Source organism: Pan paniscus, chromosome 14 (assembly GCF_029289425.2).
Source record: "Pan paniscus chromosome 14, NHGRI_mPanPan1-v2.0_pri, whole genome shotgun sequence".
NCBI lineage: Eukaryota > Metazoa > Chordata > Mammalia > Primates > Hominidae > Pan > Pan paniscus.
In genome coordinates this window covers 75,859,334-76,147,691 of record NC_073263.2, presented here as the reverse complement: position 1 = coordinate 76,147,691, position 288,358 = coordinate 75,859,334, and the positions used below count along the sequence as shown (strand labels likewise).

Here is a 288,358-nt window from a genome sequence, read left to right as displayed (position 1 = left end):
TTAATTTTTGTAGAGACAGGGTCTTACTAGGTTACCTAGGCAGGTCTCAAACTCCTGGTCTCAAGTGATCCTTATGCCTTGGCCTCCCAAAGCACCAGGATTATAGGCATAAGCCACTGCACCTGGCTGCCCTTTTTATAAAGTTGTAATAGGCTGATAGACGCTGTTATATAAAGGTAATTCAGAGGGCTCCTGACCTCAAAAAGTGAATGATCAAGACATTGAGCTTCAATTTTAGATTAAGTAATGAGCAGCCTTTGTCCTCCGTCACTTTACTACCAGGGCATCATTGCTTACACTCTGCCCAACATGTGACTCTTTTGTGCACAGCTCCATTTTGAGCCCACCTCAACATTTACCTAGAAGATGCAATGTGGCTATTTTCCTAAATACTAAAATAATTTTGGTATGTATCTAATCTGTTCTCTAACTGGCCAAAGGGGTGAGGGGGACAAGAATCTAGTTCTTTCTGTTTCCTTCTTCTAAACTTCCTTTCACTAATGAAATGGTTTTTAAGTGTATTTTTACTGCTTAAAATAAGGAGGAAAATGAATGATTAGTGTTTCAAAAGTACCCTTTATATTTCTGGGTTAAAAAACAAAAACAAAAGAAAACAAACAAAAAAAGAGATTTCTAAGTTCTGAATACATAAAATGCTGACATGCTGATGCAAGGACAGAGCAACTCACAGTTTCTGGGTGGGAGATTTAACCCCTGAGTCACACATGCCCTGCTCAGCACGTGCTGGGCGAAGCACACAGTTACTACCCTTGCTCTTCTTTCTCCCCTTGGCTTAGTCCACCAGTGTCTGACATGGTTGTAGTAAGAACTTACAGTCCCATCTAACCACACCTCATGCAGTAGAATCATCCATGGAAATAATTACATGCTTAGTAGTTACAGTACTAGGCTGACCAATGCTCTTAAACACAGAGCACACACACACAGTGTGGATTAAGAAAAGAAGAGAGGGCACATCAAGGAAAAGGAAGAGTAAGAAGTAAGGTCTCAGTAAGTAGATCTATTAAAGTGGAAATTAACAATTAGCCATTAAAGCCATATTGCAGGTTAAAACAGCACAGGTGGCCTAACTCAGAAATCTGTTATTTTATTTTCTGGTGTTTCTCTGGAACATGCGTATATCTGAATGATTAGAATACAATGGCATTAACATTACCATATTCTCATAGTAGCTGGAATGTTGAAGAAGATGCCCTGACGGGCCCTGATACATGTATTTGCCCTGACATTGGTATTTAGTGACTTTCTGTCTCCTGGAAAGGGCCAATTGCACTGCAGTTTTGTCCCAAGTTCTCTCTCTTGACTTTACAGAGGTAGGCTGCATATATTTGTCTCCTTCATTCTCTTCTATTTATTAATAGCAGAATGACTTTGGGCAAGGTGCAGTTCCCTCATCTGCAAAATGTAGATAATAGTAGTCCTTACTTTATAAGTTGCTTTGAGGATGAAATGACTCAATACAAGTGACATGCTAGAACAGCTCCTACCAAATAGTAACTCTTCTGCAGTCATCATCCTCATGCTCATGTTGCCTGCTCACTGGCAACACCTTCCCACCCTCCTACCTCCATGGTCTACACCTTATCATGTCTACCTCCTCCTCTCCTTTCCTTTAATCCTCACAGTACCTGTCCTCAGCGACTAAAGAAATTTGAGATTTTTTTTTTAAATACTCATGTATTCTTCTCTTTGTTATTTACATTCTTTCTTTGGGTAATTCTAGTCTCTCATGCTTTTAAATATCAAACATGTGAAAATTTCCTCATTTATGTTTCTAAATACGTCTTTTACTCCAATATCAGACTCCATATATCCAACTGCTATTATTTCCAAGTTGTAACACAAAATTCTCGGCAAAATCTGCATAAGCTGAACTAACAGTTGATGTTCTTCTACACCCTCTCAGCCTCCCAAAGCAGCTCTTCCTGCTCAGAGCCCTCGTAATGACACTATAATCCTGATCTTCCACAGCCCATGTGACCCTCCAGAAAGCACTGAAGTCTCCTTCCTACCTCAGATAGTTAAGATACTTCAATTTATCCACATTTGAGACCTACGAATTTTCTCAGAATGAATGATTTCAAATGAAAATTTTGCAAATTATATAATGGACATATTTAGTAGTTGTCAAAAATCAATCCTCTGTTGTAATTTATTCCAATAAGGACAAAATAAGTCATAACTGGAACATTTGTGGGTACTTTCCCTACTTAGACTTTCTATCTTAGTGTTATAACGATTTGGGCCTCTGCCATCTATTTTGTAGCTTGTAAATATCAGTCACTGAACTCAGTGTTGGGATTACAAAGAAATCCAGACATACACTTTCCTTAACCACATGATAGCTTCTTGAACAAAGAAGACATACAAGCAAATTTAATGCACTACTGCATGGCAAATTCTAGAACAACCAATTATTTAGAAGCATAAAAAGGGCAAACTCAGGGAATCTTAGCCCAACATCTCAGCAGTATACAAATATTTTCAATTTGGGCAAATTAAAAAGATTTGAGCTGATAATTCAGAGGAATCATAACTTTCTTGTCTTTTCTCTCAGTCCTAAGTTTGTTCACCAGGGAAATTTCTCGTGGTTCATTCTGGCATCTAGTGCATATCCTCCTGAAGTTAAAAATCTTCTTTTCTGCTAAATAGGAGTAGTTATACAGTAGTTAAAAATCTCTCCCTCTAAGCTTGATTTTTTTTTTTAGTACACAATTTTCTTCTGTTGTTATCCTCTGTCTAATTAACTAATCAGGATTGGCCTCCTTCACCACATACTTTTAAGAATGGCTCTGGGTCAGATATAGTTTAAATCACCCCATGACAAAAACAGCCTTCGTGTTTTTCAGATTGAAATCACTCATACATTTGAATATTTAATTTTTTTCTTCATCCAAATGGCACATTTTTATAAACATATCTAAGCAACTATGTTTGTTCTGCAAACCAACACTACTACATAGAACCCAAGGTAATTTAGTGGGTGGGTAGTTCTTCATAAGAACCAGGTGGTTCATTTTGCATGAACATTATTCTAGCTGTCTTACTGCTTTCATAATGTTCTTTCCGTTGATATGTTTCTTTTGCATAATGGAAAACAGAGTTAGACATATCATCCCATCCCACCTTATAGACATATTATAGTGCCTACCCCTTATGTTTTGATCCTTTACTGTGGAGTTAAACCATACTGTAAATTCCTTTGCTGTACAGCACAGGTCTGGCTCCAGTGTTCATAGGGCCACTGTCACCAGAAGTCTTCTGTCCTATTACTTTAAAAATTCCACTCCAAGATCTCCCCTGGCACTGAAGCTTGACGTTATCATTTTATTCCATTTTGTAAGTCGGGGATATTCATTGAAACTTCCAAACAATCTTCTAATCCCAAAAACATTTGTAAGTTCTTACTATGTCAAGGCACTAAACCATATGCCATAATTGCCATCACAAAAGCACTGAGTGCTAAACTTCCATAAAATAACAGGTGTGTTTCAGCATTACTCCTGCCCCACCTTCACCATCATAGCACTATGATCACAGGGGAATTCTACCTTTAGCAAGAAAGGAGAAATGGTCTCTTCTTTTCTACACCTTTGAATCAAATCAAATTTATGAATTCAGTAATGCCCAGCAGATAGAGAAGATGGTACCACAGTTTACATGGGATCTGAGGTATGCAGCAACAGTGGCATTTACTACCAACTGTGCCAGCTGTCCCAGAAGGAGCAGTGTGACTTGGGCAGTTACCCCATGCCAAGAACTATACCAACAGCACCTCTCTTACGTTTAACTAGTGAGAGGGAGTTTTCAGAAAGCGCTTACACCTCCAATCACAGGAAAAGGCCTATCTGTACCGTTGGAAGTAGAATTATACTTAAAGACAATTTCAAAGCTCACATTTTCCCTAATCAATTGCATAATGCTCACCCTCAAATCGCAAGTTTTGCTCCAATATGTTGCTGCTTCTAAATATTTATAGTCATCAGGAACTGAGTTTCAATATAATTCTCCGCAAGACCTTTTGTAATGGAGTGTTAATATTTTTCAAAAGAATAATTCTGGGACATTTCCCAGATCAGCATCTGGCTTTTTCATAGTTCCCTGAGGAGAAGACATACAAGGGGAAACAGTGGAATAATTACATTTATTAGCAGTTTATTTTATGCATGATATTTTTTGCACATCTGCACATAACCCACACTTTCTCAGGTACCAACTGGTTCTGCTTTCTTTTATTTGTCTCTCAGTACCTGACATGAATGACAATACCTAGCAGTGCACTACTCAAACATACACATACATACACTTCAGTGAGGATTCAATAAGATTCAGTTCTATAATGCATATCTGTAGTTTGTTGGGTGGAACACATTTTTCCAATACATAAACTCTCCTTTTGTAATGGAATTATCTTTAGGAACTGTCACTAGTCACACTAATTACAAATGGAGGAACAATTAAATAGACAGAACATGGGGACGAGTTAAACATCCCAGACATGGAAATAGAAATACCATGGGGAACAGTAGTTCTGTAGCTCCACCAAGGCACCAAAAAGAAACAAGTGCAACCATGAAATTGATTGTAAAATGTGGGAAATATGCTGTTTTTCTAGAAAGAGGATCTATAAAATATCTATAAAATGCATTGGGTTCTCAGAAATGTTCCCTGTCCTTTTATATTATCCTTTATTATAGGTCATTATTGAATTTCAAAAGAAATAATGGGAGTATAGATGATATTTTGGTTGTCTAAATGTGGGTAACAGTAAGTTGCATTCTTTATTTCAACATATAATTTATTAAGTTGCTAGATAACCCTAATGTGAATAAAATTAAGTCTTCCCCAGGGCCAAATGTACCCTCATAATGGTGACATCTGTGGATATAGACAAATATAATTCCAGACACAATAACGTAAATGACCTAAGTGGGGCATAGATAAACTCTTCTGGAATTCGCAGAGGACAATGCTCGGTTGAAATCAGAACAGGAAAAAAATTCATGAAGAGGATGGCATGTAAGCAGAAATTTGAATCATTGGGATTTCAGTTGGTGGAAATAATGGGAAAATGCAATCCAATTAGGTAAGTTTTAATATCACAGAAGTAAAAAGAAGAAAGTAAATGAGTTTGCCTCACTGGAATGCGGGATAATGTTAGAATAAAACACAGGCAAGGCAGTTTGGGATAAACCTTGTGTTTAAAAAAAAAAAAGAGAAAACTTTCATTTCTGAGCAACTAGCTACATAAAATATAAAGAAGTCATAGAAGGGTGAGTGAAAAGCAAAAAGATGTATTTAAGTCATAAAATATGTCTGCTAAAGTACAAGGATAATAAGTCCTATTATTGGGAAATATCATTGTTTTACTACATGTATTAATAGATTTGCAGATATAAGTGTCAAAGTGTGAACTGAGAAAGAAATAATTATTCTGTATAAGGGAGGAGGTAAAAATGCATTTCCATTTTTAAAAAATTCAAGAAAAAAATTCAGAGGAGTCAGTGAGATTAAGTGTGTTTGGAAAGAGGGTCAAAGGCGGGAAAAAAATCAAGAAAAGTCAAAAAGAGACTTAAGGATTTAAAAAAGACAGCTACATCTAACAAGATATTTTTAAGTTATTTTCTCAAGGCCTTGTGACATTGGTGCCTTTTACTGTCTCTCCTATATATAGGACATTCTATGGTGGATGCACAGGAGTGCTGAGTTCTGTATCCACAGGGGCAGAAGTCTTAAGAGGAGTTCTGAAAGCTGGAGTCTGTGACGATTTCACATGACCCTGCAGAGGAGAACCTTAACCTGCAGGGAAAGAAGTCTGGAGTTCATTGAGCAGATAATGAGATGCCTTTGAAGTTTGGTTTGTTTTTGCTTGTTTGTTTTAATCCAATATGTGCTTTAGAAATATAGCTCTGGCAGAAATGTAGAAAATATCTTGGAAGGGGAGGTTGGGATGGAGAGAGACAGATTATGAGACTATTGAAATAATCTGGTCCAGAAGAATTGATAACACATAAAGTCAAAAGAAATTGATATACCACCGATGTGAGTAATTTGAAAAATGGGATATCAAAGATGTCTCCTGACAATGAAAATGCAAGCTACTTTCAGTAGTCTTATTGTTAGTAGGGATATTATATTAATACCTATTTCAAAACTATTTTATGAATAAGTACATTAATTAAATTAAAAACGACTATTTTTCATTACAAGAGATAATACATTCAATCAACAAAATTAAGTAAAACAATGCTATCTTAAATTTGATTGTAAATATCACTAGAAACTCATTTTTTTCTTGTACACACATGTATATTTAGCTCTGTTTTCTTAAAAATGCCTAGAAGTATTGAAAACCAATAACAATGAGCACTCCAGATCCTTGATCGTCTCTCAATACCACTTGCACGTCAGTAGGAAACAAGATCCAATGTGAAGATGGTTTCCACTGGCCCAAGATGGAATCCTCCAGCAGCAAGCAGCTACACTCAGAATGTGGAGGATTCAGCAAGGTGGATGACACATTTTCTCCAACAAATCAATGGCATACACAAAATAAGATCAGGATGCTATTTGTGGGATTAAAAAAAAACTTTAGGAAATATAATGACTAAATACAATATATGGTCCTCACTTAGATCTAACTAGAACAACCTGACTGTTCAGATTTATCTTTGATACAATCAGGAAAACATTGGATGGTATTAAAATTGGCCCATATTTCTCTAAGGTGTACTGTATCATAATGGGAAGAAGAAGAAGGAGAAAGAAAAATGTCCTTCTAAGTTTAACATGTATTCTCAAGTTTTGTTTGTTTGTTTCTGATGAAATGATAGGATGTCTAGAGTTTGCCTTAAAGTACTCCAGGGAATAAAGTGAAGCAAAATGTGTGTGGAGGTGAGTTGGGGGTGGGGTAGAGGAGTGGAAGGGAATCAGCTTAGGAACATGTTAAAAATTATTTGAAGCTGAGTGGTATGTACATGCAATTTATTAAACTGTTTTCTCTAACTTCATATATGTCTGGAAATTTGCACAAAAACATATTCAAAGAAAAGATAACCCTGAATTTTAAGCTACCAGGTAGACTATTTTAATAACCATGTAGCTGATCTCTCCACCTCATATATCTCCCTATGCAATTTGTCCCCTAAACTGTTACCATTTTCTTTGTTTTTTTGATCATGTGACTTCTCAGTTTTCATAGACTTCAGAGGGCCCACACTGCTTGTCAGATTAAGCAGAAAAACATATAGGACTTGCCTTTGAAGTCTTTCTTGCTTTTTTTTTCTTTTCTTTCTTTTTTTTTTTGAAGTATGATTCACAAAACATAAAAGTAATTATTTTAAAATGAATAACTCAATGGCATTTAGTATATTCACAGTGGTATACAAACAGCACCTCTACTCTAGTTCCAAAACATTTTCATCATTCCAAAAGAAAACCCATTAAATAGTTACTTTAAAGTCCTTTTTAATGTGGCCCAAAGTAGAGAGCTGGATATGTCTTGGAATATGGCCCATACCTTTCTCATTTCATTTTTGCTCACGTTGGTTCTTCTTCAGTAATGCCTTCCTTCATTACTGTCCTTAAATAGAAAACCCATTTAAAACCCAAACCAACTCCACCTCATTCATGAAGTCTCTGAAATGTCATTGGTTTGATCTATTTCACTCAATTCTAATGCTGACAAATCTAACGATGAAAGACTATGTTTTTATGGAATACAATGAACATACAATTTTATTTCATAATTATTTTTAATGATAATAGAGTCAAAGAACCTTAGAAGAAAGACTATTCAAATCCCAACCAGTTCTTTGGGCCATTGCATCAAAGGAGAGAAAAACTGATTTTGGAATCAGAGAAAAACAGAGCTCACACATCTGCACTAGGTAAATGCTCTGGAAAGAGGTTAACTCCACATTAAATCAGTGTGGGAGAGAATGCTACCATGATTGCCAATATTGTCAAAGTTTCTAGTAATAGAACGTGTTCCAAAACAATTTTTAAAACAAATTGAAACAAAACATGCAGTGAGGCTGAAAATAATAATGAGAAAAATCTATGAGTGTAAATGTTCAGCATTTGAACGCTCTCCACGAGGTCATTACTGGCAAATGGATTTATGTTGGTTGGGCCTGGCATGTGAATTATGCAGGAGAGCCAGAGATTTCCATCCCCACCTGGTTTTACTCCATGGCTTCATCAGTTTCATGGTCCCCAGTCCTGCCAGGAGCAAAGCCTGGCACAGGTGAGAATGAATCACAGAAATCAGAGGAATACTGGAGCTGTAAAAAGCCTATGTGCTTTAGAGGTAACCAAGCTCTATTTCATCATCGTATAGATGAAGAAATGAGTCTCTTAGGAAAGGAGATTGACTTTTGAAATTTACTTAACTGGTAGAGCAAAGTAAGTCTTAGAATCCAAATATTCTGGTGCCGATTCCAAGGCTTTTTTTCTGCTGCAGAACCTAAATTATGTATTTATATTCATTAAGTTTTAATTAACTTACTTATTTCATTTTTGTGTGTAAAGGATTTTCTTTAAAAGTTCAGTTTGCGATTATCTCTCCTTGAAGGTCAAGGAAATCCGACTCAAGGTGAGCATCAAATGTATGTCTATGTTTTTTAAGAAAGTAAAAGATTTACTTAAATGAATTTGCTGTAATTCCTAAGTCCTGTTATTTCCATATACTATATTGCTAAGGGAGTAATGAGGAAAACAATAAGGAATAAGATACAAGCCCCACATATGAAAAGAGGGGACAGGGGTAATGTTATAAGAAAACCCACAGCCAAAGTCTAGGCTACAACAGACATACATCCTGTCCTCAGGAATAGGTTTCAGATCTGACTCCAGTTTCTGGCTTTCCTGTAGATACGCACTCAAATACAGGCCCAGGTGGGCTGAAGGCCACAGAGAATGTCTAAGGTCTGTCCACCGCCATGACCTTTCAGTTATGTGTTATATTAATTTAGTAGGGCTGCTCTTATAAAGTTCCACAAACCTGGTGGCTTAAACAACAGAAACTTATTGTCTCACATTTCTGAGGCTAGAAGTCCAAGATCAAGGTGTCAGCAAGGCTGGTTCCTTCTGAGGGCCATGAGCAACCTCTATACTATGCCTGTCTCCTAGCTTTTGGTGGTTTTCTGGCAATCTTTGGCATTTCTTGACTTGTAGACTCATCACCCTTGCATTAATCAGCTCAAGCTGCCAGAACAAAATACTACAGACTGGGTGGCTTAAACCCCAGAAATAAATTTCTCACAGATCTGGAGACTGAAAAGTCTCAAGATCAAGGTACGGGTTGATTCCAGTTCTGGTGTGGGCTGTATTCTTCGTTTGTAGATGGCTGCTATCTCATTGTGTCCTCACATGGTAGTGAAATGGTTGTGGGGCAGGGAATGAGAGAGAGAGAGGGAGAAAGAGAGAGAGCCCTTTTTATAGTGTCTCTTCTTTTCAGGACACAGATCCTTAAAAGAACTAAGGAGGCATGAATACTGAGACATCACCTAAACTGTCAGATGTCCTGGTCCCAGGATCTCCTGGTCCCAGGAGAGGGTCCCAGGAGAAATTCAATTGGGTCAAAATTCAAATGTTAAAATTCTACCTTGCGGTAGAATTGCAGATGTAATTAATTGGGGATTAGAAATGCGGTTGTTTGCAGATGTAATTAGTTAGGGATTAGGGCCCCACCCTTATGAACTCTTATAACCTTCATTACTTCCATGTAGGACCTATCTCCAAATACAGTCACCTCAAAGGTTAGGGCTTCAGCGTAAAAATTGTAGGGGTATACAATGCAACACCTAGCAACTCTGATCTCTGCCTTTGCGTTCACATGGCATTCTTCCAGTGTGCATGTCTATCTCTGTGTCTAAATAGCCTCCTTTTTGTAAGGACTCCAGTCCTATTGAATTGTTGGTCCATTTTAATCTTAACTAATTACATCTGCAAACAACCCCATTTCCAAATAAGGTCACATTCTGAAATACTGCAAGGTAGAATTTTAACATTTGAATTTTGACCCATAGCGTGTATATACCCTCTCCTGGTACCAGGACATTCATCACTTTAGGTGGGGTCTCAGTATTCACTCCTCCATAACAGACCCTGAAACAAAACTTTGCGTGCATGAAGATATTTGGGAAACACAGGAACTTGAGCGGGGAGTGGGGAAAAGGGCATGATTAAGTCTGCCTCCACAATAGTCACATGGAGAATCCCATTAGTCCCACGGGGAAAATACAGGGAACATTATCCCTCCAGGGAGGAAAAGGAGCAGGGATATTTAAACACCAATTTATTTGTCTGTTGGTGGCCAGTGCCTGTTGTGTCCTCTCTCCCCCTCTTTTTCTTTCTTCATTGTTTGCTTTAGCCTTCTCCAATTCTCCCTGGGGAGAATCCATATTCATGAGCAAAGACACAAATCACCTTCATGCAGCTCTACTCCTGCTCCCTCTGAGTACTAATCTGGATTCCTACCAGTCTTCAGTTGTCATATTCAGGACAATACTTAGAAACATTCATGTTAAACCAGATTCTCTTCTAGGTCTCACATCTGGCATCATAAAATCACCCGTAGGTGAGCCCTACTCTGGATACTAAGCTATGTGTTCCCAACTTAGAATCTTACTCTGGGAACTTGCATGGAATCTCTCATTCTTTATCTGCCACTAAAACAGAAAAACAAGCATAACAGATATGAAAAGTATAGATAATTTCCTTATTTACAGTATTTAGCAATCTTAATTTATGTTTATGTCTCATCAGTGAACCCCTGCTAATAAAGATTCAATTTTTGCTTAAATTATTTTGGTCCTAGACTGTGGCTTTCCAGGCCATGTCTAATGTCCTTTTGTTCCTAGAACATTTGGTCCATGAACATGACTGTAATAAAAGCAAAACAATCAATCCCAAACCCTCTATCAAGCTTTAAATAGACACAACAAAAAGCACAAAGACAAAAGTGAGAATTACTAGCCCCTCAAAAAATGTCATTCCCCAATTATTTCAACTTGTCATGGCAATAATAACAGGTCAGATTTACAAATGCCTGAAGCAGGAAGTGACAGGAGCAAGTGGAGAACTACATCAACTGCTGCAAGTTTGAGTAAAATGAAAACAGAATTAGCCATTGGGTTTAGCAAAATGCGAGACATTAGAGATCATTATAGGAGGTCTTTCAGTGAAGTGGTAGAAAGAAAAACTTGATCAAAATAAATTGGGCAGAAAAGGGGAAGTGAGAAAGTAGAAATAATAAATATGAACAGTTCTTTTAAGGAGTGGAACTGTCAGGGGAGCACAGAAAATAAACAGTATTTGGAGAGGGGTATGAAGTCAAGGTCGAAAGTATGTACTATACAAACACGCACACACACATACACTTTTAAGACAGACAATATCAAGGCATGTTTTTAAGCCAATAGAAATGATCTAGTAGACAACTGGTGATAGTACAGGGCAGAGGAGGGGGTAACTGGGCATATATTATTAGGTTGGTGCCAAAGTAATTGTAGTTTTGCCATTACTTTCAATGGCAAAAACTGCAATTACCCTTGCACCCAATAATAGTTGAATAAAAAAAATTAGTGGACAGGGATCCTTTGACAGAAGAGGAACCCCAAAGCAAGAAAAGGCAGATGGTGTCTACAAATGTAGGTGGGTATATGGGGTTGGTGGGAACAAGAGATTGTTTTCATCTGATTGCATCTATTTTATTAATAAATGCAACTCATCCAGGGAGTGGGGGCAAAGGTGGGGAGTTAGAGAAAAGGAAGGGATTGGAGTTTTGAGATGAAAGGTTGTATTTGTTTCCTACCACCATAGCAAATTCCACAAACTGAGAGGCTAAAAGCAACTAAAATTTATTCTGTGACAATTCTGGAATCCAGAAGTCCAAAATCAAGGTGTTGGAATGGCCACACCCCCCTCTGAAGACTCTGTGGAAGAATCGTCTCTTGTCTGTCCCAGTCTTTGATAGCTCCTGGCATCCCTTGGTTTGTGGCAATGTAACTCTAATTTGTTTTCGTTTTCACATAGCAGTCTTCCCTAGGCCTCTGTGTTTCCAATTTTCCTTTCCTATCTCTTATAAGGTCACCTGTCATTGTGTATAGTGCACACCCTAAATCCAGGATCATTTCATTCTGAGATCTTTAATTATACCTGCAAGAAGACCCTATTTTCCCAAAAGGTCAAATTCGCAGGTACTGGGAGTTAGCAGTTGGACGTATTTTGGAGGATACCATTCAACCCACTATAGAGGTGGTATATCATAATCATCTAGAAGAATCAGGAAAGTTATATAACTAGGAAAGTGTAGAGAGACATCTTGCAATGTCAAGGGTCCATATGAACTTTTGATAATAATTTGAAATAAGACCATTCTACATACTTGTGTGATTTTCCTTGGCAATATTCTGCTGCTTGAATGCCAACATGAACTAAGTGGGTAGTTAATTTAACCAAAGTCGAAATTTTATGAGGCATGCGTAATAAATAGAATGACCAGGATATTATGAACCCTGAATAGAAGTGGCTATGTAGTGTCGAACTATAGTGTAGTACATAAAAGGTGAGGACAAGAGAAGAGAGATGAATTGTCAAAGTGTCAATGGATTAGAGGTCATTATAAGGTTACAAAATAATTGAAATGGGGCTGAGGGTGTTTGAATGAGAATGAGTAGAAAGTAATGGCTGGGGGATAGGATGCTTAAAATCGAGATTTCGGAGATTAGGGTTTCTCAATTCTAGCTGCCCGTTAGAATAATCAGAGATTCTGAATTAATTTTCTGGGGTAGGGCCCTGGACTTGGTATTATCCCAAGAATTACTCATGTACAATATATATGACCATGGCCCTATGAAAATGTATGAAGGTACTGTGGAGGAAATAAAAATCAGTGGAGGTAAAATAAGAGATCAGAATATTACAAAGATCTCCCCAGGAGTAGGAGGAAATGTGAAAACCTCAGGGGATAGGGAATGATTCTTGGGAGGAAGACATGATGTAGGGACCTCAGGACAGTGGATAACTCTCTAGGATAGTTTTTCATGGCAAGCATGAGTACCACAAAGCCTGAAAGAGATGATCAGGCCTAAGAAAATCATCCTTCGTATCATTATTTGCTATTTTAAAATGGTACATGTATTTAATACAATGATCATTTTCCAGGGAATAACTTGACAAAACAGCAGCTGGCTTATACCTTAGAATTATGCCAGGAATTACCAAACAATTCAAGAGACTCTGACCTGCCACCCCATCTCCCAAGTTGCTTCTGTCAACCTGAAATAATCAAAAGGATTAGAATCCAGTTTTAAAGTTTATTTGAGTGAAAACCTGGGAATTGCCATCCAGGAGACACAGACTTCAGATAAATGAGGTCAGTGCCCCAAAGACAAAAGTTAAGTTCTTGCTTATATAGGCAGAAAACAAAGAAGTTTAGTAAGATTATAACATTTTATATACAAGGCTGGTTTATGAGTTACAACAATTTAATTAGGTTGTTTTCTTTTCCATAGGGTTGGCTTTCATGTTCTTTCCACTGTAAAAGTGTATTTAACATTTCATCTTAAGACAATGTGATAGCCATGAGTTCTATGTGTGAGAAAGGTAAGAGGGAAGCTAATCTATAATGGAGATCAAGGGTGAAGAGGGAAGGAGGCTTCCCTGGTGCCCTTTAGTCATTTACAGCATTTTACAAAACAATGTAGGTAAGGAAGAAGGCTAATCTATAATCAGAGGAAGACAGATTACAGTTGCTTAGGTTGCAGCTGCCTGCCATGTAACTCAGGCCTTGTAATCACATTCCTTTAAGGCTCAAAATAATTTATAATTCCAACAGCTTAGATTTTGAATTACTTATTTTCACACTTAAAACCTAAGACCACTGCCAACACCTCTCTCTGTCCTCCAGGAAGAGAGGACAGGGCTTATGCTGGATTGTTCATTATTATTGCCACTGCCTCTCTCTGTGGCTGCCATTATCTAATGATCCCAAGAACCAACTCTTGGGCCTCTCCATTTATGTTGTCTTCTCTTCCTTAAACACTCCTTTACCTCTAAGAGATAGCCTGTGATGGCTTCAAAGATAGCCCCCAAATTCTCTCTTAATCCCTTTCTTCTTGAAGTGGACCAGACTTAGTGATTTACTTCAATTAATTATCTAAAGATGGATATAATGGAATAATACTTTCAAGATAGAATTATAAAAAGATTTCAAGTGGGGCTCACACCGCCAATCTTATTTTGCCTGTCAGCTCTGTTTGTTTTTAGGTATTCTTTTACAGAATACAAGAGTTTTTTGGCAATATTTATACGATATTAGAGCAGATATGCGTATATTTTTTAATCCTAATTAGCAAAGTGTCTATCTTCAACAGGCTAAGTCACCAACTCTTCTCTGTCTCAGTACTGCTTACTTTAATTATCTGTTTGTTATATATTAGTTTGTTTCCCCTAACGAGATCTCTTTACAGGTATGAATGTCTATCATAAGCTACTCAACGTCAAACACCACACTATACATTTTTCTTTTACGATTTGTTGTCCATATAGTCAAGATATCGGTTGAGAATGCATCTTCAGGGGAGGACAAGGTATAGAAGCTATACCTTGAAATATCGTTGCTTTGAATATTTTATGTAGCATAAAATTGCATTTTATTAATTTTAAATACCTTTAGACAATAACCAGGCCAATTGTCTGTACAGAAGAAATACCCCCAAATACAATATTTCTTTCCTTCTAAAGATGGCTAATTTTTCATATCTCATCACAAGCATGCCCAAGTAGATGAAACAGAAGCATATGCATATATAATAATGTATTTCAGTTCCTCATTCTTGGTTGAATGACGTGAGTATTTAGTTCAGTTTTGGCCAGGTGGTCTTGAGAGCCCCCATTTATTATGAAGTTTTTCATTTGTAAGGACAGAAGCCATTGCCTAGTTTTTCTTAAGTAAAACTGTCTCTGTTGAAAAGATGTCACATTTTATCATTCACTGAACGTTAATTGATCTGGAGCATTAATAAAACAATGTCTTATATTTACATGGTTCTTTATATTTACAAACAACTTTTCATATTCTTTCTTCTTTGACCTCCCAACAGATGTGGATCTAAATATACAGCAGGCTCTTCTATTTCTATTTTTCAAATGAGGGAAACAGAGTTGCAGTGAAGTTAAATGACTTGTCCAAATCCCACATCGAGTAAGTTATGGCATCAGAAATTGAACAAGGACTTCTGAGGCCATGATGTGACTGATTGATGTCCTCATGCATTAAATCACCAGAAGGAAAGACTATCATTTACACATGAGCAAATTCAGGTCTGGTAGTTTTTGTTACATATGCTTAAACCTTCTTGGGAACAGTCCTCATGCTCTATATTATGTGAAAAGCACAGAAAGCCTCTCCTGCAGTATAACAATCTGTCTTTCATCACACTCATTTGTGTTTCACATGACTGAGTTTGCTGTTTAGGGAATCATCGGAGTACAATTCCAAATGGAGAAAAATCAGATAAAACCCAGTGTTCCTGGCTTCAGTCTGTGTGATTATGAACACAATACTGTACTTACAGTAGGATGCCAGAGTGAATAGACGCTGTTGCCTTTGAAAGGATGAGCATTCGTTCGACCTAATAACTACCTGACGATGGGTACAATTATCTTTCTCCGAGTGGCACATTATTGTTTGACACATTAATTGTTGTGTCATTTCTTTCTGAAAGGCATGTTGGGTGTCTAATACAAACCAGAGGCTTCATGAATTAGCCATGTCCGAGTGGTGCAGCACTAATTTACTTTTCCAAAATAAAATCAACCCAATCTCGTCACCTGTTTTCAATTACCACAGGCGGACCTGAGCTGCCCTGTGACCTCAATGCTTTCTTCCTGTGCCTTGGCATATCTGATGAACGTCAGCAAGGGCCCCCTTACTCACTACAGCTATGAAACGCCCCTCCTCTGAGGCAAACCGCAGAGAGAGACATAGCTTTGCAGAATGGAACATCCTTTATGACATAATTTCTGCCCAGGAAGCATTGCACAAGAATATTAGCTTGGTCTCCTTTCTGTTGTATCCATTCCACCTTGGTTTCTTTCCACTCTTTTCTAGGAAGGGGTCTTTGTATGGAGGACTGTTTCCAAAGCACAAAGACTCTATGGTCTTAGCAAGGCCCAAACATTTAAGTCTGGATGATCTTCTTCCTTTGCTGCAGCTGCTCTTTGACATCCTGCACAGGGTGATGGGCTGGCGGCCCTGGGTGTGCCTCTGGGCCTGTCATCTGTCGTGTTGTTAGACTGCTGATGAGCTGTCGCTGCTTGTCTTTAAAGTCTGCACTTCTCTCTTTTCCAATTTTGGCTGCCACTAGACAATGAAAATCAAGCAGCCACACAGCCCTTTATCCCCTTCCAGATCCAACTGGTTGAATCAGTCTTGGAGCAGAAAACAGAACCTTCCCATTGTCTTCCCAAACACATGGGGTGTGCCTGTCCCATGGCAAATTACTGTTAAAAAAAATCAGAATTAGAATGTGTTTGACATTGCACACTTTGCTGCTAGTGAATGCCATGCCACCCTGAAGACTCATCTCCCCTTTTGGTTTTCATTGGGTCCTTTTCTGTTGCTTTCTTTTCAGCTTGCACCTGTCCCTGACATATACTGCTGCTGACTACCAAGTGAGTTGTTCAGTGAGCTAGAGGTATGATAAATTAAATATGATATGTATCACTGAATCCGTCTTTGGCTGCTTCATTGTACATTGTAATTTGGGAAGGGACTATTAAAATAAAATACTAAGGAATAAGCAGAAACAGCCCACTGTTAACATGTCCAATGGCAAGAGAAAATTACAGGTTTCATTGTATATGCGGCACCATCTGCCTCTTTGCCGAGGCTGAGCCTTCGGCTTTCCCAGGGGAAATAGCTGTGGATAAGTTATTCAATTAGAACAGCATTATTGGCCAGCTACCTTGGAGAATTGGGTTGATGATGTTGCGATTATCCTCCCGTACATTCCTTCGTGTCTCCGGCAGGCTGCAGTGCACGGCAACTTCCTTAAGTGTTTACTGAGCCCTACAGTAGAGGTGAACAATTGGAATGAAGAATATCAAGGATTCCTGAAAGAAAATCAATTTTGAATGAACTTTTCTTGATTAGCCACAGCTCCAATATTCTGAGTCATACTGTATTTTTGTGGACTTTGATTGAATTAAGTGACAGAAATGGCAATCGGGAGGAAAGTGAATTTCATGATATGCATTTAACCTATGGCACTGCACAAAATAATTATTCATGTACAATTGTAAGGTAAAAAAAAATACCCAGGTCTCCTCAACTGTGATATTAATCTTAGGCATGGGGAAATCTCATAGGAGCATAATGCTTTTTTAATGAAGACTTTAGCTGTTCTTCAAAAATATTTGTATCATAAAAAGGAGTAATTATTTATGAGTCACTCTCTCAGGAAGTCAGATCCCTTCAAGGGTCATGCCATCAACCAAAAACTTCCTAAATGGGAGCTTTTGGGAATGTTCATTGTTATCTCTAAGATCCTATGGTTTGTAACTAGAAGACCCAACAATATTCCTCTTGCCTCACACAAATATTTATAATATTTTTATATTTTTAAAAATTATTGGTGCTTAAAGAAAGTTAGACATAAGGAAAAATATTAAAATATAAAACAATTTATTTTCACGTTTCTCACAATTATGTATATACACATCCAAGTATGCTCTGGTATGCCAAATATTTTCAGGGTGCATATCCACACCCCAGGGGCAGTTCAGGTGATGTTCTATGACTGTTAATTGGGCAGGAAAGCAAATGTGCTCCTCATCACTGGTTCAAATTCTGATGGCTTTGGAAGATATCTGGCTGTATTTCTGTTTTTATAAATTGGAAGAATTATGTTTATATTCTTTGTCTTTGTGTGTGTGTGTGTGTGTGTGTGTGTGTGTGTGTGATGCTGATATTTTAAGATACTCATTTTTAAGAGCCTCTTATATATTAGGACATAAACCCTCTATTGCAAAAATGTTTTCCTCCAGCATGTCATTAATTTTCATTTAGTTGTTGATATTTCTGATATTCAAAAGTGTTATTTGCAAGTAGTCGGATCTACTTTTTCACTTGTGTTGTTTTCACGACATTATGTGTAAAGTCTTCACTTGAGATAAGTTAAATATTTACTTACATTTTCTGGGTTTAAAAGTTGAAATGTATTTTCTTTTAACTAATCCATTAGATATGTATGCACATATGTTTGTCTGTGTGAATGTATGTATTTAGCATAGAATGGTCTAAGATAAATGTATCTATGAGATCAGGCTCTATTATCAAAAACACTAACATCTCAGTATCTGAACACACATTTTTTTCCTTGCTCGTGTAAAGTTCATGTGTGTCCTGAAAGCTTTTGGATAGATGCCCTCCACAACAACAACAACAACAACAACAACAAAAACAAATTAAGAATTTGGACCGCACTTTTACCTGTTAAAAGCCTTTAAGCTCTGTTTTTCAGAGTACTTCAATCTTATGGCACCCCTATCTCAACTCAAAGCTCTGGGTTCACTGTGGAAGAGGAGGAGAATGTGGGAAATGGGTCCATCATCTCTCATGTACTTTGGGCTGGGAAATCATGCATTGCCTCCTGATAGACACAGCCGGGCTACGGGACCAGTCATCTAGCTACGGCCTACTGACTAGAGGAGTGAAAAAGGAGAACTGGAAATATTGCTAAGGACTGGTAGTATCTGCCACAATTTACCCTTTTGTTTCTCCAAATATTCAGTGCAGTCTCCCTCTGGTATAGATATGTATGACAATTATACTCACCTCCCCTCTGAGAGAGAAAACCCCGTGGTCTTCCTCAGTCATGGCATTGAGCTCAAAGTCCAGAATTCAGAATCTCTGAGTGATAGAATTGTCCTTCCGTATCCATGGGGGCTTGGTTCCAGGACCCCCATAGATATCAAATCCACAGATGCTCAAATCGCTGATATAAAATGGTGCAGTATTTGCACATAACTTATACATATCCTTCCATATACTTTAAATCCTCTTTATATTACTTTCAACACCTAATACAATGTAAATACTATGTAAATAGTTAATACTATATTGTTTTATTTACATTAGTTTTTATTGTTATATTGTTTTTATTGGGTTTTTAAAAAATATTTTCCATCCACAGTTGGTTGAATCCTTGGATACAAAGGGCCTACTGCATACTGTACTCTCTATGTCAAGTCTATAGGTAGCTCCCATGGCTTTGGAAACCTAGCAACTAAAATGACAAGTTATCTGGCACTTACACATCTCGTAATTGAAAAAGGAAACAGGAGTCCCTGTTGCTGAAAAATTCTGAATTCCTTCCAGGCAGATGTTTTTTGAGCCCCCTACCTTCACGAGGCCCGGACTCTGCTCTCCTGGAGGATTCAACTTGGTTCTTGTTCTCTGTGTCTTCTGTCTCCACCCTCAGGGAGATATTTGTCCTTTCCTTTCTCCCTTCTTGGGCTCATATAAAATAGATCCTGGAGAATATGAAGTTTTCTTAGCCTACTTCCTACCCAGGGCCCGAGAGGTGTTTTAGCAAGCCGCCCAGGGCAGCTTTGAATGCAGCCTAACACAAATTTGTAAACTTTCTTAAAACATTATGAGGGTTTTTTTTTTTTTTGGTTTTTGTTTGTTTTTTGGTTTTTGGTTTTGCTTATCAGCTATCACTAGTGTTAGTTAGTTAGACAATTCTTCTTCCAGTGTGGCCCAGGGAAGCCAAAAGATTGGACACCTTGTTTTAGAGTCTCAAACACTTTTAGTGCAGGCTCACAGTTTCTTAAGCAATACAACTCTCTTAAAACTTTGTTGGTTTTTCTAAGCTATTGGATTCCAATTAATTCCATGTGCCAATAATTACAGCTACGATTCTTTACCTAGCACACTTCTTACTTCATCCGTATTTCTTTACACTCTTGTGCCTGTACCTCTCCCTGCTTGAAGACCTGGTAGTTTTCTTGAGTCTATCTGGATTTGATGAGAGAATGGAACCCTCAAGCTCTTTTACCTGAGCTATTTTTCCAATTGAAAAGATTACTGGGCCTCAGGCCCTTAGTTTGATCTTTACCGTAAGGCATTTTTATCTCATTAATTCCTTTTTATAAGTAAAAGTTCAGTTTAAATCTATTATTTATTTTTGTTGCTGTTGTTTGTTTGTTTGTTTTTGAACCAGCTCAATTTTAAAGTCTTTTAACGTTTTCTCTTTTACCATTTAGGATTGAAAGCAATTACTGGTTTAACTCATTCAAGACCCCAAATATCTGAACTATTTCCTTTCATTCTTGCTGGCAAACAGATAATACTTTTCAGAACTGTTTTTCTTATAATTCCTTATCAAATACAGCCCATAGCGACCAGCACAGATAAATACCTGCTTTGCGAGCTCTCACACTAGAGACACACATTCATTGGGTACACATTCTGCCTCGCACATTATCAGAGGGGACAGTCTTACCAAATGAGTTCCCGCTGCAAAACTTGGTGTTCCGTCTTTCTAGACACAGGTGTCTGCAACAGAGGAAAGAGCATGGACAATCATTCACTGGCTCCTAATTAATTTATCAGAGCCCATTGATCAGAAAGATAAATGTAGCTCTGCAAAACATAGTATGTCCACAGAAAGGAGGAATATTGGAAATATTGGTAATATCTAGAAATCTCTATGCAAAGAAAACTCTAATTTGTGTTTTCTTCCAAAAGACAAATTTTCCTAATTTGTTAAATATCCCCCTTTACCCATTGGTCCTTTTAAAAATAAAACATTTCATAATCTGTCACAGGAGTAGAAAAATAACCATAAAATAAATACTTCAGACATAGTTAGGGTTACAAGGAATAAATAAACAAGTATTTGTGGATACCTACTGTCCAGTGCAAGAAATTAAATTCCCCACCCAGTAGCCTATCCAATTACATTTACTTTCCTACCCACTTATCTTTTTAGTTAGCTTTTTTTTTTTTTTTTAGACAGGTTCTCACTCTGTCCCCCAGGCTGGAGTACAATGAAAAGGAAAGATCATAGCTCACCGCAGCCTCCAACTCCTGAGCTCACATGATCCTCCTGCCTTAGCCACCCAAAGCACTGGGATTACAGGCGTGGGCCACTGTGCCTGGTCTTATTATTATTTTTAATTACGCATAAATTGAACATATTTATGGGGTAAGGTGTGAGATTTTGGTACCTGTTTACAAGGTGTAATGATTACATCAGGGTGATTATCACATCCATCATTTCAAACATTTATCGTTTCTTTGTGTTGGGAACATTTATAATCCACTCGTCTAGCTATTTGAAAATATACAATAAGTTGTTAACTGTAGTCAGCCTATTGTGTGATAGAACACTTAACCTATTCTTCCTGTCTAGCTGTACTTTTGTATTGGTTAACCAACCTCTTACTACATAGTTCCCACATCCTTCCCTTCCTCTAGTAACCACTACTACACTCTACTGGTATGAGATCACATTTTTTAGCTTCCACATGTGAATGAGAATACATGGTATTTGTCTTTATGTGCCTAAGTTATTTTGCTTAACAATGTCCTCCAAGCTCATCCACATTCTGAGTTCTCAAGTATTAGTGTTAGTCCATGTCATGTGTGTCTATTGATTTTTATTGTCAATTAATTCTAACATTAATATCATACTCTTATTTATTCAGGTTATATAGTATGCATTTCTTAGTTCATTTTCTGTTGTTTATAACAGAATACCTGCAACTTTGAAATTCATAAAGAAAAGAAGTTTCTTTCTTCCAGTTATAGAGGCTGAGGAGTAAAGCAGGAGGGGCTGCATTTGGTGAGGGCCTTCTTGCTGGGGGAGACGCTGCAGATTCCCAAGGCAGAAGAAGTTATCCATGGTGAGGGGGCTGAGTGTGCTAGCTCAGGTCTTACTTCCTTTCATTAAGCCACCAGTCCCCTTACCACAATAACTTATTAATCCGTTAGCCCACTGGTTTATTAATCTACCTAGGAATAGATTAATTCATTCATGAGAACAAAGCCCTCATAACCCAATCCCCTCTTAAAGTCCCTACCTCTCAACACTGCCACATTCATGATTAAGTTTTGGAGGGGACAAACTTTCAAACCATGACAATATTCTAATATCTGATAGGACAAGCACCCTTCCTCTCCCTTTATGAAATTATTATTTTTTAAATTTTACTTATTTGTTTATTCTTCCTCCAGGAAATGTAAGATTTCAGTCAAGTTAAAGAAGTTCTACTGGAACTTTTATTTGGTTGTCTTTAAAAGTATGCATTAAATTAAAATAATAAAAATATTTCAGATATTCCGTCTTTATATCTACTAGTCTGGCATGTTTACATTTTAAAATTATCATAATTCTCTAGAAAATATTATATTTCCTTCATGTAATTATCATGTACTTTTTGTTGTAGAAAGGCCTAAGAATTTTATTTCTGTTGTGATTTGATCTTTTATTTTTTCATCAGTTTATAGATCAAAATTTATAAGACATAGGAAAACAAAGCATTTTTTTCACTTGTTCAGTGCATGTATTAAATGCTTAATAACTTTAAGTGATTTTTTCCATCATTTTTCTGGGTTTAATAATTATATAATCTATTAACAACAATTTGTCTATTTCCTATCACTACATAACTAATTTCTACTTCATATTTCATTGTATTTTTCAGAATTTTAAGAATGTAAAAATAATAAGTCTATTAATAAGGATCATTGCTTTATTAATTATTTTAATGAAATACTTCTAAAACTTTCAATTATAATAAAAATTTAAGATTGCAATGTTTATCATATTGAGTTATCTTGCCATATCTAGTTTTACCAAAAAAACAGTCAGCAAGAGATGTTAAATTTTATTAAAGGCCTATGGCCTTTAATTCATATTCACATATGTTTTGGTTTGCTTTGGTTGAATTTTACCCATGAGCAGTGGTGTATCAAGGGCAGGCAGTGGGAGCTGTCTGGCTTGGGTACAGGCCATTGTTTAGAATTTAGAGCAACAAACATGTTTTATCTAGGAGGAGTGTTTTATCTCTGACATTATATAGAATTGAAAGTACATGATTATAATAAAAAGCAGAAGGACTTTTATTAATTTTATTGTGGTTTTAAAATGCTCTACAACAGTGTATCCTTTTGTAATTATAGCCAGGGCTGATGGCTCCCACTATCCTGTCTCTGGTAAGACATTGCCTATCACCCCTTGTAACATAATAGATTTTCCAAAATAAGCCATCCTTACACTCCTATGAATAGATTAATTCACTTATGAGAACAGAGCCCTCATAAGCCAAACACCTCTTAAAGTCCCTACCTCTCAATACTGCCACATTGGTGATTAAATTTTAGAGGGGACAAATATTTAAACCATGGCAATATTCTAGTATCTGATAAGGGTAAGCGCCTTTCCACTCCCTATTTGGAGAATTCTTTTGTATACACACTGTGTAGAATTTAGTTTGTAGGTTTTCTGCAGAAAACTTACATTATATTTATATTATATTTATATTATAGTTATAATATAACTATATACAAACTATAAATATACTGATATATTAAACATAACTATATATAAACTATAAATATATATTAAATAAATATAAATACATGTTTATATTATATTTATTTATATTATAGTCATAACTATTAACTATTACTTCATTATATATATTTTATTTACATATATTTTAGATATATACTATATAATATCTTCTATTATATATTATATATAAAATGAAGTAATACTTTTGAATAGAAAACCTATAAATATATAATGAAGTAATCATTTTTAATAGAAAACCTACATCTATATATATATATATATATATATTTTTAATTTTTGTGACAGGGTCTCATTCTGTTGCCAAGGCTGGAGTGTCTTTGCCCAGTCATAGCTCACTGCAGCCTTGGACACTTGGGCTCAAGTTATCCTCCTATCTCAGCCTCCAATGTAGCAGAGACTGTAGGCACATGCTGCTGTGACTGGTTAGTTCTTTTCTTCAAAATCGTTTTTTGTAGAGATGTGAGGGTGTCCCACTATGTGGCCCAGGCTAGTCTCGAACTTCTGGCTTCAAGTCATCCTCCTGCCTTGGCCTCCCAAAACTCTGGGATTACAGGCATGAGCCACTGTGCCTGACATTAATTCTATATTTATATTAAGAATTGGTGTATAATTTTGTGGGGTGGGGGGTGATCAGACATATCATACTTTCGTGTCAGAATTGTATTTACTACATAAAATAAATTAGCTAATTATCCTTTATTGATTTTTAATATTTATTTAATTTTAAAGTGTACATTTACTTATTCTACATCCATTAACTTGAGAACAGAATACATGGAAGAAAACTATTCCTTGAGAGTTTGAAATAACTATCCATTAAAGTGTTTGAGTATTTACTTAGTAAATTTTAAATTGTCTTTCAAGTTTTTTTAATTAGAATTTTTACTTTTCAATAAAGAAAATAAACATTTCACTGATATTTTAAAATAGTGACAAAGCTTTTTTACAAATTTTGTCTTGTTATTTTACCCTATTATTCCTTACTTTGTGTATCTGGGTGAGTTCTAGTACTCCTGAATTATAGTTTTCAGAATTCTGTCTGCAGTTCTTTCATGCTACTGGAATTTAATTTATTATTTTTTCTACTACTCTGTATTTTGATTTATTGACTCATACTATTATCTTTACTAATTTCTATTTTTTTAAACTTCCCTAATTTTTGGCTCAATTAATATGTCTTTCTCCTGATACTTGTTTAAGGAGCATTAAGGAATAAAATGGACAGTTAATGGATAGTGGTATTATTTTCTTTATATTCTATAAAATCTAACATTATTTTAGATTTTTCTTTGATACAGTATTATTTAGGAGCGCTTAAATTTCTATATATTTTTTCTTTTGTCAATTTCTTATTAATAATTTTACTATAATTATTGAATACGATCTGTTTAATTTGTGTTTTGGGGCAAATGAATTTTTGTGGCCTAGTTAATGGTCTTGAAACTTTGTTGAAATATTGTTTTATTAAAAATTATAATATTTATCAAAAGGTCGCCAGATTAAACAAAAACTCAATTTGCAAGTGAAAATGATCATTTGGCATCCTGGCATGGTTCAGACAAAATGTACTTCTTTCCAAGAACGTTCAATAGTAATTGAATTAGTGTCACATCACTTTTTATATTTGTACCCAATATAGAAGGACCTGGGTTCAAATACCAGCTCTGCTACAAGTGCTGTCGTTTGAATGTGTCCTCCAAAAAGCATGTGTTGGAAACTTAATCCCCGATGTATCAGTGTTGGGAGGTGGAGCTTAACAGAAGGTGTTTAGGTCATGAGGGCTCTACCTTCGTGAATGGATTAATGCCAATTTTAAAAGAGCCTGGGTCTGCAAATTCAATCTCTTAGTGCTTTCTGACCCTCTCTTTGCTCTTCCACCATGGGATGACACAGCAAGACACCCCTCACCAGATGCAACCCCTCAATTTTAGACTTCCCAGCCTCCAGACCGTGAGCCAAATAAATTTCTGTTCATTACAAACCAGGTACAGGTATTCTGTTATAGCAAAATAAACAAATTAAGAAAACAAGTCACTAAATTCTGACCTCTTAGTTTTCTTGTCAGCAAATGACAAGAATAATACCAACTTTGAGGTGTCTTGTGTGAGAATTAAATGAATTAATGGATGTCAAGTGCAGTGTCTGCCAATAATCGACACTATAAACCATTGGTTCTTCCTAATTTCATTACTTCTGGGAAGAGGTTCTTTTAATTATTTTTGAGACTCTGCTGATTCCTTGCTCACTCTGTCTTGAGTACACTTTTTCATTCTGTTCTCTTGGCTCTCAGTATAGTTAGTCATCTCTACAGTCTGTCTTGAGCATTAGCAGTGAGGGGATTTTATATCTTCCCAGCTTTTGACAGAAAGAATAACTGCTGTTCTTATAGCAGTTATAAGCTGAAATTATATCTCCCAATTCCCTAAAACATGGATTCTTTGACTTTTCCTGAGCAAAAGTATGGGGAGAACAACCAGAGAATTTTACTGTTTGGCCATTTCACAAATTCTGTCAAGAGCATAACAGGTCTCCTCAGTGTATATATATCTAATCTATTATGCTTGTAGCTTACTATAGAGATTATTTGTTTGTTCTAGCAATTTTTCACGTTAAAAATGTACACAAAACATTGAATTATTGCTAAAGCTTCTGATTAACTTACATTTTGAGCTATGATATAGAAATATGACTTGCTGGTCAATAAATAACTAACAACATGTTTCAAAAACAACTAAATGATTGTGGAATATTTTAATTGGTTGTTTGGAAAATGTATATTTTAGCCCAAATCTGAGTACATATTAATTACTTAGCATTAATTCTTGATTTTTTAATTTCAGTTTGAAGAAGAAACAGAAAAGCTTCTCTATGAGTTTTAGAAAAAGTACAGTCATCATTTTCTTTATTTTTTCATAACCCCACATAATATCATTTTGCCAAAATACTTATGTTTCATTTGCCTTCGAAAACCCCTAAATTTTTCTGTATTCAGAAAGCATTCACCTGGCCATTAACATAAGATCATTGCCATTTGTTTGCAGAGATATTCCTGTTAATAATATTACTATGTAAACATGTCAGTTAGCAGAAAAGGTCAATATATGACAATAGTTCTTTTGGCAAAGAACATAGCCCGAATCTGAAGAGCAAATAATATGAGAGCGTTTAAGTAATCTTTGTGAGATTACAAAATATGGATGAAGTTTGTAAGTTAGTGAATAAACAGATCATCAGAGATAGCATACTTAAAATTAATTAACTATTGAATAGCCCTCATAAAATACTCCTAACAACACAGTCTGAATCTTCAGATGTCATATGTCACATAGTAATTATTATCATTTGTATTAATTGTGTGTTTCATGGAATAATGTAAGACTTCATACTAATGACTTTATATATGTTAGATAATATGCTTGTCATATTAGATAATATACTTGTCATAGTTGTATAATATAACAACTATGAGTTGTTATATTATCTTTATTGTTAATCACAGGGCTTGTTAATGTTGCAACTAGTTTTCAAATATAGTTGATCTTCCTCTCATATATGGATGGATCTCAAAATTTCCTACACACTTTCCCTAATGCTGCAACATTGAAACTTCTTTTTAACAAAAACTGACTTAATACCAAGAATGGGATTGCCTCTAGGAGGAGTCACAGTATGGGACTTCAGGCCAGTAACCTGGTAACAGGCAGAAAGGACACAGATATTACAGGCTGGAAAGCTGGTGGACTAGAGTCATTACATGGACAAATATTTGTAAACATGTTTCTAGTGAGTTATTGTAAACAGATTACATACTAATCAAGGATGTAGCATTAAGGAAAATGGGTAGGACATTTAAAAATGTTAATATAATTGGCTCACATGAGAGAGATGTATGTGGGTTTCATCCATCAAGTTTGTGCTCTGATTAAGGAAGTTCTTTCTGCTTGAGACAAGAAATTTATGTTGACTGGAATTCTGAAAATTTGACAAGACATGGGGCTGAAAAATTTACTTGGGGAATTCAGAGAATACAGTGATATCATGGTTTTTAATCTCTGCAACTCCCTACCCCTTATAAAAAGACAGAATTTTAAAAAATAATTTTAATAAAAGAACCTCACACTCACCAACTACATCAAAACTAGGTAATATAACATCACTATGACTCCCCCAAATAAAAGTGCATGGTGACAAATCAGCTAAAAGACCTGTCTTGTATATGCATATATGCAGGAAGAAGTGAAGAGAAGCAACAGAACCTCTGATAGACCCTGACAGGAAACTCAAAATTGCCAACAGCTACTCTGCAAAGTGTGACAAGCTAATTTAAGAATAGCAGCGGAAACTTGTAGGAGGTTTTGAAGGATCCAATTTGTGATTGAGTACAGTGTTTACCAGACTTTCTGAAATTTGGAGTATTCTGCTCTATGAACTCTCAAAATAATCAGCCAAATCTCCTTCCAGGAAAATTCCCCAATCAGATGATTCTTTTGGGAGTAGAATCCAAATTGATCAAAACAGGGATCATAGGGGCAAATAAATTGAAATGGTCAGAATAAACATATGGGAAAGAAACATAGTCAGGAAATCTCAAAAAGTAAGAGGCCATGCTTTTGAACACTTCATGAAATTCACTACAGAGTATTATAAAACTTTTTTTTTTTTAAAGGAGCAATGTATTTATTTGGAGTAAAGTTGATTCAGGCCCTTCATTTATTCATTCAACAAATACATCTTGAGTGTCTCTTAGGGGTAAGACATTGTGCATGATACAAACAAATCTGGATCAGACACAGTATCAACCCTCAGGGAATGTATAACCTAGAATCACAGAAAAACTATACTACATAATAGTAGCTCAAATATTCATTCAACGGTAAGACCAATATTATACTTCAAAGATATTGCCAAAGAAACACTTACTAAGTTTGTTGGAATGTTATTTTAATTATTGTATAAGAGAGTTCTAAAAGTATTAAAAAACGTAAATATCTTCCCTTGTCAAAAATTAAGTATATATCAAAAATTTAATAATATCAAAGTTATTTCAATATTATTACTCAGCAAAGACCACTGTATATACTAATCTTTGTACGTTAGGATATAAAACTAATCATAAAACTGATCATAAAACTATTATGAGAAGACTAATCATAATCACAAAACTAATCATAAAACTGATCATATTGGCAGTTCCAAAAAAACCTAGCCTTAGGTTCTCAAGGTTTATTTATAAATCTCACATCTAATAAAGTCAGGACAACTGCAAAAGATAAATGATTTAAGTAAAAAATATTACTTTAAAAATTCATTTTTATTTCTATTGACCTGTTGTTTGCAAATTATTAGAAACATTCACTATAATGTTTAGGAAATTCAATTTTTTAAAATTTATTTTTATTATTATTATTATTATACTTTAAGTTTTAGGGTACATGTGCACAAAGTGCAGGTTAGTTACTTATGTATACATGTGCCATGCTGGTGCGCTGCACCCATTAACTCGTCATCTAGCATTAGGTATATCTCCCAATGCTATCCCTCCCCCCTCCCCCTAACCCACAACATTCCCCAGAGTGTGACGTTCCCCTTCCTGTGTCCATGTGTTCTCATTGTTCAATTCCCACCTATGAGTGAGAATATGCGGTGTTTGGTTTTTTGTTCTTGCCATAGTTTACTGAGAATGATGGTTTCCGGTTTCATCCATGTCCCTACAAAGGACATGAACTCATCATTTTTTATGGCTGCATAGTATTCCATGGTGTATATGTGCCACATTTTCTTAATCCAGTCTATCATTGTTGGACATTTGGGTTGGTTCCAAGTCTTTGCTATTGTGAATAGTGCCACAATAAACATACATGTGCATGTGTCTTTATAGCAGCATGATTTATAATCCTTTGTGTATATACAAAGTAATGGGATGGCTGGGTCAAATGGTATTTCTAGTTCTAGATCCCTGAGGAATCGGCACACTGACTTCCACAGTGGTTGAACTAGTTTACAGTCCCACCAACAGTGTAAAAGTGTTCCTATTTCTCCACATCCTCTCCAGCACCTGTTGTTTCCTGACTATTTAATGATTGCCATTCTAACTGGTGTGAGATGGTATCTCATTGTGGTTTTGATTTGCATTTCTCTGATGGCCAGTGATGGTGAGCATTTTTTCATGTGTTTTTTGGCTGCATAAATGTCTTCTTTTGAGAAGTGTCTGTTCATGTCCTTCGCCCACTTTTTGATAAGGTTGTTTGTTTTTTTTCTTGTAAATTTGTTTGAGTTCATTGTAGATTCTGGATATTAGCCCTTTGTCAGATGAGTAGGTTGCGAAAATTTTCTCCCATTTTGTAGGTTGCCTGTTCACTCTCATGGTAGTTTCTTTTGCTGTGCAGAAGCTCTTTAGTTTAATTAGATCTCATTTGTCAATTTTGTCTTTTGTTGCCATTGCTTTTGGTGTTTTAGACATGAAGTCCTTGCCCATGCCTATGTCCTGAATGGTAATGCCTAAGTTTTCTTCTAGGATTTTTATGGTTTTAGGTCTAACGTTTAAGTCTTTAATCCATCTTGAATTGATTTTTGTATAAGGTGTAAGGAAGGGATCCAGTTTCAGCTTTCTACATATGGCTAGCCAGTTTTCCCAGCACCATTTATTAAATAGGGAATCCTTTCCCCATTGCTTGTTTTTCTCAGATTTGTCAAAGATCAGATAGTTGCAGATATGCGGCGTTATTTCTGAGGGCTCTGTTCTGTTCCATTGATCTATATCTCTGTTTTGGTACAAGTACCATGCTGTTTTGGTTACTGTAGCCTTGTAGTATAGCTTGAAGTCAGGTAGCGTGATACCTCCAGCTTTGTTCTTTTGGCTCAGGATTGATTTGGCGATGCGGGCTCTTTTTTGGTGCCATATGAACTTTAAAGTAGTTTTTTCCAATTCTGTGAAGAAAGTCATTGGTAGCTTGATGGGGATGGCATTGAATCTGTAAATTACCTTGGGCAGTATGGCCATTTTCACGATATTGATTCTTCCTACCCATGAGCATGGAATGTTCTTCCATTTGTTTGTATCCTCTTTTATTTCCTTGAGCAGTGGTTTGTAGTTCTTCTTGAAGAGGCCCTTCACATCCCTTGTAAGTTGGATTCCTAGGTATTTTATTCTCTTTGAAGCAATTGTGAATGGGAGTTCACTCATGATTTGGCTCTCTGTTTGTCTGTTGTTGGTGTGTAAGAATGCTTGTGATTTTTGTACATTGATTTTGTATGCTGAGACTTTGCTGAAGTTGCCTATCAGCTTAAGGAGATTTTGGGCTGAGACAATGGGGTTTTCTAGATATACAATCATGTCGTCTGCAAACAGGGACAATTTGACTTCCTCTTTTCCTAATTGAATACCCTTTATTTCCTTCTCCTGCCTAATTGCCCTGGCCAGAACTTCCAACACTATGTTGAATAGGAGCGGTGAGAGAGGGCATCCCTGTCTTGTGCCAGTTTTCAAAGGGAATGCTTCCAGTTTTTGCCCATTCAGTATGATATTGGCTGTGGGTTTGTCATAGATAGCTCTTATTATTTTGAAATACGTCCCATCAATACCTAATTTATTGAGAGTTTTTAGCATGAAGGGTTGTTGAATTTTGTCAAAGGCCTTTTCTGCATCTATTGAGATAATCATGTGGTTTTTGTCTTTGGCTCTGTTTATATGCTGGATTACATTTATTGATTTGCGTATATTGAACCAGCCTTGCATCCCAGGGATGAAGCCCACTTGATCATGGTGGATAAGCTTTTTGATGTGCTGCTGGATTCGGTTTGCCAGTATTTTATTGAGGATTTTTGCATCAATGTTCATCAAGGATATTGGTCTAAAATTCTCTTTTTTGGTTGTGTCTCTGCCTGGCTTTGGTATCAGGATGATGCTGGCCTCCTAAAATGAGTTAGGGAGGATTCCGTCTTTTTCTATTGATTGGAATAGTTTCAGAAGGAATGGTACCAGTTCCTCCTTGTACCTCTGGTAGAATTTGGCTATGAATCCATCTGGTCCTGGACTCCTTTTGGTTGGTAAGCTATTGATTATTGCCACAATTTCAGATCCTGTTATTGGTCTATTCAGAGATTCAACTTCTTCCTGGTTTAGTCTTGGAAGAGTGTATGTGTCGAGGAATTCATCCATTTCTTCTAGATTTTCTAGTTTATTTGCGTAGAGGTGTTTGTAGTATTCTCTGATGGTAGTTTGTATTTCTGTGGGATCGGTGGTGATATCCCCTTTATCATTTTTTATTGCATCTATTTGATTCTTCTCTCTTTTTTTCTTTATTAGTCTTGCTAGCGGTCTATTACTTTTGTTGATCCTTTCAAAAAACCAGCTCCTGGATTCATTAATTTTTTGAAGGGTTTTTTGTGTCTCTATTTCCTTCAGTTCTGCTCCGATTTTAGTTATTTCTTGCCTTCTGTTAGCTTTTCAATGTGCTTGCTCTTGCTTTTCTAGTTCTTTTAATTGTGATGTTAGGGTGTCAATTTTGGATCTTTCCTGCTTTCTCTTGTGGGCATGTAATGCTATAAATTTCCCTCTACACACTGCTTTGAATGTGTCCCAGAGATTCTGGTATGTTGTGTCTTTGTTCTCGTTGGTTTCAAAGAACATCTTTATTTCTGCCTTCATTTTGTTATGTACCCAGCAGTCATTCAGGAGCAGGTTGCTCAGTTTCCATGTAGTTGAGCAGTTTTGAGTGAGATTCTTAATCCTGAGTTCTAGTTTGATTGCACTGTGGTCAGAGAGATAGTTTGTTATAATTTCTGTTCTTTTACATTTGCTGAGGAGAGCTTTACTTCCAAGTATGTGGTCAATTTTGGAATAGGTGTGGTGTGGTGCTGAAAAAAATGTATATTTTGTTGATTTGGGGTGGAGAGTTCTGTAGATGTCTATTAGGTCTGCTTGGTGCGGAGCTCAGTTCAATACCTGGGTATCCTTGTTGACTTTCTGTCTCGTTGATCTGTCTAATGTTGACAGTGGGGTGTTAAAGTCTCCCATTATTAATGTGTGGGAGTCTAAGTCTCTTTGTAGGTCACTCAGGACTTGCTTTATGAATCTGGGTGCTCCTGTATTGGGTGCATATATATTTAGGATAGTTAGCTCTTCTTGTTGCATTGATCCCTTTACCATTATGTAATGGCCTTCTTTGTCTCTTTTGATCTTTGTTGGTTTAAAGTCTGTTTTATCAGAGACTAGGATTGCAACCCCTGCCTTTTTTTGTTTTCCATTTGCTTGGTAGATCTTCCTCCATCCCTTTATTTTGAGCCTATGTGTGTCTCTGCACGTGAGATGGGTTTCCTGAATACAGCACACTGATGGGTCTTGACTCTTTATCCAATTTGCCAGTCTATGTCTTTTAATTGGAGCATTTAGTCCATTTACATTTAAAGTTAATATTGTTATGTGTGAATTTGATCCTGTCATTATGATGTTAGCTGGTTATTTTTCTCGTTAGTTGATGCAGTTTCTACCTAGTCTCGATGGTCTTTACATTTTGGCATGATTTTGCAGCGGCTGGTACCAGTTGTTCCTTTCCATGTTTAGCGCTTCCTTCAGGAGCTCTTTTAGGGCAGGCCTGGTGGTGACAAAATCTCTCAGCATTTGCTTGTCTGTAAAGTATTTTATTTCTCCTTCACTTATGAAGCTTAGTTTGGCTGGATATGAAATTCTGGGTTGAAAATTCTTTTCTTTAAGAATGTTGAATATTGGCCCCCACTGTCTTCTGGCTTGTAGAGTTTCTGCTGAGAGATCCGCTATTAGTCTGATGGGCTTCCCTTCGTGGGTAACTCGACCTTTCTCTCTGGCTGCCCTTAACATTTTTTCCTTCATTTCAACTTTGGTGAATCTGACAATTATGTGTCTTGGAGTTGCTCTTCTCGAGGAGTATCTTTGTGGCGTTCTCTGTATTTCCTGAATCTGAACGTTGGCCTGCCTTGCTAGATTGGGGAAGTTCTCCTGGAAAATATCCTGCAGAGTGTTTTCCAACTTGGTTCCATTCTCCCCGTCACTTTCAGGTACACCAATCAGACGTAGATTTGGTCTTTTCACATAGTCCCATATTTCTTGGAGGCTTTGCTCGTTTCTTTTTATTCTTTTTTCTTGAAACTTCCCTTCTTGCTTCATTTTATTCATTTCATCTTCCATTGCTGACACCCTTTCTTCCAGTTGATTGCATCGGCTCCTGAGGCTTCTGCATTCTTCACGTAGTTCTCGAGCCTTGGTTTTCAGCTCCATCAGCTCCTTTAAGCACTTCTCTGTATTGGTTATTCTAGTTATACATTCTTCTAAATTTTTTTCAAAGTTTTCAACTTCTTTGCCTTTGGTTTGAATGTCCTCCTGTAGCTCGGAGTAATTTGATCATCTGAAGCCTTCTTCTCTCAGCTCGACAAAGTCATTCTCCATCCAGCTTTGTTCCGTTGCTGGTGAGGAACTGCGTTCCTTTGGAGGAGGAGAGGCACTCTGCTTTTTGGAGTTTCCAGTGTTTCTGCTCTTTTTTTTCCCCATCTTTGTGGTTTTATCTACTTTTGGTCTTTGATGATGGTGATGTACAGATGGGTTTTTGGTGTGGATGACCTTTCTGTTTGTTAGTTTTCCTTCTAACAGACAGGACCCTCAGCTGCATGTCTGTTGGAGTACCCGGCCGGCCGTGTGAGGTGTCAGTCTGCCCCTGCTAGGGGGTGCCTCCCAGTTAGGCTGCTCGGGGGTCAGGGGTGAGGGACCCCCTTGAGGAGGCAGTCTGCCTGTTCTTAGATCTCCAGCTGCGTGCTGGGAGAACCACTGCTCTCTTCAAAGCTGTCAGACAGGGACATTTATGTCTGCAGAGGTTACTGCTGTCTTTTTGTTTGTCTGTGCCCTGCCCCCCTAGAGGTGGCGCCTACAGAGGCAGGCAGGCCTCCTTGAGCTGTGGTGGGCTCCACCCAGTTCCAGCTTCCTGGCTGCTTTGTTTACCTAAGCAAGCCTGGGCAATGGCGGGCGCCCCTCCCCCAGCCTCGCTGCTGCCTTGCAGTTTGATGTCAGACTGCTGTGCTAGCAATCAGCTAGACTCCGTGGGCGTAGGACCCTCGGAGCCAGGTGTGGGACACAATCTCCTGGTGCGCCGTTTTTTAAGCCCTTCGGAAAAGTGCAGTATTCGGGTGGGAGTGACCCTTTCTTTCAGGTGCCGTCTGTCACCCCTTTCTTTGCCTAGGAAAGGGAACTCCCTGACCCCCTGCACTTCCCGAGTGAGGCAATGCCTCGCCCTGCTTCGGCTCGCGCAGGGTGTGCGCGTCCACTGACCTGTGCCCACTGTCTGGCACTCCCTAGTGAGATGAACCCGGTACCTCAGATGGAAATGCAGAAATCACCTGTCTTCTGCGTCGCTCACGCTGGGAGCTGTAGACCAGAGCTGTTCCTATTCAGCCATCTTGGCTCCTCCCTCCTATAAAACTTTTTTTTTTAAGCAATGCTGACATGTCTCTTACCTCTAAAAGTATTAGAAAAGCAATTTCCTGGAAATTTAGTGAAAGAATTATAATCAAATCCCATATAAAGTTACTATAAAAAATAAGACAATGAAAAGATAAATTATATTCCTACAGACTATAGGAGTTTCCTTACCAATATATTCAATCAGTTAGGTCTTGCAGATTTATTCAAACTCTGATTACTGTTAATAAAACACACTTGCATTTTGAGGTCATGGATAAAAGATAAAATGTCACAAAGAACAAAATAACTTTGAATTAGAAAAAGTCAGAAATGGGAAGGGTGTGGTGGCTCACGCCTGTAATCCTAGCACATTCGGAGGCCAAGGCGGGCAGATCACAAGGTCAGGAGATCAAGACCATCTTGGCTAACAAGGTGAAACTCTGTCTCTACTAAATATACAAAAAAAAAAAAAAAAATTAGCCGGGCATGGTGGCGTGGTGGCAGGCGCCTGTAGTCCCTGCTACTCGGGAGGCTGAGGCAGGAGAATGGCGTGAACCCGGAAGGTGGATCTTGCAGTGAGCCGAGATTGCGCCACTGCACTCCAGCCTGGACGACACAGCGAGACTCTGTCTCAAAAAAAAAAAAAAAAAGTCAGAAATGAGATCATAGAACTCAGCAAAATATTAGAAAACAAATATTAAGAAATGAAGTCTAAACTAGAAGGAACATAGAACAAAGAAACACAATGGATACGATAGAGAAATAGAAAGAAAAAAGAAGAAATATTTAAAAATAAAAAAGAAAGAGAAAGATTAAAGGAGTCCAGAAAAAAAAATGTTAAAATATGTGCACAATAGGAGTCCCCAAGGAGGAAAATCAAAACAATGAAATGAAAACAAGATTAAAAGTGAAAATTCAAAATCTTCCTTGAAATAAAATACAGTTGAAACTATATGCTAAAAATGACACTACTTAGCTAGGAAAAATCAACTCAAAAATGACAAATTCTAGGCATATTCTAAGAAAATTACTGATCCTACAGAATAAAATAAAATAAAATAAAGGAAGAAAAATAAAAAAGGGAGATTTCCAAAACATATCAAGCCACTTATGAAGGAAACAAAAACAGATTTTGAGCATATTTCTCAATAGTAATACTTTATGCCAAATCACCATAGTATAAAATACATTTAGCTACATTGGAAAAGAAATTAAAATTGGGGGTATATTTTACATCCAGCCAAACTAACTGTTAGATATAGAGGCCACAGAAATATGGTTGTAAATATCATTCATGTTCCCATAAACCTCTACGGAGAAAGCTACTAGGAAATTATCTTCCAACAACCAAAACTGCAAGAGAACCATCAACTTAAGGACTTTTGATAAGCATTAAAAATGTTTACATGTAAAACTTAGATTAATAATGGTCTCAAAGGAGATAGTATAATATATAGTAGCTGTATGTCTGACAATGTAGGTATAAGACAATTATCAAAAATGATGGGAGAAAGCAAATAAAAAGTATAAAAAGATTACTAGACATAAGTGGGTATTACTTTAAATCATATGTCTTAAGACAAGGAAAGGAAAAGATAAAATTTATAGCTAATGTCAATATTGCTTATCATAGGAAGCCAATATGCAATAACCAAAGAAGCAAAAGGGCATTGAAAAGAGAAATAGGGCTCTAATATAATAACACTGATATAAAATTACTCATTAGAATAAAAATATAGACTTTCTTAAATACTAAAATATCTATTTAAAAGAGAGAATGAGAAAAAAGACCATTTATTGACAAACTATTCACATAAAAATTTGTATAAATATTAAAGTAACATTAAAAAATGATTAAATCGATGAACTATATAAGCACACATGTACACAATCTGAAATTTTCCTTTTATTTATAAGATATATATACATATCTTATATATATTTATTATATATATTTTTATATATAGTTTAAGTAAAAGCAAATTTGTAGATTAGCTGACAAAAAATATCACACAACTTAAAGAAAGTGATTCAGAATAATGTTTTTATTTTTATTTTAAGGATTGATGAAAACTTACTGGACAAATGAGGATAAAAGACAGCAGGGTTACAATCTTGATATCTGAGAAAATAGAATTTAGAACAAAACAAATGCACTGAAAGAAACAAAGGTTACTATTGGATGTCAAAGACTACAATTCAAATAATTTTTTTAATACCTATACATCCAGTGCCACAACAAGCTTTAATAAAGCAGAAATTATAGAAGATGCAAGGAAAAATAGAAATACAGCAAAAAAGAAGTGTGAGGGGTGGTACTAAATCCTACAGTATAGTAAAACATACTACTAAGTCTGTAGTTTTAAAAGTATGGTATTAGCGAAGATAGCCAGAGGAACAGAAGAGAAAATTTAGAATTAGGCCCATTTATATATGGATTTAGTATACAATAAAGGCAACATCTCAAATTACTAGAAAAATATATATTTTTAAAAACGTGGTGGAAAAATATATACTTGGGTGAATTTCAAGTGAACAAGAGATTCTATTAAAGAAATGAAGGCGTACAAATAATAGAAGGAAACTTGGTTGAATTTTTCTCTATGCCTAGTCTGAACAAATATTCCATAGTTAGACCAAATCCAGAAATAATAAGGAAAAGTACATTTGCTTACATAAAATTTGTAAAACTATATATGACAAAGGAAAAATAAGGAAACAACAATAATGTATTTAGGAAAATATTTGCAACTTATATCACATACAAAGTCTCAGTATCATACTACATAACAAGCTTCTAAACATATAAAGAAAAGCACCAACCGTCCTACAGAAAAATGAGTTAGGGAAATGAACAAACAGTTCATACTGAAAGAAATACAACTGGCTCTAAATCATATAAAAATATTCTCAAGCTTGCTCAAAAAAGAAAAAAAATGTCAATTAAAACTACACTGATACCATTTTTCATATATTATACTGGCAAATATCCACAGCTTTGACAACACATTCTCTTGGAAAGGCTGTAAAGAAACTGGCACTCTCATATATTGCTGATGGGAATGCAAAAAGATACATAACACATGGAGGAAAATTTGGCAATTGCTATGAAAATTGCATGAGCACTTTGACCCAGAAATTTTCCTTCTGGGAATTTATCTCAAAAATACACTGGTAATTTTCAAAAAGAGATCTGTACGAAAAATATGCACCATATAGACATATAGTTATCATGAGACTATTTGTAAAAGCTAAAAACTTGAAACACATTAAATGTCCATCAACAGAGAATGATTGACTAAACTCATGTACAATCACACAGTGGAGAATCATGTAGCTGTGAAAAAGAATTAGGAATATTTATATACTTTTATGAAGTAATATCTACAATATATTGTTAAGTGAAAAAGAAGGTAGTACATAAGCACTTATCTAACAAAGGAAGATATATGTGTGTTTAGATAAGGAAGATATGTATATTTCTTTGTTAGGTAAGGAAGATATATATGTATCTTCCTTAGGAAGGAAGATGTGTGTGTGTGTGTGTATATATATATATGAAGGAAAGAAGATATATATACACATATACATAGTGTGTGTATATTTATATATACACACACACTTTCACATACCACTGTATGTGTGTGTGCATGCTTATAGTTATATTTAATAAAAGCAAAGAATTAAAAAATAAACAATAAAATTCAGAAAACACTTGTTATATTTATGGTGAAGTGATGACACAGGATGAAGATAGAAGAGCTAGATTTCTTGGAATATGTTTCGTTTATAATCTTTGCTAGACTACTCATATGTATACTCAATTTAAATCTATTTAGAGTTGTTGCTTTAATGCCTTGGGAGCAGAGACTCTTTACATCCTTCGAACTACAACATTCTGGTTGATCAATTCTCTTTAGGTGGTAACTTGAATAGTATGGCTGTTCCTTTATAGAACAGAATCTGAAGCCCATAAAACAGTCTGACAACTATTGAATTAGAAAAGAGAATTATCTCTCATATACTAAATCTACACAAGATTACATATTTTCATTATTACTTACATGTTGATTACAACAAAACACACATATAACTCAAATTTTTAAAAAGGAAAAATTGAAGAATTTTAAGATGAAGAATAAAATAATATATGTTTATATCAAATGTCAACATAGTTGTTGCTGGACATAAAATTGGCTCTAATCTTTCTAGAAGTCAAAATAAAACAAGTTTCATATCTCTTATTTTCAGACAGAACACAAATAATTCAGCAAGGGATACAAAGTAATTTCTGGTCCAATATTCAGAAAAAAATTATCAGAAAATTATGTAGAAAAGAGGTGACTTTATCAGTTAGAATTCCTTCACTTGCAAGTCATGGAAAATCTATTCAAACCAGCTTAAACAATAAGGCTAACCTTGAAAAAAGAGGAAGACCACTTCCAGAAGCTTAGAAAACCTCTTTTCATGTCTTCACCCAACTTGGAATACTTAGATCAATAAGTCTCTAGAAAAGGAGGTGGAGTCAGCTACCCCAATATTTGTGTACTCCATGGAGTAGAGATGAATACGGTAACAAAATTGACTTCTGTTAAAAAAATAAAAAATAAATTGGCCGGGCATGGTGGCTCAGGCCTGTAATCCCAGCACTTTGGAAGGCCGAGGCAGGGGGATCACCTGAAGACAAGAGTTCGAGACTACCTTGGCCAACAAGGTGAAACTCCCATCTCTACTAAAAATACAAAATTAGCCAGGCAGGGTCACGCACTTCTGTAATCCTAGCTACTCAGGAGGCTGAGGCATGAGAATCACTTGAACCCGGGAGGCAGTGGTTGCAGTGAGCCGAGATTACACCACTGCACTCCAGCCTGGGTAACAAGAGAGAAACTCTGTCTCAAAAAAAAAAAAAAAATTAATTAATTTTAAAAAAGAGGACAGAGGGATGGCAAACTCCAATGACCATTACTATGAGTTAATGGGAAGTGTCTTTATCATCAACTTTACTACAGTTACCAAGTGGATTTTATGCAACCATTTCTCACTCATCTTTGTTAGAAATCAGGCCTCTTAAGAAAGACATCTCAGCCAAGTTTACAAATATGTAGCCTTTATCCAAGTGAGATTGAACTGAGAATGCCTACATGAATATTGAAAGCACTTCCCTTTGACTAAAGTTTTCTAACCCAAATTAAATGGCAGACGAGTAAACTGTAGGAATTCTATAAGATAGATTCAGGAAGTTAGGAAGCAAAATACGGGAAAGGCAGAGGGAGCCACTGCACTGAAATATCCATCAAAAAAGAAAACGAAAAAGAGGACAGGCTTTTACGCACTGTTGTAAACAATCCTGCCTGAGTAGCACTTACTAACTGCATTGATAAACACTTGCTCTAGGTACTAGATAGCAAATTGTTTTAGGTTACCTTTACGATAACGAATGTGGTTGCTAGTTTTCTGTTAGGGTAGAGCCATTAGTATAAAAAACAGTCAAAAACAGGTAGGGCTGTCAATCAATTATTAAGTTTTCTCACCAAGGAGAAGACCATCTAACCTCATTATAGAAATAGGCTATTGTGGTTCTTACAAGGAAAACCAGTTTTTAAGAATGTCTTAAATAGGCAAAATGCTTATCAAAGACCATACACTTCTACAGTAGGGAACAAGACAGTATGTCTTTTCCTGGATCATTTTCAGAGCATGTGTTACCACATGAGCGCCACAGACATAAGGTAATCTCAATAACATCTTTGTGGAGAATTGAAGCTAAACATCATAACCACCAAAGTAAAGGCCAGGATAGCTTATTGGCTCAACGTATCTACCATCTAGGTAGCCAAATAAGTTTTCTAAATATGTGGAGTTATTAAAAGTGACCCATGCAACATTAGAAAATGTTTGCCACATAATATGCTTTTAGTTTTCTTATCCTGAGCACTACTTTCCTGACAGCAGTTGGATACTAGAATCATTTGTCTCTTAAGGCCATGCTTGTTTCATGCTGTTAAAGCTGTCATCACTTAGTAGAGAGGCCTATACATAAAGTTTATCTAAAAAAGGAATCTGATCTTTAAGGTATAATTTTAAAAAGAAGGGGGAGCAACTGAATCAACACTTCAAATTATTTTAGAATGACTGAGATTCTGTGTTAACCTCATGTATCTTGGCCCATAGCCATTTTCCTGTCCACAGAATCAATGAGAAGTGAAAAGTTAATGAAAGCTACCAAAAGACACATTGTTGAACTGTTCAAGATTGTATTCAGCTGCATATTATAGAAATCTGACAAACAATGGCTTAGACAAGTAAGGATTTTTTTTTTTTTAAATACTCACATAACAAGGAATACAATTGAAAGCAATTTAGGGCTGATGCACAAGGAGCCAGGCTACTTCTGCATTGAAGATAGAAAGGCTGTTAGACTTCTAGGTATCACATCTATGTTTAATGAAGAAGGAGGAAGATGGAGTGGTAAACATTTATACCAGTTTATTGTGTGTGTGTCATGTACAACCATACTTATAAACTAAGTTACCAGAAGCCCCATTTTTCTTGAAGACCTCCATTAATATGGCATTGGCCAGATCTAGAAAACATGACTTCCTTTAGCTTTAATTACTTTAAATGTAATACAATGCCTCCCTCCAAAAGTTAGAGTTCTGTTAATAAGAAGTAAGGGGAAAGTGAATATTGATTAGGCAATTAGGAGTATTTGCCTCTATTATCCTTAAATTCTCTGTAATATTAAAATGGGCATAACTGTAAATTCTGGAAAAGCTGAACCTAAAACCCACTTGCTCTTCACATTATATGTTGGACTAAAAAGTTATTTATTTATTCACTCAAGAAGCATTATTATATGCAAATTCTGACCCGATACTATATTCGATGTTAAGGACAAAAAGCGACCCCAACCCACCCCTAAGGAGCACACAGTCTGGTAAGTGAGAGCCACTTTGAAAAAAGAAAAAGGTGAAAGGGGCTATATGTACAGTGGCCAGAAGCAACAACAGAAAAAATGATGAATTATACCTGGGGAGATTAAAAAGGGGGAGTGTCAGGAATGACGTCATGCCTGAGTTAGTTATTGAGCAATATCTTGAAAAGAAGTGTGCCTCTGCTAGATAGATTGCCTGGGGTTATACAGAGTAAATTTACACTAGTTCTGGAAAAATCACATAGGAATCAAAAAACCCTAGTGTATTCATAGTTCTACAGGACTCAACCAATTTTCTTTCATTGCACAAAGTTATGAGAGAATATAAAAAATGAAACTCTTAAGTGGAAAGGAAAACACTTGTGTAATATAGTCAATCATCAAAAGAAACTTTTTCCAAAACAAAAGAATATTCATTCCTGAACTTCTTGCTTACTGTGAAAGCCCCAATAAATCTTAGATTGAGGTCTGAGCATTTAAATTAAAATGGCAACCTTATACCCCCAACCACAGCAATGCAATAGTACTGCATTAGCATGTAATAGGAGATTTCCATGCTGCTAGCCTAAGGGGTAGAGTCTGCAATTCCATAGTTCATCTCTTCTAGCTATATTGCTAAATCCATCACTTCTTCTGTCTTAAAGGGCAAGAGTGTCTCTATGGAGTATCTCACAGCATCTTTATTACTTAACATTGCCATTTTCTTGGTCCCAGATTGTTTCAGTGTCTGATCCTGATTGACAGTTCCCAGCAAAATTTTTATGGGAACTTCTGTGCAATATGGATGTCATTGCTGGTAGGTGAATCCTTGAAATAGCTAACTAAGTGTATCCCTTTTGTTCTTTCTGCACAACCAGATATTTCTTATTTTGGCTGCCATTATAACTTCCGCTTACTATGTCAAAATGCCTTCATGATCTCTGTTAGTAGAAAATGTAGTCTGTTGGTCAATGAATCTAGTTGACCTTTTTATATTTTTTAATATTAGGGCCTTCCCAAAAAGCGGAACTCATCTTTGAAGTTTCCAATAAAGAGACATTAATAAAGGGACTACATACAGAAGGGGTGAACAAGATTAAAGGAAGAATAAGAGACGATGAGGCTTCTAGAGAGTAGCAAAGGTGGGAAGACATTGCTATCCGTAAGACTGAAAGGACAAGGGAAAGAAGAGATGATCAGTGAGAAATGCAACTTGGAGGCCCTCCTAGGGCAGAAACTGTTAAGTGTGGAAGGACACAGCTATTGACAAAGTCATGGCACAAAGAATGGAAGGAGGAAGGGGAAGAAGTGCCTTCACTTTCTTCTCTTTCCTCCTCCTTCTTCTATTGGTTCTTTCCATTGGTCAACTCCAAGGAAAAAACAGCCAGGCAACCTCAAGGCATAGAGCTGAGAATGGGGGAGAATGGCTCTGTTGGAAAGCCAGCAAATTCAGAATAACCAAGCAATCACTCTATATATTTTACATTGAAAGCATTGGGTTTTTGATACTCCAGAAATCTCTAAATACCAGATAATAAATTATATCTTTGCTTCTGGCTAGGATGAGATGTCCTGGAGGTTGGGCACTGCAATGCTGAAGGAATCCACTAACATATGCCATGTTTTTTAAAGACTCATTTTTTGGGGGGGCCGAGGTTTCAGTTATGGCTCCATGATTTATTATCATGGTCAAGTTACTTTACTTCTGTAAACAGTTTTCTGAGTTAACAAATGGACACATTCATCAAAAAGATAAATGAAATAATTTATATTAAGCAATCATCACCATAACTAGCACATTGTAAGCAACTGGTGTTAGTTATTATCATTAGAAATTATAAACTTGGAACCATGTAGTGTTGACATAATACTAATGCCTACATCTTAAATTGTGAGACATAAATGAATAAATAAATGTAAAGCACTTAGGAAAAATGTGGCCAAAACTAATATTGTTGTTATTACTTAAAATTATGCTTTAAGAATGTATTTATTGAAATTTTTAAAAGGATCACAATATAAGTTATGTTTCAAAAAGTAGGAGATAAAAGAGCATGTACAATGTGGTCTCATTTTTGTAAAAATTTTATGTACCGTAGTGCCCAGCAAAGAACTTCAAATTATTTTAGCAAAATAACTGCATTTAAAAGTTGCTAGTTCTTGATAAAAGAAATAGCACACCACCACGATGGAACATGATTCTGTTTTGAAAATGAAACCAGGATGACCATTTAATTTTACTCATTATGGAAGATGACCCTCATCATTGATTAGTCCACAGATCTTGAGAAGTTTCCCTTAGGGTATTTTCTGTTATAGACAGTAGTTACTGACTTTAGGAGGAGTGATGTCTGATGCCCATTTAATTATCCTCATTGGCATCATAATTCTTTTATGATATCAAACCTGTCTTAAATCTTGGACTCTAAACAGAGGCTGTCAATATTTTAAAGAAAGGTGGTAGACTGGAGGAAAGTGGCATAGAATTAAGAACAATGCTGAGAACCATGTGATGTAGAGAACTGTACGGAGCTCCATAATGAGGAAAGGGAAAGCCTCCTAAACTTGAAGAAATTCAGTTTTTGCCTGCTTAAAACATTTATGTTCTACTCCTGAATATGTACATTAAGTTGAGAAAAATTGAGAATTCAAGGTAAATTATCACCAAGCAGATTTGATATATAAAGATTTTAGAAAGAGAGAGATTGACAGACAATAACGAAAGCACATCTAGATTAAACATCAGCATTCTGAAATGCTGACGACATTGATTTAATTTTCCAGAACAAAATGAAGTTGAAGAAAAAAGAAATCATGACAGATGATGCAAATGAATGTTTTACGATGGAGCTATATTTGTTAATTGTATTTTAAATGCCCGACCTTTTAATTTTTTAATCTTCTCTGTAACCACACTGCTTCAGACGTAATCATGGCATATCAGGACCCCCTAAAATGCTTCAGTGGTTTCCATTTGTACTTTGAATAAAACCTAAACTTTAAGCTCTGACTTTACAACCCTACCCAGCCTTGCTCCTGCTCATTGACGTAGTTTTCATTCACTAACTTCACTCCAACTACCTTGAATATGAGAAGTTTCTTCTTACCTTGCGCAGTTTACACTTGTTCTTCCTTCTTATTCTGGTCTCAGTTCAAATGTCAACTTCTCAGAATGCCTTTTTCTGGGCATCATTTCTAAAGTCCTTTAATAGTTTACTTTCTCTGAGGCTTATGTCATTGTATGAAATTACATCTTTTATTTCTTTTTCTGCTCTTGTTTATCTTGCTGGCCCGAGGACTGTCACTGGAGGTATGATATCTGTGCAGCTGAGAAACCCCACTGGGATGTGAAGTTGATTAAAATTGGTGCAGGCTGACCAGCTGCCCAGAGACAGTCACTACCCACCGCCGAGCTGACCCTCCTCACCCCCAAAAATCCAGGTTTGGTGGAACACAACCTAAGGGCACTGCCTCTTCTATATGCTGCTTATTTTTAAGAGGTGAAAATTTATCTGGCTGAAAATTTTATCTGGCTGAAAATTCAAGAACAGATTTGTCCATAGCGGGTCTGTGGTGCTTGGGGCTCTCTGTGCTGGAGCTCATACCCTCTCCCTCCTCAAACAGACAAGGAAAAATGCACTGAAGTATAATAAATATACTTAAAATATAAGGAAATGCTATACATAAGATATAAAGCAGGAACAATAAGTTATTTTTAGAAGAAGCCAAGTGATAATATTAAGTATAAAAAATAAAGTAGGAAAATTACAAAACTCAGTGGGAGCCAGGCACGGTGGCTCACGCCTATAATCCCAGCACTTCGGGAGCCCGATGCAGGAAGATCACTTGAGGTCAGGAGTATGAGACAAGCCTGACCAACATGGAGAAACCTTGTCTCTACTAAAAATACAAAAATTAGCCAGGTGAAGTGGTATGCGCCTATAATTCCAGCTACTCAGGAGGCTGAGACAGGAAAGTAGCTTGAACCTGGTTGGTGGAGGATGCAATGAGCCAAAATTGCACTACTGCACTCCAGCCTGGGAGACAAAGCAAGATTCCCTCTGGAAAAAAACAAAAAACAAACAAAAAAAACACCTCAATGGGAAGAACAAAAACATAAAAACTAGGATGAATCCACAGGTAGAATAAATTACTGAGAGATAGAAAATAAAAAAGAGACATGGAAGATAAAAAAACAGGAAAAACAGAATTACCAAATCTGGAAAATAGTAGTCCCAGGGGAGAGTAAAAGAATAGAGTGAATAAAATATTTCAAGAAACTCCCAGATTCAAGAAAGATGAAAGGCCTCACTTGGATTGAAGGTGCTCACAGAGTGCTCAAAGGAAAACCCCTCCCTCAGATACAATGTAAGGATATCGAAGAATGTCAAAGAAAACTTAAGAAGCTAGACAAAGGATAGATTATCTTAAAAGAACAAAAATCATACTGACATTACACACTTTAACACGAATAGTAGATTAAAAAGACAATAGAATATGATTTTAGAGTAAAATAATGTTGAAACTAGACTTTGATATGCAACCAAATTGTCATGTAAATAGAGGATATAATATAAATCTATACTGGAAAATGTCTTCAAAAGATTTGCTACACAATGACCTAATTTGAAAGTACCCTTAGAGGAAATAATAAAATAAAAAAAATGTAATACATGCTGGATTTTGTTATAAGAGATATAGGAAATAAGGATAATAAAATACCATCAAATTACATGTCAACATTACTGTTGTCAAAGAAAACTGAGAAGAAAAAAAGAAAAAGATAATAGAAAGTCTTAAAACTCGAATTAAAATTCTAGAATACATCAAAATGGGTGGAGAGAAACCAGATGGATATAAGAATATGCTAAAATGCATGTTTTATGAAGCAGGATAAGTAAGCATTTATATGTTTAAAGAGTTTTCATAAATCAATAAACATGAAGATGAGGTTTAAATTAAGAGCAACCACCATAAAAACAAAAGTTGAATAACTTTTAGACCAATTGAAGAAAACTTGACTAGCCCCATGCAAAACAGGAAAAAAGAAAGAAAAAAATTGTACAAAAGTAGAAAATATGGAAAAAAGTTGCAAAAATGTCTCAAGACATTTTTCAGTAAAAGATTAATACTCATCAATTTAAAGATGAAACTACGGTTTTTTTAAAAAAGATTCTGTAAAACATTATAGTATGTTTTCTGCAAGAGACACGCTTAAAATGAAACAAAAGGCAAAGAAAGGTTGAAAATGCAAACTTGGAAGTACATATGAACCAAAGAGATCTTAATTGTTGAAAAAGAAGAGTACAAAAGTCAAAAAGAGAATTATAAATTCTCTTTTTATAGAAAAGGAAAAACAGAGCAGAAGGATATAATCCTTAAGAGCATACATGTTCATAACAATATAATTTTCAACTGAAGAAATTACAGATAGAATTATAGGGAAAAATTGATAAATCTTATTAATTATAAATTTAGATTTTAATATGCCCTGCTTCAAAATCCATAGATCAAGCACACAAAAAATAAGCAGCAATATCAAATACCTGAAAAAATCAATTAATAAGCCAGTCTATTGAATAACACAAAACTGTGCAAGCAATAAAGAGAATAAACTAATGCACACACATAGAAAAATAAAAAGTCCAAATATGAAGCCACAGAAATAGCTTCAATTTATTCTAAGAGATTAGTATCATGATATAAAAATGAATAACAAAAGGACATTATAAAAACCACATAATTAAAACTAGGTAACACCTTAATTATCATTGGGTTGAAAAGAAAATTATAAGGAATATTAAAAATGCTTAGAACTGAATATCAATGTAAACTCTAAAAGACAAAAAACTGTGCTAAAGGAGTAATTGAAAGAAACTTCAACTCCAAATAAATGTATCAGTAAACAGAAAAAAAATAGAAATTCTACAGAAAAGCAAATTCAAAAATCCAAGAAGAAAGAAAATAATAAAAACAAGAGCAAAATTAATAACATAGAGAATAAACAGCAAAATAAAATTAACAAAATTGGTAATTGGTCCTTAAAAAGTTTAATATCATAAACTTCTGGGGAAAGTGATGAAAAAAATGAAAGAACGTACAAATAAAAGCAGAGAATGAAAATTGTGAAATAACTACTAACAGAGGTAGACAATTTGTGAGAGAATAACATAAACAATTATACTTTAAAATACAGATCAAGTGAATAAAATACTATGAAAACTAAAAAGTCAAAATTAAAGCAAGAAGTAGCAAAATTGAATAAAATAGTAAGCATTAAATCAAATAATAGTCAAAGATATTCTACCCATCAAAAGCCCCAAATCCTTATTGTATTAAAAGTAATTTCTGTCAACATTTTAAGAAATATTCAACTCTTTTTAAGAGTACAAAATCTTCCCTTAAAAAAATAAAATAAAATAAACAATTAGAGTTGCCTTGCTAATCTTGTCTAGTGAAATCTCAGTTCCAAAATCAGATAAGGATCATCAAAAAAAAACTTATAGCCCTAGTTTACTTTTAAACATAAATGCAAATTTGTTAAATAAAACAGCAATTTTACAAGAAAAATTCAAAATACACTATGATCAAGATTAATTATTCCAAAAATGCAAAGATAGTTCAATAGCAGGAATTTTATTAATTTAACTTGCCATAATAACAATCAAAGGAAAAGAATATATATTTTTACAATGGATACAGAAAATGGATATGAGAAAGTTTAACACCAATTTATAATTTTTTTAAACCACAGAAAGTTTGAAATAAATGGAACCTCCCTATCTGAGTAAAGGTTATATAACTAAAACCTATTACAAATGTTATTTTGAATAAATTATGTTTAATAAACATTAGGCTTGAGAAATACAAGAATATTTCTATCAGCAGTGCTGTTTAACACAGAACTGGTATGCTCTCACCAGCATCAAAAGAGAATAAATTATATGCAAAGAATGGCATAAATTGGTAAGAATGTCATTTTTAGATAACATATATACATAATCAACAAGCTTAGAAGAAGAGCTTAGCAAAGCAACTGAAAACAAGACCAACTAATAAAAATAATAGCCTTTCTCTATACCAGAAACAATAAACTAGAAAATACATGTTAAAATGCCTCATTTACAATAGTGATAGAAACCATAAAACATCAAATAATTAACTCAACAAATATGCACAAAATCTTTGACACATTCAATTAGTGATAAATTATATATGTAGACAGTATGATCCAACAATGCCATCACTAAGGAATTCATCCTAACTACATCCTTAATAATAACAAGCTCTTATCACATGTTTATTGTAGCATATCTTATATTGACTAGAAGTTGCAGTCAATTAAAGCACCCTTCAATGTGGATTTGATGCCACCAGTAAAATTCAAAGCACCATCAAAAACAACTAGTAAATATACACATGGCAATATGGAAAGATCTTAAAAGCACAATGCTGGGTGAGAAAATAAGAAACAGAGTGAGATCTTTACTACAATATCACTGTGTAAATTTAAATTTCATGCACACAAAACAACAATACATGTTTTACAAGAACATAAAAACAGAAAGCTAAGTAACCAACATACTAGAATGGTTATCTATTGATGTGCCTAGGTGTGGGGAAGGTGTGAATATGAGGAATGGGGTCAAAGGAAATAAATAAAATGTAAATAAAATATAGTCATACACCACATAATGATGCTTTAGTCAATCACAAACTTCTTATGCAAAGATGATCCAATAAGATTGTAATACGATATTTTTACTGTACCTTTTCTGTGTTTGGATGCACAAATATCACAAATATGTCACAATTGCCTGGTATTCAGCACAATAATATGCTGTACAAGTTTGTAGCCTAAGAGCAATAGGCTGTAGCACATAGCCTAGGTGTGTAGTTGGCTATCCCATCTAGGTTTGTGTAAATCCACTCTATGATGGTCACACAACAAAATCGCCTAATGATATATGTTTCTGAATGTATTTTAGTCATTAAGCAATGCATGACTGCAATAATAAGAGAGGAACATGGCATGGACAAATAAAGTAGAGTGCCATAAAGTCAGAACTATAACTGATCCCACTTTTGGTACTTAATGTCCAGAAAAATAAGCAAAATAAAGATAATTTCATTCAATCAACAGTGGCATTCAGAGCCCCAGTAATTTCATTCAATCAACAGCCCCAGTAATTTCATTCAATCAACAGTGGCATTCAGAGCCCCAGTAACAACAGCAGGAAAGGGGAGGTGAAATGGTTAAGTCTGGGCTGCACTATGAACTGATCTACTAGATAAATGAGTTGAGGAAGCAGTACCATTGGTTCTGTGCTGTGTCCATCTTTCTTGCAACAGAGCAAACAAGACAGCAACACATTGATTTACAGTAAAACGGCCTATCTTTGCAACCAGAAGGGTTGGAAACTTTATTTTTTTTTCTGGTGAGATCAAATCACTCTTTTAAGATAGTCGCTGAACATCTAAAGAGAGGCTTTGAAAAATAAGTTGATAAAAGAGGTGGGTTCTTTATGTGTCTCTGCAAAGAGCAACATAATTTTCAGCTTTATAATAGCCATTTTTTTCTATCTTACCTGGCTCAATGGCAACTCAGGTGAATAAAGACTTTATTGGGAACATTCCTGAAATGGAGAGAGCTAACAATAGCCTGTGACTAGTCTGAGTTTCCGTAAGGCGTAATGAATGAAATGTAATGTCATTATTATGCCCTAGAAAAAGCTAGGGGATGGGGCCTGTCCATGGACAGATAAAAGTAGGGACTTTAGTCTGAATCCCAGAGGTGACTGGCATTTAGAGAAATGAAGAATTTAATTTCCAGCAAACGAATCTTGTTTCCTCCCAAAATGCCAATTTAGGATTCACATAATGCAATAACCACGTTGCCACTTGACCACCAAAAGGAAATAACCTCTGTCTGGGACTTCTTCAACTGCTTTTGGTTAGTTTGTTTTGGCTGCCTATCTGATTTTTGTTTTATTCCTAAAAATCTGTCTGGGGAAAAAGTTATTTGCTTTTAACTTTTATAACAAGAACCCAATTTTTAAGCTCAGTTGGAAAAAGAAAGCACAGTAGATTTTAGTGAGGTTTCTAAAGTTATTTCTTTGGAAATCTGAAATGACATTATTAATCTTACTGATAAAGGCATTATATTCATTCCATTAGAAAATAATGAATATTTTTCTATTTATCTAAGAACCTCCTGGGAATCGAAAGCAAACTTAAGGAATACAAAATATGCCAGCAATCTAGTCTCCAGGGCACAGATTCAATATACTAGGGATAATAAAATGCAACTATTTGACTTTTTAAATCTCCAACATTTTTATAGTTTAATTCAGCTCATAGTCATTGTGAGCCTAATTTCTGGGTCTCTGTGTGATGCAAAATAAAAATATGCCTTGACTCCTACCCTCTAGGAACTTAAATATCAAAACTTAAAGAAGATGTATATACACTGCTAATTGTAATGTATAATGTGAAAAATAACAATAGAAATCTAGACAGAGTAACATGAGCGGAATCGAAGAGGAAGGAATTTGTTTCTGACAAGGAATCTGGAAGTACTCCCTGGAATCTGAAAATGACATCTTAGCAGGGCACTAAAGGACATATAGGGTTTTGGTAGGCTGATATGGAAGTGCAAAGCCATTTTGGGCAGAAATACCAGTCATGTCCAAGGTAAGGGATATAGATTGCACAGTTGTGGAATAGTGAAGGCTCTTCTATTGAAAGTATGGAGCACATGGATATCTCAGGCCATGATAGTATGAAGCTGGGTTGTGGAAAGCTTGGCTTTGATGTAAGGAAGCATGGGTTTGCTCTGTGGAATATGCTCAGGCTTCTTAACCTACTTGAGCAAGGCAGTGACAGATATGACTATTACTTGGGTAAGAGCATGAAGTCTGGATTTTGAGGACGAGAATACATCTACGGTAACCAGTTAGAAACGTCACAGAAGTTCAAGAGAAGAGTAGGAGAAATGGAAAAGAAGAGTCACCTTCAAGAGCCATCAAAGATACATCATTTTAACAGGAATATGTTATGAGCTGGATTAATATGCCTTCTTCTCTTAAGTTTGCTTCTACATGATTTTTTTCTCCAACTCAACCAGAAGCAGACATTTGACTTCAGAGTAATTAGGTTTTTGTAATAATAGGAGATAATTTTTTTTAGAGAGAGGGTCTCGCTGTCGCCCAGGCTGGAGTGCAGTGGCATGATCATGGTGCACTGCAGCCTCGACCTCCTGGACTCAAGTAATCTTCTCACCTCAGCCTCCTAAGTAGCTGGGACTACAGGCACGTGCCACTATGCCCAGCTAATTTTTTAAAAAAATTTTTTGTAGGTTCAGGGCCTCACTATGTTGCCCAGCCTGGTCTCAAACTTTGGCCTCAAGTGATCCTCCCATGTTGGCCTCCCAAAACTCTGGGATTACAGGCACGAGCCACTGCACCTGACCTAAAATATTAATTTGACAATTTTTTTCATTAAAAAATATTTTTGGCCAGGCATGGTGGCTCATACCTGTAATCCCAGCACTTTGGGAGGCCAAGGTGGGTGGATCACCTGATGTCAGGATTCAAGACCAGCCTGGCTAACATGGTGAAACCCTGTTTCTACTAAAAATACAAACAATATTAGCTGGGCATGGTGGCATGTGCCTATAATCCCAGCTACTCGGGAGGCTGAGGCAGGAGAATCGCTTGAACCCAGGAGGCGGAGGTTGCAGTGAGCCAAGATCACACTATTGCACTCCAGTTTGGACATCAAGAGCAAAACTCCATTTCAAAAAAAAAAAAGAAAAAAAAATTTAAGAGACAAGGTCTCACACTGTTGCCCAGCCTGGGAGTGCAGTGGCTATTCACAGGTGCAATCATAGCACACTGCGGCCTTACAATCCTGGCCTCAAGCCATCCTCCTCTCTCAGCCTCTTGAGTAGCTGAGACTACAGGTAAGAGCCAGCATGCCCTACTCAAATTTTAAAATTGGTCATGTGACACCAGGACTATTTTCTATGAAAGACAAAGGGAATGAAACCTGGGAAAGCTGATCACTTCTGCAAGAGACTGTTGTGAACTTGAAGGAACTGCTTAATCAGGAAAAGAATAAATATGTTGAATCAGCAAATTTAAGTACTACCAGCACCTTGCTCTTACCCAGCACCATCCCCAGAATCAGTAAGCTGTGAGTTCCAGAGTGTTCTTACAACTATATAGCAAATAAAGTGCCATGTTCATTATGCATTCTCAATACCCTCCACATCAACAGCATTTGCTAACTGCTATCATTTGGATCTGTGTTCCCACCCAAATCTCATGTTCAATTGTAATCCTCAGTGTTGGAGCTAGGGCCTGGTGGGAAGTGATTGGATTGTGGGAGTGGATCCTGCATGAATGGTTTAGCACAGTCCCCTTGGTGCTGTTCTTGTGATGCTGAGTGAGTTCTCAGGAGATCTGGTTGTTGAAAAGTGTGTAGCACCTCACTCCTCCCTGTCTTGCTCTTGCTCTGGCCGTGTAAGAGGAGCCAGCTTCTACTTTGCCTTCCACCATGATTGTAAGCTTCCTGAGGCCTCCCTGGAAGCTGAGCAGATGGCCAGCATCATGCTTCCTATACAGCCTACAGAACCGTGAGCCAATTAAACCTCTTTTCTTTATTAATTACTGAGTCTCAGGTGTTTCTTCATAGCAGTGTGAGAACGGACTAATACGCTAACTGATCAGATGAGGTGGGAGGAAAGGTTATGAGCCAGAAGGATAAAAGTTGCTGCAGCAGCCAGACTTTTGAACCAGAGTAAGAGGAAGTATAATGATACCAGTAATAAAATTAGGGAACTAATTAGAGAAATGGAAATGATAGTCTGTTTAGGGTTTGTTGACTCTAAAACACTAACCTAACATCCATGTGGCCCAGCAGGCAGCTGCAACTGGGAGTCTGGGTGGCGGTCTCTACCGGGCAGCCATCCCACCCATCAGACTGATAACTGAAGCTGGAAGTGAATAAAATGTACTTTCCCTGAAAAAAGCACACGGGGAAGAGACAAGAAGGATGAGAAAATCTCCATAGAAACAAAACTTTAGGATGTAGGTGTTGGGAGGAGAGAGAGGGTGAGAAGCTGAGAAGGGCTGAGAAGCATCAGTCAGGGAGGGGGCAATGAACTTCTGCAGGAGTGCAAAAGGGAGGTATGGAAAATGTCAAAGGAAAAAGCGGTGTTGAGTAAGCCGAGGTGGTCAACTGGCCCCAATGTTGCAGAAAAGATGAAGAAGAGAAGGACTAGAAAAGGTCACAGCACATGGCTGCTATTAAGTCACTTGTGATATTATTTGATATTCTTTAAACCCAACACTGCCAGATGCTGTCTGAGTTGTCCTTCTTTTACTGATAATATTATACCAGTACCTTAAAAAACTCTTTATCTAAATCAGCTTTGCCCTGTGGTTCTGTCTGAGGGATAAAATATAATGCATGTTGAGTCATTCAGCTGCTTATGAACATGTTAGGAAATTAAATTAACACTTTCAAGTAAGTGCTGCTCTACTGACCAACATTATGGTCCTGAGGCCTGTTCTAGTTAACAAAGCTTTGCAAGTGCTTAATTAATGGACAGCAAATAGTATTTGCAATGGGACATTTCCTGTGCTGGAAGTTCCTCCCTGGCAATAAGTTTTCCACAAAGGTATCAATTAGTGACCTGCAACCACTAAATGGATTTCTCTCTCCATTTCACCAAATGACCTCTAAATTTACAATTACTGTAATCAGTCACTATGCAGTTTACATAGTGCTTAAAGCTGTCTTCATATAATGTTTGGAAATTACTTGCATGCTAGCATTATGAATTTGAATTCAGAATCTCCAGTTAAAATTTCAAAAAGTATTCCTTTACCTGTTTTAAAAAAACAAACAAACAGGTCAATGGTAGAAGACAACCCAACAAAATAAATGCTTGCAAAATAAACCTGTGCCTGTAGCATCAGATAAAAAGGCACTGGTTACTTTAGTTCTTACACGAACCTGAAGAAGTTAAACATAAACATGGTTATGCTATTAGTTAAAATAATAAGTAGGCTGTAGAATTAATTACCATCCTGTCTCCAGTGATTATTAAATTGAAATGACTACGCACATGTCAATTTACAGTAAGAGTCTTAAAATGAGATTCCTAGAAATTTCACAGGATAACAAAACAGCATATAGAAATCTTGGTTTCTTTTGATAAAGAAGACTAAGAAATCGTTACTGAATGCTTTGTTCTTTTCAAAGAAACCAATGCTGAGAGAAGGAATGGCTGACGGGAAATGACAAATTCAGTGGAGCATCCCGACAGTTAGGTTATTAGGCAGCAAATCGTCATGCTGATCATGTGTGTAATTGTAGCTTTAATTAAAAAATGATGATGGTGATGAAAAAAGAAGGAGGAGGAGGAGGAAGTGGACGGGGAGAGGAAGAAGAGGGCGGGATGGGGGGATCATTTATTGAGCTGTTATTTTATGCTAGTATCCTTGATGTCATCTAATCTTTATTAATCTTCATTATAGCCTTCTGAAATAAACACTGTAATTATTGATTCTAATAAGTACTATACTTATCATTATTTTAAAGATTAGGAAAATGAAGCCTAAAAGATTAAGCAAATTTTCCAAAATTATGGTAATTTTTGGGGTTTTCTTATTATAGTTCCTACATTTCTCATCCTAACAATGTAGTCTATCTTCATATTCGGAAAAAGCTATATGAGGAAGTGGATTTAGATAAAACAACAGAGCAATGGGAAGCGTATCTCTTTTTTCCCCCACCCCAAATGTAATCCATACCTTCATTCTTTTTCACTTACTTTACATCGTTTCGCCATCATTTATAGATCTCTGCCAGGTCCTGGAATCAAGTCATGTTAAATATCTCACTTTTATTTTTTTAATTTAATTTAATTTTGTTTTGTTTTAGGATAGGGTCTCACTCTGTTGCCCAGGCTGGAGTGCAGTGGTGCCATCACAGTTCACTGCATCCTCAACCTCCTGGGCTCAAGTGATCCTCCCACCTCAGCCTCCAGAGTGGCTGGGACTGCAGGCACATGCCACCACACCTGACTCATTTTTGTATTTTTTTTTTTGGTAGAGATAGAATTTCACCATGTCACCCACATCAGATCTTACTTTTAAAGAAACGTAAGGAGAAGGATGCTTTCCTGAATACAGTCATGTGCCACATAATAATGTTTTGGTCAACAACACATATACAATGGTGGTCCCAGGAGATTACAATACCATATTTTTACTGTACATTTCTATGCTTAAATATGTTTAGATACCCAAATACTTACCACTGTGTTACAGTTGCCCACAATATTCAGTATAGTAACATGCTGTACAGGTCTGTAGACTAGGAGTAATAGGCTACACCATACAGCCTAGGATGTTTGCACAAAGACAAAATCACCAAACGATGCATTTCTCGAAATGTAGTCATGTCATTAAGCAACACATGACTGTAAGATGACAGTCACGAATTTGGAGTGAATTTTAGCTCTGCTGTTGATGGCTTCAGAAAATTGCACTTAGCTCTTATCCTTTTTAACTAAGTGAGGTGAGGGCAAAGGAGAAATATGCTCTGAAGTATTTTTAAAAATAGAAATCTCAACATCAGTACTACTTCTTTCAAGAATTGTAAACTGAATGTGAGGATATTACAGCACTGCTGTTTCTAAATATTTTCATTTGCTTTTTCTCCGTGAAGGCTAATTTCATAATTATGAGAATACCAATTCTATATACTTTATGTGGTTGCTGTAAGAATCAAATGAGATAATGATTCTGCAGGTATTTTTTAAGCTATAGCACATAATTAAAAGGTAAGTTATTTTAATTATCATAACTTGGTTGAAATCATCCATTACAGTGTTAATTCTCAGTTTTAGGGATAGAGGTGAGGTACCAGGAAACTATTGCTCTTGTAAGAAATAAAGGTAGAAATTACAAGCTGCTCTACAGCCCACTGAACCATGACCTTGAAGTTTGTGCATCACTCTTGGAAGCTGCATGCTCCCTTTCCCTTTTTTCTCATATCTCTTTTTCTTCCCCTGCTTCCTTCTGTGTCAGTAACTGATTAATTGTTAAGGCTCCAGTGACTTTAATTAGGCTCAACCTCTAGCATATTCTCCAGCTCCAAAATCTAAAGTAGTTAGGCTATGTGTTTATTTTTTTACATTTAATTTTTTTCCATAAAGAATTTAGGTTCCCTAAGAGGTTATCTGTACATGCATTTTTCATGACTCAAATTATATGCATCAGAGAGAGCTCAGAAAATCACCACTACACAGGGACCAACTTCTGCACCGAACTAATTCAGTTACTATAGCCTTGGATGAAGAATCACTATGGATTTGAAAAAAAGAATGTGCTACCACTGATTGAGGCTCTTTTATATGTCAAACACTGTAATAAGTTATTTACATAATTGTCTCAGATAAAAGTCCAATAATTCTGCAAAGGAAATATTATTATCCCCATTATATAGATGAAGAACTGAGGCTTAGTGAAACTCAGGTGATTTGCACCAAATCATGCACCTGGTAATAAACAGGGGCAAGATTTAAATTTAATTCTGGAGGACACCAAAACCATGACATCACAGTAGGAGAGTTTGTTAATTTGTTAGCTTGTTGTGGGATTATTCACTAAACTTAAACCCTGATGTGCTTATGAGCATAAAGCAATATTATAATCCTCTTAATTCTGAACAGAGGGCCATTTGGTCTAATTCTCTGTGTAGTCTACGAATGTGTGTAGTAGTTTCCAGTTTTCCCCCTTTCCTCGCTCAGGCTTCATTTTAGCTGTAGCACTCCCCCTAGCATAATCTGTTCAACTCCGTATTTCCTCACAATTCACTTTGTGTGAGGATTCCTCCCATATTATCCCTCCACTGTTCCTGCCTCTCGGTCCTAAATCTACTGGGAATCATGTGCAGAGCTTTCATTAGAGGCTCACTCACCCTAATGGACTCTTTCTACCTATGACAATATTCCCCATTCCTCTCCATAAAATCTCCTATTTTTCTGTTAATTAGGCTTGCCCTGGTCTACACAGACTTTGACATTTCTCCTTCTTTGTAAATTGTTCATTCTTGAATCTTGTCACTCCTTCTGTCTTAGTTCATTTGGGCTACTCTAACAAAATATCAGACCTGGTTAGCTTATAAATAACAGACATTGGTTTCTCACTATTCTGGAGGCTGGGTTGTCCAAGATCAAGGTGCCAGCAGATTCAGTGTCTGGTGAGAGCCTATTCCTCATAGGCGGCACCTTCTTGCTGCATCCTGATGTGGTGAAAGAGGCCTCTTTCCTAAGGACTCTGCCCTGACCTAATTACCTCCCAAAGGGCCCCACCCCCTAATACCATCACTTTGGGGTTAAAGTTTTTACTATATGAATTTTGGGGTGAAGAAACACAAACATTCAAACCATAGCACCCACTCTGCATTCAGTCACACAATTTTCTATAATTCTTTTCAAGTACAATCATTAGTTGATAATTCATTGATTTCATAATATTTTTATGTCATATTTACCTCTCTCATTTCTCTTTCTAATTGTGAACTTTTCAAACAGCAAGAGCTACTGTTTCTTCAACTTCCCATAATTTCTAAAAGATGTATTTTCCCTTACTGAATGTCTCAATCAATATTGATAATGCCAGTGGAACAAATCACAGAGTAAGATTATAAGTTTTATTTCGAATGCATATAGCATTCAGATTAACAAGACGTTAGATACATCAAGATTTTTCCAAATCTCGTAAAAACAAGAGGGAAAACATAAATGTAATCATAGGATCTATTTTTCTTTAAACATTTAGCATGTTTACTATGTGAACATAATATCTAACTTGTGGAACAGAAGATTTGTCACTTTATAAATTACAAAAGAAGATAAATTTCTCAGCATCTGAATTTCCCTTTTTATTGTCACGATTTTGATGTCATAAAAGATGCTCAGAAAATTTGAGATGATTTTCCAGATGTTATAATAAATACTACATGGAGTTAATATTTTTTCCTTTTGTTCAGGGGAGCTGAGTCTGTTTTCTCATTTTGTAATTTTTTCACTTAGCTGCAAGGCAAAGTCAAATTGCCAAAAGCTGAGACATATTTTGCCAGTTCTGAAAGAAAATCACTTGAAATTGTTGAAAGGATATGAAATGCTAACATTATGAACTACATCTAAACTTAAACTGATGATTTGTTCATTTGTCAAGAACAAAACTGGCTACCAAAAAATTCATAAAAAGTGCATAGCCTGGACACACCTTCTCAGAATGCCAATTTTCCTCCCTACAGGTCATTTAAAAAGAACCCACTGATTCATCCACTCAAATCTAGTCATTTCACCAAAACTACATATTTTGGTCTACACTTTCCTCTCTCTATCTTCTCTTTCCTCGAGCAATGTAAACCACAATGGGTAGCTATGGCATCATTAAATGTCTGTTCAACTACACAGAACTCAAAGAAGTGTGCTCAGAAACAGCCCCCTCACTCCAGCCTTTTTTTCACAGATGATTATTCTGGCTCACCTTCCGCTGGACACAATGACTTCTGCTGGTGAAGGGTAGTTGGAATAAAGGTGAATTAAACTGAGATATAGTAAGCAATAAAGAATCTGTCTTAGAAAAGACTGGATGTATTTCTCTGTTCTCATGCTGCTAATAAAGACATTCCAAAGACTGGGTAATTTATAAAGAAAAAGAGGTTTAATAGACTCACAATTCCACATGGCTGGGGAGGCCTTACAATCATGGCAGAAGGTGAAAGGCACAGCTTACATGGCAGCAGGCGAGAAAAGAAGTACCAGCAGGGAAAATGCCAGACACTTATAAAACCATCAGACCTTGTGAGAACTCACTTGCTATCACAAGAACAGTATGGGAGAAACCGCCCCCATGATTCAGTTATCTCCACTTGGCCCTTGGCACATGGAAATTATTACAATTCAAGATGAGATTTGAGTGGTGACACAGAGCCAATCCATATCACTGGATATCTGCTTACCAAATGTATTCCTTTTCTTGATAGCCCATGTAGAATGCATTTCCCACCCTTCCTTAATTTTACCGTAAGATTGAGAGTTAACCACAGGAAGGTGGTCAGAAATCGTGTTTACCACTTTCAGGTATCTCCAATGCAATTCTCCCATGGCTTTGCCCCATTGGATGGCTGCAATGGAGATGAGCTTCCAGGGCACATGTCAAATATGATAGATCCATATGAAGAAAGGAGCCTAGACTCCTGATTTATCACTTCAAGGAAAGCCATCCAATAGCTATCCAACATTGGACTGTTGCAAGTGGAAAGAAAAAAAAAGCTTTTGCATTACGTTAAGCTGCCAAAATAAAGGGGTTATCTATCAGAGGCTCATGTTAGCTTAATTAATACAGAAATTTGTACCCTGAACACACCTTGCAATTTTTCTTCCATTGCAAAAATTTTAATTAAGGGACATTGGCTTGGTGCTAGGATGTTGACAGAAACTAATATCCAAGCTTGGAAAATGGAGACCCACGTTATGCAGGGACAAAGCACTTAGTAAAGATATTTCTGCTTCTGGAATGGCCAAACTGACCAACTGCTTAATCAGATAACAACGAAAAAGCAAAAAACAATTACCTGAATGCACTGGAGAGTAACAAAAGCAGGTAGATTCTGGAAAGGAATCAACTCTCAAAAGAAAAGAATGGTCCCAGGAACATTTTTGTGGTTGTTAGCCCAAGAAGAGGCCTCAGTGGGTAATGTGCACTGTGACTAAAATTCTGACAGAAAACTCAGTCTTTCCAGCAGAAAGAGCAGTGGGTAACAGGAAACCACGTTGCTGCAAAGTGAGGACGAATCCTGGAAAGAAGAGGTCCTAGAGATGGAACCTCAAATCTGTATATTAGCTCTGCTCAAATCTCTGGCTAATCCCTGAACCATACATACATAGGGAAGACTCTGAGCCCCATAACTAATGATTACAGAACTGAAATGTTATTTTAACTACTTCCCAAGAGATGGAGTTTTCAGTTTGAGTCCAATTAAACTGCTATTAAGACTACAACACATAGACCAAGAAAATAAAAATAAAAATAAAAATCAAGATTTGGAAAAGCAATATGATAGTATGCAGAGTCTCCATACAAAACATTCAAAATATTTGGGATACAATTCAAAAGTACCCAAAATATAAAGAAACAAGCAAATGATAACTCATTCTTAATAGAGACTATGAGTTGACTCAGCTGCAGACAAGAAATTTAAAGCAGCTACATTAGCGAAGCTCAAAGATGGGAAGAATAATATGCTTGGAATGAGTGAAAGTATAGAAAAGCTCAGTGAAGAAAGAGATACTATAGAAAGGATTTATGGAAATTCTGAAACAAAAAAGGATATCTGAAATTTTACAAATTCACTGGATGGTCTTAAAGGAAATGGGAGATTACAGAGTAGTCAGCATTGAAAATAGATGAATAAAAAATATCCGATCTAAAAAACAGGAAGAATAAGATTGAAGGAAAATAAAATAGTCTCAGAAACCTATAGAATAACATCAAAAGGTAGAACATATATGTCATTACAGTCTCAGCAGGAGATGAATAATAGGGCAGAATAAAATATTTGAATAAATAATGGACAGAATTGTCCTAAGTTTTGTAAAAGACATAAATTTACAGATTGAAGAAGCTTGGTGAAGCCCAAGAAAGGTAAATGCATGTATAATGACATTTAGGCTTCTCCTAATCAAATTGCTGACCAAAGATACAGAGAAAACCTTGAAAACAGTCAGCAATAGATGACGCAATTACCTACAGGGGAAGAGTAATTCAAACGACCTGACTTGCTATTACCATCAATGGAAGCCAGAAGACAGGGAAACAACATCTTTAACATACTGAAGAAGTGCTGGGAGTGAGGGCTGTGGGGAGGAGAGGTGGCAGTGGAGAGGATAGGAGCAGGGAGAACACAGGGGAGAAGCTGTCAACTTAGAATTCAGTTAATCTTTCAATAATGAAGGCAAAATAAGGACATTTTCATATAAAAGTAAACTAAGAAAAAACATCTAGCAAAACCATCACTTATGATGAAATGGAAGGCAAACTACATCCATACTGAGCCCAAGACATAGGATAAGTGGTAGGAATGAATGAGATTAATCTATACCTACTCTTGCTTTAATCTTTTAGCAAAGTATCGCAAGAAAAGTACAAGCTCAGGAGCAAGTTGACCCATTTGCAAGCAAAAATGAAAGAGAACAGGAGAGCCCAGAAATTTAAGACCTTGAAAAATTAGAGCAGCAGGCTGGAATTTATGCGAGTGAGAAATACAATTCTATTTTGTTAAGCCACTGAGGATTTTCTGTAACAGCAGTAAGGCTTATCATAATTAATATAACTAATAATTTTTTTTATTTGAGGAGTGTGTGTCTGTGTTCATGTGTAAATTAGGGCAAAAGGTTTACAAATTCTAGGTTGCTTATGCTGTGTAATTCTGTGACACTATGTTTATTTAGTGCTTGTGTGAATCGGGACGACTTTATAAAACATTGTAATCATTTTCTTTTCAGAGCCATCATTTCAAATCACTACTGTGTATAGAAAGATGCAGTTCAACATACATTGTTGATACAATATAATAAATGAAAAAGGAAATCAATCACGCCTAAAATAAGAGCAAATAATCACCTTAAAATGGACTTTTCATTTCATCATAACCAACAGAGTAAAGACAGCTTTCTTACAGGCTTGCCTGAAGAAACTTTGACAAAAAATGGAAGTCCAACTTTCTAAAAGAGTCATAAACTGTAATGTTGAAAGCAGAGAAATGAACTTGTTTGCTGAAGTGATAATTCCCTTTTTCAAGGTTCTATAAAATTATTTCTTGTTCAAATACAGTAAATAATCATTTTTATTCCTCCATATTATCTCACTTTCTACATAATCCAAAGCCCTGGACCTTTTGTTAAAAAGAAAAAAAAAGTTATTTTAGAGTTTATAAAGACCTTGCTCCAAGTAGAGACTTACTTAGTCCTCACTGTTGTATGAAGTTCATAAGCCAGAAAATTGTGCGAACCCATTTTATAAAAGAAGAGACATATGATCTTATCATTTAATAGGACTCTAATTTCTAATTAATCAAATATTACCAGTTGAATAATAGGTCTGAATTCATGATAGACATGAAATAGTTTTATTTTTCTGTAAAGACCGCCCTGCTTCCCCCACCAGGCAGCAAAAATAGCTTTCATATCAGGTCTAGTATTAAGAACTAATTTGGGCCAGGCGGGATGGCTCAAGCCTGTAATCCCAGCACTTCGAGAGGCCAAGGCGGGCAGATCACCTGAGGTCAGGAGTTCGAGACCAGCCTGGCCAACATAGCGAAACTCCATCTTTACGAAAAGTACAAAAATTAGCCAGGCGTGGTGGAGGGCGCCAGTAATCCCAGCTCCTTAGGAGGCTGGGGCAGGAAAATCGCTTGAACCCCGGAGGCAGAGGTTGCAGTGAGCCGAGATTGCACCACTGCACTCCAGCCTGGGAGACAAAAGCGAGACTCCATCACTAAAAAAGAACTAATTTGGTGAAAAATCCCAGTCTCATCTCCTTTTATCTCCACAGCTCAAACTTTGCCCATGCTAAAAGGAACCTTCCTTGGAGAGAGGAGTAGAGATGTCTCTTATGGTCCTACCTCCTCTATGTTGGCAGTGAGGAAAATTACGGGGAAAAGGCAAGAAGTTTTTGCTCTTAAATGGAAAAACAATCTTTTGCGTTGTTCTTATTTCTTTGGATTACATCAAATGTTCATTTATAGCTGGTCTATGACAGATATCAGAAGACTCTCAAATATTTTGTTAAAACCTTGTGAGTTTTCCAACAAGGGAGATGTGACTGGGCCATGAAGTGCTTGGCTCATCACTTTTGGACAATGGTAGCCCTGGATATGGTGAGCTTGATTGAATAGGGGACAGAGTAGCAAGACACACGGTATGGAGAGTGGAGGTATGAGGGGAAGCCCTTGCCCCCATCCAAATTGGAAGCAGATGGAGCAAATACGGATTTTCCTAGTGGATCCCAGCCACTGCTGAGTGGTGAAACAAAATTTCTATTTGAGTGAAAAATCCCAAATTTGTAATACTATGTAAGATATTTTTATTCCTTTTAAACTATTTTTTAATTTTTTTCAAAAAGTTATTTCAAAGTGCTAAACTAGAAAATGCAATATTTTAAAGTATTTCCTGTGATGACCAATAAATTCAGAAATGGGAATTCATAAAAGCTTCATATATACACATTTTAATATTTATATTACGATCAGATATTGGAAAAAGTTATATCTGATACACTAACAGAAAAAAACAATTTGTGAACATGTTTTGTTTTATATGACAATTATATCCTGATTGCAAACAATGACATATGTAATATAAATGTGCTAATACAGTTAATAATGAATTGCATATTTTACATTCAGAAAACCTTTTATTTTCCGGCAATAAGTTAACAGTATCTACTATTTATATAATATTTTATAGATCATATGAGTAATTCTTTTTTTAAAAAAATTACTCCATTAACTTATGTTACAATTTTGTAAGGAAAGGATTATCACCTCCATTTTCAACTGAGATCATTAAGACTGTAAGCAACTTGCACAAGGTCACATATTCTAATAAGTAGCTCAACCTAGGATTTAAATGTATACTTTTTGACATGAAATTCTCTTCCTTCACCACTTTTCTATCTTATTTTCAGATGAGTGGAACAGACTAGCTTGTTCTGAAATGCGTTTCAGTTCTTGGCACATTTGTTCAAGAAATATTTATTGAAAATATTTTGCTAAACTAGGCACTAGGCAAACAAAGAAATTAGTGAGAAGTTTACAGTTGTGTTATACCAATTTGAACAAATCTGAGAAGCCAATCTATGTCCTTGCCTCATTTCCCTATCGAGGGAGAGCCTCCATCAACATCCTCATCCAATGGAAGGAGCGTGAAACTGATAGACTGTCAGAACTGTAGATGAATCTTGGCATTGTTATTTACTATTTGCATGACTAGATTTTTACTTTGCAACATATGTCATTTGTAAAATGGTGTTACAGACACCCACCTTATTTAAAGTCTAGAAGTAATATATACAAATCACAACAGTGTTAAGAACATATACTTTATTTAAAGGTTAGGAGTAATATATACAAATCACCTATTATAGTGCCTAACATATCACTTGATAGATCCTCAAACATTAGTAGACTTTGTTATTGTTGTTATTATTACATTAAGAGTGTAATGGTAAGTTGTTACATAACAAAACATCTCCAAACTTCATTTCTTAAACTTTTTAAAATTGACACATTATAATTGTACCTGTTTATGGGAGTACAATTTGATGTTTCAATACATGTATGTACTGTATAAAAATCAAAACAGGGTAGTTAGTATATCCATCACCTCATGCCAAAATTTTTTTTTAAATGATTATGTGGATTGGCCTGGCAATTGCTCAGGGCCAGCTCAGCTGGAGCTAGTTTGTTCAAAATAGCCTCACTCATGTGTTTGGCAGTTGGCACCTTATTGGTCTAGGGGGTCCTCAACTTGGATGGCTTCTTTCTGCTGCATATAATGTCTCATGCTGTGGCAGGATAGTATAAGCTTCTTCACATGAATGTCTTAAGGTTCAAAATGGGAGCAAAAGAGCAAGCCTCAATACAGAAACACTTTCCAAGACTCTGCTCACTTCTCGTTTGCTAATATGTCATTAGCCAGAGCAAATCACGAGGCAGATCACAAGGGTCATTAGTCAGTGTGGGAAGATGCTAAACAAAGACATGGATAGAGGGTATAAAATAACTGGTAGATATTTTTACAATCTACCAAAATTTCTTTCTTTCTTTTTTTTTTTTTTTTCTGAGATGGAGTTTCACTCTTGTCACCCCAGGCTGGAGTGCAATGGCGCAATGAGCTTACTGCAACCTCTGCCTCCCAGGTTCAAGTGATTGTCCTGCCTCAGCCTCCCAAGTAGCTGGGATTACAGGCATCTGCCACCATGCCCAGCTAATTTTTGTATTTTTAGTAGAGGCGGGGTTTCACCATATTGGTCAGGGTGGTCTCAAACTCCTGACCTCAGGTGATCCACCGCCTAGGCCTCCCAAAGTGCTGGGATTACAGACGTGAGCCACCACGCCAGGCCAACAATCTACCAAAATTTCTAAATATCAACTTTCCTTAGAACTCATGGCACAAATTGTAAGGCAAACTCATAATTTAACACCTGGTTTATTTAATCCATTTCATTTGGCATGGATACGTCTCATTTTCTCAATTCTAATTCAGCTTTCTATCGAATAATGTTATTCTGAGTTCATAATATTTGTGTATGTCCTTCTATATACCTACGACTCATTTCTTTCAAAAATAGACAAAATGTATGAATGATTTTTCTACTTGGATACAGAAATAGGTAAATATATAATATCTGTCTTCAAAGCTATGTCACATTGATAAGACTTAAAGCATTTCCCTAACATCTGCTGCTTGTGACTGTGCTATGGGTCTTGTTGCTATTTGAAGAATGGTACTCTTGTGCTGTAGACAGCAATTTTGCTCAAACTAGGTCACCTGTCCTTGACTACCACACACTAGCACATTCTGTAGGCTACAGTTGTTCCTCCGCTCTCTGCTGTGATGTTACATTGCTTTGCGTTATGATTCAGTGAATTCTTCAAATGCATCCTGGGGCACTCATGCTCAACCAATGTCCTGTGGTTTCATCTAAGCTACTTTTCAGTGTACTTTATTCCTTTATCACTCATAATCTTAACAGGTCTGCGCCCAGCAAGGGTGAATTTCCAATATTTGAGAACCTGCTTGCTGAAAGCTTTGCCAACCAAATGTTATGAGGAGCAATTTATGAGAAGCAAGAATAGAATTTACCCAAACAACTAAATGAGGCATTTATAAATGTTCTGGTCACATAAATAAAAGTGGACATATTCACATCACACAGGTGAAAAACTATAAAGCATTAAGTTCTGGACCAAAATCAACTGTTCTGTCTCCTCAAGGATGCAGTGACATGTACACTTCAGGGAAAATTTAAACAATAAGATTACCAGCTTTTTGGGTGTGATGTTGTTCCCTGAAGCTCAACTAACAAACATGATCTTAAGTAAAAAAACTGCTTCTTTCTGGAAGACTGCTGCATTATTTATAGTCTCTAAAACAGTGATGACTTTCCCTTTTGTGTTGATTTATTTTAAATTTGAAGCACTTTACTCTGAGCATGACCCAACCTTCCTCTGTTACATGCGTTGATTTGACTCCAGTTTTGCTGTTGCAACTATTGCCCGGTCCAGGCATACCTGGGCTGCTTCGAAGCACAAGAGGTCAATCAAGAGGGACTGGCCGTAATGACAATAAAAGGGAAAATTGCCTCAGGTTTGTATACCCATCAGGAAAGTTATCAAAACAAGCCAAATGTTCTTGCTTTAGTCACAGGAGCTGAACTCCCTCCACCTTAGCACTTGCGGTCTTAAACTGCTGCACCTGCACCTGGCCTGCCATGGACAGAAGAGATTTGACTTTACCTTCACTGTGACTTTACCTTCACCATCCATGCCATTTCTATGGGAAGGCAGATGTGCTACACATTCTTCCCAAGAGTATTTTAATTTACTTGGGTGACTCCCAAGCAAGCTAGCTTTGCTCTGTTTTTTTGTTTGTTTTTTGTTTGTTTATTTGTTTAAATAGCCCCCTTCAGTCTTAATTCTTCCTGTATACCATACCACCAAATCTTTCAAACTCCTCAGAATCATTGATTCTAAGAGATCCACTGGATCTCCAGGCTAATGGGATTCTTATGCCTGAGGATAGCTCTTCCTTACTTGTCAATATTATCGTGTAGATTTGCTTCTCCTGCCTGGAATCCTGTTGTACCTCTAAGGGCCAAACTGATGCCTTACTCACTTTTCTCAGTCATTAATCTATAAGATGGTTTTATAGATTAAAATGCCTTTGCTTCTTCAGTAATTACATTACTTTGGATGAGATTTAAAATGCACTCCTTATGTTGTAGCAATATAAGACACCCTTGGGGCCCTATGTCCATGTTCCCCTGAACTCCATCTCTAGATTCTGCTCTGCCCTCTCTCCTACGTACATCATTCTCTTTTTCCCACACAGTCTTTGCCTCTTCCCCCATCATGTCTTGTTTTTCTTTTCTTCCTGCTTTCCGTCTTGTTTCCTACCCTCATCTCCATCTACTCATTACGATTTCCTCTCTGTAGAGATTTTTGTAGAGTATTTCCTCTTTCTGTGTGTCAGTCTATGTGTGTCTGTGTGCAGGCATGTGGATGCAAGTGTGAGAATGTGTCAGGAATGAGCACAGTGGGAAGAGATGGAAACAGATACAGTCATTGAGGCAGAAGTCTACCTCAAAGTTTCATAAGTGAGAGGATTTGAGTATCCTTGCCTAAAAAAATCAAAGGAACCTACGTTCACAGCTAAGAATGAAGAGAAATTCCTTTCAGCTATAACTCAGAATCTTCAAATATTTAGTGCAATGTGTATTTGTCCCTCCAAGACTCTTAAATACAGAACATTTCCGATTATGTAAAAAGCATAATTTACTTAAGTAATGATTACTTACTGACTTCTGTAAGGTAAATTTTATATGATGTTGCTCGCATTTTCCATTTTGTCTTTATTTGGGCTGCAGCCGTACCCACCTGATCTGTCATGTGCATTTTCAATGAGGCTCCCTGAGGTTCTTACAGTGATGAATAAAGGAATCTGCACATTTGTACTACACAGTCTTTGCTGATTTAATGAGAGCCATGCCAGTGGTACTAAATCAAGCCTATCATTTCCGAAAGGCTTTGATTTTCAGACATTAATACCAATTACCATGTTGTTGTTGACAAGACAATGAAATAGCCAGGATAATATTGGTCAAAATTATATTTACTGAAAGGAGAGGACTAATGTGGACCCCGGTATAGTATTAGCTTTTTTTTTTTTAAAGGATAAGATTTTTCTGGAGGGAAAAAAAAACAACTGAAGGAAAAAAACCTTTTCGCTTCCAATGAAAATGGAACATATCTGTACTTTGATTTTTCATTTCATTCAAACCAGACTTGGTAGAACTCAGCAGGGTGGTGCCAGGGACATTCTCCAATTTCCTGGTCTTGTTCTACAGCAGCATATTAAGCTTTTGGAAACATCAATCAGGAGACAGAAAATTGATTTTTCAGCTTTTGAGGTAAGAACAAAAGGTATAGTATTGCCTTTTTTACTTCCTATGTTTTTTCCTCCCCACCTACTACCTGCTGTTCTGTTCCTTCCATCATTCCCCTATAGATTCCACAATCCCCACGTGCCATCTGCTTACTGCTCCTCTCTTTTCTTATTCTGGGATTCAATACTGCATTCCTTATATGATTGTCTGGCCATTCATTCATTTATTCAGTCAATCAGTGGTTAATCAAACATATGAACATGTATGCGGTGTTCTTATTATATTAATATTCGTTTAATTTGTATAATTTTATGAAATAAGCTCAACTGTTTTACAATGTTGTGGGCATATAGCAGACATCACTATAAAACCATTTCCTGTCATGGGAAGCTTGCCAAAGATGGCAACAATGAAAGCTGGAACTTAAGAGAAATTCAGTGTAGTGTGAGAAATAAAAAAGTGAAGCTATTACTTGCTGGGATCAGTTGTTTTTCTTCTTCCTCTGAAAGCTGGTCTGCAAAGTTTGCTTCAAGAAAATTCAGTAGGTCCACAGCTTCCAGATCCATTTCATCTTCCAGTGGGCTTCCTTTGTCAGGAGCTCAGCCAAGCTGGGAGAGAGTGAGCTAGCTGAGCTGTCAGGTGTCTGAGTAGCCAATTAAGGCAACAAGTCAAAAAAGTGAAAAAGCCAAAGCTTTGATCACTTACTGTGATGGTATAAGCAATAGTCTAAAACCACAGGAAGTACCGACTCTCCCTGTTCCGTTTTCACCCATGAGACAATGCACAAATTGCGGGTCAGGTGGATCTGCATAGACGTGGGGGTCATCTCACTGTTAAGGGAGCCCCTAACAAAAGGCTTAGGCAGTTTTATAGATTCTGCAGTTGGGAGAGAGGGCAAGGGCTGAGGGTTATGAGTGGAAAAGTACTCAGTCCTGAGTCAGAGTTGGGGAAACTGTCTTCACTGTCTTCAAGGTTTTCGCTTCTGCCTCCTGTAAGGGGTCCTTGGTAGAGGCAACTGAAGACCTCTACTGTAGGCCTCAAATAAAGAGACCTAGGAATGAAAGCACCTGGGCTAGGACTGTAAATATGTGAAACAGCATGACCTGCCAGAGGGACGCGAGTCCTTACTGCAACTCCTCTCAGAAAGTAATGCACTGGCTTTGCGCCATAGTTTGAGGAGGCAGCTTCCTCCTGAATGGCCTGCCAGATACAGCTTTGGAATTGCCTATGGCCAGGTATGAAAAATCACACATATGTTTTTAACCATGAGCTGAAATCTTCATTCTTTATTTTTCATTTTTGGCCTAGAAAGTAGAGAAAAAGCAACAGAAGTAAAATTTGTGTGTAGATTTGAAGAAGTCCCAGAACACGAAGAGAGAAATTAAAAATGAATTGTCAATGGGTCTGAGAGATGGAGGTATAGCATCCCTGCCCCAATACCGTAGTCTCAATAAAGATATTTTTTGTAATTAGAAAATAGATTTATTTCACTCTAGCTGAAGCATTCAAGGGGAAAACAGAACAGACAGAGATGTGAAGAATTGCAGTCTCTTACGTGAAAAAGTTCTTTCTACTGCATTCCACTCCCATGAGTTCCTAATCTCTTTAATTATCTCCATCGCTAAGTTGTCTGTTTGATTTCATCTTCTCAAAGATGGAGGACACAGATGGACAGAAATGTGTGACATCCTGAGAGAACATCAATTATGGAGTTAGTCCTGCGATCCTTGGACAAGTAACTGAATGTGAGTCTCAGTTTCCTCACCTGTACAATAATGACAGGAATACTGAACCGATAAACCTACAGGACAGTTCTCCAGCAGCTTTAGAATGACCCAGTTCTCTCCCTGTTCTTCCTTATATTTCTCAAGAGTAACAGTAGAGATTTCTGGGAATGCAATAACCTGAGATAGGGAAGAACTGCCTGAAACAGCCCAGGCCTTATTTCTGTCCCTGTCTCTCCTAGGGAATGTATCATCTTGAGTTAGGGAGAAACTGCCCTGGATGGCCCAAGCTTTGCTCCTGTCTCCTGTGGAAGTGGGATATCCATCAAAGCTTTCCCCAGTGAGTCACATTGCTCCTGAGTAGAACGCAAGGTGAGCTGGCCTATGGGGTCCCTCAGCTGTGGTGTAACTGGAGCAAGTACAGCCAAGACTTCATCTTCCCCAGACAGCTTCCTTGAGCCTTGGGGGCCTAGCTCACAATGGATCCTAGGCTTCTTTTGTCCCTGCTGCCTATCTGTAAATAATAAATTCACTTCTGATAACTTGTGTGTGAGTGTGTTCTGTCTCACAAAACTCAGATAAGTTGGTAACCAGTATGCAGTGAACCTGCTGCAAAATACCTACCTCGGAGTGGAGAGTAGAGGAGATGATGAATGTGCCTCTCACATTGTACCTGATTATTTAATGATAGCTTTTGACCTTTTTAAAAATAATTCTTTAGTTCCTGAAGTACCAAGCACATTGTTATGTGAAAACTTTTTAGCCATATGTTATGAGTGTAAGTGGCAAGAAAGAGATAGGAGAAGAGAGGATAAACTTATGTTTGATCCAAACTTAAAAATTATTTTTCAGAATTCAGGTTTTAAGAGCTCTATGGTGATCTTGAGGCTACAGTTAGAGACGGGGTTAGCTGGGAATGTCTGCCAATATCACCAGTCATCTGGCTTTAGAAACTCTAAACACAGGGTATAGCAATACCCCATATTTAAATCAAAATAAAAATGCAGTAACCTGCAAAATAAATGTATGACATCTGATGGTATTTTTTCTTTATACTGACTACTTTTATGCTTTTTAAAGGGCAATGTTAAATACCAAATTCTTTTGAAAAAAATAATTCTTTTTGCTTTGCTGATGTGTAGGAATGTGCTTAGTCTTTCTCATCAGGGATTCAACCAAAAAAGGGTCCAAATCCTTTCCCCTGACTTTTCTTTCCCATGCTCCACTCTAGATGCTATGCTTAAATGTCCATTATTCAAAATACTTTAGTGCAATTCTGGTTTCAGGCAAGCTTGAGTAAAACTCTATCCTGCTTCTCTCGCTGAATGCAAATATAAACATGACAGAATTCTTGGAGCTGCTATCTGAGGACTCTGAAAAGTAGATGGTAGCAGGCAAATTGGAAAAGGAGTTCAGAATTCAAAGTACCTTCAAATCAGCAATGAGTTTTCATTCCCCATTCCCTGCCTGTTATCACCTTGGTTGAAATCAAAGCCAGCCAGGTGTGGACAGAAAAAGCTTTAGGCGGTATCCTCATGTTCTGATCTGAGGAGCAAGAAAGGAGTGAGCGAGCGTGAAGAAAATCCCTTGTTTTCTTTTCATTTATTCTCTTGTGTCTCAGTACCCAGAAAATCAAGTTGCAGCAGGGCAGCCACAGGGGCTAGGTATGTGTGGAAAACTCTGAGAGAGGAGAATCCTTTCCCACCAGAGCACCTGTGGTTCCCAGATCAGGGGGAGAATGTCTGCTGGTTTTTTCTCTCTCTGTCCTCTCACCACCTGACCCCAGATCTGCAGATATAGTTGCAGGAAGTAAATGATAGGGTGGAGAAACTAAAGCTTCATACTTTTGGCCATAAGAGGTAAAATGGGGATCCCAGGGAACCATAAAGTGTCAAGGAGATCCCGGTGAGGAGGGATCTCAAAAGAGGTATCCCATAAAGTGGTGTATACGTTTCTGGACTCATCTCTGCATAGATTAGACCCTACATAAAATGGCAAAGGCTTTAAGAGTAGAAATATGGGCTAGAATGCATCCAAGGACCCAGAAATGGAGGCACACATGTCAAATAGCAGTGCAAAGGCTGGAAACTGACCTCATATTGAAACCACAGAACACAGAAAGCAACCCCTAGAATAAGAAAACAGAGTTATAGCAAGTAATCCAACAAAAGAGATAGAGATATAAAAGAGTACTGATTAGTAATAAAAAGGCAGAAAAATGGGAAAAAGTAAACAAAGAATATATGGGGCAATTAGAAAACAAATAGCAAACTGGTTGGGAGGCAGAGGTGGGAGGATTGCTTGAGCCTAGGAATTCAAGACCAGCCTGGGCAACATAGGGAGACCTCATCTCTACAAAAAATAAAAATAAAAGTAGCCTAGCATGGTGATATGTGCCTGTAGTCCCAGCTACGTGGAAGGTTGAGGTGTGAGAATCACTTGAGTCTGGGACATAGGCTGCAACGAGCCATGATCATGCCACTACACTCCAGCTTGGTCACAGAGCAAGACTCTGTCCCAAATAAATAAATAAAGCAAACTGACAAATCTGAATCTTACATTAGTAATCGCATTAACTGTAGATGAACTAAACTCCCAATAAAAATAATAGATCATTAGCTTAAAAATCATGACAGAATTTACTGCCCATAAGAAACTCATCTGAAATATAAGGATACAAATAGGTTAAAAGTAAAAGGATGAAAAAGGATATACCATGCTAACACTAATCAAAAGAAAGCTAGAGTAGCTACATTAATGTCAAACAAAGTAGATGTGCAAACAAGGAAAATTTCTAGTGATAAAGAGAAATATTGCATAATGACAAAAGAGTTCATTCAACTGGAAGACAAAAATAAATAAATCCTAAACATGTCTGCATCTAAAACAGAGCCTTAAAACACATGGGAAAAAAACTATTTGAAAAGAAAGCAGAATAGACTGATTCACAATTATAATTCGACATTTCTCTCTCCATAATAGACAAAGCAAATAAAGAGAAAATCAGCAAGAACATACAAAAATGGAACAACACCATCAACCAACTGTATCTAATTGACATTTATAGAACACTTTATCCAACACTAAATATACATATTATTTTCCAGTGCCCATGATACATTCACCAAGATAGACCATAGCAAAGTCATGAAACAAACCTGAACAATTTTTAAATAATTTATATCATATAAATATAGTCTGAACATAATGAGATTAAACTAAAAATTATTAATAGAAATATAGCTGATAAATCTCCAAACACTTGGGAATTAAGCAGCACATTTATCAATAATCCATGGGTCAAAAAGGAAGTCTCAAGAAAAATAAGAAAATATTTTAAAATTAACAAAATTGAAAACACAACATGTCACAACATGCGAGACACAACTAAATGAGCACTTCAAGGGAAACTTATAGGACTGTATGCTTATAATAAAAAGGAGAAATATCACAAATCAGTAATTGAAGTTTTGCCTTGAGAAACCAGAAAAGAAAGCAAAAAATATTTGATGTGAGCAGATGAAAGAAAATCTTGAATTGAAAGAAAAGAATTAAATTCAGAAATATATATAAACAATACATAATGAGAAGGGGAGTTATTCCAGGAATATAAGGCTGATTGAATGTCTGAAATCAATTAATATAATACAACAAACTAACAGACAAAAACAAAAAAAAATATGTCAATTGATGCAGGAAAATCATTTGACAAAATCTAACCCCCATTCTTGATTAAAAACTTTCAGTAAACTAAGAGTACAAGGGAATCTTGATCTGATAAAGAGCATTCAGAAAAACCCACAGCTAACATCACACATTTGGTGAAAGGCTGAATGTTTTTCCCCTAAAATCAGAAATAACAAAGAAAGCATGTGCGTTCTCAATACTACTGTGATATGCAAAATAAAGGTCCCCCCAAGATGTTCATGGCCCCAATCCCCCCAAATTATGCTTATGTTAGGTTATATGACAAAGGAAAATTAAGGTTGCAGATGGAATTAATATTGCTAATCAGCTAATTATGGGATAGGAAGATTATCCTGTGTTATCCCAGCAGGCTCAATATAATCATGAGGCTCCTTTTAAGTGGGAGAGGGAAGCAAATAAGTCAGTTAGAGAAAAATCTGAAGATGCTACACTGTTAGCTTCAAAGATGAAAGGGGTCTATGAACCAAGGATTGTGTGGGCAGAAAAGTGACTCACTCCTACAGCCTCCAGAAAGGAAGGCAGCCCTGCCAATATCTTGATTTTAGCTACATTAGACCGGTTTCCGTTGTCTGACCTCCAAAACTGTAAGATACTAAATAATGTTGTTTTAAGCCACTAAGATTGTGACAATTTGTTACGGCAGCAGTAGGAAACCAATGTAACTGCTATCAACATAGTAGTTAAAGATCAAGCAAGTGCAATAAGGTAAGAAAAAAAAAGACATATAGACTTTAATGGAAAACATTAAAATGTCCCTATTTTTAGATGAGATAATTGTCTATGGAGAAAATCCTAAGAAAACCTTAAGGGGGGTCTATTAAGAAATTTCCAGAACCAATAAGTGAGTTTAATAAGTTTTGAAAATATAAAGTCAACATAACATGTTATTTAGGGATGGATCAAAAATAAAAAAAATTAAAGTCAACACAAATCAAGTTTGAAAAATATGTAACATTTACAATACTCTAAGGTGTTTTTGGAAATATTGAAGTATAAATCTAACAAAACATGGCAAGATTTATATGCAGATGACTTCAAAACACTGATAAAATAAATCAAAGAAGACTGAAGTAAATGAAGAGACACATCCTCTTTATGGAATGGAAGACTCCATAAACAGGAGGACTCAATGGGAGATTCAATATAGTTAAGATGTCAATTCTTTCCAAATTGATCTACAGATTTAATGCAATTTTGCATTAATTTTGGAAAGTCAAAATATCAGCAAGAGTTTAGTTTTTTACGTAGAGAAACTTATTTTAAATCTTACACGGAAAGGCAAAGGGAAAGCCAAACAGTTTTGAAATAATATATTTGGAGTACTCACACCATCTGATTTTAAGACTTTCTATAAAGCTTCAGTCATCAAGGCAGTGTGGAACTGGCTAAAGTATAAGCACATAAATCATTCAAGCAGAACAAATTATCTAGAAATAGACCCACACTTTTTGTCAAAGGTCCACAGCCAATTCAATGGAGAAAAAATACTCTTTTCAAAAGCGATGGAAGAAATGTATATTCATGTCTTAGTCAGTTCCGTCTGCTGACAACATTCTACAGACCAGGTGTTTTCAACAGAAGACATTTGTTTCTCTCAATTCTGGAGGCTGGGAAGTCCAACATCAAAGTGTGCTAGAAGATTTGATTCCTAGAGAGAGCCCTCTTCTTGGCTTGCAGAAGGCTGCCTTCTTGCTATGTCTTCACATGGTGAGAAGAGGGAGCAAACTCTGGTCTCTCTTCCTCTTTTTTTAAGAACACTCAGCCAGGCATGGTGGTTCACACGTGTAATCCCAGCACTTTGGGAGGCCAAGGCAGGCAGATCACCTGAGGTCAGGAATTCAAGACAAGCCTGGCCAACATGGTGAAACCTAATCTGTACTAAAAAAACTACAAAAATTAGCCAGAGGTGCATGCCTGTAATCCCAGCTACTAGGAAGGCTGAGACATGAGAATCACTTGAATCCAGGAGGTGGACGTTGCAGTGAGCTGAAATCGCTCCACCACACTCCAGCCTAGGTGACAGAGGGAGATCCCATCTCAAACAAAACACTACTCGCATCATGGCGGGGCCCCATGCTCATTATCTCACCTAAACCTAATCACCTCTCAAAGGCCCCACCTTCAAATACCATCACATTGAGGGATCAAATATTCAGTCTATAACAATCCATATCCCCCTCAAAAAAAGAACCTTGATACCTAAACTAAACACTCATAAAAGGATTAACATAAAATATGTCACAGATTTAAATGTAAAACTTAAAAACATAAATCTAATATAAAACACACGAGAAAAAATTTTATGACCTGGGAATAGGCTTGTATCTAGAATATATTTTTTATACTCTCAAAGGTCAATATTAAGAAATCAACAACTCAAGTGGTAAAAAAAAAAAGAGTAAAAGACTTGAAAAAGTACTTTATCAAAGAAGGTATTATGATGGCAGTAAGTAGATGAAAAGATGCTGAACATCCTTAGCCATTAGAAAAATACAAATTAAAACTATTTTGAATACCACTACAGATCTATTAGAATGACCAAATTTTTTTCTGTCTTGCATTGAATTTTTTTTCTTTTTGTGAGATATATTATACATACAAAAGAGTGTAAAAAGCATTTGTATACCGTTCAAGGAAAAATAAGAAAATACGCTACCCTGTCCACCCCCGCACCCAGGTTAAAATTAGGATGTTCCAGAACCTTAGAAGCCCCTCTTCTTTCCCTATCCAATTATATTTTCTTTTTTTTAAATTATACTTTAAGTTCTAGGGTACATGTGCACAACGTGCCGGTTTGTTACATATGTATACACGTGCCATGTTGGTGTGCTGCACCATTAACTCATCATTTATATTAGGTATATCTCCTAATGCTATCCCTCCCCCTTCGCCCAACCCCATAGCAGGCCCTGGTGTGTGATGTTCCCCTTCCTGTGTCCAAGTGTTTTCATTGTTCAATTCCCACCTATGAGTGAGAATATGTGGTGTTTGGTTTTTTGTCCTTGCCATAGTTTGCTGAGAATGATGGTTTCCAGCTTCATCCGTGTCCCTACAAAGGACATGAACTCATCCTTTTTATGGCTGCATAGTATTCCATGGTGTATATGTGCCACATTTTCTTAATCCAGTCTATCATTGATGAACATTTGGGTTGGTTCCAAGTCTTTGCTATTGTGAATAGTGCCACAATAAACATAGATGTGCATGTGTCTTTATAGCAGCATGATTTATAATCCTTTGTGTATATACTCTGTAATGGGATGGCTGGGTCAAATGGTATTTCTAGTTCTAGATCCCTGAGGAATCACCACACTGTCTTCCACAATGGTTGAACTAGTTTACAGTCCCACCAACAGTGTAAAAGTGTTCCTATTTCTCCACATCCTCTCCAGCACCTGTTGTTTCCTGACTTTTTAATCATCACCATTCTAACTGGTGTGAGATGGTATGTCATTGTGGTTTTCATTTGTATTTCTCTGATGGCCAGTGATGATGAGCATTTTTTCATGTGTCTGTTGGCTGCATAAATGTCTTCCTTTGAGAAATGCCTGTTCATGTCTTTCGCCCACTTTTTGATGGGGTTATTTGTTTTTTTCTTATAAATTTGTTTGAGTTCTTTGTAGATTCTGGATATCAGCCCTTTGTCAGATGAGTAGATTGCAAAAATTTTCTCCCATTCTGTAGGTTGCCTGTTCACTCTGATAGTAGTTTCTTTTGCTGTGCAGAAGCTCTTTAGTTTAATTAGATCCCATTTGTCAATTTTGTCTTTTGTTGCCATTGCTTTTGGTGTTTTAGACATGAAGTCCTTGCCCATGCCTATGTCCTGAATGGTATTGCCTAGGTTTTCTTCCAGGGTTTTTATGGTTTTAGGTCTAACATTTAAGTCTTTAATCCATCTTGAATTGATTTTTGTATAAGGTGTAAGGAAGGGATCCAGTTTCAGCTTTCTACATATGGCTAGCCAGTTTTCCCAGCACCATTTATTAAATAGGGAATCCTTTCCCCATTTCTTGTTTTTGTGAGTTTTGTCAAAGATCAGGTGGTTGTAGATCTGTGGTATTATTTCGGAGGCCTCTGTTCTGTTCCATTGGTCTATATCTCTGTTCTGGTACCAGTACCATGCTGTTTTGTTTACTATAGCCTTGTAGTATAGTTTGAAGTCAGGTAGCATGATTCCTCCAGCTTTGTTCTTTTGGCTTACGATTGTCTTGGCAATGTGGGCCCTTTTTTCATTCCATATGGACTTCAAAGTAGTTTTTTCCAAGTCTGTGAAGAAAGTCACTGGTAGCTCCATGGGGGTGGCATTGAATCTATAAATTACCTTGGGCAGTATGGCCATTTTCACGATATTGATTCTTCCTATCGATGAGCATGGAATGTTCTTCCATTTGTTTGTGTCCTCTTTTATTTCATTGAGCAGTGGTTTGTAGTTCTCCTTGAAGAGGTTCTTCACATCCCTTGTAAGTTGGATTCCTAGGTATTTTATTCTCTTTGAAGCAGTTGTGAATGGGAGTTCACTCATGATTTGGCTCTCTGTTTGTCTGTTATTGGTGTATAAGAATGTTTTTGATTTTTGCACATTGATTTTGTATCCTGAGACTTTGCTGAAGTTGCTTATCAGCTTAAGGAGATTTTGGGCTGAGACGATGGGGTTTTCTAAATATACAGTCATGTCATCTACAAACAGGGACAATTTGACTTCCTCTTTTCCTAATTGAATACCCTTTATTTCTTTCTCCTGCCTGATTGCCTTGGCCAGAACTTCCAATACTATGTTGAATAGGAGTGATGAGAGAGGGCATCCCTGTCTTGTGCCAGTTTTCAAAGGGAATGCTTCCAGTTTTTGCCCATTCAGTATGATATTGGCTGTGGGTTTCTCATAAATAGCTCCTATTATTTTTAGATATGTCCCATCAATACCTAATTTATTGAGAGTTTTTAGCATGAAGGGCTTCTGAATTTTGTCAAAGGCCTTTTCTGCATCTATTGAGATAATCATGTGGTTTTTGTCATTGGTTCTCTTTATATGCTGCATTACATTTATTGATTTGCATATATTGAACCAGCCTTGCATCCCAGGGATGAAGTCCACTTGATCATGGTGGATAAGCTTTTTGATGTGCTGCTGGATTTGGTTTGCCAGTATTTTATTGAGGATTTTTGCATCGATCTTCATCAGGGATATTAGTCTAAAATTCTCTTTTTTTGTTGTGTCTCTGCCAGGCTTTGGTATCAGGATGATGCTGGCCTCATAAAATGAGTTAGGGAGGATTCCCTCTTTTTCTATTGATTGGAATAGTTTCAGAAGGAATGGTACCAGCTCCTCCTTGTACCTCTGGTAGAATTTTGCTGTGAATCCGTCTGGTCCTGGATTTTTTTTGGTTGGTAGGCTATTAATTATTGCCTCAATTTCAGAACCTGTTATTGGTCTATTCAGGGATTCAACTTCTTCCTGGTTTAGTCTTGAGAGGGTATATGTGTCCAGGAATTTATCCATTTCTTCTAGATTTTCTAATTTATTTGCATAGAGGTGTTTATAGTATTCTCTGATGGTAGTTTGTAATTCTGTGGGATCAGTGGTGATATCCCCTTTATCATTTTTATTGCATCTATTTTATTCTTCTCTCTTTTCTTCTTTGTTAGTCTTGCTAGCAGTCTATCAATTTTGTTGATCTTTTCAAAAAACCAGGATTTAAAGCAGTGTGTAGAGGGAAATTTATAGCACTAAATGCCCACAAGAGAAAGCAGGAAAGATCTAAAATTGACACCCTAACATCACAATTAAAAGAACTAGAGAAGCAAGAGCAAACACATTCAAAAGCTAGCAGAAGGCAAGAAATAACTGAGATCAGAGTAGAATGACCAAATTTTTAAAAATCTCACAAAAACATGTGCTGGGGAGGATGAAGTGCTTTTGGAACTTTGCACATTGCTGGTTATGAACTGAATGTTTGTATTACCCAATCCAAATTCATATGACGAAGCCCTAATGCCAATATGGCTGTATTTGGAGATGGTTGGGGCCTCCAAGGAAGAAATTAAGGTTGAATGAATTCATAAGGGTGTTGCCTGATCCAACGGGACTATTATCTCTTAAGAAGAGACACCAGGCAGCTCTCTCTTTCTTTCTCCACTTGTGAGGATATACCTAGAAGGTAGCTGTCTGCAAGCCAGGAAGAGAGCCCTTGTCAGAAACCAAATTGGGCAGAACCTTGAACTTGGACTCCCAGACTTCAGAACTGTGAAAAAATAAACTTCTGCTATTTAAGACACCAGTCTGTGGTATACTGTGTTATGGGAGCCTGAGCTGACTAATACATGGTCATGATATAAAATGGTGCAGCCACTTCGGGAAACAGTTTTGGCTGTATCTTACAAAGTAAAATGTACTCTTACCATGTGACCCAATGATTCTACTCTTAGGTGTTTACATCCTACAGAAATGAAAAGTTATGCCATATAAAATACCCGTGTATGAATGATTATAACAGCTCCATTCATACTGGTTCAAAGTTGGAAATAACCCAAATATCCTTCAAACAATGAATGGGTGAACAAACTGGTACATCTGTACAATGGAATACTACTCAGCAATAAAAAGGAACATGCCATGTATACAACCAACATCACGGATGAATCAAAACATTAAGTTCTCTAAAAGAAGCCAGTTTCCATATGTTACATGCTATTAATATATGATTCCACTTTTATGTAAAAAGCATATAAATGCTGAAAAGGTCAAAAGCATAGTAACAGGAAACAGATCAGTACTTGCCAGGGATTAGGGGAGGCTAAAACTACAAAGAGGCCATATGGGAGTGACGGAACTGTTCTGTGTTCTGATTGTGGGGGTAGGTATGGTAATCCATACATGTGATAAAACTCTACACCCCCAGATGCATCAATAAATAAGGCAATTTAACTCTATGTTAACTATTGAAATAAATATAATTCCATTGCTAACAATTTGTGGTACATATTACTGGTATTTAGTAATATCTTAATCTCTTCCCCTTTGGACATGAAGATAAGACTTCTGTTAGATCATTCTATGTGGCTAATGGGCTGGGAGTGGAAGTGACATGTGTTATCTACAAGAAAAAACATAAAAGAGGTGGGAGAGAGCTCCAGATGTTTGCTACTTACACTGAGAAAGGTTGCATGTTCCAGATGATGCCATTTGAACATCATGGAGCCTCCATCAGCCAGGGTACCTGAGTGACTGTAGATCAGAGACATCTCCCCTCCACCCTGCCAATCCATTATACATTTAAAATGAGAGTAGAAAGAACATTTGTTAGATGTAAAGCCAATGAATTGCCCTGCTTAATATAGAAATTATTCATGCAAGTTGACTGCTTCTGTTACAAACACCTAAAACATGTCACATTGGCTTGGCAGTCCTGTGTCAGCAGGAAAAAGACAAAAGACATCAGAGGCTCCAGTGACAAAACATTAAATTAAAATGATGCCTAATGTATATAACTCATAAAACAGACAACATACCCAATATGCTTGTGGCTCTAGAACAGTGATTCTCAAACGGGCAATTTTTGCTACAAAGGGGACATTGGTAATGTCTGGAGACATTTTTGATTGACACAATTGGGAGGGTGCTAGTGGATAGAGGTTTGAGATGCTGCTAAATTTCCTACAATGCCCGGGATAACCCCTGACAATAAAGAATGCTCCTGCCCAGATGTCAATGTGGTTGAGAGACTCTGGTCTTAAAGAAGACATTGGAAAAAGACATTGCTACTGTCTATATTTGTCAAGATATTGCAAAATATAAAGAGAAAAAACTCAACTAAGGAGATTCACAGCCGAATTCTACTAGAGGTACAAAGAGGAACTGGTACCATTCCTTCCAAAACTATTCCAAACAATAGAAAAAGAGGGACTCCTCCCTAACTCATTTTATGAGGCCAGTATCATCCTAATAACAAAACATGGCAGAGACACAACAAAAAAAGAAAATTTCAGGCCAATATGCCTGATGAACATGGATGCAAAAATCCTTGATAAAATACTGTCAAATCCAGCAGCACATCAAAAAGCTTATCCACAATGATCAAGTTGGCTTCATTCCTGGGATGCAAGGCTGGTTCAAGATACACAAATCAATAAACATAATCCATCACAGAAACAGAACGAGTAACAAAAACTACATGATTATTTCAATAGACGCAGAAAAGGCCTTTGGTAAAATTCAACACCCCTTCATGCTAAAAACTCTCAATAAACTAGGTATTGATGGAACATATCTCAAAATAATGAGAGCTATTTATGACAAACTCACAGCCAATATCATACTGAATGGGCAAAACCTGGAAGCATTCCCTTTGAAAACCAGCACAGGACAAGGATGCCCTCTCTCACCACTCCTGTTCAACATAGTGTTGGAAGTTCTGGCCAGGGCAGTCAGGTAAAAGAAAGAAATAAAGAGTATTCAAATAGGAAGAGAGGCAAATTGTCTCTGTTTGCAGATGACATGATTGTATATTTAGAAAACCCTATCATCTTAGCCCCAAATCTCCTTAAGCTGATAAGCAACTTCAGCAAAGTCTCAGGATACAAAATCAATATGCAAAAATCACAAGCATTCTTTACACCAAAAATAGACAAACAGAGAGCAAAATCATGAGTGAACTTCCATTCACAATTGCTTCAAAGAGAATAAAATACCTGGGAATACAACTTACAAGATGTGAAGAACCTCTTCAAGGAGAACTACAAACCACTGCTCAAGGAAATCAGAGAGGACACAAACAAATGGGAAAAAAATCCATGCTCATGGATAGGAAGAATTAATATTGTGAAAATGGCCATAGTGCCCAAAATAATTTGTAGATTCAATGCTATCCCCATCAAGCTGCCACTGACTTTCTTCACAGAATTAGAAAAAAACTACCTTAAATTTCATATGGAACCAAAAAACAGCCTGTATAGCCAAGACAATCCTAAGCAAAAAGAACAAAGCTGGAGGCATCACACTACCTTACTTCAAACTATACTACAAGGCTACAGTAACCCAAACAACATGGTTCTGGTACCAAAACAGATATATAGACCAATGGAACAGAACAGAGGCCTCAGAAATAATGCCACACATCTACAACCATCTGATCTTTGACAAACCTGACAAAAACAAGCAATGGGGAAAGGATTCCCTATTGAATAAATGGTGTTACAAAAACTGGCTAGCCATAGGCAGAAAACTGAAACTGGACCCTTCCTTACACCTTATACAAAAATTAATTCAAGATGGATTAAAGACTTAAATGTTAGACCTAAAACCATAAAAACCCTAGAAGAAAACCTAGGCAACACCATTCAGGACATAGGCATGGGCAAAAACTTCATGACTAAAACACTAAAAGCAATGGCAACAAAAGCCAAAATCGACAGATGCAATCTAATTAAACTAAAGAGCTTCTGCACAGCAAAAGAAACTACCATCAGAGTGAACAGGCAACCTACAGAATGGGAGAAAATTTTTGCAAGTCTATCCATCTGACAAAGGGCAATCAGGCAAGAGAATATCCAGAATCTACAAGGAACTTAAACAAATTTACAAGAAAAAAAAAAAAAAAACAAACAACCCCATCAAAAAGTGGGTAAAGGATATGAACAGACACTTGTCAAAAGAAGACATTTATGCAGCCAATAAACATATGAAAAAAAATCTCATCATCACTGGTCATTAGAGAAATGCAAATGAAAACCACAATGAGATACCTTCTCACACCAGTTAGAATGGTGATCGTAAAAAGTCAGGAAACAACAGATGCTGGAGAGGATGTGGAGAAATAGGAGCACTTTTACACTGTTGGTGGAAGTGTAAATTAGTTCAACCATTGTGGAAGACAGTGTGGCGATTCCTCAAGGAGCTAGAACTAGAAATACCATTTGACCCAGCAATCCCATTAGTGGGTATATACCCAAAGGATTATAAATCATTTTACTATAAAGACACATGCCCACGTATGTTTATTGCAGCAGTGTTCACAATAGCAAAGACTTAGAACCAACCCAAGTGACCATCAGTGATAGACTGGATAAAGAAAATGTGGCACATATACATCATGGAATACTATGCAGCCATAAAAAGGGATGAGTTCATGTCATTTGCACGGACATGGATGAAGCTGGAAACCATCATTCTCAGCAAACTAACACAGGAACAGAAAACCAAACACTTCATGTTCTCACTTATAAGTGGGAGTGGAACAATGAGAACACATGGACACAGAGAAGGTAATACCACACACTGGGGCCTGTTGAGGGGTGGTGAGGGGCTAGGGGAGGGATAGCATTACGAGAAATACCTAATGTAGATGACAAGTTGATGGGTACACCAAACCACCATGGCACGTGTATACCTCTGTAACCTGCATGTTCTGCACGTGTATCCTAGAACTTAAATTATAATAATAATTTTTAAAAGACGAAAAAAAATGACCAAAGAGAAAGATTCCAGCAATCAAGATTTTTCAATACTGGAAGGCCAATTGCTTTGAAAGCCCAAACAGAAAGAGACAAAATTGAGAAAGATCCATTAAAACAAACCTCTTGATGCATAAATAAGCCACAGTTAAAAAATAATCAGACTGTGCATATAGCCCCCAGTAAAACCTGACAGTGGGTAAAGAGGCTCTTGGAAAAGATAAGATTAAGGGCATAGCTTTCCTCCAGAAGGGAACTATCTATTATTAAAAGAGAGAAAGCAAAAATATGTAACAAATCCGTGAAATAGTCTCAAAAAGAACTGTGGTTGTAATTTCTGGAATTTGGAAACGACTAGAATAAAAATAGATTATGTAATAAAACTTGTGAGATTTGTAGTGCCAGAGAAGTTAAAGCTTAGACATCCCTACCAACAAAAAGATCCTATGACCTGTTGAATATTTAAAATAACCCTTAGGTTCTCAAAACTTCCTTGAGCAGGAAGTAGACAAAAAGTTCTACGCCCCCAAGGTGTGCATATTACCCAATGCCAACTTCTAAAACTTCTGAAGTGGCCAGGAAGAATAAGAGCAAATAAACTACCAAGAATGCAAAGCTGGGGACCATAAAGTTTGATAAATAAAGGAGCTCTTCCCAGAGATTAGAATCTGTGCCAAATCATGAAATATTCCCATTCTTGGATACACCCTAGACTGAGAATGACTGTTTGTTATTTTGGTTAACAGAGATTTTGAGAATTTCTTTTAAATGCATTATTATTACAGCAAAAACCAACATTGCCTCACCACCACCCCCAATCCTGCCACCCCGCAGTGCCTGCCCAATAGGATTTCAGAGTTGTACAGCGCAGTGATTGCTATGTCATCACTTGCTTGTAAAGCTAAAGCTTACAAGTACTTTTTTTTTTTATTCACAAAATAACAGGAAGAGAAAATTCATGGTGCATGCCACTATTTACCAGTTCAGTATATGTCCACATTTTAACTTTTAGGTGAAATCCAATATTTACCAGTGAAGCCCTGCTAATAGAAGAGTTTAGTACTTCCACTCTTTCACTTGTGTCTTTCTCAAGTCAGGGGAGTTGGCCATGAGGGGAAACTGACAATCAGCCCCCTTTCTGGAAGATATTAGTTTCTACTGGGTTGATGTGGGAAAAAAAAAAAAAAACTGTTCATCTTTCTACTGCTGCATCTGGGGCTGTTTATTAGTTTCATTTTGATAGATGGAGAGAAGATGAACAAATCACAAGATTTATTTTTCAGGGCATATTTGATAGGATCAGAGACCTTTTACCCTTCTATGTACTGTCTAAAAAAGTGAAATCAACCCAATATGATATGATTTGATTTCCCCAGACTTTGTTAAGGAATCTAGGTTTGATAGATAAAGCTGCATCTGGCTGTTTTTTTCTTTTTTGAAACACAAGCCTAAGACAAATTCATAGATCAAAGCCTACATGAAATATAATGTATCTGGTTTTTCTTTATAAAAGATTTTCTGTTATGGTATAGATAATGTATACAGTCAGTGTGAAATGCATAAAATCTTGACAAGTTAACAAAGCAGCATCCTTGAAAAATTTATCCAGTTTCCAAAATGCACTCATAGAGAATAGCTATCCCACTGTTAAAAATGGAAAAAACAAGTAACAAAGACATATTTGGAAAACATTTCTCCAAACTGCCTTTTTGCTGTCCTTGTGTTCCAAAATCAGAGAGTTGGGATTAAAGAACTCTCTCTCTACCTATCACCTAATAACTGCTTCTCATTCGAAAACTTGATAAAATTGGTAGCTACATGAGTGGGGAATTAAGTGGATAGGGAACAGAGTGGGTGGATAATTTTTCCCTATCTCCTTGTATCTTTAGAGTTTTGAACTATGTAAATATATTATCTAAACAAAAATTAACATACAAATTTTTTTAAATAAAATAAAAGCCAACCAAATCTTATCTGATGTTATTCAGCAGGGCATTAGGTATAAGCCTCTGGACTTTTTAGATCATTTCACACTTGCCAAACCTCCTGGCTGAGACCTTCTCTGGATGAGCAATTTCAGGAATGAAACTAGGTGAGAGTGTGAGCTTCACGGTCTGCAGACTATCACTGCTTTCCTTGCCATGCCATCTCTCCTTTCTCACTCTTCTCTCCTCCCCCAATTCTTCTCTCTTCTCATCTCCATGTGTTCTATAACACCAATCATTCACTTATTGGATGCTTACTATATACCTGACACCATTTTAAATGCTTTGTATTAAATACTTTAAACCTCATATGACAGTAACCCTAGGAAAAAGAGTACTATCATTAAGTATTACCATTCGCAGATAAGGACACTAAGTTCAGGGAACTTAAGTCACTTGCCCAAGGTCGCACAACTAGCAAATTACAAAACCAGAATTTAAAATCAAGTCCTCTGCTCAGAATGTCTGCACGCAAGCATTTGCAATGCTGCCTAGTGAAAGTTAATCTTATCAATGGGTTCTTTTATTCACAAAAAGTATATTTAGTGGATACACTTCTCCAGGGAGAAGTAAGTAGGTGTCTTTTCTTTTATTAGTATTTGTTCCATTGGACCCAAAAAAAATCTTCCAGGATAATTTATATTCCCTTTTTCAAACTTCAAGACTTGAGAATGAAAATTTGAAAGGCAAGGCTAGTGCAAACAGAGGCAGGATAGATAGAAGTTAGGGCGGGTGGAGGAGTTTGGAAAATGAGTCCTATTCAATTACTTGGATGTGCTGTCTCACTGGGGAGAAGTTTAGAAGGGTAGATGTCAAATCAATGAGAAAAATGAACCACTTGACTGCCTCAAAATTGGGCTGCCTTAAGGGATAGTGAGTTCCCTTTCATGGAGGAAGGTGAGCAGGTGCTGGATCGGTTGACAGGAATGTTGTAAAGGAAACTTAAGGCACAAATGTTGGAAAAAATAGCCCTAAAACTAATTGCACTTTGGGATTTAGAAATAATTCTACATTTCTTATAAAATATTTTGTCTCTTTAGAATCTTCTCAATCTGTTTTCTCATTATAATCAGTGGTCCTATCTAGTCTGAGACTAATATCTCTACTAAACTGAGTGATTAATTAGGTACAGGAATCTTTAACGTAAGTCCCCTCTTTTGTAATTCTCAAAATACTGGGATACTATTCAGAGGTTGTCCGTGCTCTACACATTTACTGATGTATTATAACTGGATTCAATTATCTTTGTGTTTCAGAGAGACATTACTTCACCATTCTAAAATAGTATTTATGGATTTAAAATAATTAATAGCTCCCCATTATATATGGCCACCAAATACTTTAGTTGTGCAAATCAGATTTAAATCACAATTGTTGCATATAATCAGATGAAACATGAAAAGAAACATTTAACTAATAGGTTCTAAAGGAGTATTTTAAACTGTATTAAGTTTTAAAAATGTATTAACTATAAGTACAAAATTGTACTATAAATCCTTAATTACTTCAAAGGAATGAAGATTTTAAAACTTACCAAGGAGCTGCAACTACCTATCAGATTAATATTTTTGCTTCAGTTGAATGAAGAAACAAAAAGGAAAAGAATTTCTCCCCTTTTAATGAAAGATTCATACTTATAGCATGAATATAATATAGGCACATTGTTTGTAGACTTTTTTATCTTTGTTATATTTTGTTATTTTGATTTGTCAGCACCTAATATATATTTGCTGTCATATAATCAAAATTATTTCAATTATATCTAAGAAATGCTATTATATAAATTACTGGAAAGTGGCCTAAATTACAGTGTACAATTAGGTCTTTCAGTTTCCAAAATAATGCCTTTAAAGCAAGAATCCTTTAAAGATCAAAGGATTTTTGATCGTATTTCCCTTATAGTAGGATTCCAGCTACTTTCCATTTATATCCAACTTTTCCAGGACTATCATATAAGACTAAAGATATTAGTAGCTTTGGTGCTTAAGTTGTTGTAATTATCTAATGGAGTTTCTTTCCTATTTCTATTTCTACACTGAATCTTTTGTTTTTGTCAAAATTGACTCCATATTGTAATATCTTAATTTCAAACTTGCTGCCAAAGCTGAATCAACTAGATGGCCTACATTATCAGAATTTACTCCTGTGAAAAGAGAAAGCTATCTTTCCTTACCTCTTTCATCACCAGTTATAACTTGATTCATATTCATTTGAACACTCTGAGAAGGATGTCACCGTTGTGTAAACCAGCTGCCTATCAATGGAGGCCTAATCTACTTTTTAGCTTCTTTTGGAGAGAATGGAAGACTAACAGGAGTAAAATAAATATGACTTGAATACTAAAAATAGAGTTTGCACAGAGATATTACCAACAAAGTGTTCTTTTAATGCAAGATCATTACAAAAATTCTTCAAAAAACCCAAACTTGGACTATTTACTTTACATTCATCTACTGCAATATTTTACATTTAAAAGGCTCTCTACATATGTATTGTTATGTGTTGATCCATCTTTTCTTTAGGTAAAAAATTGTCAGGTTAACTTTTTAAAGCAACGTGAAAACTGTTGGAAAGCATATGTTTCAATTAAACATGACTCAGAGTAGAATTTTACAGCCGTGAGTACCAGGGCCATTAAGCATTTTATGTTTCCTTTGCTCATTATCCTATAATTCATTATCCTAGTTGTATGTGCAAATTACTGATACTGGTTAAAATATTTACTTCTTTATTCATTGCTAATTTAATTCTCCTCTAACTTTAATGTGGATACAGATATACATAAGATATAGATTATATATAGTATTTTCCCCTTATCTGTGGAGATATATTTTAAGATCTCCAGTAGATGCTTGAAATAACAGCTAATACCTACATATACTGTTTTTAGAAACCTACATATACTGTTTTTATCTGTACATACGTATCTATGATTAACTTTAATTTATAAATTAGGTACAATAAGAGATTAGCAACAATAATAACAAAATAGAACAATCATCATAGTACACTGTAATAAAGGTTATGTGACTGTAGTTTCTCTCTCTCTCTCTCTGGTCCTTCCAAAATATCTTACTGTGCTGTACTTACCTTTCTTCTTGTGATCTGTTGATATAATAACCAACATGACTGCTACATAACTAAGGGATGGGTAGGACAGACAGTGTTGGGTAGTGGATAGGACAGACAGTGTTGACACATGGGACAAAAGGATGATTTACATCCTGTACGTCTGCCCAGGACATAAATCGTCCTTCCATTCAGTGTATCCCACAAAGTGGGACAGCATAAGATTTTATCACACTACTCAGAAATCACAATAAAAAACTCTCAGAGTCTCTAAGAGTCTCCATGACATGGAGTCAGAAGAGTCCTGGTTGAAAGATATTTAAAGACTGTGAAATTAATCTTGAAAGACAGATTTATAGAAATATTAAGCTCACCTTTATTCTAGCTGAATCAAAATTACATATGTTACTTGACCCATTTCAAATAGGGTTGTAGCTGAGCATCCAACCCCAAAGTAAAATGCCACCTCCAGCAACACTTAGGTAGAGCCTTGACCTAAGCATAGGCTCCCCTCATTGCCTCTCACTTCTCACTTTTTGAATTCCTATTCTCTTCATAGCTACTCTTCTTTTATTCTGTAATTTCTTCATTATTTATTAATTTGTTATTTATTTATAAATTTATAAATTTATTATTTATTCAGCTAATAGACATTTTTTAAACACCTGCTTTGTGCTCAGCATGATACAGGACATGATCATGAGAATGAATAGCTGATGAAGGGAGAAGGTGAAAGTCTTCGATAATCAAGAAGCTCAAAATGCTGAATTTATAGAATAAAGAATAAAGCAGCACCATTCAAAATATGGACCACATATTGGTGCAATGCAAGATCAATACAGAATTTGAAAGTAAGCTCCTAGAAACTTTTATAGCACTTGAACATACTCCAATATCCAAGTGTGTGTGACCAATGGACTCATCTTGTTAAATAGGATATGGATCACTTTGGTGTGGTTGAATTCACATGGTTAGCTGCCTGTGATATGAGCTATGTGCCAGTCACGCATGGTAAGACAGCACGTCAATGATACTTCAGTGATACTTCAGAAGAAAGTTTAAGAATCACTGGCTTACAAGCAATACAAAACAACCCTCAGGCTGCAAAATCTCTTTTGCTTTCAACTAATCCACGTTCCCTAATGACTTTCAACAATTGATCTGATGTTCGAGATGCAGAGAAACAGAATAGACTACATAAAAGGCAAGACACCAACCATTTTTGCCATTTTACCAACAATTAATTTCAGGTGAGATACCATAGCATTCTAGATCTACTATAATCCCACTTACTAGAAAAAGTGACTACATAGTAATAACCAAGAATAGAAATCTACTTTGGATCCAGTGTGTTTTAGATATACTCTATGTCTATGAATGTGCTTATTTTGATGTTTACTCATCAAACAAATCCTAATAAGGAAATTTTTTCTCCTCCTCATAGTTTGAAGTCAAAAGTTTCATCTATAAATTGTTATTAGGGCATTCTTTGTTCAATAATCACAAGAATTAACTACTAATAGTGGGTATTTGTCAGTCTTCTTTTTCTGAGGGATGGGGTTTATATATAGCTATGGTTTGGATGAGATTTGTCCCCATCAAAACTTATGTTAAATTTTGATCCCCTATGTGGCAGTGTTAGGACATGGGGCCTAGTGGGAAGTGTTTGAGTCATGGGGGAAAAATCTCTCATGAATAGATTAATGCCATCTCTCAGGAGTGAGTCCTTACTTTTGTGGACTGGATTAGTTACCAAAAAAGCAGGTTGTTTCTTCTTGCCTTTGGTCTCTTTGCACACATCATGAGTTGAAACAGCACAAGACCCTCATCAGATGGGCTTCCTGGTCTTGAACTTTCCAGGCACCAGAATCATGAGCCAAATATACCTTTTTTTCTTTATGAATTAACCTGCCATGGGTATTTTGTTATAGCAACACTAAACAGATTGACATAAATATCTTTTGTCTATAAAGGTAAACATTCTCAAAGTTATCACTTAGTCCTCCTGTTCTTTAATGATTTTGAACACAAATACACACAAATGTAGAAAGTATATGTTGTTCAATATGCTTCCTATGTAAAATTCCTGAGATTAAATAGAAGTTATATTTTCTTTCAATCATCAAAACTGTTGCAGGCATGCTATATACCAGTTGCTATAAAAGGCATTTGGGGGAAATGTAGAAATGATGTTGTTCCTATTCCACAAAAGCTCAATGGTCTCATGTGGGAGACAGACACATATAAATAATGACAATCAAACATGACACTATGATGGAAGTGCACACAAAATGCTATCTATAAGCAGTCCTTGCTTTGCACAATAGTGTAGGGCCATGAAAATGACTGCATGCTGAAATTATGAAAAACAATCTTAATAATCAAAACAAAACAAAACAAAAACTACAATTTTTCTATGAGCTTTACATTTTTTCTCAAAACATTAAAACTGTCTTACTGTTAGTTCTAAACAAACAGAGAATGAAAAATGGTAAAATCAATATTTCTTTAGTCCACTGAAATTTTAAATATTGGAAACTTTGAGAATTAAAGTGTCTCATATTATTGTAAAAAAAAAAAACTTAAGAGTAGTTTGAACACTGTTTTCCATCTTCTTATTTCCTTCTTCTCATCACATTCCCTTCTAATGGAAATCAGCTTCCAACACTTAACCTTTTATGCTTTCAGAGTCAAGAAATATCCCAAGAATTTTTTAACGTGAAGTTTTTTTGCCAATGTCATACTTCTACTGGGACATCTTCATCCTTTCATCACAACCACTTTCCTCATTTATGTCAATAAATTCACCTTCACTAAGTTTCTCTGGCTGCACATCTGGAGTCTTTCAAACAGTGGCAGTATCAACATTCCTACAGGCAACTATTTCTCCTATAACTCCATTTATGTCCAATTCAAATTTCACTTTTAGCATTGTGAGTTTTCTTTTTTTGCTACACTTTCATCATTGTTGACCATTTTCTCTTTCAATTATCTCTATTTCTAAAATATCACATGGGGCTATCATTGGGATCAAGGAAGCAACACAACTTGCTGTCTGTGCATGAACTGAGTAACAGATGCGTAAGGACCAATTACCAACATATTTTGAAGGAAGCAATATGATTGGTCACCAGTCATGATGTGCATATATTATTTCAGTAGTGATTTTTGCACTGAAGAGCTAGCAGCAAAGTTTGTGCTTTATATGATTATTATAGTTAATATACCCTTGTAACTAAATTTTGAATTGAGTTGCTGGACGACTGGTGTCATGTAACCAAACCATAGTAACTGAATTCACACATAGTGAAATGTTGAAAGTCAAGGACTCCCTGTATATAAAGAAATGAAAATATTAAAAAATGAATAAGTAGATGTATGGCACAATGAGGGATGGCCAGTTAGCCTAGCTGAAGCCAATGCTGCAGGAGGAAAATGGGGTCATGCAGAAAATGTAGAGATAAGGCTTGAGAAATAGTTTCAGACAAGATTGTGAATGTTCTTTAGAATAAAATTACCATGTAACCATTGCTACCCTGCCTAGAAAGAAATTACTCTTACTTTATCCATATCTTATCTAGTTCTTTCCCCATTCTCACCAAAGGTTACTGATATGGTTCGGTTGTGTCCCCACCCAAATCTTATCTTGAATTCCCACACGTTGTGACAGGCACCCAGTGGGAGGTAATTGAATCACAGGGACAGGTCTTTCTTATGCTGTTCTCATGATAATAAGTCTCATGAGATTTGACAGTATTATAAGGTGGAGTTTCCCTGAACAAGCCCTCTGTCTCTTTTCCTGCCACCATCCACATAAGATGTGACTTGTCCCTCCTTGCCTTCTGCCATGATTGTGAGGACTCCCCAGCCATGTGGAACTGTAAGTCCATTAAACCCCTTTCTTTTGTAAATTGCCCAGTCTTGGGTATGTCTTTATCAGCAGCGTGAAAATGGACTAATAGTTACCCAGGTATTAAAACTGCTGTCCCTGTGTATGATGGTTAATTTCACATGTCAACTTGACTGAGCCATAGGATGCCCAGATAGCTTCTTAAACATAATTTCTGTAAGTGTCTGTAAGAGTGTTTCTGGAAGAGATTCACATTTTCATTGGTAGACTAAAGCAGATTGTCCTCTCTAATGTAGATAGCCACCACCCAATCTGATGAAGATCTGAATAGAAGAAAAAGATGGAAGAAGGTTGAATTTACTCCCTGCCTGTCTGCTTAAGCTAGAACATCAATCCTCTTCTGCCCTTGGTGCTCCTAGTTGTCAGGCCTTCAGACACAGACTGGAATCTATACCATTGGTTCTCTGGCTTGAGAGTTTCAAGCTCCATCACTAGCTTTCCTGGGTCACCAGCTTGCAGAGAGCAGACTGTGGAACTTCTAAGCCTCCATATGCATGTAATCCAATACCTCATGATAAATCTCTTCATACATAATACACACACACACACACACACACACACACACACATACAGATCTGTCTCTCCAGAGAACCTTGACTAATGTAATAAGTCACCTTTATCTTCCATTGTTTTAATCTGGTCTTCCTGTTGAATCCTAGAATGCTGGCTAACATTCATTCCTCAGTGCCAGCTTGCATGCAGCTTCCTCTTTGCAGACAGCTAGAAATGGCTGCAGGAGCCAACTCTGAGCTGCGCCAACACTTTGGTTATTGAAACTTCATTGTTTCTTCCCCCACATAATGTAATGAAAATCACAGACCCTGGCAGTAAATGCGGTCATCTACATCTGACTCTGGACATATAGTAGAACAGTAAAAAGCCCAGTGGATTCAGTCAAGTTGTGTTTCAGTTCTTATTCTATCAATAACTTGCCTTGAGAAACTCCTTTCACTTCTCTTGGTCCCATTGCTAAAAAGAACTCATATCTCTTAGATCTCTTACTTCTCTAAAGGCTAAATGACTACCTCTGTTTTTCATATGTTTTATCAAAAAGTATGCTTCATTTATAGGGATGCAACATAGGTGAAAAAGAAAGTTTAAAATGCCAAATGGTATACCTGCTCATGAGAATTGAAGAAAGCTCATGTGACATCCAGTTTCAGGAATAATGACTGTTTCTCCAAAACAATCTTGAAGTAGTTTTCCTTTTCCCAACAACTACCAAGTAGCTAAGTCTAGTGATATATATAGTAGTAAAGTTATCCATGAGTTCTTGATTGGTGGTAACCTTTAGTAATTCCGTAGCAATATGATACAATAGCAGCTTCCCACTACAAACTCTGATTCAGATAAAGGAATTATGGTATTTCCACAGAAGAGAACTTAGTATTTGGTCCCCTAAAATTTTATTGCACTTGGTGTTAAATGGTTTAACTGTGATGTAAATACAACATTCATGTACTAAAATATATATAGTCTCAGCTAAAGGACAGAGAAAAAGAAACAGTCATGATTTAAGATAAAAAATAAGGCTTGAAGTTTTCAGAAGAAAATGAGAGGAGAAAGTCAAGTAAGTATGGGAAAAATGCGGAACAAAAATAAAGTTCACTTGAAGAATTTGCAAGAGATAGGGAAATTAAAAGCGGAAGTAGTGATGTGTGAATGAGATAGGCACTCAAAAGCTACCCGTCTGCTTTGCACTCTTTGTAGGTCTTTATGTTAGGTACCAAGATTGGAACCCTACAAACAGAACACACAGGGCAATATCCTTGATTATATCTGAATACATATATAATGCACCTTGAAAATACCAGGGAAAGAGGTGTTTGAAACAAGCAACTTGAGTTGGATGGGTTTAGTAATCCCACATAGTGGGGTAATAATAGTCATAGAACTAGAGAGACTTCTCTCTTCAAGAGCAACACTTGATTTGAGGAATTTCTCTATAATACACCATTAAAGATAGAACTTAAAGTTTGCTCATTTCCTTTTATGGTATTTCTTTTAAGCTTAAGTCTAAATACTGCTCTTCTGTTCTTCACTGGAAAGGTAGAGTCCTTGAAAATAAGATTGAGTGCCTCAGACAGCAGAAGTAAAAGAACCACACCTCCAAATAATGTTCCACTGCATTTTTAAAATGAATTACCCTAATGCCACTATCTTTTTTTCCCTATGATCTAAGTAATAGTGGCATCTGAATTTCTCTGATTTTGCCAGTTAAAAATTGGCTGCACACAATAGGGAAAGATAAACTAGAGGTCATTGTTGTTTTTATTTAACAGATTTTAATAAATAATAAAATTTTGAAATAAGGCAATTGGAAGGTTTGGCAGATTCACAAATTGGCAGTGATATTTACATTGCTTATAGTCAGAATTTTTAAAAAATTGCTCCCATCTCAACAGCCTCTTGCTATTAGCATAGAAAAAAGAATAGGCAGTACCCTGGAAATCTATTAGAATTATAAAAATGCACTTATTGCAAAACTTCTGGGTGTATGCACAAAATAAACATGTAATCTTACTTCTGAGAAACTATTTTATGAATCCTCTCAATGCATTAGAATCTCTCAAGTGGCCTGAATGAGGCCTGCTAAGAGGATCATTATTGCCTCAGACCCCACAAAGGCGATTTTTTACAAGGATAGGATAAGAAGAGATTTTCCAACCTTTAGATGCTCCACAGAAGAGACTCAACCTCTGTTTTGAGAAATAGATATTTATGACATAATAGGAAATATATATTTGGTCTCTTCCCTCAGTTCCGGATACAGAGATCCTAAAATCCTTGTAATTTCCTGAGTGATGGGGTGCTAAGAGCATCTTTTGTTCTAATATTTGGTCTTTGACCCTGATTCCAGACACAGGAGCTTTTAAAACCTTAGGAATCTCCAAAGTGATGAATGTCCTTTGTACGCTAATGAAATGACTAGATAACATCCCTAGATAGCTTCAGGATGGCAGCCAGTCACTAGAAAAAACAAAGCATGATTGCAGGGTTAGATATTTCAGCTTAACCCAACCAATGAAAAGGGGCTAGAGATTCAATGGCCAATGATGTAATCAGTCATGCCCACATAATGAAACCTTATTAAAAACTTTAGACAGTGGAACTCAGAAAGCTTCTAGGTTGACGAGCACATTGGGACGCTGAGAGGGGGGACTACCCAGATTGGATATGGAAGTTCCACACCCCTTCCTTATACTTTGCACTATTTACCTCTTTGTCTGTTCATTTGTATCCTTTATGATATTCTTTAAAATAAACTAGTAAACATAAGTAAAGTGTTTCCCTGAATTCTGTGACCCTTTATAGCAAATTATTGAATAAGAAGAGGGGCTTGTAGGAACCCCTGATTTGTAGACAAGTAAGATAGAAGTGTGGATAACACGGGGATCCACTAACTGAGATTGATATCTGAACTGGGGGGACAGTCTTATGGGCCTGATTCCTTCATCTCAGGGGTCTGCACTAATTTCAGGCAATTGGTATTAGAATTGAATTAAACTATAGGACACCCTCTTCATGTCCACAGAGAACCGGAGAATTGCTTAGTTTGGAAAACCCACATGTCTTGTGTCAGAAGTGCAGTGAGTAGAAAAACAGTTTTTTCTTTTAATTTTCCATAAAAGAGACCATGAGTTGCAAATAACTGCCTTGAAATCAGAGTATATCACACAAGCTATGGTTGGTGTCTACATTTTGTATCCCTAATTTTACCATGCAGTTAAAAACGTCAGGTCACTCAGAAGTGCTATAATTTGCTGCTGAAAGAGATGATGATTTTTGCATTTTGAGATCATTTCTGTTGAACCCATGGCAATTATAATAATTAATCAGTATTTGGGTTACAAAATCCTCATTTCAACTCCACTAGATAGGTTTACTTGGACTAAGAAAAAAAAAAAGCAGGTAGAAAAGTGCAGTTTTTCCTTGATATCCATGGGAGATTGATTCCAGGACCCCTTACCCCCACCCTGCAGGATACCAAAATCCAAGGATGCTCAAGTCCCTTATATAAAATGGTATCATATTTGTATATAACCTGTGTACCTCCTTTCATATTCTTTAAATCATCTCTAGATTACTTATAATACCTAATATTATGTAAATAGTTGTTATACTATATTGCTTTTTATTTGTATTATTTATTGTTGTGAGTTTTTTCCATATATTTTTATCTGCAGTTGGTTGAATCCATGGATGCAGAACCCACAGATACAGAGGGCCAACTATAGTAGATTGGAAAAGGTCATTAAGGAAGGACAAATTTCACTCACTCATAGGAGATTAATAGAATGTCATGGAGTCATTGACTTTTTTCACCTTCATGAATCCTTCACTTGCTAGGCAGATATCCTTTTAACACTTTTTTATTGTTTGTTAATTAAGTCTGCTTCAAGATTTTCTGTAACTAACTTGTTTTACCTCCTTAGAATTCTCACACAAATTTTATTTTGCAAAAATTACCACTTTTTTGAAATTAAAAGATATATGTTACTTTAAAATATAACATTGCATGTCTTTTCCAAACACTGCATCCAAAACAAAAGTAAAGAAAGGGCTTATCCTAGAAATTATTTTAATCTCATTTGCTTTTCCTTAAATTTGCTTCCTCATTTCAGTTCTGGTATATTATTTTCATTATAATTATTGCTTCTTTGACATTCAAATAATATCATGTCACGAATGTCATTTTTCTTACTTGGATTTATGAAATTCCTTAAGAGTTTAAACTGTGCCTTCTAATTATTTTGTCTGGCATGTAACCATAAGGTAGTAGAATTGATGTTTTTAATTGCATTAAAGTATAATCTCTATGTATAAATGTACGCAAATTGTATTTGCACAGTGTTCTGAATTCTAACAAATTAAATACATCCAGGTAACCACCGATCAGATCAAGAAACAGAACACCCAGAAGTTTTTTTCCTCATCCTTCCAGTAACTTCTCCACCTCAACCAGGAGTAAACACCATCTTGACTTCCTACATTACAGATTAGTTTTGCCTGATTTTGAACCTGAAATAAATAATAGTATACACTATGGACTCTGTGTCTGGCTTTTTTAATTTGTTTATTTGTCTCTCATCATATTTGTGAGAGTTATCCATGTAGTGGCATACAGTTTCTGTTTATTAATTCTCATCTCCATAGAGCATCCTGTTGAGGGAATTAATTAATAATAAATACATTAATAATTAATAATAAACAATTTATTTATCTCTTCCACTGTTGGTAGACATTTGACAAGTTCCACTTTTGGCCATTTTAAATATCGCCAACATGAACATCTTTGTACATATATTTTGGTGAAAATAGGTACTCATTTTAATGGTATATATATATACCTAGGTAATGACACTTCAGAGTCATGGGACATGCATATTTTCAGCTTAATAGATTCTGCCAAAGGCTTTCCAAAGTGGTTGTATCACTCTACATCCTGACAGCAGTACATGAAAGTTCAGGTTGCTCCACATCCTTGTAAACACTTGGATTTATCTGTCATTTGCTTTGTAACCATTCTCTGTGAGTGTGAGTGTGAATGTGAATGTGAATGTGTGTGTATGTCTAGTGGTGTAGCATTGTGCTTTTAATTTGCATTTCCCTCATGAGTTTTTCCCAAAGTTCAGCACCTTTTCATATATTCATTGGTATTTTATATACTTATTATTATATCATATGTTTATTGGCCATTTTGATATTTTCTTTTGTGATGTACCTTAAAAACTTTTGCCTATTTTTCTGTTCAGATGTTTACCTCTTATTGATTAATAGGTATTTGTGTAGTCTAGATTTAGTCTTTTTCAGACATATGAATTAGAAATGTCATATCCCATGGTAAGCCTGCCTTCTCATTCTCTTAAGGGTGTTTTTTAATAAAATGAATTTCATAATGTTAATATCATTAAATTTATCCATTTTGCTTTTAAAACTAGTGCATTTTGTATTCTATTTAATAAATTTTTACCTACTTCAAGGTTACAAAGAAATGCACCTACAATTTCTTTTAAAAGTCTTATTATTTTTACCTTTTAAAGTTAGATGTCTAATTGATTTTTGGAATTGATTTTTGTGTATGGTGTGAGGTCAAAATTAATTTTTTCCAAGTGGATATCAATTGACCTGGAATCATTTATTAAAAAGGCTTTCCACTATACTACAGTGTCATCTTTGATATAAATCTGGTGATGGTGTATGCATGGAATATTTTGGAGGGGAGAGGATAGGTTTAGTTGCCTATCATTGAGCCAATAACAACTATCTAGAAGAGCTTTCGATGGGTCTTAATAGCTGGGAGTGTAAGTCCTCTTAGTTTTTTGAATTCAAACTGATTTAGCTAACTTTTGCCTTTGCATTTCCATATAAATGTTTAAGTATTGTCATTTTCCGCAAACAACTTGCTGAGGATTTAATAGAGATTGTGATGAATCTATACAACAATTTGTAAAGGATTGACATCTAAATAATTTTGAGTCTTCCAATCCATTAACAAGATATATCTACTTATTTTATTTCTCCTTAATAACTCTAATAACATTATTTTCAGTGTAGAAGTCTTAAATATCTTTCTTAGATTCATTGCTAGATATTTGATTTCTCTGATGCTACTGTGAATGGTATTTTTTAATTTTTAATTTATTATTTGTTGCTGTAATAGAAAAATTAAATTTATTTCTTATATTGACTTTTAATTCAGTAATGTTGCTAAGTTCTAATAGTTTACTTGTAAATTCTTTTGGATTTTCTACATGTACAATTATGTTGTCTATCAGGAAAAAAAAGACAGCCTTACAGTCCTATTTCTCAATTATTTTGAAAAATAATTTAGGCAGGGCAAGGGGTTCATTTGTTTGCTTGCCTTATTGGGTAGCACCTTCAATACAATATAATAGTGGGTAGAACTGGGTAGAACCTTCAATACAATATAATAGTGGGTAGAGCTGGGTAGAACCTTCAATACAATATAATAGTGATTATCTTTGGCTGTTCTCAAGCTGAGGGAAAAGCTTTGGATGTTTTGCCATTAATTATCATGCTAGTAGTAGTTTTTAAATATTTTAAAGCAAATATTAGATTATTTGTATACAACCAAATGTATTGGGGCTTGCTACCAGAACTTTGTCAACTTTATTATATGTAACTTTAGAACTTTCATATGAAGGCCTTGTTTAAATCTCAAAATGAATGTAACTACATTTGTTATTGTTGGTTTTTTGCCCCTTGTGCTTTCCATAATTTCTCTCTAAAACTCTTCAGTTGCAGGTCTTACAATAAATAAGTGACAATTAATTACAAATCAACTCTCAATCCTCTTCTTCCCCGTGTTTAAACCCACAGTTGCAACACTACTTTAATACAGCTTTCTATAGTTCCCTCCTTTTAATTTTTAAATGCTGAGATTCCAACATAAGCTTCTCTCTTCTGTTACATAAAGTTTAGTTATCAACTGTGGTCACCTTGTACTTTGAAAATAAAAACTATTAATACTATTAGTTAGGTCCCTTGTTTTGGTAAACACCACACTTCCAACTCCAAGACAGTTTTCAACTGCCATGCTGTGTTTTGGAAGTCCTGAGGTGCCTGAGAATTCCTGGGGGTTTAACCTAGTTAATTCTAATGACCATTTTTTATTATCAGTGAACTCTCGGTCTAACGTTATTGTTACCTATGACAGAGATTGCTCATTGTTCCCTGGTATCCATTTCCTATCTTATTATTTGAACCAGGATCCCCCTTCTATCACTTCAGCAAGATACACCATTGGTCAGACTGAGATTACGTTTCCCAGACTCTTTTGCAGCCAGGTCTGACCAATCTGATCGATTTCTGGCCAGTGATAGTTGAGAGCGAATGATGCTTGGAACTTCTAAATCATGTCCTTCAAAAAGGAAGCAGTTTGCCTTTATGCTCTTTTTCTTACTTCTTGCTTGCTAAAAAATGGTGACAAGGAAATAGTTTACTTGGACCCAGAAATGCTTGCTAACTTGGGTCCCCTGTGACCTTGTGCAGAATTGCCTGCCTTACTTGAACTGGCAACCAAACTATAGAATGTAAGGTCAGAGAAAATTGAACTTTTTTTTATTAAACCCGCTGTATTTAGGTTTTCTTTGTTACAGAAATTTAGCTTATATTCTGTATCATTCTATATTATTCAGTACTCAAATCTGTTCTTTTTCTCTCTGCCTCACACTGGTTAAGGCATGGAACAAAGTTTCTTTACCTTGATTTTGTAAAAATGCTGCTCACATCAGGAAGTGGCAGAAGTTTATTGAAATTTGGGAATAGCACTAAAGATATAGTAACATTAGACACAGAACAGCTCTGCAGAGAGAGCCTAATACAGAATATTAGAAGTCACTCTCCATAAAAAAGTATTCAAGTCGTACCTCCTGTGATTGGTTAAATTGTGTCCCCACAAAATATATGTTGAAATCCTAACCCCTGGTACCTGTATGTGACCTTATTTGAAAATAGGGTCTTTGTAGATGGAATCAAGTTCGGGTAAGGTCATGAGGGTGAGCCCTACTCCAATATGGCTAGCACTTCCTCATAAGAAGAAGAAAACACCATGAGAAGATATAGATATGTAGGGAGCATGCCATGTGACAACAGAGACAGAGATTGGTGAGACACTGCTGCAAGCCAAGGAATGCCAAAGATTGATGGCCACCACCAGAAGCTAGAAAGAAGCAAGGGAGGATTCTCCCCTACAGTTTTCAGAGAAAGTGCACAGCACTACGGACATTTCAATTTTAGACCTCGAGCCTCTAGAACTGCGAGACAATACAGTTCTATTTTTTAAGCCATCCAGTTTGAGATCTTTGCTATGGCAGCCCTTGCAAGCTAGAACACCTGCCACAAGAAGTTTCTCACTGACCAACTAGTTCCTTCCTAACATCCCCCAGCCTCTCTCCAAGATACCACTATGTCTGTCTCAGAAACATCCTCTGTCCTCAACTCCCCGGTGTTTTTATATAACGACTGAAAAAAAAATTACAGATTCCAGAATGCCATTTCAGTTTGTATAATTTCAAGAAAAAAATTCTGGAGTTTCATTCTTATGAAGTTGCTTAACAATAGAAAGCATCAATTTTATGATAGCTGTGATTAAGAGAATGTTTAATTTCTCTAAAGCATCTCCAAGCATAAATTTGGCTCATTCTTTTTTTTAATGGTGTCAATCCTGCAGTAAAACCTCTTGCCGAATTTTCCAATTTCAATTTAATATGTTTTCATGCTATATTGACACAGTCATCTATATATTTTATACTGGGGAGAAAAAGAAACAGTTCTTTTCAAAGCCTAAGATCCGGTATGTCTTTTGGTTTCCTAAATAAATATGTTTCTTGAGTTGAGTTGAATAGAGCTGAATTGGATTGAATTGAATCAAATCAAAGCAAATTGAATTAGGGAACTATGCTTCACTTATTTAGTGAGAGTTTGCTGTAAAGTAGAATAAAAAGTGTAACTTAAAGAAATATTCTATTTTTATCATATGTGCACTGTTACTATTAAATAATCATTCATTGCTGCCCCGTTACTTTCTCACTGTTCTCTATTAGAATCCCAGTGTATGGAGATAAATTTATAATTGTACTTTCTGGTGATGCTTTATGTTAGGAAATGAAATCAAAGTGATGCATATTACACAGCCTGCTCATTAGAATGAAGGTCAATAATCTTCTTGGACATTTTTTGATCTCCATTTTTGTGCAGGTGAGCTAAAGTTATATAGCATCCCTGGATTTAAAGTGCTGATTATTATCGAAGTGCAATAATTTTTAAACAAGTAAAACCAGAAAACAGTATACGGTTGTGGTACTAGAAATGGAATGCTAAGTTATGCAATGAACAAATGAATAATATTTTTTCCTCTCAACATGAATTCTGGTAAAGTTGGGAGACCATGCCATGTTTTCAGTATTTCAGCTCCATTTTGATATGCTTTTATCAGTACTTCTGTCTACTGCACAAATAAATATATGTAAATGTGTACACATAAATATAAGTGTTGGTTACAATTCTTATTTTCCTCTATTTCTTATGCATAATAATTTTTGTTTATGAGAATATGACTTCCTTAGAGGAGAACAAAATGCCATCAGACTCATCCACAGTCATAATTGTTCTGTATTTTTCCTTTCAGCTTTCTCTTCCCATGTGTCTCCTCCCCTTACCCATTTGCTAAGGATCATCTTCATACCCTGTTGCTACTCATCACCCCACCCTGGGTCTTTATTCTCTGTTCCATTTTCTTCATTTTCTAAGTGTTTACACTTCACAGAATTTTCTAGAGTTGTCTATATGCACATATTTGTATCCAGTTATCCCACTAATACTCTCACTCTTTGCCAGTCTAACTTCCTTCCTGATTGTCTCATCTGAATACCTCTCAGAATTGCCAAGCATAAAGGACGTTTTCCTATCATGGTTGACATCTCAGCTACATTCAACATGATTGTTCCCCTCTTCTTTAAACAATTTATTGGCTTCCATGTCCCAAAATTGCCTCAGTGAAGTGCCTCGGGATTTTTTCTCCTCATTCTATGCTCTATGCCATCTCCCCACATTTGTACCCTCTGTTACATCTAAAATTATACATCCATATGAGGAGATGTCCCATGACGGAGGGGCCATGCTACAACCAGAGGCTAGCGGAGCAGAGGGAGTTAAGACTATACAATAGAAAGCAGAGAATGAGGCTCTGACATAGCGAGAAATAAGAATAGAAATTCTAGGAAATAATGACAAATAGGAAAAGAATCAAAGGAGGATAAAAGTTAGGGAGATAGAGGAAGGGAAGGAGGAAAGATTAACAAACAGATTAGGAATAGGAGTAGTGAAGTAATGTTTTATATTGCCTTTTCCCTCCTTCTGACCTCATTACACACCTGACCACCAGTGAGCTCTAAAATAAGATGATAATTAAAGAGGTGCCTACAAGTAGGTAGGGCCGGTAAGTATAGAACAATGATAAGGACCTACAGGAAGGTGATGATGATTTAGGATCTGCAGCAAAGGAGGAGGAAGAACCAAATTCAACATGTGGCAGCAGAATCTAGGATAGAAAGAGGGAATCTCAGCTGGGGGTAACCAATTATACATGAGAAATACATCGTATATTAATTTGGGTAATGCTAACGGTTAAAACAAACGAATTTTTTAAAAAATGTATATTGGTTCATGCAGGAGAAAATTTTGTTTCTCACTTTTGTAAAGACCAAAGCAAATGTTCCTGATTAGTGAGTAGACAGCTCCCTTCAAACAGGGACCAAGAATTTCAATTCAATTTTTCATATGCTGGCTTCTCCATCTTCAAACCATGGCTTCCAAGGTCACTGTGCTCATCTGCATTGAGCCAGTAGGAGCCATAACAGCACGCAGGATTATGCATGGGGAGAATTCATGGGCCACCTATGAAGCTGGAACCCGTCTGTTTTACCAACAATGAGCAGAAATCAGTTACATGGTCATACCTAACTGCAAGAAGACTGGGAAATATCATCTTTGTGCCCAGGAGGGAGAGGAAACAGGCTTGCTGAACACTTAGTAAGTCTCCAACACACATTGTGAAATGAGAATGCATGTGCTTCTAAAAAGAGTGCACTTTAACTATAATATATTCATCTATGACCAGTGATTTATTGGCAACACAAGCACAATTTAAATTGAAGGGCAGTGGCATGATGGGATACTGCAATGAAAATGAGCCCATTGAGCTCATTCGTGTGTTTTTGAAATTGAGGCATCCCACATTGTTCTGTCTTAAGCAAAACAGCATGTCAAATTTAATATTTTCCCTATTATCTATCACACAATGTCATTTTGTATACAGAAATATTTCATAGTGTGCCAGTCTGTTTTCCCAATTTCAGAGAAAAAAAAATAGCTCTTAAACTTCTAAAAAAAAAAGGCCAGCTTTCAATCCCCAAGGTTTTAAGACATCTTTGTACCTCAGAGCCACATCTGCCAATGGATTAACTGAGAAACAAAGAAAGCACCAGGTATTCATTAGCTCTAGAAGGAAATTACCCTGCCACTTCAGCAGTTGCAAATGCTATCATTCTCCTTTGGTGATAGAAGATCATTTGAAACCAGTTTCTCAGTAACTGAGATGACAATGAAAACAACTTAGCCCTGCTGGCTAATTCTCTCTTTTATGTGTATTTTTGGCCAAAAGGCATTTGCCTCTCCCAGCAAACTTGATTTTTACATCATTTTGAAAATATATATGGTGAAAGCATACAGCTATAGGTATTCATTTAATGCAAGTTGCATACATATGTTTTTTTAATGAGCAATTGAGTAGCATGCTCTGCACAGAGAAAGTATTGAAAAGATATTAGTTGAGTGAATTAGGACTTAACAGTCGCATGGCCTATCTTTCACTGGCTAGTCAATGAATTTTGGGTGTTTATTTTTGTGTATCTCTAAATATGGTACGATTCATATGCAAAGATCCTTGGTACTTTTTGTATATAAAGCTATCTTTACTATAATAAAGTTGATCTTTCTCAATATGAAAACATACGAATAAGGAAAAAAAAATTGGAGATGGGGAGTTCAGTGACAAAGGGAAAAATTCCTACCCATTCCACAAAAGGAATCCTTAGCTTTTAATTATTCATTCATCCTTCATTCAATAAATCTTTCGGGATCCTGTAGGACCTTGTTAATCAAAGTGTAGTCTGCAGAGCAGCAAATGGGCATCACTTTCAGCTTGTTAAAAATGCACGGTCTTAAAATCCAATTCAGATTTCCTGAATCAGAACAGGTTTTAACAAGATCCCCAGGTGACTTGTATGCACATTAAAGCTTGAAAAGCACTGCATACACAGCATTCCATTGTATACAGACTTTTTCACTTCAGCAATCATTGGTCAAATAGCACTAAGCAATTAGAATAGAACCTGTAGCGAATGGCTGTTTCTCAAGTAGGGGTGGCTTTGCCAGGGAACATTTGGCATTGTCTGGAGACATTTTGGATGGTCAGAACTGAGGGGATACGTCTAGAATCTAGTGGGTAGAGTCCAGGGATGCTGTTAAACATCCTGCAATGCAGAGGACAGCTCACACAACAAAGAATTACCTTCCCAAAATGTCAACAGTGCACCAGTGAGAAGCCAAGGACAGCGGCCGGGTAAACTGTAGCTTCTATCAGAAGGATCTGGAGGGCTTGATAAAATGCAGATTGCTGGGCCCCTCCCCAGAGTTTCTGCCTGTTGGTCTGGGCTGGGGCCTGAGAATTTGTGTTTCTATCAAGTTCCTAGATAATTCCAATACCACTATTCTGGAAGCTGTACTTTGAGAAACGTTGGTACAGAGGGCCGGGAGATGCTACTCGGCCCACTGTGGTCTTTGGCTGTATCCTCTTGATGGTTCTGGAAACTCCTGGCTGTCATTTGCCTCGACCTTGTTTAGAACTTCCCAAATTAACCAGAGCCCAAGGTGCCTTGATACTTAGGAACTCACAAGGAAGCTAGGCAGTGAAATCTTTTCCAGGGTTGCTTGGAGTGGGAATGTGTAGTGCAGGAAGGGCTGAGGCAAAGGAGAAGATACAGTGCTATTGTCATTTACAGATGATACCAGATGGCAGCTAAATTCAGAGTCCAGACTGCCTGAGGGGCTTGCTAATTAGAAGAGACTTCAGCTGCAGGAAACACCCTAATCACCCCAATGGCAGCTGGGCAGCCCCAGGGAAGGCCGGATTGCCAGTAGAAATTTTTGTTTGTTATAAAGTAGGACTTGAAGGGTAAAAATGACAAGTTCAATTTGGACCATATTTAACTGAGAGGGAGAGGGAAATATATTTACAATGGGGGTGGCAGAGAGTGATCAAGGGGGACAGGTAGGTTCAGCTAGATGGGAATCAGAACCTGGAAAGCGATGAGCAGCTGGAGCCCAGGCCAGGTCCCAAAGTGCCCCCACTGTCCTCGGCATCCCTGCAAAAACAACAAAGATTTCAAGATGGAATCTGTGGTTTCTACTCACCAACTGCTGTATGCCCTCTACTATTTGTTATTCCTTTAAAAAAAAAAAAAGCTATTGATTTGACACCTTTAGGAAGGAAGGCAGGCATCTTCTGCTTTGTTTAATCAGCTAACTGCCTTTCTTTGGTTGGCAACCAGCACTGAGATAATTTTGTTCTATGGGCGGCATTTAGCAAAACCCCAGGACTGTGAATGAGGGAAAAGCAGCAGGGAGGGGAACAACTACCCGAGCAGCTGTTTCCGGGCTACACCCCAAGTAGCAGGATTTGGGACAAGTTCACAATATTCTCCTCTGCTGGAAATTTTAACAAGATTTCCTATAAACTGGGACTAAATTGGAGACATGCACCTAAAATAATTTTTTGTTTTTTACAGTTTAGTTCAGTGGGATACAGGATCTTTAGGTGGATTTTCTTCTTTTGAGATTGGATTTTACAAGGAAAACTTTAGGAGAAAATAAATCTCAAGTATATTCACATTTGAAAACCACTTCAGACTTTATTTTGTACCCCTCTATTGTATCCTGTAATTTTTTGAAGTATGTAGAAGTATAATCTGTTTCTAGGGAGAAAACATTTACTAATAGTCCTTTTCAAACATACCTTTCTCAATTTTTGCTCTGGGCCTCTTCGAGTACATGCCCCAAACATCTAGAAACATCTTTTCTGTCTCAGTCCCACTTCTCTTTTCTACCTCTCTGCAATACCGACAAGTTCTAGCCACAGCTTGGGAGGGTGTAGGGCACTCTTCATCCCTGGAGGGCGGAAGGAGACTTCCATGCGAGGCACCTTGCACCCAGGCACAGATCTTCCAGATTCTTCACAAATGTGACTACCAGTCAAACTACGCTTTCTCTTGCTAACATGGAGCAATGAACTCGTAGCTCACAGGTAGGCTCAAAATCACTCTTCCTATAAGCCTGAAGAGTGGTATTCAATCTAGCAGGTAAGAAGCTTGGAAGTCACCACTGTCCTATCAACAAAGAAAATGCTGAATAAACTGAAAAAGCAACAGGTCTTCTTAGATCCATAAAAGAAGTGAAGTCACAGTGAAAACTGCTACCCCTAAAACAGGAGAAACTGTCAGGCGAATACAGAGGATCACAACTTACCAGAGCAGGAACCCATCAGCTGGAACCTCTGTAGATACTAGAGCCAAAGTAGGAAAACCTTAACTACCAGCATGAAGAGATGCAATCGAGAGGAAGAAATAGAAAGCACGTCCCACCTGCATTCTATTCTGTGACATATTCCTTCCCCGATTCTTGCCCACTCCTTCCATTCAGATACACTGAATATTTTACTGCAGATACTAAAACCTTGAATTTATAATCATTGGATTGGTATTAAAGTGCATGCTTTATGTGAAAATGGTACTTTAACCAGTTTTTGCTTATGTAAGTCATTCCTAAATGTATACCCAGTTCTTTTAATGGGAAAACACTTTCTCCTGTTAGAGTTAGAACTTGTAACTGATCTGTAAGGGAACTAGAGATTACCTCCAACCCCCTTTAGCTCTCAGTGGGCTCTTCAACTGGATCTAGAAACCAAATTGACATGAGGCAGATTAACAAGAAAAAAGCAAACACATTTTATTAGTTTTCCATGAATGTGGAGATCTTAACATGAGAATTGAGGCTGAAGAAGTGGCCAAAACAATTTGTTTTATACTTTTTAGACAAAGAATGATGAATTTGAGAAAAAAATTACAGGACAAAGAAAATCGGGCTGGGGCAGTAAATTTCTAGGGAAATAGAAGATATAGGTGGGGATGGGGTTGTATGTAAAACTAGTGGAAAATAAGGATTACTTCATTAAGTGCATTTATTCAGGTCCATTGCAGCCCTTAATTCCCTGTCTCTTGTGATCAGGCTATTTCCTCACCCTTGTAAGGAGAGGAGGAGGTACCCCTGCCAGGGGAATCCTTATGGCTTGCTACATGTAGGAAGAGAAGGCCAGCTAGCCCTTACTGAAACTACAATTTCTTCAATGTATTCAACTCGAAATAGTCAATATACCAATCTTGTATATTTTGGGATGGCACTTCTTTCGCTTCTTCAGATTAATAAACAAAACAGCATCGAGTTCTCTCATCAGGCCCTTACTGTAAAACTTTGAAGATTTCCATTCAATGTGCTACCAAATCACATGTTCTTGCATTGCTTCCACTGGGAATCATACCATAGGTACAAAAAAGCTTCCACCTTTTTTGGGAGCACGTGCACAGTGTAGGTATGTCCAAGCAACTAGAAAACAGCAAGTACTGAATTACGGCTGCTATCAATCTAGGGTTAATTTAGGAATTTTAACATTTTGTTAAGCAAAATACAGAGCTCACAGTTATCTGTGATGTTTAATTATAAATACATCACACACATGAATACAACAAACTTGTATCAAGTTGTATGAATTTAATTTTTCATTAAGACACGGCGCAATTTTTACAATTATAAAGAGAATAAAGAATTATTTCTGTGACTTGCCATGTATCGAATGTAGTTAAAGGAAAATATTAGGCTAAGATGCAATCTGTTTAAAGCCAGAAATTTTAGACTATGTGTAGAGTTGACACTTGAACAAAACAAAGGTTAATATTGCCAAACCCTGCACAAAAATCCTCATATAATGTTTGACTCCACCAAAATTTAACTAATAGCCTACTGTTGACTGAAGCCTTACCAATAACATAGTCAATTAACACATATTTTGTATGCTATATGTATTTTATACTGTATTCCTACAATAAAGTAAGCCAGAGAAAAGAAACTGTTATTAAGAAAATTGTAAGGAAGAGGAAATATATTTACTCTTCACTAAGTGGAAGTGGACCATCATAAAGCTCCTCATCCTTATCATCTTCATGTTGAGTAGGCCAAGGAGGAAGAGGAAGAACAGGAGTTGGTCCTGCTATATCAAGAGTGGCAGAGGTGGAAGAAGATTTGCCTAAAAGTGGACCCAGGTCGTTTAAAGCAGTGTCATTTGGGGTCAGTCGTATTTTTAAATTAAGTGATCTGGAAGCACTCCAGATCCTGTCGTTGGTTCCAAGGTATGGATACATTTTAAATTCTTCACTCTCTTCTCTAAAGACATTTGCTTATCTGGGGCAGGTTGAATGAGTCCCGGCTCTAGACTTTACATGATAAATGTTGTATTATGATTTCATCTCTGTACATTACCTTTGTCTCCCTACCAATTACTTCATGCAGTAATTCTTACCCCTCTCATTAGGGGTAAGAACACACCAGGTCTACTTAGTTTGAGGAAGACATCAAAGACAGGATGGTGACCCTGAAGAGTCAATGATGGCAGCCTAGTTTAGAGTTCAGAAATTTTACGCTATTTAAATAATGTTCAAGCACATAGGAATGTTTTTTATGTATTTTTATTTATTTATTTATTTATTTATTTATTTATTTTTTGAGATGGAGTTTCCCTCTGTCGCCCAGGCTGGAGTGCAGTGGTGTGATCTTGGCTCAGCAACCTCCTCCTCCTGGGTTCAAGCAATTCTCCTGCCTCAGCCTCCTGAGCAGCTGGGATTATAGGTGCCCACCACCACGCCCAGCTAATTTTAGTATATTTAGTAGAGACAGGGTTTCACCATGTTGGCCAGGCTGGTCTCGAACTCCTGACCTCAGGTGATCCACCTGCCTCAGCCTCTCAAAGTGCTGGGATTACAGGCATGAGCCACGGCGCCCAGCCAGGAATGTTTTTTAGAATAAAACATATAAACCATCTTGTGGTGGCTCAAAAAGCTTGTTCTACTCATTCCCTCGAAACACAAAAGTTTTACTAAACTAATAGGCATAACATATTTCTATGAAAGAGAAACTTGTTTTAGATACTATGAAGAAAGAGAAAGGATTTCTATGAAAGAGAAGCTTGTTTTAGATACTGTGAAGAAAAAGAAAGGATACTGTGAAGAAAGAGAAAGGATTGGAAGCACTGATGTCTAAATATTAACCAGTAACCATTCAAAATATTTAAGAGTCTACACAGTGGCATGGTACATAGCAGAAATGAGAAATAGTTTCATGCAGCAAAGTGAGATACAACAGTGGCTCAGTATGCTAATTTTCCCCAGAGGCTTAATTTTCTTACTCTTGTGAATTCAAGTCTTTGTTGCAGTGCACATACCTGGATGTGTTTAGTGTTTGTCTCCTTATGCCTAAAGATAATTGACCTTTAAAAAATGGAATAATTTTGACCTCACGTACACACAATGCATACTCATAATTTTATAGCAAAAATGAGAAGTGTTACCAAAAGTCCTTATGTTGCCCGCTAAAATGTTAAAGAAAAAGAATAAGGGAGGGAAATGTGTTTTAAATTCAATAGTGATTCTAGTTGGTTTCTTCCTAAGACTTTCCTATATCCCTTCAACGCCTCCTCTCACCTTCTGTCCTTCACCAAGGCATGTCTACCTCACCGTTTCTTTTCCTTGCTTTGTTTTCTCTTTGATCGCTTTCTTCTTTTACCCTTTGCTTCAAGCCAGGAGTCGTTTGCAATTTTCAATGACATACATGAAGAGCACCGGTAGGAGACTGAGAGCAAAGGAGGGGTGGCCTGGGGGAGTCCCTGAAGCCAGGTGCCTCTCTGGAGGGTGCTGGCCTCAAGATTCCAGCAATGCTGTCTGAACGCTCACTCTGCTCGGCGCTCTTCTAGGTACTTTGTATTAATTCAGCACTTAGGAAACCCGCAGAGGTGAGTATTGTTATTCCCATGTTACAGATGGGAAATTGAGGCACAGAGGGGCTGCATGATACTTATTAACAAAGGTACCATGGCTAGAGATACCTGGAAGCCAGTGATTCCTGAACCTGAAGAGCATACAGTTTTGTTTTATTCATTTATTCATTTTTCTATAACTGGCAAAAGAAGGGGGAAAAGACTGAGTATATAAGAGCATAAGTAACTGAAAGAAGATATAGAAAACTGAAATATCACACCCCTGAAGCCATGGCAAGAGTGCTTCAAACTCAGTGTAAGAACTTCGGCCAAATAAAAACAAAACAGGTGATTTTTATCAGCACTCGTTTTTCTTCAGGATGTAGTTCAAATAAACCAATTGCCTAGTTCCTGAAGAGCTATGGGGTCAGTTAACTAAGGTCGGTTTCCACATCTATAAAGTGAGTATACTGATAAATAATTCCTGCCTATTCTACCTCCTAAGAGTTACTGGAACAATCAAATGAGATAAAGTGTGTAGAGCTCTGTGATCACAATGTGGTACAATCTCCTCATCCACATTATTTAACATTTCTCCATAGGAAGTTCTAGTCTCAGTATTTACACAGAGTACTGCTTGACTGCAATGATGATAGCAAACAACTATTGGCCACCTACTATGTGCCAGACACATCAATGTGTATTAGTTCATTAGGCCTTTCAATAATCTGATGAGGTTGATAATAATATCATCCCCCTCTATACACATGGAGAAACTGAGGAATGAAGCGATTGCTTTGCCGAAGGTCCCACTGCTAGAGCTGGTATTTGAACACAGAAAGTTCAAAAGATATGATCTCTACAGACATGATTACAAAAACTTGATCAACATGATGTAAATTTGTCTTCCTATAAAAAGAAATTCTATTATAAGTGAATCATCCACATTCAAACAAAACTAAGATCTTGCCAGTGGGTTTACCATTATTCCAGAGTCTTTGATATGCTTCTTATTAGCTTTGGAAAAATTAACAAACGAATGTTGAAGGAGCACATGTTACAGAGCCTGTGGAGAAAACAAGGAAATAGGGCACAGTTCCTTCTCCAAGCAGTCAGAATCTGTCTAATAGAGATTTTATGAAGTCCTTAGTTCTGCTACTTTTTGTTGTTGTTGTTTTGTTTTGAGACGTAGTCTCACTCTGTCGCCCAGGTTGGAGTGCAGTGGTGCAATCTTGGCTCACTGCAACCTCTGCCTCCCGGGTTCAAGAAATTCTCCTGCCTTGGCTCCTGAGTAGCTGGGATTTTAGGTGTGCACCACCACACCCAGCTGATTTTGGTATTTTTAGCAGAGACGGGGTTTCACCATGTTAGTCAGGCTGGTCTCTAACTCCTGGCCTCATGATATGCCCCACCTCAGCCCCCCGCCAAGTGCTGGGGTTACAGGCATGAGCCACTGCGCCTGGCTAGTAAATTTTTAATGTTAAACTTTTATAATCTAGACCATAACTGGAGGTAAAATGGAAATCCACTAAGTGAGTAACTAAGGTTCTAAGATTCTGGTGCCAATCAATGGACATTTGTTCAATACCTACTAAATGTCAGGAATATGATCATATATTCCAGCCCTTGGAGAGGGGTGGGGGTTAAACTCTATCAAGAATGATAAAATACTAAATAAATTATTTCAATAATATATGACAATATTATATATAAGTGCTAAGAATGATTTATTTACCGGCTGCTTATAGAACACATAAGAAGTGGGAGCTCATAAATTAATATTAAAAGAATTAGGAATTAGTTTGGTTAACTGGAGAAAGTTTTAGATGGAGTTCTATACAAGTTCATTTACTGTATTATTTTGGGTTTGAAATATGTAGGAAGAGAAGAGGAGAGGGAGGAGGAGAGGAAGAAAGAACAGGAAGAGGAGGAGGAAGAAGAGGAGAAAGGAAAAGGGAAGAGGCAAACAAGGAGAAAGGGAAGGAGAAAAGAACTAGACAGATACAAATAGACCTTGACACGGAAGTTTCTTTATTTACTCTTCTTTTCCCCTATATAAGAACCCCAATCCACAGCCAATCCTTTCTTTTAGAAACAGCTTTAATGAGATATAATTCATATACTATAAAATGGACTCATTTAGAGTGTATGTCAATGGTTTTAAGCACACTCACAGAGTTGTGCAACTGTCACCAAAATCAATTTTAGAACATTTTTATTATCCCCAGAAGAATCCCCGTAACAATTAGCAGACACTCCCCATTTTGCTTCAACCCCCATCCCTCAGCAAAACGAATCTACTTTCTATGTCAATAGGTTTGCCTAAACTAGGCATTTTATATGAATGAAACCATGCAATATATGGTCCTTTATGACTGGCTTCTTTCACTTAGCATACTACTTTCAAGGTTCATACATGTTGTATCAGGTATTAGTATTTTCTTTATATACTATCATATAATAGTATCTGATTATATGAATATGTCACATTTTATTAATCCATATGTCAGTTGTTGCATAAATGGATTGTTTCTACTTTTTGGCTATTAGAAGTAATGCTGCTATGAACATGATTGTGCAAGTTTTTATGTGGATATATCTTTTAAAATACCTAGGAGAAGAATACTGAATCGTTTGCTAACTCAATGCTTACTATTTTTAGAAACTGCCAAAATGTTTAAGTTTGCCAAAATACCTGTACCATTTTACAATCCTACCAGCAGTGTATGAGGGCTTCAATTTTTCCTTGTCTTTCCCAACGTATTACTGCCTTTTAGTTTAGCCATCCCAGTGGGTATGAAGTAGTTTCTCATTGTGGTTTTGATTTGCATTTCCCTAAAGAATAATGATGTTGAACATTTTTGCATGTGCTTATTGGCCACTTCTATGTCTCTTTTGCAGAAGAATCAGGAATGGAATAATTTAGCTTTTTTTTTGCCTGTGTAGATTGTTTTTCATAAACTTTGGTAAATATTTGGACATTATTTTCCCAAATATTCTTTCTGCTGCTTTCTCTCTCTTCTCTTCTGGGGCTCACATTATGTGCATTTTGGTTTGATGATTTTCACAGGTCTCTGAGGTTTTGTTCATTTTTTCAGATTAATAGATTTATGTTTTAGATGTGCAGAAAAATTGAGTGGAAAGTGTACAGAGCTTCCATTTTCCCCTTAATCCCCCTTTCACATGAAGTTTCTTCTACTGTGAATATCTTGCGTTAGTGTAGTGCATTTGTTAAAATTGGTAAGCTAATACTGATACGGGATTATTAATTAAAGCCCATAGTTTGCATTAGGATTCATTCTTGTATTCAACATTCTACGGATTTTAAAAATGTTTAAGGACATGTATTCACCACCACAGTATCATACAAAATTGTTTCACTGCTCTAAAAATACCCTGTGATCTACCTATTCATTCCTCCTTCTCTCTCCCAAAGCCCTCATGACCACTGATTGTTTTGTTTTTAGTTTTGGCTTTGCTAGAATACTATAGTTGGATTCATATAGTATGTAGCCTTTTGAAATTGGCTTCTTTCACTTAGCAGTATGCATTTCTTGTTCTTCATGTCTTTTTGTGGCTTGATACCTCATTTGTTTATTGGTAAATAATATTTCATTGTATGAATGTACCACAGTTTGTTTACCTGTTAACCTATGGAAGCACAGCTTGGTTGCTTTCAAGTCTTGACACTTATGAATAAAGATGCTATAAATATTTGTGGGCAAATTTTTATGTGGACATAAATTTTCAACTCATTTGAATAAACACCAAAGAGAACAATCACTGAATCATATGGTGAGAGTGTGTTTATTTTTCTATGAAACTGGCAAATGGTCTTCCAAAGTGGCTATTTTGCACACCACAAGCAATAAATGAGAGTTCCCGTTACTCTACATCCTCACCAGCATTTAGGGATGTCAATGTTTTAGGTTGTAGCTATTCTAATTGGTGTATAATGGTATCTCATTGTTGTGTTAATTTTCAATTCTCCAATGACATATGATGTTGAGCATCTTTTCGTCTGCTTACTTGTCATCTGTATATCATCGTTGCTGAGATATCTGTTCAAATATTTTGCTTATTTTAAAATTTTATTTTATTTTACTTTAAGGTCCAGGATACATGTGCAGAATGTGCAGGTTTGTTACATAGGTATACGGGTGCCATGGTGGTTTGCTGCACCTCTTGATCCATCCTCTACGTTCCCTCCCCTCGCTTCCCACCCCCCAACAGGTCCTGGTGTATGTTGTTCCCCTCCCTGTGTCCATGTGTTCTCAATGTTCAACTCCCACTTATGAGTGAGAACATGCGATGTTTGGTTTTCTGTTCCTGTGTTAGTTTGCTGAGAATGATGGTTTCCAGCTTAACTGACTTATTTTTTTAATGAGTATCCTTGTATATTTTGGATACCAACGCTTTATTAGATATGTACTTCACAAAGATTTTCTTGCAATCTGTGGTTCATCTTTTCATTTTCTTAAGTGTCTTTAACAGTGCAGAAGTTTTTAATTTTAATGAAGACCAACTTATCTTTTTTTTATGAATCATGATTAGTGCTGTATCTAAAACACCATCATCAAACCCAAGGCCACCTAGATTTTCTCCTATGTTTTCTTATAGTTTTATACTTTCACTTTTTATAGTAAAGTCTATTATTCATTTTGAGTTCATTTTAGTGAATGCTTGTGAAAGATGTAGGATGATCTGTGTCTAGGATCTTTTGGGGGTTTTTTTGGCATGTGGATATTCCAGTTCCATTTGCTTAAAAGATCATGCTTTGTCCATTGAATTGCCTCTGTCTCCTTATCAAAGAGCAGTTGACTTCGTATGTGTGCATCTATTTCTAGGCTATCTATTTTGTTTCTTTGATCTATTTGTCTATTATTTTGCCAGCACTACACTGTCTTGGTTACTATAGCTTGATAGTATACCTTGAAGTTGGATAGAGTCAGTCCCGTGATTTTGTTCTTCTCCTTCAATATCATGTTAGTTATTTGGGGTCTTTTTTGCCTCTCCTCATAAACTTTAGTCAGTTTGTAAATATCCACAAAATAACTTATTGGGGTTTTGATCAGGATTACATTGAATCTTCAGATCAACTTGTGAAGAACTGACATCTTAACAAAATTGAATCTTTCTCTTCATATGCATAGAATATCTTTCCATTTATTTAGATCTTCTTTGATTTCTTTTATCAGAGTTTTGTAGTTTTTAAATATAGTTTAGGGACCTAACATCTTTCGTTAGATTTGTACCTTATTTCTCTCTTTTTCTTGCTAATGTAAGGGCATTAGGTTTTTGCTTTCCAATTCCAATTATTCACTTATGATGTATGAAAAAACAATTGACTTTTGTATATTATCCTTGTATCTTGCAACCTTGCTATAACTGCTTATTAGTTTTGGTAGTTTTTTTTCGGGGGAGAGGGGATTCTCTGGCATTTTCTACTTAGGCAATTATCTCATCTGCAAACAAAGAGATTTTTATTTCTCTATTCCTGATCTGTATATTTTTATTTCCTTTTCTTGTCCTATTGCACTAGATAAAGTTTCCAGTACAATACTGAATGAGTAATGGAAGAAGCATCTTTGCCTTTTCCTAATTTTAGCAAGAAATCATCTAGTTTGTCATCATTAAGTATGGGGTTAGGTGTAGAAGTATTTTTTTTTGTAGCTGCTCTTTATCAAGCTCTGTTTATTATTCTTTATTCTTTTTTATTTCTATTCTTTTTTTTTTTTTTTGAGATAGAGTCTCACTCTGTTGCCAGGCTGTAGTGCAGTGGCACGATCTCTGCTCACTGCAACCTCTGCCTCTGGGGTTCGAGTGATTGTCCTGCCTCAGCCTCCCGAGTAGCTGGGACTACAGGCGTGCGCCACCAAGCCCAGCTAATTTTTGTATTTTTAGTAGAGACAGTGCTACACCATGTTGGCCAGGACGGTCTTGATCTCTTGACTTCATGATCTGTCCGCCTCAGCCTCCCAAAGTGCTGAGATTACAGGCATGAGCCACCACACCTGGCCTTATTTCTATTCTTTACACTGGATAATTTCAATTGACCTATCTTCAAATTCACTGATTCCTTTTACCACCAGCTCAATCTTGCTATTAAACTTCTTCAGTAACTTATAATTTTCAACACCAGAATTCTTTGTTTCTTTTTTATAGCTTGTATCTATTGGTATTCTCTATTTGGTGAGACATTATGCTCATATTTTCCCCTATTTCCATAGATATCATTTGGTTTTATTCTTTGAACATATTAATAATAGCTGATTTAAAATATTTGTTTAGTAGATGAAACATCTAGACTTCTTCAGTGATTGCTTCTAGTGATTGCTTTTTTAACCTGTGTATGGGCCCTACTTCCTGTTTCTTTGCAAGTCTCATAATTTTCTGTTGAAAACTGGACATTTAATTAATATGATACGGAAACTCTAGAAATCAGATTTCATCTCTTCCCCAGGGTTTGTTATTATTGTTGTTTGTTGTTATTGTTATTGCTGCTTTTTTGTTTAGTGACTTTCCCAAACTAATTCTGTAAAATTTCAGTTTTTTGATACGTGTGGCTGCTGAAATAGAGATTTTCTTAAATGCCTTGATCCAGTAAGTCTGTCAACCTTGCTGTGGGCTTTGTGTAAGTGTGTTAGAGCACATATTCAATACTTGGGCAGTTTGCAACACTGCCTAAGCCTTTAATTTCTGCTTCAAGGTCAGCCAGAGGTGAGAGAGAGTGACTTTTTAGAGTAGGCATGTGCATCACATTGTGGTTTCCCAGGATTGTATCAGAGTATTTCAAAGCCCTCAGGGGCATCTTATGTCCGGCTTTTGTTTGTACAGTTTTTTTAGTCTGCCTCTTGTTTGCCTCAAATGTTGTCCCTGCCACAGATAGCTGTGATATTAAAAAATCACCATTGATTGTTTTCAATCAGTTTTTCCCAGGGAAAAAGCTGTTCAGAATGAGTTAATTCTGACTCAGGTCAAATAAAGATTATCTGGAAATGAAGTTTGGGTGGCTTGAGAGGGAAGCTGCAAACTTTTCTGCCACCTTTATTCTGATTCTGTTCTGCTGTGTTTTGCAGATACATTCATTGCAAGGATATTGATTTTTTATATGGTTTGGCTTTGTGTTCCCACCCAAATCCCATCTTGAATTGTACCCAGGTGTTGAGGTGGGAAGTGGGAGGTGGTTAGATCATGGGGGCGGTTTTCCCCATGCTGTTTTCATAATAGTGAGTTCTCACGAGATCTGATGGTTTTATAAGGGGCTCTTCCCCCTTGGCTTCTGTTTCTCCTGCTGAGGTGTGAAGAAGCTGCCTGCTTCCCCTTCTGCCATGACTGTTTCTCCAGTTCCCCAGTCATATGAAACTGTGAGTCAATTAAACCTCCTTTGTTTATAAATTACCCAGTCTCAGGTAGTATCTTTACAACAGTATGAAAATGGACTAATACAGTTTTCAAGATTACTGCAGATCTCTGGAGAGGGGAATGAGAATGGGGAACATTATAATACCATAAAGTTCACTGGCCTTATGAAACTCAGTTATTTGTATGGAATTAATGCTTCACACATTGCTGCAAACCTTTGGTTAATTTCCAGAGTTCTGAAAAAGTTGATTTGGGTATTTTTGCCAGTGTCTTCAGGGTTTTTATGAATGAGTAGTTTTTCAGAGGTCCTTCCTCCACCATTCTGAAAGTCCTTTTGCTACCACTGATTCTTATAGTCAAATAACAGCACTTCTAATGTCCCATAAGTGTATGCAGTAATAGAATATGTCCCTGGGGAATATAAGAGAGAAACCCCAGAAGCCTGTGGAATGAAGTGTAGGCACCTAGTGGTCCAATATTGTTTAACCATGAAGAGGACACCTTCTAGGAGCTACTCTGTAAATTTGCTCATTTCTGTTTTGTTTATTTACTCTTAGTTTCTAATGAAAGTTTATTATTATGAAGAATGTTGGTCTTATCTCTCCTGAATATGCAGAAAAGATATTTCTCCATTCCAGTTGGGTGATTAGCAACTTGCAATTCACTAAGTGCTGTGGCAATACCCTATGGAAAATTTCCGGGGCAAGGAGGGGCGAATGTGCTATAAGTACCCAGAGAGCGCGGACAGGGCAAGTTTCTTCCTGTGCTGTTAGTTTTTATCTGTGCCGATTTGTCCTTCATATTCATATGAGATGAATAATCTGTAACATTTCTAGAAATAAGCATTGAATTTTTCTTCTCACAGTGGATATGAACTTTAACTCAACAGCAGTCATTTTTCATTTTTTTTTACATAGTCTAAAACAAAAACACCACAGGAAGAGTTCTGTTTTAAAATTTCTTTTAAAGTTATCCATTCTAACTGAAACTTTAAAGTTTACATTTTTACAGTGGACACAGATTTTCTAAGAATCTGTACACAGGAAAAGAAAAATAACAATAAGAGATAGTACAAAAAAGCAAGGAAATCATAAGGTCAGAGATCAGAAAGAGTTGTTAAAATATTGCTTAATCATCTTGTATGGGGCCAGTCTTTGCTAGGTACTTAGGATGAACCTTGAAAATGCCACAGACTCTGTTTAAGTCTAGCAGGGAAGAAAAATGCATAAGCAACCAATTATAACACAGTATGAAGGGGGCTAATAGCAGAGAAGCAAGCCTCCAGGACAACACATGGGAGGAGGAGGCACTCAGCCTGTGGACATAGAGAGGAAAACATCTCAAGGGGCAAAGTTCTTGTCCCCATCTGGAGAGCAATTGTCTCCACATGAATCTGCCATGGCACACACAGCAGGACTTCAGTCACTTTTGAGAGTCTTTTTGGACCTCATCACTTTAAGAGGACTCCTTGGGGCTCCAGAGCACTTCCTGTTTAAGGAGAAAATTGGTGATACAACTCTTCAAATCAAAGTCAGACATGCGTTGAGTAAGATATTTAGTAGGATATTCACCATCTTCTCTGCCCCACTTCTGAACGATCCTGGCCATGTCCACTCCAGAAATGCCTGGGTGACTGACCAGACGCATCCTTTTGAGAGGGAGAGGAAGCACCTCACTTCTAAAAGGAAATGTACAAACGAGCATGGCCCCTTTGTGTCCCTTCCACGAGGTCAGCTATCAGAGTTTTCCAAAATAAAACATTATGACATTTGAGAACATGAATATTACAGTAATTATTTCTTTACTTTGACCCAGTCTTGACATGATTTGCTCCCTTGGCCTTCAGACAATATTTTGGAAATGATGTGAGCATAACATGTTTTTTCAATATTGAGTCATAAAACTATTTCATGCATTTTAACATCTTTGCTTGTGGTTTATGCAAACTACAGAGATTTGCATAGTTCCAACCACATAGGCTTGTGTAAAGTCTGTCTTTTACTCTCAAATCTCATAATCTTGAGATATTAAAACGTTTTACACACTGTCTTTATCACAAGCTGATGCTACCACTCCCTTTTCAAGTGTGAAGAAGAAGTAGTTTGTTATAAGGAACTGTACATTTGCCCTGAGAGTAAGGGACATGGTATACAAAGAGAGAAGGGAGGCCCAATTTGCAACCTAGGGGCTCCTTCTCACGGGGCAGAGGCAAGTTTAGCAAAGGGATCACAGTTTTCTTCTGTCACTGCAAAATTTGTTAAGAATTTTCTCATTCATTCTCCAAGGTAAAGATAGGAGAGAATACGAGGATAGCAGCTTGTATTTTCTATTCCACTCTCAGTAGAGAGCTTAGGGTTACAACTTGAGGGGTAGAGGTAAGTTGAAAGCGCTTTGGCATTCCCAGGTGAGTAACTGGGGAGAGAAAGGCAGCTGAAACCTGCCTTTGCCCAGACTCTGAAGGATAGGAGGGGCAAAGACAAGCCACACTCAGCAGGCATGAGGCAGCAGAATGAGGGAAACTAGAACGCAAAAGTATAGAAGCAAATCCAGGAGAGGGACACATGGATTTTTGTGTAACTGAGGCATGTACACTGATTGTCTTTCTAAGTCAGCTATATATAACAGTGTAAATGCCCATGGCCCCCAGCAATCAGCTAATGCCGGTGAGAAGGGTCAGCCTCCTTCTGACTTGCTGCTAATCCAGTTCTCATCAACAGAAGGTGTGGCAATTCTTTCTTGAATTCTTTCACTTTGAAAAACAGTAATATCTCCTATACTTCTCTTACAAGAGTATATCAGTATGTTGTTGTTGTTTTTCCCCAAGCTGCAGAAAAATAACTCTGGCTGAAGTATACAAAATATATTTATTGGGAAAATTTCAGAAAACTCAACAGTTCAAAAGGAAGGATGGAGAATTAGGCTCTGAAATTAACAAGCCAAAAAAACTTCAGATGGCTTGTTAGCATGAATTAGGCAACAGCATCTTTAGGGCTCTATTAGGGGCATGAATATGCTTCCCATGCCCCCACTGCTTTTGTTCTATTTAGTTTCTCTCTCTTTGCCTCAACCCACTCAGAGTTCAGAATACCAGGACAGAGTGTGGGCAGCCTCAGTTGAATGGTGATGCTCATTCCTGCCTGGGAAAGGCAAGTGACCTTTACATATAACCCAACCAAGACCACACACAATACCAAGAGGTCACCCCCTAATAGAAATCATTACTAAAAGAGGAAGAAATAGAAGCTGGCAGACAAAATGCTCACCATTGAGAGTAATAGCACCACTCTCTTGACTTTGTTGACTTACATAGAACTTAAAAGTAGGAGGAATTTACTCGTAGTCAGCTTATGTAAGGGCTATGGACAGTCATTAATGAAGTGCTAAAAACCAGAATAAGTAGAGTTAATGAAAGATAAAAATTAAACATCAGGTTAAATGAATTAGCCTGGAAACCCAAAGTAATGGGTCAATCAGTGAAGACACTACCCAAGACAAAAGAAGATGGGAGAATAAACAAACACGTGGAAGGCCAGTAACTTCATGTTCATGATCAACTCTGGGCCCCTGATATGATTTGGCTGTGTCCCCACCCAAATCTCTTCTTGAATTGTAATTCCCATAATCCCCATGTACTGTGGGAGGGCCCTGGTGGGAGGTAATTTAATCATGAGGGCAGTTTCCCCCATTCTGTTCTCATGATAGTGAGTAAGTTCTCATGAGGTCTGATTGTTTTATAAGCATCTGGCATTTCCCCTTCTGGCACTCACTCATTCTCTCTCCTGCCGCCCTGTGAAGAGGTGCCTTCCGCCATGATTGTAAGTCTCCTGAGGCCTTCCCAGCTATGCAGAACTATGAGTCAACTAAATCTCTTTTCTTTATAAATTACCCAGTCTTGGATATTTCTTCATAGCAGTGTGAGAAAGGACTAATACAGGCCCCCAGGAAAGAAAAGGTGACACGGCCTAGGGGAGGTAATAATTTGAATTGAGGGGAGAGTTTGGTTGGAGATAAAAGCAAATCCATATAAATAAATAAATGGGAGAGAAAGGATAAGTCTTCTCTACAGGAGTATTTCAATTAATAAAAACAGGACAATGAAAATAGAAAAATCATCATTTGTCAAATACCACAGTAATCATTGTTATAGGTAAGAATCATCCTTGGATGCTAAAATTAGATGGTAAATGTATCATGATGAACAGGATATTTGTAGAGTCTCAAATTATCTTCCCACAAGGTGCTTATTAATTTAAAGGAGAAAATTGTAACTTCACAGTGGAGAAACCTGGCAGATGCCATCTAAACCAAATGATTAAAGTTAACATCACCAGTAATAAGACACACCAAAACCTTGTACCTTTAAATATGACACACTGGGAAGGGTCCAACATCACTACTGTTACATTGTTGTCAAAAATGCATAACTTCAATTCTAATCAAATCAAATGAAATAACTAACCAGTAGTCTTCAGAACTGAAAGGTTCATGAGACACAAATAAGAAGAGTCACAAAAGTCACCAGATTTGGGGCTAAGGAGACATGCCACCTAAATGCAACATGAGATCCTAGGTTGAACCTAGAACCATGAAAAATACACTAGTGGGGCAATTGGCGTAATTCAAATACAACCTGTAGACTACTTAGTGATATTGCATCAACATTAACTTCCTGGTTTGGATAACTATACTTTAATTATATGATGTTAACAGTAAAGGAGAGGTATAGGAACATTACAAGTATTATTTTTATAACATTTTTGTAAGTGTAAAATTGCTTCAAAATAAAAAGTTTAAAAATGTTTAGAATAGAAAGACAAAGAGATGGAGTAAAGGAAGGAAGGAGGGAAAAGGGAGAAGAGAAAGAAAATCTAGTTATGTTTTCTTTCCATGTTATGTTTGCTTCTATAATCTCTTCCCATCCTCCAGTTAAGTTGAGCGGGGATAATTCAAGGTCTTGGGTTATCAGCACAGATATTTGCATTGTTCCTCCTTACTCCCTTCCTCTCTCCTCATCCTCCCTAAGGCCCCCTCCACCCATCCACACACACCCCACAGTGTGTGTTACTGAGACTTCATTCCCCCTAGAACCACTAGTACTCTCAACAACAGAGGTTGTTTTTGACTTTTTAAGTGCAGATGTACTGTCAGGTGAAGTAATCCCTCTCTGCCTTCGGAGTAGATCCTGATGCTCCTTCTATAGTTGACAGCTTTTTTTCTGAGGCTATTGATGCTGCCGCTAATCTTACATCAGGGTCTATTCCCAATGCAAATGGCAATGGCCACCACATGTGCCTCTCTGTCCTTCACTGCTACTGCTTTAACTGATTCTGCCAATGCCATTGCTGTCCCTGTCTGGATATTTTAACTGACTCTGCAAAACTCCATCCACAGCCAACCCAGCTAAGACAAAGAACCATTCATCCTATGTCTCAGTTTTTAGTTGAAACAGCAATTAACCAAAGAAGTGTTATTTTCAGGCTAGGCACAGTAGTTCACCCCTATGATTCCAGCGTTTTGGGAGACTGAGGCAAAAGGATTGCTTAAGGCCAGGAGTTCAAGTGAGCTATGATTGCTGCAGTCTAGCCTGGGCAACAGAACAAAACCCTGTCACAAAAATGTTATTTTCAAATTAACACAATCATAGCATTTATTAATGTTTCATTTATCCTGTAAAAAGAAACTTGTTTAATTTTTTAAGTTAGGATGTTATTTTTTATCCTCCCTTCATCTCACAGTTATGAGTGGTAAGGGCTTCTCACCACATTATTCTTTTATGTGCCCTTCTAGTTTATGAATTAATGTCAAATTCTAACCTTCCTATAGATACAGAATCAAATATATAAAACATGATACGCAAAATTGATTTTTGAGTATAAAGCCAGGTTTGTTTTAATTGAGTTCCATTATACCTAAATGTAGCCTTCAAGTGACAAACACGTGGAAGGCTTTTATCAACCTCCATACCTCGGATTGACATAATAACTTACTTTGATTTCTAATATCTTTCCAATAAGAAAATATAGAGACATAATCAATAAACTAGGTAGTATCTGTATCTCAAGCACTTCTACACATTGATTGTCCCAGCACTATTTGAATGTGTACTTATTTCTTTATTAAATTTCTCCTAAATACCACCTATAAAGCCACTGTCAAATATTATCAGTTATGTAATATTCCAATTATCCACTTAGGATAATTAATTCCAGACATTTTCCTAAGTGAAGTGACCCAGAAAGAGAAAGTAAAAAGCCACATGCTCCCACTTATAAGTGGGAGCTAAACAATGTGTACACATAGACATACATAGTGGAATAAAAGACATTGGAGGGGCCAGGCACAGTGGCTCACACCTGTAATCCCAGCACTTGGGGAGGCCAAGGCAGGCACATCACCTGAGGTCAGGAATTTGAGACCAGCCTGGCCAACATGGTAAAATCCTGTCTCTACTAAAAATACAAAATTAGCTTGGCGTGGTGGTGCATGCCTGTAGTCCCAGCTACTTGGGAGACTGAGGCAGGAGAATCATTTGAACCTGGGAGGCAGAGGATGCAGTGAGCCAAGATCACACTGCTGCACTCCAGCGTGGGCAACAGAGCAAGAATCTGTCTCCAAGAAAAGAGAGAGATAGAGAGAGAGACAATGGAGACTCCAAAATATAGTAGAGTTGCAGGGGTACAGGGGTAAGGGTTGAAAGACTTCTTATGGATAAAATGCACACTATTCAGGTGGTGGGTACACTAAAAGTTCAGATTTCAGCACTATGCAATACACCATGTAACACAACAGCATTTGTAACCCTAAATCTATAAAAATATAAAACTAACGTCTAGGGCAATAAAATATTTCTTTCCTGCAAATACAGTAATGTTTGCATATTAAGACCCTTCAGGTAGCAAGTACAAATTTGCCCTCAGAAAACCTCAACTGATAGAGTTTTATTATAAGGGATGCACAAAGAAGTAAAAGAGATTGGAAACAGCTGCATAGCCAGGCTTCCAAGAGTATAGAATAAGTTTCAGCATCCTTCCACATTAACAAAGTTGGGCATAGTGGAGAAGAGAAATGCCATTCACTTTATAACATGGCCGTAAAGACTTCCTTTATGCATTACTCAGCATGGTTACCCAGCTACTCTCTGTTGCACCTTCCTGCTGTTGTTCTGGCTGCTCCTGATGAAATATTCTCTACTCTGCAATCTGCCACACAATTCTTCCTTGTTCGTAACATCTGCTACCTCATAATTTCTACTGGATTATTCCTTCTTCTTGCTACCTTCTCTTGTGCATCACCCATGTGATTGTGTCCCTCTCCGTGTATTTTATACTTAAAATCCCCTAAAAGAGAAGATCTTATCAGATTTGCTACTTAATTTTTGAGCCCAGCTCTCACAGTAGGCTCCCTCATTAGGGCCATGGACTATTCTGTAAATGGTTGGGTTTTAGTTGACAGTCATTTTAGGTCTAGTTCAAGGATGTCACTATTTGTGATTCAAATGGAACAAGGCATAGAGTTTTGTAAAAATGAGACAGTGAGCATGGAAAGTTCTCTGTGGGAACTTAAAAAAGGCCTATAAGCACATTGAAGCGTTGATCTATTTGACTTTTATTAGATTTTGTACCTCCTTGAATCTATTAAAAAATAGCTTTAAGTTTTTCATGCGTAAAGTTGGTTCTATTATTGGGCTCATCAGTGGGATATGAAACCACCATGTAGGATCTGGATCACCATTAATCATCACTAAGCAAAGCAAAGGAAACTGGCTTAAGGAGTCATAGAGCATTTCCTGCTGCACCCATTTGCACTGTGTGCTAACCAGCTCAGCTAACCAACCCACTGGTTATAACACATAAACACACCCTTGTGCCCAAACACAGCCATCACTAGCAAAGTGCATCTGTGATGAATGAGATTCAATCAGACTTCTGGCCTTCCAGGCTCAAGATAACATTTCTGCTATTGATAGTATCAATTTATAATTTAATTTCAGGTCCTAGCTCTTAAGAGATAAGGCTGTTTGTAGAGCTAAAATCTAATCCAGTTGAGGGTATTAGACAGAGTTCCATAAATTTCAATGACCACAAGATAGTCTGATCTTTTTAAAACTCAGCTAGAATGCATTTTATAAACCTGAATTTCTGAAATGAGTAATAATGAAAACAGTGATGTCAAATTTAATATTTGCTTATCCATTTACCCAGATGCATGAACTCACTGATCAGTCCGAAAGTACTCTTTTTAAAAAAAGAAAAAAGAAATCCACCTGTAAGCTTTACAAAAGTGCAGGAAAAACATGGCTTCCTCTTAGGGTATTCAGTGAAAATTGATGCCATATCAATATGAGTTTATTGTTTGCTATTTATTTAAGAAAACAATACACGCTTATTGTGAAAGTTGCAAACAATAGAGAATGATAAACAGAAGTCGTTACTCATTGTTTCATTTATGGTTTCTTTTATGAGAGTCTGCCTTCTGTATCTTTATTTAAGATGATCTGTGGCTGTAAGCCCTGCCACCTTCAGCTCTCCTTGACTGTGGACGCCCCTGCTGCTCCCTGATTGATGTAGGCATAGAGTAAGTTATCAGCCAGCTCCTGACCCATCCAAGGAGCATAATTTTACTGCATGTCTGTTTAGCCTCTGTCTGGTGCTCTCTTGAAGGCATCAATTCTCTCAGGTGAGAACCACAAATAAAATTTAAGAAATTCTCCCTCAGGCTAAGAGGTTAGGAATCATGCCAAAATTTCTCTGAATGGAGTCACTCTCTGCATAATCTCCCCGGCTCGGACCACCTCTCACAACTGTGTGCTGCTCTTTGATTAGAGGAGAATTAAAGACAATGTGGAGTCACTCAGGGGTTTGATTGGCAGTCGTTTTCTTTTCTGTTCCAGTTATTGTTTTGTTGGATTATCATAAGCGGATCTCTTGCTCCTCTCTTTCTTTTGCCATTTTTGCACATGTGGTTCCTACATAGGAAACCTATGAAATGACAAGCAACCATAAACAATAGGCATTGCCTCTGTCCTTCTTTTTACTGCACCACACCCTCCTCCTCTCCTAACAAAGAAATTTTGCAAAACTGCTTTTCTCTTCCTAGTGTAATGCAAAATCATTACATAAAAATTATAGGGTAGTTTAGCCAATTTCTTCACTATACTGTGAGTTCTTCAAAGCAGTTAACCTGGGTTGCTGCCTGCATGCTTCTCTGTATTCCAAGCTTCTTCCTCCAAAGTACAAACAGGAGTGAATCAGCTCACGAAAATGGTCATAGCTGTGGAATTTAGCTCTTGGCATTTAGCCTCCCCTCTTTCTTCTCAGGCCAAGTTTCAACTATATTAATCCTAATGCATTGTAATCTGAAATAATACAAATGGAAGTTCCTTATAAAATAGATTTCTTCTCTGCAAAACAGGACAAAAAAATTATTCACCCTTTAAATGTAAACACTTTAAATGTAAACCATGAGTATGAAAAATAATCATTGTTAATTTTAAAAAACAGTGTCCTGACCAAGAAAAACACCAAATTTTTGCTAATCCCAAATTTCGGCTATATTTTTAAAATGCAGATTGAGTTTTGCCAGATTGCCAAATACTTTATGGAATATCGTTGGGCTGACATCCGTAAAAATTGGCATCTAGTCCTGGTTTTACCCCTATCTCATTGTGAGAGTTTGAGCAATTTATTCGCCCTCTTTTCCTATTCCATTAAATGAGAAGATTTGTTAAAGAGATTGTTAAAATCCTTCTCTTTCTTCATAACTCATAGGCATCAGGATAGAACACTCACCTCCCTCCTCCCATGTTTTCATATGGAAGAATTTCCAGAAAGGGTCACTTCAGGCCTCTCCCTCACATCTCCTCTGACTGATGAGTTTCCAGGGGTGTCCAATCTTTTGGCTTCCTTGGGGCACACTGGAAGAAGAATCATCTTAGGCCACACATAAAATACACTAACATTAGTAATAGCTCTTGAGCAAAAAAAAAAAATCGAAAAATATCCCATAATGTTTTAAGAAAGTTTACAAATTTGAGTTGGGCTGCATTCAAAACCTGAGCCACATGCAGCCCACAAGCTGAGGGTTGGATAAGCTTGTTCTACAAGCTCATTCCTGTTTGGACATGAGCTTGATCCCCAGAAGCACACTTACTCTATTCCTCTGTGCCTTACGTTTTCTGCTGGAAAAACTGATGGTTTTCTAGTTCAGACTATGACTGGGTAAGTAAATTTAATTCTGGAGTAAAGCATGAGCATATCGCAAGTTATATTCTTCAGAGAATTTTATAAAGTGGGTAATTTGATGCTCATTTGCCCAACTCCTGTGATTCTCTCTCCATTGGTTCTAAACCTGAAGGGATAGGAAATAACTATTATATATTAGGCCCACTAAAATATCCTAATTAGAGGAGCAAGGGTTTGATGAGAACAACTAGAATTGGGAAAGGAAGGAAAGATGGAAGGAAGGAAGGAAGGAAGGAAAGAAGGACGGATGGATTGGAGAAAAATTTATGTATATTTGTTGAATCAGTGAATAAACTGATGAACAAACAAATTTTGTGTGTTATTTCATAGCAGAACAATTTTACATAGCACTGATTTAAATGAAGCAATCTAAGAAAAACAAAGTAGGAGGCATCACACTTCATTTAAAATTATATTATAAAGCTATAATAAGCAAAACAGTATGATGCTGGCATGAAAACAGATGCATAGAAGATAGAAAGCCTAGAAATAAATCCAAGCATATACAGTCAATGGATTTTTAACAAGGTCACCAAAAGGACACAACATAGAAAGGAGAGTTTCTTCAACAAATGGTTCTGGGAAAACTAGATTTCTACATACAAACAATGGGATTGGACCCTTACACCATACTCAAAAATCAATTCAAAATGGATTAAAGACCTGCATGGTAGACCAGAAACTATATAACTCCTAGAAGAGAACATAGAGAAATAGCTTCTGAACATTGGCCTTGGCAATAATTTTTCTTTTGATATTACACTCAGGCCACAAATACAAAAGTAAATAAATGGTCCCATGTCAAACAACAAAAGCTTCTACACAATAAAGGAAATAATTAACAAATTGAAACATCAGTCTATAAATTGGGAAAAATATTTGGAAACCAAGGGAGGTAAGGGATTAATATCCAATTTAAAAAACTCATACAACTTAATAGTGAAAAATATTAAAAATAGTGGACAAATATTTCAAATAAAATATAGGCAAAAGACCTGAATAAACATTCCTCCAAAGAAGACATAAAAATGGCTGACAGATATATAAAATGGTGCTCAACATCATTAGTCATCAGGGAAATACACATCAAAACCACTCATGATGCCACTGCACAACTGTTAGGATGACTATTATCAAAAAGTTAAAAGATAAATATTGACAAGGACGTGGAGAAAGGGAATGCTTGTGCACTGTTGGTGGGAATATATATTGGTGCCACCATTATAGAAAACAGTATGGTGATTTCTAAAAAAATAAAATAAAATAAAAACAGAATTAACATGCGACCCAGTAATTCCATCTTCTGCATTTATACCCAAAGGGAATGAAGTCACTACATCATAAAGATAACTGCACTCATGTTCATTGTAGCATTACTAACAATAGCCAAGATAAGGAAAAATCCTGTGTCCGTCATTGGACAAATGGATAAAAAACTGTGGTACATATATATAATAGAATATGATTCCACCCTAAAGGAGGAATGAGATCTTGTCATTTACCACAATATGGATGAGCCTGGAGGACACAGTGCCAAGTGAAATAAGCCAAAAAAAATGAAAATATTGCATGATCTCACTTATACGTGAAATCTAAAAAAAAATAAATATATAGAGATAGAAAATAATACAGGGATTACAAGGAGCAGGGTAAGGGGAGTGAATGAAGACATGTAGGTAGGAGGATATAAAGTAGCAGATATGTAGGATGAACAGGTCTAGAGATCTAATATACAACATGAGGACTATAGATATAATAAAATTGTACTGTATATAGAATCTCTGCTCAAGGGGTAGATTCTAGCTGCTCTTACCACAAAAACAAAAAAAGGATAACCATGTGAGATGATGGACGTGTTAATTTGAGTCACCATTGTAACCTTTTTACTATCTACATGTATCTCATAACATGATGTTGTACACCTTATACACAGTACAATTTTTTAAAAACTTTTTAAAAAAATGAAGCAATCTATTTACTGTTTTATTGTTTTGCAGGCACGTGTCTGTGTGTAAATGTGTTTTATCTAAGTAAATTCCACACACAAAGAACATTTTCAGATTACAGTGTATAAGAGGACATCAAGGTTTATTTGGAGTTTCTTTCATGCATCGCAAATCCTAGATTGCAAACTCCAATAAAGTAAGAAACCTGTTCCTTGTGGTTTGCTTGTGTCTAAGATGTGGCTTAGCATTTACTTTTATTTGCTAAAATAAACAAACAGATGGTGTGGAAGAGCATCCTAGCCCTCTCTTGGTTGAGTGCTTGCTAGACACAGAACACTGATTATTCTGAACTCTAACTACTAATGGAAAGGGAATCATGACATAGCACTTAGGAAAAGAAGAAAACCAGTATTCAATTGTGTTTGTTTATAAACATCATTATTATTTGATGATTAAAATCACAGATATTACTTCAGTATTTTAATATTAGCCTTATTTTCAAATTAAATTATTGTCATAAACATGGAAATTCCTCTATAAATTGTTGATGGGAGTGCAAATTGGTACAATCTTTTCTTGGAATAATTTGGCAAGATTTATCAAAAGCTTCAAAAATAACCATTAACTTTTTCCCCCAGAAACACCACTTTCAGAATTTACCCTAAGTCATCACATCTATACACAAAAATTCATGTACAAAAATTTTTTAGTGAGTATTGATTATAATAGTAGCAATTTAGAAACATTTGCAATGTCCAACAACAAAAAAATTGTTAATTTTTTAAAAATAGTAAATCTGTAGTTTGGAACACTATATTCTATAAAATTATGGAGTGAAATGCACTATATATACTTAAGGTAGTATTATTAAAGGTTTAATTTTTTAAAATAAATATATGTTTATCCAAACATATACATCAAGATACCAATATCACCACCACCCCACACCCTGGAGATTTGGTTTATGTATATTGGGAGACAATTTTCCATGGATCTCTTAAATTTCTGCTTATTTTGCAAGTAGAGGTACTGACTGCTCATTTTACAGATTATCTTTCCAGGAATATTTGTATTGTGAACAGGGTTGGAAAATAGTGTTTCCCTCTAGAACAATGGGTAGGTTTGTTCACTGTCCAGTTTAATAAAGAGAATGTCTCCCTTCAAGACAAAGTTCAGCCAGGCTATTGCCCATAGAAAGAGATTCAGGTTCCCTAAGCTCAGTATTCCTTTCCTGTAACATAACCCACTGTGTGTATAGGGGCCATCATGCCCCTTTTGTATCATCCCCTGGGAACTGGGGCTCAGGAAATGGTTCAAAACCTGCTGATGCTCTACTGCTGTAATAAACTTTTATCTCTGCTCTAGGAGTCTCATGTCTTCTACCAGTGTCTATAAAACTGCAGCAGGTTAACTTTTCAGCTTGCAAATCTTGACAATATGTATTCTTTTATTTGTGATTTTTATACATTTATAATTAACTATAGTAAACATGAATAATCTTTATAACCAGATGCTTAATGATTTATTTAAAGAATCTGAAACTCAGATGCAATGTCACAATACTATGCCAACAATAGTATCAGAGGATGCTAGTTTCTCTTGGCAGAATGGCTGAGAATGAAGCAGCTAATGGCATTTTGTCTGTTGGCAAACTGGTCTTCCTGTGTTTGCTTCACATGTCAAGAGCCTTGTAGGGCTCTACTTTCAACATAGAGCCTGTTAAAATCTCACACAATCCACTGACTTGTCTTTATGAGGTCCATGGGGCAAAGAAATATTCCAACAAAATAACTAGGTCTTTTAGAAAAATGTCAGCTGCATTTTCTGACAGGGAACAGGTGTTTAGTGCATAGGATTTCGAGTCAGGATCCTGCTGCCTTTAAATATAACTGTCAAATGATCAGCGTCCGCTGGCAAATTGCACTGGAAATAGAAGCTTTCTTTATACAACAGATGAGACTTTATAGTTGCTGGAGTTTATAAATGTTTGTGAATATGGCTGTGTACATATGTTCTCTCATCAGCATCCATTGGAACATAGAAGTAAAGTGTTTATGAAAATGTCCTTATCTGGTGGCAGTTCCATTTCTATAATTTGAAGTGAGATAAAAAGAGTGGAGTGCAATCCTCTAAAGATTTCTTTGGTGTGTATCTCTACTGTACCTTGGTACTCAGAGATGGTGGCTTAAGACAAAAAAAAAAAAAAGAAGAAGAAAGGAAGAGAGGTTCTCCCCTTACCCCTAAGCCAGTGTGTTATATTCTGAGGAGCAGAAAGGGGAGGGCTGGGACCATGTCTGATTGATTTTAAGGATTTCAGTCTTAGAATAATCAAGCTGGGGCTCTCTTTCCTTTCTAAAAGAATTTTAAGGTAATGATTCCTATGTAAATCCAGCCTATAAGAAGCCCCTTTAGATAGAAGTTAACACCAACCAATTTGAAAAGTTAATCCATTATAGTTAATCACAAGTAAACCTAATCCAGTTCTATAGCACACAGTTGCCTCCCATTGACTCTTGTAATTTTATGCTGGCTTTCCAAACTGGGCTTTCACCCCAGTCTTCTTTCTCATGTCACTCTGGATGTCCATAATTTTCTTGATGACACAGTGGCAAAAGCTATTCGTTCTTTCCACCAACATCCATTTCCACCATCCACCTTAGTAACAAAACTCCATTTTTATTCAGGATAGCACTGTGTCCAGTTAAAAGACTAGATTTCCCAGTTATTCTTTGCTGTTAGATGTGGCCATCTGACTAATTTCTGATCAATGGGAAAAGGAAGTGCTCTGTGGATTCTCTGGGATGTTCCTTTAAAAGGCAAGTGCTTCATGCCCCACTCCTCTCTCTTTCTTTCCTTTCTTTTACCCCAGTGATGCAGATGGAACTCCTGCCAGGACCTTACATAGTGCAATTATCTTGCAGATGGAAGACAACTAATATGAGCAGAGAGAGAAAGCCCCTGGGTCTCTAATAATTTTATGCTTTTCTCCAGGCTCTCTCCTCTGAACTTTGCTGTTGTTGTTTACATGAAGAAATAAACCCTGAGTGCCCAAGTTACTTCAATAGTTCCTAGATGAGTACCCTAATTCTCACTGATACAGACAGGCTGCCCTCCAATTCAATATTTTTCACAAACTCTTTTTGACAAATGTATCAAGTGAATTGGAAATTTTCAGGTTTTAAAAAAGGAAAAGAAATGGTGTGAGAGATAGAAGAAAAAAAAATCTAGGCACTGAATTAGCAAACAGGATTAGGTTGTTTTCAAACAACAAAATTAAAAGGGATTCTGCATTGTTCTGTACTATTGGGAAGCAATGGCTAAATATGTATAAAAAATTGTCTTTTCAATGCTTCCTTTCATTTTTACCCACATGAAAGAGGCACTAAAGTGACTTGAACTGAAGCCTGTCCCACCTTTTCTCAGCTGTGTGGTATGGGACAATTTTCTTCCCCTCTCGATGTTTCCATTTCTTCCTATGAAAACAGCCTTCTTCACAGGCTGTCGTGAAGATTACATGATTTAATACAGATACATGGCCATAGACAGTGACTGGCATATATTGTCACCTATAATTATTGTTGTTCATGTATCTTCTATACTTTTGAGTGTTTCTATAAAATTTCGTGGAGTGATCATCTTTGTTTTGTATCTAACAATGTGACTCTATACTTTAGCAAAAAGAGAAAAATAGGGTGTTTTGTACATTGAAAGTGGGAGTGTGAAATTCAGAGGTAATCAGACTGTCAAGATCATAGAAAAACACTTTTCTCACTTTCTCTCCGAACATCTCCCTCATCTATCACCAACAGTGCCACAAAGTATGATAAAGCTGTTCAAGTATCGTAAGAAGTAGGCCTCCTGAAGATGCTCCTAAATTTTATCTCTCTCTCTCTCTTTTTTTTTTTGTTGCGTACAGATCTCAAAACAATAGAATTTGAGGTCCTACAGCAAGTGCAATCTCACTTATCTTCTGCCATTTTGCTTTGGTTTATTACACACTCGAGATTTAAATCTGTCATCTAAATTCTTAAAGATATATTCACATTGTTCGATTTGTTTCAACATTTTCATTTTCTTTTAGAGAAAGTCTTATTCATTTCCAGTAGTCTGTAGTTCTATCACTTGTATCTTCAAAAAATGATTCGTGTATTCATTATATTTTTGAATAATAAAAAAATTCTCCAGTATCTCTCAGTGTTCATGTTACCTTGGTTGCTGACCTTATTCACATAGATCATACAGAGTAGGAACATATGACAGCTTTTGAGGGCTTTGTTTTTCTTCCCTTAGCCTCACCATCCCTCCCTCTCCCACGTTTCTTATGTCACATTTCTAATTCTTTTCCATTAACTTTGATTCTTGATTACTTTTTGGTATTCTTTATTCATCTATGTAGAGATGGTATGTCCTTAGAATTTATTACTGGAATTACCCACAGAAAAAAATGATCTCATGATCTTTTCTCATGATGCTCTTTTTTTATTAGTTCATAATTGAGTATTGCACAGTAATTCCCCTGTGGTTCTTATTCTTACAATTAAGGATCATGGCACTAATTATTTACTTTTCCTTATTTCTTAACAAGCTGGAAATATATTTTGTGTACCCTTAAAGAAAGAGCCATTTAGTGTCTCAGTCAGAATCATAGATTTTAATTAAATGACTTGTTATAAAAATGCTTTCTACATTCTCTATTTAATCTGCCTATCTGCAATGCATTCATAGTTTTCTTATTTCCAAACCATATCTTTCAACACTTTTTGCCTCATCATGTCACTCTTTATCTTTCTTTAATCATGACTATTGATCATATTGCTGATGCATCCAAAGATTTCAACCCAAGTTTTTCAGTTTTAATAGATAATATTTTAGTAATGGGAAATGTTTCATCAGTCCTCAAAACCTAGGAAATTTAGAATCTAGCTCTTTATTCATTATTTCCCAAATTAAAGAAACTAGAATCGCATTCACAAAGTAAAAATTAAACAGAGGATAAATTTTAAATGAATTTGAATAGTAGCCATTTTTCAATATATTTGGTCACGACAGACTAAAAACCTTTGAGTTTTAAAAATTCAAATGATTTTTAAACTTTTGTTTCACTTAAATCCCTCAATAATACTCTTAACAGAATTTCTTATTAATGGAAAATCTGAATGTTTCAAGTTTTACTAAACTCCATTTTCCTTGCTTCTCTAACACTACTTCTGCTACCCTAGTTCTTTCCATGACTTATTATAATTGCCTCTGTTTCTCTCTATAGAATCTTCTTGTATTCATTGTTGTAACCACAGAAATGGCACATAATAATGTTCCAATAAATACTTGCTTAAGGAAAGAAATAAATGAATAAAGCAGAAACATAAAAGACTAGCAAATTTTCTATTAGATAGAAGAAGGGGAGGGGTTATAATTACAAACAATGCTTGTGCATTTAAGGTTATTATATAGATACTGAATACTTTATTTTAAAATAAAAATTAAGCATCGGCATTTGTCTCTTGGTAACTTTTAAGACATTCTGCCATTCCTCGTTTTGAAATCTTTCTGTGTCTTTTTTTGCATTAACATATTAATTTTTGTTCCTGTCAAAGAAGTCATTTGAGATAGGAACATTAGTTTATTGGAGCAGAATTATGTCAATATCACTGTAAAAGAGAAAAGGCTGCATTTCATACAGAACTCCACAAAAAGCCACAATTTACATCCTTTTGAAACTTCTATTATTTGGAACATTTATTAGAATAACAGTAAACCTGTCAAGCTTTTTAAAGCCTTTTAGAGGTTCAGGAACATTCTAATATATATTATTAGATTGAATCCTCACAACAACCAGGAAGCAGAAACTGGGGAGAAAGGTTAAGCATGACGTCAAAGCAAGCACAGCAATATCTCTATTAGAAAATATGCTTAATTAGGAACAGGTAGATCCGAGCTCTGGTTCCAGTTCTGCCACTAACTACCTTGAGGAATTAACTCAAGTGACTTGACTCCTCTGGGATTTTTTTTTTTTCATCTATAAAATAAAGGGCTTGGTTTGTTAAACTCTAGCTCTAAAATTCTGTGCATATTTTATCAAAGAAAATGCATTCCAACCATTCATTTCAAAACCAGAATTCTTATTATCCAAGATAGAAATAACTTGGGAGGCTTAAGTGTCATTCCAAAGGATGAGCTAGCTTCTTTGCACCCTTCAGAAGGGCATCCCACCTTTGCCCACCCCACATGCCCAAGAAAAGAGTGTTGAGTTAGCTGATCATATTTCGCATTGGAAATAGTCTCTTGCTGACTTTCTTTGTCCTCTCTCCTGTTGTTAGTGGTCAATGTGTGACTTCCAGAAAGACATTGGAAAGGGAACACCATGGGAAAAACCTACAAAATGTAAAATTGGGAGGAAAGTGGTAGAAAAATAAAACATCATTGGAAACTAGAAAGAATGCCATCTGTGTGCTAGAAACTTTGATATGTATGGGACTGACTTAAAGGAAACATTGTTAGCTGTCTAATATGCCTGGAAAGTTAGCAGACCAGATGTGTCTTCACATCATCTAAATCAGTAGGGTGAGGTCAGGTCATGGGCAGGTACAGAGGATATAGAAGCAGTAGAGGCTTCTTTTTGAGATGATGGCCAGACACGCTGATAGTATGGAAGGTTCCCTCCAGAAAGGAGTGCTACCCAGAGATAGAAGCACACCTAGCGTATTTAAAACTTGGAGCAAAGCACTTTTTAACACCCTCTTTTCTATGCAACAAAATTATTTGCAGTAATAATCATGAAATAAAATAAATTACAATAATGTCCGGAAAATGTTGAAAATTCCTTTTTATTAAACTTTGTCATATAATTATGCCAGTAAAAAAATAAATGTATTAATTAACAAATAAATACTGCAATGCCAAAAGAAAAAATAAGTAATGAAGTACTACATATAAATGGAAATAAAACATAGACCTACATATTAGTCTATTACAGTAACGAATGAAAACAAAGTTTTTGTTTTTAGGCCTTAACTTCTGCAAATTAGTAAATAACATCTTCAAAACTGTTCTTCTTCACATATTTACATTCATAGGCAGTGCAGCCTTGTTAATCTGTCATTGTTCATAGTTGGCCAATATTAAATCTTATATTCATTTTAAGTTCAAAAAGGTATTTCAAATGAAGCAACAGACACACAGCTCTTAAACATACAGGTAAGTGTTGCAGATATTAATAAAAATACCATTTTACAATACATTCCAGAGCTTGCAATACCACCCATGTCTTTATTTCCTCAGGATCAATTCTGGTAAATCTCAAATCTCTCTTGCAGCCAAAACATTTCCTCGAAAAGAGCTTCACCAGAAAATTCATCACGTTCTGTTTCTTCCAGTTTACAAGCACTGTGCTCTCTCGTTCATGTTACATATACCATTTGAATGCAGGAATACCTAGTTCCTCTGGAGTTGGAAAACCACTCCCCAAGCAAGCTCAAATATAGTTAATCTTTGTGGGTTAGAAACTGACTGTATAATTTGGAGTTCTTTGAATTACCTCTCATAGAGAACATAACATTTATCCAGTGATAAGCAATTTTAAAATGTACGAATTTAAAGCCATGCATCTGTTATTAGAATTCAATAGCTATGGCAATTGTTTAGAATTAGACCAATAAAAGATTTTTTAAGAGAGTATTGTATCATTAACATCGTTTAAACTTCTTGGTACATGATGATAATGAAAAGCAAATCAATGTTTACCAGGTTTTTCTGTTGCTGTTTGTAAATTTTCTACAGTCAATGCATACTCGTACTGCTTGCACCCAGGCCGACCAGAATGACCACCACGCCATGTGTGGTCTGGAAGTCACACACGGTTTCAACCTTTGTAGCTACTCCCATAAGCTCAAAGGCAGCCCAGCATCAGGGCTTCTCTAGGGATAAGCAAACACCAGCTCTCCAAGACAAGGAAGGAAAATACTGGAGAACTCAGTGTAAAAAGTAAATCTTTTTAATCAAGTTTGTTGTAGGAAACAGGAAATGATTTTTTTCCCAAAGATCTTGCTTTCAACAAAATTTAAAAAGGATACTACAGCTACATTAAGATGTAAAAATGAAGACCACAAAGATGAGAGTCCTTGAAGATCACTTCATGAAAGAGAATGCAGAACCCAAAATCCAACTGTAGTAGACTGAGAATTTGGTATATGATAAAAATGGCATTTCAGATCACTGAGAGAAGGGTTATACAATGTGCACTTTAGATATATTCTGTCTGAAATCTTAATGTAAAAGAAATAAATGTGATCACATTTTTATTCCACACACAAAAATAAATTCTAGACAGCCTAAAACGTTAAATGTGTAAGAATTAAAACACACACACACACACACACACAAAATAAGAAAAATATATAAATAAATTTTTATCAGCTTTTAGGTTGAGATAACAATTTCAAGGCATAAAATCAAAGATAGAAACTATAAAAGAAAGAGCTGACAAAGCCAAGAGCATTAAGATTAAGTTTCTATACTTTAAAACAAATCATAAATGGAATTAAAAAGTAAATGACATCCTGGAAAAAAACATACATTGGGTTATATATGAGTGATAAAGAGCTTTCAAAAGTCAGTAAGAAAAACATAATAATAAAAATGCTGAATGAAAAACAAACAAAGAACATGAAGGGCGATTTGCAAAAACAGAAATGTAAATTTTCAAAAAAAAATTCAACATTATTATAAAAAGGAAAACAAGTAATTAGAACAACAACAAAATGGTTTAGTCCTCAATTTGGGATTTATGTTCTGTCTAATGTTGACAAGGGATTGGGAAAATAAGTATTATTTGACAGAGTGCAACACGTAAATCACTCTTTTGGGAAGTTGTAATTGCAGTACAAATTAAAAGCTTTAGATATAAAACTTGCGACTTCACTTCTAGGAATGTACATATCAAAATAATTAGATATGTATACAAGATTTGTGTACAAAAATCTTCATTGCTCTGTTATTTTTAATATAAATATAGAAATAATAATAAAAAAACATAGAAATAATAATCTCAAGAAAAAAATCTTCAGAGAAGAATGATTAGATTACACTCTATTTGGTAATAAAATACCATAGAGTCATTAGGGAAAAAAAAAACAAAAAACATAGTATTGAAGCATATTATTATATTTTAAAATGTTTATAATAGTAGTAAGTGGATAAGGCAGGATACAAAACTTTACCCAAGATTATTTCAATTTTTAATAAACTACATGATTCCTTTTTAAATACTGGTCATTTTAGGTATTAGGATTATGCCTTTTTTTCCTCCTCTGCAATTACTTACGTTTTGTTCATGCTCTACAATGATTGTGTAGTATTTTCATAAACCAAAATAAAACAAACAGTTAATTAGATGGAAAAATTATTAGTTTAGGCATTATGGCACGCAACTATAGTCCCAGCTATTCGGGAGGCTGAGGTGAGAGGATTGCTTGAGCCCGGGAGTTTGAGGGGGCAGTGAGCAATGATGGGTGCCACTGCACTCCAGCCTGAGCAACAGAGCCAAACCCTGTCTTAAAAAATAAAATAAAATGAAACTTGGGATAATTAAATTGCCTATGGCCCCCACTTCTCCCTCCTTCTTATGGACAACTACTTCTTTATTGAAATCTTTACAGAGGGGACAGGAGGCAGTTTTCCCTATGGTCTCCTTCCCTCCCAGGCCAAGTACACTCACAGTTTTGTTCCTAGTGATTTGTTAGTCAAGTCATGATGTAAGATGACATGATTTACACTATCTCATCAACTAGGTGCTCCAATGAGATAAGACCCTGTTACGGGTTAAGCGTGTCCCTGCAAAATTCATGTGTTGAAGTCCTAATCCCCAGTACCTAAGAATGCGACCTTATTTGGAAACAGGATAGTTTCAGATGTAATTAGTTAAGATGAGGTCATTCTGGGGTAGGGTAGGCCCATAATCCATTTTGATTGATGTCCTTATAAAAGGGAAAATTTGGACACAGAGACATGCACAGAGTGAAGACAATGTGAAGCCCTACAAGGAAAACACCACGTGAAGATGAAGGCAGAGATTAAGATGATGCCTCTAGAAGTCAAGGAATGCCGAAGATTGCCACAAGCCAACAAAACCCAGGGAAGAGGCATAGAGCCATTTTCCTTCTAGCAGTCAAATTAACCTCACAGCCTTCAGAAAGAACCAACGCTGCTGACACCTTGATCTCAGACTTCTAGAATTGTGTGTATCACCTCCAGAACTGTGAGACAATACATTTCTGTTGTTGAAGTTACCCATTTTGTGGTACTTTGTTATAGCAGTCCTAGGAAACTAATACAAACCCAAGAATTTTTGACACTTTCATCAGGAACCTGTTTCTCTAAAGGTTGAAACCACACGGGAGGGCAATTACTGTTTTGTGCAGGGGTAATCACTTTAAGTCCTTTTTGCCTTGACAAATGTAAAGCACAAATCCCGCTCTATGATGAAGAGACCCAGGATCAAGAGGCTAAAGCCCTCTGCAAAATAACAGTAAGATGGTCTTCACTAGGGATCAAATTGTACACTGTGGATCTTTTTCACAAAGAGGCTTGCATTTTTTTCTTTGGTGGCTAGGGTGGTCTCCTGATAGGGGAGAAACAATTAGAGGAGAGTAACTTTGGGAACGAGAAGTCTGTATCTTCAGGTACCCAGGCTGCAGACCGCAGGCTGGGGACAAAAGGTGATACTTGTTGCTGGGGCTTGCATTATGAACTGAGAATGACTATAGTTTCCAGTTTTATTCTCTCTGAGTTTCAAATCTCTTCTGTTATCCCCAAGCCTTCAGAAAAAATCTTCTTCAGGATTATAGATTCACTTAACACCACGGGGAATCTGAGGCCAATGTAATCTGCACTGGGGAAATGAGAAAGAAGTTCCAGACTGTTCAGAGATTCCAGTCTCAAGACAGCACAGGGTGACATGCACAAAAGCCATGCTGTGGTCTAGAGACGCTGGGTTGACTAAAGTGGCAGGTGGCAACAAGGACGGATTTGGGAAGCACATCAGCTTTCTCTGGGTTTACTCAGAAAACTACTGGGGAATAAAATTGTTAAAAAAAAAAAAAAAAAAAAGCTGGACTTTCTGACCGCTGGCAGGATGGGACTTACACATTGATGTGCAGCTTCAAAACTGAGCAAGTCTAGGACTCCCTTCTTTTGAACACTGTGCCAAATGCCTAGATTTTTGAAAAGCTCATTGTTTCAGCATTTCAACTTCTTTCCATAGATTTGGTATCAGATCTGCAAAGTTACAGAAACAATAGTATTTCTCTAATATTTTGGATTGTGGGTTTATTCTAAAATACTGTTTCTTATTAACAAAAAATATAAGGTTGGCCAAAATGATAATTAGTATTTGTCCAGGCAGTGCTCATTTTTTTCTGGTGAAATAGCTATGACTTGAATAGGTTCGTGTCTCTATCTCCCCAGCCACAGCTCTAGTAAAAGTCACCCTAATCTTTGATATAGACTCTCTGAATCTTCCTTTATTCTCCTTCAATCCATTTTCCATCTAGGAGTAAATTAACTGAAAATGCTAATTTAACCTTATAATTGCTCACTTAAAATTCTTCAATATTTTCCCCAGGAAAAAGAATCAGATTTGTCAGCCTGGCCTGTAAGACTCAACAACCTGGTGCAGCCTCTATCTTCAGCTTCGTCTGTCGCTCTGTCAGAGGAATTCTTTCCCCACCTGGCCTAATTCCTAATTTTCCTTCAGGTCTGAAATTTAATGTCACTTATTCACTGATCCTGAATCTAAATCGGTTGCCTTAATCATCACGCTCTTTAATTTCTTCAATTACATGTATACTTTCTAATTATATATTAATGTGACCATTTATTTGTATAATGCTGATCCCCCATTTTTAAGAATAATAGGGTTTAGATTGTTTTCTATTAGGCTGTATTCTATCCCCAGATCTAACAGAATTTCTAGTATCTTGTAGGTGCTCAATACTTGATGAAAGAGAAGGTAGATGCCCTTAAAATAGTGCTTGAATTGTGTCTTAAAGAAAATATTCAAAGATAATTCTTTTTTCAATGCAAAGGTTTTTTTTTTTTTTTTTTTCAGCAGGAGTAAAATCTGTCTACCTGGTTAAAGATGGCGAACATAGCAGATTTTTCAGCCTAAATTTTTTCACCTTCTCAGAAGCTAACCTGGCAAAACTTCTTAACACAGCCACAATTTTGATAAGAATGCCTGGGAATCTATGATAATGATACACTTGACTGAAAGATGTCCAGAATAATTGTTTCTTCCACTTCTAGACCTTGCTTGGGCATGATTTGATAGTTCATTCTTCAGCTTTAAATAAGCACCAGTCTCTCTTTTTTCCATTTCTTTTTTCCCTGAAAGAAAGCATAATCCCTTGGCCTCACTCTAATGCCAACTAGGTACTTTGACTCTGGCCTCCAGTTTCCTCATCTGTCAAATGTGGATAATACCCCACTCCCTAACTGAGAGCTGTTTTGAGAATCAAGTGATCAGTTATTGAAAGTATGTTAAAAAAAACCCTCTTATAACATAGCAAAATGTTAAGTACAGAACTGTTCAATAAACATTTACAACTGCTAATATGCATAGCCAAATGGTGTATTTCCCAAGAGTTTATGTAATTAAGTGTCACTAGTGTTTATATTTGCATACATACACCTGTCAGTAAGTGTCAACCTGTGGCCAATATGATAGGAAGTCTAGGAAGAAAAGAAGAAAGAAAAGTGCAAAACAACCCCACAAACTAAGTTAGATTAATAAAATAGAAACAATGAATTTGTTAAGGTAGAAATAAATTACCAACTCCAGTTTTATGTATATTATTTCTAAAGTTTATGCAAGTTCCCTTATATATAGCCTTAGTTTTCAATTTTGACAATTTTACTTTGACAAGCAATAAGTAATACTGAAACATTTTAAACTATCGTTACATTTAATCTTCTTCCTAAAGCGCCTTGTTTCTTTGGCAGTAAAGACATAAATTGCCATTGCTTATTCCTATTTACTTTGAAGTACAACATTCTTTATGCTTAGCTAATCTAAATCAACCGTGTAATGTAGCCCCTTTGGGTAATAATTATACCTGAAATATGTACCTGAGTAAAAGAAAGGCAAACATCTCAATTCCAGCTTCTTTTCATTTAGTTTTATGATAACTGATTTATGTATTTCTTGGGTCTTCTATTCAACAGGAATAAACCTCTCTGCCTCCCAGGATATTTGCAAATATATGCCTATGAATTATCTAGTTCCCACTCCACACACCCATAATTTTTATTTTTAATAAATTAGTATAAAGTACATGTTACATATCATTATTTGTCATTATATTACCATAATAAATGGATTATTAAATCAACTTACAAATAACCAGATTAAATTTTAGTAAACAGCACCCTAAATGTGCTGCGAAGTATTCTATAAAAGCAATTTCACTTCAGCACCTATGTCAAAAAATGTCCTATGTCCTCACAATATTTTTACTCATTGTAATAATAAGTTTTTCACATCATCATCAATAACCTAGAAAATTAATATAGATAAAGGCATTTTATGCTTATTGGGAAAACAGTTCTCCATTGGGCCATAAAATGAAATTCTAGGTCAGTTTCAAGGTTTTGTTCATTCTTTAATAAGAGTATTAAAGGTATAAATCTTCTGCAAAATGTTAAAATGAGATTTCAGTTTTGTTCATAGTTGTTTCTGACACTAAGAAGCCAAGCAGTAGGATGATTCATCAGGGCAATTTACTTCGTGTATGAGAATGTCCTCTATGACAGCAATGGGGCTCAGGGCAGGGGGGAAACTTGTGTGTTTACCTATCGAAACCATTGTGTTCCCAGCCACCATTCTCTCTCTCTCTCTCACACACACACACTCTCTCTCTCTCTCTTTCTCTCTCATTAATCAGCTTGGATGACCTAACAACAGTAATACCAAACACCCCTTTGTTATACCGCGTTTTCTCCCCATTTCCCACTATCCTGCTTGACTGAAAGAGACACCTTCGTGTGTGTGCAGTGAAAGAAAGAGAGACACTGTCCCTTTTCCAGAATACAGTCACAATTGAGAGTCATGTTCTGAGTATAAAGACATGACTAAAATTCTCCTAGTACAATCAGCACACACTTTTTTTGGCTTTAAATCCAATTCAATACTTCTGGAACCTATCAGTGCTCGTATTTATTAAAATAAGACATATCCATTGTTAAAATGTGTTATGTATAACACAATATATACAAAAAAGTAAATAGCATGATCTTACAACCTAAAGGAAAAAACTGAAAATTTTCTTGATCTATAAATGGTGAGTACAAATATTCACAGTACAAAATATATGCTATATATTTTTAAAATATTATTTCTTATGTCAAAATAATCATTTTGTCTATACACAAGAACTTAATCTTATTCAATTCAATGTAAACTCATTCTAATCACAATTTATAGAGTCCCTGCAGTATTTTCTCAGATAAATTAAAATTTTGCAGTCAGTTAGGTTCTCCCCCTCTAGAATTGTACCCAGGTTTTGGTTCAGCTCAAGTGGCACCCCATTGGGGAGGATATGGGTCCTCTCCCAGATCATCTGTTCACACTGCACTTTGTTTGCATTTATTCTTGTTAGTCTTTAATGAGACATTCTATATGCCATCTGGTCTCCCTTAGATCATGGCTTCTACACCCACCTCTTTCCAACAACAAGATTTTTGATTCTCTAGATCTCTTTTAGCTACATCCATACCCTGTAATTGAAGAACAGGAAAGACAAATGGCTACTCTCCTGAAATTGTAGAGCTGCCTTGAAATCCACCTGCCCAGGTAACTTGTGTGGTCATTGCTACTCAATATCGTAGAAATTATACAGAACACAGGCTGGGTGCCATGACTCATGCCTGTAATCCCAGCACTTTGGGAGGCCAAGGCAGGCAGATTCCTAGCCCAGGAGTTTGAGACCGGCCTGAGCAACATGATGAAACCCCATCTCTACAAAAAATACAAAAACAGCCAGGTGTGGTGGCACGTGCCTGTAGTCCCAGCTATGTGGGAGGCTGAGGTGGGAGGATCGCTTGAGCCCAGTAGGTAGAGGCTTCAGTGAGCCGAGATCGTGCCACTGTACTCCAGCCTGGGTGACAGAGGGAAACCATGGGAAGGAAGGAAGGAAGGAAGGGAGGGAGGGAGGGAAAAAAGAAGGAAGGAAGGAAGGAAGGAAGGAAGGAAGGAAAGAAGGAAGGAAAGGAAACAATACAGGACTTCTCTACAAGGCTTCCCAAATCTCCACTCACCATCTGAAACACAAGACACAGGTCCCTTCAGTATCCTGCACTTTCCTCCCTCAAGTGTAGTTGGAGGTTCTAGAACTCTATTCACTTATATCTCAGTTCCAGGTTACGGAACTGAGCTTTGAACTTTCTTTGTTTTAGAAAATTGTATTGATATAGTGTTACTCTCTTGTGATATTGTGTTGATATGACATTACTCTCTTAGGAGACAGTAATTTTCTAAAACAAAGTCATATTCTCTCAAGTTTTCTTACCCTAACTTGGACAAACCCTACCTAATCTCCAGGGATAGACTCCTATCATATTTCCAAACTATTAATTACAGCAGAAACTAGACGTCTTTTGGGATTAGCCTTTTAAAAATAGAGTATTCCAACCCTTACAGGTCAAAAGCCCTGGATTTCAAGAATCTGTCTCTGCTGTGAGTCTCAAGAGCCTATTTTGTAACTCAGAAGCCAAGGTATTTATCCTCTACATTCGATATAATCTCTCCCCTGAGACAGTGCATATTAATGAATTAATAGGGGAAAGGTCACAGCAAAGAAAGAAATAGATTGGATTGTGGAGAGAAGAATTTCAGTTAAATTATAGATTTCTATGTATGTAACCTATCTATCCATCTATCTTATCTATGTATCTATCTAATCCATCTAGCTAGCTACCTATCTACCTACCTACTTATCTATCTTTCCAGTTAGCTTTTTTTTTTGCTCTAGGAAGTTCAAGTATATCCGTTTCTTTTATTTCTTAGAATTCTATAATTTTCCCCACTTTTTTTGAAGCTCTACTTCAGTAAACATTTGGAACATGTCTTCTACCCTCACTATTAGAATTATTCCATTTACCAGTTGACTGGGTACTTTGTTTATTTCCAAAATCAAATCATAGAGTTTCCAAATCATATGGAAGGTGTACGATGTTTCAAAGGCAAAAATTTATTGTTTCCTAACAGATTTGAACATCAGAATAGGTTCTTTGTTCTTGCCACTAGTTTGGGAGTGCCTGTAGCTCACACTGACAAAATTATTCCAAACGTCAAATGTAATATCTGAAGTGTATTTGGACATAAAACCTCTTAGGCATTTGTCAAAAAATTACAATAAAATTCTTCAGCGCCCCTCATTAATACTTTTTTCAATCTTATTGCTAACCTCTTCCTCGATAATCATCAGGCAGACTGACTGGGTTCTGCAAACTTTTTCTGTGCAGAGCCAGATAATAATTTTTGGGGGGCTTTGCATACTATACGATCTCTGTCACAACTAGTCAACTCTTCTTGGTATCACAAAAGTTGCCATAGAAAATACATTAATGAACGAATGTGACTATGTCCCAATTAAACTTTATTTACAAAAAAATGTGGGCCAAATTTGACTTACAATTCACAGTTTGCTGTGAATTGTTTTAGACTATCTGGTCCCCACCTTAATATGTCCTCCCTTTTCAATTCATTCCATATTATCTTCTTAATAATCTTTAAGGGGCACAGCCTCCCCTGCTGACATGACACAAATTAACTAAAAACCTATTTCTCAATCTGGCATTTAAGATTCTCTACCATGTGACTATTAGAGAGGGAAAGAAAGCTGGGACCAAACAGAAGGAAGTGTTGAGAAATCTAATCTAACCATGCATTCTGGCTCTGGTGAGGACAAGCAAACAGTCTGAGGAACATTTTCAAAAGATACAGACACTTTGGGCATAAAACGGAGCAGTATCAGTGCCCACTCACATTTCTACTAATACCAGACACCAGACGGGCAGATCCAGAGGGCTGGGAAACACTAGCTGGCCAGGCGACATTATTCACAGTTTGTTTCTGTTAAAGGCCCTCAGCCAAGAGTATAAGGGGATGGGACAGGCTATTGCACAGTCCATGAGCCAGGCACTTGGCAGGTCTATTACCAGATTCGGTCAAACCAAAGCTTTGTTTCTGGACATCCAGATATCATCCAAGTAGCTAGAGGGATGGCAGAGTAAGGGACGGGGTATGTGCATAATAAGCCAAGGAACTATACCAACTGGGGAGCTGGGAGCAAAGAGAATCGCAGTTCTATCGTAGAGCAGACAATGTAAAAATCTATTCAAGGTAATGAAATTGGTCATTGTGCGATAAAGGGAAGGTTTCCTACTGTTCAGAATAGCCTCCCCAGAAAATGCCTCAATTAGGTAAGTCATTTCAGAGGCTCTGTACTCTATAATCAATATGCAATGCCCCCTTCTTGATAGTGCTCAGAGAAACAAGTGGTGAGAGGCTGAATGACCCTAACTAAAATGTGCCCAAGACTAGAGTATACTTGTAACTCCTGACTTGAAAAATTCAATGAGTATAAGTGCCATGCTGAGCAGAACAGTTGCATCAGCAAATATTAAAATGTGGTTGGACTTTAAAAGAAATCAAATAATATTCCGTACCACTTTATTAAGTCATCTTGAAAAATTACTGTCATAGCACCAATGACCAATGATATTTATCATCTACATGAGTAGTAAATACTTGCCTGTAGAAAGAAATAAATGGAAAATCAAATCATAAATAGATGGTAACTAGGTAAGTGTGGAATTAGTAGAAAGATGATTTGATGTATAAACTGTTCAAGGGCATTGTGCTAAGATAACATGAAACATACCCACTTGTCCATAGAAATATTACTGTTGTGAATGGATCCAGAACATGCTGTTTTCATTGCCTACAATTAATTGCATTTCTCATCACAAAAGGGACACCTTTCTTGGTAAGGGAAGCATTTGAGTTTCAAAGGAATATTTAGCAGTATTCATTCCCTTGGCTATTCCTGAGTTGGCATTGCCAACATTTATTTCCCTGAAACTCTCCATTTTCTATATTTCCATTACTGGCTAACCCTTATTTACATAGATAACAGTCTTTATTCAAGTGAATTAATATGGACAATTGAGTTGCAATCAAATCCTTTCAACATGGGAACCATTCTTTACCTTTCCCAATACTTTGCTTATCTCTGCTCTGGTTTTTTACCCAAAGTTTAACTCTCAATGAATATTCTATTTAATTTCCAAGATAGTAAAAGTCCTTACATGCTGCCAATAGGAAATGTATAAAATAGAAAGTACAGAAGCACACAAAGGCATACACGTAGACACATTGGATTCCTCATCTGGTTAATGGAATGGAGATTTGAAAGCCCAGCTGTTGGATGCCAGATCAGTGGATCTTGTTAAAGTAATTTAATTCCCAGACTCACTACACCAAGGTCTATTTCCTGCCTCAATTAGTATTGGCTTAGGAACAGATGTGAGACTAAACCTGTAGGGGTAATTGGTGGCAGGAGGCTAGATGAGGGTATGGAGGTCGTACATCAGAAGATTCAGCTCCTTGCAGCTGGCGAAAGTAGTGATACTATAGCACAGAAGGGTGGCTATGAAGCAGAACAGGAGCTCCCAATGGGAAGATGAGGAGAAGTAATTGTCTAAGTGAGGATGAAGGGAAACTAGATAAGCTCTGTTGAACAGTTTGGATTAGTAGAAAGACAGGGTGGCAAACCAGAAAAGGAAACTGGGAGAATATGGCACTAAGTGCCTATGAACAGACTATTTAGTATTCTGAGGTCTTCACCTGTGGGTTGTTTAACCATGCTCAAGTCCTAATGCTGACCAGCTCATTTGAAAAATGGGGTCAATAAAACGACCTCACAGGGTTGTCGTAAGAAGTAAATGAGAGAGTATCTATAAAGTGCTTAGTATAATATCTAACACATGGACTACATGATTAAAGCTAGTTTCTTCTCCTCTAGTGTAGGAGGTCCTTATCTTGGAGTCCATGGCCCCAGGGAGAATCACAATTGGGTGGGAAGACACGTGCAAACCCCTTTCGATAGTTTACAAAAATGTGTATGTACATGTAAGTGCATGTGTACCTTTCTAAGATTTATGTCTTCTATCCAATTTTGAAGAATGCTCATGATTGGAATAAAGATTGAGAAACATTGTCCTGGTACACAATGGCAAGAGATGATTTCCAAATCTCACTTACTAGTCAGGGAAAATGTGATCCTACTACGTGAACAGGCCAGTTTCCTATTGATTCAAACTGGGCAGGGCTGTATCTCAGGAAACTGTCTTTTAATTCTGACAGCTGGACATGACAATGGTGCTGGGATAGAACAGTAATCACAGAGCAAAGAATTTTTTGGTTGACTCAATTCCATGCTTAGATCTGGACTTGCATTGAAACTTTCCTCTCCTTTTCGCTTTCCTGCCATTATTAACCAAATTGTCCTCATGACTGGTGCCTGTCTTTCTATTCCAGGACAGCAAATGCTACCATACTTATTCTGAGTCTTCCTGGTCAGAAACCAAGAAGATAGTCATTGCAACAAAAATACACAGCTTTCAGACATTCTCTTCCTGCTACTCAGATTGTCACGGGATCCTTGGGGTGTTGCTTCACCAGCTGGAAACCTCTGTGGCTGGTGGTACCTTCTGCCTGAGTATTGCTCATGCCTGGTGGGCTCGCTTTGCCCACTCATCCTGGAAGGCTGCACTTGGCTCATGCTATCAGCCTGGATTCCATACCTGCCAAGGGCAGGCCAGGCTCGGATCAGTGAGGGGTGTGTGGGCAAGTGAGCATGGGGTTCAGCCACAGTGCACAGGCAGGCACACTGGCTGCTGCGGCAGGGTGGGCAGCTTCAGGCACTGCAGCTGAACCAGATGTACTACATGCAGCTTCTGTTGTGGGCACCCATGCCTGGACAAGGGGAATGCAGTGGTGCCTGGAAACTTGGAGATGCCAGGAACCACAGAGCCTTAAAGAGAGTATTATCATAGCCCTAACTTGGGGAGCCCCTAGGTCTGGGCTCCCCTAAGGGCGGCAACTCTTTTCTCCTTCCCGTCGCTCACAACATGGTGAGTGGCGGGGCATGTATCAGCCCTGTTTGTGTTATAGCCCTTTCAGTCCTGCCATTCAGCAGGTCCTGAGTTCTTGTCCCACATCCAGGAAGAATGAGGTACATGGACAACTGGAGGGTAAACAAGGTGGAGAGGAGCTTCATTGAGTGACAGGACAGCTTTCAATAGACCCAAAGTGGGCAGCTCCTTTCCGCAGGCCGGTTGCAGCCCTCAGCGGAGAGACCAAGCATGGGTAGCTGCCATCTTCAGGCAAGTTGTCCCAACATCTCTGTGAGTATGGCTGAGTGGTAGATGGGGCGTAATGGAGAGAGAGTCCTTTATGGGCTTCAGAAGGGAGGAACTGCATTGTGCATGCTGATTAGTCCGTGGGCAGCCATAGGCAGGCCTGGAAAAAGCACCATAAGTTCTTACTCCAAGCCATGGACTCCACCCAGAACTGACAGCCCGGACCCCATACTTTAGGTCATCCCTGGCTTGAAGGTGGGGCTTCACTGTGCACCCACCCTTTTCTATGCAGAAGTCTGTCTTCCTCCTGCTGCTATCATATTGTCCATAGTGCCCACGCTGCTCATGCTGAGGAGTGCCTGCAGGCCCGACAAGCTGCCGTCAACCCTGCCTCAGCCTCCCTCCCATGCTGATCAGTGCATAAAGTCCAGGGGGGCCAAGGGCCAGGGTTTGGCATGTCAGCATCACCCCAAACATGCGCACCCACAGGCAGGTCAGAAGAGCACCTGGGCTTGCCCTCAACTTTGCTCTGAAATCAGAGTGGGCACCAGGCGCAGGGAGAAGCCAGGCAGCGGGAGCAGGCACTTCTCAGCCTGCGAGGCTGAGGGGGCTCAGAGGTCCCCAGGAGCACAGGGTGCCCAGGTCCGCAGCTGTGGCTGGGTGGCTGCAGCAGTGCCTCGGAGGGCAGGGCTCCCACCCTGCCAATTCAGAAGGGGGCAGGGCTCCCCCTGTTCCCAGCCCTAGCTGCACCTCCCCAACTTCAGCCCATGTCTTCACAGCAGCCACTCCCAACGGGCTGCCACTGCCAACAAGATGACCTATTTTGCCAATATTCATCAACTAGAACATATTTCACACCACAGTGTTGATAAAGGAATATGCCAATAAGATGGATGCTTTCATTTATGATGAAAATTATTATTACAGAGAAGAGTCTGTATAATAGCAGCTATAACAACTGGATCTACTTGACAAGGTGGATGTAACATTTCAAACTATTGAAAAGGATGCTTTGAATTAATATAAAATAAAGAATGGGGCTGGAAATAACCCATCTACCATTTTACTGAATGAAAAAATCATTACTATTCTGTATATACTGTGAAGCTAGTAAATTGAGACATAAAATATTTTTTGTGAATTAAAAAAATAAGTCAAATCAACATAAGTTCTTTCTTTGTCAAAGTTAATATTTCAAGATAAATAGGAAAACATAGAATTAATAAATATGCAAAGAATAACTCCAGTCCCCTTAACATATTCATGAGCCAATTAAGAAAATATGGTTGGCATTCCATTATTGGTGTTGGGAGGTTTGATTCAAAGAATAATTGGTCTGCTCGTGCATGAGACTATATGCTGAATCTTTTTTTCATATATAACCTGCAGATAATTCATGTCTATTATATATTATTAAAAAATAATTTGGGGCCTATCTACAAGGTAACAACAAAACATTTCTAAGGACAAAATACTATTTTTTGTAGATTGTCCTCAATACATGAGTGTTTAGTTAGTACTGTATTTACAGAGCCATCAATTCCTTTCTAAAGGGGCTGTCCTATTGTGGATTCAGGCATTTGCATTTACATTGCCTTACTTGTCAATCAGTTTTACTCACTCAGCTTTAATGAAGCAAGCCCAGGAACATGGACCAGAGGAATAAAAAATCATAAACTTTCAGTGCATCTGTTTCTGCCTCAGAATCATGCATATTTAGTTGAAATGTTTTACATGTAACCTATACCACTGATAGTTCAAATTTTTCACCTTTAAAATATTTCTTTTCAGATGTGATGAAAACATCAGTTTAGAGATCAGTTAACAAAATAAGACCACATTAGGCTGGCAGATAATAGTAGTATAAGGCTGATATATGAACAACTGATAACAAAAGATAGAAGTTAGGGAGAGTTAGAATTCAGCATAATATGAAAAAATAGCCTATAAATTCCACATTGCCAGGAATTTGGTTCAGTGTGGTATCTCAGTTTCTTAGGACTGTGTCATACAGTAAGCCCTCAATCAAAGTTCTTTTAAGTGAGTGGATTAGTTTGTTCTCACACTGCTGTAAGGATGTACCCAAGACTGGATAATTTATTAAGAAAAAGAGGTTTAATGGACTCAGTTCCACATGGCTGGGGAGGCCTCACAATCAAGGTGGAAGGTGAAGGAAGAGCAAAGACATATCTTACATGGCAGCAGGCAAGGGAGCATGTGTAGGGGAACGTCTTTTATAAAACCATCAAATCTCATGAGACTTATTCACTATCATGAGAACAGCATGGGAAAAACCCAGCCCCATGATTCAATTACCTCCCATAGAGTCCTTCTCATGACCCATGGGGATTATGGCGGCTACAATTCAAGATGAGATTTGAGTGGGGACAAAGCCAAACCATATCAGGGAGTAAACTTTGAATGATACAACCCTCTGAAGATGGATCAGATTAACATGTCACTGGAATATCCAGCAAAGACAAAATAACAACACTTTAGGAATGTTGTCGAGGGGGCTCAAGTTTCACTGAAGCATTTGGATTTTGATGACCTTATTTATGGTTCTCCCCAATTAACTTCCAAATCTTAACATAGCAGAAATATGGTGAATAACAGTATCCCTTCTGCCTCATTATAAAAAGCAAAAGTGACATGTTTGACTACAGAAGATAAATTACCACATTTCTTTTTGAGACCTTCTGCAGAAGAGCCAGAATAAACTAGAAACACTTCCAAGGCCAACTAAGAAATAAGATGTTAAACATTTTTATGTGTGAAATTTAATCACTAAAGTTAATTTAGTTGAGAATTTAAATTAGCAACAATCAAATTAAGAAGAATTTTTTCATCTTTCAGGTATGTTGGAGTACTTACCACAATCTAATTAAAAGAAGTCTAATCTAGTTGTTCTGGGTCACTCATTACTAGTAATCAGAAACTCTTGAATACACTGTTGAATTTTTCTACTTCAGTATTGTGCGGGTTTTTTTCCTTTTTCTTAGAACTAAAAATATATTTGTTTTTTGTTTGTTTGTTTGCAAAGCAGTTTTTAACACCTTTCTAATGAAATTATTCTCTTTTAGATATTCAAATAATTTATAATTTGTTGTCAGTTTCAGAGACTGGCTTAGAGCAAGACCATAAATATTCAGCTTGACATCACAAGACATCTGCTCTTTGATTGCAATATGCTACTTTTATGATTTTCTTTCGAGAACTGTGAGTTTTATTTACATGTACCAGATTACATCCTATAAAACTTGAAGTGACTGCTTAGCATTAAGACTTGCAAATAACAATAAGATATATGCAGACACACGTTAATAAATTGACCTTTATATTTTCCCCTCACGGTGCAATAGCTCATAGTCCCTCAGTAATTCCAAAGAACAGAGGCGAGGATGCAGAGACTAAGAGTTCATTTCAGACCTGGCACTAATTTTACACATACATAGAATAAGTTAATTATAATAAAGTTCATTGTTAATGCTAAAAAGCAGCATGTATGTGTGAGGGTCATGGGGGTGGAGGGAGATACACCTCTTATGAATACTGAATTATTGAACTTAAGAAAGAAGTATGACTTTTTTTTAACTGACTTGAGTCCTCTTTATATTAAGGATTCCCTTGTTTTCTATTTGTGTCTCTTTCATATAGAGCTTACATTTTGTTGTTTGTTCCCTTGCTACAAACTGAGGCCAAGGTTTGACTTCTAAAGTATTCTTTTCAAAGCTCTCAATTACTTAAAAATCCCTGGATTATCTAAAACTTCCCACAGACTACATTTATTTTAAAAGAATTGTGTGTGCATGCTTTTGTTCATTAACCATAGATTAAGAAGTGCAAGAAAATATGAACTATGAGGAACAAAAAGATGCTTCAAGAACTTTATGACTAAGTGTGTTGAATAATATACCTGAATATGCTGATCAAATAATGAAAGAGAATAAGCATGGTCATTATTTTATGTCTATCAATGACATTGGCCATTCTGCTTAGAAAATATTTCTTAAAAATCTTATTTTTTATGTAGCCTATTTAATGATGTTTCTAATTTGCAAGTATAAGATAGCAAAATGGTCATGTTTGAAAGCCTGTTGCAGGGTTGAACTAAAAGCAGTAAGTGATGCCAGCATCACTGTCATAAATTTGTTTAATATAGTTGCTACCTCAGCATTCAGTTTTAGACCTGACATAAGTTGTTTGAAACCTAGTCCAACCCCATCACTTTGGTTAAATTAAAACTTCCCCTCCCCATAGTGGTTGTTTACAACATAGCCTGCTTGTTCCTCCTCTCATTGGCCCAAAATCCAACACACACCACATCTGCTAACTACAATAAAACACATGATTAACACCAGAGTTATGTAAATAAGTTCTCCTTTTGCTGTGTTTTCTTTAAACTAGCCAATCCACAACCGCCACGCAAAAGCCTAAGGAATAATGCCCGTGGACCTTAATAAACACATAGTCCCACCGGTTCCTCTCTTTCTCTCTCTCTCTTCCTCAGCATCCACGTGTTGAGCTCCCTGTTGCCTCTGGGCTTCTTGCAGTCCTCCCATCAGCATCCCTTGCCTCTCTGGTCCTATTAGTAATAAATTTCTTCTGTTTCATACATTTTGGTTTTATTTCCTCATTGTGTCTCACCTGACACACACACCCAAATTTAACTTTCCACTGGTCAGGGCTCTCGTGGAGAGTGGCTATCCTGGCTTATGGCCAGTCTCATGACAGACTTCAAGACCAAATTAAATTAAAAGGAAACCATAACAATAGAAATCACAACCATCAGACTCAACAGGTCACCCTGCCCAACACCAACAACTCCTGAATTAGCCATCAAATGCTGAGCTAGAAACTTATTACCAATGAGACAAAGCAAGGAGAGTTCTACAGATTTGTGTCCAGTTATAAATATTTTCCAAAATTATTGTTTGCTTTTGTAAGAATTTTCTTTTAATCCCCTGCAGTCGCTGGAAAATAGAATTGCATAAAAGAATACATAGGAAGGGTTTAAATAATGCAGGCTGACCTTTCTAATTAAGGCCTTAAAAGCAGTTTTCATGGTCAAGCTATAACTGTCAAGGAGCATTTCCCACAAATGTTTTGACTAATGTTAGAATTATAAATTACTTATAACTGAACTAGACAGTGAATCTCCAAGAAATCATTGAAATGTACAGAACTTTATAATACATAGTTTAAGCAGAATTTTCAACAGATACCCAGGCAGCTAACCATCTCTACTCATTTCTGACATCATAAACATAAGACACAGAGTAATAATGAATAGCTACTTTATACTTTAGTAAAGTGTTTATTGGCTTGAAAATATTAAACAGAATAAAAAATAACTCATTCATTTATATTGTCTAACACTAGGCAAAAAAAATTTTTATTCACTACATTTTATACTTACTTAGAATCTAATAACTACAAAATATTGAAGTATTTAAAATGGCATAGTGCTACTAGTGATTATCATGGTTTACATTAGCTGCTTTGAAAATGAATGCTTCGAAGCTTTTCCAACAATATTAGGTAATGTTTAACCTCTATGCTCAACTTTCGTCTGTGTTACATGAGATAGCAGGTACCTTAATTGGATGTCTTATTTCAGGATATCTGGGTGAATAATCCCTGCATAAGCATGAGAAAGGCCCTGGAGAAAAAGTAGAACTTCCATTTACTGTTCTCTATGTGATCAGATGAGGTTTCCAATATTTGTTTATCTTTAAATTATCTCCAAAAACATAATTCTAGAGATATTTTATTAGTCCATTCTCACACTCCCATAAAGAGCTGAGACTGGGTAATTTATGAAGAAATGAGGTTTAATTGACTCACAGTTCTGCAGCTTGAACAAGAAGCATGGCTGGGAAGCCTCAGGAAACACAAGCACGGCAGAAGGTGAACGGGAAGCAAGCACTTACTCTCATGGCCAGCAGGAGAGAGAAAGAGTAAAGGGGGAAATGCCACACACTTTTAAACCATCAGATCTTGTGAGAGCTCACTCACTATCATGAGGACAGCAAGGGGGAAATTTCCCCCAATGATCCAGTCACCTCCCACTAGGTACCTCCTCCAATATTGGAAATTATAATTCAACATGAGATTTGGGTGGGGACACAGAGCCAAACCATATCAGTTATAGTCCCATATTATGCAATTCAACTAGTAATTATTAAGTGCTGAAAATATACCCACACTCTTAAGTACTATAGGCTACTGTATTTTCACTCCTTTTATATAAATTTAAGTAAAAACAAAAAAACTTATTATTCCCATCCTTAAACCTCTACTTTTTTAATACACTGGTAATCAGTCCAAAATATGTTCAATTATTTTTTGCCTACTCAATAATTTTTGTATTAAGACTCATGGTTGCCATGGATTAAATTATTTGCCAAATGACTACAAGTATCCTAGGCTTAGAGGAACTAAGGCCAGGGAATATTCATACTAAATTCTCTGTAAGCATGTAGATATGAAATGTAACACTCCAAAACTGGAGATTTGTTATCAAATCTTTATTATGATATTGTTATTGGGTATCTTTATTATGAAAGAAAATGAGTGATGCTGAAAAGAACACCAAAATGTGGAAGTTTCAAAAAGAAGCATATTGAGAAATAAATTTAAGATAATGTCTAATATAGTGATTTCAAAATAGTATTTGAGGAAAATCCTTTTGTTAAATATTGTTTGGGTCTTCTATAAAGTAAGTCAAAACATAGGTATAGTGTTAACTTTTGCTTACAGCCAGGAATATTATTAAGATATTACAGGAAAAAAAAGAATAACACAGTACACTACACATTGACTTGTAAAAAAACAGCATTGAAGTTTCTGTTAGTTCAAACTTATAATCTTTCAAACACACTGAAAAGGTCTTAAAGTATCTGGACCAGATTCATCTTGATCAATAGTCTATTTTCCAGGCTCTTCCCATTGGTGTACCAGTTCTGAATCTTGATTCCCATGTAAGTTGGAAAAAGCCAATGGAAGCAACTGCCAAGAACATTTTTCTAAAAACCTACGTTTAGAATGAGTAGTAACTTTCTCTGCAATCAACTTAGACAGTTAACCACTCATTTTGACCTCCAGAACAAAAATAAAGCAAAAAAATCGACTGAAGGCTGATCTTAAAAATCTTGTATGTATTGTATGATCAGGGTTTCTATAATATATTTAAAATGAGATGCAGCTTTTAATGTATTGTATGGAAAGACCCTGCATCTGCTACAGTGCACTAGGACAGAGACAGAAAGCTTCATCCAGGGAAATAAACCTATAAGCACAGGCCAAAATAATTTACCTACCTTTGGCATATATCTTAAATGCCAGTTAAACTTGATATTGGAAAACACTCATTGGGGAATTTGCCTGTATACGTGGCATCTACAGCACTAGCTCTGTACCACCCACTCAGTCCCTGGAGAGTTCTTCGAGCATCTTCTCTTCCCCTGAACTTCAGAAGAAACCATCTGCTGATGACACTGCCAGGAACTCGATCTCAGAAAGCCTTAAGCTGTTTTACTTCCATTTTTGTCTCAATCACTTTAACGTCTCGCTGCTCTTTTCCTTCTGCTGGTGATCCAGGAGGTCTGCACCCCAACTCCTGTGTTCTGCTCTTCCCAGAAAAACTTCTTCCATCTGACTCCTTAGGGCATTTCCCCTTTCGTTCATTCAACAGATTCAGGCTGGGTCTCTTGTTTTTCTTCCATACATTTGCTTGTCTGTAAATACCAACCATTCACTCAAGGGTTTTTAAGGCTTTCTTCTTTACTATAAGGAGAAAAAAGGAAAGTATAATATCATCTGCAGTTTGATTTGAAATATATAAAATCTATTTAGCATAGGGAGAAACTGAAAGAAAACATTAGAAATGTCAGTAGTTGTTCTGGTGATGTTTCCCCCACTTTCCTGTATTTTTTACATTTTCTATTAATGAATCTGTCCTATTTTCATAACAAAATAGTATCGTTATCTTAAAATAAAAGATTTTTTTAAAATTATATATTTGGGGGAAGTTGATACAAGTGATGCTTTTAAATATTAAAACCAAACAGATGACTACAAAATATGACCATATTATATGAAAAACAGCTTTTGTCAGTATTTCCATTAAAATACAAATTGGAACTTACACAAACAACAACAAAAAAGAGGAAGAATACTTTTTAAAAAAATCTTAATCTAAAACAATATCATAAAATCAGTTCACTTTTTATGAAAAAAAGTTTCTGATTTTAAAAAACATAGATATACAATTTTGGGTATGTACAAATTGCATATTGTAATGCAATGATATCTTGTAATGCATATGTAAACATATGTTATTAACTTGATTTAGTCATTCCTAAATGTATGCATATTTCAAAACATCATGTTGTACACAATAAACATGCACAGTTTTTATTTGTCAAATAAATAAATAAAAAGATGCATGTTGTTTTTTTTTTAAGTGGCATCCCTCAGCCACAACTAAGCAGAGAAGCATGGTGTTCTGACAGGTTAGGAGAGGATCCATCAGTTCAAATCTCTCCCTGCATCAATGGTGTGTCTATCTGCCCAAGCAAACAGAGCTCTGAAGATGCCTAAAATGAATCCCCAAAATGGAACTAAGTACACTTACTTGGGAGCTTCCATACATAGGCAGAAAGGTCACCTTGTTATGCAACTATTCATTCTGTGTGTGCCTTCTGTTCTGGTGTTGCACACATAAGCAAAAGAAATCCTAATCTGAAAACATTCACTAATAAATTCACACTACTTCCTAGATGACTCTAGTGTTTAGTGATACCTTTGGGCATCTGCCTCTTATTGATTTGGGATATCTGATAATGCCATGCAAATCACTTGCATAGAGAAATTAAAATTGGAAGATTGCATGAAACATACACAGAAACTTTCACAAATCAATGCTTAGGAAAGTTAGACTAGTGAACAGTCTAGAGAAAATGGACAGAATGATAAAGAAACAAGAATGATGACTAACAAGGGATTAGAGATTGATGTTCAGGACAAATGACATTTTAATTACACTACACAGTCAAAGATGAAATGAAAATGATAATATCTTAACATATTAATTTTTCTGAAAATTTACACCAATCAAAATTAATCTTTGATTCATTCTGAGTCATGTTAAGAGTTAACATATAGATGGAATTATAATACATTGCATAATATACAGTTTCATTTTCTAAAATTGACATCACAATCAAATCTTGTTTTTCTTTGACTATTCACCATGATATTTGGCTTGTTTAAGTGGTCTCTTAAAAAGAGATGTCAATTTTTTCATATACTACAAAGATCATATTTTTTACAATATAAGCCTTAAGAAAAGATTAAATTTTTCTTTTGAGGAATATATCAGGTGCTAAAGGTTAAGAATTTTATTTGGAAGAAACTTTTTTATCACAGTCACCTACCAGCACCCTCCCTCCCAATTCTCACCTGTCCTGAAGATATAATGAGCTTAAGAACTTCTACAAAAGCAAAGCCATTAATACACCTGAACAATGTCTATTGGAACTATAGATGGAAGCTAAAAAGTTCAAGAGAAAAAAAAAAGATGAAAGTGAGATTCAAAGAGAAGGGAAATAACAGGGAGAAATACGTAAGAGTTGTAAGTTGCATGAAACATTAATTTTGTAGAGTGCCATCAAAATTATCTTAGCAATACCAAGACTACTGTCTTTGAATTGGAAGCCAGTGAAGAGAAAATATAGTACAGCACCCTCCCCTCGCTAAGCTAGCTTTGTGTCACTTCTTGTATATTTTCTTCCATGTCTTTAATCTTCCCACCTAGAATGACCTCTGCCTTCCCACCTCCAACTATGCAAAACCACCCCTTGCTGCAAAGTCCAAATGAAGCTGCACTTCCTTGGTGACTTCCATGATCACTCAGTTTACAATGGACTGTAGCACTTAGTTCTTTAAGTATAAACTCAGTCTTTTACTGCTAGTTCCATGTTATGTTTGTACGATTGTGTCTGTAATTAACCTGTGAGCTCCTTGTGGGCAGAGGCTGAGTTTCTTTCATCTTTGTAACCATATTGCCCGGTATGTTGTCTAACACGTAACAGTCACTGAAGAAATGTTTTCTAGTATGAATGGACAGAATATATATCATTCAGAAACTAGAAGGGTGCTTGGCACTATTAGGTCAAAGGAATAGGTGATCAGTTGATGTCATCTGAGGCACATTCTTTTTTGTTTCAAACCAGCTGGATGTGAGTTTAGTAAAGGTTTTCCTGAAGTTTGTATACATAAATATTAAGAATAATTCTCTCTCAACTTTCCTATTTTCCTTCTTTATCAATCATCAGGTGACATGGTTTGGCGCTGTGTCCCCACCCAGTTCTCATCTTGAATTGTATTCCCATAATTCTCATGTGTTGTGGGAGGAACCCAATGGGAGATAATTTGAATCATGGGGACAGTTTTCCCCCATACTGTTCTCATGGTAGTGAATAAGTCTCTCGAGATCTGACAGGTTTATCAGGGGTTTCTGCTTTTGCATTTTTCTCATTTTCTCTGCCGCTGTCATGTAAGAAGTGCCTTTAGCCTCCCACTATGATTCTGAGGCCTCCCCAGCCATGTGGAACTGTTAAGTCCAATTAAACCTCTTTTTCTTCCCAGTCTCGGGTATGTCTTTATCAGCAGTGTGAAAACAGACTAATACAGTAAACTGGTACCAGCAGAGTGGGGCGCTGCAGAAAAGTTACCTGAAAATGTGGAAGTGCCTTTGGAACTGGGTAACAGGTGGAGGCTGGAACAGTTTGGAGGGCTCAGAAGAAGACAGGAAAATGTGGGAATCTTTGGAACTTCCTAGAGACTTGTTGAAAAGCTTTGACAAAAATGCTGATAGCGATATGGACAATAAGGTCCAGGCTGAGGTGTTGTCAGACAGAGATGAAGAACTTGTTGGGAACTGGAGCAAGGGTGACTCTTGTTATGTTTTAGCAAAGAGACTGGCAGCCTTTTGCCCCTGCTCTAGAGATTTGTGGAATCTTGAACTTGAGAAAGATGGGTACCTGGTGGAAGAAATTTCTAAGCCCCAAAGCATTCAAGAGGTTACTTGGGTGTTGTTAAGGGCATTCAGTTTTATAAGAGAAGCAGAGCATAAAAGTTTGGAAAATTTGCAGCCTGACAATGTGATAGAAAAGAAAATCCCATTTTCTGAGGAGAAATTCCAGCTGCCTATATAGAAATTTGCCTAAGTAATGAGGAGCCAAATGTTAATCCCCAAGACAATGGGGAAAATGTCTCCACGGCATGTCGGAGGTCTTCACTGCAGCCTTCACAGGCCTGGAGGCCTAGGAGAAAATGGTTTCTGGTTTCGTGGGCTGGGCCTGGGGTCCCCTTGCTGTGTGAAGTCTAGGGACTTGGTGCCCTGTGTCCCACCCACTCCAGCCATGACTAAAAGGGGCCAAGGTACAGCTCAGGCTGTTGCTTCAAGGGGTGAAAGCCTCAAGCCTTGGCAGCTTCCATGTGGTCTTGAGCCTGTAGGTGCACAGAAGTTAAGAATTCGGGTTTGGGAACCTCCGCCTAGATTTCAGAGGATGTATGGAAATGCATGGATGCCCAGGCAAAAGTTTGTTTCAGGGGTGGGGCACTCATGGAGAACATCTGCTAGGGAAGAGCAGAAGGGAAATGTGGGGTCAGAGCCCCCACGCATAGTTCCTACTGGGGCACTGCCTAGTTGTGAGAAGAGGGCCACCATCCTCCAGACCCCAGAATGGTAGATCCACCAACAGCTTGCACCATGTGCCTGGAAAAGCCACAGACACTCAATGCCAGCCCATGAAAGCAACTGGGAGGGGGCTATACCCTGCAGAGCCACAGGGGCAGAGCTGCCCAAGACTATGGGAACCCACCTCTTGCATCAGCATGACCCGAATGTGAGACCCGGAGTCAAAGGAGATCATTTTGGAGCTTTAAAATTTGACCGTCCTGCTGGATTTTGGACTTGCATGGTACCTGTAACCCTTTTGTTTTAGCCAGTTTCTCCCCTTTGGAATGGCTGTGTTTACCCAATACCTGTACCACTGTTGTATCTAGGAAGTAACAAGCTTGCTTTTGATTTTTCAGGCTCATATGTTGAAGGGACTTGCCTTGTCTCAGATGAGACTTTGGACTGTGGACTTTTGGGTTAATGCTGAAATGAGTTAAGACTTTAGGGGACTGTTGGGAAGGCACGATTGGTTTTGAAATGTGAGGACATGAGATTTGGAGGGGCCAGGGGCAGAACAATGTGTTTTGGCTCTGTGCCCCTACCCAAATCTCATCTTGAATTGTACTCCCATAATTCCCATGTATTGTGGGACGGACCTAGATGGAGTTAATTTGAATCATGGGGGCACTTTCCCCCATACTGTTCTTGTGGTAGTGAATAAGTCTCACGAGATCTGATGGGTTTATCAGCGGTTTCCACTTTTGCATCCTTCTTATTTTCTCTTGCCACTGTTATGTAAGAAGTGCCTTTAGTCTCCCATCATGATTCTGAGGCCTCCCCAGCCATGTGGAACTGTAAGACCAATTAAACCTCTTTTTCTTCCCAATCTCGAGTATGTCTTTATCAGCAGCATAAAAACGGACTAATACATCAGGCAAACAAAAGAAAAAGGAAAATCTCAGAAGTTGAATTTCTTCTACCCAATTTAGGTATATGTGATTGGTACCCTTTGCTGATTGCAGGTTTTTGCTAAGGAATTCAGCTGCTGTCAAGGTAATATCAACTCTGAAGTAGCTTTCTTCTTCTGTTCTCATTACAATCCCAAATTCATTTTTACATAAATAATTTTTTGAAGTTGTAGAATATTCAATGTAGTACTTATTTAACTTAAATCTCTCATAAATTTTGAGAAAAGACCATAAACCTTTTCTGAGACAAAACTTTACAATACTAAACACCAACTATCAAACCTTCCATAAAATAATTACAAAAGAATATTTTCTTTACTAAATATATTAATTTCTACTTGTGTTTCTCTAATGATTAAATAAACTATTGCTGAAACCCATTAAGACAAGCAAAGTATGTGCATCGATAAGAAAGGAATAATACACTAAAGGCTTGTCATTATAAGGATTTAGATGTGTCACCAAAGTCCAGTTCCCTGGGCTGACATAGTGTTTTATAGAATTGAAGGTAAGAAGAACTTATATAGAAAAATCTGGCAGTTTCTTAGGCCAGTTGTCAAATGTTAGCATTACCAAAGTTCCATTATAATTGAAAGTAAGTAATTTATTGAATAATTTAAAAAATATAATATGCCTTCTCTTAATTCTGAGCTGTCATATTTTCATAAGGAATGAGTTTGTACAAACTAAGGTCATCTCTGCTGCTGTGTCAAACAGACCTGGAAATAGAATGCACTCCTGTGTAAGCCATTGAGACAGTCTCCAGGAAAACGAATGTGTAATTGTTTCCAGTCAATGTTCAGTTGTTTTCTGACTTGTTGATTCAGTATATTTTGAAGCATAAAAAATAATAAGATGTATTAATTAAATCTTTTATTAATTTATTTTTTTGTTTTTTATTTTTTATTAAAATAAGATTTATTTAGACAAAGCCAAACTTCAGTCTTAATAGATCAAGCACAAATATGATAATCTCACTGGTAAGTTAATTCCGTGTAGAGATATGTCAGTAATATTTTTACAGCTGGCTAGATCATACTTTAGATCACCAAGTTGCTATGAGTCTTTTGGTGGGAATTATTTTAAATACAATTGTTAGACATGTCTATTCTTAAAATAGACAAGAATTACCCGGGTTAACCGTTAGCTTGTTTTGAACTACATCTAATAATAATTAGCCAAGGTATCAGCACAGGAAGAATTTTTAAATTTGCTTAAATAAAAATACTTTAAATGATGTGTACAATTTCATGTATATCTACAGACTAAAAGTGCTTTTACTTACAAAAGTCATTTTGAGCAGTCAGTATTGTGACTCTAAACCAGCAGTTCCCAGACTTTTGGTCTTGGGATCCTTTCACACTCTTGAAAATGAAGGAAGACTGAAAAACTGTTCCAGACAGCAGGAGACCAGGCAAAAGTAATAACAAAATGTGATATGGGATTCTGAATCAGTTCCTGGAGCCAAAAAAAAAAGACATTAATGGAAAAGCTAGTAAAGCTTAAATGGGGTTTTTATTTGTTAATGGCATTGTAGTAATGTTAATTTACTGATCGGATAAGTATATCATGGTTATGTAAGACGTTCTCATTGTGAGAGGCAGCAAGAAGGATATTTGAAAACTCTCTGTACTATTTTTACAACTTTTTTGCACATCTAAAGAAACTCATAATAAAAAGATTTTGTAAATTATTAAGAACAGCAAAAAGCTTTTGTTTATAGAGGTATCAATATCAACAATATCAATATTCAAAATTTTAAACTGAGAAATGTTAAGGTATATACTTATTAAGTCATTTTTAATGTAATAACTATCCAGTTAGATGTTAACATAAATAGCAATTTTATGAAAAATAATTATATATTTTAAAATAAAAATATTTAATTAGAAGAGTAGCATTATTTTACATTTTTGCAAATCTCTTTAATGTCTGGCTTAAAAGAAAACACTTGGTCTCTTGTATCTGTTTCAACATTCAGTTTATTCTAATATACAATATAGAGTGGTGTTGGGGTTTTTTGATTGAAGTAAATAAAAAATAAAATAACCTCACAGAGGTATATAGTTGAAAAGGGAAGAAGGATATCTTTTAGAATTTTTCTGATAACTGTGGATATTCTCCTTTGATACTAAACCAAAACTCACCAAGTGATGATTTCTTTAAGGTTAGCTGCAACATGGAATCTGAAACCATAATAAAACTTCTTTTTCACTCTGTTACATTAAAATCTATTGGACTATTTTGCACTTTAAGCTTTTACCCACATGTGATTTTGTACTATCACGAATCAGTCATTTGAAAAATATTTCTTATGCAGAGTTTCTAAATGTTAAATATCTAATTATAAGATATAGATAAAAGCCCACAATTCTTAATATCATTACTAATCTCATCAGAACCATCTTTAAGTGTTGATAATCTTTCAAGTTTATGGTAGCAAATACAAGTCTTACAAAATTCTGATTTTTCACTTGAGCGGTTGGGTTTCATTATGGACAACATACACTGTCAGTGTCTTCCCAACAAGCTCACTTCGTTCATTTTTGAGGAAATGCCTACCAAATAACAAGACTGAAAAACCATAGATAGTCAGTTATTCTTTCAAGTGAAAATAGTGTTCTGTGTAAATCCCAGCTAGTTCAGCTCACAACCCAAACAATTGCGCAAGTGCTTTCTTTGAGGCAACTCTCATACTGCATTGTGTAGTAGAGTGGTTTATGCAGAATATATTTGAGAACATGTGTACTTGAAGCCAAAATGTAATAAAAGTGATTATTTATACTGCCTTTTCAAGGGCATGCTCAGGAAAAAACTGGCTTCATTTTTTCGTTCTGTAGTGATGAAGACCGCAATGACTTCTGACAACAGTTGGGCCCACTGCCTATATCTGTGCTAAGGCACCACAGTTTAACCCACTATGGCTTTGCACCACCAGGGTGCAAATGGCAAAACAGTGCAAAGGGCAAATATATTCTTACTGTTATGAATAGTTTTGGCTTCACAGACTCCTAGGTACCCCCCAAGCTTCCACAAACCACACTTTGAGAGCCTCCATTCTAACAGAAAATGAAATCTCATCACAATAGCAAAATGTATTCTTCTACAAAATAATACTGGGCAATGGTTGCACAGAGATAGATGTGGAATATTTTCTAGAGAAAAGAAACAGTTTCGAGAAGCTCTGTGAGTGAAAAGACACATCCTTCCTGAGTTTACATAATAGATAGATAGAACCCTGGGCTTTTGCAGAGCCATTCAGAATCAGTGGGCGTATGGAAAAGTAGAGTTCCATTTTCTTGAGTCATGCAGCGATAGGAAAGGAGAGTGGCACAGGGAAAGACAAACTAATGTATATAATCTTTACTTTTAACCAATAGAAAGACCATGGTCTCTGCTAAATTCTCCATGTTGTTCACAATGTGACATGCTCCCTGAAAACAGGAATTGCTTTTTATTTTTTAATCCCTAGGCCAAATACAATGATTAGTATCTAGACAGGATTCAATAAGTGCTGAACAAATTAATAGACAGGCTGGGTGCAGTGGCTCACACCTATAATCCCAGCAGGGATTTGGGAGGCCAAGGTGGGAGGATTGCTTGAGATCTGGTGTTAAAGACTAGCCTGGGCAACATAGTGAGACTGTTTCTAAAAAAACAAAAATTAAAAGAAAAACATTAGTCAGGTGTGGTGGTGCATGCTTGTAGTCCTAGCTACTCTGGAGGCTGAGGCAGGAGGATCACTTTTGCCCAAGAGATTGAGGCTGCAGCAGCCTGGGTAACAGAGTGATACCCTGTCTAAATAAATAAATAAAAATGACTGGACAAACAACAAGCTAAAATGCCTGTAGTTATTAAACATTATTTGACTTCAGGATAGGAAACAAGGGAATTGATTATTAAACTGCACAACAGGATGGAGATCTAAAAAGAGAACAAAGTCCTAGTAGGAAAATTCAGGGTACTTGGGAATTCATATTTCTTGTGATTCTCTTTTGCATTTCTTTCGATCTATCTGGTACAACTTTTCTCCTTTACCTAAAGCAATTTTGCTAATGGATTTAGTAAAAAAAAAAAAATTAGAACAACACACATAGATGTATTTGTATACATTCAAGTACTGAGCCCTCCCAGAAATTCAAACCTGCAATCACCCACGTAGGTGAATTTCAGGTAGAAAAGTGGGGACAGGGTAGCACTATTGAGTCACAGAAGAAATTGAAGTCTGCATCCTGGGTTTGAGTCTGGCTCTGCCATTTGCAGACTGTATAAACTAGATTAATTATCCTCTCAGTTCAGTCACCTCACAGGTAAAGTCAAATAACAGTCTGGGTTATGCTTACCCTAGAATTTTATGAAGAGCAAATTGCAGAGATTAAGATAATAAGATAAGTTATAAAGCCTTCAACAAACTGAGAGTCTTTTTATCTTCCACTCCACCACATTGTCAGTGGGGAAAGTTTAGTTCACTCCTAGAGTGCCTGGCAGGTGATGTAAGATGAAATCACACAGACTACATCTCTCCTCCCACCTGGCCTGGGTAGGATAAAACTTCAACAAACTCAAGGCATGAAGCATTTTTTTCCTGTCTTTCTCGGTCCCTCTTCTCCCTGTGCTGCTCTCATCCTCTTGGCCTGCCATGTTGTAGCAGAAGTGATGATACAGAACTCACATATAACCCTCCATGTGAGGAGGGTATTTAGTGAAAAGGGAGAGAGAAAAGACAGTTTCTCACTCTGCATATCTCCTCTTACCCCTGCTACACACACGTAGGACTTTCCCTAAAGGCCAACATATTTTTGGCTGATGGCTACTCTCAATTTTTCTATGGACAAGATGAGAATGTGGAAAATAAAAAGCAACTGTCTCTGCATATACTTCATCCCATTTCATTTGAAGCAATAGGCAGAAAAATAAACATGGAGAAAGTATGCCTTGGGCAAAGGGCACTCAGCTTATACAAATTCTGCCCAAACATAAAAATAATTGAAAGGGTTTTTAAACACCAAGAGAATGAAACATTCACAGACTTTTCTAAACGAGCTATGAATAACCTTATATTATTAACTCATCAATTGCTAAATAAAAACTAATACATTTAGATTATTCACCTTGGAAAAAATAATGGAAAGAACATTGATTTTGCAGCACACTAATATTTTTTGAAAAACTAAAATATCTCATTATTCCAAAATCAGTTGTGATGCAATTAAATGCAAAGGCAATTTATTTCTCTTCCTGATATCTGACATTATTCAAATGAAAAGTAACATAATCCGTCTTGAATTCCTACTCTTTTAGAAAACAAAAGAAATGTTAGAAATGTTACTCTTTGAAATGAAATATTTTTCTCATTTATGCAAATGATTGCATCTTAAATTCCATGCAATAAAATAACGTAAATCAATATACCTTCTAATACAAATGAAAACTATGGCCTAAACTTTTGTTGACCATTAAAATCTTTCGCGGTAGTGACATGATCTTACTGGTGAAACTGATTAAATCTCTTCTTTAACATATACCACAAGAGAAGAGAAAGTAATACAAACTAGAAATCTGCATTCATCCGGCCAAATTTTATTTTTTCATGGTCTTGCATTTGAGCACTGCTAGATGTCATTGCATGAAGTGTCACCTCAACAGAGATTCAAAAGAAAAACAAAACTGCAATTTATTGGAGGTGATAAAGCATTAAAATCTGCTTTATTTTATGGCTAAAGTGTTTCATTACTATTTAATGTCATTGTTTTAAACACGATATTGTTGGAATCTCTTTAACAATGCTAAGCTTTTAAAACTCAAGTCAATCACCCTTTTGTTATCATAGGGGACTATAGATTCAATTATTTCCAGGTTTGACAATTAAACTTTACCTCTCCTTGCAAAAACTCACATTTCCTACAGCAAAACAAAGGGTGATCATATCTTAAGAGGGGAGCTCAATGAGTGAGTGTTGTCGAATAAGCACACATTGGCTGTGTGTACAAATGATCTAAACACAGTTACTACAAACATTCTCATTAAAGCCATGAACTTAGGTTCCATTAGATCCATATCATAAGAAACTATTGTTATCATCCTAACAACTGAACCAAGCTGGAGCAGTTACAAAACCATAGTCTTACTTTTAATTCATTGCAAAGTTGAGTACACAAAGAAATCTGAATGAACAAAATTCCAGAAAGTAACATACTTTTCATACGGGAGAAAAGATCCGGGGCTGCTCTTATCTCTAGAAAAATGGTAGGATGATGAGGTGCCAGCCAAATCATTTATAAGCATTTAATTGCAAAGTGTGGGTAACTGTGACATTAAAAACTTGAAGGAGGTACAGAGAGAATACAGGACTATGCCAACCTGAAAACTCTTAGCCAGAGGTCCTTACTGAGAGCCCAGGGGTGTATACCAAAGCCTGACATCAGCAAGAAAACAAATAAGAATGCCTGCAAACTTCTTATCAGAAAAGGCATAAGCCAAAAGACAATGGAACAACATAGAGTACTGTAAGAAAATAACCAGCAGGCTAGATTCTCTATCTAGCAAAATATAGTCAAAAAAATGAAGGCAAAGTAAACACATTTTTAGAAAAACTAAAGCTGAGAAAATGTGTTCCTAACACACCTACACTAAGAGAAATGTTAAAGGAAGTTCTTCAAGCTAAAAGAAAATGACACCAGATGGAAATTAGAATCCACAGAAAACAGAATGCTAGAAATAATAAATGTGAATAAATATAAAAGATTGTTTTGTTATTTATTAACCTCTTTAAAAAATAATTAAGAGAACAGAAAATTCACTAAAAATATTCAAAAATGACATAAAAAACATAAAAAGCCTTTAGTCTCACTAAAATTAGAGAAATTAAACAACACAAAGACACCATTTCTCACCTATCAGACTGGCAAACGTCTAAAAGCAAGACAGCAAATTCTGTTGACAAGGCTATAGCAAACACATTTTCTCATACACTGCTTATGTGAATGAAAATTGGTCTATGCCTTCTGGATGAAAATTTGACAATATTTAGCACAACCACATATATATCCTGAAAATACTCTTCTAATAATATGAATATTATGCATAGGCTTAAATAATATGCATAGGGTTATTTATTGCTGCATTGTTCATATTTGCAAAGTAGTGGTAATAAACCAAATATCCATGTGTTCGAGAGGGATTGAATAAATTATGATACATTTACACAATGGAATACTATGCAGCTATAAAAAGAACGAGGAATATTCCTCTAAGATGACTTGTTTTTCACAGGCTATATCGGTAAGTGGAAAAAAGCAAATTACGAAGCATTATGTCATAATCTTATGACATAAGATTCTATACGTCATGTGAGAAAGAAAGGAATACTAGAATAACTATAATTAAAAAGAGATAATAACAAGTTGGTGAGAATATGGAGAAATTGGAACCCCCCACATATTGCTATTAATAGTAGGAATGTAAAATGGTGCAGCTGCTTTGGAAAAACAGTCCGGCAGTTCATCAAAAGTTAAACATAGAGTTATTAATGACCCAGCAATTCTATTCCTACTCATGTATGAATAGAAATGAAAACATGTTTGCATAAAAGCTGTACACAAATGTTCGTAGCAGCCTTATTTATAGTAGCCTCAAAATGGAAACAACCAAAATGCCCATCAACTGATAAATGGATAAATAACGTGGTATATACATACAGTGAAAAATTATTCAGCAATAAAAAGGAATAAAGTACTGATTGATGCTACGACATGGATAAATCTTGAAAATACGTTGCATGCAGGAAACCAGCCACTAAGGACCATATAAATTAGTTGTTATCTCGAGCTGGGAGGAGGATTATGGAGAATAACAACTTATGTCTACAGAGTTTCTTTTAGGGATGATGAAACTATTCCAAAATTGATTATGGTGATGATCACACAACCCTGTGAATACCCTAAAAGCATGTACACTTGAAATGGGTTAATGTTACAGTATGTGAATTATATCTCAGTAGAGCTATTATATTAAAACAAGAAGGAAAGAAGATAGAAAATATACATCATTTATGCAAAAGAAATACAAGACAGATAAGTTGTAAACTTAAAAGATTCATTCCAACAGAGAGTGGGTAGGAAATGACAAAAAGAAGGGGGAAATGGACTACAGTAGTAGAGATTAAGAGGAAGAAATATTTCTTAATAAGTTTTTAATGTATATATTTATCTTATTTATAATGATATGGTCTGGCTCTGTGCCCCCAGCCAAATTTCATCTTGAATCGTAATCCCAATTGTAATCCCCATGTGCTGGAGGAGGGACCTCGTGGGAGGTGATTTGATCATGATTCCCCATGCTGTTCTCATACTGAGTGAGTTCTCATGAGATCTGATGGCTTTATAAAGGTCTTTTCCTCCCTTTGTTCTGCACTTCTCCTGCCACCATGTGAAGAAGGACGTGTTTGCTTCCCCTTCTGCCATGATTTTAACTTTCCTGAGGCTTCCCCAGCCACGCGGAGCTGTGAGTCAATTAAACCTCTTTCCTTTATAAATTACCCAGTCTTGGATATTTCTTCCTAGTAGCATGAGAACAGACTAATACAGGATACAAACATGAGGTTTCTGGATCAAGGCAAATTATTATTACTTATAGTGATAACCACATCAGTTCCTCTTGCCCTAATATCCTAAGCACGAAAACCAAATGTTACCATATGTTTGTGTGTGTGTATATGTGTGTGTGTGTATATATATATATATATATATATATATATATATATATATGAGGTGGGTCCTGAAGGAGAATACCTCCAAAATTATGAGCCTGACAGTTTGTATAGGAGAAGAAAAGCTGCCCTCTATTCTTTTCTGCCAGAGGAAAGGCAATATCCACTCCCTAGTTGTCTACAATAACATGCAATGTAAATGACAGGCTTTAGGGCTCTAGGTCTCATCCCCATTTGAAATAAAACAAAGTCTCTCAGGAAGATAAAGGAGAAAGTTCCTACCCTGCAATGCAAACAGTTGGCTCTAGAAAGATAAGTTTTACTACTGACAGTAGGAGCAAATGTCTTGTGGTCTAATACCCTTTAATTTCCAAGACTTATCTTTTAATCCAGGTCCTAATTTTCATTACTCAGGAAGCCCCAATTATGCACAAACATGAAAATATCTTCCTTTCCTTCACGATATTTCTCTGGGTATACTCTCAGCATAGCTTTGATTTTTAGAACCATAATAAAGTCTCAAATACCCATAAAACTAAATAGTTATTAAAATCACTCAAATTGTTGGGGGATCCGAAAATTGAATACAAGACAGTAAGAGATGAACCTAAATATGTTACAAGTGAATAGGATAACCACACTGAACGGAATGAGGTAGAAAAGAACTAATCTAAGTAACTTAGAATTTGGTGTGGACATTATAAAGCTAAACATGTAAGTAACTATTCACAAATGTACTTAGTAAATCTGTTTCTGATAGGAGCATGTGTATACAACGATCTAACAAATAAGTAAATATATTGTAGATAAAGAGACTCTGTTTCCATTGTCAAAGGAAGAAGTTACGAATAAGAAAAAGGAGAACAGAATTAACCCTATAGTGTCAGATTACAATTGGAGGCATAACTATGAATTCATGAGCATTAATATATGTTAAGTTATATATAGAAATATAAATGCAGAATTGTATGTATGTGTGAGTAGTATACTTGCATATATTTCCAAACCCTGTCATTTGAGAGATCCTAAAAACAATAACACTTCCGTAACAAGTACTCTGTGCCTGGATCTTTGTTTCTAAATACCATTCGCCAATCAAAAGAACCATGGCTAGTCAGAGAAGTGGTTGATTCCAAGGCTGATGCAAAAATTAAAATAAAATAAAATGAACCTGAAATATATCATGGTGTCAGAAAATGCTAGAATAGCATGAGTCACAAAATTAAAAATGATAATATTAAATAATATTCAAAGGAGTAAACATTTATGACTTCACATTATATTTTAAATAATTGAATACATAAATAAACATGGGAGAATAAATAGTTCTTCATTACAGAAAAATTTTAATTAACAAATATAAATTAGGGAAATACAAAATCAACCTCAAACAAGTATCATAGTAATAATTGCTGCAGGCAAAACTCACTGATGACGGCTAAAATCAGTGAGCACGGTTTTCAGTAAAAATGATATTTGAGTGGTTTCACAGTGTTTTGCCCAAGATATTTATTAATTGCAAAAAGGAAAGTGATAATTTTATGGTGGAGCAACCTGGCAGACAATATTTTAGTGAAAATGATTACAGTTAATATCATCTGTATTGAGACATATTGACATCATGTACACCCTGATATGATGCACTGGGAAGGACACAACATCACTTCTACAGTGTACTTGCCAAAGATGTATCAATTTAATCACAAGAATAAAACAGTCAAAACCAAACTGAGAGACACTCTACAGCATAACTGACCATTATTCATTAAAAGTGTCAAATTCAAGAATTATCATTGATTAGAGGAGACTAAAGAGACATAAAAAGTAACTGCAATGTGGAATACTGGATTGGATCCTGAGATAGAAGCAATGAACTACTGGAAAACTGATGGAATTCAAGGAGCATCTATTGTTTGCTTAAAAGTATTATGCCAAAGTCAATTTCTTTGTTTTGATAATTATCCTTGCTAATATAAGATGTTAGTATTAAGGGAAGCTGGATGAAAGAATACATGAATTCTTTGTATTATTTTTGCAACTTTTCTATATAAAAAATTATTTCAAATGAAAAAAATTCTTGCACACATATGTTCATTGCAGCACTATTCACAATAGTAAAGACATGAAATCAACCCAAATGCCCATCAATGATAGACTGGATAAAGAAAATGTGGTACATATACACCATGGAATACTATGCAGCCATTAGAAGGAACAAGATCATGTCCATTTCAGGGACATGGATGGAGCTAGAAGCCATTATACTCAGTAAATTAACACAGGAACAGAAAAACCAAACACCACATGTTCTGACTTACAAGTGGGAGTTGAATGATGAGAACACATGGACACAGGGAAGGGAACAACACACACTGGAACCTGTCTAGGTGGAGGATGAGGCATGGGAGGGAGAGAAGAGGAAAAACAGCTAATGCATGCAGGGCTTAATACTTAGGTGATGGGTTGATAGGTGCAGCAAACCACCATGACTCACGTTTTCCTATGCAGCAAACCTGCACATCCTGCACATGTATCCCACATGTATAAAAGTTAAAAAAAAAAACTGAGAGGCTGAACACAAGGAGGAAACTGTTAAATTTTTTTTTAAAAAGAAAAGAAAGAAAAAATTCAAGAGGTAATTTATTGTTTTAAAAATAGTAAGTTAGTGTGTAGTTTGTAATATGTGTAGAAATAAAGTGTATGAAAATAATAGTCCAAAGGGTATGGTAGGGAAGAAATGAAAAGGTATTCTTAAGAAGTTCTTATATTACACGTACAGCAATATATTATTATTTAAAGATAGGCTGTGATAAGCTAAGGATATGTTTTGTTAATACTTAAGCAACTATACAAATAATAATAAAAATAATTATGATTAAGTCAATAGCAGAAATAAAATAGATACTAAAAAGTATGCTACTGAAACAAAATGGGTAAACAGGAAATAAAGTAACACAGAATGGATGAGGCAAATAGAAAACAAATAGAGAATGCTAGCTCTAAATGCAAACATTTCCATAATTATTTTTTAAAGTTGTCTGAACATTTCAAAGATAAACATTGCAAAAAGTTTTTTTAAGCAACAACTGTATCTATAAAACATATCTTTTCCACAAATATACATAACAATCTAATAAAAATCACACAAAAGATTTGAACATTTTGCCAAAAAAGAGGTATAGTAAAAAAGAAAAGTAAAAAATAAAAAGGTACAGTAAAAATACAATATTATAATTTCATAGGACCACTATGATATACAATTGGGTCAACAATGGACAGTATATACCCTTAAGATCATTAGTGAAACTGAAAATTTTCTACCACCTAGTGACATTGTAGTCATCATAATGTCATAGTGCAGCATATTACCTTTCCTATGTTTAAATACACAGTTAGAAGAGAAGATGGTGGATAGGAGGCAGGACTAGCTTGCAGCTCCCACTCGCACAGACACAGTAGCATGTGGAGACTCACATTGTGAACTTCTGCTCCACCAACTACCACAGCAACATACCAGGAATGCTGAGAGAATCCACAGACCCTTTGAAGGGACTGCATCACTGCTACAGGCTCCCTGAGACTCTGAAAAGCTGTGAGTCGGCTGGTTTTCTCAGCAGGGAGGCTGGTGGTCTGGGGCAAGTTCTCAGCCCTGGTCACCGGCTGCATGGAAATAAACTCAGTGCTGTTGGGGGTGCATGGTGGTCAGAGTGAGAACTGGCCTTTAGGACTGCAGGCCGTGTGGAGTGGGGTGAGTCCTTGGCTGCCGGATTTCCACCCTTTCCCTGGCGACCTGTGTGACTCAGCAGAGGCAGCCATAATCCCCCTGGAAACATAACTCCATTGGCCTGAGAAGCACACCCCCATCCCCCACAGCAGCCACAGCACGCCCTGCCGGAGAAGAGTCTGAGCTCAGACACACCCCCATCTGATGGTCTTTCTCCACCCATCTGGTTGCAAAAACAAAGGACATAATCTCTTGGGTGCTCTATAGCCCCACCTACCACCTGATCCTCCCTGTGCAACTACAGATGATGCACTCTTGAAAGTACCACCCCCTGGTTGGAGGCCAACCAATGAAAAACCAGTGCACTAAACAAAAATACAACCAAGAAACCTCAGAGTCCTCTTCGCGCCTCTGCTACCTCCCCTGGAGCAGGTGCTGGTATCCATGACTGAAAGACCTGAAGAAAGATCACATCACAGGACTCTGCAGACACTTCCCAGTACCAGCCTGGAGCCCAGTAGCTCTGCTGGGTGGCTAGACCCAGAAGAGCAAAAACAATCACTGCAGTTCAGCTCTCATGAAGCCCCATCTCTAGGAGAAGGAGAAGAGCAACACATCAAAGGAGCACACCATGGGACAAGAGAATCTGAACAGCAGCTCTTGAGTCCCAGATATTCCCTCTGACATAGTCTACCAAAATGAGGAGCCAGAAAAACAATTTTGGTAATATGTCAAAACAAGGTTCTTTAACACCCCCAAAAGGTCACACCAGCTCACCAGCAATGGATCCAAACCAAGATGAAATCTGAATTGCCAGAAAAAGGAGTCCAAAGGTCAATTATTAAGCTAATTAAGGAGGCACCAGAGAAAGATGAACTCCAACTTGAAGAAATCAAAAACATAATACAGGATGTGAAAGGAAAAATCTTCAGTGAAACAGATAGTATAAATAAAAACCAATTACAACTTCTGGAATCAAGGACACACTTAGAGAAATGCAAAATGCATTGGAAAGTCTCAGCAATGCACTCAAACAAGCAGAAGAAAGAATTTCAGAGCTCGAAGACAAGGCTTTTGAATTAACCCAATCTGTCAAAGACAAAGAACAAAGAATAAGAAAAAATGGACAAAGCCTCCAAGAAGTTTGAGAATATGTTAAGCATCCAAACCTAAGAATAATTGGTGTTCCCAAGGAAGAAGAGAAATCTAAAAGTCTGGAAAAGATATTTGAGGGAATAATCAGGGGAAAATTCCCTGGCCTTGCTAGAAATCTAGTCATCCAAATACAAGAAGCTCAAAGAACACCTGGGAAATTCATCACAAAAAGTCATCACCTAAGCATATAGTAATCAGGTTATTTAAAGTCAAGACAAAGGAAAGAATCTTAATAGCTGTGAGGCAAAAGCATCAGGTAACCTATAAATTAAAATCTATCAAAATAACGGCAGATTTCTCAGCAGAAACCCTACAAGCTAGAAGGGATTGAGGTCTTATTTTTAGCCTACTTAAACAAAACAACTGTCAGCCAAGAATTTTGTATCCAGTGAAACTAAGCTTCATAAATGAAGGAAAGACACAGTCTTTTCCAGACAAACAAATGCTGAGAGAATTTGCGACTACCAAGCTGTCACTACAAGAACTCCTAAAAGGAGCTATAAGTCTTAAAACAAATCCTTGAAATATGCCAAAATATAACTTATTTAAAGCATAAGTCTCATAGGACATAAATAACAATAACACAATGAAAAAAAAAACACAAGGTATTCAGGCAACAAATAGCACAATGAATAGAATAGTACCTCCCATCTCAATACTAGCTTTGAATGTACATGGCTTAAATGCTCCAGTTAAAAGATACAGGAAGGCAGTATGAATAAGAATTCACCAACCAATTTTCTGCTGTCTTCAGGAGACTCACCTAACACAAAAGGACTCACATAAACTTAAGATAAAGGAGTGGAAAAATATATTCCATGAAAATGGACATCAAAAGTGAGCAGGAGTAGCTATTCTTATATCAGGCAAAACAAACTTTAAAGCAACGGCAGTTAAAAAACACAATGAGGGACATTATATAATGATAAAAAAATTAGTCCAACAGGAAAATACCACAGTCCTAAATATATATGCACCTAACACTGGAGCTCCCAAATTTATAAAACAATTACTAGTAGACCTAAAAAATGAGATAGATGGCAACACAATAATAGTGGGGGATTTAGTACTCCACTGACAGCACTAGACAGATCATCAAGACAGAAAGTCAACAAACAATGGATTTAAACTATACCCTACAACAAATGGACTCAACAGATATTTACAGAAAATTCTACCCAACAACTTCAGAATATACATTCCACTCATCAGCACATGGAACATTCTCCAAGATAGACCATACGATAGGCCACAAAATAAGCCTTAGTAAATTTAAGAAAATTGAACTTATATCAAGTACTCTCTCAGACCACAGTGGAATACAAGTGGAAATCAACTCCAAAAGGAACCTCCCAAACCATGCAAATACATGGAAATTAAATAACCTGCTCCTGAATGATTGTTGGGTTAACAATGAAATCAAGATGGAAACTTAAAAATTCTTTGAACTGAACAAAAATAGTGACACAACCTATCAAAACCTGTGAGATATAGCAAAAGTGGTGCTAAGAGGAAAGTTCATAACATTAAATGCCTATATCAGAAAGTCTGAAGGAGCACAAATAGACAATCTTAGGTCACACCTCATGGAACAGGAGAAACTATAATCCAAACCCAAACCCAGCAGAAGAAAAGAAATAACAAAGATCAGAGCAGAATTAAATGAAATCGAAACAAAAATATATAGAAGATAAATGAAACAAAAAGCTGGTTCTCTGAAAAGATAAATAAAATTGATACCATTAGTGAGATTAACCAAGAAAAGAGAAGATCCAAATAAGCTCCATTAGAAATGAAACAAGAGATGATATGGTTTGGCTCTGTGTCCCCAACCAAACCTCATCTTGGAGCTCTCATAATTCCCATGTGTTGTGGGAGGGACCCAGTGGGAGATAAGTGAATTATGGGGGTGGGTCTTTCCTGTGCTATTCTCATGACAGTGAATGAGTCTCACAAGATCCGATGGTTTTAAAAATGGAAGCTCTCTTTTTGCCTCCTGCCATCCACGTAAGATGTGACTTGCTCCTCCTTACCTTCTGTCATGATTGTGAGATCTCCCCAGCCATGTGGAACTGTAAATCCAATTAAACCTCTTTTTCTTCCCAGTCTCCGGTATGTCTTTATCAGCAGTGTGAAAACAGACTAATACAGTAAATTGGTACCAGCAGAGTGGGGCGCTGCAGAAAATTTACCTGAAAATGTGGAAGTGCCTTTGGAACCGGGTAACAGGCAGAGGTTGGAACAGTTTGGAGGGCTCAGAAGAAGACAGGAAAATGTAGGAATGTATGGAACTTCCTAGAGACTTGTTGAATCGCTTTGCCCAAAATGCTGATAGCAGTATGGACAATAAGGTCCAGGCTGAGGTATTATCAGACAGAGATGAGGAACTTGTTGAGAACTGGAGCAAAGGTGACTTTTGTTATGTCTTAGCAAAAAGACTGGAGGCATTTTGCCCCTGCCCTAGAGATTTATGGAATTTTGAACTTAAAAGAGATGATTTAGAGTACCTGGTGGAAGAAATTTCTAACAGCAAAGCATTCAAGAGGTGACTTGGGTGCTGTTAAAGGCATTCAGTTTCAAAAGGAAAACAGCAAAAAAGTTTGGAAAATTTGCAGCCTGACAATGCAATAGAAAAGAAAATCCCATTTTCTGAGGAGAAATTCAAGCCCACTGCAGAAATTTCCATAAGTAACAAGGAGCCAAATGTTAATCACCAAGACAATGAAGAAAATGTCTCCAGGGCATGTCAGAGACTTTTGTGGAAGTTCCTCCCATTGCAAGCCTGGAATCCCAGGAGGAAAAAGTGGTTCTGTGTGCCGAGCCCAGGGTCCCCGTGCTGTGTGCAGCCTAGTTACTGCACCAGCCATGGCTGAAAGGCACCAACGTAGAGCTCAGGCTGTGGCTTCAGAGGGTGCAAGCCTCAAGCCTTGGCAGCTTCCACGTGATGTTGAGCCCGTGAGTGCACAGAGGTCAAGAATTGAGGTTTGGAAACCTCTGCCTAGATTTCAGAGGATATATGGAAATGCCCAGATGCCCAGGCAGAAGTTTGCTGCAGGGGCAGGGTCCCCATGCAGAACATTTGCTAGGGCAGTGCAGAAAGAAAATGTGGGGTCAGAGCCCCCACACAGATTCCCTATTGGGATACTGCCTAGTGGAATTGTGAGAAGAGGGCCACTGTCCTCCAGATCCCAGAATGGTAGATCCTCTGACAGTTTGTACTGTGCACCTGGAAAAGCTGCAGACACTCAACACCAGCCCTTGAAGGCAGCCAGGAAGGAGGCTGTACCCTGCAAAGCCAGCTACGTCTTGTATCAGCGTGACGTGGATGTGAGACACGGAGTCAAAGGAGGTCATTTTGGAACTTTAAGATTTGACTGCCCCTGCTGGATTTCGAACTTTCATGGAGCCTGTAGCCTCTTTGTTTTGGCCAATTTCTCCCATTTGTAATGGCTGTATCTACCCAATCCCTGTACACCCATTGTATCTAGCAAGTAACTAATTTGCTTTTGATTTTCCAGGCTCATAGACAGAAGGAACTTGCCTTATCTTGGATGAGACTTTGGACTGTGGACTTTTGAGTTAATGCTGAAATGAGTTGAGACTTTGGCGGACTGTTGTAAGGCATGATTGGTTTTGAAATGTGAAGATATGAGATTTGAAAGCGTCCAGGGGCAGAATGATATGGCTTGGCTCTGTGTCCCCACTGAAATCTCATCTTGTAGCTCCCATAATTCCCACATGTTGTGGGAGGGACCTGGTGGGAGATGAGTGAATTATGGGGTCGGGTCTTTCCCGTGTTATTCTCATGATAGTGAATGCATCTCCCAAGATCTGATGGTTTTAAAGAGGAAGTTGCCCAGCACAAGCTCTCTTTTGGCCTCCTGCCATCCATGTAAGATATGACTTGATCCTCCTTGCCTTCTGCCATGATTGTGAGGCCTCCCAGCTATGTGGAACTGTAAGCCCAATAAACCTCTTTCTTTTATAAATTACCCAGTCTCAGGTATGTCTTTATCAGCAGCATGAAAACAGACTAATACAGGAGACATTACAACTGATACCACAGAAATACAAAAGATCATTCAAGGCTACTATGAACAGTTTTACGCACATAAACTAGAAAGCCTAGAAGAGATGTATACATTCCTGGAAATATACAACCCTTCTAAATTAAACCAGGAAGAAATAGAAACTCTGAATCAACCAATAACAAGCAGTGAGATTGAAGTGATAATAAAAAATTGCCAACCAAAAAAAAAGTCCAAGACCAGACAGATTCACAGGTGAATTCTATTAGACATTCAAAGAAAAATTGGTACTAATACTATTGACACTATTTCACAAGACAGAGAAAGAGAGAGCGCTCCCTAAATCATTCTATGAAGCCAGCATCACCCTTATACCACAACCAGGGAAGGACATAACCAAAGAAGAAAATTATAGACCAATATCCCTAATAAACACAGATGCAAAAATCCTCAACAAAATACTAGGTAACTGAATCCAACAGCATATCAAAAAGATAATCCACCAAGATCAAGTGTGTTTCATACCAGGGATGCAGAGATGGTTTAATATTCACAAGTCAATAAATGTGATACACCACATAAACAGAATTAAAAACAAAAATCACATGATCATCTCAATAGATGCAGAAAATGCATTTGACAAAATTCAGCATTGTTTTATGATTAAAACCCTCAGTAAAATGGGCATACAAGGGATATACCTCAATATAATAAAAGCCATCTAGGACAGACCTACAGCCAACATTATACTGAACACAGAAAAGTTGAGAGCATTCCCCCTGAGAACTGGAACAAGACAAGGATGGCCACATTCACCACTTTTATTCAACCTAACACCAGAAGTCCGAGCCAGAGCAATTAGACAAGAGAAAGAAATAAAGGGCATCCAAATTGGTAAAGAGGAAGCCAAACTGTCACTGTTTGCTGATGATACAATTATATATTTATAAAACTCTAGAGACTCCTACAAAAATCTCCTAGAACTGATAAATGAATTCAGCAAAGTTTCAGGATACAAAATTAATGTACACAAATCAGTAGCTCTGCTATACACCGACAATGACCAAGCTGAGAATCAAATCAAGAACTCAACCCCTTTCACAACAGCTGAAAAATAAGACAAAATACTTAGGAATATACCTCACCAAGGACATTAAAGACCTCTACAAGGAAAACTACAAAACACTACTGAAAGAAATTATAGACGACACAAACAAATGGAAACACATCTCATTCTTATGGATGGGTAGAATGAATATTGTGAAAATGACCATACTGCCAAAAGCAATCTACAAATTCAATGCAATTCCCATCAAAATACCACCATCATTCTTCACAGAACTTGAAAAAAAAATTCTAAAATTCATATGGAACGAAAAAAGAGCCCACATATCCAAAATAAGACTAAACATAAAGAACAAATCTGGAGGCATCACATTACCCAACTTCAAACTATATTATAAGGCCATAGTCACCAAAACAGCATGGTACTGGTATAAAAATAGGCACATAGACCAATAGAACAGAATAGAGAACCCAGAAATAAGTCAAATACAGACAACTGATCTTCAACAAAGCAAACAAAACATAAAGTGGGGAAAGGACACCCTATTCAACAAATGGTGCTGGGATAATTGGCAAACCACGTGTAAAAGAGTAAATTGGATCCTCATCTCTCACCTTATACAAAAATTAACCCAAGATGGATCAAAGACTTAAATCTAAGACATGAAACCATAAACATTCTAGAAGATAACATCAGAAAAAAACCCTCCTATACATCTGCTTTGGCAAAGATTTCATGACCAAGAACCCAAAAGCAAATGCAACAAAAACAAAGATAAATGGATGGAATTTAATTAAACTAAAAAGTTTCTGCACAGCAAAAGAAATAATCAGCAGAGTTAACAGACAACCCACACAGTGGGAGAAAATCTTCACATTCCGCACATCTGACAAAGGACTAATGTCCGGTATCTACAAAGAACTCAAATAAATCTGCAAAATAATAATAATAATAATACTCCCATCAAAAAGTGGACTAAGGACATGAATAGGCCATTATCAAAAGAAGATACACAAATGGTCAACAAGCATATGAAAAAATGCTCAGCATCACTAATTATCAGGGAAATGCAAATCAAAACCACAATGGGATACCACCTCACTCCTGCAAGAATGGCCATAATCAAAAAATAAAAAAATAAAATAATAGATGTTGGCCTGGCTGTGGTGAAGGAGAACACTTTTATACTGTTGGTGGGAATGTAAACTAGTAAAACCACTGTGGAAAACAGTGTGGAGATTCCTTAAAGAACTAAAAGTAGAACTGCCATTTGATCCAGCAATTCCACTCCTGGTATCTACCCAGAGGAAAAGAGGTCATTATATGAAAAAGATACTTGCACACGCATGTTTATAGCAGCACAATTTGCAAAAATATAGAATCAGCCCAAATGCCCATCAATCAATGAGTGGATAAAGAAAATGTGGTATATATACAACATGGAACACTACTCAGCCATAAAAAGGAACAAAATAATGGCATTTGCAGCAATCTGCATGGAATTGGAGACTATTATTTTAAGTGAAGTAACTCAGGAATGGAAAACCAAACATCGTATGCTCTCATAATTGAGAGCTAAGCTATGAGGACTCAAAGGCATAAGAATGATACAGTGGACTTTGGGGACTTGGGAAAAAGGGTGGGAGGGGATGAGGGATAAAAGACTACACATTGGGTACAGTGTACACTGCTTGAGTGATGATGCACCAAAATCTCAGAAATCACCACTAAAGAACTTATTCATGTAGCCAAACACCACCTGTTCCCACAAAACCTATTGAAATGAAAAATAAATTAAAAAAGAAAGATATACAAATGAACACACACACAAAAGAAAATGATATTTTTTCTTTCTTTCTTTCTTTCCTTTCTTTCTTTCTTTTACTGTTTTTACAAAAAAGAATAAAAGAAGAGAGTTTATTTTCATAAATTCCTCCAAAGCAAGCCCTGAACTGTAGCCGATTATAAGTCACTTTTTGAGAAGGATCAAAGCAAAACAACAATTGTGGATGACAAAAGTTTTAGGACAGCCATAGTCAAAGACACCATTGACAAGGAAATTTGCTTATTTCTGTGGCATACAACAATTTAACATAATCATAATTATTACTGAAAACATATATCAAGACATATCAGATTTTCAGGAATGTCATACAATACTAGAACATATATGAACAACATGTCTATATAAATATAACCCAAAGAAAGCTAAATACCACCTTACATTTGATAAGGCTTACTGTGTACTAACATAACAAATAAGTCTAATAAGCCTACTATATCTCTCTTGGACTTTAGGGACCTAATCTCCAAAAAAGTTAGTTTAAGGTCAAAAAGTTTGAAGCTAGAACTATTAATTTTAATATTGGAAAGTCAGTCAAATATCAAAGTTTTAAGACACTTGATATCACAAAACAGGATCATGAGTCACTATAGAATAGTCCTTCATTTAGCTACAGTGATAAAAACATTTACCATTTAATAGAGAGGAGATTCTGCTTCCCAAACAGTAAGACCGAATAAAGACAGCATGAGGCCAACTAAATCTGTCTCTCCTGTTCCATTTTCTCCCTGCAGTTCACTCAAGTAAACAAAATCTTTTGTCTTTTAATATTACACATTTTGTTCAGAAGAGAAAACCATATTTTACCTTTGTATGGTGTATTATTAATGCTAAAGCTAATTTTAACAAAAACCTTATAAACAACAAAACATAAATAAATATACAACTACTATTGTGCTACAATCACCTACAGAATTTACTACAGTAACATGCTGTACCAGTTTGCAGCCTAGAAGCAATAGGCTATACCATATAGCCTAGTTGTGTAGTAGGCTATACCATCTAGGTTTGTGTAAATAAACTATGATGTTTGCACAATGACAAAATTGTTTAATGACACATTTCTCAGAACATCACCCCATAAGTAAGTGAACATGACTATATATCATATATATACACACACATACATATATGCTGAGTAAATTATATGCAACTTAAAGATTTTAAAAATGAGTAAAAAAAGGAATCAGAAAAAGTTATTCTAAGAGGAGAGAATGTAGGTGAAAGAACAGTCATTAATGTGTCTGGTGTTTTGGTTAATTATTTAAAACTTAGCATAGCAATACATTTTAAGTGAATGGAAGATTAGAGGAAGAATGGAGAAAGATAAATCTGGAAAGATGTGGGGAGAAGGGCAGATTGTTAAGGGCATTTTAACTATGTAAGGAGTTAGATTTTGATCCTATAGTCTGGGCAAAGGAAACTAACAGAGGTTTCTAAAGAAAATGGTGTGATCAGGTTTGTATGAGTCCAGTGCCAGGGACAACATTGGTTAGATCAAAGAAAGCCTAAAATAAGACCGTGATAGTGAGGGGGAGAGGAGAAGCCAGATTCAATAGATACATTTTAGAGATAAAGAGAGCCAAGGATGACATGTTTAGTTTAGCAGCTTGAGTGAATTGTGTTGCAATTTAATGGGTTTTAGCATCCAAGACAGAACTGATTTCGGAGGGAAAAATAATGAATTTCATTCTACAGATGTTGATATCTCTACAACAGTTGTTAATAAACATTGTTATTAGGGCAGGATATAACCTAAACTAAGAAAAATATCTGAGCCTGCTCATTCTAGGCCCAGCCAAAATGCCTAAGAAAATAGTACATATACCTCTTTCTAAATAAGCCTGGAAAGTTTCCTTAATTTACCCACAACAACTCAATTTCTCTTTTCCCTTGTATTTCTAAAGTTTTTTGTTTCAAGTATTTTAATGCCATATTATTTTTCATAAAGGATCACGACTGCTGGAAATGCAATGAGAATTGTTCCCTTTAAAATGTAAAAAAAGCACCTTTTGTCTTATTTAATGTCTGAAACAAAGATTGTATGCTTGTCTTTTCTATTTGCCAATATGTTAAAAAAATGCTTGCTTGCCCTTTTATATTAAACTTTTCTGTATCATTTGGTTCTAGGTGTGTCTCTTGTAAAACAGTATATAGTCAGATTTCAAATCTTTCTGAGAGTCTTTGCCTTTTTTTTTTTTTTTTTTTTTTTTTGAGATGGAGTCTCGCTCTGTCACCCAGGCTGGAGTGCAGTGGCATGATCTCGGCTCACTGCAAGCTCTGTAGCCCGGGTTCACGCCATTCTCCTGCCTCAGCCTTCCAAGTAGCTGGGACTACAGGCACCCACCACCAAGCCCGGCTAATTTTTTTGTATTTTTAGTAGAGACGGGGTGTCACCGTGTTAGCCAGGATGGTCTCAATCTCCTGACCTCGGCCTCCCAAAGTGCTGGGATTACAGGCATGAGCCAACACACCCGGCCGAGTCTTTGCCTTTTAATAGAGTATAAAGAGTATAAAGTATTTGTATTTTCTTGCTGTTTATTTTTTTGATTTGGATTGATAGATACTGCATTTGCTTTCTTCTGACCGAGGGATGTGAAACATATATATTTATTTTTACTTCCCCTTAGTAACAATATTTGAATTTTTCCAAAACATCTTTTAACTTAAATTCCTCTGTATATTACAGTCACTAATAAATGAATCTTTCCAATTCTCCCACATGTAAGCAAGGGGCACATCTAGATTACATAACCTAGGTTTTAATTTGTCTATTGGGCCAGTACAGTGCTTTTTACAACAGTATTTGGTAAAGTTATTTGATATATTGATGGTCACTGGCAAATTAATTAGCATTAACACAGGGAGAAAATGCTTATTTGATGTAAGGGGAACATATTCGGAAAAAGTAAAAACTTACTGCTTAAAACAATATCTGGTTAAGCCTTTTGGCCTGAACCTCCATTTTCCAGTAATTCACCAAAATGACAAACATAAAGAGAAAAACACAAGGTACCTGCTATATGTTTTTCAGGCCTTTTGGAAAACATGGAGTTGCTCCTTTAGGTACATAAGTGGGAATCTACAAGAAAGGTGATATTGTAGACATCAAGGGAATAGATATTGTTCAAAACGGAATGCCCTGCAAGGGTTGCCATCCAAAACTGGAAGAGTCTACAATGTTCCCCAGCATGCTGCTGGCAATGTTGTCAGCAAACAAGGTAAGGGCAAGGTTCTTGCCAAGCGAATTAATATACATGTTCAGCATTTTAAGCACTTGAAGAGCCAAGATAGCATCCTGAAACATGTGAAAGAAAATAATCAGAAAAAGAAGGAAGCCAGGCCAGGCATGGTGGCTCATGCCTGTAATCCCAGCACTTTGAGAGACCAAAGCAGACGAATCACTTGAGCTCAGGAGTTTGAGACCAGCCTGGCCAACTTGGTGAAACCCCATCTCTACTAAAAATACAAAAATTAGTTGGGTGCGGTGGTGGGCACCTGTATTCCCAGCTACTTGGGAGGCTGAGACAGGAGAATCACTTAAACCCAGGAGGCGGAGGTTGCAGTGAGCCTAGGTCATGCCACTGCACTCCAGCCTGGATGACAAAGCAAGACTCCGTCTCAAAAAAAAAAAAAAAAAAAAGAAGGAAGACAAAGAGAAAACTACCTGGGTTCAAGGGAAGCCCCAGCCTGCTTCGAGAAGCACACTTTGTGAGACCCAGTGGAAAGTAGCCTGAGCTGCTGGAGCCCATTCCGTACGAATTCACAGCAGAATCGCTGTAAGAAGAACAAAGGCCTCTGGGCTGTAAAAAATAAATAAAGTCTATTTGAGTGATAATATTGTTTTTTGTTTGTTTGTTTTGTTTTTCTTCCCTTTAATTTAACTGAGGATATAGGGAGAGAACGCATTTTTATTCTAAGCTAAATTGAGAGTACCAGTATAGTGACTGCAGTTCAATATTCAAATAGTTGAATTTTCTTGACCAAACAAAAAAAGATTCAAATTGACTTACCAAATTTCATGTATTGAGGGTGAATTGTAAGCTTCATTTTCAGCTCAGACTCCAGAAACTGACTTCGTTAATTGGGACAATTAAGAATCACCAAGGGTATAATTGCCCCTTTCATGTTGCTTTGGGAAGAAAGAGAGTGATTTATCTCAGAAAACAAGGGCCAAAGAGAAGGAGAAGATTTTGGTTAAAGAGGAACACCAGGAAAACTGTTTTGTAATCAACTCATCTCAACAGATGATAAAAAACCTTCAGTGCCTCCCCCGGACAGTAGAAATTATAGAATATCTGAAATCAGTTGTTTTAAAAATCTCTGGTCTACTTTGGCAAAGCAAAAGATCTTGTCAGCTATCTATGCCACCTGCTACCTTTGGCCAATGCTTTAAACACACACACACACACACACACACACACACACACACACACACGTGAGTACCAGAATCAACCAAAAAACTAGTGTTGATTTTAGGGGGATGACAATAATATTATCATTCAAATCTATAGTGTCAAAAACCTTCTAGATTTTGGACTACCTGGGGGACCTAGAGTAAACCACTCTTAAACAGTTAACTTAGTGTATATCATCTGTATAGATTATATCAATATAATTGCAGTGATCAAATTTTGTAAATATCACATTTGAATACTGTTGAGGCTTTGATAATTGTGAGTCTGATGTAATGATATACTTGTGAGTCTGATATACTAATGGCACAAACCTGTGGAGATATCTGAAAACATGAACTTTAAAGCTTTTATGATTCTACCATTTGAATATATCATATGATATATTATAAATTTTCTTATGAAAATTTAACAGACTATAACTATTGAAAAAACAAACTTTGTTTTTAAATTTTCATAAGAAGGCTGACCATATGAATCCTAAAAAGACAAGGAATCCATTATGGAATGAGTTATCAATATTTGCTGTGTCTACCTGACACCAAAGTACCAAATTTAATCAGATGTGTTTTGTCTACACAAGGCCACCCATCTGGCTGTGGAATCTCCCGGTTTCTCATTGTTCTTCCCATAAATAATATTTTGCTTGGTAAGAATGAACAATTATTTTTATCGCTCATCTTCAAAACACTGCAATACCTTCTGGTCCTCTGGGATCAATTTCAATTTTATTTTAGAAATCTATGAACCATAGAATAGGTTGCATTGCATTTGACTTTTGATTTGTTAGACTAAATTAAAGTAATTTAAGTAAGAAAAAAATAATTTTTTTCTATGACCTCTGCAAGTGTTCCATGCAAGCTGTAAATTTTCAAAACTGGCATAAACATTTAGCTAAAACTTATTATACCTTGATCTGCCTAGCTCTGCCCTTGATCTGAGCAGAAATATGAGAGGTGCCCTGTGTCAAGATATGAAAAATGATGCAAAAAGGAGGGAAAATTAGATCTTTATAAGCTAAGACTGAGGAAAGAAAAGTGTGAAATTGGAAAAGACAACATTTCTGCAGCCCATCCTTCCTGCTAAATCATCTGCCCTAGTGAAAGGAGACCTTGAAGTGAACTCTTTGAAGGCCTACAGGCGAATTTCTTGGTCTGTTCATGAGAACTGCTCATCTCCGGAGAAGGCCAGATTTAAATTTCTAGGTCTGTATTCAGCAAATGCTTGATGCAGAAAATGAAAGTTTGCTATTAAACTTTGGTCAGTTTGTTATTACTTTGCTATAATTTCAGCATCACTTTGAATTTAACAAGCACTAAAAATGTGTTAGAGGTCCCTGGAGGCACATGGCACCGCACCACAATTTATTTTACAGACATTACTTCAAAATATTAATAAAGAGCCACCAGACTAATCAATTTGGTCCAACCTTTTTTCTTGCCACAAAGGAACACAGGGTTGCTGATAACGATGGTCCACCCTATATTTAAGTGTCATTAAAATCAGCTCTATGCAAGCCTAAAATGCCAGCCATTTATGTTTTAGAAAACAAGCGCAGAGTAAATTTGTCTAAACGTCTCAGCTAAAATGAATGTATTACCAAAAATCATCTTTCTAGTCCTTGCTCATTAACACTTGGCCAAGATTCATCTATCAGAAAATATAGTCTGCATCTGGAACCCTGAATAAATGAGGTGCAATAAAGACTAGTATGTGGCAGTTAGAGACTCATGGGAATTAAAGCCATCAAGAAAAGGGACACAATGAGGGTCATGGCCAAACAGGGAATATCTGGGATGATAAGGCAGGTGGTTAAATATGAAAATAGAGGCAGAATTCTTCATGGGTTTACCTATATTTTCTTAGCTACAAGTGGATTCTTCCCTTCCCAAATGTTATTAAGCAACCAAACATAACCTGGAATGAAGTTAGTCCTTTAATTTTGTTATAAATCCTTTATGCAGAGAAATAATTTAACACCACTTGTAGACTTAAAACAGTGGGCTCTTGGCCAGGCGTGGTAGCTTACACCTGTAATCCCAGAACTTTAAGAGGCTGAGGTAGGAGGATTGCTTTGAGGTCAGCAGTTCGAGACCAGCCTGGGTGACACAGCAAAACCCCAATCTCTATTAAAAAAAATAAATAAAAATTAGAGGGGCATGGTGGGCTCCACCTGTAGTCCTAGCTACTAGGAGGCTGAGGTGGAAGGATTGCTTGAACCTAGGAGGTCGAGGTTGCAGTGAGCTAGGATTGTGCCACTGCACTCCAGCCTGGACGACAGAGCACCCTGTCTCTCTCTCTCTCTCTTTCTTTTTAAGTGGATTTTTATAGGCAAGACTTGGTAATAACTACATTTTTGAAAGTCACTTAGATATGCACTCAGGTCATTCCACTCAAGGTCTCAGAAAACCAAAATGTTCTTACTTTTCAGAAAAAAAATTTTAAACTCTCTGTGACAGCCTGCTCTGATTTTAGTAGCTAGTATTAAATTCTGTTAGGCTTTCAAATTCTTTTGAGACATTGGTAAAAAGCAGCCTTAAAACTCAAGTAGACTGTATGTGTTACCAAAGCCCCAAAACAAAGATATTGCTGAAGAGCCTACTTAGACACGAAGATTGCTAGGATTATGTTCAACCTTTAGTCTCCTGAAGAATCACCTAGTTTGTGACACACACCAATTGTTAGAGCATGAACTTGCGCTGGTGTACTGTCAGGTTCTGAGAGCTCACCTTCTATTTCCACATCATTCTTCCCTAGTCTCAACTATCTTTTAAGGCACCGTTATTTCTGAAAAAAAAAAAAAATCTCTCCATTCCTTTGATAAAAAATTAAATTTATTATGGCATGAAAATTAGTTTGTGCCTTTCTGCACTCATAACACCTCAGAAATCTTTTGAACAATGAACTCAATGTGTGAAGTCATCATACAAAATTAGAGAGGTGGGGAGAATAGGATTTGTTACACTAAATTATTTTTAAATTGTCTTTGAAGAAGAGTAACTTTTGTAAACATTTTAGCAACTACAAAATGTCTGCACTTCAGATTAAAATGAAGTCTTTCCAGTTGACATGCTTTATTAATTAGAGAGAGGGGACAGTTGTTTGGAGTAGCAATTATTTAATCCCACAGAAGTTAACTACTCTAGGAGAAAGGGATCAGTCTTATTGACCATCTGTTATGGGGAAAGCATTAAACTTGGCATGTTAAGTACTCATCTTAATTAATTCTCACAACCTTCTGAGATAGGCATTTGCTTCCATTTTACAGGACAGGAAACTGAGGCTTAAAAAGGTTAAGTAGCTTCTTCAAGATCCTTCATCAAATAAACAGCAATCAGGATTGTGACTCAGGTCTTTCTGACTAGGAATCTTGTGCTCTTTATATTATATAGGGTTGTTGAAATAAAATGGGATTAGGCACATGGGTTCTGATAAAAATTAGATGTGACAGAATTTTTGAACAGTGTAATCTAATAGGAGATAAATTCTGTCTTACATATTTTAACTGAATCTCTTTCAGGGCTAGTTTAGAAATATCAGAATAGCAATGTTCGAGAGATAAAATATAATATCAACCTACAGTTGTATTTCTTCTGGATCCAATTTTTTGCATGTTTCTGTAAACATACAAAGATTATTTAAAATGTTCTATTTTTAAGCTATGGAAAAATACTGGCTGGCTATTACTGAACCATTTTCCCTTTCCTCCTGGCTATTTAAATGGACTACAATTTGAAGCCACCATTGTATTTAGATGTGGCCAAATGACTGATTTCTTGCCAACAGAATGTGGGTGAATATGATTGCCTCATTTCCAGGCATGATCCATAAATCCTCCCCAAAGGCAAAACCCAGTGTACCCTTAGAAGCCACATGTCAGAGATGAAAGTCTCTGGACCCACAAATAATTGTGTGGGTCAGAGTTCAAAATGTCTGCCAATGCAACAGCATCTCTTTATTTAAGTAAAAAATAGACATTGTATGAAATCAAGTGACTATATGTCCCACTATGCACAGAACAGTTTCAGTTTATACTGCTTATCCCAGTGTATTTATTAAGAGCTCTCCCTTTCATTCTTACAATTGCTCCAGCTTGAATAATAAGTGTAGTCTCTGTAGTAATAGGTCACAGAGATTTACATGTTATGACAAATAGCATTACCTTTCCAAAAACATTGGGTTTTATTTGTTGTACATTTATTTTCTTTAGCATACAACGGCTAAGCCAGCTATTTTTATTTTAAAGGTTTAAAAGAAAAACAAAGGCATACACAATAAATTGCAGCGTATATGATTTATTCTCTATATTTAAGACTCTTGGCCCATTTTATTAATGTCTATTTCAATGTGCCCTTAGTAAACAATGAGTATATATATGAATGGAAAGCAAACATATGTATGATTTACTCCCTGGCAAAGATAACCCTGGGTTTAGTGCCTGGTATATAATAGTACTTAATTAAATATTTGTTCCTAATGCTATGTTATCATTTCTATTATTTTTCTATTTTTGTTTTATTATTACTTTTAATAAACTGCTGATTAAAAATATAAATTAATACAATGTTTTTAAAAAGTAATCCGATAAAATTATTTAATCAGTGTTCATTACCTATGTCTAAGTAATCTAATTTCTAAAAACCTGTCCCCTTCAATTGAAAATGAGAGATCTACAATTCACAATAATCTACACACAAATGGGACTTATTACTCTAAGTAATTGAGAATTCCAAGAATAAATTTTCTATAGGCAACAATGAATAAGGGATCAATAACGTTACAGGGAAGTCTGTATTTCTCTGCATCTCTTAACTTTTCCTTTCTCTGTACGTTCACCTCATTCCATGGAAACATTTTATCTCCAAGGCTAAGGATGTGCATCACATCCTCACAGTTCAGCAATCCCAACGTAATAAATCCGTCTTCCATGACGGTTCCATCGACAAAGTCTCAGGGAGCACTCCATGTCACCGGGTGTGGTACCCATGCCCATCATTGAACCATCCCTGAGAGATGAGAATGGGTTATTCTGACTGTCTAACTTGATCTGGTTACCACTCCGGTGGTGGTGTTGGTTGGGTGGGGGTGGTGCATTAGGCTAAATTGCCCCATCAGAGACACACTAAGTTGGGGAGGGGGAGTTTCTGAAAGGAAGCAAAGAGGAGCAGACAGACAATTCCACAACATACCACTATAGATAGATATGGAAGCAAAGATATAAGATATGAATACAAAGATGTTTGCTACATTTTTCTGTTGGTAAAAATTTATAACAATTTTATATCAAGCAATGGGGGATTTTTAAATGATTAATAATATATCTATAAAATTTAAGATTATACAAGGAACAAAATCATAGCTTTGATAAATACTTAATAATATGGAAAAGGTTCACAATATATTAGTGTAATAATTTTATGTGTCAAATTGACTGGGCCATGGGGTGCCTAGATATTTGATTGAACATTATTCCGGATGTGTCTGTGAGGGTGTTTCTAAATATGATTAACATCTGAACCAACAGACTAAAAGAAGCAGATTACCTTTCCCATGGGGAAAATTGGATGGCAGGCCTCAGCCAATCCACTGGAGGCCTAAATCAAACAAAAATTTGGGTAAGGGAGATTTCACTTATCTCTGCATTATTGTCTTTAAGCTGGCATATTGTTCTCCTACCTTTCAGACTCAGAGTTGGACTGAAATTTATACCATCAGCTGCCCTGGTTCTCAGGCCTTTAGAGTGGGACTGGAATTGTATCATTGAGTCTCCTGGGTCTCCAGCTCACTGGCTGCAGATGATGGGATTTCTCAGCCTCGATAATCTTATGAGCCAATTTCTTATTTAACATTAGTTAATTAGTTAATTTCTCATTTAACTAATCTTTATTTTTCAAATTTTCAAACACTAGCCAATTTGTTGTCTTTTAAAATGCTTTTAAACAATATTGTCTATGTATTAGGGTTCTCCCGAAAGATAGAACCAATAGGAGATATATAGAGATACAATATAGAGATACAATTACAGATATAAATCGAGATATAGATATACATGTACACATACATCTATGAAAGGGGTTTATTAGGAGAATTATGAGAGACTCATGACAAGCTATCTGCAAGCTGAAGAACCAGGGAAGACATTAGCGTGGCTCAGTCCATGTCCGAAAGTCTCAGAATTAGGGAAGCCAATGGTGTAATTCTCGGTCTGAGGCTGAAGGGCCGAGGGGCTGGGTGGGGTGCTGGTGCAAGTAAAGTTCAAAAGCCAAAGAACCTGGAGTTCTGGTGTCAAAGGGCAGGAGAAGAGGGGTGTCCCAGCTCCAGGAGAGAGAGAGGTTGAGAGAGAGAGGAACAAAGAGAAAGAATTTGCCTTTCCTCCTTTAGTCCTATCTGGGCCTTAGCCAATGGGATGGTGCCTACCCTCACTGGGTGAGGACAGATCTTCCTTACTCAGTCTACTGAATCAGTGCTGATCTCTTCCAGAAATACCCTTACAGACACACCCAGAAATAGTGCTTTACCAGCTATCTGGGAATCCCATGATCCAGTCAAGTTGACCCCTAAAATTTACCATCACAGTATATGCATCTGCTTTTGTATCATAAAGAGGAATATAATAACCATTTTATTAACATAAAATAAGGTTCTTGAAACAGTGGATGAAATAGTTTGTAAAATACTTCAAAAGAATGCTATTTAGAGGTTGATTTTTAATGGGAAGTGGGGCATAGGAAGGGAGAGAATTGTGAAAAACAAACAGTATTTTAGGATGACTCCCAGATTTCTATATTGGTTGACTAAATATATGGTAACGTTATTAACTAGTTAATGCAGAAGCAGGATTCCATTTGAAGATGAGAGTGAGATAAGATAAAGAGTTTAGTTTCAGACACAGCAAATTCAAGGAGACTATTGGTTTTCCAGCAGATGTGTCCAAAAAAAATATTTAATACATAGTTTGAAGTTCCAGGGAGAAGTTGGCTGGAGATAGAAATTTGTGAGCAATCAGTATGCAGATTTTAGTTGAATCTATAAAAGCTTGTGCGGAGAGGGCAGAATAGGGTGGAAATCATAGAGAGTTCTGACACGCAGTGAAGTGTGAGAGGAAGGAATAGAAAGAAGATGCTGCATTGTCAGAAAGGTAAAAGGAGAGACAGGAAAGAGTTCTGTAAAATGATGTAAAAGGGTAGACAGTTTCAAGAATAGATAGCGGCCAACAGCCACTTCTTCATTGAAAATTTATGCTTCTCCTTCTTTAGTAAAAAGTTGCCACTGACCCAGCAAGAAATACATTCCCCAGCCTCATGTGTATTTTGGTGGTGCCATTTTACTAGTTTCAATCAATAGAATGTGAGTACCAAGGCAATTGAAAGAGAGGTATGCCACCTCTGTCCTCTTATTCCATTTCTAAGAGCTGGAAGCAGAGGACTACAAGATCTAACTCATGACAGAGCAACAATAAGGAAAGAGAGAGGGTCCCTGAGTCATCACACAGAGGAAAGCCATCCTCACCTAAAAAACACCCATGTCAGACTATGATGTGAGCAAGAAATAAATTATTCTGCCAAGGTTCTAAAATTTTGGGGGGTTGTTATTATAACTGCTATTGTCATAAGTAAAATATGAACTGAAAATTGTCTGTTGAATTTGACTGCTAGGAAATGATTGCTAACACAGGGATGGTTAGATAGTAGGTACACAGAGATGCAAAGTCAAGGAAGTTTTTTGTTCTAATATTAGGACCCACGGAGATTTAATCTTTTTTTTAACAGGCTGAGCACAAGCCATAAGAGAGAGAATGAGTCTGTAGAACAGAGAGGAAATTATCCATAGAGCAAAGGTCATCAAGGAGTCCTAAGGCCATGGGAGGTAATGACCTTGATCACAAGGATAGACACCTCTTCCAATGACTGTCAGAGGTTGGAGGAAGTGAGAAAAGATGAATAAATGCAGAAGATCAATCTGAGAGGGCACTTGAAGGTTCTAGTAAATATTATAAACATAATCATTGTTGAGCATCAAAGTTGTATATATTTTGGCAATTAAATGCCTGTTGTAATACTCTAAATTTTTCAAAACCCACAAGAAGACACACTGGTATCTATATGCTGTCATTTTCTACTTAATGTTATTGAAAAAGAAACCTCTCACCTTGAGTTTTCTTCAACTTGCTCATTCTTATTTATTCTCCTTTGAAGGTGATACATAAGATAAAGATCCCTTCCCACAAAACAACGTTACCAAAGATCTAACATCAAATACTGTCCCTAGAAGAGAACTGTATATTAAGAGTAATTCTTTAGTTTTCAGACACTACTTTCTGACTAAAAGAAACATGACAAGGCAATGCGATTATTCGTCTTCGGGTTTGCGATATTTCTGACTTACAGATATATTTATCTCTACACAGCCTCACCGTGGGACTGAATGTAATCAAACTAAACTAAAAATGTCCCCAAGTGCTGGAAATGATAGAAATAAATGAGGCAATAGAGAACAGGAAGTGATGGGGTAGGGGAAAGAGAAAGAAAAGCCATGTTCAGTTTCTTCATTACATTCAGTTTCTTAAAGCAGTGGTCTGCATGTCTGGCCTAAGCCCCCATTTTTATGTATTATTACATTTTCACTATAATGCCTTTTGATCTTTTATAATGGAAGTGTGTGTCTGTGTGACTAATGTGAGACAATCTTTGTTAAATGAACAAGATTTATGCTCATGAAGCAACTGTATTGTTTCACAGATAGTCGTTCTAAGCCTTCTCTCTGTGTATTTTTCCTCTTGGATCATGGGCAAGTCCCATAGCTTTTCTGGCCCCCTCACTAGAAGAGTCTCATTTCAGATTTGAAAATAGCTAGACCAATGAAATAAGTACAATTTGTAAGATCCTTCAAGTTAAAGCTGTCTGCAGCTCAGGTCTGATGCAGGCAAGGAAGCCTTGAGTGCAGAGCTCAGCGTGTCCAGCTTGCTCCAGCATGTTCTAACTCAAGTTCCTGGACCCTCACCAGCCAGCATGAAAGAAGCGGAAGATAGTTTGTGGGCAAAGAGCACATGCTTAGGGTGCAGATGCAGTCATGATATGCTCTTGAGTCCTTCTAAACAGAGAGCACGGTACAATCATCCCTTGCTTTCCGGATGCTTTCTTGTGGGTTTGGGGTTTGTTTGTTAGCGGGGAGGAAGAAGCGGAACTCTCTCTGTGCCTTTCTAAGGTAGATTGTGCCACTCCTCGCGCTGTCTTTAGGCTTTCCTCCCTCAGCCTGTGGGCATCCAGCAACCCACCTCACTCACGCCTCTTGGAGGTCCTTCTGTTCTTCCAGGCAGTGTGCTTGGGCTCTGTCGCCACTGGGCCCACAAGGAAACTCTCTCTCTCTTATCCAGCACCTTGGTTGCAAATCTTCTTCCAGGACCGCCATTTTTCTTTGATACCAGGCGGGGGTACCCCTACCACTAGTCTGTTGGCAGGAGGCAACAGTAGTCCTCCACTTCCAGAACACGTTTGTCAAGCCTTCCAGTTGGCTCTCTTAAAGCTCCTGAAAACTTTTTCCTAGGGATTCTCATTCTCCCTTTCTCTTCATGTACACACTCTCATTCTGGCTCTTGCTCTTGCTCTGTCTCAAATTTCCACCGTTTTATAGGCTGGAAGTGTTTACCCTTGGCATCTGCTACGTGTCCTTCCTTAGGGATATAGAGTTACTTGGCAGTTCTTATGTCCTTATCACCTTTGAGACAAGACACAAGGACATAAAAGCCCCACTGCAGCATCCTAATACATTCATTTACTTAACTTCCCTCCTCTAGACTAGAAGCTCGCCAAGGGCAGAGACTTTGTGCACTACCGTGTTCCTCAGCACCTGACATGGTGTCTGGTACATAGTAAGTGCTCAATAAATATTTGTTAGATGAATAAATTCTGTTCTATTTATTCATTTCTGAAATAAAGCTCTTTTCTTTTTCTTTTCTTTTCTTTTTTTTTTAGAGACAGATTCTTGCTTTATTGCCCAAGTTGGAACACATTAGCATGATCATAGCTCACTGCAGCCTCAAACTCCTGAGCTCAAGTGATCCTCCCACCTCAGCCTCCCAAGTGGCTGGGACTACATTATGATGGGCTCTTTTTTTTGTTATTTTTTTTGTAGAGACAAGGTCTCACTATGCTTGCTATGTAGCCCAAGCTGGTCTCAAACTCCTGGCCTCAAGTAATCCTCCCGCCTTGACCACCCAAAGTGCTGGGATTGAAGGCATAAGCAGGCCTATTCTTATGGCTGCCCAAAGCCCAAATTAGCCACAGGAAGGTATGGTCTGACTTTAAGAATGGAAGCATTTTATTTCTTTTTGTCACACAATGATTAGCTTTTATATAGACTTGCACAAATTAGAGAACTCTTCACTATTTTTTTGTTAGCATGGGCTTAAATAAGGTGATATTAAATGAAATAATTTGACTGACAGAGGAGATTTTAAAGATCACCTAGCTACTAGGCTTAAAAAAAGAGATTGAAGGACTTGTGCTAAGTCTCAAGAACAGCTAGTTCTTGGCAGGGTAGAAGGCGGAACACAAAATTGCTCTCAGTTCAACAAGACAGTATGTTCCTTTTATTGAACACCAGGCAGTATCCATACTACCTCAGAAAGTACTTGCAAACCAGATCAAGTTAAGGTTTTTGTTTTGAACATAATTAGATGCTTCTTATTGGCAGACCTCATCATTTGTAATTTATCGGAATAGAGGAAATGTTTTAAAAATGTATGACTTTCTTATACAATTCTAACCAAACTGGACATATTGATTATTTGACTGACTGACACTGAAGTTTACAAAATGATTTTTTTTTCAAGAGATTTAAAGTAATTATTTGAGATGTAAGTCTGATCCTGGCAAAACTGTATTTCTATAACTTTGCCACCAGTTGCTGTCTTCAGTAAAAATCTATTTATACCCTGTAACATAGAGACTTTTCTCTCTCTCCATAGAATTCCTATGGAAATTGCAGCTGGAACTGAAACCCTTCTAAGGCAGTGATGAGTTATCACTAGCTCTTGTAACCTGCTGAGTATATTTCTTATCCCCGCTGTTAGATTATAAGCAATATGTAGACATTTGATCCCACTTTGTATCTTCTTACAGCACCTAGTACAGAATGGATATTTATTAATATGTTTGCTGAATAAATGCACCAACATTTAAAGTCTGTGGAGTTTCTCTCTTGGGGCTACTACTCCATCTTCTTTAAGTATTATATGAACAGTATCTCAGAAAATGTAAATTTTAAAAGTAACAGGAAATCCCTCGGAAATTCAGAATATTTCTTTATAAACAAATTGTCTAACTTTTCTTCCAAATTTGACTTTTTTATCATTTTATGGTATTCCTAGACTTGTCTTTAATATTCCCACACAGGAATTATTGTCCTTAGCCAGAAAATGCACAAAATTTTGTTTTGGACTTACAGGTCTTGTAGGGGATGAAAAGTTACCTTCTCTGGCTCATCACCAAGTTCATGGTTGAAATCCCTATAACAAAAGACAGCTTAATGAGAGAAAAATTATACAAAATTATTTAATATAAGTTCTATGTGACATGGAAACCATAAGAATTGAATACACAAATAGGAAAAACTGTGTATTTTTAATGCCAGTTTTGGTGTTTTGTTTTGTTTTTTGAGACAGAGTCTCACTCCGTCACCCAGGCTGGAGTGCAGTGGTGCGATCTCGGCTCACTGCAACCTCCGCCTCCTGGGGCCAAACGATTCTCCTGTGTGAGCCTCTCAAGTAGCTAGGACTACAGGCATGCCCCACCGATCCCGGCTAATTTTTGTATTTTTAGTTGAGATGGGGTTTGATCAGGTTGGCAAGGCTGGTCTCAAGCTCTTGGCCTCAAGTGATCTGCCTGCCTCAGCATCCCAAAGTGCTGGGATTACAGGTATGAGCCACCGTGCCTAGCCGCTTAATGCCAGTTTTGATGAAGAAATGGATAGTCATGGAGAAGTGTGATTGAACAAAGGGGGTATGATCCAACGGTAATAAACTGGGGGTACTTAGCAAGGCCTATTTGTTCACATTATTATCTGTGTCCCTGTGTTCTTGTGTGTTATTTGTGTCCCTTTGTCTTCCAGGTATAGGAAGGGCACCTCTAGAATAAGGGTCTTATGACCTGTTTCAGGGGAGAAGGGACAGGGAAGATGAGAATAATATTCCTGCTTCTACTGTTTTCTCAAATGCTGAGGTGCCATATTTTGGTGTACTATGTTTTGAATCCCATCAAACTCATACCAGGTTACTGACATTTAATGACTTTCTGAACTCACACTATGCACCAGTTCTTCCATTTGACAATGTTGGAGCAGGAAAGCATCTGATGTGTCTAAGGCACAGGCCTTTTTCAGCTGGGTTTGAATGCTACTTCTTCCTTTTACTGATTTATGATGTTGGCAATTTAATTAGTGTCCCTAAATCTTAATTTCCCCTTTGATAAAGTGGACATGATAGCAGAAACTATCTCATAGGGTAGTCAGGATGAATAAGAAAATGAAATCTATAAAGCATTGGGCATGTTGCTTGATTCCTACTAAGTACTCAGTACAATGTGTTAAAATGTTTGGTCATAATTGTCAGAATTTAACCAATTTCATTATGCTGATTGTACCTTCTTGACCTAAAGATAATGAATTACAAGAGATTGTATTTAAATAATTCCAGATGATACTCTGAGCACCACCATATATAAGGGATGATGATAGGTTTTTATGAATGTATAGTTTTGTAAGGGATACCCACATATACAATCAAGTACAGGGAGGACAATTATAGCCATAGTTGGCAAAGTCAAGGTTCTTATAAATGATTTGCAGTTCAGAGGAGAAAGGGGTCAATTTATGCTAAATGCTGGTAAGAGACTGGTTCAAAGAGGGCTTCACTGGGGAGGGGACGTAAGAGCTGGGACTTGAAAGGTAAAGAGGACTTGGAGAGGAAATAATAGGAAGAATGGTACTGTCACCCAAGGAATCATGCAAGGAGAGGCTTGAAGGAAAACACAAGGAATGTTTGTTGAGCCTCCTGATGTTCATGGAGTATGGTGGCAGCTCAGAGTTTGAAGGTAGATTGATGGGCAGCCACAGAGTTCCGAATGTCTCACCACAGGACCATGGCCTGTATTCTGAAGACAATCAGAATCCATTGCAGATTTTGGAAGCACCATTCTGGTAGTAAAAGATAAGTAGAGGGAGGGAAAAGATTAAGGAGGAGAAACCACTGAAGTTATGAAAATTAGTAGTACAACTGAGGAGTGATGAAGGCCAGAGCCAAGGCTGTGTTAGAGGAAATAGATAGAAAAGTTAGACTCAGACCACAGATGAGACAGCACCTGAGGCACAGATGTCTGTGAGGTGTATGGATAAGATATAAGGAATGCTTTTGTTTCAATGACAATGTAAAGCAGGTAATGATGAAGGAAACCAAAAAGACAAGGTTTGTGTTTGGGGGAGTGGCCGGAGGAGAGGGGAGGAGAGGAGATGATGTTGGTTTGAAAAATGCTAAGTTCAAAATGTTTAGAGGAAATACAATTGGAAATGTTTAGCTAACAGTTGGATATATGAATCTGGAATTCTAGAAAGAGTTAGGTTAGAAATAGAGATGCAGATATGCAAGTGAACTGCATAGAGGTAACATTTGAAACCATGAGAGTAAATGAGAGCACCCCAAAAGAGTATAGAGCTAGAAAGAGACTTCAAATCAAGTCTTAGGAAGTGACTTCCTTAAAGGACAGTTGCTGGAAGAATAAGCAAAGAAATTTTGAAAAATGGAGAACTGGGAGAGGCTGGAGTCCTAAAGTCAGAGATGAAAGAGTCCCAAGAGTGAGCTGGGGATAATTTTTCCATGTCCACAGTCACTGCCATAGTTTAGTTCCTCGTATTTCTTGCCTGAATTTCCTGCATGACAGAGGAAATGCTGGCATGAGTTTTGTAAAATGAAAATTTTCTCATGTCCTTTCTTGGCATAAAATCCTTTACTAATTCTCCATCACCTTCAGAATTAAGTATTTGAGGAGCAAAAAATATCCCTCCGGTACCAACCACTTGCTTACCTTTACGTCATCAGTCACCATTCCTCTCCTTTATAACCTAAGTTTTTCTTGAAGTTCTCAAAAATATCTGTTCTTTCTCCTGATCTGACCTTCCAATATGCTTCTTTTGCATGGAACCTCCTCCCCTGATCCAAAAAATCTGTTCGCCTTCAAGCCTCAGCTGAGGTGTCATTTGTTTCTATCTAACCTTCCCCACTCCTACTCACACTCATTGTGTCCAACACACACACACACACACACACACACACACACAGAGTTGGGATTAAACATCTCTCTAATGTGTTTCCACAATACCCTAAAACAGGAATTGTAGCACTTTACACTTAATAATAATTATATTTGCAGCTGCAATAACCATGTGCCAGACATTACACCAAACATACCATACACCACATCACATTTTATGCTCTAAACAAATCTACAAAGTACTTTTGTTATCCCTGCTTTACAAAAGAGAAAAAAACCACACTAGCAATGATATAGAGTGACAAATGCACGAGATTATTCATCAAGACATTATTTGTGATGGTAAAAGATTGGAGAAAATCCAAATACCTATCGATAGAGGATTGGTTGAATAAATTATGGCATAGACACAACACACAAGGAAATATTATACAATGTATAAAAGGAATAAGGAGGTTTCTTATTACACGGAGTAATTGCTGAGATATATTTTTAAGTTAAAATAAAGCAAGGTGCGGAAAATTTGATAAAGAAAACGTTGGAAGGAAAACCAAAAACAAACAAATACCAATGGTTACCTATACCGTGAGAGAAGAAACAACGTGAAGGGTACAGGAATACAAAGATTTCTTTGGATATACCTTGCTACACAGTTTCAGCTTGGGAATCATGTAAATAATGTACATATTTTTAAAATTTAAAAGAGCTTTCTCTAAAAATAAGTAAAAATAAATAAATGTAGTTGTATACAAAATTAATAAAACAATATAACAAAGAAAACAATCACGTGACATTAAAATACAATATTTGATTACATCTCCACATTGGAATATTTTCTGAAGACAAATAGAGCTGTAAAAATATGTGAAACTTTGTTTAGTAATTTTATTGTTAGCATTAGGTTGGTGCAAAAGTAATTTCAGTTTCTTTGTAATAGTACCGATAGTAATTTTGGTACTAATACCCTAAGATTATATATAAAAATACATACACACATATGTATAGACATACTATATATATATAATTTTTTATATATACTAACTATACCCAATACACATATATTTCTCTTACACTGAAAACTAAGAATTTCATTGTTAGAAAAGAAATAAAAGTATAAAATTAAAGAAATTAGAAAAATCAGCATGAACATGTGTTTTTTTTTCAAAAATATGTATTTCTTAAATATGTTCACTATAAGAAGCAATAAGAACCCAGTAAAATAAATTCTGGCCCAATTTCTTTTACTGGCCCCTAGATTTTGGTGCCTAAATATCAATTCCCACAATAGGACCAATAGCTAATTCTAGATCTAAAAAAATATACCAACTGAGCCTGGGAGCCTTTTTTTGGGGCAGGAAAAGAAGGAAGCAATGAAAGTCCTGTGGAATTATTTAAGAATAACACTAAAGCCAACTTAAAGAGGCTTTCTTTGGACAGAGATAGAAAAATTGGAGAATCAAAATGAATTAAGAGCTTAAAAGCAATAATTCCAGCAGCAATGAACATATCTAGCATCTAGATCTTGGTTTCTAATACCATTTTCTAAAAAAAAAGGAACCAGAGCTCCTTAGAGAAAGAGCTTATTCAGAACTAAGGAAGGAACTTTATAAGATGAGCCTGGAGCATCTAGTAGTGCCAGAAGGTAAGGCAATGTTCACAAACAAACAAAAAAAAATTCACAGCAATAGGAGTATGTCAAATAGACACAGGAACTCACTGAAAGAGCTCCCAAAAGTCAAAGTTGGAACTATTTAAGCAATAAGATAAAGTCGTGATTGATTATAACCTAAAATATGAAATAAATACATTAGTCTTTACTGAAATAAATGATCAAAAAATAGAGACAAATCTCTCATGTGAAAGAATTCTAGATAATTTTGTAATACTCTACCATTAAATGTGGATGGCATATGGTGAATTCCTTCCACAGAATACAATATGGAAAGGCAGAAAAAAAGAGTGACTTTACACTGCAGAAATCTAAAAAACACTGCATCCACCAGGTGATCAAGGACATCAACAGTGATCAGTTATGTTGATTGCATGTATCCTTGATATGATGCGATGAAATGGAATTTTCCACTTTGGTCTTCCTCTCAGAAATCCATAATCTCAGTATAATCATGAAAAGGATATTAGACAAATTCCACTGGGGAACATTTACAAAATGTCTGACCAGCACTCTGTTAAGATTATCAAAAACAAGTCTAAAAAACTCTTACAGCCCAGGGGAGCTTAAGGAGAGACATCACAACCAAATGTTATGGTATCCTGGATGGGATCCTAGAACAGAAAAAGGATATCAGGTAAAAACTAAGGAAATATTAATAAAATATGCATTTTAATTAATAATAATGAATCAATAGTGTTTCATTAATCGTGGTAAATGATCCACATTAATGTAAGATGTTAATAATAGGGAGAATTGTGTATGGAGTATATGGGAATTCTCTGCAATTTTTTTGTGTAAACCTAAAGTTATGGCTACATTTCATTTACATATGTGAATATATCAAAATCTTTGACTTAATAATGACAAGAGAGAATGAAAAAATACCTGAGACTGGGTAATTTATAAGGAAAAGAGGTTTAATTGGCTCACAGTTCTGCAGGCTATAGGAAGCATGATGCTGCCATCTGCTTAGCTTCAGAGGAGGCCCCAGAAACTTACAATCATGGTGATAGGTAAAGGGGGAGCAGGCACCTCACATGGCCAGAGCAGGAGGAGCAAGAGAGCAAGGGGGAAGGTATTATGCACTTATAAATGACCAGATCTCACAAGCACTCACTTACTCACTATCATGAGGACAGTACCAACAGAACAATACTAAACCATTTATGAAAAATCTGCCCACATGATCCAATTACTTACCACCGGGCCCCACCTCCAACATTGGAGATTACAATTGAACATGAGATTTGGATGGGAGATCACAGACCCAAACCATATTAGCCCCACTCATCACTATTAGAGATAACTAGGGCATTAGTTACTATGAACACTGACAATTTGAAGAAAAAGAAATAGTCATTTATCTTGCTTGTCTTTATAAATTGTATTTCAGGGCAACCAAATAGTCCTAAATGATGTAAGGAAGTTATATTTTTAGATAAATTGTGGCTAACACATGTAGTAGGAAAAATACAATTAGAAACCACCATCGTGCAAGCCTCAATGAGATAATGGATTCCAGCAATAATCATCAGTGGATACAATCACTATATAAAAGTAGATTGAAACATTCCAATAAACAATTCTGGCTGTTCTGTTAAAAGTAGAAAATCAAAAACCTAGTTCCTCCTTATCTGGTATAATATGAGTCCCACAGAATCTTCTACTAAGTACTCCAGCTGAAAAAATATATATACACCTAGACTCCTCAAAAGTCTAGAGCTGGTTTCTATTTATAGAAATTATGGGAGATAAAAGAGCAAATTAAATGACACACAAGGAAGCAATCAAACAAATCCAAGCTGTGGGAAATTCTACAAGAAAACAACTAATCCAGTGTCAGTGGTAAGTCGATTGCATGAAAAAAAAAGAAGAGAAAAGGATCAAGGTAGGTAAAGAGCTAAAACAATCAAATGTGGTTTGTGAACATTGAATTCTGATTCAAACATATCAAACGTAAAAAGATATTTTTAGAAAGTCTGGGAAGTTTAGTATGAACTTATTACTAAATCATAACAAAAATATTACGTTTGCATTTATTATATGTGATAATGGCATTAAGGTTATATAGAAAAAAGTTTGCTTGTTGTATAGATGCATACTGAAGTACGTAGGAGTGAAATGGAATGAGATCTGAGATTTGCTTTGAAATTCCTCAGTAAAGCAAAGGAAGGAAGAAAGGTCAGGAAGGAGGAGGGCAGAGAAGAAAAGAATGACAGAGGAAGCCCAAATGGCAAAACCTTGCTAATTCGGGAATCTGGGTTATGGCTATAATGAAGTTCATATTGTACTTTTGTCTTTTGTGTGTGCTTGAAATTGTCTATTAAAAATATTTTTTGCCATAGAAATTAATGCTTTAAGCCTCATATCCAGAAATGCAGATGCTGATATTTTTCAGGATTTTTCCCTGTCTCAGTAGTATATGACACTCTGCTCTGAAATAAATTTTTTTTCCTCCACTTTTATTTTAGATTTAGGTGTTACATGTCCAGGTTTGTTACATGGGTAAGTTGTGTTTCACTGGGGCTTAGCGTATGTATGAGCCTGTCATTCAGGTAGTGAACATAGTACCCAATAACTAGCCTTCCAATCCATGCCCCCCTCTAATCTCTTTCTTCAAGCAATCCCCAGTGTCTATTGTTCCCATCCTTGTGTCCATGTGCTGTCAATGTTTAGCTCCCACTTATAAGTGAGAACATGCATTATTTGGTTTTCTGTTCCCATATTAGTTCATTTAAGATAATGGCCTCCAGCTGTATCCATGTTGCTGCAAAGGACATGATTTCATTCTTTTCTATGGCTGCATCATATTCCATGGTGTATATGAACCACATTTTCTTTATCCAGTCCACTGTTGATGGGCATCTTGGTTAATTCCATGGCTTTGCTATTGTGAATATGGCTTCAGTGAACATATGAGTGCATGTACATTTTGGTAGAATGATTTATTTTCCTTTGGGTGTATACCCAGTAGTAGGATTGCTGGGTCAAATAGTAGTTCTGTTTTAAGTCCTTTGAGAAATATCCACGCTGCTTTTCACAGTGGCTGAACTAATTTACATTCTTACCAGTAGTGTATAATTGTTCTTTTTTCCCCACAGCCTCACCAGCATCTGTTCTTTTTTGACTTTTTAATAATTGCCATGCTGCCTGGCATGAGATGGTATCTCACTGTGGTTTTGATTTGCATTTCTCTAATGATTAGTGATAATGAGCATTTTCTCATATATTTGTGGGCCACATATATGTCTTCTTTTCGGAAGTGTCTATTCATGCCCTTTGCCCATTTTTTAATAGGGTTATAGAACAAAACTGGAGACATCACATTATCCAACTTCAAACTATACTACAAGGCTACAGTAAGCAAACAGCATGTTACTGGCACAAAAACAGACACATAGACCAAAAGAACAGAAAAGAGAACCCAGAAATAAAACCACTCGCCTACAACCACCTGATCTTCAACAAAGTCAACAGTAACAAACAGCGGGAAAAGGATTCCCTGTTCAAGAAATGGTTCAGGGATAATTGGCTAGCCATATGCAGAAGATTGAAACAGGACCGCTTCCTTTCAGTATATACAAAAATTAACACAAGATGGATTAAAGACTTACATGTAAGCCCTTAAGCAATAAAATCCTTAGAAGAAAACCTAGGATATACCATTCTGGAAATCAGCCTTGGTGAAGAATTTATGACTCAGTTCCCAAATGCAATTACAATAAAAACAAAATTTGACAATTAGGACCTAATTAAACTAAGGCGCTTCTGCACAGCAAAAGAAACTATCAACAGAGTAAACAGACAACATACAGAATGGGAGAAAATTTTCACAAACTTTGCATTCAACAAAGGTCTGATATCCAGAATCTATAAGGAACTTAAACAATTCAACAAACAAAAAGCAAACCCATTGAAATAATGTTTTAAGAAATTGTATTTTACTGTTAGACAAGTCATTCAGTATATATGAACTCTCACTGAAAACAGAACTAGAGTAGGAATTTAATAACTAAAGTAACACACAGGATACAAAAGAATGCAGGCCTTAAAAATCCATTAACAGTTACCCCTATATTTTTTTCAGTCAACAATGTCTTCATTCTCATTTTGTTAAAGCAAAGGATTTGGTCTTTAGTAATGGATTTAGATGCTAGAGAAAAATTACCAATTTTACTGCATATGTAATAATCTTTAAAATCTCTGAGTAAAAAAAAAGTATTTAATTACATCTTATTCCTCTACCCCTACCACTTGAAGTACTCACTCTGAAATGACATTAGAGCATCTTTGAGATGGTTGCAGGTAAAGTAACCATTGCATTTTTCTTTATCGATCTTGGTCATTACATCTTCTTGATAAAGGATCAAAAAGCATTTTTTGGTATGTCTCAAACATCCGAGTAGTAAATATTCTCTCACACTCTTCAAGTAGGAGTTATACCTAAACCACAAAATAGTTATTTTTCCTTAATGTTAACATGAAATAAGCAGCAATTCCAAAAGTGATGAATAACCACAAAATGAAATCTAAGTGTGAAATTTAACATAAGAGAACATAAGGTATCTCCAAGGTAGTTTTCCCAAATCAATCATGTTTTTTAATCTATTCTAATTCAGGTACTTGCAATTGTGAATACACAACACAAATGTAACTTTCTAAATGCCTTAGGCATTGATGAAATTAGCCACTCATTTTGTATCAATAAATCATTGTTGATTTATTAGTCATATATTGTGCTGCACTTGACAGCTTCCAAAGCTCTTATTCATGCATTAACCCATTTTCAGCTCACAATAAGCTGTTGAGCACACTCAGATGATTATGTTCATTTCACACCTAGGAAAATGGCTTTTCAGAGGATTCAAAACCAGTCTGTGGGTCTATTGCTAATGGCAATGGGGAAACTGGGACACAAATTTAGAACTTGAAGCCCATAGTTGAATCAGACATACTTTTACAATACCATGATGCTCAACATAAGGAATAGTCCCTGACACAGCTGGGACTATAACACAATCAGACAAACAGTCTCTTACAGACTCCTAACCTAATTTGTTACAAGCCAAACAAGTGAAATTCTTCAGAATAATACAAGACAAGAATTCAGAAGTGGTCCCAAAACAGAGCATAATGCATTTCCAAATGAATGAAGAAGAAATGCTTACTGACTTACCCTATTTTATTGTCAATGTCCTTAACTTTATAAAATATAATAGAAAGAAAGAGATATGTCATATGTTAAGGTTGTTAAATTTCTGTACCTCTTATAAGACACCACTATGGATTCCTGAGTGATTACAATAATTTCTAGAATTGGCAAAATAATGTGCAAGTAACATGTTGTACATTTCTCACTTAGTCCTCAAGACAATCCTGAGAGGTAGCTGTTGTTATTCCTACTTTACAGAAAAAGAAGCTAAATCTTAGATTAAATTAACTTTTCCGCGCAAACATAGCTAGTAACTAGCAGTGAAGTCCAGCACTATCATATGATAAAGTCCAGGGTCCTCACCATAAAACTACACTTTTCCTCCCCTCTCCATCCCTCTCTGCAAATAGTAGTAACAGTATCATTCCAAAAACAACATAATTATTTTTTGTTTTCTGTAGATAGAAATCTTCAAATTGAATTATTTAGTTATTTATTCAATATATTTGTATTGTGTCTCTTCCATGTGCATAGAAATATATTACATGGTTCCTGCTGTAAAAGATTTGCTCTCTATTTGAGAGGATGACACAAGGAAAGAGAAAGAGGGAGATAGAGATCGTAGTATAGAACTACTACTACTACTATTTGTACCACTAGCAATAATAATTGTTACTCAACAGTGGAATCTTATTATGTTGTTGTGTTTTTTTGTTTTTCTGTTGTTTTGTTGTTCTGTTTTGTTTTTTTGAGACGGAGTCTCACTCTGTCACCCAGGCTGGACTGCAGTGAGGCAATCTCAGCTCACTGAAACCTCTGCCTCCCAGGTTCAAGCAATTCTCTGCCTCAGCCTCCTAAGTAGCTGGGATTACAGGCACCCACCACCATGCCCAGCTAATTTTTGTATTTTTAGTAGAGACAGTGTTTCACCATCTTGGCCAGGCTGGTCTTGAACTCCTGACCTCGTGATCTGCCTGCCTCAGTTTCCCAAAGTGCTGGGATTACAAGCTTGAGCCACCGCACCCAGCCCCGTGCCCAGATGTTTTAAATGCATATCATGTGTAAACTCATTTAATTCTCACAGTCTTATGATAGTTAGATAAATCAATCATTTATCCGATTGAATATTATGTTGGCTTATGTTTCAAGTTAACACTAAGATTTCCTAATTTTTGAAATGGTATAATAATAGTTCACTTTCTTATAAATCTGAACCTAAATAGTAATTTTAATGAAGTCATTATAGATATTCTTATTTTAAGTAATTCTCAACTATGTAGCTTTATAAGGTCAATATCAAGTTATTCATTAATTTAATAAAAGTCATTGAATATCAATATATGGACAACTTTAGGCAAGTTGCTATTAAGCTTCCTTAAGTGTGACCCAAGCACCTTAAAGGGGCTTATCATCTAGCAATGTAAAGATCCAACATGTGTGTATACCATCCCAGATGATGCAATATGCCACTCCCTACTTGTTTCTCATGCCTCTGCCTCCCTCCGCTACTCAGATGTGTCCATTAATAGCTCCACCAAGTACACTCCAGCCTATTATGTTTCCTAAGATAAACAGATAAAATGACAGACAGCTGGGCTCGCCACTGGGTAGGTCTTGGTAAATAGTTGCATCCTAGATCTAAATGTTGAGTCATGCAATATATTCATTCGCTATGTATTGAGCACCTACTATGAGCACAGTTATAGGCCCTGAGAACACAGCAGTAAAGAAAACAAAGCCCCTGCCCTCATGAAGCAGCATCTTGAACAAAATAAGAGAATAAATTGTGTGGACATATTCACATATGCACACAAGATAAATAGTAAGTTCAAAGGCCTTAATGGGAACATGTTTGGCCTGTTTTTAAGCTGGAGTCAAAGCAGGAGGGCAAGTGTTTGGAACTGAGGCTGGAGTTAAGCAGGAGCATGATCGTGCATAGTCAGCTCATGTTGACTCCAAAGGCCATCTAAAACCAAAGGGGGCATGGACATATGCCAATAATAAGTGCCAGTGTGCAGAGAGGTTCCCAAATAACACCCCACAGTTTAGTTTTCCCTTAATTTTAATTCTGTGGTCCACTCAATTTCCCCACTCAGAATCTAATCTCAAAACAGTAAATTGGGTATGGAAGCGAGATAGATAACGTTTTAAAGGCAAGCAATGAAGGGAGGAAGGAAGAAATAAGTAATCAATCCAGTACTGTTTATTTAAAATCAGGGATCCATCCTTCAAGTCTGCATAGCTTAAATGGGGTTCAAATATCCTGCTTATCTTTTATTTCTTTTTTCCTGAACTATAATCTAATATTATTCAATATAAATCCCTAACATTTACCTTTCTTCTCTACCCTAAACCACTGTGTTTTATTCATTTTACTCTGGGTTAGTTCCTGATATATGAAAGGTACTCAATGAATGCTTATTGGATTCCTGACTTAATTAACCAATTAAGACACAAATCAGAGGTAGGCTGTGAGGTGCAGAGCTGAAGTGATCTCACAATTACAGCACTCTCTATTGATATTTTTGTCATCCCTGTACCTGGGACTAGACTTCTACCTTGTTTCTTCCTCTGTCATTTGTGTAGTTACTTTAGCTTGCAGTTCAGTTCCTTTACAGGCCTGGAATTGCACCTTAAAACCCAGCTGTTAATTATGAACTGAAAGCCAGTGAATTTTTTTTTATACTTATGTGTTTATTTATTTTACTTTAAGTTCTGGGATACATGTGCAGAACATGCAGGTTTGTTACATAGGTATACAGGTGCCATGGTGGTTTGCGGCACCCATCAACCCTTCATCTAGGTTTTAAGCCCCACATGCATTAGGTGTTTGTCCTAATGCTCTCCCTCCCTTTTTCCCCCACCCCTTGACAGGCCTCCGTGTGTGATGTTCCCCTCCCTGTGTCCATCTGTTCTCACTGTTCAACTCCCACTTATGAGTGAGAACACGCGGTGTTTGGTTTTCTGTTCCTGTGTTAGTTTGCTGAGGATGATGGCTTCCAGGTTTATCCATGCCCTGCAAATGACATGATCTCATTTCTTTTTATCACTGCATAGAAGTCCATGGTGTATATGTACCACATTTTCTTTATCCAGTCTGTCACTGATGGGCATTTGGGTTGGTTCCATGACTTTGCTATTGTAAATACTGCTGCAATAAACATATGTGTGCATGTGTCTTTATAGTAGAATAATTTATAATCCTTTGGGTATATACCCAGTAATGGGATTGTTGGGTCAAATAGTATTTCTGGTTCTGGATCATTGAGGAATAGCCATACTGTCATCCACAATGGTTGAACTAATTTACATTCCCAGCAACTGTGTAAAAGCATTCCAATTTCTCCACAGCCTCACGAGCAATGGTTGTTTCTTGACTTTTTCATAATCGCCATTCTGACTCGTGTGAAATGGTATCTCATTGTGGTTTTGACTTGCATTTTTCTAATAATCAGTGATGTTGAGCTTTTTTTCATATGTTTGTTGGCTGTGTAAATATATTTGTTGGCCACATAAATCTTCTTTTTAGAAGTGTCTGTTCATATTATTTGCCCACTTTTTGATGGGGTTGCTTGTTTTTTCTTGTAAATTTGTTAAAGTTCGTTGTAAATTCTAGATATTAGCCCTTTGCCAGATGGGTAGATTGCAGAAATTTTCTCCCATTCCGTAGGTTGCCTGTTCACTCTGATGATACTTTCTTTTGCTGTATGGAAGCTCTTTAGTTTAATTAGATCCCATTTTTCAATTTTGACTTTTGCTGCAATTGCTTTTGGTGTTTTTGTCATGAAGTCTTTGCCCATGCCTATGTCCTGAATGGTATTGCCTAGGTTTTCTTCTTTACATTTAAGGCTTTAATTCATCTTGAGTTAATTTTTGTATAAGGTGTAAGGAAGGGGTCCAATTTCAGTTTTCTGCATATGGCTAGCTGGTTTTCCCAGCACCATTTATTCAATAGGAGATCATTTCCCCATTGCTCGTTTTTGTCAGGTTTGTCAAGGATCAGATGGTTGTAGATATGTGGCATTATTTCTGAGGCCTCTGTTCTGTTCCATTGGTCTATGTGTCTGTTTTGGTACCAGTGCCATGCTGTTTGGTGACTGTAGCCTTGCAGTATAGTTTGAAGGCAGGTAGCGTGATGCCTCCAGCTTTGTTCTTTTTACTTAGGATTGTCTTGGCTATACAGGGTCTTACTTGACTCCATATGAGATTTAAAGTAGTTTTTTCTAATTCTGTGAAGAATGTCAATGGTAATTTGATAGGAATAGTATTGAATCTATAAATTACTTTGGGCAGTACGGCCATTTTCACAATATTGATTCTCCCTATTCATGAGCATGGAATGTTTTTCCATTTGTTTGTATCCTCTCTTATTTCCTTGAGCAGTTATTTGTAGTTCTCCTTGAAGAGGTCCTTCACATCCCTTGTTAGCTATATTCCTAGGTATTTTATCCTTTTTGTAGCGATTGTGAATGAGAGTTCATTCATAATTTGGCTCTCTGTTTGTCTATTGTTGGTGTAAAGGAATGCTTGTGATTTTTGCACATTGATTTTGTATCCTGAGACTTTGCTGAAATTGCTTGTCACCTTAAGTAGCTTTGGGGCTGAGAGGATGGGATTTTCTAAATATAGAATCATGTAGTCTGCAAACAGAGACAATTTGACTTCCTCACTTCCTATTTGAATATGCTTTATTTCTTTCTCTTGCCTGATTGCCCTAGCCAGAACTTCCAATACTATGTTGAATAGGAGTGGTGAGAGAAGGCATCCTTGTCTTGTGCTGGTTTTCAAAGGGAATGTGTTCAGCTTTTGCCTATTCAATATGATATTGGCTATGGGTTTGTCATAATATAGCTCTTATTATTTTGAGATATGTTCCATCAATACCTAATTTATTGAGAGTTTTTAACATGAATGGATGTTGAATTTTATCAAAGGCCTTTTCTGCATCTATTGAGATAATCGTGGTTTTTGTCTTTGGTTCTGTTTATGTGATCGGTTATGTTAATTTATTTGCATATGTTGAACCAGCCTTGCATGCTAGGGCTGAAGCTGACTTCATTGTGGTGGATAAGTTTTTTGATGTGCTGCTGGATGCAGTTTGCCAGTATTTTATTGAGGATATTCGCTTCAATGTTCATCAAGGATATTGGCCTGAAGTTTTCTTTTTTTTGTTGTGTTTCTGCCAGGTTTTGGTATCAGGATGCTGCTGGCTTCATAAAATGAGTAAGGGAGGAATCCCTCCTTTTCAATTGTTTGGAAGAGTTTCAGAAGGAATGGTACCAGCTCCTCTTTGTACCTCTGATAGAATTTGGCTATGAATCCATCTGGTCCTGGACTTTATTTGGTTGGTACACTATTAATTACTGCCTCAATTTCAGAAATTATTGATCTATTCAGGGATTCAACTTCTTCCTGGTTTAGTCTTGGTAGTATATATGTGTCCAGGAATTTATCCATTTCTTCTAGACTTTCTAGTTTATTTGTGGAGAGGTATTTATAGTATTTTCTGATGGTAGTTTGTACTTCTGTGGGGTCCGTGGTGATATCCCCTTTATCATTTTTTATTGTGTCTAGTTGATTCTTTTCTCTTTTTTCTTTATTAGTCTAGCTTGTGGTCTATCTATTTGTTAATTTTTTCAAAAAATCAGCTCCTGGATTCATTGCATTTTTGGACGGTTCTTCATGCCTCTGCCTTCTTCAGTTCTGCTCTGATCTTAGTTATTTCTTGTCTTCTGCTAGTTTTTGGATTTGTTTGCTCTTGCTTCTCTAGTTATTTTAATTCTGATGTTAGGGTGTCAAATTGAAATCTTTGTAGCTTTCTGATGTGGACATTTAGTGTTATAAATTTCCCTCTTAACACTCCTTTAACTGTGTCCCAGAGATTCTAGTATGTTGTCTCTTTGTTCTCATTGGTTTCAGAGAACTTCTTGATTTCTGTCTTAATTTCACTGTTTACTCAGGAGTCATTCAGGAGCAGGTTGTTCAATTTCCATGTAGTTGTGCAGTTTTGAGTGAGTTTCTTAATCCTGAGTTCTAATTTGAGTGCACTGTGGTCTGAGAGACTGTTAGGATTTCAGTTCTTTTGCATTTACTGAGGAGTGTTTTACTTCCAATTATGTGGTTGATTTTAGAATAAGTGTGATGTGGAGCTGAAAAGAATGTATATTCTCTTGATTTTGTGTGAAGAGTTCTGTAGGTGTCTATTAGGTCCACTTGATCCAGAGCTGAGTTCAAGTCCTGAATATCCTTGTTAATTTTCTGTCTCGTTGGTCTAATATTGACAGTGAGGTGTTAAAGTCTCCCATTACTATTGTGTGGGAGTCTAAGTCTCTTTGTAGGTCTCTAAGAACTTGTTTTATGAATCTGGGTGCTCCTGTATTGGGTGCGTATATATTTAAGATAGTTAGCTCTTCTTGTTGAATTGATCCCTGCACCATTATGTAATGGCCTTCTTTGTCTTTTTTGATCTTTGTTGGTTTAAAGTCTGTTTTGTCAGAGACTAGGATTGCAACCTCTGCTTTTTTATTCCCCCTCAATTTGCTTGGTAAATTTTCCTCCATTTCTTTATTTTGAGCCTATGTGTATCTTTGCATGCGAGATGGGTCTCCTGAATACAACACACCAATGGGTCTTGATTCTTTACCCAGTTTGCTAGTTTGTGTCTTTTCATTGGGGCATTTAGCCCATTTACATTTAAGGTTAATATTGTTATGTATCAATTTGATCCTGTCATCATAATGCTAGCTGGTTATTTTGCACACTAGTTGATGCAGTTTCTTCATAGTGTCATTGTGTTTTTGCAATGGCTGGTGCCAGTTTTTCCTTTCCATATTTACTGCTTCCTTCAGGAGCTTTTGCAAGGCAGGGCTGGTGGTGACAAAAATCCCTCAGCATTTGCTTGTCTGGGAATGATTTTATTTCTCCTTCACTTATGAAGCTTAATTTGGCTGGATATGAAATTCTGGGTTGAAAATTCTTCTCTTTAAGAATATTGAATATTGGCCCCCACTCTCTTCTGGCTTGTTAGGGCTTCTGCAGAGAGATCCACTGTTAGTCTGATGGGTTTCCCGTAGGTGACCTGGCCTTTCTCTCTGGCTGCCCTTAACATTGTTTCTTTCATTTCGTCCTTGGAGAATCTGATGATTATGTGTCTTGGGGTTGATCTTCTCATGGAATATCTTTGTGATGTTCTCTGTATTTCCTGAATTCGAAAGTTGGCCTGTCTCACTATATTGGGGAAGTTCTCCTGGATAATATCCTGAAGTGTGTTTTCCACCTTGGTTCCCTTCTACCATCTCCAAGTTCAGTCTTTGTACATAGTCCCATATTTCTCAGAGGTTTTGTTCATTCCTTTTCACTCTTTTTTCTCTAATCTTGTCTAATGCCTTATTTCAGTAAGTTGATCTTCAATCTCTGATATCCTTTGTTCTATTTGATCGATTTGGCTGTTGATACTTGTTTATGGTTCACGAAGTTCTTGTGCTATGTTTTTCAGCTCCATCAAGTCACTTATGTTCCTCTCTAAACTGGTGATTCTAGTTAGCAACTCCTGTAACCTTTTATCAAGGTTCTTAGTTTCTTTGCATTGGGTTAGAACATGCTCCTTTAGCTTAGTGGAGTTTTTTATTACCCACCTTCTGAAGCCTACTCCTGTCAATTCATCCATCTCATCCTCCAACCAGTTCTGCGCCCCTGCTGGAGAGGTGTTGAGATCATCTGGAGGAAAGGAGGCATTCTGGCTTTTGGAATTTTCAACATTTTTGCATTGTTTTTTCCTCATCTTCCTGGATTTATCTACCTTTGATCTTTGGGGCTGATGAACTTTGGATGGGTTTTTTTTTTTTTTTTTACGGGGGGAAGGGATCTTTGTTGTTGTTGTTGTTGTTGCTTTCTGTTTGTTAGTTTTTCTTCTAACAGTCAGGCCCCTTTTCTCCAAGTCTGCTGCAGTTTGCTGAAGTTTCACCCCAGACCCTGTTTGCCTGGGTATCACCAGTGGAGGCTGCAGAACAGCAAAGATTGCTGCCTGCTCCTTCCTCTGGAAGCTTCATCCCAGAGGGGCACTGGCCTGATGCCCGCAGGTCTCCTGTATGAGCTGTCTGTCGACCCCTGTTGGGAAGCCTCTCCCAGTCAGGAGGCACAGGGTCAGGGACCCACTTGAGGAGGCAGTCTGTCCCTTAGGAGAGCTGGTGTGCTGCCTTGGGAAAATATCTCCCTTGTCAGGATCAGCCACTCTCTTCAGAGCTGGCAGGCAGGAAAGATTAAGTACCCTGAACCTGAGACCACAGCTGCCCCTCCCCCCACCCCAGGTGCTCTATCCCAGGGAGGTGACAGTTCTGTCTGTAAGCCCCTGACTAGAGCTGCTGGATTTCCTGCAGATGCCTTGCCCAGTGAGGAGAAATCTAGAGAAGCAGTCTGACCACAGCCACTTTGCTGTGCTGTGGTGAAATCCACCCAGTCCGAATCTCCCAGTCTCCTTAGCACTGTCAGGAGAAAAACGCCTACTCAAGCCTCAGTAATGGCGGTTGCCCCTCTCCCAACCAAACTCCGTGGTCCCAGGTGGACTCCAGACTGCTGTGCTGGCAGTGGGAATTTCAAGCCAATGGTTCTTAGCTTACTGGGCTCCGGGGGAGTGGGAATCGCTGAGTGAGATCACTTGGCTCCCTGGCTTCAGCTGTCTTTCCAGGGGAGTGTACAGTTCTCCTGTCTCACTGGAGTTCCAGGCACCACTGGAGTTCCAGGCACCACTGGAGTATGAAAAAACTCGGGCAGCCCCGTGCCTGCCCCAACAACCGCCCAGTTTTATGCTTGAAACCCGGGGCCCTGGTGTTGTAGGCTCAAGAGGGAATCTCCTGATCTGCGGATTGAAAAAATCCGTGGGAAAAGCATAGTACCCCTGGCAGGTAGCACTGTCCCTCACAGCTTCCCTTGGCTGGGGAGGGAGGTCCCCTGGGTCTATGCACTTCCCACGTGAAGTGACGCCCTACCCTGCCTCTGTTCACTCTCTGTGGGTTGCGCCCACTGCCTAACCAGTCCCAATGAGAAGAACTGGAAATGCAGAAATCACCTGCCTTCTGCGTTCGTCTCACTGGGAGCTGCCAACCAAAGCTGTTTCTATTAGGCCATCTTGGCCCCTCCCGCCAAGCCAGCTAATTCTTAGCAACCATTCTTACAGAGGGCTAAGGCGTATCTTTTTATTTCCATCCCTTTGGCAAGTGGGCTTGCTCTATTCAAAAATTTCTCAAATCCGTTGCAATACCACTAGACTTCAAGGATGAAAGTTAACCAAAAGTCTGAGTGGGACTTCTTACACCATCTAAAACATACTTGATCTTCACATGTTCTTTGGACACCAAGCTTCAAACCATCACTGCTGTTTGCCATGTAAATATGTCTTTCTCTCCTATAACTTAAAAATTGAGATCCCTACCAAGCCTCAGCATCTTCTTTTCCAATGTTTATTCAATGCAGAGGAATGGGTACATGCAGGCGGGTCCTTGAAAGATGGAGAGTATTATGAAAATGGACAGATAGATCAGGATTTAAAGATATTAGAGAAAAAAGAGTAAGCAAAGATACAGAGACAAAAATGCAAATTAATTCCTGCAGGAAACAGAAAGTATTCCTGTTTAGAGCGTTAAGTTTAATTTCAAAGGTTAGACTGAAATGATCAATAACATATGAAAATAGATGACTACACATAAGCTAAATCCTTATATGTAGGAAAATCATGCATATTAATACAAATTACTTTCAAGATGGAATGTTCAAACATAAGCATATTAATACAGTTTATTAAATAAGGCAACAATATGGACAGGGAAACAAGCCCCCAAACTTGCCACTTGCCCCATGAGAGGGATGCAAGTTCCCCACCCTCTAGCCAAACCTGTGACTATTGGGACTGGACTCACCCTCCCCATGGCAGGGTTTCAGTGTAGCAGCAGCTGCCTCTCATCCAAGCATTCTGCCAGAGAGGCCTGAAGATCACCCTAACCTGACCTATGATGGCTGGTGCATGCACTTACTTTTGGGGGGCCTAAATGCAAGCTTGCCCAGTTCAACTCTGCCCAGTTTCATCCACCTCAAAACAGAGTATTGGATCCAGAATTGTGGAGGTTCCACAACCCAATCTACCACCTGGGACATCTGAGCACTCCACCTAGGTAACTGAGGTTGGACAAAAACTCCTTACCACTACCACCTCAGCTGGCTCCTACCTGCAACCATCACCAACTGGCCTGGAGGTTGGCCAACACAGCCCATTCCAACCACTACCAACAAAAGGGTACACAATGCATGGGACCTAGAAGAGAATCTCACCATGACTGCTACTGCCATCAGTCATACCACACCGACTTTCCATAGGCTTGAGAGCCTGCTCACTTCCCCCATACACCACTGCTATAATTGCCACCTGAGAATGCTACCCAGAGGCCCAAGAACTAGCTTGACTGGAACTGCCAAGTGTCAGCATATGCCACCCCAGGGAAGAAGGATAGATGAGCTTAGTCCACCACCACTACCACTGGAACTGCCAAGTGTCAGCATATGCCACCCCAGGGAAGAAGGATAGATGAGCTTAGTCCACCACCACTACCACTGAAACCTGAAGATAGGCCCATCTGGCATTCCAATCCCCAGCACAACTATACCACAGCCTCCACCAATAACCCTAGTCTAACACACCAGGGAAACCACAGACACAACTCTAGTCAAGAAAATCATACTTAGATTTCACTATAGCACATACCCAGAAGCAAAAGCAAAGGGCCCTAGCCAACCAATATCAAGGTCACAACTTCAGGAAAAAGTTTCTCTTCTAATGTAAGTAAATTCAAAAATAAGATGTGACTTTTACATCATATGAACAGAAGTCAATGGAAAGACATGGGAAACATGAAAAGAACGAGGTTATATGACACCCTCAAAAGAATACAATAATACTCAGAGAAATTCTTGAAATCCCTGATAAAGAATTCAAAGTACTGATTTTTAAAAAGTTTGATGAGATGCAAGAGAAATCTGAAAGTCAGCACAACTCAGAAAACCAATTCAGGATAAGAATAAAAAATTTATTAAAAAAAAGATATCTTAAAAAAAATAAATTCAACAATAGACTAGTACAAGCAGAAGAAAGATTTCAGAACTTGAAGACAGGTCTTTTGAAATAATCCAATCAGACAAAAAAAAATTAATTAAACGGAATGTACAAAGCTGCCAAATGGTGACATTGGGACACCATAAAGTGACCAAATTCATGAGTTACCAGTATTCCCAAGGGTAAAGAGAGATCAGAAGGTTTAGAAAACCTATTTAATGAAGTAATAGATGAAAACTTCCCAAGTATAGCAAGAGAATTAGATACTCAGATACGAGAGATTCAGCAATCCTACAGAAAATACAATGCAAAAGACTTCATCACAGTACATTTTAATCAGACTGTCTAAAAGTCAAAGTGAAAGTGCTAATTCTAAAAACAGCAAGAGAAAACTTCCAGTCATCTATAAAAGAAACACCATCAGACCAGCAGCAGACTTCTCAGCAGAAACCTTACAGGTCAGAAGAAAATGGGATGACATATTCAAAATGTCAAAGAAATAAAACTGTTAGTCAAGAATTCTATGTACAACACTATTAACCTCAATAAATGAAGGAGAAATGAAGTCTTTTCCAGACAAACAAATGCTGATGGAATTCATTACCACTAGACTGAAATTATGAAAAGTACTCAAGAGAGTCCTAAACTTAGAAACAAAAAGATGACATTCACCATCATGAAAACACTTGAAAGTATAAAATTCACTGGTAACGCAATTACACAAAGAAGGAAGAGAAAGAAATCAAGTGGCAAACGTACAGAATTCCAACAAACCACAATGACAAACAGAGAAAAAGAAAGAAACAAAGAATGCATAAAGAACTAGAAAACAATTAACAACATGACAGGAACAAAACTTCATGAATCAATATTAACCTTGTACATAAATGAATTAAATATTCCACTTAGAAATATAGATTGGCTGAATGGATTTTTAAAAACATGATCCAACTATATGCTGCTTTTAGAAACTGACCTTACCTGTAAAGATACATGTAGATGAAAGTAAAGGATGGAAAAAGATGCTCCATGCAAATGGAAACCAAAAGTGAGACAGAATAGGTCTACTTATACAGATAAAACAGACTTTAAATAAAAAACAATAAAGTAAGACACAGAGGTTATTATGTAATGATAGAGAGATTAATTCAGCAAGAGGATATAACAATTCTAAATATATATCCACCTAACACTGGAGCACCAAGATTCATAAAACAAATATTACTAGACCTAAGGAGAGAGATAGATAGCAAAACAATAATAGTTGAGGACTTTAACATTCCACTCACAGCATTAGACAGATCATTCAGACAAAAAAAAAGTCAACAAAAAAAAATACTTGAATTAGCCTTTTTTGTTTTTTTTTTTTTTGAGACGGAGTCTCGCTCTGTCACCCAGGCTGGAGTGCAGTGGCGTGATCTCGGCTCACTGCAAGCTCTGCCTCCCGGGTTCACACCATTCTCCTGCCTCAGCCTCCCGAGTAGCTGGGACTACAGGCGCCCACCACCACGCCTGGCTAATTTTTTGTATTTTTAGTAGAGACGGGGTTTCACCATGTTAGCCAGGATGGTCTCGATCTCCTGACCTCGTGATCCGCCTGCCTTAGCCTCCCAAAGTGCTGGGATTACAGGTGTGAGCCACCTCCCCCAGGCCTTAAATTAGACTTTAGACCAGGTGGACCTAAAAGACATTGACAGAACATTCTACCCAACAGTTGTAGAATATACCTTTTTTTCACCAACACATAGAATATTCTCCAGTATAGATCATATATTAGGACACAAAACAAGCCTCAACAAATTTTTAAAAATTAAAATTATATCAAGCATCTTCTTAGACCATAGCAGAATAAACCTAAAATCAATACCAAGAGGAACTTCAGAAAGTATACAAACACATGGAAATTAAACAACATATCCCCGAATGACTATGTTCAAGTCAAGGAAGAAATTAACACAGAAATTTAACTTTTTTAAACAAATGAAAATGGAAACACAGCATACAAAAACCACTGGGATGCGACAAAAGCAGTGCTAAGAGAGAAGTTTATAGCATTAAATGTCTACGTCAAAATAGTAGAAAGATTACAAATTAACAAGCTAATAATGTACCTCAAGGAACTAGGAAAGCAAAAACAAATGAAACCAAATTTAGCAGAAGAAAAGAAATAACAAAGATAAGCGCAGAACCAAACAAAATAGAAACTAACAAAACAATATGAAGGATAATGAAATGAAATGCTGATTTTTAAGAGATAAACAAAATTGATGAACCACTAGCTAGACTAACCAAGAAAAGAAGAGAGAAGATCCAAATAAACAAAATTGGCAATGAGAAAAGAAACATTACAATTTATACTACAGAAATACAAAAGATTACCGAAGAATACTGTGAATAATTATATGCTCACAAACTAGAAAACCTACAGGAAATGGATAAATTCCTGGAAACATTCAACTTCCCAAGATTGAACCAGGAAGAAATAGAAAACTTGACCAGACCAATAACAAGTAGTGAAATTGAATCAACAATTTTTAAAAATCCTACAATGAAGAAAAGTCCAGGACCAGATGGATTCACAGCTGAATTCTACCAAACATACAAAGAAGAACTAATACCAATTCTTCTGAAACTTTCCAAAAAATCAAGGAGGAGGGATTTCTCCCTAATTCATTCTATAAGGCCAGTATCACCCTGATAGATGACACACACAAGTAAAAATACAGACCAATATCCCTTATGAACATAGATGCAAAAATCCTCAACAAAATACTAACAAACTGAATCCAACAGCACATTGAAAAGTCAATACACCATAACCAAATGGGTTTTATACTAGGGACACAAGGATGGCTCAAAATACACAAATCAATAAATGTCATATATCATATAAATAAAATCAAGGACAAAAATATATGATCATCTCACTAGATGCAGAAAAAGTATTGGATAAAATTGAGCATTTCTTCATGATAAAACCCCTCAACAAACTAATCATAGAAGGAGCACACCTCAAAATAATAAAAGCCATATATGAAACCCACAGCTAACATCTTATTGAACAGGGAAGACTTGAAAGCATTTCCCCCAAGAACTGGAACAAGCCAAGGATGCCCACTTTCACCCCTCCTACTCAACATAGTAGTGGAGGTTCTAGCCAGAGCCTCAGATAAGAGAAAAAAATAAAAGGCATTCAAACAGGAAAACAGCAAGTTAAATAATCCGTGTTTTCTGATGATATAATATTACATATAGAAAAACTTTAAGCTTTTACCAAAAAAATTTTAGATTCGATAATTGATTTTAGTCAAGTTTAAGGATACAAAATCAATGGACAAAAATCAATAGTGTTTCTGTACACCAATGATGATCTAGCTGAGAATGACACCAAGAAGGTAATTTCATTTACAATAGCTTAAAAAAAATACTTAGGAATACATTTAACCAAACAGGTGAAAGATCTCTACAAGGAAAACCATAATACAACAATGGAAGAAATTGTAGATTAAAAAAGCAAATAGAAAAACATTCTATGCTCGTGAATAGAAAGGATGAATATCATTAAAATGACCATACTGCCCAAAGCAATGACTTAATGCAATCCCTATCAAAATACCGCCATCATTTTTCACAGAATTAGAAACAAAAATCCTAAAATTTGTATGTAACCAAAAAAGAGACCAAAGAGACAAAGCAATCCTGAGCAAAGAAAGCAAAGCTGGAGTTGTCACATTATCTAACTTCCAATTATATTACAAGACTATAGAAGCCAAAACAGCATGGTACTGGTATAATAGAAGACGCATCAATCAATGAACAGAATGGAGAACCCAGAAATAAAACCACATCCCTACAACCACCTGATCTTTGACAAAACCAATAGTAACATACTTTGGGGAAAGGAAACCTTTTTTAATAAATGGTGCTGGGAAAATGGGATTGTCATATGCAGAAGAATGAAACTGGACCTTTATCTCTTACCATATACAAAAATCAACACAAGATAAATTAAAAACTTAAATGTAATACCTGAAGCTATAAAAATACTAGAAGAAAACCTGGGGAAAATTCTTCTAAACATTGGTTCAGACAAACAATTTATGACTAAGACCTCAAAAGCATAGAGAACAAAAACAAAAATTGACAGATTTAAATTAATTAAAATTAAAAGCTCATGCACAGCAACAGAAATAATCAACAAAGTGAATGAACAACCTGTAGAATGGGGAAACCATCTGCAAACTACTCATTCAACAGAAGACTAATATCCAGAATCTATAAGGAACTCAAACAAGTCAACAAGGAAAAAAACACCCCTGTAAAAAGTGGACGAAGGATATGAACATACATTTTTCTTCAAAGAAGACATATGAGTGGCCAATAAACATATGAAAAGATGCTCAAAATTACAAATCATCAGAGAAATGTAAATTAAAATCATATTGAGACACCATTTTTGTTAGAATGCCTAATAATAAAAAGTCAAAACACAACAGATGTTGGCAAGGATATGGAGAAAAGGAAATTCTTACACACTGTTGGGGGGAATGTAAATTAGTACAACCTCTATAGAAATTAGTAGAGCTAAAAATAGAACTACCATTTAATCCAGCTACTATTTAATATATTAGTGAGTATATTTAATATCCACTACTGATTATCTACGTAAGGGAAAAAACATCAATATATCAAAAAGATACATGCACTCATATGTTTATCACAGCACTATTTACAATAGCAAAGATGCAAAATCAACCTAAGTGTCCATCAGTGAGGACTGGATATAGAAAATGTAGTACATATACTCAATGAAATATTTTGCCATAAGAAGGAATGAAATCACATCTTATGCAGCAACATGACATGAATGGAACTGGAGGTCATTATCTTAAGTGAAACAAGCCAGGCACAGAAAGGCAAATATTGTATGTTCACACTCATAAGTGGGTGCCAAAAAATGTGTATACATGGACATAGAGTATGGAATGATAGACGTGGATACTTGAAAGTGTGAGGGGGAAGGATGGGAGTGGATGATGAGAAATTAATGAATGTAACGTAAGTTTTTTGGGTAATGGATCCCCTAAAAGCCCTGACTTGACCACTACACAATCTATGCATGTAACAAAATTCCACGTGTGACCCCATAAATTTTTCCGTATCAAAATTTAAGACAATAATATTCTGAGAGTAGAAATGGGGTAACTTTAGATATGGAAGACATTCATTGGCCAAGGACTTGAGGATTATCCTTGGGTGTAGAGTGATAGCTGGTATGAAAATGATAAGGTGTTAAAATATTCAAAGTATCACAAAACAAAATACATGAGTCAGACAAGAACCTCCCCACAGCAGGTTTAGCCTTTCTGATATGTTCAAATATAAGGGTGTCTCCATAAAGGCCACTCTACCGCTTAAAATAAATTCTGTTCAGGCTACTGAGGGTGCAAGACACAAGAATTTGGTAAGACAGTTCTGTATTTAAATTTTTACTCCTTTTTTCCAGCAGCTGCAGGGCATTAGGCCATCTCTAAAACCTCTCTAATATTGCTTTCTCCTGGTGGAATATAACTACCTCAGCAGTTGCTAAATGGATCACACAAAATAATCTAAGTACATGTTTCTAACACAGTGCCTGGGATATAATAGATGCACAGCAAATGTCAGTTTTCACTGCCCTCTTAAGAGGAATTATTCTTTCTTATATCTATGTCCATATTAGGATAGTGCACATCTACTTTTACTATTGAATAGAGGACTAAAGCAGAGAATTATTATTGTACTTATACTTTAAACAATTCTATCCACATTAAGAAGAATACTAATAACCATATCCTCATAAGGGAAGCAAGACATGAATGCTATGTCATCAATTTTAAAACCTTAATTTCAGTATGGTAAGACGAGAAGTAAATGAGAGTAATGGGAAAAAAATGAATGGGATAAAAAAGAGCCATGGCAACAAATTCTAAATGAATAAGATGTCCAAAGACATTATCAAGATTTATACTATTACCCCATACGCCCTTTCTTCTTTCTTACTCACATTTTTTTTTACTTTCGTCCCTTTCCTGCACTTTCCAATTGCAATTTCCTCCATATCAGAAGAACCAGTTCCATACCACATACTGTGCTAGGGACTCAAGATACCACAGGTAGACAAGGTAAATCCATACCCTCAAGAGGCTTAGGCTACCCAGTAGTGAAAGACAACTTTAAAATGTCATGACACATGTTGAAGAGGTTTTACAGAGTGCTATGAGAGCAGAAAATCAAGTGGAGCCTGGTTTTGCTTGAGAAAGGACAGGTACTTCATAGGGGAGGTGACAACAAAACTGAGCCTTGAAGATTGAGTACAAATTACACAACTACACAAGGATATTTTGGTTACAGCATGTAACTGTTATTTCTCTTACTGTCATGCACCCAACCATCAATGCTTGTATACATATGCACAAACACACACACACAATCCTTCCTTCACATTCTAATACTTCTCCTATTTTCCAGAGATTTAAAGTTATTGGCGGAGGAAACGATCTAGTCAGGAAACTAATTTGTATCAATTATTGAGAATTCTTGGAACTTAAAGCAGCAAATTTTACTTAAAAGATGATGACAAGTAACTAGTTCTTGTGATTACAGCATTACCAGAAATCTTAGGTTTTCACAGCAGACCTGCTAAGCTGAGATTAAATAAACCAGCAGACCTCAAACTAGAGAGTATATCCGATTCAGTGGGGAGACAATAAACATTCAGATGCACAGGCATTTCACTTCCTTTTGTCCCCATTTCTGAAACCGTGGGGACTTGCTAAATCAAAATTCTGGTGATAGAAATTGAATTTGAGGAACTAAAGAATAAAACTCTCCATGTAAATTAATAGCTTTCTTCTTAGGAAATGCATACCTATGTATATTTCCATTTGCACTTTTACTAAAACAAAATTTTGCTTGCAGAAAAAAATGTTATGCAGACATGCCCTTAGAGAATAATGAGTTTTGATATTTACCAAGGGATGCAAAAATTTTCTTAATGCTAATAAATTAATAATGTTCTAAGCCTCCAAACCACAGGTTGTTAATTTAATGGGATGTTTTCAAAGTAATTCTAATTGTATCTAATTATAAATATTTTGTGTCTACAGTTTCTTAAGAAGAATGTCTTTTTTGCATGATTTCTAAGCATAAGGAACATGAGCAATGTCCAAAAATTATTAGAACAGAATTTTCTTATACTACAAATGTTTTTCTCTCTGTCTCCATTATAATATGCTGCATCAAGTGCCAACAGCTAATTTTTAAAACCAAGCAAAAAAAAAGGTCAAATAATTTTGTTGTAAAGATGACTATTTTCTAAAAAAAAAAAAAAAAAGAAAGAAAGAAAGAAAAAGAGCATGTTAGAAAAAAAATCATCTATTAGAAGTAGCTATCCTGATGGAGATGTAACATGAGATGAGCTGTTTTGTTATTACTGTTGCTGTATAATCCAATTATTTTAGTGAGTGATTCTATTGTCTTATATCCTGAAGCTTTAGGAAAATAACTTAAGAGGAGTAAGAATTTCATCCATAGAGATCCAAGTCGAGTTAGGCAATATTTTGGATTGGTGTCAATGTGTTTTTGTTTCATCTGTTTAAAAATGCATTGCTGCCAAAGGATGAGTTTTCTACTGCTGCATAAAATTCTGCCACAATCTTAGTGGCTTAAAACAACACACAGTTTTCAGTTTTCAACACACAGTCTCACAGTTTCAGTGGATCAGGAGGCCAGGCTTAGCTTAGTTCAGATTCTAACAAGACTGCAGTCAAGACATTGGCCTGGATGTGTTCTCATTTGGATGCTTGACTGGGGAAGAATTAACTTTCACATTCATCCTTGTTCTTGGCAGAATTTATTAATACTTTCTTTCAGCTGTATGCCTGAGAGCCTCACTTCTTAATAGCTGCTGGCTGGTGACCACACTTAAATCCTAGAAGTCATTCTGAAGCTCCATGTCACATGCTCTTTTCCATGGACATCTTACAACATCATTATTTGCTTCTTCAAAGCCAACAAGAGAAACTCTATACAGTCTTCTGAGACAGAGTCTAATATAATGTAACATAATCATGAAAGTGGCATTCCATCATCTTTGCCATATTCAATGGCTTAACATGAATCTGTTCCCACTCAAGGGGAGGAGTTTATATAACAGCATGACTCAAGAGGGGTCACCTCAAGGTGTGTCTCCCAAAATCAGAAATTTTACTGAACATTTAAAAATTTACCTATTTATTATCTTCTCTGTGCCCTGTAATATATTTCTTATGAGACCAGGAAAATTCTGTTAAAATTGTTCTTTTTTAAAAAACTATTTTTTATTAATAAAATCTAAGCAGAGAAACTAATCAAATATTTGTTTTTAAAGTTACAGATGAATTAAATACAAACACGTAAACTACACACAAAAGAGTCCATTCATGATTTTTGAATTTTATAATTTTGTGTATTTTTTAATAGTGACTTCAATAACTTACTCTTAGTTGTCTGACTTTGTCAGTTGTCTTGACTTTCTAATAATCACTCCCAACTAAATATATTTAGTAATCATATTAATTATGACATAACCTGAATAGATATAACAAAGAAGCCAGTAATACATTGACTGAAATAACGCAGAAGTTTTTTCTCACACAACAGACTGGCCAGTATGAATTGGCAGGGCAGCTCACTTGTATAAAGTCATTCAGTGACGTAGGTTTTTTCCTATCTTCTAACCATGTCATATTTTCTTTGCCTGCTTGGCCAAAACAAAGGCATTGTCCATTTTCCAGAAAACAGGAAGGAAGAAAGAGCCAAAGACCAGGGCAGTAAGATCTGTTCACATCCCATTGACTCAAAAGTAGTCGCAGGTTGCACGTAGCTTCAAGGAAGCAGCAATAATCACTGGCTGTATAGTTTTGAACCCAGGACAAAGGGAGAAATGGATTATAAAAAATAACTAGTAGCCTGCAGTAATAGTAAAACAGCTTATCAGAGTTCCTGATTAACATGAACAAATCAAATTACAGGCGTTCCCTGATGACTTGGATCATTGCATCACACCTGGAATGTACAACCATTGTATCACATCTAGAATACAAATGTAGGCCTCCTTCGAAAGGCATGCATTTGCTCACTTACAAAATAAAATTAGTATAGGTTTTCCTGTATTTGCCTTACAATGTTGTTGTGATGAATAATCAGAAGATGATATTTCTTCAATATTGCTCTCTTGAGGTTAATAGGCTGCGTCTAGTATGATAGTTGCACAAAACCATTATATGAGTAACACAATTTTCTCTTTTGACAAATACAAGATTATTTTTCTCTAGAAAATGAAATAAAAATGTCAACATTCTTCTTTTTCTATAAAACTGTAAGGAATTCTCTTTCTGAATATTCATGGCTTTTAATTTTCAAATTCTTAATTTCCCAAATTGTACCTAATTGTGATTTACCAAAGTATTATGCTCTTGTTTTTACAAGTCTTATTTGGCTTGTTATAGGCAGTATGAGCAAAATTCTTTCTCTGTGTGCAAAATGTTGTGTTGAACAAGTTGTCTCCCTTATAATACAAGTTTCCAGAAGAACTAAGCAAGAGCTCTTCCCCCTAGACATAGCAAAATATTATTATGATTATTATTTTCAATCTAAATATTTAACCTCCCCAAATCATCTCTACATGTCTTAAGTGATAATTATAATAGTAAAATATTGTTTTCTCATGTAGTGATTATATACTCCAAAGAGTTCTGGCCCCATTAAAAGAGTATTTTAAGATATGTAAAAGAGCAAAGGCACAAGTTTATGATTGTAGATGAAACATGGGTTACTATACCTATACATTAGCTACATAGAAAGCACAAGTGTAAGAAGGGGGAGATGAGGCCAGGCACCGTGGCTTACACCTGTAATCCCAGTACTTTGGGAGGCCAAGGCTGGCGGATCACCTGAGGTCGGGAGTTCGAGACCAGCCTGACCAACATGGAGAAGCTCCGTCTCTATTAAAAATACAAAATTAGCCGAGTGTGATGGTGCATGCCTGCAATCCCAGCTACTCGGGAGGCTGAGTCAGGAGGATCGCTTGAACCCGGGAGGCAGAGGTTGCGAAGAGCCAAGATCACGCCATTGTACTCCAGACTGGGCAACAAGAGTGAAACTCTGTCAAAAAAAAAAAAAGGTCGGGGGGAGATGATGAAAATAGACATCCAGCCACATGACACTTTAATCCATTGATGTTTAATCTGATCCTGATGCCTCTCCACTCATCATACACACAAAAACGTACCAAGCTGTTTCTCACCTGGTTCTTTGCTCAGACAAGCTTTCCTGTCTGGCTTTCTTTTGTATCCCCTCTTCTTCAAACCAGCTCATACTCATTTTTAACACTCAGTTCAGCTGTTATCTCCTTTGGAGGTCTTTCTGGGCCTCACAGTATGGGTTGGGTCTCCTCACCCCATAGGTCTCTGATTACATTTACTCTGATGTGTTGATCCCTTTTTGTATCTGTCTCCCCACTAGGCTGGAAACTCCTTGAAGACAGCCATGCATTTTGTTCTTCTTTGTATATAGATGCTTGATACATAATGCACATTGAATAAATGTGTGTTGAAAAATAAATCAATGAATTAAAGAATATTATAATATCTATGATGGAATATAATGCTACATTATGAAATAGTAGGGGTGCTAGATTAGGGGTCTAACTTATCCAAAATTATTTTCAACATTCATCAAAATAATTATTTCAATGATCTGCATAAAAGGGGAAAGAGTAAATTAATTTGTTTGCATCCATTGAAGTACAGTAAAAAGAAAAAAATTTAGAGAGTAAGTTAATTTGATTAAGCATCTGTTATGTACAGGCACTTTGCTGGCACAAATACATTTTCTCATCCATTCATTCATTCAACAAATATTCAGAGTGCCTACTATGTTCTAGCAGAGTGCCTACTATGTTCTAGATACTATGTATCTATTTTAGAGATACATAGTAAACAGTTGGAAAAAAAGATAAACCCTGCATTCATGGAGCTTATATGGGAGACAGGAAGAAGTAGGCAGGGAGAGAATAAGACAGAAAGTAAACAAGAAATATAAGTAAAATATATGAAATAGTGCTAAGAAGTATACCAGGAAACATGAATATGAAATGTCATAAGGGCTGAAATTTTAGATTGCAGAGGCATGAAGCGCCTCACTGAGAAAATGAATTTGAGTAAAGACCTAAATTAAGTGAAGGTGATGGCTGTGCATCTATCCGAAGGAAAACAAAAAATAGGGCAGGTAAAGGAAGAACTGAGAAAGTTATTTTAGATTTATCAACATGGAGGTCATCATGATTTTTCAGTAGAGAGATAGAAGTGAAAATCTGAAGTGGGTTCAAGAGAGAATGGGAGAAGAGAATTTGGCAAAGGCAAGTCTAGTTTAATCTTCTCAACAACTCTGTGAGGTAAGTAGTTGGAGTTCATTTATTGATGAAATTGAAGCTTGAACATGTTAAATAATTTGCAAGAGGCAGAGCCAGGATTCTAATTCAAGCCAAATCTATTTTCCCAAAAGCTCTCCAATTTATCAAATTGTTCTTGGCAATTGTGATAATCAATGTCAGCTCCACTGCATGATAAACAACTGTTTAATGGTTGATACATAACTGATCATTATTTCAGAAAAAACTATGGTTAACTAGAAAGCCATTAAATGAATGACTACATGAAGACATGGACATTGGTTCCAACACTTGGTAAGGCACACAATTCAACAAAGAATAAGTGGCCTACACAAATACTAGCTCAACAAACTAATCAGATTACAAGATATTCATGCATCGTCCATGCAAAACATTAAAGTAGATTCTACCCATAAGATTAAGAGTCAGGGCCGGGCGCGGTGGCTCACGCCTGTAATCCCAGCACTTTGGGAGGCCGAGGCGGGCGGATCACGAGGTCAGGAGATCGAGACCATCCTGGCTAACACGGTGAAACCCCGTCTCTACTAAAAATACAAAAAATTAGCCGGGCGTGGTAGCGGGCGCCTGTAGTCCCAGCTACTCGGGAGGCTGAGGCAGGAGAATGGCGTGAACCCGGGAGGCGGAGCTTGCAGTGAGCCGAGATCGCGCCACTGCACTCCAGCCTGGGCAACAGAGCGAGACTCCGTCTCAAAAAAAAAAAAAAAAAAAAAAAAAAAAAAAAAAAAAAAAAAAAAGATTAAGAGTCAGTCAGGCTTAGGACCTACTCTCTTTCAAACTAAGAGGAATTACAAATTAGAGTATTATAATTAGATAGTTGTTTAGGTGCTTTTCTATGTTTTCATTCTTCGTGTGTGTGTGTGTGTGTGTGTGTGTATTTACTTTCCTGTAGATTAGATTGTTTTCCTGGTTTTACATACTTGTAATACTTAGAAAATGTGGCAAGGGAGATCCAATTTTATGATGATATATATCACAGAGATAAAGTAGAAGAATGTTTTTTATTATAGAAGATTTCAAACATAAAAAATATGTAGACAGAATTGTATAACAAATTCCATGTGCAGCAACAGTTACTGGTTCATGACTAATTTTGTTTCTATCCTCACCTACCTCCCTCTCTCACTGTCAGATTATTTTGAAGTAAATAACAGACATCATATTACATCATCTGTGTATGTGTTGGTGTGAGGAGATTTAAACATAAGTCACATGGCTTACTTACACGGTAAGAAGGTAAAAAACATAAGTTCATCATCTTCATTTTGCAGTACCCAAGTTCAAGTTCTATATGAATAATAGTATCTATGTTAAATGACCACATGACTGAACAAATTCAATCTTGGAACATGCATGTTTTTAACTGCATTTTGATTTTTAATTCTAGGCTACCCCATATTCTGGTTCTATATTCAGTTCTTTCCTATTGTGTCCCCCTGTTCTGGCCAGTTCTCTCTTCTCATTCTCTTTCATTAATACCACATTCAAACTCCTTTTTGTCTCTCTCAGGTCTAGAATACCACTGCCCTTCATTCAAAACCAACACCTCTCTTAAGGTTCAGCTCAAGTACAACATCCTTCAGGAAGTCTTCCTGGAGTAGTTCAACCTCTCCATTTCTTAAATCCTATTGCTGTTATAGTTTAAACTTCACTATTCAAGACTTTACTATATATAATCTCCTGTGTTTGCTTTTCCAACTTGATAAGGAGCTCCTATATACCAAGAATTATAATTTATAGCTGATTTATAGTTTAAACGTCATACCATCTGCCACAGAACTAGTTATGTAGCAAGTGTTCGATAAATATGTATTAATTTATTAATGGATTTAGTGGATCCAGGTATCTACCTGGGACTGGAAATGTTGGGTTGAGTGAGTGTCTTAGCATGTAATATATTCATTTAAATGTTCTAATTGCTAAACTTCTCCTAAAGATAAATTTACTAATAACCTAGAGTTTGCTCACACATTTTAAAAAATCAAGACTCTAAACTCTTCAAGATGTGAGATTTACCTAATCATGATAATACTCCTGACTTAGATTTCTTTGCTATTTATTTTTTGTGAAGTCTCTGAAAGTCATCTTTTTAAGAAGTACCAGGAGCACTTGAATGGAAAACTGAATGTTCTCTCTTGTTTCAAGAGAGTTCATCACAAATGCTGAGCTGGGGACAGCCGCTAAAATAGCACTAGTCAATCTATTTCATTTATCTTGCAAGGCATTTGAAGATGGAATATTTTTATGTACTGAACCAATTTGATTTCTCTATATGATTTGCCATTCATATTTTTTCTTTTTCCATTCAAGACTGTGATTTTAATAGTGATGATACATAATGACAAACATGAATAAAAGTGATTTGAAATATATGTCATTATTATTCTTGACAGAAACAATAGGCTGCTATGAAATTTTGGTATCAAAATTTACTCCATGATAATATTAGGAAGAAAATAAACTCTCTATCTTGACTATTTATTAAAATATCTGGAGTCGGTTTTGACAACAGTTAGTGATGATCATTTCCTAGACTAGATACTTCTACATTGCAAATTCCTTTTTGGGCATTTCAACTTTTGTTTAGCCTTTTATCCCCTGATAAAAGGGGATATCTGGATATTAATACTACCTAATATGTATGTGCTTCTTAAGTGCTTGATGGGATAAATTATTGGAGTTATGATGCTAATTGATGCTAATTTCATGAAGGGGCAGAAAAGAAGATACCCCTTTATAATAATACATGGATGAAAATACTATTCAAATGAGCTGATCACCTGCCAACTTAAATTTTAATACCCAGTAAAAGAAAATAAGTAGGGTAAAGAAGAGATTGTAAGCTCCCATTGCACTCTTCTCAGATTCTAGAGGGCCTGGATACCGACACTGAACAAACCCACATCTCAGCCTCTAGAGGAAGTAGAGAAATAGCTCTGTGGCTCAGAATCATTAAAAGAAACAGTAACACTTAAAGTGGACTGAGTGCTTACTACACACCAATCACTGCCCTAAGCGTTTCATAGTAATTACCTCATTTTCACTTCATCACAAAACTTTGAGATGGATATCATTTTATGTCCACATTGCTGGGGAGGAGTTGACAGCCTCGGGGCATTCACCCAGAGCCTTCACACTTAGCTTTCCTTCACACTGCCTCTCTGTTATTTTAAGCCTCTCTCCACAAAATAATTTCTCTCCTTAAGACTTTGTCTTAGCACTTATTCTCCAACATATGTCATGGCCGATATGCCAATCTCCAGTGACCAAGTTTCCAAAAACTGCTCCTCTAACTAGTTAAAGTAAGACCATTCCTTTGCAGACAATCTTAATGCAATGGTAGCCTTCTGTGTTACCCTTCCAAATTATCTTTCTAGGTGAAATTTTTTATCTTCTGATAACATAGGTATTACTATCAAACATGGGTCTTAGTCCTAGAACAAGAGTGTCCAATCTTTTGGCTTCCCTGGGCCACGTTGGATGAAGAAGAATTGTCCTGGGCCACACATAAAATACACTAACACTAACGATAGCTGATGAGCTAAAACAAAAACTAAAAATTGCAAAAAATATTATAGTATTTTAAGAAAGTTTACGAATTTGTGTTGAGCTGCGTTCAAAGCCATCCTGAGCTACACGCTGCCCACAGGCTGTGGGTATGACAAGCTTGTCCTAGAACTTTAGCTCCGTCTTCTCTTCCCTATCTGAAATGGAAGTCTAATGTCTGAATTTAACTTTGTTCCTTGTCAGGATGTAAGCAAACTGCCTGTTCCCCCATGCATAGCTCCCCTCATAGATACTTTTGGTATTACCTAATTCCTGGTGCTGCAGGGCCCAGGACCCAGCCAAGTTGGTTCTGATCCTCTGTTCACTCAGCTTCCATGCTCATAGACAGGAAAACCCCTCCCTGAGTCTGGCATGGTTTCTTTCTCCCCCAAGAAATAAATAAGCTTTCAGAAATCTGGCTCCAAATCCAATATGGATGACACCTTCAAATTTGGTATTCCTACAACAGAAGTATTATTCTTGAATGAAAGTAAGGGTTTGTGTCCAACTGTAATACAATTAAAGTTATCTTTCAGCACCCTCCAGCATTCCCCAAACAGATGACCTCGAATGAATCAAGCCAGCAGGGTCATCCTTAGATACCTACGAGCAGTGGGGAAATGTGAGTGCAAATCCCTCTGGTATTCCCCCTTTATCACTTTCTTCCTCTGTTATGTTCCCTCTCCAGAAAAGAAAAGTCCAAACACTGCCACATTTAGCACCTCACTCAGGTCTGACATTTTTTGGGAGTTGTACTACAACAGACACTTATTTTCTCCTCTCCATTTCACTCAAAACAAACAAACAAAACAATGACCCCTGCCTTTTACTCAATCAACCTGCCTCTGACAAACAAATCCACATTACAGGGGCAATTACTTATAACAGCTTCATGTTTTATCCTTCTTGATAGCAGCTATATATTTAATGAGGACACTTGGAAAGTGAGTAACATAAGCCAAAATAATATATTTTTAGTTTTGACGTTTCAGGAAATGTGATAAAACGTAAGTGAGAATCAGGACAATTTTTCTTAGGCCTCTAAATGATCCCAACTGGAAACACCCCTATGGTTTGACCTTGGAGCTATGCATCCAAATTTCATAAAAAGATACACCTCACTAAGTGAAGAGAAATGATATTTCTTGAGCACTTACTCTATGTGTATGCACTATGAGTTTTGCACATGCAATTTCATTCAATTCCTAATGACAGTCCTGTGCTGTGCAATGGGTATTATTATCCCCATTTTACAGTGAAAGAAACTGGGGCTCACCAAGAGTACATAGATCCAATTTCTCTCCACTAAGTAGTAAAACAAGAATTGCATGTTAGGTGGGCCTCCCTCCCAACCAGGGTCTTTATTCACATTATTCCTAAGATCTGACTCCCATTTTTTGTAATCTTTTGGCAGCTGCCACTCTCTATAAATATCACCCCTTATCAAATTGTCTGTAATAATACTGGCTCCATTGAGGGGCACTTTCCATCTTTAGTACCCAAAGTGCCCAATGGCAAATGAGCAAAATAGAATTATTTAGGTCGTTGAGGATTCTCCTGATAGGTACTAAAAGGTTATACTAAATGAAAGTAAAGCTTATGTTTCAAGTACAAAGTGTTACTCAGGGAACAGTTCCAAAGGAAAAGGGAGTTCGCTTTCCTATGACCAGGGCATGGGGAGGGCAAGAGAGTAGCTGTGGTTCCATAAATGGCAAAAACTCACCAAAAAGATAAGAGTCTCTGAGGCAAGAGTATGGCCCCTGTGTTCTGATGGGCTGATCACAAGAAGCTGGGGCCTTGGGAAGGATGACAAAAAAAAAAAAAACTCCCAAGTGCTTGAGGAAGCAGCAACCATGTTGAATCCTAATTGGCTACTGCTACCAGAGGAGCTGCAACTCTGCTGTGCCCAAAGGCAGTGCCACAACTCCACCTCAGGGGTCTATGTCTCATTTACTCTCCATTAGTCATGACACCTTTTTCCAAAATGTCACAGTGATTAGTGATATCCCTTTTTCCTTCCCCTCCATTGCCAGATAAGCCAGGCTCTGCAATCTCAGGTTTGAGAGCTCATGGAGGTGGTACTCCAAGGACAAACTCCTCTCTCATTTCCAGTACTGTCAACCTAGGTGCGAATGAGATTCAATGCTAGTGAACTGGAACATCATTACCTCTGTGCCATTGCAAAACTTTCATAACATCAGTCACTTCTGTCAGCACATGTTAAAGGCTTTTATTAACATAAACACACACACACATCTCTTTCTCTCACGATGCACGCGTAAATCATGGTGGCTGGATTGGAATGAACTTTACAATCAGTTGCATTGCGATACCAAGCCATCCGTCCTCTCCAGCTCTCCAGCTTTGTTGTTCAGTCTAGCTCACTTCATTTCATGCCTTCTTCACTTTATTCTTGGGGCTTCCTCCATTTCTTTTCTCCCTACACTTGCACTTCCTCCAGGTTCACCTCCATCTAGCAGCCAAGATTTCATATGTCCAAACATCAGAGTTCAACAGTGGAGTGTGGTTGTTTCCAGATGGATCCTCAGCCTTCATGTAAATCAGTGGATATGTCAGGTATAGGGTAGGTAGGGAAGAGTCCTAAGGCAGAACTGTGCCCAACATGTTCATGGAGGAAAATAAGAGAGTCTTTGTGGCTCCAGAAGAGTGAAAGAAAAATAACAGGATTAAAGTGGGTTACCAAGAGAATGAGCAGGGACCAATTGAAGGAAGTATAACTAACTCATAAGAAGGTTTGATGCAAACTGAGAAAATGTTTCTGATGTTCCCTTTGCCCACTGGACAGCTTTACACTGTGCCATGGTGCTTTATATACTGGATTTGCTTTACCAGTTTTTACTACTTAGGGGGACTGAAGGGTATTAATTAGTAATGCTCACCAAATGTTTCTGCTTCTCCATCAGAATACATGGTAGGATTGAGCTTGCTTTCTCCCCATGTAACCTCCTGTAGGAGTGATGTATGTCACCTCCAGGTGGAAGCTTTATGAACTAGAGCAAAATTCACTATGGTCTCTTTCCACCTGTGTGGGCAAACAAGAACCTTCAAGATGAGGTCTGCTCCATCAGCCTGCATCCTGGAGTAAGGGCACATGAATGAGGGTCTCTGGTCAACTCACGATGGGCAAGTCATATGAATAACAAATAAATCTTTGTGGTTGAAAGTCAGTAAGATTTAAGGATTGCTTGTTATCACAGCATAACTTATTCCAACTTGACTGACAGAAGAATGCATAGAGTTTATTTGTGTTTTTAATAATATGTAGACATGGAAGAAAATCTGAGGAGCCAATCTGCATTCGAGTTATCTTAGTAAATTACCTAAAATAAGATTAACACTATATTCATCCTACCAATTGTAATAAGCTACAAAATTACATACAAATGTTATGTCCTGAAGCTACGTTATGTTTTATGTATGTTGTATTTCATTAACGAAATTGATTGTAACTTGCATACAACTGAAAGTTTTAGGCAAAAAAAGTAATATTCATCTCAAATTATATAGTTTCAAGTGAGAGCAGTAAAAACACCACAAAACAGGTATATTGCTAGCTCCTTTGTAAACCCCAGGATCACTTGAAGGCCTCTTCTGCCTAAAAAGACAAGTGGAGTTTCATGCCGTGTTTATAAGCAGTCACTGAATCAATCACATTGGGGTAATTTTGGATCTTTCAACTCTAAATTGGAACAGATTCAGAATACTACAATACAAAGTTTCCCTGAATCCAGCTAAAAAAACATGATAGGGACCATTTTTAGGTGATCTGTTAAGCAGATAGACACAGCCACAATCATTCACATTGAATAACGGAAAAATTCTGTCTTTCATGTTACAAATGAATTCTTCCTTAATTATGTTAAAACAGACATACACACACACACACACACACACATGCACACACACATTCTTACAAACATTTAGATGGATTTTCCATTCCCAGCAATTAGATTATGGTGTTCATTTTTGTTGCGTCCTTTGATACTGCCTAGAGCTTTTTTTCATCATTCCTTGGCCGGTGTGAAAGCATGTCCTTTAACCATTTTTTTCATCAAGGGTAAAGACAAGCAGTATTGATGTTTAGTCATTACAATCCCTTTAGATTTTAAAAACAATTTCCATTTATAGTATGAAACTGGCAGATTCACACCGTAGGACTCTGTTTCTTTTTATAGTCCCCATGGCCTTTGGCAGGGGATGGTGTCCACTTGCAAATGGTCTGCTTTGTGCTATCTCTCTGCTTAGTCTATAGAAATTTTCCACTAGAAGAACCGAAAGACCACAAAGAGCTCCTTTTCTCTCTGGGCGGGCAGCAATGTGGACAGCAGACAGAGTATGGAAGCTGAGTGTGTTTTGGCAGGGAGCCATTTTAGGAGACGGTTCTTGGCTACACCGAGAGCTGCTCTGTATTTATCTGTGATGGAGAAATGTGTAAATCATAGATTCAGCAGAAGTGCTTACACATAGTAGTCACCTTGTAAAAATGAGTGACTCTATAGCTTTTATTTGACATTGTTCTTATATAGACATATGACCAAACTCCAGTGAAAATGCCAACTTAAAACACAGCTGTGACACTCGTTTTTATGCCTTTGGAAAAATCATCTCATTGCTTATCTGACAACTCACTTCCAGGATGTTTGTTTTTTTCTTCTTTTTCTTTCAAATTCCTCCTTCCTTTGCTTTCATCTTTTACCTTTAACACTAGTTTAGTGGAAAGGAATAATCTTCATTTCTCTAATGCATGAGATTATGTTTCTAAATGTTTGAATAGTGTTTATTATTATAATTATTGTACTATTATCATAGAACAGATAGGAGCTTGAACTGTAGACCAAGATTGTCTGGGATCCCTTATTCTCCCCTACTCTATGCTTGCTATGGTTGTGCATTTTACCAAGCATCTTCCCTAATATCTTCATGTGTTCCTGTAAAGATAAAATTATTTAACAGATATAAAGATTTTAGGACAGAGTCTGGAACATAAGAACCTCTATTATGTGTTTTTCGTGGTTACTCTTAGAAAAAGTAGCACCTTATTGCAGAGCATCTACATCTAATACAATCCAGTGCAAGGAAAGATCATTATAGTGGTAAGTTTATACTGAGAATCCCCAAATTGTTCACCATAAAAGACTCAATTACAGACCCCACGCTGAGAGAGCCACTACATCAACAGAGAAGTTAAACAGCACTTGGCCCATAAAAATCTTGCCTTATCTAACTAATAAACCCTGAACTTTAATGTCCAGATCAGCTTTCACCATAGTCCTCTGGCCATGGCACCTTGGACGGTTATTGAAAGAAAGCCTTCACCTCTGCAGCCCCATCTTGTCATAATTCTTAGAGTATATTAAATTAACACCATGACCAACTCTAAGGACCTATACACCCTTGGCAATGCAACAATCCACAGAATAAAATCAGCAAAGAGTCCCCACCAAAGTAAATGTCATGCCTATTAGTGAATATTCTCCCCCAATTCTACACAATTTCTTCAGATACTATCTTGTAATGTAGTAGACTCTGAAACCAGACTGCCTGGGTTAGAATTCTGGCTCTCACACTTATTACTATGTGATGATGGACAAGTTAGCTACACGCTCTGCACCTTAGTTTTCTCCAATATAAAATGAAGATGACTACAGCACCTAACTTTTAAGGTTGTTGTAAATGCGTATGAGTAAACATATGTAAAGCGCTTAAAACAATGCTTGGCACATAGTAAACACTCAACTATTGTTATTCATTTTGGCTATTATGATTAAATTAAGAAATTGACACTTTTTAGCAATAGAATATGTAATGGCAATTTCATATAGTTCAACATAATATTATATGACCATTCCATAGGTTGTCAGCAGGCACCTGGCCAAACTGGAGCTGATGAATCTCTTCCTGGGGATTTTTCAAGTTAGGACCAAAAGAATGGTAGTTGATAACGAAAGAGGTAAAATTCCAGTCATTAGCAACAATATTTCCCATCATGTAGAGCAGCAGTCCACAACCTTTTTGGCACCAGGGACCGGTTTCGTGGAAGGTGATTTTCCCACAGACAGTGTGGGGGTGGGGATGGTTTCAGGATGAAACTATTCCACCTCAGATCACAAGGCATTAGATTCTCATAAGGAGCACGAAACCTAGACTATGTGCAATTCACAATAGGGTTTGCTTGCACTCCTATGAGAATCTAATGCCTCCACTGATCTGACAGGAGGCGGAGCTCAGGTGGTGATACTTGCTGGACTGCTGCTCACCTCCTGCTGTGCGGCCCAATTCCTAACCTGCCAGAGACCAGTACCGGTCCATGGCCTGAGGGTTGGTGACCCCTGATGTAGAGAGAGCCAGTGGGAAAACACTAAAAAGAAGGAGAGAGGGTGGGGGTAGAGAAAAGGGACAAAGAAATTAACCTCACAAGCAGAGCAGAGCTGAGGGACAATATCTTGGTGACTTTTGAGACCTAATTCTTTTTTTATTTTTTAGTGATTTATTCCTTTTCATTGCTGAGTAGGATTTCATTTTGTGGCTATAACATTATTTATTTATCCATATACTTATTGATAAACATTTGGATTAACTCCAGTTTGTAGACACCATGAATACATTTGCTATGATCATTTCTGTACATGTTTTTGTGTAGACATGTGATACTTAATTCTAACTAGTTGTCTGCAGGGGTCAACTGCAGTTTCACACCTGGGTTATTCTGAGATAACTCAGTAAACAAGTGCTTCCAAAAAATAAGCTTTTTGTTTAAACTCTTTCAAAGAAGATTTCTCTTTCTTAGGACCAAGGATCTCCTACAAATACATTGCGTTTACAAGATTAAAATAATTGCATCTATCTTGAAGGTTTTTTGAGTGTGTTAAAGGAATAGACACATTTATGAAGATTGATTCAAAATATCTGACACAAGAGAAAACATAATAAAACTGGCCTCCATTAATTCTATTACTGTAATCTAAGTAATCTGACGTACATGTTGTCAGAGACATAGGTTATATGGAGATCAGGTTATACCATATGAGATGTAATGTGATTCAAGATAGTTGTAATAACCCTTTCTGCTTGGCTATTATTCTGTCTGACTTCCAAGAAAGTACTTTTTAAGTTCTAGCTCTGTCAAAGCTTTTCAACTACAATATTTTTTACATAAATTGATCGGGTCTTAATTTATGAAACAAAATTCATCCAACTCCAAAACGTGCCCACTTTAAGACTTTGTTCCAACCCATCTAAACTTTCTTTTTTAGATTTCTGATTCGTTTCTTACTTCTGATCTCTCCTTTCATGTTTTACATTGGGTAGCCAAGTTTTCTACCCCTAGAATCCTCAGGCAACTCCATCCTCACATGTATTTTGCCTTTCTCATTGTCCTGGCTTCTAACCACTAGCATTCTATTGGAATTAATAATGGCATTTAGCAAGGTCACTAGATACAAGGTCAATATTATGTTTCAAATCAATTTTATGTTTAATATGAGGTGGCTAATTTCATGTGTCAACTTGAGTAAGTCATAGGATGCCCAGATATCTGTTTCAACATTATTTCTGAATGTGTGCGGGGGGTGTTTTGGGATGAGATTAGCCTTTGAATCAGAGAACTCAGTAAAGTAGAATCCCCTCCCCAGTGTGAGTGGGCATCACCCAATCCATGGAGAGCCTGAAGAGGACAAAAGGCAGAGGACAGAGGAATCCTCCTCCTCTCCTTTTTTTCCCCCTGTCTCACTGCTTGAAGTGGGACATCTCCCCTCATCTTCCCCTGCGCATGGCCTGGGACTTACACCATTAGCTCTGCTGCTTCTCCAGCCTTCAGACTCAGACTGAGTTACACCCTTGGCTTTCACCAGCATGCATGATGTGGCAGATCATGACTTCTCAGCCTCCACAAGCACATAAGCCAATTCCTCATAACAGATTTCTCTCTCTCTCCCTCATCTGTGTGTGTATGAATAATAGAGAGGACAGAAACAATAGAATCTATATACACACATATACATGCATATATATACACCTATGTATATATTCATATACATACCTATATCTGGGTATATATGTGTGTGTATATCCATGTGTGTATATATATATGTGTATATATGTATACATGTGTATATGTGTGTATACGTATGTATACATATGTGTAGACATGTGTGTATATGTATACATATGTGTAGACATGTGTGTATATGTATGTATGTATGTATGTGTGTTGTATGTATACATATGTGTACATGTATGTGTATATGTATATACCTTGTGTGAACACTTTACATATGCTTACTTATATGCATATACAGCAACCTTAAAAGTTAGGTGCTGTAGTCATCTTTATTTTATATAGGAAAAAACTAAGGCACAGAGAGTGTAGCTAACTTGCCCATATACATACCCACACATATATATTTAAATATACATATATAATATATATTCATATATATGAGTATGAATATATCTATTATATATGTGTACATTTATAATACATATGTTCTTATGTATATGAGTATGAATATATGTATTATAAGTTTACACATATATAATATATATTCATATGTATATTTGAGTATATATGTGTGAGTGTATATATACGTATGCATAGGCATATATCTATATCTATCTATCTATATCTAAATATATATATAATTGGTTCTGTTTTCTGAAGAACCCTAACAGCAACATACCATCAACAAATATGAAGAAAATAAATTTAAGAAATGACACATTTACAATAGCAGTATAAAATACAAAACACCTAATAAATCTAATTTTAAAAATTAATACACTCTCTACACAAATACTACATAACATTTTTGAGAAGAAAAAAAGAACATCTAAACACATAGAGGGATATATCATGTTCATTATCTGGAAGATTCAATATCAATTTCTCCAAATTGCTCTAAAGAGCCAATGTAAACCTTCCTCCCCAAAAGTGCCAAATTACATTTTATAAAAATATACAAACTTTTTCTAAATGACAAAGAATAACTAAGACAACCTTAAAGAAGAACAAAGGTGGAAGACTTACAAGGTTTCTAGCAAAGCTATAGTAATTAAGCTTTGGTATAAGCATTGGTATAAGAATGCAAAACGTCCAGAAGAGAAAGTTCAGAAACAGAATGAAAGAAAAGTCACATACAAGGACACTTGACTTACAACAAAAGTGATACTTCAAAATAGTGGGAAAAGGGCAGGTTTTTCAATAATAATGCTGAGTAATCTGATAATCATATGGAGTCAAATGAATGCTGACTCCTTACTAGCAAACAACATAAACAAAAGTTAATTCCAGATACAGTGTTGATTTAAATGTGAATGGTGAAACAATAAGGTTTCAAGAAAGTAACATAAGAGACTATCTTCAAGACTTTTCAACTGACAATGATTTCCCAAAGAAAACATAAAAAATATTAATCATAAATTAAAATTAATACATTCTGTTTATCAAAAGAAATCTTTAAGAGATTTAAGAGGCTAGATACACTGGGAGGAGATATCATCTGAAATGCTTATACAATAAGTATCACCTATGCCAAACATAGAAAGACATCCTCAAGTGAAAAGTGGGTAAAAGTCTAAGCCATTTCATAAAAGAGCATAAACTAATTGCCAATTAATATAGAAAAACATGTTATTCTCATTTGTCATGAAGGATATGCAAAATAAAACAATACTATACATTCTAAATTATGCCAATTTAGAATAGCTAAAATTAAGAAGATGGACAAAACTAGTGATCGTGAAGATATGGAAGAACTGGACATCTTGCATACTACTGGTAAGATTGCAAATTGGAAAAAACCTTTAGGAAAACTGTGTAGCAATAGCAAATACTAGGAGGGAACTTTTAATGTGTTCATAATATTCTATTTCTTGATCTGTAGGGTGGTTGCTCATCAAGCTGTATCCTTGTGATTTGTGCAAGTATCAATATGTATGCCATTTTTAAATGAATACATATTTATTTAGTTTTTTTTTACTAGCCATGTTATTTTCACATGTTGATTAGGTATTTAATGGTAAATTGATGTAAGTCTAATTTTATTTCTTATTTTCAGTGACAACATCTCAACAATGAATATTTGATCTTACAAGAAAAGTGTTATGGCCAAATTAGAAAAAAATGCATATGTTAACTTTTTATAGTACATATGACTGCATTTTAACTTTAGCAATGCAATAATCCTCAGAAACTACATCTGCAAGGAGCCTCAAAGCAAGTGTTTTTTTTAAGTTGACAAAAATGTTCTTTGATCTATAAGACTATATAAATCAGCCAACAAACATTTATTGGACCCTTTTTATATATAACATGGGGTACTATACAAAATTCAGAAAAGCACAAGACATGATATCTCCTAGGGAATTTGAATTCAAAACTGGAAAAACAAACTGCACTCATGTACTCAAAAAAATATATATTATCAATCCAGTGTATTAAATGGACACTAAACTAATAGTACAGATTGCAAAGAAGAAGAAAGCATTGTACATGGGGTCTGGTCAAGGAACACTTTCTGAAGGAAGTAATTTAAGCAATATTATAAAGAATATGTTTGGGAGACATTAAGCACCAAAGGCTAATGTTTAGGTATGACTGAAATGTTTAAAATGAAATTCTAATTGAATAAGTGAGTGTTGGATACAGATTGTGTAAGACTAAGGAGAATGGGAATCACTGAATGTTTTGAACCAAGAAATGATATGATTTCTTCATTTGATGAAAAGTGAATCACTCATTTCTCCCATAACACATAGCTTAATCTAATTCTGATTTGTTCTTCCTATGCTTATGTTGCCAATTGCATAGTAACTAGTCTTTTTGAAGGAAAGCATCAGTTAACAGTCATATTTATTTCTTCTAGAACATCCAGATTAGAGCCTTACACACAACTACCACTCAATAGTTGTGTGCTAAATAAATGAATCAATCAATATCAATAAAGACAGCTAAAAAAGAGATACTTATTGATGAACATACAATGAAATACAATAAATTTAGGCTTGAGGCAACAGAAAGAGGCTTACACATCAATGAATTCATATTCATAATTCAGAAAACCATATCTAGAATCATATGTTGTATTAGCTGTAATAAGTTAATTGTGAAATTATGAAACTAAAAAGAGATAACTGGAAATGAAAGATTTTTAAAAAGCAAAACAGATTCCTAGTGACCATGGGGAAAAAAAAAAGATCCTGAGTTGTCTGTGTGATCTAATAGAGAGCTTAAAGAAAATCAAGAGAATAAGAGATTGAAGAATTTCCAGTGCCTGAGATGGTAGTGGATATGAAATGCTTTATATATTTGGGACCAGCTCCTTTAGGGCTAAGGAAGTTGAAATTTACAGACGCTCACCATAATTGTAATTACTTTTGTTCTAAATTAATAGATAAATCTAGTATTGCAATTAGTTTGGGAAGTCATGAGATGAAACATGCTCCGTAAGAAGCTGCAAATTATATACGTTCAACCAGTTAGCTGTATTCAGCCTCTAATCATTACCACTGAAAATATTCTAAGATACGCAATAAAAAAGGAAGCATTCATTTTTCTTATAGCTTTTAACTAACTTAATGATCTTTAAAGTGGCTTCTGGTGTATTTAAATTGAGTGGCATTACCATGTAACTTTCACAAAACAGACCTGAGTAAATCCTGTCTCCTTGACCAGCATCGAGTTGCATTGACTTTTAGCCTACCAATGTTGAAGAGGGCATTAACTAATGCATATACAGCACTCAGTATAATATCTAGCTCATAGTAGGTATTCAGTAAATGTCCATTTTTTTCCATTTATACTAAATCAGGTAAAAAATAAGTTAACATATCACGGACCATGTAAAGATTTGTATTTTCTAAATAGATATTTTGCCTTCACATCACTCTGTGACCCTTCTAAGCAAATATTCTTGTGCATAATAAGATTAAGTTACCTTTGATAATTAAATTATTATGATGAAAACTGTCTTCCATAACTTGACATACAGTCTTTCTCTCATCTTGAACTTTTTAGAATCGCACATATTCCAAATAGATGTACTCTTTTGGGGGAGTCAAACCCGTAATTCCACATCACCAATATCAAAGCAACTGAAGCAACTACCACAGAACTTTAGTCACTTTATAGAATTACATTAGGAAGGAGAAACTACAGCTTGGCATCATATTTAATGTTATGTAGGATATAATAAAAAATTTCTGATGAAAGTCAAGTGTCTGTATTACCACACATGGATACATAGATAGAATAGTAAATCAAATATCAAATTAGTCTTGATATCATAAAATTGAGTATGGCAATTACCAAAAGGGGAACCACGGGATATATTTCTAGCAGGAAAACAAACTCTCCAGCTTGGTGTTTTGGCTTTTATAGGATTCAGTGTGCTACCCATAGTCAGTAATTACAAAGCCATAATTGTGCAGGTTTCTAAATGTCATAAGCCTAATTTGTATCTCATCTAATTAGCCATTATATTATGGACTACTTTTTCCATTGATGTTTTAGTATAAATAAATAAATAAATAAATAGTGATTAGGAAATGAGCTAACATACCGCCTGGTAAATTCTGAGATCGTTTATATGCTATGTTTTCTTCCAGGTCAAGCATTTTTAATGTAATTACTCATAATATGTATAGCAAGAGCTCCACTTATTATGTTCAATAAACAAGCTGAGCCATAATCTATTAAAACATCAAACTTTAAATTATAGCTTATTCATAGTTATTAGTGGAACAGTGTAAGCACTCCCCTTCCTGCTTGTGTTTATAATAGCCCATTCTAACACAACTGTCTAATGCAGCATGAGCTTTGTCTAAGCAGACTGTCAGTTATGTGGGAGGTTTCTTTTTTCCCTTCCTCTCTCTCCTTCCTTGACTGCTGTTGTTTGATAGATGCTGTGTGAGGGAGGATGTGTTGTTTGGTTGATGTGTGGTTAGTAAAGAAAGTACTGCCTTCTCAAATAAATGACAGAAATTCCTTCCTGACAAAAGAAGTGAACATTAGAAATGAACTCTCCGAATGTACTTGCAGTAGATAAACAGACCACAACCTTGTAAAAAATACCTTGATTTCTCTATGATGAAAAGTGTCCATTAGTCACCAATGAGAGATAATCCCTAGGTAAGAACCAGTCTCAATTTTATGTGCTTCCCTGCTGCCACTGAAAGTCAAACCTCTGAAGATGTTCACTTTGCTCACTTTGCTCATGTATGTTGGGTCTGCAAGTGAAAAATAAAATACATGTATAGCTACTTATATGTGAAACACACAACTGAAATATTGTGTGGCACAGTTGGAGAGGCAGGCAAACCTTCCTAAGGAAAACTGTGGATTTGGTACTTAAAGAATCCTGGGCAGCATAGTGAGACCCCCGCCTCTACAAAATATTTAAAAAATTAGCCAGGAGTGGTGGTGTGTACCTGTAGTTCTGGCTACTTGGGAGGCTGAAGTGCGAGGATTCCTTGAGCTCAAGAGTTTGAGGCTGCAATGAGCCACGAGCATACCATTGCACTCCAGCCTAGGTGACACAGCAAGACAAAGTCAAACAAAAAAAATAAGTCTGCCTCTAGAAAATATGAACACCAAGTCAAACTCAGAGCAAGTTTTTAATGACAGCTTTATTAAGACATAATTCACATGTTATACAATTTACCCATTTAAAGTATACAAGTCAGTGGTTTTTAGTATTTTTTTATTTCAATAGCTTTTGGGGTACAAGTGATTTTGGTTGGTACCTAGATGAATTGTATAGTGGTCTGAGATTTTCATGCACCTGTCACCTGAGAAGTGTACATTGTACCCAATATGTAGTTTTTTTATCACTCACCTCTCCTCTCAACAACCCCCCTTGTGAGTCTCCAATGTCCATTATACCCCTCCGTATGCCTTTGTTTACCCATAGTTTAGTTCCCACTAACAAGTGAGAACATATATTTGGTTTTCCATTCCTGAGTTACCTCACTTAGAATAACGGCCTCTAGCTCCATCCAAGTTGCTGGAAAAGGCATTATTTTGTTCTTTTTTATGGCTGGGTAGTATTCCATGTTGTGTACATACCACATTTTCTTTATCCGCTCATTGGTTGATAGGGACTTAGGTTAGTTCAACTTCTTTGCAATTTTGAATTGTGCCGTGATAAAGTTATGCATGCAAGGTGTCTTTTTTATATAATCACTTATTTTCCTTCGGTAGATACCCAGTAGTGGGATGGCTAGATCGAATGGTAGACTTACTTTTAGTTCTTTGAGAAATCTCCATATGGTTTTCCATAGAGGTTGTACTAATTTACATTCCCATCAACAGAGTATAAGCATTCCCTTTTTCCCACATCCACACCAACATTTATTGTTTTTTGACTTTTTAATAATGGCCATTCTCCACAGCCAGCAGTATACTAAATGGACAAAAGCTGGAAGCATTTCCCTTGAAAACTGGCACAAGAAAAGATGCTGTCTCTCACTTCTATTCAACATAGTATTGGAAGTCCTGGACCGATCAATCAAGCAAGAGAAAGAAATAAAGGCATCCAAATAGGAAGAGAGGGAGTCAAAGTATCCCTGTTTGCAGATGACATGATTCTACATCTAAAAACCTTCATAGTCTCATCCCAAGAGCCCCTTAAACGACTTCAGCAAAGTTTCAGGATACAAAATCAATGTACAAAAATTATTAGCATTCCTACACACCAACAACAGCCAAGCCAGTAGCCAAGTCAGGAATGCAATTCCATTCACAATTGCCACAGAAAAGAATAAAATACCTAGGAATACAGCTAAGCAGGGAGGTGAAAGATCTCTACAATGATAATTACAAAACTCTGCTCAATGAAATCAGAGATGACACAAACAAATGGAAAAACACTCCATGCACATGAATAGGAAGAATCAATATCAATAAAATGGCCAGACTGTTTTTCCCAGAAGTTTTGCCTGACTCTCCAACTGTACCACACAATATTTCAGTTGTGCCTTTCAGATATGGATTGCTATACATGTATCAATATCATTAAAATGGCCTAAAGCAATTTATAGATTAAATGCTATTCCTATCAAACTACTAATGACATTCTTCACAAAACCAGAAGAAACTATCTTAAAATTCACATGGAACCAAAAAAGAGCCCAAATAGCTAAGGCAATCCTAAGCAGAAAGAACAAAGCAGGCAGCATCATACTACCCGACTTCAAACTGTACTACAAGGCTATGGTAACCAAAACAGCAGGATATTGGCACAAACACAGACACATAGACTAATGGAACAGAACTGAGAGCCCAGAAATAAGACTGCACACCTACAACCATCTGATCTTTGACAAAGCTCACAAAAACAAGCAATAGGGAAAGGACTCCCTATTCAATAAGTGGTGCTGGGACAACTGGCTAGCCATATGCAGAAGATTAAAACTGGACCCCTTCTTTATACCATATGCAAAAATCAACTCTAGATAGATTAAAAATTTAAACATAAAACCTAAAATTATAAAAACCCTGGAAGAGAATCTAAACAATACCATTCTGGACGTGGGAACTGGCAAAGATTTCATAAAGAAGATACCAAAAGCAACTGGAACAAAACCAAAAATTGACAAATGGGATCTAATTAAACTAAAGAGCTTCTGTACAGCAAAATAAACTCTCAATAGAGTACACAGACAATCTACGGAATGGGAGAAAATATTTGCAAACTATGTATCTGACAAAGGTCTAATATCCACATCTATAAAATAATTTACAAGAAGAAAACAACCCCATTAAAAAGTGGGCAAAGGACATAAACAGACACCTTTCAAAAGAAAACACATATGCAGCCAACAAGCATGTAACAAAAAGCTCAATATCACTGATCATTTGAGAAATTCAAATCAAAATCACAATGAAATACCATTTCACACCAGTCAGAATGGCTATTACTAAAAAGTCAAAAAATAACAAATGCCAATGAGGTTGCAGAGTAAAGGGAACACTTATGCACTGTTGGCAGGATTGTAAATTGGTTCAGCCGTTGTGGAAAGCAGTGTGGTGATTTCTCAAAGAGCTAAAAATAGAAATACCATTCGACATTACTGGGTATATGCAAAGCAAGATAAATTATTCTATCATAAAGACACATGCACATGTATGTTCACTGCAGCACTGTTCACAAGAGCAAAAACATGAAATCAACTTAAATACCCATAAACAATAGACCAGATAAAGAAAACATGGTCATATACACCATGGAATACTATGCAGCCATTAAAAAGAATTAGATCATGTCTTTTGCAGGAACATGGATGAAGCTGGGGGTCATTATTCTTAGCAAACTAATACAGAAACAGAAAACTGAAAACCCTATGTTCTCACTTATAAGTGGGAGCTAAATGATGAGAACACATAGACACAAAGAGGGGAACAACAGACACTGTGGGCCTACCTGAGTGTGGAGGGTAGGAGGAGGGAGAGGAGCAGAAAAAATAACTATTGGGTACTAGCCTTAGTAGCGGGGTGACAAAATAATCTGTACAACAAACCCCTAGACACAAGTTTATCTATATAACAAACCTTCACACATTGCCCTGAACCTAAAATAAAAGTTTTAAAAAATAAAAAATAAATAGTAGCCATTCTAGCTGGGGTGAGGTAGTATCTCATTGTTTTAACTTGCATTTCCCTGATGATTAGTGATGTTGAGCATTTTTCATGTTTCTTCGCATTTGTATGGCTTTTTTTGAGAAGTGTCTATTGATGTCATTTGCCCACTTTTTGATGGGATTATTTTTTTCTTTCTGATTTGTCTGTATTCTCAAAGAGAAAATTTAAATTGCAATGTTTTAGAGTCTGAAACCTCTTGCGTAATTTTGCATAATGTCAGGTGTGAAATGAATAACATTATATATTACATGATTCTGGAAAGATTCAACAATTATGAATCTGATTACAAGGTGAGAGGAGGTTGCTGGAGAAATTGCAGAAGATGAGAAGCCATTTGAAAAAATAACTGTGAAGGGTCTCAAAATCCAACCTTCCTTAAGTTTAATAAGAAAGCTTCTTTCCCCCCGCCCCCAAATACTTTCCCAATTCATTCCAAATACCAAAAGCCTTCGAAAAATTAAGTTATAGCTAATTTAGTAAAAGTAATAATAATATTTTTTAAACTTTCAAAAAACCATGTTTTTTGTAGGACAGGCAGTAATAAAGAGGACTAGAAGAGGCAGATAAACATTCACACATGCACACATGCAGACACATGTATAAAAGAAATGGAAGTGATTATCAACTGTTATCATTATTGTTTGCTACCTACGATTCTCATTTGGATAATAAAATGGAAAGTGAGGTTGGCATATCAATATCTAGAAAGAAGAATGAAATTAATGATGTTTAGAAAATGGTTTTACTTTTCAATAAAAATAAATTTTGCAGCAATGGGTTAAATATTTAAGCTGGGTTTTTTAAAAAACTAATTCATCAGTCCTGGGGTTGTTTCCTTACGTATACTCCAGATTCAGAATGTTAACTGAAATTGTAGAGAACTCCTAATTCTCTGTCATTGATTTAAAATCTGTCTTGTTTCATTTTTCCATTTAACAGAACCTTGGTGTATTAGTCAGGGTTCTCTAGAGAAACAGAATAGAATTTGTATATAGTATATAGAAAATGATTTATTTCAAGAAATTGGCTCACATAATTACAGAGGCTGGCAAGTCTAAGATCTACAGGCTGGACCAGCAGGCTGGAGACTGAGAAGGAGGCAATGTAGCCATTCAAGTTCACAGGCCGTCTGCTGGAAGAGTTCCCCCTTCTTCCAGGAAAGGAACTGATTCTACTCTCTATACTCTGGAGGGTAATCTGCTTCCCTCAAAGACTAGTAATTTAAATGTTAATCTCACTAAAACATACATTCACAGAAACATCTAGAATAATATTTGACCAAATGTCCGGGTACCGCCGTTGACTACCGAAATGGATACATAAAATTGACCATCACATTTGGTAATCCAGATACCTGCTGGAAGTGATATTACACTTTTTATTTTATTCTGCTTTCCAACCTCTTTCTTTCAAAGCTCTTAAAATCATTAACATTATTGGCCTAGAGGAAAAGTTTGTGCTTAGAAATTGCCATAAATGGCATGCCTCAGAAATCATCTTTGAACTGTGCAATTTCAGTTACAGTTGGCACCAAGAAACACTAGTTTTTAATGTTTTGTGAGTGTTTTAGAATTTTCTTAACCAAGTTGCCTAGAATCTAGTAAAAGAATTTTTGGAGACTCTTATTTTTACATCACATCCTCTATCTCTGAGGCATCTCTGAAATGGTGTGCAGTCTTCAGGTTTTTTGTTTATTTCTTTAAGGATCCTTTAGCATTTGCTAAATTTCAAACTTCTTTTTATTTTTATACAAGTAAATTGTATTATTTCATTTTTATACAGGTGATGCTTCTAAAACCTCAATTTTTTCTCACTTAATAAAACAGATTATTTTGGTCTATTTGTAATAACTCTTATTCCAACGGTTTCTAATCATCTTTGAATTTTGACAATAATTACATGTGATTAACAAATGCATTCCATTGTTTTTTCATCTATGATATGTATGAATTAAGTCCAGTATAATTAATCTTGTTTTGAGAGCTTTCACAATAACTTTTATTAGGTTGGTGCAAAAGTAATCATGGTTTTTGCAATTAAAATTAATGGCAAAAACTGCAATTACTTTTACAGCAACCGAATATACCCAGACACACTCATATACCAAAGCAGTCCTCAGAATTTACTGTGTTGAGTGCTAGCCATGCTGTAGCCTTGGTAATATCCTCTGTATTCAAGAATTACAACTGTGTAAGAGTTGGCTCCCTGGAAATCCCTAGAATTTTTAGAAAGCAAAGGTTATAGGCATATATAAGTTTAAAGTGAGAAGATATTATCCATACCAAATCTCTCATCTTCAAATGAGCAGACTGAACCCTGATGATATGGTTTGACTGTGTCCTCACCCAAATCTCATCTTCAATTGTAATCCCCAGGTGCTGAGGGAGAGACCTGGTAGAAGCTGTTTAGATCATGAGGGGTGGTTCCCCTTATGCTGTTCTCATGATAGTGAGTCCATTCTCACGAGATCTGATGGTTTTATAAGTGTTTGGTAGTTCCTCTCTTGCATGTTTGCTTGCTCCTTCTCCCTCCTGACACCACATGAAGGAGGTCCGTGCTTCCCCTTCGCTTTCCACCACGATTGTAAGTTTCCTGAGGCCTCCCCAGCCATGCAGAACTGTGAGTCAATTAAACCTCTTTCCTTTACAAATTACCCAGTCTCAGGCAATGTGAGAATGGACTAATACACCTGAGAAGTAAAGAAACATGGCCGAGGTATAGGTTCATAAAACCAGGAGCCAGTGATTTGGATAGCCTTCCTTGCTCTGTTTCTGAGTTGAAGACTGGCAAGTTAGTTAATTAGGTGGTACTACAGCCTTTTTACTTTAAAATGACAGTTTTGTACCTCTTAGGGAAGATGTGTCTAATGAGTCAACTTTAAAACAATTTCACTTACCTAGAAAATAAAAATAATTGAATATGTGCCAGTGTGAAAAGTAGGAAAATGGTAGCTAAACCCTTTCCTGCCAGTGTTTTGCTAATCTTTTGATAATTATGTATTATTCTTGAGCCTCAGTTTCCTCTTTAGAGAAATCAAAACTGATAAGTAATACCTGATTAGTTTTTTCTGGCATTTACCCACTAAGAATGTAATGGCAATATAAATACATAAAAACAAAAGCTGAGTATCTGGTAACCATTTTCAGAATTTGATCATCCCATATAGAAAGTTAGAAGATACTATGTGAAAAAATAGACTATCTTGTGTGAATTTCTGTACAATTTTTATTTTAGACTATTTCATGTAAATTTCTATGCCAGTTATATTTACTTTCAAACAAGCTTCTCCAGTGACAAAAAAAAGTGATCATGATATATATATATATGGATATATTATATATCATATGGATACATATACACATGCATTACACATACAGGAAGACTCTTCAACTTGATCTATAAATATGACAATATTTTCCATGTAAAATGTTTTAGTTGATCTCCAAGTTATATAGACAAATATTTTGCATGTTTTATAGGTACATATGGTAACTATACTACTAGTAGTGGTCATCATTATTCTACTGGGCTCATTTGGCAAAAATAGTACAAACCTCACCAGAACATGATTTAAAAAATTCAATTTTAAGTGTGGGGTCAATTATTGTGAGAGTAGCTGTTGTTAGCCTCAGCTCCAGTGAGCTTCATCTGCTCTTTATTTCAGTAACTCACTCCCCTATCCACACTCTGCCTAGGTGTTATGTACTGAATTGTGCCCTCTCAAAATATCTACGTTGAAGTCAATGGGTAGCCACTGGTTTACCCAATGTGACTGTATTTGGAGATAGGGCCTTTAAAGAGGTACTTAAAGTTAAATGAGATTATAAGACTGGGGCCCTTATCCAATATGACTGATGTCCTTGTTTGAGGATGAAGAGATGCCAAGGATGTGCACACACAGAAGAAAGGCCATGTGAGAGCACAGTGAGAGGGCAGCCATTTGCAAGCCAAGGAAGGAGGCTTTGGGAGAAATCAACTCTGCTAGCCTCTGGATCTTGGACTTGCAGCCTCCAGAGCTGTGAGAAAATAAATTTCTGTTCTGGAAGCCACCAGTCTGTGGTGTTTTGTTATGACAGCCCTGGCTGACTAATACGCTGGATATGATCTTTAATATCATGAGTTCAAACTCTTCTTTTACCTTGACAGCTTGTCCTTCCAGCTCACCACTTTTAACTCCCAACACCCTACTCGTTAATAACATATTTTCTCTGTTTTCTTTTAGAGGCCCCTCTGCTCCAGCTGCTCCTTCAATGTTAGTGTTTCCAGGCTTGCACCTCAACCTCATTCTCTTCACATTATATACTCTCTCATTGGGTGATCTCATCCACATTCATGGCCCCAAAAACAATGCATCTGCTAATGTCTACCAAATGTACTGCCCCATCTCTGATTCTTGATTTCTTTTCTGAGCTCTAGACGCTAATATAATTGACATTTTTATCTAGATACTCCAATAGCATAAAAATGGAACTTTACCAATTAGCATGCATCCATGAAGCTTTTTTCTTCAATGAATGAACAACCTTCCATCTGTTTGTTAGGACTAAAAAACAACTTACAAATTATCCTACCTAGATACTTCCAGTTTATTTCCCTCTCTTGTTTTCTTTCTCTTTCTCTCTCTTACACACACACACACACACACACACACGTACTGTAGAGTCTATAGTCTGCTTCATTCCATCTCCAGTTACTTTCTCTAAATATCACTACTCTTCTCCATGCCCCAAGAGGCTAACTTCTATTTACTGCAACATCCAGATTTTCTTCTCAGTGGCTACCCATTGGATTCAGTGTCTGATAACAGACCTTGCCCAATAACAACTTCCTACTGATGTGGCTCCTTGGGTGCTTCACCTTCCATTGTTGATTCCCTTAACCCCATCCACACCTGTGAAAATGGTTTTTTCGGTAAACTCTCTACCATTACGCTTTTTGAAAGTGCCATCTGTTTCCTGCCAAGGTTCAACTGAAATACATATAAGCTAACTGGGATCTCTGGTTCCAGTCCATTCCTATGCATTCCAGGCTACTGCTAGACTAATACAGCTTAGCTACAAATCTGATTATAGTTCCTCAATGACCTAAAATAGTTTCAAGTTAAAGTCCATATTCTTTAGCTTAGCTCACAATGGCCTCCATGATGTGTTCATATCTATTGATCTAGCTTTATCTTCCATACCACTCTTTCTTTCCGTAAACAGAACACTATTTTCTCTTTCTCAAACAAACCATGCCTTCATTCCTCCTTGCCTTTACATTCTGTTTTCCTTTTACAGAATTCTTTACTCCCTCTCTTCAGCTAGTTAACCCTATGTCTTCAAAATTCAGCTCAAATGCCCCACTTCTTGGCTCTTCCAGTCTCAGTTAGAGGCCCATCAATGTATATATACCTATCATATTTTTATCAGACTTTAATAGTCATTGCAGAATATTATTTTTCTCCCTCCTCATATGAAACATCTTGAGGGCAAGGGATAGATCTTCTTTTACTCTGTAAATCCTAGCTACAAAACAGAGAGATTGTGACTGGTTTATCCCTTCCTTCCTCTCAGTGGAGAAAAAATAAGAAAGAGTTCTCTCTTCTTTTTCTCTCCCTTTCTCCTCGTCACTATTAGAAATGTTCCTAAATATCTCAAGACCGTAATCTAGGCCCTTGAATCCTCAGTATTACTCTACACAGTAAAAAAAAAGGATGACTAGCTATGCTTGGACACCAGAGGTCTAAGGAACAATAGTAGAAAGATGTTCCTAACAATAGAAGAAAGGTAACAGGCTCAGCAGCCACTCCTTCTCTTGCAATAGGTAGATTAGCCTCCTCCAAGGCACGTGGCTGAGAACCCATGCTGAGAAGGGTCTGAGAGGAATAAGAGAGTATTTACAGCACAGCTGAGTAGCCCAGACATGCACTAGAAACACAGTTCTCAGTTCCTAGCCTTGAGGATTTTTTAGGGTATTTGTGTATGTATTTGCTTATCTTTTAGAGACTAGACAGTCAAGTTCTTAGGAGAGAGAGGGCATGAGATACTTTAAAAAGCCACTAATTCAGTCACTCTTGTCATCATTCTGCTCCTCTGTACTCCTAAATTTGAGGGAGACAGAACCAGAGATAAAGAAAGTCACACAGAGAGTGAGCAAGAGAGAAATCAACATTCGATAATAATGTGACACTGTTGTCATTTCTTGAATGATGAATCTAATTGTCCAAATGTTCTACTTTTATAACAAGAGCATTTTCCCTACATCAAATGCTTCCCCCTCAGGCAGGAGAGACTGGTGCAGCAGTGGTGCAGGATCTAGCCATTGTCCTATCACTTTCACTCAGTCACTTAAAGCTCCTCACACTCTCAAATTACACACATGGTTTTGGTTTGTAAATCACCATGGTAATAAGCACGACATAAATAACTCATAGAGTTCAATAGAAAATAAAACTAACAATGACAATGAATAATTAGGAAGTAAGGACTTTGTGCACTAGTTCCAATTAAATTGCTCAAAATAAATAAACACACTTGTGCTTTCTCAAATCTGTGGGTGCTAGTCCTCTTTGACTAGAGAGAATAAAGACAAAATAAATAATAGAAAAACGGATGTATTGATTCAAATATAGTTTTAAAAATAAGAAAGATGGTCTGAAGAGTAAGAAGGGAAATAGCCATTCACAGAGTGATACTCTGCACCCTCAAGGAAAACGAGCCAAACGAAAAACAAGGCTTTTAAAACCAATAGTTTTAAGACAATAATTTCCCAACAGGTTAGAGTTAAATACAAAACTAGTGACTTAAGTGGAGATAAATATGCATAAGAAATGGTTAACAATGTTTTGTCAGCTCAGCCATGACAACATGAATGTAGGAAAAGTCTTTCTTTCAATATTTTGGCCATAGCCTGATAAAGAACCAACAGGGGTTTTCACACAGCACCTTAAAAGCCTGTCTTATCCTTGGGGTTTCTGCAGCCAATGAAAGTTTGTCACGATGATGTAATGCTCCTGAGTTGTGTTTCAGCACCGACTATGTGGTCACCGGGTATCATGCCTGAGAGCTAGGTAAGTTTTTGGATCAAATCTTTCTTTCCAGCCTGTTCCCCTGCTTAAACTAATTTCAGCAGAGAGATCATTTGTTTCTAGTCTATTTTACTATCTCTGAACAATTTTTTAATGTGGGCTGGGTTATTATAGAATTGTAGAGACAGCTGGTAAACAAAATGATGGGATCTTAGAGTCAATTTTCCTCTGTTATTAGTGTGAAGGCTTTTACTCCCCAGCAATTTATCATCACTTCAGAGGAAAAGAGCAGCAAATAGTGTTATGTTTTATTTGTTAAGGGAGCTCTAGTCATTTGACAAACAAGTTTTACTAGAGAGATATTTTCGGGGAGACGAAAAATATTTCTTTTTAAAGATTGACACTGAATTTTACTGATATCATTAAGTGACCCCCACTGAACTGTAAGCAGTGGAATAAGTTTCAATGTTTTTTATAAATAGAGAATATGTAATTCCTGCCCTCACAGATTTTAAACCTAAAAAAAAGAGAGACTAAGACAGCACACTAATATTTTTTCCAATTTTTATTTAAGTTAAAAACAATTTTAAAAGGGAAAAAACAACTAAATATGTAGTGACCCTCTGTGGCCTGACAGTTATATGAAGTTAAATGAAGAAAAATTAGATATCAGTAAATAAGCCAGTTTCAGTACCTGGCTGTACAGATGTTTTCCTAAACAACTTTTTAAAATGTAGAGCATTTAAAAATTTTGGATTAGGTAACCAGCAAAAGCAACGGAAATGTAGCACTTTACTTTTTCTCTATGGTACCCTCTGCAGATGTGGAGGTTTTAAAGAACTGTTATTGATATCAGTCAAGCTGTGGATTTCTAGCAACATGAAGTACAGAAAACAATTATCCAGATAATTCAAGATTTATGGGGGAAAATACCCTCAAAATTGTTACTGGGGAAAAGAGAATGAGTGGGGAGAAGGGAGGAGGTTAATTATGCATTACCAGCTACACTGATTGAACTACCCAGATGGTTACCGTCTTTCACCTTAACTCTGACTGTATAGACACAGATTCTGAGAAAGCCATCTTAAATAAGAGTGTGGAAGAATTATCCTCGGCAATGCAGAATGACAGAAAATGTCTTGTAGAGTTTCTAATAAGAAAAATATTTTTTCTTGTCTTGTAGAACTTGATGTCTGATAGGTCCTAATGCATGTATTCTTTTATCAAAAACTTCACAACTCTCTAACTTGCAAGCTCCTTTTCTCTACCCTCAGCTGAGTTTATCAATTACACTTCACTTTCTCCTACATCTTCTTTCATTTTACCCTCCAATGAACTGGGCCGTCTCCCTACCATACCATCTAAGTAATAAATACGTACTTCACCCCTTACATGAAATTATCGTCCTTTCTTTGTTCCACAGTTAATTCATTTTTCTCTCAAATTAACAACTGCAATGCCAAATAGCTTATATTTTTTAAATTTTAAGTTAAAAATATATTAGTCAGCGTAATATAAACATAACTCATTTTCCATTTTTACCCACAAATTTTCATGTCATTGCTTTGGTGCTGTAATTGATACTGACATGAGATTTAAGAGATAAAACTCCACATTTCAATAGCATCCTATGCTTTGCTTTCTACATCATAAGTTCTGAACAGGGAGGCAACACGGTTACAAGAAGGGCCGCAAAGTACTGCTCTAGAATTGAGTGAATGAGTGAGCAACGCTTCAGAGTGACTGATGAAGAGAAAAAAAATTTCCACAAAAAGAAAAACAGTATGGATAAGGTGGAGTACAGTGCAAACGATGTGAAATTATCTGGTTTCTGATACAGAATTTTTGGATGTGGGCCCTTGGTCAAGGCTGAAAGCCTGTGCCTTTATCACAGAGCTGCAGGCAGTGTACTCACTAGGCTTGGGTTCCGAAAAACCACAGCATCCAGCTAGAGACGGAAAGGGATCAGCATGGAGTTATGCACCCTCATTAGTCTGCAGAGTGGGCCCTCGGAAAGGCCTAGGAGGAATCTGCTTGGGGTTCTGCTTGACCTAGGAAACCTCTTTGATTCTCACTCTGAGATGCAACTGTGCCGCACAAGACAGGATTTTTTAAAACAATGTTTTAGAGGGAACATATTGCTTAAGAAAAGTCCTTAGGGCATGATCTGAGCACTGACATGGACAAATAATGCACCCTTCTGATAAATCCTGATGACAGAGTTGGCCTCGGAAAAGACAATTCAAGGTAGAGCTCCAATTCCAGCATTTCTGAAACCAGGAGGATATATCTGAAAGAATACCTAGAGGATTTGTGCATTGACAAAGTCTGGTAATGCAGAGAATAAGTTACTGGTTGGTGAAAATCTATTATAGTACTCTACTGTATACCACAAAAGAGGTGTTCAGTAAAAGTCATTCCATTTTAAGGACAATCTCTTTTTAAATATTTCACTTTCCATTTCATCAAAAAAGTATATTTTCATCAATAGCATCTTTTATAAACAGAAATGGTCTGAGCTCATTTAGTTCTTTACCCTACCCATTTATATGATGGAGAGGAAGGCCCACTGGGGTCACTATTAGAAAGAAAGAATGACAAGTATCCAAAGAAAACAGAAGTTAGCTATGCCCTCCAAGGTGAATACTGGGAATAGTGTACTCCCAAGATACATAGAAAATGTGGATGTGAAAGCATATGGGAATAGGAAAGACAGGAATTCAATAGTCACACTCGATTATAACTCCACAGTGAAGGTTCTTGGGGCAACTGCCATGTGCCAAGCATGAGATAAGATGCAGACGACACAAGAAGAAAAAGGCACCATTTCTATACTCAAAGAGCTTTCAGTTCTCCTTAAATCAAGTCTTGAAGAATAGGCTAGATATTGGTCGAGTGTAGGAAGAAAGTATGGTTAAAGGAAGAATGACCATACATCCAGTTTGCCAAAGATGGTCCCAGTTTATGCCTCTTGTCCTGGTATAACAATCAATACCACTTGGCTTCATTTTCAAAAGTGTCCTGGCTTGGCCTTTACAAATAGGGAACGATTGAAAGGTTTAAAAATGAGTTTAAAAAAATGAGTTAAAGGAGGAAGACTGTTAATTCAGGCAAGAAAATTAGGAGGCCCTGACCCAAGGCATGGATCATGGTGACAGAGAAGAGCACACAGCACTCATTTCCCCTTTTCTTTTGGAAGCAGCACCCCCACCTCCTTTGGCAGAATTTCCCCTCTCCTTTTAGAAGGTGTCCCTGTGAATCAGAAGGCTGAGGGCTCCCTGCTTTCTCCAAGCCAAGCAGTCACATTGGACATGTGAGCAACGGGACACTCTCTCCTGGAATTTTGTCCCTTGAGCGGAATGATGAGAAAAGTGGGAGGGAAACTTGGCGATGATTCAGTCTAGCAGTGGGGACTGACAATCCCAACAAGCAGTTTCTCCAACGGAAAATGCCATAACACCACAGCCCCTGTCATCTCCAAGTCAGTTTCTTCAGTCTTCCTTTTATTCTGTAAGTTTCCTCATGGCCCTCCAATAAATATTCCTTTAGTTTAGTTTGGTTACAGCTGCTCACAAGCAGAGAACCTACACTGATAACTGTAATTGCCAATATGCAGTATCTACATATGGAGGAGACAAACTAAGAACAAGTGAGGTGACATGCTAACCAACACTGTCTTTTTCACTCTGTATCTTATCCATTATTTTTTGTAAGTGAAGTTCACACCATCATCTCCCTCTATCACTTTAATATAGTTTTTAAAATGCTGTTTCTGCTGCATTACTTATTTTCCAATCATCACATATGACTATGTACATAGAAATGGGGTTTGCTTTGTGAAAAGATAATTGTTGGTATAGAACTTGGAGGTCCTGCTTCTGCCCCTGAAAGTTCAATAGCCTAGGATTTCTGTTTTCTTGCTTCTTACGATGGCCCCAGTGCTACCCAGGGGCTGCAAAAACCAAAGGCTAAGATTTCATTTAAATCAAACCAAACCAAACCAAAAACATCCTTCACAGATAGATGTTTTCCTGGAGGTTATTTGTCATTGAAATGAATGTCCCTGGGTGATCAGAAGTAAGTTTTTATTGTGGTATTATTCTCCTTTAAACCCTTCAAGGCATGGAGCTATGCCTCTGCAGTTGTAACACGGGAGAGGGTGCTGGGCGGTCATTCAACACGGGCAGCTCAGGTAGGGGGAACAAATGAAAATTGGGGCGGGCAAGAATACTGCGATTGATTGGATTCCAATGCAGCGTACACTCTAACGCCCTGAAATATGGGATGCAGGAGTCTCCACAGATGCTCCCTGCTGCAGTTCTTGAAAGGCAGGAACAAATTTAAACTGGGTTTTGTGAAAACAAATGACATCATTCCTGCATACTCTGAAAAGCTGCAGCCCCAATGGAACATTTTCTCGTTTTCCCCTTTGCTCTTCTGTGTCTGACTGCAGGGCTTCAGGATTTTATGCTGCATGTTTAACTGGCTAGATCTTGCGGGGAATAACCTTTCATCACTTGCCTCTAAAAATAATAAAACTCACGAAGAAAATATAGAGGCCTGTAAAAGTTCATTTAAAATCACATTTAATCTCCATGTGGCTCTTATCTGAAGATATGACAGCACATGGGAAGAATTCTAGTGATTTGAAAGAAACAATAACAAAACGCTGTATTGGGGACTGTCATCATGGAAATTATGGCCCTGACTTATTTTGGGTGGACTTTATTGTACAGTGTTCAGTGCTGGTGATTAGGAGAACTAGGATTTCCATTTAGGGATTTTTCTGGGTTCACATTGTTAACTGCAAAAGTAATCAGGGATCTGGTACATTTAAGACGGTCAGCTAAGGGCCATATTGAAATACTGTTCTAGATGTACTGTTCCTCATTGCAGATGTCTACAAAAATAAAATAAAATAAAAGGTAGGTGAGTCAGAAAGTTTTTTAAAACAGCGAGTTAGCTGATTTTCAGAACATGGCTTAAGAAGCTAAGGCACTTAGAAATATAATAGTGAATCTTCAACATACCAAAACCTGATGGAAATTTTCTCATGAAGATAATATTTGCTTGATCATTGTCCTAAGCCAAAGGATGTCCTAGGAAGTTCTCTATTTGTCAATGTCAGTCTGTAAGAGCAACTGCTTGAATAAGTACTGTGAGAGTCCTCCAAGACTCAAAGCCTACCTTGTTTTCTCAATCTCATCCCAGGAACCCAGGCCTAACTGTTGACTTCCCTTAAATCAGCTTCCAGAGATAATTCTGAAAACTACTTATCTTTATTGCAAATGATTATTAAAATCTTTACAATTCAAATTTCCTCAATATTACTACAGATGGCAAATAGAAAATTAATCTCAAACTGCAAGGATGAATTTTATATAAAAAGCTATACGCGATGACTTCTAGACTAAGCCCTGGGCATGACATCTTTTACTCCTCAAACTTGCAGTGATCTATTTAGGAAGCAGGGGCAAGGTGATGGTTGTCTCTCTCATTGAAATGAAACCAGCCCAGAGACAGATTTAAAGAGAAATGAAGAAACAAGTCCATCCACCCACCCCTACCACACCTTCTTTGAACATGAATTTTACAGCTTTGTCCTTGATTCTTGCTTCTATATAATCTCTTTGACCTTCAAACCTTAGAGGTCATCTTTAACAACCCCATTCTTGTTCATGTTATTATGAATTAAACAATGGCTACTGTGTAGAACCAAAGAAATAAATATGCCAGCAATCAAGAACAATCTCTAAAACAAATAGAGATAGATGTATGAGTCAGGAAGCCAATAGACTATTTGATTAAATAAACACTTTTTTTTATCATCAAGGATGATAGCATTTTTTATTGCCCTCTTCTTGAAATTCCCCTCTCATTCTAAAAGAAAATTTTAAAATATTTTTTCTGCGTAAGTTCCTCTATTCAATTATCTGAAATGTTTTAAAGATGCCCAATTAGCTCCTCTCATGGGATAAAAGGTGATTTCCCCTTTTTACAATGGTTTTTTTTTCCATTAGGGATACTTTTTACATACAGGGAGTCTGCTTTCTACGTCCCAGGCTGGGAAAAAGAGAAGTGAAAACTTTTCAGCATTTCTCTACTTCTTTCTGAACTTCTAGAAGCCTCTCCTCTTCCTCTTTCTTATTTTGTCTTTCTTTCTCCTTTCCTGAACTGCTGGCGCTGAAGAAACAGAGCTAGAGGCTTGGGGATGCAGTGGCTGCTTGGGCCCTCCATTGGCCCAAATAATACTTGAGCCTTAAAAAAGGAGAAGAAGAAATAGAAAATAGGAACACTACTTGAAAATTTTTTAGTTCTGCTTCCTCTGCTTTAAATTCACTCCCTGGCATGCCCATGCTGCAAGTTTTTCATCAAAACTCTCTATGGCAGTTCTTCAAAAAATATGTCTTATTAGCCCTTAACGCTAGGAAAGTTTATAAAAAGGGGGGAAAGTATTAAGAGACGTAAAGAAACCTGAATTCCATTTGCTTCTGTTGATCATTGCTGTGTAACCTAAGTCAGGTTGATATTATTTGAAAAACAGTGGAAAATCTACAATTAATGAAATCTGCCCCAAATTTGATAGAAAATATTGCCACAAAACTGACAAAATTGTGTATATCCACTCCAATTTATGAAGTAAGCAAATAAAAAGATATTGTGAAAGCATATATAGGGTGAAAGGACAGAAAGTCACCAGCAAAGCCTGAGCCAGGTCACATTGCTCTTCCACTCAGAATTTCCCAGTGGCTTCCTGTCTCTCAGAGAATGTCCAGTGCTCTTGCAAAGGTCTGCATTTCTTTCTGTACTCTACTCCACCTGCCTGTCAGACCTCCACTTCTCCCCGCTCTTTCTCATTCACTCAATTCCAGACATACTAAACATGCTGCTATTTATTGAACCACCCAAAACATGTGTCAGCCTCAGGGCCTTTGCATAAACCAATTCCCATACCTGGAACAGTGTTCCTGCAGATGGGCCTATGTGGGCACCCGCATTTCCTTCAGATCTTGAATTTCTGTCTGCCATGGTCCTACTTACCCATTGCATTGGTTTTTCTTTCCTTGCTGAGAATTCTGCTCTTTGAGGTTGCTCTAACTGTAATCTTTGGACAAATATAGTAGACTGAGGGCCCTCACGGAATTGAATTCTCACAATGCTGTTTGAGCACAGGAGTCCCTGGTTTCAATTAGTCATGTAAAATGTGTGCTTCAAAACAAGCCAACTTCTTCCCTTCCTTAAGAGTAATATATTAAGAAGCAGGAATATGCTAAATACAGAGCTAAATGTTAATCTATTTTTCCCATGTTTCCGTATTTTTAATGCTTCTTTATTCTTAGGCATAAAACTCTTTTTATAGTGCTCTAAATTTCTAAAGAATTTAAGACATTATACTTCTCCAGCCTCTATAACTTCAAAATCTACCACTTGCTGATAAAACCCTGCCATTTTAGCCTCTCTTCTTTTTTCCTACTCCTAACTCCCATATGGGTCTGAAATCTGTATATTAATATAAACACTACTGCTCAATAGAACTTTCTGCAACAATGGAGGCATTCTGTATCTGCCCTGTTCAATACAGAAACCGCTAGCCACATGTGGCTGTGGAGCATTTGAAACGCAGAACTACTTTTTAATTTCTAGAAGGGCATCTTTAATGAAGCTAAAGTTCACCTACCAAACATGGGAACAGCAGATGACACCTGCCCAATTTCACAGTCTACTTCTATATCCATCTGCAACCCCATGTTCCTTTCTTCTCCCTGACACACAATTTATTACTTACCCAATGTCTTTCAGGCAAATTCCTCTGAAAAGTATTTAAATGCCATAAAACTACTTTGACAGCCAACTCTCAGGCATCTGTAGTGACAGAGTATGTATGTTTATCAACAATATAATAAAACCAGGACTTCACATTAACTTTGGGTTTAGAATCTCCTACATTGACTCTGCTACGAGAATAGCAGAATATATTTCATTTCATTTCTCTTGACCACACTGTACAGGCGATTGTAGACCTTGATTTCCAGTTGGAACGATTCAGAAGAGAAAGAGTCAATGAAATAGAGACATTCATAATGTGATTTCTGAAACATCACAAATGTTTGATTACATAAAATATAAATTCTCCCATTTTCCTCAATGAATTCTTATTACCCGTGATAATTTGACATTACATAAAAATTAACAGTGTTCTTAGAAATACTGTGGAGAAAATACAAGATTTCAAGTTTGTCCAAAGGGATTCACTCAACATATGTTTAAGATGCTATACAGAACGTATTTGATTTTAAATTTTTCTTTCTTTATAATTATAGAAATCTCTGTATAACATGGGCCATACCAATGTTTTATTTATCTTTGCCTCTTTATTTCTAGGTTGGATTTTGTTTGTTACTCTCTTGACATTGTATCTGCACAAAGTACAATGGTGCTACATCAGTGAGTAAGATATTAGCTCCCAGCTAGACAAAATCTATCAAAAGCCCAGGGGGCAAAATACAGCTGCCCACAGTTCCACAGTACCTATAGAGACACTTCAAGCTTGTGCTTCCTATTTTGCAGATTACTGTTTTTGAGATACTTCCTGAACAAAGCAAATTGAACAAACAGTAACTACTATTCCAGAAGAGTCAGAATACACAGTGACATATTAAAGGTTCGGAGAAGTCCAGTAGAAAAGAAATCTGCTGGAATTTTTTAAACCCAGTGTTTCTTTATATATTTGGCCTTAAAACACTATTTTCTCACCTGACATCTCTTAATAGGCCCTGCAACTAGTGCTCCAGGGAATACACTGAGAAATCCTGTCTAGGCATTAAGCTACTCCAGGGATCAATTTCCTGTTTCTGAATAGTCTGGCATATTCCAGATCTCAATAGGTTCAATAAATACAGAAACCCTATAGGCCCAACTGAATGTCTATGTCTACGTTTGAGAGGTTTCCAAGAGGTTGATAAGATGAATGAATGAATGAATGACTTTCACTGTGTATTCCAAGAGTCCCCCCCATGAGAACTTTTCTGGCAGTTTATAGTTGCTATGTTACCAAGAGGTTTCAAACATATTTGGGATCACAACTGCTCATCAAGCTACAAATTTGTCATTAATTGCAGATGCAATTAGCTATACAATTACTCTCCAGATCCGTAGGCTCTTGTAGACAAGAGTTCCCTACTGAAAATACCTGGACAGTCTGTTACAAATAGCAGTTCCCAGGACAGGATAACACACAGCAATTTGCATGATTTGCTTGGGGTTTAGCTTGATTTCTTTGAGACTAGAGGAATAAGCTCTCTTATGTGATTTGGTCAAGAAAATTATCTGTGTAAGGATCTCCTGTGCAAGTATTGTATGGTGAAAATGAAAAGTACCTTTGAAAGTCAAAAAGGCATCATTAAAATAGTTTTCTTTCAGGAATAAGATTGCTTCGTGACTTTTTCAAAACAAATAATGAGTGAAAATGAAAGGATTTATGAGGTGTCCAGATTTTAGAATTTCATAGTTCATTAGTTATGTTTTATCTACCTAATAACTATCTCCAACCACTCAAAGATGTAACTATTGCAGACAGTTCTCTTGCCTGCTCCACAAATTTTTCTCTAATAAAGACACTAAGCCACACTTTTCATTTATGTTTAAGATGAAACCAGTCTATGGCAGCAGATTGGATGAGATAGTACCACATAGAAGATAAACTTTGGAGTCAGAAAACATAGGTTCAAATCCCCACTCTAACAGTTAAAATTATGTAACTATGCAAGGCTACTTAACTTTTCTGAATGTCGGTTTCTGAATCTGTGAAATAAGTATTATAGCACCTACAACAAAGAATAATCAAGGAATCAGGAAAGATTGTGGACACAAAGCATTTAAAACCAGCCCTGAAAATTAAAAAAAAAAAAAAGTGCTATAAAAAATGGGGATTAGGTCAGGCACAGTGGTTTATGCCTGTAATCCCAGCACTTTGGGAGGCTGAGGTGGGTGGATCACCCGAGCTCAGGAGTTCCAGACCTGGACAAAATGATGAAACCCCATCTCTGCTAAAAAATATAAAAAAAAAAATTTGGTTGGTCAGGGAGGCGCATGTCTATCATCCCTGCTACTCAGGAGGCTGAGGTGGGAGGATCGTTTGAGCCTGGGAGGTGGAGGTTGCAGTGAACTGAGATCACGCCACTGTACTCCAGCCTGGGCAACAGAGTGAGACCCTGTCTCAAAATAAATAAGTAAATAAATTTTAAAAAGAAAAGAAAATGGAGATCAGTACTCTAAACCACTATTTTTAGTCCAGGAAAGCTTTCAGAATTATTTTTCTCTATATATCATTTCTAGAATATAATACTTGAGCATCCATTTCTTTACATTACATATATTGATTCTATTATTTTATTAAACAAATGCTTGAATCATTAAGGATCGAAAAATAAGGGAAAGTCCATTCCACTGAGGGGTCACAATCACGTTGGGGCAACTGCCATGAGCACAAATCATAACAACACACCACAACAGCACATTACAGCAAGTATATTTTGAAAGAGGCATAATCACAGTGGTTTGGGAGGACAAAAAGCAGTGGCAAATTCTGCCCAAGTACAAAGGCTCAGGCTCCTTAGGGAAGAGAGCAAATCCAAGGGGATTTTCTGGGTTGGAGGAGAGAAGGAAGAGTATTTCCACAGATATATTGGGAAAGGAGATGTTCAGTGGGGCTGGAGAATGCGTATGTGTGGTTTATAGGGAGTGGAGGCAGGACAAGAAGAAAGAGGTTCAAAAGAAAGAGGTTAGAAAAGCAAAACTTGGTCAGGCTGGAAAGGAAAGGAGGAGGGAGGAGTAATAAAGTTATCGAACATCTACTATGGCCATCATACACTAGATGCTTTTACCTACAGTCCTCCATCTAAATCATGACAACACTACCAGATAAGCAGTAGTATCTCCATTTTGCAGATGAGGAAAGTGTGCCTCTCTGAAGTTAAGCAATTTGCCCAATGTTACATAAAAGGAAATTGAAGGAGTTTGTATTCCAGCCCAATTTTGTCAGGGGACAGAGCCTATGCCAACCTCTATTTTAAGCAAGGGGAGCCAGCAGGGGCCTTTAATCAGGAAAGGAGCTCATCGAAACAATTTTTGAAAGAAAAATAAGGAGATAAAATATGAGATGATGGATTGGAGGGAGGTGCAGCCGGGGCTTGGGAGATAAATCGGAGGTTATTACTGCTTTGCAGGGGAAAAATGAGGAAGTCCTCAGCTGAGGCAGCGCCTGTGGGGATGGAGAAGAGAGAAATATTTCTTAGACTCAAAATGGCTTGGTTACCAATTGGATGTGAATATACCTCAGAACAAAATCTCTTAACACAGTTACAAGAGAATGCATGTGGAAGAGGCCAGGCACAGTGGTTCACGCCTGTAATCTCATCACTTTGGGAGGCCAAGGCGGGTGGATCACAAGGTCAGCAGATCAAGACCATGGTGGCCAACATGGTGAAATCCCGTCTCTACTAAAAATACAAAAATTAGCCAGGCATGGTGGCGTGTGCCTGTAATCCCAGCTACTCAGGAGACTGAGACAGTAGTATCACTTGAACCCAGGGGGCAGAGGTTGCAGTGAGCCGAGATCGCACCACCGCACTCCAGCCTGGTCTAAAAAAAAAGAATAGTAAATGACCTCCTTAAAAATTCTCTTATTAATTTGGGGGATTAGAAAACCAAACATGTGACATTATGTCATCTAAACCAGTGCTTCACTTAATGGGTCCGATGTACATGATTTGGATGATGGGTGCCTAAAAGCCCTGACTTCCCTACTCCACCATCGGTGCATGTAACAAAATTGCACTTGTACCCAATAAAGTCATACAAATAAAAATAAAAATAAACTCCTGCTACTTACTCAAAGTGTGGTTCACAGACCAGCACACGGCTTCACCTAGAAGTTTTTGGCAATGCCAAATCTCATGCCCTACTCCCGGCATTCTGGAAAAATATGTATTATTTTAATAAGGTCCCTTTGATGGTTTAGTGATCATAGATACTTTAAAGTTTAAGAAGCACTAATCTAAGACAACTAACATTGAGGGTAGTGGAGGAGTAAGAGGTGAGAGGAGATAGCCAATTTTCTTTAAAAATGGGCTGTACATTCAGAATTTCAATCATGACTCTATACACTTTTAAGAGCATTCTGGTGGTTAGCACTAATTTTATTTCATATTACGTTTACCATGTTCAGAAGTTTCTAGAAAAAGAAGCAGCCACAGGTGCTGACATGGCCAATATACAAAAGGCAGATGCTCCTTCAAATGCAGTGTTTTATAAAAGACTGCCAAAATCCAAGCTATAACTGGATGATTAGGTGGCATTTGAACTGCTCATTTGGAATGTCAGCAGGGATAATGCTTACGTAAGCTGGATGCTGTCTTATATAGTCCTTCAGTTACTGGGAAATAGAAATCCAGAAGAGAATCTATTTTATCATTATGATGGACTGAGAAAGAGAACAGAAAGATCTTAAAATATTCTGTGACACTTCCGTCAGTTCATTTCATACATATGCATATTAATATGTGTGTAGGTGTGTGTAATGTTGAGAATGTCTGGGATTCTTGAATTTACTATTATTTCCTGCATTTACTAATCTGATCTCCAATTCTCATTTTTTCAGTCCCTCGATTGTACCGAAAAATTCATGAGAATCACAGCCAATATGAACAGGTTTTGAGGAAGTTTGAAGGGGGAAAAAATAGTAGACCTCAGAAAGGGTACACCAGCTAAAAATCTTCACCCAGGATTTTCCCTGGAATCTCTTCTGGCCCAGCTTCCCACACCTCATCTACCCTAAAGAGCACTGGCACCCTTTGGGTAAACAATACTAAAACTGTGTATTCTCATTGTCTTAACATCTCATTCGTATAATGTGATGGGTAAATTGAAATATTTCTGCTTGGCTCAATAAGAAAAGCTCATATACATTCTCAGCTTTGGTATGAGGCAGGGGTGTTCAGAGCCCCTTTCTGGCCATTGCACCTATGTGCCTGTTGTACCCCTGTCCTAAAGAACTTAAGAGTTCCTATTGCTGTCTTCATCAATGCTCATTAACAATGATTTTTAGGAATCTGCTATGTCCAAGCACTTTTCTAGGCTCTGGGCTCAGAAGCAAACAAAGATGCTACTCACGTGGACCTGACATTCAAGAGAGCAAAACAGATAATAAACAAATTAAAAATACAACATAAAATCATGTCTAGTGGCAATGGAAAAGCATAACATGGTGTTATGGGAAAGAGAGTCATAGGGAAGCCATTTCAGCCAGGGTGTTAAGTCAGATTTCTCTTGTTAATATTTGAACTAAGACCTGAAGAAAGTGACGAAGGTACACTTGGGAGGGGAAGCATTCCAGGCAAGGGGAGCTGCAAAGTAAAGTCCTCCAGCCAAAACACACTAGGCTTATTTGGGAAGTTGCAAGAAGGTCAGTATGGCCTGGATAGAGTATAGGAGAAAAGGAGTGACAAGAAATGATCAGTAAGGAGACAGGTCATGTAGATTCTGGAAGGACCTTATGGACATAACAAAGTTAAAACCACAAACATACAAAAAAAAGAAAAAGAAAAAGAAACTCTTTCATTTACTGAGATAGGCACTATGCTAATAAAACATATATACTTTATTCAGTCTCATTCTCACAATCTTCCCACCCCATACCTGGGTATCATCATTATCCTTCAAGAGAACTGAAGTTTAGATAGATTAATTATAATGATCAAGGTTGCAAAGCTACTAATTGTTGGAGTTGGGATTTGAACTCAGGTCTGTCTGACACCAAAGGCCCTTGTACTCAACACCATGCTGTTACTAGAGAGAGAGCTCTTGAATCAAAATTCACATGCACTTTGTTGGTAGAAGTACCAGGAAGTTCAAGTACAGTGGATACAGCTCTAGGTCCTTCTAATTTTAATAGAATGGTAGTCTATTCTCTACTTTTTACTGCAATTAAACTTAACTTTGGTCTCATTTCCCATGCTCTTAACACAGTGAGCATCTCATTGAATGTCCAATGTCTACAATAATATTGTAAAGCATTTAGTTAAACTATAAAATAATCAAATTTTACAACATCTAGCTAACCTGTGATCAGACTCTGCAAACAATAAGTTCTGATACACAGCTGAGAAGACATTTTGATTTCAAAAATAGTTGATATTAGCTACTGAATTTGAGGTATGGGTGCCCAAAATATCTGGTGCTTTCTACCTCTTCCTAATTTACATCATCTTTGCTGATTTGTGTGCCTGCTTTTCCAGATTTCTCTCACTAAGGTGTAGATACATATATGTATATCCAGTCAGGGAGGTCTATTCCATATATAGTCATCCTTTCTCATCTCATTCTCCTACACATGAACACTTTCTAGTCTTTTTCTGCCGGTTAAAATCCAGTTGCTCCTTTAATGCCCTGCCCTTCTCACTGGAGCATTTAATATACAGCCCTGCCTGTGGACTGGATTAACCTTCGCCATATATGTTCTGCTTCGCCAACTGACAACGAACAGACTGACCTTGTCGTCTATATCTCTGAGGATGTGACTTTGCCCAGAGAGCCATGCTTGGGGCCTCACTTGTCACCACAGATGATGAGACTTTTGAGCTTCAGCTTAAGATCACTACCAACACTTCTTCCTGGCCTCCCAATCACACTTGCATCTCATGCTGACCAGAACATTTATTTGAATGTTTCAGTTAGTTGAATAATTCCTAACTCATGCACAACTGATTTATCTAACTGTCAGCTTCATTATAAGGTAGTGTAGTTTTCAAACCTATTTATAGGCATTTCCTCAGAAAAGCCCAGAAATCTGAGTGACCTGAAGCACACATTTAATGGCACAAGAACCTAACTGATTTAAAAATAAAACCCACTTAGGACAAAAATAAACCAGGTAGGTTTTCCTTCCTCCAATGCCCTGTATCCTACAAACTGGTAAATTTTAGATCTAGTTCTTTTTAAGAAAGCTGTGCTCACTGGGGCAAAAAATTGTTGTTGTAGAATAAGTGGAATAAGTTTGTTTTCAGTTAGGCCAGTGGGACAATATTCAGCTAAGCATACTCTTTCTAGAAACACTCCAGTGAAAGTTCTGTCCAAGTGTTTGTTTGTTCATTTATTTTAACAAAAAACAGACTTTTCCTATGTTGCGTTTGCTGTGCAAACGGAGCTAGCATCCAATGGCATGTAAATCAGGTATAACTTATAAAGGTTTTTATATTTGTCTTCAGGACAACAACGTTTAAAATACTCTGCCTTCTCCAACAGTTTGTTGAAGTGCAGAAGCTGAAAAAATTCTGGTCTTGTAAAGAAACTGCAATGCCTAAAACTCTCCAGAAGTACTCAGAATGACAGGGCTCTTAACCAGTAATACGTGAGATTCACGGAACACATTGTCACTACTCAGCAAATAATAAGAGGCAGGTATAAGTATGACATCATTGAAATACAGTCTCATTGGCAGTTCTTCTGTGTGCTGGTTACTGCTCTATTTGTGGAAGCAGCAGCCTTATTCAAATTAACCTTTTCACGCAGAGGGGTGGAGGGAGATAGTGAGTAATATGCGGCAGTCTTTTCCCTGAAGGTGATGTGCTCTCAAATTCGCTTTGCATTGCCTTTGAGCAGACAAAATAAAAATAAATTCAGCTGTGGCAGTGTTTCACAGGGATAATAGCTGCTGGAATTAGATCAGGTCAGTGGAAAGGAATGAAAAAGAATCTGTGGCTGAGTTCAAGCAAATTTCTGAATTTTATTCTTGCTTTTATTCTTTCCCCCTTATTATTTCTCTGTGTCTCATTCGTGGTGTCAACGGCTGCAGAGACTAAACTTGGTATCCCTCCAATCGGCCATTTGAGAGGGAAATTTCTTTGAATATTAACACCTCTAGCCCATGCTGTCTGGGGGTCTAGCAGTCAGGTCAGATTAATGGATGATTTTCTGGCATTGTACAAATACTCAGGAGTATGAAGCTGATGAGATAATTTAATCACATTTACTGTAGTCTGTGAGCAACTGTCATCCTGTATCCTGTTACTGTTATATAATATAGGGCCTCCAGCTACATCAAGGATACACGAGAGAGCCCACTCAAGTTTTTAACTCTTAGGATTTTGTTTTAACTTATGAGGGCTCTGATATAAGGTGGCTGTCCTTTAATGATATATCTCTTCCTTTCCCAGTTTAGTTTCTGGGACTTCACACAACTTTGCCTAAATAAAATGCTTTGGGTCTTTGGCCTTATTTTATTTTCTCTCTTTAAACTTCTGTTTCACTGTCTATTGTCATCTGTCAAAATCATTCTATATAGAATGTAAAATTTTGAATCCTGCTGTAGAGTATATTTGCCTTGGTCATTTCCTGTTTGGGGAATTTATTTACATTTTTTCCCTTCCCTTATTATCTATTACTTTCTACCTCAAAATTTCTCTACTTGTCAAAGACAAATAAAATGATGGAAATGACAAAAGAATACAGAATGTTGACTATAAATCTGTCAACTCTGCCATAATATGGAGTTGGGCCGAAATGGCTGTATTTCAGGTAAGAAACAAGTTGCTGCCTGCATGTAGCTAAGCTCTCTCTGCTCCAAACTCAAGATTCCTTGTTCCACTATTGCATGTCCTTAAAGAGGTGTTAACCTCTGAGAGCTTAGAGCTTCCCTTACTACTCCACTGAGAGTATTAATAACCGTGTCACCACACATTAATGACGATGTCACCAGAACGACATGACATTCTCATTTAGTTACCATCCCATTCCATGTCTGTACTTGTATGGCTTCTCTAACTTAAAATTCCTTTTAACTGGCTGGACCAAAGGTAGTGAGTTATCTCAAAATTGATTGTTCGCAGTCAATTACAGATCGAACTCTTTGTTCTACCCTTTCCCCCTTCCTCACTACTGCACTTGACTAGTCTTAAAAAAAAAATAGAAAAAATATATAAAAATTCCTTTAAGTTTATCTGGGTGTTGTAGCTGTTGTTAGGTTCTAAATAAAGCTATAAATATTCAGAAAATAGTAGCTTAGATGAGGATGGTTCGGCTACTACGTTTTCATCACTGCTATTCCTTAAAGTGAATAAATAATGCAAGAGAAGCTTGAATGCAGAGGAGTGCCAGGAAGCTTGTTGACCAGTGGGGAGCAGGTGCTGACTAGGGAGACTGACAGAACAGAGGCAGGAATGGTGAGGCTCTACTCCCCTAGTGCTGCATGACCGGCCCTGCCGCCACCCTGCCAGTTTTCAGCCAAGGATCACTGTTCAGCTCTTTTCTGGGTAGCTGCCAAAATCCCACCAGCAAGGTGTCTAGAGCGGCTTTTAGCACAGCTCTCTGTATGCCGCTGAAACCCACCAGTCTAGGCTGCGGAGGCTTCCATTTCTTGACTCTGCACGGTTTTCTGCCTAATCCTAGCCCTTCCTTTGAAATCAGACTGTTTCCTGCCCTACCTTGGCAAACCACTCCCCACCCTGTTGAGAGGAGTGCAGAAGTTGCTGATTTGACCTGGAGCACCCCACATTTTCAGCTCATTCTGCCTGAATGCCGCATTGTTCCTGTGCTGAATGAAGTTTTGGAAAATGACTTTCAGATGTTAGAGAGTCCCACTCTGCTGCTGTTTTACCCCGTTACCTCGCTTGTCTGCCGTTTATAATCCCATAAAACTCATCGTCTGTGTTTGGCTCTGGACAAAAATGAAAAGACTCATAAAATAGCATCTTAGATGAGCTGGACTGATACAAACTTGAAATGCTTCAGCTTAAGACCACTACCGAATAATTTAATTATTTGCCTTCCACTAGACTTACCTCTTTATTTTGTCTGTTTGCTTCTTTTGCGGTAACTCTCAAATCCATTGGGTTATTTTAGTCAGTGCCCACAAATTACTGTGACCCTTTTTATCTGAACTCTGATCAGAAAGCCGCCTAGTTCTCCCCAGTTTTTTTTTTCCTTCCCCCCTTCAAACCAGAAAAGTAGCTGCTGAAAGCAGAACAGTTGCCATGGCAACCCCTTGGCAGCTTCCTCAGCGAGTAACAGTGTTGATTTCCCTGGGCCGGGTGGGAGGGGGGTGGAGCTCTAAGGAGGTAAAGGAAGGTTACTGTGCACTTAGTTAATATGCAAAACCACTTACGCAGTGCTGGATGAGCAGTGAATAAATGCAAACAAAGCCATGCTTGATCAGCTAACATGGACTTTGCACACAAGTTGCTCTGTCCAAGGATGCAGATGTTGGCTCAGAAAGAAATTGTGCAATTGGACAGTAGAGGACACAAGAGGTCATACTACAAGAGGTTAAACACTATTTTTGTAATGGTTGGTGAATATGGAGGAAATAAACCGAAGCAGGGGTGTAATTGCCTTGCTTCTCTTTGCTTTGTTCAAAGAAAAACATAGCAATCTAAATCACAGGGATGGTGTTTTCCCTGAAAATCTAACATACTGAAGTTCAAGTTTGCATCAATTAAACTCTATGTAAGATAAACCAATATGTTCAGATATAAGCAAGTATAGCATAATTTGGTTTGTGCTTGAACAAAACATACGGCTCAAGTAGCATCTTTCACCTCCGAGTTTTCAGACAAAGAAGCAGCTTAGTAAATTGGGGCTGGGGTTGGGGGTGGATAGAGGTAGATTCTCTCTCTCTCTCTCTCTCTCTCTCTCTCTCTCTCTCTCTCTCTCACTCAACTTTGATAGATCCCTGTTTGTTTCTTGGGGCCTGGACAGGTTGGAAATCATTTCCCAGAGAGAGCACTGGGGAGACTCTGGCACACGATTCTGCCGACAGAGGTCACCTGCATGAGCAATGAGCAGACGGGCTGCAAGCTGTGGAAGCGGCAGCCAGCCCCTTACCTAGTGGCCTGCAGCTTTGCATGCTAAAGAAGAGGTAGGCTGATGGAAAGCCTGCAGCAGTGAGCCGAGGTCTGCCCAGCAGGTGTCACTAGGGATTTAAAGCTTACCAGACCTTTGGGACCAGGGCTAGGAAAGAGCCATGTAATGATTTATAAAGCTTACTTTAAAATATTTTTGAGAGGCTATATGTGAAATAATTCTGAGGCTTTCTCCTTCAAAGGGACATGAAAATGATAGCTACAGCTTGGTTTAAATGATTTCTGGACTATTCTTTCCAAGGCTCTACCTCCATTTACTGAGTCCCCATTCCAAAAACCAGACAGAGACATAAAACTCACGGAAGGCACACTGAATTCATTCACGATGAGAAAATACATGTGCAAAGCCAAAGCAAGTGCATAAAATTATTATGATGATGAAGATCGCTGCTTACAAAATCAGCCTCCATGTCCTAACACCACAGATGCTGATTTTGTAAGTCATCTCAGGATTAAGATCAGAGCTCACTTTAAAAATGCAAATTACCTAGGAGTCCCTGTAAACGTGATGTCAGCTTGTATTTTATCAGTGCTAACAATTTTTTAACAAACCCATATGAAGGCTATCCCTACTTTTAAAAAAAGACTGCATGGATGGTATTACCTGCATTCTAATTTATGCACCAAGAATGTGCATATGAAAATTTTTTCTAAGAATTACATTAGAGAAAATTTGTCTATCCTGAATACGCTTTTTACTGTTTCCCTTTTCATCTCGTCTTCCTGGAAGCTCAATATTTTGAAATGTCATGAATTTCAGTTGCTTCCCTAGCTTATATTATAGCTTTTCTTCTATAATTTCTCCATCCATCCTGTGTTATTTGAATAGTGACATCCTACCTTGTTTTAATCATATTACAGTTTTAACACATTTGTACTTTTATCTGTACTTTTCGTTGTATACATTACCTCACATCCATTTCAGTGTGGCACACCCTCTTAGAAAGAAGAGAAGAAAGGAAAGGAGAGACAGAAGAGAAAGAGAGAGAAAAAAAGAAGAGGTAAAATGACCCTGCTATCAACATTCAGCATTTTATGATGAATTTGTTCATCATGTTTATCTTCAGTTATCCTTTGGAAGATAGAAAGAGTGAGCTAAGAGTAGTGGTTGGGGAGAGGGTAGTCCTAATTTTGTGTGTGCATGGGAGGATTTCTTGTGCCTAAAAAGACAACTTAAGCACTCAGGGCCTGTGAAATACTGTAGGAAGAGATAGGAGAGTAGAAGCTGGAAACAGAGGTATGAGCCTGGAAAATAAGTGCATTGGCTTCAGGGCTTGGCTGAGAATTATTAGAAAAATGCTTATAGCTATTTTAGAGCATGTTACAAAGCATGATTAGGTGCACTTTTACCTTGCAATCTCAATAAAATATTTATCAAATAGATATAATCCTTCCCATTTCACAGATGAAAGAAACTGAGCCTCAGGGATGTTGTCATGTAATCACCTGCCATTGTGTAACAGAACCAGGACTAGAAACCAGGCACTCTGCTTGCATTTCTGCTATGGATGGTAACTACAGATGGGGAAGAATGAAAGAAAATCACAGGGAGTATAGGGAAATTATGCAAATAATCCTCTGTTTTCTATTCTTTCTCCTGGGGATGCCCCATCACACAATACCACCAAGGATGCTCCCACAAATGAAAACGTCAGTCGGCAGTTATGCAATTGTGGCAGAATTTTATTAAGAGCTTAGTCGGCCATTATACTTCTTTCTGTTTTATGAGAGAAATGATAAATGACTTTAGCAGTATTGATGTCTACAGGCCTATTTTCTAACTGCAACTCTAGCCATTTCTCTAATCGCTTAACTAATATTGTTTTAACGCCAGCTATTGTTATTATGCATTATTAATAAAAGACCACCATTACTATTAATATCACTTATGAAAGATTCCATAAAGAGCTTTGAGACTGCAGATGCAATTAACAAGAAGCCAAATTCTCCATGGTGTAAAAAAAAAAAAAAATCAGGTAGGGCTGGCTATAGGCATTTGATCTTATTTAAGTGTTCTAAGGGGTTGTAAGTGAATTTCACATGCCCACAAGAAAAACCATGTGCCCTATGAAGATCAATTCATGCAGTTACTTGTCCTCCTCCATACAAGAGAAATTTGATGAGTTAAAAGAAACTTTCATAAACCTCCAATCTCAAGGCCATGACAGTGGAAATTATTAGCTCACAGTTAAAGGAGCTCATACTTACCCAAAAGGCCCTACTTATAATGGGCGGAAAAAAAACCATATTTACACTTTCAAATAGGATATGGGATGTTGCATAAGTGAGAATGTTGTCATAATTCTATACCATAGTGTAAATATACTACAATGCCCATAATTCTCATGGACTTCATAGTATATATGAAAGCTGAGAACATGCACAGAAATCCCTCTCGTATGTCCTCCCTTCGCTGACATTCCCATTGAAAGGCCCTCCCCTCACCTCCAAAGCCACCATTGCCCACCAGGCTTAGAGCCATTGGATCTGTCCGTCATTTTGTCAGGGAGCCATGAATTAGAAGCAAGTTGAGCGCAGCCAGAAGGAACTGGGCCTTAGCTTCTGACTCTACTACTCCATAAAGGAAGACTGGACTGCCTTCAAGGTAAAGATGTGGTTCTGCACTGTAACAGAGGGATCACCTTAGCAGAGTGGGCCAATGGACTCACCATCCTGAGGAGTCCTGTGTTGCACAAAAATCATCACACTGTTTTATATTCGTTCTTTGAGAAGGAAGCTTATACCACAGTAGCTGAGGATCACATTCTGAATAACACTCTCACGTCCCCCTTCAAGACTTTTTGTTTCTGAGTTTGTCTTAAGGAATTGAGAACCCCTGATTTTTCACCTGGCATTCAGCCTCTCTCTAAGATTAAAAGGCCTGGGTCAGCTGGATGAGCTGAGGGCATTAAGGGTGGGTCCACTCACTATAAGATCATAGATATACCTGGAAATTTTCAAGGACTCCAAGGAACTTACAAGACTTATACACACTAGGCCGGGCATGGTGGCTCATGCCTGTAATCCCAGCACTTTGGGAGGCCGAGGCAGGTGGATCACAAGGTCAGGAGATCCAGACCATCCTGGCTAACATGGTGAAACCCCATCTCTACTAAAAATACAAAAAATTAGCCGGGCGTGGAGGTGGGTGCCTGTAATCCCAGCTACGGGAGGCTGAGGTAGGAGAATGGCATGAACCCAAGAGGCGGAGCTTGCAGTGAGCCAAGATCCTGTCACTGCACTCCAGCCTGGGTGACAGAGCAAGACTCTATCTTGGGGAAAAAAAAAAGATTTATACATACTTATGGATGATACTTTTGCCAAAAGCCTCAGTCTCGGTGAAATAGTAATAATCATGTCTTTTTTCTAGAAATGCATAGGGTTTAATTCTTTAAGAGTTCATAATTTAATCTCACATCGGTCAGGTGAGTATCATTATCCTCATTTTAACAGAGGTAGAAACTGAGACACAAGGGCTGAGAGTACTGAAAGTTATGGAGTAAGGAATGAAAAATTCTAAATACAGCCCCAATTCCCCTGACTTCCAATCTAATGCTTGGTCTGCCCACTAGTGCCTACTCTTTCATTAATTAGGAAAAGCTCAAAATCCCTGTAAAGGAGTATCTGCATGGAATGTAGTAGGTATCTTTAGTTTATACCCTGTCTAGATGAATTGATTTTTCTCTTTTATTAACATGAAACTCTTGGGTTATTCCATTGGACTTATTCACATTTTTATGTGTTTTACTATTTTCCAAATTATGGCTCAGCATGTAATAGAAATGGGATTTTTGCAGAAGTTTTGGATTATGCTATTAATGTCTTCCTAGTATTTTTAGTAATCAAAGGAAAGCATCTTACTTGCATTAGAATATTCATGAAGTAAACGTTGAAAATATATAGCAAGTATTAAAACAATATAGTCTGAATTTTTGGAAGACATTTTCAAACTGGCTTAGATGATTTGCTCAGAAAAGACTCTTCGGTGCAGTTTGCAGTCTACGTTTCCTCTGGTTTCTCCAATTTGGTAGGTTGGAAACTCATGTGCATATTGTTCGTTTTTAGGTAGAGAAATATTGTGAATTTTATGTCTTTTTTGGACACTTTTTAACATTCTTGCTACATCATTACAGTATGTCATAAAGAATTGAGACACATTTGTGTTTTGCTACAATAAAATCTATCAACGCATTGAAAATCAAAATATGAGCATAGAGAAAATAGAACACTAGGAGGTTAGAATCATAAAATACTTCATGAATCATATAGCCAGTATATAACCAGGGGGGGAAACTGAGACTCACGGAAGTTAAGTGCCTTGCCCTAAGTCACATGGCATTCATTAATAGAACTGAAACCGTAATAGAGGTCCCCAACCTCTGAGACCCATCCCTATTTCATTACCCTTTCTATTCAGTTTTGGTTCTTTGGTTCAAATTTCTATTCCTTGGTTTGTTCTTTCTTCTTCCCTGAAGTTATTATTTCCATACTTCCTTTTCTGCACATGCTGTTGTGCAGTCACCCATAGATCTGAATTTCCATCACACAGCCTCTCAGGAGGTGCGTCCCCATCACACTGAGACCATGCTGGTGTGAAAAGATCTTAACATCATCACCCTATAGCCCTAGGGAACTTCAGACCATTAACATGCTTCACCCTCTTAGTTCCCACCCCTGCAGGGTGAATCCACAGAAAACACTGAAAATAGTGGGTGGTATTAACATAGAGGAAATACACAGATCCAATCACCAAGATTCATAAACCATGTATGTGGCAAGGAAGAGGACTGGATTTAAAAGTCTTGCAAGCAAGGCATCATCTTAATCACATACTACCTGCTTAAGTGTGCAGAATCTTCAGACTGAATTTTCTGCTAAGCTGTGAGCTCTGAAGATGAATATTAAATTAGAATTTGGGAAGGAAAATATGCCCTCCTTCACAGAAAAGCACTTTTATTTTAACATTTAATAATGAAGCTGCCCCACAGAGGAGCCTGGAGCTTGTTGCCACTAGAAACTGAGTCATACTTTCTAGGGCTATGGTCAAATTGCAAGTCCCACTCCCACCTTCCCCTAAACTCCTCCGGTAATTGACTGACCTTACTAAGGTTGACTGAGCTGAACTTTCAGATGATCCCTGGTGTCTGGGGGCTAAGCTGTGCTTCTGAAGGTGCTCCTGAGGAAGAGGATATTATTTGTGAATGCAGAAGGGAGCCCTCTCCGATAAGAATTTCCAAGGAAATCTCCCTTACAGAAGCTAGCAATGTTGAGTAGAAACAATTTTACATCTACCTGAAGAAAATGTCAACAAAGTTTCCATTTATTTCAAACTATTGTGAGAGATATTGAATTATTGTGCAAGAAAAATATCCACCCCATACCCACAGAGAAGATTGCAACAATCTTCCAAAATGGAGAATGTCTTGCAACCAAGCACATAGATCAAAAAATGATTTATGTGAGCCACTGAATTTGTACATATTTTGATGTTATTAATTCTATAGCCTTATTCCATTACCTTGACAGAAGAAAATGTGTATCTGTTTCTAAACTTAGATTCTAACTGATTTTTAAAATGTATTTATAGCTTTGACATAGTTAAAAGCAATTAATGTACCTTACAATAAAATATATACCCTAGTACTTACTTTATCCCTATTTCTCTAAGAACTGATTTTCTTTGATTAATAACTCCATGCCATATCTAATTTTTAAATGCCTTGCATCCACACTTATCACACCAAAATACTTTAACATTCTTTAAGTCTTAATTCTTATCTCCTCAAGGTTTTGCGGGAAAGAGGGACAGGAATAACCTTTCACCTTTGTCTCTGATGACAGTCAGTGCAAAACTACTTCATCATCCCAGCAGGGAAGGCCAATACATTCCCAGCAAGTATAATTTCTACCAGAACAACTCATGAAATGTGGTAAGAAATAGTGTGTGGGTGTCTTAAGATAATACTTTTTAAAAAAAATAGAGAAGAGAGTTTTAAAAATCATTCTTTTTAAAATGAGATTTAAAAGGGGGAAGATGAAAGAAAAATGTGCAGAAAAATAAAATACAACAAAGTATAGATATTATATACAAGACCATGGGAGTTATAAGTCTAGGAGAAGCATAAGAACCCATTAGTAATGGATGACAAATAGTTTTCACCCCACTGTAAAGTAGTTGTGGGAGAGAGTATCAGACATATCAAAAGTAGTGGCTATCTGATTGTGGTTCCAGATAAGGTTAGTATGTTCTTGAGTTTGTTTTCCTCCCTTTTTCTGTGCCAGTTTTTATGGCACAGTCCTTGGCAAAAAAAGAAAAAAAAGAAAAAAAAAGATGAGTATGGTGTAGTTTCTACATACAGTTCGTCATCTGTTAGGGAAAAGGGTAGATAGAAAAATTCACAAAACAGTATTTGCTATGATTTTCACAGGGTGGTGGAAAACCAAAGGTTCTTTCACTGTTCTGACTCCATCCACAAGGGTACACCACGAGGGTACTTTCTACCACCAACTTGCAGAAAACTAGAGAATGTGACCAGAGATCATGTTTTGATCCCAAGATGCGTTTCCCCATTGGGTCTCTTTCATTAGCCTCCCTGACTACTGACAAAGTTGCACAGTTTTCACCACCATGAGAAACAATCTGTGTATAGATGTGTAAATTTCCAGTGTGTATTTTTATATGGCTTAAGGGTAAATCAGGTAATAAGGCAAGCTCACTTCCCTGACCACACCTTTAATCAGAAGTCTAAGGAACAGACTGTTTAACCTGTTTCCAGTGGTTTCAGGGACTTCTGTATTGGGTGTAGCAAGGACAAAACTGGTCATTACACTCTACCCAAAAAGATCATTAGACCATATCAGGTTGCAGTCATGCTTTTGGAAACTTGGACATGTTTCTTAACTTCTCTGAGCAACTGTGTGCTAATGTGTAAAGGAGATATGAGACTGGCTTGCAGCATTGTTGTGAGGATTGGTAATTATTTATGTGACAATAGAATTTAATAGATGATAACAATTATTAATATGCCCACCAAGCACTCAGGATAAATTTTAAAAGGAAGGTTTGTAAGCCCACTTGCAACCCTAAGGATATGCTACAGAGGCTGCTAACAAGAAATATTACTAAAATCTCTTCCTTGTCCCATTGTCCAGATCAAAGTTATTCAACACTTCTGGTCCTCTGTGCTTAAGATAACATTCTTGTGCATCCCTCTGCTCTTAGAGACTTTCGCCTTCTCTCATAAATTTGCCCAAGACTTAGATCCCCTTTAACCATGAGAATAAGTCAAAACTTTTCAACATGGAACTTGAGGGTCCTTAAAATCTCAAATCAAACTAGTTTAACAACACTTGACAATGTCCATTATGTACTCCGTGCTCTTTTTCTATTGAGTCCACTATGAGACAACCACCTGATGTGTTTTCCTGTACCACATGGTTTTTGTTCAAGCTAAACTCCAAAACTGACATGTGTTTTACCATTTTGTTCACTGGTTACAGAACTGATGTTCCCATTACTGTGCTTAACGTGCTGATTCAGTTCAACACTTTACTGTGCTGAATTAAGTTTAGCCCTTAATATATTCCTCAAAGAGCACTTATGACTAAAAAAAAATCAACAAAAATTTCTGTTTCTTTCAAACCATTGTGAGAGATACTAAATTGTTGTGCAGAAAAAAAAAATTTTCTTACCCACCAAAAGTTAAACCACACTTTACCAATATGCATGGTTAGTTTTGGGGAGTTACATAACATTTCTTCCATTTAGGGTGGAAGTCATAGAAGTCAGAATGTAAAATATTTTACATTCAGGATAGAAGCCCAAGAGTCTAAGTACAAAGATCAGAGCCAAATGCATTACTTTTAGAAAGAGCTGTCTAGCATCAACTAAATTAAAGTGCACAGTGGGGCTTCCTACGTCCCATTATGGTTTAATATCCCAGTGCTGTGATGGAAGAGACTCTCCCCCAAGGGATTTTAAGCACAGGTATGTCCAAGAGGGAAAGAATGAGTCTAGAACCTGTTTGGGCAGAGTAATATGACCCACTAGTACATGGATGTAGTCAAAGGATACGGGCTGTCTCCAGTTTCACTAGAGTTGATACTGCCAGAGCTTCTTGGGTAACCATGGGAAAAGATGTATTACCTCTTCCTGGCAAAAGTAGCCAAAGTCATCTCCCCACCATGGAAAGTGGTGGGGTATCTTCTTATTGAATAAGAGGAGCCAGAGAATCAACATTCCTTAACAGTTCC

General features: G+C 36.9%; 2 long non-coding RNA genes across 2 annotated transcripts; both read right to left on the bottom strand.

The window, feature by feature from the left end:
- Nucleotides 1–13,325: 13,325 nt before the first annotated feature.
- On the bottom strand, nucleotides 13,326–18,945 carry LOC100977526 (uncharacterized). The gene is made up of 3 exons (XR_608640.4): nucleotides 18,869–18,945; nucleotides 16,998–17,145; nucleotides 13,326–16,533 (listed from the first exon to the last, which is right to left on the bottom strand). It is a non-coding gene; the product is annotated as an uncharacterized LOC100977526 (long non-coding RNA).
- Nucleotides 18,946–158,040: 139,095 nt separating this feature from the next.
- LOC117975620 (uncharacterized) lies at nucleotides 158,041–279,485 on the bottom strand. The gene is made up of 5 exons (XR_008620649.2): nucleotides 279,026–279,485; nucleotides 201,749–201,811; nucleotides 189,904–190,022; nucleotides 188,907–188,972; nucleotides 158,041–160,498 (listed from the first exon to the last, which is right to left on the bottom strand). It is a non-coding gene; the product is annotated as an uncharacterized LOC117975620 (long non-coding RNA).
- Nucleotides 279,486–288,358: the final 8,873 nt, after the last annotated feature.